Source organism: Gavia stellata, chromosome 7 (assembly GCF_030936135.1).
Source record: "Gavia stellata isolate bGavSte3 chromosome 7, bGavSte3.hap2, whole genome shotgun sequence".
Classification (NCBI taxonomy): domain Eukaryota; kingdom Metazoa; phylum Chordata; class Aves; order Gaviiformes; family Gaviidae; genus Gavia; species Gavia stellata.
This window is the reverse complement of record NC_082600.1, coordinates 42,879,334-43,121,613: the sequence shown is the minus strand read 5'-3', so window position 1 is coordinate 43,121,613 and position 242,280 is coordinate 42,879,334. Positions and strand designations below refer to the sequence as shown.

The window sequence follows — 242,280 nt, the reverse complement described above, 5'->3', positions numbered from 1 at the left end:
AGGTGAGAACTGAAAATGAGGACTCTGCACAAATGTTTCACTGGTTATACATGTTGGGGCATAAAAAGGCACATGGATGTCATCTCAAGTTTAAGCTTTGGCATCTTTGTTTTTCCCCCCGTCTTAACTAGAAGATAGTTAAGCTTTGAATTTTGGGGTTCTTAATTGGGGGGAAAAAGTGCTGTAAATTTGATACTTAAACTACTGGTACATACTCAGTCTTACTACCTTCAGCAGAGTAACTTAGTCTTTTAGAGGGAGATGCTTAAGTAGCCACTTTTTGGCTGGAATGGTTAAGCACTCACTCGTTCTACCATACCACCATCATCAACCGCTTGAGATTTTAGCCCCTGCTCACGCTCAGCAGCTGAAGGAATATCATATGAGCGATTTCTTTAGTCTTATAGTGTGGGGAGTTATCTGGGTCAAAAAAAAAAAGTATTTCCTACTTTCTCATTTGGGTTGTGGGGGTAGTAAACATGAAAAGAGTTGTGGTGGTAACATCTTAAACTTTTCCAGCTGTTTGGAAAGCCATTAGATACTCCCTTGGGGTTCTTTTATGCCTTGACATCTATCTAGATGTTAAACACTCCTATGGCCCAACTGTATCAGGCCATAACAAATAGGTGTTCCTCATGTGCCAGCGTTTGGACACTTGACTATTTTTCTTTAGCATTTCTCCTTTCTACTGAGAAGTATCCAGCTAAGAGTATGAGCTGTTAAAGGAGGTAAATTTAAGTAGGAGCTTCCCTGGAATAGCTAATATATTGCAATTACCTGTGAGTAACAGAAGGCAGGGTGAGTATTGATAATACTTACGATGGTGTATCTGGCATTTTGTGTTAGGCCACATGTTGAATACTGTGTCCAATTTTTGGGTTCCCCAGTTTGAGGAAGATTTTAACCACCTGGAGCAAGTTTAGTGGAGGGCCACCAAGATGATCAGGGGCAGGGGCTTCTTCAACTCGGAGAGGGTAATGATGTAGCACTGTAATACCATATTACTATTGTTAGTAACAGGCCATAAGCTTAGTACTTAGCCTGCAAGGCCTCAGGACTGAGGCTTATCAGGCTTCCGTTTCTGGACTTTGCTTGACTTGCCTGTAGCTTTGTTTTACTTAGCTTTGCTATAACAGTGCCAAATGCTATAACAATGCTAACTGGTCAGGTGTCTGTGGCCAATTTGTTTTACTTCTGTTTACCTTCATGTGATGCAACCGTAGTTTTATATATGTAAGAGTAGTAACAGTTGGTTTTTGTAGAATGAGATATTTATGAACAAAACAATGATGTGGTGGAGAGAAATGCAGGTGTGGTATGATAGCAGAGACCTTTAGAAGTGGAAACAAAGGATGTAGCATAGAGAAGTACAGATGGATGATGGGGCACATTTATGGGACTGGAGACCCTCTAGTCATATATTGGTGAGTGGTTACTCACCAGTGGTCAAGTATGTGTGTGTTGCTTGGGGGGGGGGGTTGTTGGTGGTTTTGTTGGGGGTTTTTTTGTTGATTTTAAAAAAAATTGCAGCCTTCCAGTAAACATGGAGATCTTGTCAGGAAAGTAGTCAGCTTTTTACAGTTGTGTGAGGATGACAGATGACGGCATAGTTTGAAACTAGAGGTTCTGATTAAAGGCAATGAAACTCCTCTGTGAGGACAGTGATCAGTGGAACAGGCTGCCCAGAGAGTTTGTGCAGCTTGTCCTTGGGAAGTTTTCAACTGGATAAAGCCCTGAGCAATGTGGCCTTCGCGCTGACCCTGCTGGGTGCAGGAAGTTAATTTTGGGGACCTCCTGAGGTCCCTTTCAATCTAAATTATACTATGACCCTATTTACACTAAATTCTATGTGAAAGCCAAGTTTACTTTGCTGTAACTTGTCTGCTCCGTAGTCAAGCTGTTTTAAGACAACTGATAGGAGTTACCCAGGTTGCCCAACACAGGACTTCACTATTTGCAAATGAGGATTATAGGCTATTGATTTATTTGCAGCCTGGCTTCTCTAAATATACAGTCCATGCATAAGTTTCTTAATTTATATCTTTTAATTGAATGGAAAATGTAAAGAGCAGTTCTGCTACCGTAGCCCACTGCTGGGGGGGACAGCGACTCTCTCCTTCTTGGGAAGAACCTGGAATTTAACAACTGGCTCTTCCTAAATTCTCAGCATCCTGCATTCCACCGTAGTCTGTGTGTGGGTGATAAAGTCTATTTTCTGTAGAGCAAATAATTAATCTGAGTGTGATTAGGTTTGGTAGAATGTATTTGGAGTAGAATGTATTCTTCATCATTAACTTTCCACTTGGTCTTCAGTATTGAAACATGAGAGGAATTATTTGAAATGGAAAAGGACTGTATTCTCTTTAGAAGTGCTGGCACTTAGTGTCAAAAAGTGAGTGAGCTGAATGCTTTAAGAGACTTAATACCCTTACGCAGTATGAAGTACGGCAGCGTCATTTCCTTTCTTAAAGAGTAATAGTTATGGAGGGGTTTTCCTTGTGGGTTTTTTTTTTTTTTTAAGCTTGATATGGAGAAAAAAAGTTGATTGTCTTCCCTTATATTTTTTGATCCTGACAATAACTGATGTCTTTCTAATTCCTGAAAGCTAGCTCCAGACTGTCTGCTCTACTAAAACTATTTATATTCCATTCTGAGCTTCTGTCTTTCCACACGTTTGTAATCCCCTGACAACAGAAGAAACACTGAGCGCTAATGAGGGTGGAAAGAGTGGTCATAGTCTGGAACATACTGAGAACCTCTGGTCCATGAGGACAAATACTCTCCAAACTTCAAGGCATAATACATGCTGCTTTCTGATAGCTAGCCTTCCACCTGTGCCAAATGTGGCACCTAGTTTGAGTGAACCATGTTATTTTCACCCATGTTGTAGAAAACCATCATGCAGTAAGTAATTCTCTGAAATTATTTTTAAGGAATGTTAACGTTCTGAAATAGGTTAATTGGGAAATTGGTGGTTACTCATACAAATGCTTGCAAGCAACATCCCTGACTTAATTGTGCATAAATTATCATGGATCCTGCACAAGCTCGTTTGGTTTTAGTAAATGTATAAAATTTTGCTATATGAGTGCTATGTTTTTGAGTACTGTTCTGGAGAGATTACAGTAGGTCAGTGCAGAAACCCATGATCACAACAAAGGAGAAAGGTAAGAAAGCCTTTGGAAAAAAACTTGCTGGAAGTCTCAGGTTAATGTCCTAAATCTCATGTTAATTCTCAAGTAAAAATATTACATTTACTCAGTCTTCCTGGGGCAGGTTTTTGGTTTGTTAATAAACCTATGTCAGCTTGTGCTGCAGAAAATACAAGGGTGGATAGGGTAATAAATTACACTGCAGATGAGCAACTTTGTCAAGTTGTTAAAGCCCATTTTTGACAAGATTCATAAATGCAGCTTAATGTTAAATAACGTACATGGAAGCAAAGAATACGAGTTATTTTCCAGCACGAGTTTATATACATACAATGACCAAAATACATCAAGTCTTTTGGGAGTTTGGATTTGTGATTCAGTGGGTTGGAGGGACGGGCAGTAATGATTGGAAGCTGGGAGTGATCTGCCTTTGTAAACAGCATGAAAAAGATCACTGTGCCTTGTTTCACTGCGGCTGCTTCAGGAAAGAAATTCAAAAGATCTTCACTTAAGAGTGGGGAGGGGGAAATCTCAAGAGCTGTAAAATGTGCTACTAAATCAAACAGATAAAATTTTATCTGAAATCTGTAATGATTGTGACTTTGTGCTTTATGAAAGGACTATTCTTGAATCGCTTGTTTGCTCTCATTCATGACTACGGAGAAACATGCAATCGCCAGATACCCCACCTGGGGTGCAGGAGTATTTGCCTTGCGTCCAACAGTGTAAATGGTAGCTACTTCATCCCTTCGTTGTAATTCTTCCTGGTGGCACATCTGCCAACAGGTAACTCACTTCTATTATTTTTCAAGGTGAAATCGCTGTGTAAAAGATCAACTCCTAAAACCAGATGTGTGGCTATCAGTTTTTAGGCCTTTTACTGGAAGCGGTAGTGGAGGAGTACAAGCTGATGTGAGGAAGCTGTCTGAATGCCAGTGACTCGTCAGCCAATGTGTGGACATTTTTTGAGGTGGCAGTTCTAGTGCACCCTCTGCTGCTTACCTATACCAGGTATTTCTCATCTTATTCAAGCAACAACTGACTTTTTAAAATAATTGATGGTATGGCAATTAGAACAAAATTGTTGCTCATATCCCAAATAAGTTTTAGAAGTTTACTATTAAAAATTACATCTTCTCCCAAGAGCGGCCCTAATGCAGTGTTTTTTTCTGGCTGCAGTTAGCACAAACACAAGCTCAACAGTTGGTTTAATATTGTAGGCTTCCTTGATTTGGAAAAAAATTATCTATGTGACTAGAAAAGCAGATCGTGTACAGCATAAACACTAAAAAGGAAAAAGACAAATTTTTGTTTCATACTTTGCTCTTCAAGACTCACTAGTCATGAAAAGCTGAGAGTAGCTATTCTTTGTGTAATGAAGCTCTCCCCTTGGAATACTTGGAAGTATTATAATGGTCTATGGAGGCAAACTGTTTTTCCACTATTAAGGTAAATTGAAGATTTTAATAAATGTCTTCATCTGAAGAAGACTAGATGAATTTCAGATACAAAGCAGTCATTTTCAATTTTGAATCAGGATTAGTTGATTTATTAATTGATTTTTATTTCCATTGCAAACTTGCACAGTATTTTCCCAAATGATCAAAGTCAGGAAGTTGAAGATAGCAAAGTATGATGGCAAAAACTGAAATTAAAAATAAGCTAAGAACAATTTTAGTGTTTTGCAAAATTGGTGTTTTAACTCCCTTCCTAGTAAAGGATCTGCTGTGAAGAGTTCAGCAATTTAGCTTAGCAAGCAAAGTCTGGGAGTGGGAATGGACTATTTTAACAGCATGGGATATATAGAATTATAGAATAGTCTGTATTGGAAGGGACCTTTTAAAGGTCATCTAGTCCAACCGCCCTGCAGTAAGCAGGGACATCTTCAACAAGATCAGGTTGCTCAGAGCCCCGTCCAACCTGACCTTGAATGTTTCCAGGGATAAGGTGTCTACCACCTCTCTGGGCAACCTGTGCCAGTGTTTCACCACCCTCATCACAAAAAAATTTCTTCCTTATATGTAATCTAAATCTACCCTCTTTTAGTTTAAAACCATTGCCCCTTGTCCTATCACAATAGGTCCTACTAAAAAGTCTGTCCCCATCTTTCTTATAAGCCCCCTTTAAGTCTTGAAAGGCTGCAATAAGGTCTCCCCAGAGCCTTCTCCAGGCTGAACAACACCAACTGTCTCAGCCTGTCCTCATAGGAGAGGTGTTCCATCCCTCTGATCATTTTTGTGGCCTCCTCTGGAGCCGCTCCAACAGATCCATGTCTTTCCTGTGCTGAGGACTCCAGAGCTGGACGTAGTACTGCAGGTGGGGTCTCACCAGAACGGAGCAGAGGGGCAAAATCACATCCCTTGACCTGCTGGCCACACTTCTTTTTGATGCAGCCCAGGATACAGTTGCCCTTCTGGGCTGCAAGCACATGTTGCTGGCTCACGTCCAACTTTTCATCCACCAGTACCCCCAAGTCCTTCTCTGCAGGGCTGCTCTTAATCCCTTCATCCCCCAGCCTGTATTGATACCAGGGGTTGTCCCAACCCAGGTGCAGGACCTTGTACTTGACCATGTTGAACCTCATGAGGTTCACATGGACGCACTTCTCAAGCTTGTCCAGGTCCCTCTGGATGGCATCCCATCCCTCAGGCATGTCAACCACACCACTGAGCTTGGTGTTGTCTGCAAACTTGCTGAGGGTGCACTTGATCCCATTGTCTATGTCATTGATGAAGATATTGAACGGTACTGGTCCCAGTACGGACCCCTGAGAGACACCACTTGTCACTGATCTCCATCTTGACAGTGAGCCATTGACCACCACCCTCTGGATGTGACCATCCAAACAATTCCTCATTCACCAAACAGTCCACCCGTCAAATCCGTATCTCTCCAATTTAGAAAGAAGGATGTGGGGGACTATGTCAGTGGCCTTATAGAAGTCCAGATAGACAACATCCATAGCTCTTCCCTTGTCCACTGATGTAGTTACTCCATCACAGAAGGCCACGAGGTTGGTCAGGCAGGACTTGCCCTTGGTGAAGCCATGCTGGCTGTCTCAAATCACCTCCCTGTCCTCCCTGTGCCTTAGCATAGCTTCTAGGAGGATCTGTTCTGTGATCTTCCCAGGGACAGAGGTAAGGCTGACAGGTTGGTAGTTCCCAGGGTCTTCCTTTCTACCCCTTTAAAAATTTTTTTACCTTTCTACCCTTTTTAAATATATATGGTCTTTAACAAAAACTTTCACCTTAAGCTCAAATCCCTTTACTGCTTAGCACTGAAGAGTTTTTATTATTACAGAATGCACTCCTGGGTTTCCTGTCACTGTGTTGCCTGTTTCAGCTAGCACAATCTGTTCACAGCAGCTGGCACTCTTCTAGAGGCAGATAAGAGTACTGAGAGGGGAAAAATTATGTTTATAAGTTGTATCTTGAAACACTTTAGGGATGAATGCCCAGACGCCTGAAAACATACAATCCCAAATATTATATAATGGTCTATTTAATCTCTGTTGCAGTGGATGGGAAGACTCTGTGTGAGGCAGTGGGAATTGGATAGAACCCTCATGAAGAATATTTTCACTCGCAGGTGACCTGAATTGCAAAGTCACAGGGCAGGACTGTTCCTGTGGTGATTATTTTGTATTAGTTACTGAAAGCTAAGACTGAGGTCTTTGTAGACTGCCACACACTAAAGTTTTGAATGCTGGGCAGAGACAGCCTGGGTAATTCCTCTGGTCCTGCTCTCTTCAAGAACTGATGCGTAATGGGATCCACTGTAATCCACCATAAAGTGAACCATCACTCATTACAAGTTTGTTGATGCCTAGTTACTAACCTTAAGTTATGACTATAAAATTAGAGAGTATTTAAATTCTGAAGGCTGCTTATTGCCCCTTTGTTTTTCTGTGTTATGGCTCATTAACTTCCACCTTGAAATAAATTCTTCATTTTATCACACTTTGAATATTTATACGGTATATTAGTTCCCTTTGCTGCAGTCCTTTTTCAAAGGGAACAATGATGCTAACTCACCCTTCGAGGTAGAAACCAAGTCTCATTCATTCATAAAGTATTTTAAGACACCCGATTTGTTGGGCTGTCTTTATGCATATTAGGTCTCAACTAACACTGTTCTTCAAAGTACCTGGGTATGTTTGGCCTGACTTCTTGGGGTTGATAGCAGATGGCCACAGCAGAACAACAGATGTTTTTTCAGGTGTTAAAATAGATCCAGACTGAAGTGAGAGTTTGTCAGGAATGTAATTAGATATGAAATGCGATCTGAACCTCAGCTTTGAGAGGAGATGCTAGCTGAGGGGCTGAGTGGGCTGTCAGAGGATGGAGCAAGTGGTCCATGCTGCATGAAAGCATTTCTAATTCTTTGGCTGAGTATGGGCTTTCTCAAACACCAAAGATGAAGTGTGGGGTCTAAGCTCTACCGCTCTGCTGCGCTTATTCACTTGAGCTCTGTGCTTTGGCGAGGTGGCAACAACTGAAAACAGAAAGGAGGCACAGCAGTGTTGTTCCTCGAACAACCTTCCTGACTGTCCCTTCATCCTGCATCCTTCCCGCTCTGTGATGGGGAAGTGTGGGGCTCCGAGAAAGCAAGGTCTGGGGTGCTGGGATGGGGTGAGGGGATCTAGTGATGCTGGGGCTGCAGTGCCTGGGGACCAAGAAGAATGAAAGGCAGCGCCTTGAAGGCTGACCCATACAAACCTGGGAACTGTTCTTGTGAAGCAGGGCCTGGCTTCACCTGTTCCACTGGTGGTCCCTTGACTAGTTTTCCCAGTCCCCTGGGCTCAGGAGAGCAAGGAGGCAATGTTGCTACTGAGCATGCTGAACAACTCCCAGAGCTCAGCGGTGGCTTGTAAGCACCTTTCTCCAAATGCCTTCACTGGCTTTTTGGCACAAGTTTGCAATAACACAGCTGTACTTGATTAGGTTCTGGAAAAAATGTGCCTGGAGTTTACTATTGCCTTTGGTTTCTTTTATAAAACAATATACATATGTATGTATATTTCTCCTCTTAACTTATTACTGTGGCTGAAAAATTAATCCTGGGAAAAGACCAACATGGTATTGTAGAAAGTCATTCAATATTAAAATGAATCGATTTGTCAAGTTCAGGGAGGCAAAGCACCATTCAGCCATGGCAGGGAGCTATGGTAACCATCCACTTGGGCAAGCACATTCAAAAACATCACCTTGAGGAGCACATGGGGTTTCCTTTTTTGATCTATCTTAAAAAAAAAACCAAAACCCAGTAATAAATGGCTACAGCATGCACATCATTCAGGAAATCAACCACATCAGGAAACTCTAGGTTCTTCAATAAAGCAATTAATGTAAAATTGATGAAAATATCTTACCTGGTACTTGTCTCTATAAATGGAAGACAATTTGAAGGCTCAGCATTTAGAAAATCTGGTGACTCTGCTACAGAAGTCCTGTGGCTGAAATTAGACTGTTCAAAAAATTTGAGACAAAGCTAATGACTATTAGAATAGGAGAAACAGACACACACAAAACCAAAATCCAGGGAGGAGTAGTTTTTTGAAAGCGGACTGAGCCACATGATTTGACCAATCTCCTTTTAATGCATTAGCACGCATTCTATTGTTACAATTCTAGGTGCTTTTTTAACTCTAACTTTGATCAAGGATAGCAAAAGGTGAGTTTCTTGAGGGGTTTCTCTTGGTGTGGGAGGACTAAGACTGCAGTTTTTGGATGCGAGTGAAATTGTTTTGTTTGCTTGCTTGGTTGTGGAAGGAGCTAGTGGCTGGCTTGCTGAACAGGTTGAGATGGTGCTTCAGCTTACACCTGATAAAATGTTTACAAGTTCTTTTCGTCTCATATGTCTTGATCCTGGACTTTACCTTCAGATATGAACAAAGCTAAGACAAAATGTAATTTAATCAAATAGGTACTTCTTGCATTATCAAGAAAAAAGAGGAGGAGCACTTATTTGTAATGGTAGAACACTTAAAGTGAAATTTCTTGTTCTAGGCAGTAGCAGACTATGAGGCTACAGAGTTAACTTGCATCAGATGTGAACACTGCATTCAGTTTCCATGAATTGAACATGGAGAGTCCTGAAGCTGGTAGTCAGGCTGGAGGGACAGGAGTTTTGCAGATTAATCTCTTTTTGGTCTTTAAATTGATTTGGGATTCATTTAAAGCAGCAGAAAGCTTGTGAGGATCTCTCTGAAAAAGTACAGATTTCCTGTGTGGGGCAGACATACAGCTATAATAAGCTTTACTTTCTTACTTATCTGACCAGGCTGTAAGAGATTGATTTATCACTTTTCTGTCAAGGGACTGAAAGTTTCACAGTAAAATTGTGTGGTGAAGGAGAAATATAGTAGGTTTTCTAACAGCTTCCCAATGGGAGGGACTTAGAAATCCTGCAAATCTGTCAAGTGGAGAAACAAAGATGCTGGGTGGGGAAGGGCTCCCACAAGAAGGCAGTTAGACTGTCAGAAGTTTTGCCAGGGAATACTCCATCACTTCTTTAGAGGGAGAAGCAGCATTCCTCTTCTAGGTGGGGAAGGGCTGCCATCAGAGTTGCCCTGCTGAGTCTAATCAAATATCCTCTTGGGCCATTATCCTGTCTCAGACAATAAGCCAGTGTGGGATGATTAGGACAACAGTATAAGAAATAGGGCACAAAGAAAGTGCTCTTTCCCCTTGATACCTTCTCCCAGCTTTTCAACATCCACAGGTCAGGGGCATCCTGAGCCAGAGGTTGTTTCGAAACTATTGTACTTAGTAATCACCAGCAGACCTAGCCTCTTTGGGTTTGTTCATGGTCTCTTTTGGAACCAAGATAAGAGCAAAGTGGCAGAAACTGCTACATTTTTCATAAGCAATAGAAGCCGAGAGACATGGAGAGGAGCAGTCTCTGAGATTCACTAGTAAGAGTCTATTGGAGGAGGAGCAAGGGTCAAGGAGAAACTGTCATGGTCTTCATCGCATTCAAAATTTGCAGAGGAATTGTGTAGTGTGGGTGTGATTGTAGACTTTGAATTAGCTGACTTGTTGCTAAAGATCTTGGGTGGTTTTTTTTTTCTTTTTTCTTTCCCCAAGCAAGAAATAGGTGAAAAGGAACTAAGAGAAAAAGTGGTACTGGGGGAAATGGTTGTTCAAGTACTTTTTAGTTTGGGTAGTACAGGTACATTTGTGGTGAGCAGATGTCAGTGATATTTTTCAAAGCCTCCACTTCTTATTTGGAACAAGAGAGCAAACTGCAACAGGAGCAGTGTAGGAGCAGTGCGCCTGCCTAACCATCACCCCTCTAAGCTCGCTGGCTGCTGGCATGTGCTCCTTGCTGAGGTGTGAGCAGAACCATTGCAGGGTTTTTGCTGGTGTGGGAGAATGAATGTCATTCCTCTGGCAGATAGCCACGCTCACAATTTCCTCTGCTGGCAGGGCTCAGCTGGCTGAGCTATGCTGTCCTGAGAAAAGATTGTGGAGAAACTGTTATAGAGCCTGTCAGATACTGTCCACATGACATTGCCATCTTCCTTAATTTAATTACAAGATAACTCTGTTGGGGGCTTGTCCTAAAACCTTATTTCTTGCAGTTGGGTTGACAACATATGATCCACTCTCTCTCTTTTGATCCCTTTTCTAGCTTATATTTTTCTAATTACATCAAACATTGGCTATATGCCTTCATTTTCAAGGCACTCTGCTGTTTATCCCCACCCTACTAATTATCTTTCATCATTAATGAGATGCAACTCCTGCATCTCATCTCTATGGCCAACTTAAACATCTTTCAGACAAGCTCCTTCATGCTTTCTAGCATGCTGCTTCTCAAGTTTCAGAGGCGCTTTGTGCAAATACTCTCAAGGGTCTCAAGTCATCTTTGTGTTTCCTCTGCAGAGCCTCAGTCTCCCACCCTGCCACCTCCAGGTATGCATCCTTCCTCTCCTGTTCACCTCCCAAGCTGTCAGGCTCAGCCCTCTCCCCCAGCTCTGCCCTGGTTAGCACACCGTGACAGCAGGGACTGCAGCTGTCCAGAGGGAGCGAGCAGCAGAGATTTTTCCATTACATTCTTGAGCCCACGGTTCAGTGGCAGCTGCCGGTGGCACTGCCTGCAGTGCCAGCACCGGGTCCTGCAGTCTTATTTTGGGCTGCAAGTCACTGACAGACTTTTCCAACAGGCTGTTAAAAGGGAAACTGTGTTCCAGGCTGGGACAGGGGTACAGATTCGCTGCCATTTGGTTTTTCATCCTGCCAGTTAGCGAGCGTTGCTGCTCAGCTGCCACTTCAGTTTGTTAATACCTGGTGCAGCTTTTCCTTTCCTTTGCTTTAGTTTTCTGTTTTAAGATAAGGTCAGAAGAAGAGATTACTCATGAATTTGCTAGGTGAGCATTGCTCAAATGCAGAAGAGAAGGTAACACAGCAAATAAAGCACAGACCTGTCTTGAGGAGCAGATATGGGGGAAAAAGCAGAAAACTTAATCCTCTGTGACAAGCCATTATAAGTAAAGCAGAGAGGAAAGAATTTTTCAAATCCAGCAATAATTTATGATCCTTTAGTACCTGTGGAGCCACTGGCACAACCTATACATAAAGGGCTGAAGGCTAAAAAAGCAGATTTGCCAGCTCAACTGTTTGGCTGTTCATTAGAAACTCATGTCCCCATTCTGTGATCACTGTAATATTCTCTACGACATCCAAGGCAAATATGGGGCCTTGGAACAAGACGCCAAGTGTGCCTCAGGCAGGCTGTGCAGAGTTTACGGGGTACATCTCAGAGGAGAGAATGAGGGATTGCTATTCCCTGTCACAGAGCACCTTAAGCAGCTCAGTTCTGTGCAAATGCAGCAGGGTAAGAAAATGTTCATGAGTGGTATTTTCTTATTTAACTGTTCTTTTAATGTGTTTGAAAAGAAAACTAAACCATGATTCTAAAGGCTGTTTAAATGTTCCAGATGAAAAGTTTATATTCATACACTGGGTATTCAGAATATTTTCTCACCTTCTATAAAGATAATAATTATATTGCCTTCCACATATTTTCTCCTTTCACAAAAGCTTTCTTCAAACCTGTCTGAGATTTTTGTAAGGGTGTTTGAAAATTTAATTTTATGATGAAAAATGGGAGAAATAAATTACAAGTTTTTGTGGTTCTTTTACAGCTTTTTCATAATCTTGTCTTCTCTCCATATCACATCATTTTGAAGTGGAAAAAGTATATGCAGCACACATTCTCTTTTCATTCAGTCTTTTGCTCTTATGAGTAACTAAGTACAGAGAAGAACTGATTAAAATGTTCTTTTTTTCCAAAATCTCAGGATGTTTTTAAAGGGGATACAAGGAAAAAAATTAAAATGTATAATTTCAGGATCTGATTGGCTTAGGAACTGGTAGTGTAAAACAGGTGAGTTCATTTTTCAAATACCACTCAAATAGGTGATGAACATCTGGGTTAATTTCAAAGATACTGATCTCTTGTCTGCTAGTGTCAATCCAGTTTGGAGCAAACAAATATTTCCACCTCACATCTTACCAGCACAAACAAGCCCATAGAGAAACTCTTGTAAAAAAAGTGTCAGGTCAGTATCACAGAAAAGGCACAATGACTTGATCCCTTTACTCTGTTCAACACTAAGGGTTTTTTACTGATGTATTTGTCATCTGAATGAACAAAGCAAATGTCTTATGTGAATGTATTTTATGTGAATCCAATCTATGAGTTGTTTGATTGCTCTTACTTACAAGTATTAATTCCAATACTTCCTTGCATTAATCATAGGGCTTGAATGAAAACTTTTGTCTTAAAACATTGCTGCTTTTATGTTTGTGCCTGCTTCCAGCATCCTAAATAGGCATCTTTGTGTGGACAGAGGACATTGTCCAATGCAGTAACTAAACCTAACTGTGGCATTCTGTGGCCTTGGAAGACAGTGCTGTTCATTCAAACTGCAGGTGCTATTTTTCAGTAGTGCTTTAACATTTCCATTAAAACTATGGAACAGTTAAAAAGCTGTTATTAAGTTGTTATGATTAGAGCTCAGAGATTGTTCCTATAATGAAGAAAAGCAGTTCATTGCCCATTGTATCTCCAGACTTATAGGGTGGCAGTTTGGAAGGGCTCACACCAATGGAATTTGTAATTTACTTATTTTTTGACTGTTTCACTGCACCAAATCCAAGACTCCCCTTGGATTAGCCAGTCAACTCTCATCTTCAGTCAGCTGTTAGAGTCCTTATTGTATAATCACAAAACCATAGTATGGTTGAGGATGGAAGGGATCTCTGGAGGTCATCTTGTCCAACCCTCCTCCTCAAGCAGTCTCACTTACAGCAGGTTGCTCAAGACCCTGTTCAGATGGCTTTTGAATATCTCCAGTGATGAAGACTCCACAACCTCTCTTCAACAACCTGTTCCAGTGCTCAGTCACCCCCACAGTAAAAAAGTATTTCATGATGTTCACAGGGAACCCCCCATGTTTCAGTTTGCTTCTTGTCCTGTCATGGGGCACAACTGAAAAGAGCCTGGTGCCATGTTCTTTACACCCTACTTGCAGAGGTCAATGCATGTTCATATGCATTGATGAGATCCTCCCTGATCCTTCTCTTCTCCAGGCTCAACAGTCCCAGCTCGCAGCCTTTCCTCATACAGGAGATGCTCCAGTCCCTTAATCATCTTAGTGGCCCTTTGTTGGGCACTCCAGTATGTCCATCTCTCTCTTGCACTGGGGAGCCCAGAACTGGACACAGTACCCCAGGTGTGTCCTCCGCAGTGCTGAGTAGAGAGGAAGGATCACCTACCTCAACCTGCTGGCAACACTCCTCCTAAGGCAGCCCAGGACACTGTTAACTTATTTTTTTGCCACAAGGGCACATTCCTGGCTCATGTTTGACTTGGTGTCCACCAGGACTCCCAGGTCCTTTTCTGCAAAGCTGCTTTCCAGCCAGTTTGCTCCTAGCATGTACTGGTAACTAGATGTCGTGCCACTGATCACTACCCTTTGGGCCTGGCCATTCAGTCAGTTTTCAGACCACCTCACTGTCTGTTCATCCAGCCCACAGCTCATCAGCTTCTCTATGAGGATCTTATGGGAGACAGTGTCAAAAGTCTGACTGAAATCAAGGTGGACAATATCCACTGCTCTGTCCTCATCTACCAAGCCTATCATTTCATCGTAGAAGGTTATCAGGCTGGTCAAGCATGACTTCCCCTTGGTGAAGCCATGATGACTATTCCAAATAACCTCCTTGTCCTTCATGTGCCTGGAAATGGTTTCCAGGATTAGCTGTTGGATCCCCTTCAAGGTGATGCTGACCGGCCTGTAGTTCCCTAGGTCTTCCTTCTCCCTCTTTTTGAAGATAGGAGTGATGTTTGCTTTCCTCTGCTCCTCAGGCACCTCTCCCAATCACAATGATTGTTCAAAGATAATTGAGTGGCCTTGCAATGACATCAGTCAGCTGCCTAGACCTTGTAGGTGCATCCCATCAGGGCCCGTGGATTTACATATGTCCAGTTTGCTCAAGTATTCTCTACCTTGATCCCCTTCCACCAAGGGTATGTCTTCCTTGCTCCAGACTTTCCTCCTGTTCTCTGGGGCCTGGGGTTTCTGAAGCTGGTCGTGCTAGTAAAGACTGAGTTGAAAAAAGTATTCAGTACCTCAGCCTTTTCCATGTCCTGTGTCACCAGGTCCTCTGCCCCATTCAACAGCAGGCTCACATTTTCCCTGTGCTTCCTTTTGCCACTTTTTGCCAGGAGTTCCTTCTTTATCCATGCTGGCCTCCTGGCGTTTTGCCCTGGCTTCCTGCTCATTGGGATGGACTGCTCTTGAGCTTAGAGGAGGTGATTCTTGAATATCAACCAGCTTTCTTGGACTTCTCCTCCCTCCAGGTCCTTATTCCAGGGGACTTATTCAAGGAGATCCCTGAAGAGGCCAAAGTCTGCTCTTCTGAAGTTCAAGGTTGTGATCCTGCTTTTTGCTCCACTCCTTCGTCTCAGGATCCTGAGTTCTGCCATCTCACAGTCACTGCAGCCAAGTCTGCCTTTGTTTACATCCCCAATGACCTCTTCCTTTTTTTTGAGTATGAGGTTTAGCAGAGCACCTGTCTTTGTTGGCTCTGCTGTCACTTTGGTCAGGAATTTGTCATCAGCGTTCTCCAAGAACCTCCTGGATTGCTTATACCCTGCTATGTTGTTCTTCCAGCATTTATCAGGGTGTTTTAAGTCCCCCAAGAGGACAAGGGGCTGGGAATGTCAAGCTGTATCTAGCTGTCTGTAGAAGGCCTCATCCACTTGTTCTTCCTGGTCAGGTGGCCTATAGCAGACACTCACTACAACGTCATCCATACTGCTCAGCTCTATAGGCTCTCAGTTGGCTCTTAATCCATCCCTAGGCAAAGCTCCATGCACTCAAGCTGTTCTGTCACATAAAGGGCAACTCCTCCTCCTTGTTTTCCCAGCCTGTTCTTCCTAAGACCTTGCATCCCTCCATTAGAGCACTCCAGCCATGGGGGCCATTCTACCATGTCTCCGTGATCCCAAAAAGATCATAGCCCTGCAACTGCACATAGATTTCTAATTCCTTGTGGTTTTTCTCCATGCTACATGCACGTGGGGAATACAGGCACTTCAGAGGGGCACACTGGCATGCTGCTGGGTTTTCCCGTAATGGTGTCTTGTAGGCACTTCCTTGCTTACATGCAATTGCTTGTAAGCAATTGAGGTGACTTTGCTTAACCCTGTTTTGTTGATTTTATGTTCCCTTTCATTCACATCATCCTGAGCCCTTTGCTTGTCAACCCTGTCTATCACTCCCTGACAGGGCTGCTGGTAACTCTCTCCTTTCCCTATCGTAATGCACATAACTTTCTGTTCCGTCCTCTAGAATAGTTGTTCTGCAGAATTGCTTGTGCCTCCTGGAAAAACAAAAACAAAACAGGTTTATTTTAAGAATGTATGATAGGGACAGAAAATTCTATTCTGTCCTCACGTATTTATGCTCACTGGAGTTGCTGTTTCTTTTCATGCTCTACAGGAAATACTACACAATGTGTGCATTGGTGCTAAGTAAAGGTAGCTAGGAGGAATTGTCTTTCATCTTTGACACAAACAAATGTTACAAAAATCTCTTCCAAAAACCTGAACCACACAATAAGCTTTCAGGGAAGAGAAATGGTTTGCTATGTTCAAATGTTTATTAATATTTCTCAATAAACTTAAAGGTCATACAGTTCTCAAGTGGTCAAACAATGGTATACCACAATGGCTGTTTCATCATCTCTCTCTCTCTCCTGCTCGCTTTTTTTCTCTCTCTCTCCAAGCCTGAACATGCTTTCAGCTTTGCCACATGGTCTAAATGAAGACAATAAAAGTGTTAGGGTTAGGATGGAATATTTCTGACACACACAATATGAATTTTACAGAAAACCGAGGAATAAATAAAACTATGACTGTCCTCTACAGAAATCTGCCCTTTTGGATTCAATAGTCTGTTGTCCAGGCTCCTGATAATAGATTTAAACTAGTGAATAGTTGGTCCAGAAAGAAGGAAAATGGTGTTACAAAAAGATTTAAGTGTCACTCAGGAGAAGCTGAAATCCTGGTGTTAAAATGCTGTGACAACTTGATTTGTTAATGTTATAATCTGCAATAGCTTAGCCTCTGTTTACTCTGGGCAAACATGGTGCTGGTGAACGGTGCCTGTCTTGCAGCCCTGTGGGGGGAAAGTCCTTTGTCTATTCAGGGAGCACGTACTGTGCTCTCACAGTTGCTTCATTGCCCCGCTGCCAGATCCTCCTGCCTGCCCTGCTGAGAGAAAACCTCAGGGGAAGAGGCAGAGAGACACGGGGGTGCCCTGCCAGGAGAGCTGATGTGTTTTTATTAAGGGCTTCTCTTAATTCTAAGCCACCAACTCTGACTTCATTCTAGTTATCACAGAAGAACGCTTCCTGGTACCAGGAGCATCATCTTCATTAAGAGCCAAGCACAGGTAATTGTGCCAGGAGCAGGGTAGGAAAAAGAGTGCGTCAAGAAGCTGCACAGGAGCTTGAGTATGAGGAGAGGGAACTGAAAATCCCGAGCGCCTGAAACTCTGCAGGAGTGTGTCAGGCAAATTGGAGATTCTCAGGCGCAAGTTGTGTCTCACCCTGAGTGCCTGGAGAGCCACATGAAACGGAGGTAAAGCACCTGTTAAAAAAGTTACTGGGTCAGAGGCTAGATATCTAACAAAAATGCAAAGTAAGTGAAGAAAAGTCAGTCAGGCACCAAAGAATGCTGCATTTCCAGAAAGAAAGAAATACGGTTAAAATCCTTACAATAAAATTGAGTAAAAAGATGTTGGGGAGAGGCTATCTGGTCCAAAGGCATCTTGCAATAGGATGTTGACATCCAAAACTGAGGAAAATATAGATGGAATTTCCCAATTTAAATTTAGAAAATAGCAATCAAACTGCACCAGGATGCAAAATAAAACCAACCAGACTCCAAGTGTTGGAAGGGAAAAAGCCTATATTGTCCTGGATGATATTAAATAAACACCAGAAACAACGGCAATGAAAATGGGTGGAGGAGAATGGAAGTTAAAAGGTCCAAGGAGGAGCCTGCAGAAGGCAGTCAGCGTGCACTAACAGGGAGCAGTATGTAGGGCTGCGCAAGGAAATAACAGAGGCTGCAGCAGCTCCCAGCATTTGTAAAGAAACAGTACACCTGTCAGGAGCAAAACTATTTCACAAAAGCCCAAAGACAAGGAATGAAAATGCTTACCGAGAAACTAAGTAAATGTATTTTGTACATACAAAAGAATTATGTTGAAGATATTAAAGGGAGAGCTGTGTCAAGAGATTGGAATATCTACTTATTGGCTGAAATCTTAATATGCATTTATCAGGCAGTGAGGTGTGGAGTAAGAAAAAAAAAAAGAGAAGAATTTATTCTTGTTAAACATGGTTCAGAATGTACCGCACAGAAATAATTTCCCAGGCATAAGTAATTTAGATATAAAGATAAAATAAAATCTTGAAAATAAATACCTTATAATTGTTTTAGAGAAGAAAATATTTATTCCATGCTTGTAAACATGCCAGGGCTTGTTAGGAGGATGTGTACATTGGGTAGACGTGTACTCACAGACACAATGATCAATTTAGAAATATTTTAAAGGTGTGAGAAGGAAATTGCTGTAATGTAAGATGTAGTTGTACTGCCAGAAATAAAATCTACAAATGTTTCTTTAGTGCTCCAGCAAAAACGTAGAGAGGAATTTGATAAATAGAAGAGCAAATAAAAGCCTATTACATGGCTTAATTCTGTAGTAATTATGGAAAATGAAGGTGTAAGAGTTTGCTTAGCTTTAGCTCCAGGGACTAATGCAATATAAAAATAGCTAAAATTGTATACTGTTAGCCTCAAATGAATGTAGATGTAGAAGTACATAAAAGAATGTGAAACTTAAAAAAAAAATCAGTAATACCCAAGAAAAGTTTGTAATGATAACTACAGAAACTTAAGATCTGCAGTTGAAAATGGCCTAGATTTGCTTGCATGTGCTTGAAAGAAATTCTGTACCAGTTTGGATTATTTTCTCAATTCACAGAAATAGTACTGTTCAAGTGCTAAATATGTAATCTCCTTTTAAAACAACTATAAATAATAATATCTGGTATGTTTGTGATGCCATACTAAATGTGATAACTGCTTATAAATAGTACCCAATTTGATTACTGTAAGTTCAAGTGTTTTGCAAAAGGCTGCTACTGTACCCATTTTCTATTGAGTATAGAGTATCCACAATCCAATATTCTTATTATGGAAAAAAGTACAGACATTTAAACAGATTAGAGAGTTAAGCCCAAACTCTTAATTGGCATAGCTAAAAATATTTGAAACTAGGAAGTTTTCAATAAAAAGCTGAGAATTGGACTTCCTTACAATATAATGGGCAGTATTAAAAATGTGAATATTGTGATCTGTTACTTGCACAAGGGAAAAATAAAACTGAAAATGTTCTAGAAAAAAGCAAACTTGAGACAGTGGCAAACAAGGTGGAAGACTCTGGAGGCTTTTCTAAATTTTGATCATGTTCCTGCAAGATGATTGTTGAACATGATCAGGTATACAAAAGGAATAGTGAACGTTTGAATTCTTACACAGAAAGGGGAAGGGGAAAAAAAGAGAAGTAGGAGTTTCTAAGTGAAAATACTGGACACGCTGTTAAAATTTGCCATCTTTGAGGGACAGGAGTGAGCCAAGCATTGTAGAGAGCAAATCCTAGGAGCTGTTTTGGAGACTCCTGAAATGACGTTTGAAAAATGCCTCGTGTAACCTTTTTTTCTTATGGAAGACAGAGTTGTAAAGATAATTGTCCCTTTCTGAAACTGGCATGATCGTCCCAGATCAGCCATTGATGTGGGGTTTCTGCAAATGCTTCATTCTGTCCTAAGCTCTTTTTTTCCCTCCTACACTCTTTTAACTCTATGTTAAAAATACACCTTTCTTATAAGTTTTTGAGTCGGAATTCAGAGGTTTTGGTGTGATAGATTAGAGGGTGCAATGATTTATACAGAAAATAAATTAAGAAAAACAGAGTTTAAAATTAGACTATGTTAGTCTAATTAGATTATCCATGAACTGGTGGATTGATCGTAGCAGCTTGGTGCATGCATTATTTCTGGCTTAGTTACTCACACTCTCCTCTTTTCCAGTAGAATAGTGGGAGTGAGGCACTGAACAAACAAAACAAGGAACAAAAAAAAAAAAAGATTTTAAACTTGAATTGCGAACGGAACATTTCAGAGGATTAACTGAAGGTCTGTTAGAAGCTGAATGAAAAGAAAATATGCAGTTATGGCATAGCAGTATGATTATTTCCATTCACTGTTTATCTTACTTTTTCCAGCAAATGAGATTAAAGCTACAACAGCAGATATGAAATTTTGTGGGGGAGGTTGCTTTTCAAAAATGATTAACTCCATGCGCACAAGAGAACAAGGACTCGTGGGCATTTCATGGGAAACCAAAGCCCTGTAAGCCTCCTCAGCGCAATGGTCGCTGCAGCACTGCAAGGAAGCTGAGGAGCTTCAGCCGAGCACGTTGTGAAGACTCTTGCAGGCCCAGAGAGTTTGCGTTAACCAGGGTTTAGATGGGAGGAGTCACTCGTCTCCAACACAGGTACGGGGACCTGTGGAGAAAATAGTCCATAGATTATTTTCAGCCGTAGATTTAAGGAAGCCTTGGCTCCCGGCGGTGAGTGGGATCCCACTGACTCAGAGGACCAACTAGCCCAAGCAAAAGGATCGAGTTTAAGGAACTCCACTGAAAATGTATTTCACAAAGTGCAGCAAACAAATTAAAAACATGCAAAACAAGCATTGCATAAAAGAAATACAGGAGTATAATAAGCAGGAAGAACCTTAACGCTGACATTCTTTAAGTTGCAAGACCGTCAGGTGGCCGACAGCTCAGGCCCGGAGCTTGCTGTAAGCACCCACGCCAGGCTACGGGTTTGCCTCAGGCCAGGAGTGCCAGGCGCTGATGGCACTGACCAGCCTCAGCTGGGGCCTCCCCACACCCCTGGGCCCAGGGGCTCTATTTAAGCTCAGACCGGGCCTCTCAGCCTCTGCCTGGCCTGGCGGGGTGCTGGTCTTCAGCCTGTGGAGCACCTTGCTCTGGGGCCTCCTCTGCCTGTGGGCTGATGTCCTGGAATGGCCTGTCCCCATGGCCCCGTCTGGCTGTGCCTGGAGCTGCCCCCAGCCCTGTGGGTTGGCTGTTTGGCCTGCCCTGCCCCTGCACCATGAGCCAGGGCCCTCTCAGTCAGACCCAGCTGCCATCTCTGGCTGGGGGTGGCGGGACAGGCCCTCCCACCCTGGGGATCCCCTCACGGCTGGCCCTGCAGGAGCAGCCGCCATTGCTGCTCCCTGGCCCGGAGGTGGGCGCTTCTCCGGGCACACAGGCTTCATCTGAGGAATGCTACCCCAAGGAAGGGTTGTGGTTTTAGTGCATTAGTGCAAAGCCATGCTAGGAAAAACAAGCAAGCAGGTGAGTAGTGCATTTAATTTGACTCCCTGTTTCCAAGCAAGCCAGGTCAAACCTCTGCCTCGGGGTTGTGTTTTGTGGTACCTGAACCTCACAGCTCTCTCCTGCTGTCAGTTCTGGCTGGGGAAGACAAGATGCTCAGGCCTGTGGTGATCGCTTGTCTGTCTCTTAACTCCCTCCCTCCCCTTAGCTCTCTTTTGGCCAAGCTTAGGTAAAAAGCCTTGATTTGTAAAATTGGTGTGTATGTTGTATTTTAAAGATGTAGATTATTTTTTTTCCTGCATCTTTTTTAAGTGATGGAGAGTAGCGTTTCCCAAGACACTACAGACAGACTGCTTTACCTGAAATTCTTCCATTCCTCTTAACAAGAAACTTCTTGTTTTCTTCCCCAGGGAGTATCCAATATTGCCTAGAGTAGTAAGGGAAGCTTTAAATCTAACACTTTAGACTCTGCAAAAAAGCTCCATCCTTGGTCAGTCATGTACCAGAAGATTCAGCTCAGGTTATTTATAGAAAACCTTGGTGAAATGACTGTCTGATACTAGTGATCAGCAGAAAAAAAGACCTTGTTAGGATGTAACAACTGCTTCTCTAATTCACTCTCCTAAAAATATAGTGCAGGCTCTGCATGATCAGAAAAACACGCAGTAGTCACCATTCCATTAGTTAGTTCTGACCCATCTTTGTCTACTGGTTCAAGTTATTTACAGTATAAAACTTTTTAAAATGGTGTATCAATTTTCTTGGTTACACATAATTTCAGTTTTTATGGAATAGATGGACCAGGAGAAACATGGAAACTACAGCTTCTGAACACTTACCAAATTCAGAAGAGCAAGATGTCTGAAATTTTCCCTTTTTTGCTCGAGGCAGATGCCAGAGTTAAGAGCTACGTAGGAGGAATAAAAACTGGCAGAAGACCCAGATGAGAAGATTGCCTAGTTTTGTGAGTAAAGACATCAGTCTTGCATTCCTGAGTACAGGAAGACTCTCAGGTAACTTTCCTTTTTACAGCTACCATCTTTTTCAGTAGGCACTTCCAGTGTTTTACTACTTCAGAATTTTCATTAGGGTCTGGGGGACTATGTTTAGGGTGGGCTTTCTCATCTCATTGTTTCTGTATTTTTCATCTGCCTTCCCAAATCAATATTCAGCCAAGTGTCTGCAGAGTCTGAAATGTCAATCAGACTTCCTATAATTTTTTTTTCTGGTTAGAAACTCCTTAGGTGTCTGGTATCTATCTTAAGGAGAGGGCAGGCATTAAAATCAGCAGTGTTTAGCCTGACTTACAATTACTGTCCCAGAGCTTCCCAGCTATTTAGGCACTTAAATATCTGATGATTGCTCAGATCCTCCACATTAATTTGTTTCTATTAGCTATGTTGCTTCAAATTAGGATAGTATAGAGACAATGCTTAGTATTGGATATAGTGATTAGCATGTCAGCTTGCTCTATGGAGTCTCAACCCTCACCTTCTAGCCTTGAAGCCAAAATAAACATCTGTTTTTCCTCCTTTAGGAATATCTCTGGCACTAGTTCTTCAATTTTTTCTGAGATTTCTGGCAGGGGAACTAAGAGTACTTCCTGTGATAAAGACACACGAAGGCGCCTTTACCAAGAGTACATATGGTAGTAAGAATATCTGTATATCCATGCATGCTTGCAGTAGTGATGTCAAGGAGAAAAATGAGGCAAAACGGGATCTCTTCTTGCAGAGGCTACTAAGTCCTTATAGCAGTACTTGATGTTGTCAGCTACAAGGCCTGTTGAAACTCATACTGGGCTGCGTACACCAGACCGCAGCAGGCACCCTGTGTTCGGAATGCTTCTCAGCAGCATAGACGCAACCTTGTTTGCCAGTCCTACAGATCTTGTTGTGAGCATCAGAGTAGAAATGCCCAAGCATTGCTTTAGGTGGGGGAATATTAGAGTTTTGGAAGGCCGTCCTTGGATCTCTCAGTGTAACTGGGAGATGTACCTAGAGGGCTATTTCTTTACCTTCTTATAGTATGTTGTTACTTTTACAAAAATGTAAGCAGAAATAGGGTGCAGGAAGAAGGAACCAGCAGTTTTTCAAGACAAGTCTCTGCTCTTGTGAAAGAAAAGGGAAGTGATATTGAGTCAAAATGACAGAAGCACCACACAGCTATGGTGCTCTGCCTGCCAGCAAAAGAAGGAATTTGGAGCAAACAAGTCAAGTATCTGAGGCACGAAATGAAAGCATGCAAACATCTAATGCTAATGGTGCTGCCTCTGTAAGCCTTAGAATGATCATGCTGGGTCATAGCAAAGCTCCTGTAGCTCTGTGTCATGTCTGGAGAGGACCAATAGCTGACCTTTAAAAAAAGACAAAAGAAACAGAGCTGCTTCAAAAGCTGCTTCTGCAGTACAGCCTCCTAGGTTTCAAAAAAATCAGTAGTTATGAACTTCTTAAGCTGAAGATGGTGCCACTTACTACTTCAGAAAAGAACTTTATTTTTTGCATCAAAGCAACAGCAGATGAAAGCCATGCTTAATCAGGTTCATTATGGAAGGAAAGCTTTATCTTTAAAAAGCTGAAGAAAACCAAATCACTAGAGATTTTAGGTTTTTTGCAAAGCTTATTTGGACATCTGCAAGAATCTTAGGCAGGCAGTAGCTTCAGACTCTATCTGCAAAAAGAAAAATTCCCCCTGCCCTGGTCATCTTAATTTTTTATTCTTTGAAACGTTCCCCAAATGGCTCTTCCTTAGGATGTTCCTCAAATAGTGCTGAGTAACAAAAGTGACATTAGAGATTAGAGCATACTTTAATGCACAGCATTCAGTGATGTGTTTGACTCTAGTTGATTAATACAACTCGTGTAGTACAGGACACTTGCACTCATTTGAGCAATGTCCCAACCCCTTTCTGTATGTTATAGAAAAACATGCTAGAGTAAGTAATTTGACCTTTTTGTAGGCATTTTATTTAACATTATTCCCATTTTATTTAACAGGGTTTTAAAAGTTACTCAATGCTTGTCAAACACATGAAGATGAAATGATAAGCAGTAGTAAGGATTGCCCGTAACAGTCATATACATTGCGTAGGTAAATTCTGTTGTTTAATGATCACTTCAACAAATCTTCAAGACCTCAAATATATTCTTGCCAAGTTGTGGGCAAAAGCCCAGCCTATTCTGTTTTATTATGAGATACTCAATTACTGGTGTAGGAGGATACTCTTAAACAAAACCATAAACTTTCTTTTTCCCCAATGTCTCAGACAGTTGCTTATGCATTAGACTGCAGTGTTTGTACACCTTCCCCACTTTTCTGCAAAGGCTGGATGGAGGCTTCTGTGTGGCAGAAAAAAAAGACTACTTTTGTGAAACATTTAGTGATGAGGAGAGGAAATATTCTCTGCACCTCTTTGAAGGGATTCTTGCAGTCCCTGCTCCCTATGTTGGCTTCCAGGGCAGCTCTAAGGTGATAGCCCAAAATAGCTTAATCTGCCTTTTCCTCAAAATGGGCCTGCCTAGAGCCCTCTCCCTTTCTCCTCAGAAAGCTCCCTCCTCACACCGTTGCCAGCTTCCATTGGGAGCACTGGCTGTGCACACCCAGCCTAGCGCTTCAAGAAATCCATGCTCTTTTCCCAGCCAGGAGTCCCTTGCTCTCTATTTCACCATTTCTCCTCTCTATCTCCAATGGGATGTGGCAGTGTGTGTAGCAAAACCAAACTCCCTGTAGGTAATCATAATTAGCTTCCTGGCGATCCAGTCCTTGCGGGTGCAGCATACAGTCCAAACAAGCCCCTCTGTTAGGCTGTAGCTAGGTAGATGGTGCACACTGTGGCACAGTGGCTCGCTCTTCCCAGGAGCAGACAAAAGACTGATGAGGAAGGGCCACCTTAACTACAAACAGCAGCTGCAGAGTAGTCAAAGGACGCTCCTTAGACACAGCAATGGGTAGGCTCACTGTTGTGGCAGACTGTCATGCAGGATCTGGGCTGCTTAGCACAAGCCAGCAGAAAGGGTTTACTTGTATACTAAGTGCTGACAGGCCTGAGCTGTTAGTGTACCTTTTCAGTGCTGTTTAAGCACTGTTTAAGGTTATAAAACGTATCACTCTTGGCAGGATGTAGTTAAGACAAATAACTTCATATAAATCTCTTTCCAATTTATCAAAAATGTGAGCTGTAAATGTATAGTGGAATCTGAGAATAGGTTGCACAATGGCTATATCGTACGTGATTGTACTGAGCTATCATCAGAAAGCTGGCAGTAAATATACTCTTACTACATAGCAGAGGAAAGGAATCAAGACATGCTGTATGAAAACCAGTCAACATAGCTGACTGTAAGTGCTGGCACCACACAATGTAAATACAATTTGATTTAACCCATGAGTTTGTTGTCAGCTGTACACCAAAAGGCTATGGAAAATGGTCCCAGGAGAGTTGAATGTACAGATACCCCCCTGCCTCTGAAATGGGCATAATGACCATGCTGGCATTAAGGAAAGTACAGGGACTTTCTGAGGAGGTGTCTCTAGAAAAAAACCTGTCCTCTCATATGGGGACAGGTGGAGATGATCAGGAGTAAAGGCTGGATGACTGTTACTAGAGGTGGTATGGGTGCACTACTTTCCTGGTGTATTAGCGTTATTGGAAAGACTTCATTAGGCACAATCCCTTCCCGAACTTGCCTGAATCTAGAGAGTGTGCACTGATCCCTTCTCAATGGGATAACTTATTTTGAGTGTCAGGGAAAACTTCCCGTTAGCAGTTTCCAAACCCTCTAGATGACAGCCCCATCTTTGATTTCACTTCCAACCTCACTGTCCTATTTTCACAGCTGATACTTCTACTAGCAGTGAAACATCATCTATGATCCTTCATGAGGCTTTAACTCTTAACTTGGAAAAATTGTTTAGATGGAAACTTTATTATGAAACAGAGAAAAAGATAGCTATTGTTTAATACTGCTTGTCTTGATACACCTTGTTCATGTCAGATTTGTGTTGAATGATACACTTTGTTCTGGGATTTTGTCAAAGCAATGATAAACACACAGCTAATGCAAACAGTCGTTCTGTATTGCAAAAGATAAACAAAGAGATTATTTTCCTCAGCTGTCTTCAAACACCCTTGTGTTGTATTACAAAGATGAGAGAATAGAAGTGTGTGTGTCCAAGGACATTTGTCTTCTTACCATTAATACGTCTCAGTGAAACGTTCCCAGTGAATAAAGGCAAATGCTGTATGAGCTATAGTAGTACCCTCCTATGGTACCTTCTAACTCGCTATGCTTCAGTTTTGCAAGACTTGACAAAGCTCTGGGTGACTTGACCTGGTATTGGTTGTTGTCCCACTTCAAGTGGGGGGTTGGACCAGGTGAATTCCAAAGGACCCTTCTGACCAACTCCTAATGTTTTTCTTTTTTTTTTTTTTTTGTTTCTGATTGTATAGTCTTTGACTGATTACCTGTCAGCACAATAGCAGCATTTCAGCAGAGAATGCAATATTTCAAGTAAAGCATATAGACTATCAGGAAACTTTGGTCTCTGTTTAGACAAAAAAAAACGTGGATACAGTTGAGGCAATGAGGAAGCTTGTTTTTAAGAAAAAAACGAACAAATTTTGTGTGTAGATAAAGAACTATGGTCTGAAAGCTGGGATCCAAGCATTGTTCACCTAAGCTATATTCATACTAAATAAGTAAAATGAACGAATAACAGATTACAATAACTTCTAACAACTAAATTCTTGATTACTACATTTCTGTCACAGCTAGTAGAGCACTGTCAGAAGCTTTCTAAAATTTTTATCCTGCCTGGAGCCAGTGCTATTTTAATTATTGCAGTTGAGCCACAGCTGATTGAACTTTAAGAATTGAACTGCATCCGTACCTTTCTGTAACAACTCTCCTCCCTTTGCACTGGAGGCCAGGAAATTTCAGAGTGGCCTGACTTCTTAGCAACAAGAGAAATCAAATTATTAATTATCGTAACTTTACTACAGTGAACTCGGACTAAGCATTCTGAAGGAGTGGATGTAAGGCAGTTACAGAATGTTTATTCCTTTTTCTGTGGCAATCATATCTTGCATGTCCCAAATCTTCTGCCCAGCTGATAAATGCATTTTCTTCACCTGTTGCATGATACACATCCGTTGGTGTATTCGCATCCATAGAGGTATGTGACAAGATAATCATCTTAGCATGCTGATAGGTGATCTTTGACATAATTATGACCCTTGACTTGATTGAAAAATGCTCATAAAGCTGGAAAAAAGTAAAGCTTTCTTTTTCTGAAAGCTTAATATGTGCACTTCAGGCTTTTGGAAGCACTCTGCTAGCAGTTGTTTGCATCAAGGATGAAAGTCATTGTTCCTGTCTGTCCCTAGCCACTAATGCGCATGTTGTGTGGCATTCACAGTCAAGTATGAAAAAGCAGCAACCCTGGCTTATGTGTAGGTGTGCATAGGCTTCCTACAGCAGAACAGAATTTCAGTCCCCATTGTAGGTTACCAGGGCAGAACAAATCTCCTTTGTGTGGGGAAGTAATGATGGTTCTCCAGAGGCAGTTCTGCTGCTGCTATAGTGCAGCTACACGGCTGTGTAGGCTGGGGCTGAGAACAGCACGGTCTGCAAAAAAAGCCCCCTTTCTCCCTCAGGAAAGTGAAAACCAGAGCTGACCCTCTGATGCAGAGGGTCGGGTCTAGTTAACTCTGACCCTAGTGGAGGGGAAGCATTGAGAACCAAGAAAACCGTATTATGAGAGTCCCAGAAAAGTGGGGCAGGAAGACCTGCAGATCAGCCACCAAACCCCCAGCCCCAGTAGGCAGAGAATGGGCAGCCTACATGGACAGTCTCTTGCTGGGGTTTACCAACGTTGTCACTAGAAGTTTATTTCTAATATCTAACTAAAGTTCCTTGCTGTAGTACAGACACATTATTTCTCATTCTTTCCAAAGACAAGATATTATTTCCTTTTCTTTGCAAAAGGATCTTTTACATATTTGAAGACTGTTATGTTTCATCTCAGTCTTCTCTTCTTTAAGCCTAATAACCTCAGCTTTTACATTTCTTTATCAAAGGTCATAGTCTTTGGATGTCTAATAATTTCCACCTCTCTCCTGGTTTGATGGTGTCTTTCCTGAAGTGCCATGTCCAATATTGAACAAAACATATTGGAATCTGAGCAAATCCTGTCTTTATTTTTGTTTGGAAAACAGCTTAAGATTCTTTTTCTTAGAACTTTTCTCAATTTTCAGCTACAACAAGGATAAACACTTTGCTGCCCCAAACATCACCATCCAGGAGTACGATATCAGGTTCTCATTATTATAATGCAAACCCTTCAGTGTATAGCCTAATACTGTAACACTAGAATCTCCTCTCAGTCCTGGTTTGTTCATGATGCAGTTGCAAAACATAAAAATATTCTGCAGCTGATTGTGGGTCCTTCGGCCCATCTAGACTGAGGAAATTTGGTCTAGAAAAAAACATAACTATAACATCCAGCAAGTACACTGAGATGCAGTGATTATTACATAAGGTTAATTTTGTCATACTCCACGCAGTTCCAACTAATTATATTTTGGAGAACTGGCCATTATTTCAATAGTCCTTTCCTGTCTCCTTCCTTTTCCTATGGATAATGACACATGATGATACAGACGATCATCCGTCTTATTAATTTATCTGAACAACAGAGAGAATATTTGGGCTAATATTGATACACTTAAATGCTGCTTGTTCACATGCCTTGATACACACAAGCTTAAGCACATTTGCTGTTCTTAATTACATTTTCTTTCCTTGCATGAAAGTTCTTATTACAGTGTTACAGCTAAGATTTTACATGACTAGAAGTCATGTATTATGTATGCTAATGAAGATTTCAGTTAGCATGCCATGCCTTTGAATGTCCTTTGTCATAAAACTTACATGTTGTATGCAATGTCAACCAAACCATACCGTGACAGCTAATAAATTGCCTTTTTGCAACCTCAGATTTACATTTGAGAATGTGTCCCAGGGTTCCCCAATGTCAAAGGTGCCACTGCAGAGCAAGAAGTGGCCTTACTATTCCAGAGAAAGTATAATAAATTTTCTAGGTATTAGACTCGATATGCAAAATATTTCCAGAATGATGGCCTGTAGAGTGAACTCATCCAGAAAAAAAATCATTGAGGAAAAAACCTGCTTCTTGGATTGACCAACTCTGAAATTTAATCAAACTTTATAGCATGATCAGCCTTTTAGTAGAAATGTCCAACTATTACTGAATAATATGGACAGCTCAGCAGCACAGTGACTTCTCCTGGGCATGCCGTCTGGCATTTGTAATAAAGGAAAACTGTGTAGAGCTCCATGTGGATGCGAATGTCTTCCAGGTACACCAGAAAGATCCGTGGAAGGAACAAGAAACTATTTGTGCCAGAGATGACCAACCCCATATGGGAATAATAGACTATTGTGTGTTCTTTCACCACTTCAATGAATAATCCTGAGAAACATGATAAAGGAATCCACAGAGTGAAATACATTAACGTACAACACGTCTCACTTTTCAACTAAGCCACTGAAAATATTACATTTTGAACAAAGGTAAAGCATTAAATTATTCCAAGACTACTCTGACAAACTTTAAAGGGTTTCTGCATACATTGGTAGATGCTGGTAGCATTTAATAAGTAATCTGTGTGCTCCAACCTAAAGCAGGAGTCAGAAGACTGTTGCCTGTGAAAATAGTACAGGTGCTCATTAATTGCCAGAGTGCTATTTGAACTGAGAGCCTGTAGAGAAACACTTCTGTATTGTGTTGCTAGTTCCCTGAGATAATTTTATCTTGGATTTCTTACGTTTTATTTAGCTTATTTTTTCAGCTCAAAATTACTGACTGCTAAATCTCAGAATTTAAACAGCAGAATAAAGACAGTAAAAATGTCATGAAATTTCTCATAGAAAGTCTTTCTTTAATCAATAGGATGTTCCTTGTGCCATGTCGCCATGAGAAGAGTAAACAAATAAAGAATAGGTACAATTTTTCATTTAGAAATGACAAAATATAACAGAACTGTATAAAAAAGAATTGGAGTACACATAAATCTGTTAGTTTTTAACTATATATACATAAAAGCTACAGGAACGCATTTATTTCTCCCTGATTGCAAGTTAACATGAAAAATTCATAATCCTTAGAACAATGTTAGAATATAAAATGAAGGTTTTATTGAATGACCCCATGTGGAGGCTTACAGTTCTTCTCTTTGCAGAAAAATGAGTAAAACACAGATTTGATCAAGTTTGCTTAGCCTTTAAGGATTTAATAAAGAACTTCTTAAAATTTATGATTCTTGGTCTTTTCTCTGAAACAAAACCTAGCATAAGAGTAAGCTTATCTGATACTTCCTGCTATATGTTTGGCACTGTTTCTTGCTCTACCTGTTTGTTTGCTACCCTAAAATGTATGACTTCTTTCAGGAATGAGGTTTTGGATACATACTTAAACCCAGAAACATTCCTCTAACACAATGGCATTAAGAATATCCTAGAGGAACCTTAAATGTAATAGATTATTATTTGACTAGAAAGAGTTTATCAGATGGATGTTGGAAAGAATGTATTAAGAAGCACAAGTAAAGCAGAGTCATAGCTGCATATATGATCGTGATATAAATACCCAGAAAGGCAGAAACAAAATTCAGATGGGAATTTCTGAAGTTTGGGAGAAGTTTATGTTCAGGAGATAATTTTAGTAAGTCTGCTATATCCAGGCTTGAGCAAGATGCTTATACATCTACATGCCAATTAATAAATACAGTTTATGTACAGGCAAGCAAGCAAAATATTTCACAAATGTTCTTTTGAAATTTTGTGACGTTCAGCTGTATCCATTGATGGCTGATGCTGTTTTGGTCTCTGTCAGCACACAGCACATGAGTAAATAGGCCACAGAGATTGCAGTTGCCTCATGTCCAGAGGGTTAACTCTTCCAGAGAAAGGAAACGCTAGTTAGGAGAGTTTTACCTATACCTGCTGAGGCTGCTTTGGTGCTGTTCATCTGTTAGTACTTGAAGATATGAAATGCTCTGAGATCCTGAGACCTACCTTGTTCTGCCTTTCTCTTGGAGCTGTAAAGAAAAATGCCTTTTGTTCCTTTTTGGTAACATATTCATATACTTTAGCCTCTATTAAAGAAGACTAAATTCAAATTCCATCTAAGGAGATACATCCCTAACTGATCAAGTGCACATGCCAATTCCTTTACTATGTGTACACAGGGAATGGCAGAACTTCGGATATTGGAACTTTATTACCCCTAAGAGAATTCATCACTGAGTTAACCAACATGCCAAATTGTTTTGAAGATCAATAAAGCAGAAAATCAGAAATGGAAGCCTCTATGATTATACTAAATAGTTCAAATGAGAAGAACTATGAGAAAAATATTTTTTCTTTTCAAGTCAGCCAAAACACTTCAAGTCTTTGAGTGCGAGTTTGTGGAATGCAGGCATTTTGCCCACATTGAAAATAAAGTTATAGTGAAATTTCTTTGAACAGCTGTAGTACTGTCAAGGCTTTGGGGAATGATTTGACTTTTTTTTTGATGAATGGAAACTGCTCACTTTGATCAAATAAGCCTTTGAAAAACTGCAGCTTGCTTATTAGTGTGATTGTTAGATACCCAGAGCCTAGCATACAACTTCTTTCAGTGCCTGTGGGGAGTGGGCCATGCTCAATCCACTGCAGCTCTGGACTGCTTCGGATCATACATTTTACAGGACTATCAGTTACTCTTCTAGCAGATATTGTACCCGTGTTAAAGAAGGACCAGGAGTGGCAGTAAAACTGATCCAGGCAACAATAGGGCCATTAGTCTGACTCAACAGTGTGCAAAGCTTTAGAACAGATTTTAAAGGAAAGAAGTAATTAAGGCAGGACAATAAAATGGAACATATGTTTTTCCAAAGGTAGAGCATGCTGTACTGATCTGATATCTTTGATAAAAGAAATGATCTAGTTAAGAGAAATGCTGTTGATTGAATTTGCCTGGGCTTTAGGAGAACCTTTAATATAGTATCACTTTGAAAATCTTGCAGCTGAGAGAGCTGCACTTCTGACGAACACAGCAAAGACATACAGGGTCTTCAGAGCAAAGACAAGCAATTGATGTGTGGTGTGATTGAAACGTAGGATGGAGAGGAGATGTAAAGAGTGGATGGGACATGACAGACTATTGAATTAGTGCTTACAGCAGGGTAACTCTGCATTTATTAAGGCCTGAGAAGAGGCAGTGCTAACAACTGATGTGTGAAGGGCAACAATCTAATTACAAGTTTTATTTTTTTGAGCCATATTAACCAAAGGACTGTGGAGATTTCTCTGCATATTCTCTTTTCCTTTTCATATTCTTTACTGAATATTGCTTTTTCATGTGTAGCAAGTGTAGGGTACTTTCCCTCCTCTCCCTGTCAGGAGAGAAAATGTATCTTTTCCAAACCCAGATCAGAGCATCAGCAGGTTTGTTTGGTTTTTTTGAAGGCTATTGAAGGAATTTGATTATTAAATACCCAAACCAAACTTTATTTTGCATTAGTTATTTAAAGACTCAAATTTAAGTGGCGTGGAATTATGGAAAAACTGGGTGGTGAATCAACCATCTGGAGATTAACAGAGTTTATGCAGAGAATGCAGCCCAATCACTAATCCCACTATCTGCTTCCAGAGGTCTTGCTGGCGTTTTATTAGGCAACCCTGTCACTTCAGCTATTTGCCTTGGCACTCAAACATATCAGTAACACATATGGGTATTATTGTAATTTTATTTTTTACATGGAAAATCTTATCTCCGGATCAAGTGCTGAAGATCTCCCTATTTGACCGTGACCAAGATTTCTCCCTGCCAAACGTTTGTTTGAGACACACCTGCACTTACAAATTTATCTCCAGGAGACTTAAATATGTATCACTCATTTTTATTAGTTTACTTGGGACAAATAATACACCAGTTTGCGTGTAGCTGATATTATTATGTTTCTGAACTACCATGTCAGTATATACGTTAATGTTTATCCACGTATGGAGGTAAAGGGTGCCATATACAAATACTCCTACATTTAAAGTTGTACAACTTTTTTCCATTGTAAGAGTTTTTTACTTATAATCTTTCCCAAATTTAGTTGTTCAGATTGAAAGTGTGCAAGTTTGATTTTTACTTGTTACTTTTTGCAATTAAACCTAGAATTTATTTGATATTTCCAAAGCAAGATCAGTGTATTATGTTGCAGGTCACTGTTTTAGAAGATAAAGGATAAAAAAGAGGAGTAACTAATGCCTGCTACAAGCCATCATGTGACAAGAGAGCATGAAGCCAGCCCTTTAGGCTCCTGTGTGTTACATTTTGGGAAGATACTGCATTTCAGACACTGACTTAATGAAGCTGAATGATTTCTCTGTGTTACTGATATGTGCTCTTTCCTGGCACCAGCTGCAGTACTTCTGTTTGTACTTCACGGATGATATTGAAGATTGGGGAAGATCATAAGAATAACCAAAATACCTGAAATGTGTTTATGATGAGTACATTTCAAAGTCAGCGGCTGCACTTGGCTTGTTTTTATTCCTGTCTTTGTCCCACTTTGCAGACCAAAGCTTGATGGCAGAAGCCTGTTCAGACGGGCTGGAGAAATGTTTAGCAAGATTCTGGCACTGGTGACTGAGTTTAGGCAAATGCAGGCTGGGAAAAAAGTGAAAATTTTTATTGGGAAAGACACGAGCAGTGAGGAATTAAGATAAAAGAACTGAGAATGGATTCCATATCATTAAAAACATTTTAATCAAGATTGGGTGCTTTTTTGAAAAGAAGCTTTCATACATCCATGATGTGAACCAGGAAGGTATCAATGTTGTTCCAGGAATGGGTATAGAACTTCTTGAAAATACATCCATATTTGGATGCTTTATATCTCTCTAAATAAGTCAAGGCTTTTAAGTCATGGAAATTTTCATCTGAATTCTTCAAGAATTGTATGTATGGCAAGCAGGACTTTCCAGCTTTGCAGGAGCTGTGGGATGCTGTAATTCAGGGCACCACAGTTGAAAACATGAGCACTTTTTTCCTATGCTATGCCTTCTCCTTTTCCCACCACAGGTGGAAATGGAAGTGAATAAAAAAAAGCTCTACCAGAGACAGCAGCTAAGTTTCTTAAAAGACTGAGATTAAAAGATTCTCTTGAGTTTGCACCATGCTATTCTGTAATAATATCAGCATTTGCTGATCTCTCTCACATCACAAACACAAGCATGTTAAAACACCTTTTTGCGATCTGCTTATGCCCTTTCTGTACCATAAATATATTTCCCCATGCTTTTAATAAAAGTATGAGTGTAAGATAAAGGAAGAAAAAAACCCCGTATTTCTCTAATACCGAAGCCACTTATCCTGATACATTGGAGGCTTCTGCTTAGGCTCCCTAATAATGAGCACACTCCATCAGAATCAGTTTGTTTTATCAGCAGTTACTCCTGTGTAATTCAAGCCTCCTTAGTGGGGATCATCTTTCTGTTATACATGCAGATAAGAACAACGATCTTCTGATTCTTCTCCAGGTATTGCTGTCTTAAAAAAAGTCATAACTGATGACCATTGCCTGTAGGTAATACTTTTGTCATAGCTATTTTGGTTGTTTGGTTAACTGATAAAGATATGTAGGTAATGTATGACTGTCATGCTTGTGGTTTTAGTTGATAAGGTGTTGCTCTGCCTAACAGGGTACAGTACAAAGATTATCTGGAAGTTATTAAATCTTAAAAACTTATTAAATTGTGATTGGCCAAGATAGTCAATAACCATCCATCATCTATCACAGGATTAATATGTCACAGATGACAAACAAATGTAATGGGAGCAACTTCCAGAGAACTTCTGTGGCTTTTTTTCATTTTTGTTTAAATGAGTGGTAGTTAAGAGTGTATTCCTCCAGAAAGCATAAAATTGGCTTCATTATCAAGAAACCCACTTGCACTTTTGCGTTTTTTAATAGAGACCATACCACTTTCAGGCTTTACAGGAATTGAACACATCAGGCTTATGCTGTGGTTTTGGTTCTTAGGATGTTGCCCTTCTCTTTGGATAGGTGAGTACCAGTGATAGACATCTTTAGCCTGTCAGTGTGGTCTAGCGATGCAGTCTGATTTTCATCTCCCAAACTAAACACCTAACTTTGTTGCAGACTGCAGATTCTCAGTTTTGAGGTACAAATGACGGTGTGAAACGAACTAAAAGACAAGCCTAGGCAGAGCTGCTGATGCAGAATTACAGGGAGCTACCATGTCCCAAATCAGACCTAGAGCTTTCATGAGCTGAACTTGCTGTCAGTGTCAGCAGGTAATGAGTCAGGCTCAGAAAGTCCAGCTTACCTCATACAATCCCCTTCCTGCTCATGAAAAACATGCGGTCATAGTACACGGGGTGCTATGCATAGGATTGGCCCATTTCCTATTTACATATTTGTTAGAGTTGAACAACTTTTTCCATAATATCATCAGCGAGCTGCAAGAGAGTTAAGGACAGATATTGGAAAAATATTTCCAAATGCATAGTATTAAGGTATTGAATTCCTTTTTCTGCCTTCATAGATCCCTCTCTCCTCCTATAAATGTCAATCTCAGGATGAATCCAATGCACAAACTTCCACATACATCCCTTTGAATACTTCAAATACGTACTTTTGTCTATCCTTAGGTCACCAACAGCTCTTGGCACCCAGACAGGCTAGAAGTGAAATGATTGCATACCACTCCAGAATAGGTAGAAATCAATGTATTTGACATCAGTGTCTGAAACACCTCAGACAGACTTCTGTGAGCTTTGAATCAGACCCTTTTTGAAGTAGAGATCAACAGGTTGCACAGAGCAGGGATAGTGCATGGATGAAGGAAAATGTTTAGAATAGAAGAAAATGTTAAAAATTAAGGTAAAGGTCACTCAGCCCAAATATTTTCTTCCATTTTTTCCTAGGGTCTAATATTGCTAAGAAAAAAATTCAAACTCTCTTGCTGAAGAAAGACCACAATGGGTTGTGCTGTACGTATAGTATTCAAGGATACACCTTCTTTTTGTTTGAGCTAAGGCATTAAGTAAACAGAAAGCAAACTGGAGCCAGCGTTGTGCAAAGCTGTATCCAGACGGGAAGCTCCAGAGGCAGAAAATGTTGTAGAGGTACTTTCTCTTCTTTTTTTCATTTTCTCTTAGAATATTAGTATTATTTTTCTTTCTTCTAGGTGTTTTGCTGGTAAATCAAAGCATTTATATTCACTATTTGTGTTTTAAAAGGTACTGAGTTCTGACTTTATGTTTAGTGATGTCAAAGGCAATTGGCTTTTCAAATGATCTCTTCAGATGCAGAAATAATTATGCTGTTGTTAATGCTTTGATGTGTTGGGGTTTTTTTTACATTCCTTTAATTGCAGTGAAAATGAAATCCCAAATACACAAAATTTTAGCTAGATATCCAGTGACTAATTCCTATTACCTGAGAAATATTGTGTGTAATTATCAGTATAAAGGAGATGCACGAATCAGATAAAATGCGAAATATTTTGTAGACAACAGTTTTAAAGTAGTAGTATGAAGAATAAATGTTGACGTTATTTATAGACTATTTTAAACTTCATGGGATGTTACATTCTATGTTTTCTGTATTTTTTTTCTCTCTGCTTTGATTAAGAGCCAGGACACAATCTTACTTAACATCTTCAGATTCTTCTTTGATATCTAAAAATTTTAGCTGCAAAATCCCAGAAAATCCTCTTAAGGCACAAGAATTTTTGCCCTTTCAAACTTCTAAAATTTTTTTAGCTACCGATGTGATGTTGTAAACATATTTTTATACTAGTGCAAGGACTCTTATTCATGAAAACATATAGCAAATGCAAAAGTTCACACAAGTTTCTTCTTTTACTGTCATTTCAGTATTGAGATTATTTCCAGAATACTCTTTCCTTTTGCATTCTTATGTGTCAAAACCTGAAGCTGCTTTGGTAATCTTTCCGCAATAAAACTTTTAAACTTTTGAGTACTTTTACCTGTAGGATGAGTTCTACTACACTATTTTGGAAGTAGTAAGCTGCCTTTGCTTTTCAGCTCTTGCAGCATTTGAATGGGGATTGCCAAGGCTTATTGACAATACAAATTAATTCTAGCTTCTATTTCTATTTTGCACTCTGCTTTAATATTTTTTAAATTTTAGCCTTTTGAAAGATACTAATAGTTCCAAAATTGAAACAAAGAAAATTGAAATGAAGGATCACCTTGGGTTTTTTCCCCTCAGGCTTCACATATACTAGGAGTGCTTAACTAGTTAGAAATTCCTGTCAACTGTATTGGCAGATTTTCTGAGTAAGCACATAAATGTAAACCAGAGGTATGCTTTATACATTTAATCACCCATGTGTTCTGTGGATGAAGCAAGAGATACCTCTAAAAGTGCCATTTAATTGTGACTGTACAAAGTGCTTCTGCCGTCTTCCTCTCTCATTCGTATAGACATTCTTCATTCTGCTATGGTGAGTGAGCCCTGGGTCACAGCTGGGCATATGTATGGTTAGCCACATTTGTACAACCCATATTATGGTTATACAATGTGATACCATGTCCTGCTTCCTAAATAACTGTAAAAAGGGCCATTAAAAGCCATATTTTCTTTGTATTACTGTGTTGAGGCTGAACTAGGATCTGTGGAGAAAAAAAAAAAAAGAATCATTGAAGAGTCAATAATTTAAAAGGTGATGATCTTTCCAGAGGGTATCATTGCAGGCCTTCACACAGGTATACTTTTCCAAGGCTACATTAGTTATCCTAAATCCAGATGCCGCTATTGCTGCTTTTGTTTATGGAGGAGTAGAAGTTGTGGGAAAGCTGTGGTTTGTCTTAATTATTACTTAGTTTTAGATACTGTTGCTACTAATTAAAATGGTTTAAATTAACATCTTTCATCTTTGCAGCCTTATGAGAATACTGATTTTATAAAACAATTCCACAGTGTCACCAAAACCCATCTCACATCTGAAAAGATCATTGGCATCTTTTGTCTTCAAAGGACGAGGACTTTTCCCTCATGATAGCTATTGCTTCGTGTACTGGAACTTGGACCTTTGGGCTTTTAGTTTAACAAACATTTTATTACGTCTTCCATGTAATTTCACTGGAAGACAGGCTCAGGAGCAGAGCTGTTGGTATTTACCTTTGGGGCTTAGTCATGGTGAGTTTAGATGGATATGGTTATAGTTTAAATGTCTATGCTGAGGCAGGAAGACAGACAATTTCTTTAGATGTAAGGCTGTTCCCTGTTTTTAATTTTTTAAACTCTGATACAATAAATGAATGTTTTAGTTTATTTGTTCCTTTGAACAACTTTCTTCTCAGCCTTATTTGAGGTGAAATACCTAGCCCTCACCAAAACTTTTCTTCAGCAAAGTCTGAAAAGTTTACCCAAAGATCATAGGATAGTGAATTTGTGAAAACAATATTTCTGTTGTATGACTCCTGTAGTATTCTATATTAGGTAAGCATGACTTTCACGCTAGGGTGTGTATTACCCTGAATTTAAAAATTATGTCTCCAGAAACAAATTTTCTTGTGTATTTTGGACAAATGCAGTGTTCAACAGAAATTCAGAAGGCCAGGAAGCAGAATCAAATTGATTTTTCCTGGTTCAAATAGTTTATAAAATATGAAAAATTTAATTTTTCTGCAAGGTTAAAACTGCTTTATGGAGATTTTTCCTGTACCAAACCACATTCACATAAGTGAATCGCAGAGGCAATACAGGTAATGACCAACACTGGTGTTTTCTGGCAATGGAGTCATGTGTCCTAGGAACTTCTGTAACGCACTAGTACAACAAACACCCCTCTGTGAGATTTTCTTTCAGCTGGTCATCCATATGATACAGTTCTTTTGCCAAGAATGTCTATACTTTGGCAGAATTGGATCTTTGGTGGAAGGCAGGCAAAAGGAATTTAATCTTTTCTGTCCAGTGAGGATACTTTATTAAATTCATATGATCTTTAAGTTTGATTAATACAAAGAACAAGCACATGAAAAAATTCTGAGATGAAGCAACCTCATTCTGCAGCCCTCTAACAAAGTATGTCCCGGTATTTTCTGCCCACATCTTCACTCAGTTTAGTGCTCTTCCATCTCAACATAGTAAGTATCCCCTGAGGCAAATGAGCTCCAAGTCTTATTAGTCGTTTGTGGAGTAGCTCACCAGAAGGGCAGGCTTCAGCAGATAAGAGTACTTCTCTAGCAGACTCCATTAGGAATCCCCAGTCCTTTTGCCACAACTCTTCATACTTCTTTTGAGAGCTGTACAGTAGAGAAAACAAATGGCATCACGCCAATCTGGGCAGTGGTAAGCCCTGTAGTGGCTTCACTGTTTCTGAGTCACTGTATTGAAACAACAATCTGGCTTTGTATAATTTAGCACGAAAACTTTGATAAATGTAGCTTCTCTAGAGAGGTAAGATGGGGCTTCTAAATTATACAACAGGATGAATCACAGACTTACAGAAAAGGAGTCCAAAAAAGACCTCAAGACCTCATCTTGTACATTCTGAAGCTCCAAGAGAGAATCAACTGTACCTCAGAAATGAAAAAGTATTTCATTATCTTTATTGTTAATAAGATTTTCTTAATATATAACATGAACTTCAGTGTCATAGTTTAAACCCATCACTTCATATCCACTACAGATAAAAAAATTTAATCTCTCCTTAACTTTTTACAGGTCACTTATGTAGGTGATAATTTTCATGTGTTGAGTTGGTCTTCTCTTCTTTAGGCTGAGCAATCCCAATTCTTTCAATCTTTCTTGGTTTTTTCCCCAGACAACTGATCATTTTCTCTGCTCTTCTCTGGACTCTCTCCAGTTGGTCTACCTTCTCTCTGAACAGTTTTGCTTGAACAGGACACAGTGCCACTGGTTGCTGTGCTAGTCAGAAATATAATAGGAGGTATTCCTTAATGTATCATACAAGCAAAACGGTTTATCTTCCTAACATGCAGTTGCATTCTTGTACAGATACAGTGTAACACTACTTATTCTTGTATAACTTGTGGCTGACTGCTACCCCTCTTATCCCTTTTTGGCAGAATGGCTGCCTAATTGGTCATTGCCAATCCTACATCTTTACAAACTATTATTCCCCCCTCAGAACCTCACATTTGTATGCACAAGTGCATTGCAATGTGTTTTCTCCTACAGGTAATTTCTCTTATTTGTCAAGAGCATTCTGAATTTAATGTATCATGCAATGTGTTTCCTGTTCATCTGGGCTTATTGTTATCTACAAGATTGAAGGATTGTTCCTTTATCCAAGTCATTAGTGACTTGGGTCATTACCTGGCCCAGAACAGACCCAGCTAGAATCTCACTGCTATATTTTTTGAGTTTGATAATGCATGATTAAAAATTAATCTTAAAGTCTGTGGTTTTTCTTTTTTTTTCCCCCAGGTAGTTTTGCAGTCTCCCTGAAGTAGTTTCACTTTCATTTATTTTTGAAAATATTACGAGTTAATGACAAGAACATTATTAAAATTAAAACATATTACGTGACCTGCTGCTTCTCTATTTATGAGACTTGTTGCCCTGTTACAGAAATTATATTGCTTTATATTTTTGGCATGTTTGCTATTAGCTTTTTAAACTATCTTTAACCTTTTATGAATAAATTATTTTTTCGTTTATTCTAGTATTTTTCCAGAATTGGTCTTTTCTCATTTCTTGGCTTTTTAAAGATGAGCACTGTGTTTACTTCTTCACACATTTCTCACACAACTTCTGAGAGTTTTCAGAGGAAGCTAACAGCTTTGAGCTTGCTTCACTCTCTTCTCAAGGTGTCTTCATGTGCACTTCCTCAGGCCCAGATGTCACGATGAATATGACTCATTTCACCTAACTTTAGCTGCCTATAAAATAGCCGTCTATATCTGTGCAGGGGTGTAGGACCCTATCACAGTCAAGGGAGACTTAGTGCAGTCAGCGACCAATAGAGAGCTCTTCTGGAGACATGCTGTAGAGGCATACTTGAGGATGAGATGAACTGCAGTATTTCCAAATTATTCTCAGACCTGTTCTTTTCCTAGTTTAGGTGAATTCTTTCTTACTGAGCTAGTTATTAGTCATGTAATTACAGCTTACCCTTTTATGAAGTGATGGAAAATGTACTTTAGCCTTCTACAAGTGAGCTATCACTATGTTTTTCTTTTCCTTATGTATTTCTTTTCTTGCTATCCCTGTGTCCATTGCTTTTTGCAGTTAAATTTGTGCTTTATCCTTTCTGACTTTGTTTCAGCATCTTGTGCTATTCTTTCATACTTGTCCTTAGGAGTTTGACCTGGTTTCCACTTTCTGCACATTTTCTTCTTGTGTTTCAGGTCATTGAAGACTGTGTGGCTTAGCCAAGTTGATCTCTGACCATACTTCCTATCCTCCTACTGTGTGGGATTGTTTGTGCTTGTACCCTAAACATCTTTTCTTTAAGGAACTGCCAACTCTACTGAATTCCTTCTGCTTTAGCCATGTTTCCCATGAGAACTTACCTTCCAGTTCCCAGGGTTTATTGGCGTCTTCTTGTATAAAGTCCATTGGGTTTGAATTGCTCTTTCCTCTTGTTCCTCATCTAAAAATAATATACATGATCACATCACAGTTGCTTTCAACCAGATTACCTTTACCCTCATATTCCCAACCATCCTCCTTCTTGGTTGCTTAGCAGGCAGCCTCTTGGCAGGCTGCTCTTGAAGCACTTGGCAGGCTCTGACAGCTGCTGTAGACCATACGCAGGGAGTGGTTAAATGTTGCTCATTATACCCAGAGACAGACACAGCACATTGCTTTGTAATGTGCAACTGGAGATGCTCACCTAAACATTCATAGGGAAACACTTGCATCTTTTAGCTGGGCACTTAATCAAAACAAAGACAAATACTACGTATACAGAGTGTTTCAGATGCTCTCCTGGGAAAGCATCTGTGTGGATGCAGAAACACTGCCCAGCCTTGAAGTCCAGGTAAGGAGAAGACAAAAACCTTGCTCCTGTTTCCTTTGCAGAACTAGGCATAGAATTAAAATAATGTGTCTCTTTGGATTGAGCTTTCTTTGTCTGAATCTTTATTTTCTATTTACCATCACTCAGAGGAATGGGAAATCTCCACTGAGGTTGTCTGATTGGTGAGTATAATTAGATTGTTAGTAGCTTTTCACATTACGGTGATTTTCACAGTGTAGTCAAATCTCCACAAAGAGAGATTTCTTTATCACAGAGTTGTTTGGTTTTTTTTTTTTTTTATTTATGTATTTAGAAATTGCCATCAAATCTCTCAAGAAATAAACTGAGACATTGTTTAGCTTTTGGGATCACACCATGATGAAGTGACGCTACAGAGGAATTTTTTGGCAGTCTGTTTTTCATTGCTATAGCTCTCCTTAGTTAAGAACAGGGGAGTTTAACATACAGCTAAAAGTTGATGCTACAATTATTCTGGTGCCTGAAATGAAGAGACAGAGGCTTTCATTCACTGTCTGGCTTTGCTAAGGGTAATATGCATCTTGACTCTTCTCATTTCAATACAGTTTGCAGCTGCATAGGATTTTGTCAAATTTCAAGTGTTGAAGCAGAAATTTTCCATGCTAGATGTCTGCCTCAGGATGATTTTTAAAAGCCTTTGAGCAAAAATAGTTTAAAGCTTTTTATACAGGGTGTTTTGGAAACTCTGCTCTTTTTTCTCATTTTAAATGGTTCCAGTGACCTTTCCTCTAAGAAGTTCAGGTATTTTGCAGGCTTTGGAAAAAGGATTTGAAAAATGAGGTTAAGGGGATTCCTCTTGTGTATTCTCAGTGAAACTTCTGCTGGACTGAGGTGGCACAAGGGAGTAAATCACCCATTTTAAGTAACAAGGCAATTATGAGCAAGATTTTTTGGGGGAAAGTGTTGGATATCACTGGCAAAATAGATTCAAAGAGTGAAATCAGCAGGAAGAAACTGTGCCTTGATGAGTAGTGTGAAAATTTATGTGGGAGGGAAAGGAAAGGAAAATGTGTGAGTATAGTTTGGGAGATACTAAAATAGCTAGAGGAGCTGAAGTGCAGAGCCTGGGACTAGCTGACTACAGAGCTGAGAGCGAGAAGCAGTGGGGCTGTGTGGGAGGCTTGGAAGAAGAAGGAGAGACAGATCTGATGAGCTGGGCTCGGAAGTGTGGTTGGTGTGGGGGGCTGTGAGGCTGACTGAGGAGACTAAGGGAGGAGTCTGGCAGTGGGAGCCAGCAAAGAGCTGGCTCGTGCATGGGGAAGACTGAACAGCAGAATCGGGGTGAGATTTGATGGGCATTTGGGAAGCTGGAAAACAGGATTTGCTGGGCAAGCTGACTGTGAGCGATACGAGGACGGCTTCTGGAGGTGAGGTGAGGATTTGCTGCAGACTGGGTTGTAATTTTGCCTGAAGAGTGGAAGTAGGGACTGGGGAAGAAGGAGTCACACCTGGGGCGGGGGCAGAGGGAAAAGCACTGGTGCCCATGCAAGTATATGTCCAGCAGGAGGGGAATTCAGTGTTGGAGAGCTGCTGGGGAGTGGGGTGCAAGGAGGTGGAATTGGGGTAGCGGGAGTGGAAGACTCTGGGCAGGCCGTGCTGGTGGTGGGAGCAGGGGAAGCAGGGATAAGCTGTGCTAGGGACCATTCTCCTCCAGTGCCAGGAATGGCATCCTGCATGCCTGAGTCTCGCCATTTTGTTGCTGTCAGCAGGTAAGTCTGACGAGCTTGGGTCTTGTCATTGTTGATGCTGGGTTTGTTCAGAAGATAACAACCCACTGCCACTATTGGTTATTCCATTAGAGTGAGTATCATAAGATGGGTCAAGGGAGGTAAATGATTCACCACCGACAATGATTTTTGTGCATGTTGTTATGATGCCACATGAATACATTTTTTCGTAGTTTTTCAACACAAGGTTTTTAAAGAAACAAGATATTCCACACAACTTGACACACTCAGTTCACGTGATGGACATGCTCTTGAGATGCTCTAGGACTGTGCAGTAGGATCCCCGCTATCTACAGCAGATGAGGGAAGGTGTGCAGTGGATCAGGCAAGAGGTTTTAGGATGAGAGTTTGGGTTCTTTGTCCACCAAAATATTACCACATGGTGTGGAGTGCCCACCTTTTCAGAGACTCTCACTGACTGTCCATTCTCCATTTTCTGGGTACTTGAGCAGGCTCTGGATTCCAGATTTGCAGATCTTTTGAGTATTCATATGTGTAACTGAATCAGCAAGACTATTTTGAACTTAGAGTGTACTGTAACGTTAAATACTCTGAAGTGTCAGCTCTTTAGTTTCAAGACTATGCTGCCAAAAGCCAGCAGATACATCTATGATTTATCTCATGCACCACTCTAATCCTACTCTTCCCTGACTTCTTAATATTTGATACTGCATGTGCCATAGTATGATGTAAAAACATGTTTCATAAAAACAGACTTTAAACATAACGTTTCTGCTGAACAGCTTGTCCTACAATACAGAGGAGACAAGAAAGGAAGGGAAAAATAGGCCTAGGTTCATGTAGGAAGAGAGAAGAATGCATACGCACAGTTTGTCGGTAAGTGTCAGGATGTTTCAGGCGAAGAAGTTATTTCTGTAAAAGAGCAGACACCAAAACGCCAGTGTAAGGACTTGTATGTGATTTCTGTACTGGAGTCCTTGGAGGAGTGTAAGAAAGAAAGAGTTGGGGGAATGAGAGTAGAGGTATTGTTTTGGACAAAACAGTGTTTGGTCCTGAAAATGAGGGTCAAAAGCTGGACTAGAATGGTAGAAGAAGCTGGAGGAGATGGGAGCAAAAAGGAAAATAATTTAAACAGAGACATGTTGCTTGCACTGGAGTGTAAAAAGAGAAAGAGAGATTATGGCTGTCATCAGTTATGGCAGAAGAGTACTAGTGGAGGGAACACGAGATGGACATAACGAGCTGAACAGCAGCCAAGAGGTTGCCTGGGGGCTGTGTGCTAAGCAACTGGGACTGTTACAGACAGTTCTGGCTATGCTTTTTGGTGTGCAATGGCAGGAAGGAGTGAGTCAAGTTTACACAGGGAGGTGAAAAGCAGGAGGGGACAGAGAGGATTTAGGGTTGAGACAGGTGGGTAGACCTGAATAGCAAGGACAACATTGCTATTACTGACAGTAACTGAGAGGAGAATTACGGGAGGGAACTGTAAGACATGTGAAAGGCCAGAGACCTAGTTATCAATATAATGAGAAAAGCAGAGGGATGTTGTGAGGCCCCATCTCCCATGAAACAAGTCGGGGAGGAGGTCATTCATTGCCACCGTGGTAGGCGTGCGTCACGTTCTAAGCTTTTCTTCCATACTCCCTTTTCTCCCTTTCTTCCTCCTTTCCAAGCTTCTTAGGCTCATCTAGATTCCCTGAAAGAAAGTGGTGAGGGTTGCTCTCCCATGATTGGTTTTGCAGTAGTTTAAATGGCAGTTGATATGTGCATGGGATTTTGAATTAAGCATTTGGATAAGAAGGCCTCACAGCCCATTGCCAGGTAACCAAGCAGAGGTGGTGGGCTTTGTTCTTATATTAGAGCACTAACAGGGCCCCAACTGCCCCTGTCCAGCCCTCTGAGGCTTCCCCCACCCTGCCCACGGCCCAGGACCCCCTGTCAGCCCCCTGGGGCCATCAGTCGATGCCTCAGCAGGGCTGGTTTCGAGCTCCCCATGGCCCAGCCGAGCTGGACCCACCCACAAGCTGATGTCACCGTGGCTCTGCCTGATGATCTGGTCTCTTGGCTGAACACGGCCACCATCTCCAGGTCTTCACCCTTCAGGGTGGTGATGGATCCAGCCTGGTGAGGCCCCTGCCACATTGGCCATGTGGTTATTGCACTTGGCTCCCGGCTCCCCATCCCAAAGCAAAGAGCTGTACCTCACTGCTCCCTGACAATATCGATGGGAAGTGGCCATACTTACAAAGTGAAAAGCCCATGGCCTTCTGGCTACAACTACGGAAAGGAAAACAGAGACAAGTTTGATTGCATAGTAAGGGTTGGGTTCCAGTGTGTGACTGACTGCAGTGCATTTAATTTCTTTCCTCTTTAAACATCTGTGGTAATTTATTGAATAGTTTTGCATATTCCTTTCTATACTAACTTCCTTGAATTTTTTCTTCTCCACCTTTACTTCACTGAATTATACTTTGTGTCTTTTCCACTCCCATTCTCAATCTCCCTTTCCCACAGCATCGTTTGAGCAGGCTACACAGCCTGCTTCTATTTCCCATGGCCCTGGCTCTGCCACTTTTCCTCAGGCTGCTGCTCCCTGCCTCACTGGGAGTTTTTCTATCAGACTCTGTGCTGTCTTTTCCCATGTACTCTTTTTTCTCCTCTCTTTGGTTCTTTTCATCCCCAAATTGGCTCTTCCTTTTGCTTGCTCTTTTGTGGGCTCTTTGGTAACAGCTTTAGCACACTGGCAGCCTAACTGGTGTTGGCATCCCTGAAAAGGAGGATTTTAAGGAGTGATTTTAGGTGACAAATGCAATAGCTCTGTAGGTGCTTCAGAAAATTCTTCCAAAAAGGGGGGCAGCAGAGGAGAAAGCAGAAGCTATTTGTTTGCTAGCAGGGGCTAATGGTAGCAGGGGCTAGCAGTATGACTGATCAGGAAGTTAAGTTGAGCTTTTAATCCTGCATGAGAAATGACAGGTAAAGAAAAACCTTGGAAGGCAAGACAGGGAGATGACATGAGATGAAATAGAGAAGGGGAAGCTAAGACAGGCATAAGAAGGTGCTGTAATGAGAATAACAAGCAGTTTAATGATGGCAACGAGGAAGGTAGCACTGCAGTTGCTGAGACCAGAAAGAAGTCTGATGCAGTAATGGAGGGCTGAGATGACCACTGCAGGGAACAAGAGTTTTAGCTTATGCCTGTGTTGGAAATTGTGGCTCTGTACCTGCCTCACTGCTGTGAAGTGTGCTATTCTGTAGGACACCCTTGTCAGCCTCTTCCTCGGTAGCCCCCAGTCTAGCTCATATGTTGCCTCCCTACTGAGCTTGTACTCGTTCTTGCATAAGACTATTCAGCCCTTGCTGCTGCAAGTGAGATGATGTCAGACCCTGGCTGTTGTTGGCAAAATGACCCAGGTGAGATGGTTCTTCTAGCCCTCGGCTGTCTGCAGCCTGTTGGAGGTTCCTAATCCACTGAAGATTTTCCACTTAATGGAGCAGGCCAGCCTGCCTGCTGAGTCTTTAGTTTCTGGGGTCTGTCTCCCTCCTGTCCATCCATAGGGAGTTGTACAGGAACATGGGGACTGCAGATTTGGGTGAGCCAAGGGTCTTGCTTCTAAAGGAGCAATTCACCCTGTTAGAACAGCATGCTCAGAACTGTGTCCAGCAAAGCTTGTTTTTCCTGTTCGTTTTTTATTCTCACTGTTCCTGGGGGGTTTCTACACGTCATCCCCTCCTCACCTTCTATGTACCCATGTACATATCAGTCTGTATGTATTTGCAGTTGTCTTTTTGAGGGGATTAACAGGGCTTAAGTACAGAATGGGGCTCAGCCACTGAGAATGTTATCTGTTTCCAGAGATTTTTCCTTACCTTCCACTGAGCTGCCCTACTGGTACCTTTTTTTACTTCTGGCTTCAAATGTATCAGGAACACAAATAAGTATTGTTGTAATTTCACTCTTTTAATCTGGAAAGTCCCCCTTATCATCAAGTAGGGTGCAGAGGATCACCCCATATGCTCAGCTGTGACTGAGGTCTGTCTTTGCAGAAAGTCAGCTTGAGACACACCTTTGTAAGTTTATCACCAACAGAGTTTAAACCCTTATCAACCTGCTTAGTTAGTTTACTTGGAGCAAATAATATGCCAGTGTAACTGATATTAATGTGTTTCTGAACTACACGTATGTGTGTGTGTGTATATATATGTACACATGCATATAGTTCAGGAATATATATTCATATATATACACACACGAGTGTGTGCACGTGTATTTCTGTACTTGGGTAATAGGTGCCATACATAAAGACTTAACATTATTCAACATTTCCAGTTATCAGACTTCTAATTGCTTATAAAAGTATCAAAATGTTGTTTTTTCAGACTAATTTTTACAGTATTTCTTTAAAAACTGCGGATTTTTCAATTGCAATGGTTCAAAAGTTCCAGGAGGAGGATTAGGGATTGCTATATTATGAAACATTGTTTTAGCAGTTCAAGGACAGAATGATGTACCAGTGATATGTGTTAAAGGCAACGCAATGTACTCCTTCAGTGCCTGTGCTAGGAATAAACCTGCATGGCAGAAGGGAGAACTTCAATCCGAGTGTGATGTGCTAGGTCATGGACTCACATGAGTTTATCGTTAAAACATCTTTGGATTGTCTAAATATTTCCTAATTGAAAGAGTACTAGAGATTCTATATCAGACCTTGTTTTGGTCAGAGGAAAAGGAACTCATTACAAAATCAAAGTTGGTGGTTGAATAAGTGTGAGTGGTTGTGGTGTAGCTACATATGGTACGAACAGTTAAAGTCCAGATAGCTAACAGACATATAGGATGGTTGCAGAAGGTGTAGTATCACAAAATGGAAAGCAAGTATCAGACAAATGAACCAAGAGAAAGCAATTTAACAGAAAAAATTATCCAATAACTCAGGCATATGACAATTTTGTGAGCGCCCTGGAAAAGTGCAATCTCATCATTGAGTTAGAGAGCTCTACTGGGTCAAATGATCTAGCCTGACATACAGGGGATGTGCAAGTAGGTTGCCAGCCACTCCTCCATACCCAGTACAGCATATAGAAAAGGGGGATGTTGAAAGTAATTAAAAGCAGAAAATTGTCATCAATTTCTTGAAGGAAACAGGAAGATGGAAAGAACATTTTATGGTCAGCAAACTTGAGAACAAAGATATGAACAACGTCACACAACTTTTTTAGGTTTTGTTATGAGGAGTGTGTATATCCGGAAGAAAAGAATCTTAACAATGGATTAGTAGAGGGAGATGGTAGAATTATCAGTAATGCAAAGAAGCTTGGAATTCAATAACTATTTCTCATTTTATGAGGGTTTCAGGCCTTTTTCCTATCTCGCATGCACATGAGATGATTGGCATTGCTTTCTCCAATAATCAGTTTCCCATTTGCTACCACTCTTGGCTTGAGAAATTGCTCTGGTTGCTCTCTTATAGAAACATTGTATTATGTTATAGGAAATGGATCTCACCAAACTGACGTACAGTTTTATTTGGGTTTGGTTGATTAAGGTAATAACATTGATACAGTGGATTTAGAATTGTATAAAGCATTCAACTTGATACTGCAGCATGTTTTGGCTAAGAAGCTAGAAAGCCGTCAAATCAGCTGGACACACATTGAAGGAATTAAACACTAGTTAACTGACAGGCTTCCAAAAAATCTCATCACCTGATCAAAATGCTTCTGAAAGGGTTCCGCAAGAAAGGGCTCCATGAGGACCATTCCTCTTACTGCCTGGTTTACTGTTTAATAATGCCCGAGAAAGAGTCACAAAATGATTTCTGATTAAAGCTGCAGAATCCAGTAAGACAAGCAGAGTTGAAAATATTAAGCCATAGCTACATATGGTTGATCTATAATGATGTGATCTGAAGAACAAGCAAAAACCAACAGTGCAGCGTAAGGCTGTTATCTAGAAGATTTTATACTTCATTAAAAATAAAAAACAAACAAAAAAAAATCCACAACCCCCCCACAAGTATGTGTAACAAGAACAAAGCAGATTAATGCCCTATATTTGGTTTTTAGTGTTTTCTCCTCTCTTTGGTGATATGTTAGTTCCAAAGAGACATTTAGATATCTGACTCCTTGATGTGTTACTTTTCACTAGAAGACATTTCTGACTTTTTTTGAGTCCTATGGTATTGTCTTTCCTCCTTGCCTGTGGGAGCCCATTCTGCTGCCTTTTGGTTACAGCTGAACTAGACTATTTATTATGGAGTTGTTTTGTTAATAGACTCACCACACCTTGACTGAGGAATGCCTTGTAGTTACCCAGTCACCTCAAATCACACTTAATTCAAGGTAGGATGAGGTAAAATGCAAATAGAAGCATTAATTCATTACTCTAAAATAGACAACACAATTACAAGTATCTGGAAAAGACGTAAGTGAAGAAATAGAAGAAAAAGTTCATCTGATCTACTGACACTGACTGTATCACAAAGGTGTTTTTTGTTTTGGATCCCCCCCGCCTTTTTCATTTCCAGGTGACTTGTCCCTCTTCTGGCAAAATGGCTCTCAGAATTTTCTTTCCTCCTATTCTTCAGATTGCTCTTAGGTGATTTTCATCATTGGAGACCTTGCATTACACTGAACTCTGTATTGGGGTCTCCCATCAGAAAACGTCTTCAGAAGAAGCCTTCGGACTTCACCTTCAGGTACTTCTCCGAATTGTCATGTTGACCTCACTTGTTGATGACAGTTTTAGCTCTTACAAACAGTCTGCACTTTGAAGTTTTCTAAGGGGTCCAGACAGATTTTGTCTGTCACTTTGAAGCTCGTTCTATCTCTCCTTATGGTCTGACCATTCTCCTGAATTAAAATAAGGATTCTTTTGCTTCCACTAATATGCAAGTGTCTTGGAAGAGGAGTTGTCTCCTGTGTTTGACTAGCTCATAAACAGCTTCTTTCACTCAAGGAGGCAAGTCTCTTCCATATCCCTCTTGTGACTCATTGACATGTTTCAACATGTCAATGTCTTATGGCAGACCTTATATTCTGTACCAGTAATTTAAGTAATAAATATATATGATACAAGTATCTAAACAGGGTAAATTAATCTAGGTCGTTTTCTGATTCCTGAGACAGGTGTGATAACAGTAACTACCCTGAGGTGACAGCATTTAAGGTAAATGAAGCCCAACCTCTTTCTCCTAAGCATATTCTAACAAGGAGTCCCTGTACAGAATTATTTAGTGTCATATTTATTTTAATATCTGCACAGTGTGAAACTGTGTCTTCAAACCACTTCTGAAAAGAATAAAAAGAGATCACTCAATCTTGGACCTCATGAGATCAATGAACAATCTGACTGACTTCAGCTGGCCTTGAAAACAGACTTTAATACATTAGAAGTCAATAGATCACACAGGGAAGGGAGAATTGACATGCAGTGAAGAAAAGGTTAAAGGCCAAAGACCAACACATATTTTTTGGTAGCCTTTATAATGGTCTTATGCAGCCAAGAAAATGCAAAAATATTGGCTAAATGCCATCGTGTATAAAAATACTACATTCACTTGAATGAGTATTGTAACAGTTTAATGTAAACACAAGTAAACTGTTAATATATGTGACTGCAGATTTGTTCATAATGATCTTTACAGGTCAGAGATAGTGAACAGTCATCCCTCTCCATTTCTCAGGTCATGCCTACACTAAGAGAGAGTTAATAATTAGGAATGCTGTTAACTGTATGAGCGTGAAGATAGTCTGGTAAAGATGTGTGATGTAATAATCACCTGTCAGCCCTGAAAGGAAAAAGCCTTGTGTGCAAGTACATTTGCAGCAATTTAACTACTACTACCTCTACTGCTGTCTCAGAACACACAGGAAATCAGTTTCCATTACGGCAGCTGGGGTTTATATGCAGCCGTACTGGCGCGGGGCAGGGGGCACCACAAATAACTTCCGGAGTGGTCCTGTTGTATCTTTGTAAAAACAAAACAAAACATCATAGGCCTGCCTGTTGCAGGTTATAGAAAACTTTGTACTCCCAGACTGCAACAATTAAGGTTGTTTTAAAAAAATACATCTCTGTAATCCCAAATGAGGTTATTGTTACACAATGTGAAGGGATAGATGAGTTTGCTTGGCAGGAACACCGGCTTTAAATGAGGAGAAGGGAGGAGTATTTGCTCATACACAGTTCATTGTTCTGAGAAAGGGGGGAATTTTGTAACACTTTGAAATGGTCATATTATTTGCCTCTTTGGTTTAACAGTATAATTGTGGTGAGTCTTTTTCATAGGAGAATTTTTACTTATAAGCAAAGCCTGTTTTTATAGGGCTTGAAAGGTCTTTTTGCTATCATAAATTCTGCAAGAGAATACCATCTTATCTTTGTTATATCAGACATAAGAAATCTAACCTGTATTGTCTTTCCTTGTTGACAGAAGGGCAGATTTCCACTTTAGTGATCACATCATCCTCCTTCCTGTGAAAATAATATGAACCAGAAGGTGTTAGTTTTTCTTCTCCTAAATTTTTTTTTGGGGATATTTCTTTTTGGCTTTTTCTGTAAGAGACAAAAAGACCTAACAGGTGAGTAAAGAATTTACCAACAGAAAGACTTAATGTTTTCTGAGCCAGGGACACCTTTCCCAAATGTGTTAGAAAGTAACTATGGAGTCTAAGTGATAAACAATACTATGAAAATATCCAAGGCCCTGTCACTGCGACAGCTATCTTAGCAATGTATGAGAGGAAGAGCACTACAAAAACCAGTTGAGTTTAGAAGTGTTAGAACATTCATCTTGCCTAAGAGCAATATTGCTAACATGTTGAAAGTTTTCATTTGAACAAACTTTTCACTAAACAGGATAGTTTATTGCATGTTTGCCATAGTGACAGTAAACAAAAAATTGATTTTAGCATCTTCATTAGTTTTTGTATGCAGGGAGATAGATTAAGTGCTGTGGTTGTCACAAAGAAAAAGACATATAATTCTATTTCACGCTAACAGTTTGAATTTCTTCCTTGGTTGCAGGTGCTTTTCCTGATCCCACTGCAGATTGGCTGGCAATTCAAAATGATCGCAAAAGCACACTGGCTTCTGTCTGCCTGAAGAACAACCTTCTTAAATTAAGAAGCAAATTGGATTCTCGTGTTGCAACCCAGCAATTTGTGGAGCACAAACATAAATTTATCTACTGTGAGGTGCCCAAGGTAGGGTGCTCCAATTGGAAGAGAACTATTTTTCTTCTCCAAGCAGACTTGAATGTGGAAGCTTCCGAAATTGAGCATGACCACATCCACCAAACCTCGCTGATCAAAAAGCTGGTGACTTACCCTCCTGCCGTACAAAAGGAATTTCTGAACAATTACACCAAAGTGATGTTCACCAGACATCCCTTGGAACGGCTGGTTTCAGCTTACAGAGACAAACTTCTGCACTCTGAGCCATTCTACAGCATCACTGTCGCTAATGAGATTAGGGCAATGTTCAGGAAAAACAAAAATTCTTCTGAAAAAGTGAGTTTCCAGGAGTTTGTCAGCTTCATTATAGCAAAACCACCAAATACCCTTGACATTCACTGGAAACCAATGTTTCTGCTCTGTGATCCTTGCAACATTCACTATGATATTCTGGGTAAGTATGAAACTCTTGGGTTAGATTCTGAGCATGTTCTGAAGGTCATCGGAGCACCAGAGAGCCTCCACTACCCCAGCTTGAAGAGGTATGGCTCAGAGAAACGAACTAATGGTGACATCACCTTGGAGTATCTCAGACAACTGAACTCAGAACAAATTGAGAAGATAAAAAAATTGTATGAAATGGATTTTTTCTTGTTCAACTATACTATGAAATATGAAGATTATTTTTCCCTGAATGACTAATGTAGGTTAAACAAAGAACAGTTTCCTTTGTACAAAACGGGCTGAACTTGTCCTCACAGGTGCTTGATAGGTGGGTTGGTGACTGCTGCTGAGATTTTACTGGTGTTTGGAGACATGATTCATCATCCTAAGCACTCTTATAACTAATCCCTGCCATGATCTGTTGTACTGTACAGTACTTTACCTATATGAAATTATTGTCTTCCTGTTGATCATCAATGGCATGTGTTTGTTTCATGAAGACTGTTTATAAAAGGTAGATTTTGGTCTGTTGGTAAGAGATAAGGGAAGGATGAAGAATGTCGTTTTTCACAATGAATATTTTTAGAACACCATTTTTTTATATAAATTATTTAAATTTTTATTAGAAAAAGGTATACGAAGCAATAAATAATCTGCTTTAGAGTCAAACCACTCTCTGTCTGCAAAAGCCTCAATCATGAATCCTGTAGGAAAGGAGCAAATAACTTCAGATGCTTGAAGCTGCATTACACAGAACTTAATGCCTGATTATATTCCCTGCTGGCAGTGCTCTCACCACAGCACACCAGCCTCATCCCTCAAGCAGTATAGTTGGTGGCAATCCAGCCAGCGTTTCCTTTATGTCTCTTCAAAATCTTCTGGTGAGCAGGTCTGGTGTTCATGGTGACTTTGCAAACTCTTTTCACCACCTTTGTGAGCATTATGGTCTGATTTCAGAGGCAAGGTCTGAAAAACGTATCTTTTTTTAGAGAAGTAGTTAGAGGTACCTTTTAAACTGTAATACTGGGGTGGTGCAGGATCTAAAATCTCAGTGGAAAGGTGAGTTTTATCTGTTCTCCAAAAGCACTTACCACCCGGTCAACTGACTGGCCCAGTCAGCAGAGGGAGGACAATGTTTGGACTTTCCCCATTTGTGCCTGCTGGAGCCCATGAGCCCTTGGGACTTACCTGAACATGGCACTTGGGTGGAGCTGGGTAACCTCAGATAACACATTTGTTCTACCTTTTGCTTTCTCATCTCACAGGAGATTGAGTGCAAATAAATTGTATAATTATGGTGAGGGGAGCAATGAAGCATGTGGGAGAAGCAACTCAAACCATTATCCACTTCTTATATTCCTAGGTGGCTTTGGTTTTAGACCACTGAGGGTTCTATAAGTGCTACTATATTAAGTACGAGCCTTGCCCCATTTTTAAAAAAAAACTATTGCCTAGTCACATTGAAAATTATTTTGTGACCATATTAATCATAGCAAGTTTTAGAAACTAATCGTGAGTATAAGGACCACCTTTAGGGGATGTCAGTCTCTCAGGAGCTAACTTGAAAATCTATCAAATGGACTTAGTTCCTATCAGCTATATCTGCAAATGTACAAAGGCTGGCAAGCTAGTCTTGGATGCAAAGTTGGTTCACAGCTTCTCATTACATAGAAAAGGACAGGGACAAAATAACTTAATCACACTGCAGCCACCAATCTGTATAGCCATTGCTGCCAGCAGCATGGTCAAGGGGGAGGGAAAAGGGGCCTGGGAAAAATGGATGCAATGGGATTTGAGTCCTGAGGGTTGTGAAGAGAACTCCCAGTGCAGGGAGTGGGATGCAGGGGTGGTCTACCCCAGAGGGAAGATGCAGTGATATATTGGACATCAGCTGGAGACACTGATGAGACCATGGTCACAGGAGGAGGCAGAGGAAGAAGCTCTCTTGATGGCAAATGGTACACAAAGCCAGTTCTACTGTTCAGTACATCTGGCAGCTCTTGCATGGCTGACTATTCCATAAATGGGTCAGCTTTGGCACAGGGAGAGATCCAAAGTGAGAAGACCAAGCAAGAACAGCAGAACAAATTTTTTTTTTTAAATAGCTTGTGATTTTATGTGGAGTGATTCATGGTTCTGGATCTTCCACTTGCCACCACCATATTTGGTGCCCCCACAGTCCTACTATCCCCTAACGCTGGATTGCTCATGCTGCCCTGGCAACCCTGTAGTTCACGTGGATTTTTTTACTTTTAATTGTACTGAGGCAGAGGAAGCTGGAAATCACTCCCATCAAAGTTAAGGCTATGCAGAGGGATGCAGTCTCTCTCTCTCTCTTCTTTCCTGAATCAGAGCCATCTCCAGCTACGTGCTTCTCTTACTTTCTTTGCCAGACCATGCAGAGGAAGAGGGAATAAGATTACTTCATAACTTGCTTCTACGTGATAGATCACTCCAGAGCTATAAGCTTCAGCAAAGATACTTTAATTTTCTGGCACCATCAGCCAGCCTAGGAAAACTCTGAAGAAATGATACTGACAGAGTTTGATAGGTGTCTTTGCTATCAGCACTCCAGTGTTAACACTTCCCTCCAGTTTCTTGCTGTTAGATATGAGTGCATTTCTGTTCTTATTTCCTCTTTCACACAGGATCACATATTCTTCCTACAGTGGTGACAGAAAACAGATGGCTAATTTGTTTATCAAAGGCACTAGTCAATAACAGAAGGCTCGCTATTAATGCAGAAAAATCTCTGTAACTATTCACAACGGACTTTCACATTTGACATTTGCCTATAGGAAACTGTAAGTAGTACATTGCCTGGAATCACTGGCTGCTGTATCGCTGTTTCGGTGGTGTGGGTTTCAACACAAAAAACTTCAGAGGGAATATGTGTACATGTATGCACATATAACAACAGTTTTAGGAAGCAGCATCATACAAGGACGGTGTAAGTTGTGCATTACCAATGCTAACAAAATGAGAACAATGGGTTGATATCTGTTGGAAAATAGAAAAAATTGACATTACCTTATAAAGGATCTTGTAACATTCCCCTGCAGGCATCTTTTAATGCTCAACCCAATTTACTGCATTTGCATTTCTGTGAGCTTGAGAATACTCCCTAACACACCCCCCACCCAAGATCTGCTGTGCAGTGGCACAGGGGTACATAAGAGCTCTGCAATATATTTTAGAGTTAATGAAAACAATGGCAACTTGCTATGTGTTGTAAAAATCTTCCACAGCTTATGAAGATGGGCATGGACATTTGGGCTGAGCTCAAAAAATTAGTCTGGAGGAGAAAATTGCAAGGTCTTTAGTACTTGCATTGAATTGGCTGTATTTTTTAGCGATGGCTGTCAAGCGGCAATGCTCGCAGAAAGCTCTGGTCTATAAACTTTCCTGACGTGTAAGTGGCTGCCCATTGCCCAGAGCAGCGTGGGGACTTCACCACCTTGTTTATTCCCCAGGTGAACCTCAGGGCTCCTTCCACTGGACAGCGTTGTAAGTTTGCTGATGAAAGGGCTTACTCTTATTTCATTCTTCATATTGTAATGTAAGAAAAGTTGATGAGGGCTCTGGACCTTGTCCTAGTCAACTCTCAAGAACTGCAAGACACCTGTAAACTTTAGGATGAAAATGATAAGCTGACTGTCTTTTCATGGCCTGGGAGAGAGATTTCCTGTACTGTCTTCCCCACAAGTGTACTGTCCAGAACAAAGACTCTAAGCTGAGCCAGCCTCCCTCCTGCCTTTGTCTAGAGAAGAACCCTCAGTGGAGCTTCTCTGGGTGCTAACTCTGGGTGATGTTTTCCTGGGAAGAAAGTGGGTGCTTGCAGTTGGGAGCAGGGGCAGAGGTGGCGTGGTGTGGCGCGGGGCTCAGGCCCCAGGGTGGATTAGAAGGGGTAGGAGTTGCTATAATTCATCTTCTGATTTATTGTTGTATGCCTGCGATATGACCATGGCTATGTTTAATTTCTAATTACCGTAATAAACCCTAGTGAGTTAACACATTAATCTATTTGTTCATCCTTCTCAATACTTCTCAATAACATCTGATGAAAAAAAAGAAAGACTTGGAGCTGTTCCATCAAATCATAACATAGGCCACATGCTATTAGGCAACAATAAATACAAAGCTGTTTGGCTCTGCTTTGGTACATTAATCTAAAGCTGTCTCATAGGACTTCTAAAGAATTGAAAGAATTAGCAAATACTAATGAGTGTTCCAGTTTGGAGAAAAGATGGAGCTAAGAAGGGAAAGGAAGAGAAACAAAAAATCTTGCAAAGTCAAGCTTGCAGCTTTCCTACAAATCTATCTATCAGCAGTGAGGAAGTAAGAGAGAATTTTCCCATTCTCATGGATATCCACACACACATCCTTTCAGGATAGGTATCCACAAACCTGACATCATACTTTCTTCATGAAGGTATAACAGATCTAATAGTTTATCAGTGTATGTCAGCAATAGAGACCGTCACCAGTTGTTCCTTGAAGCAGATGTTTTCTCCACTTAAAAGTGATGATTCTGCCCATAAGCAGTCCTAATTTTTCATACAGTTTTGAATGTAAGTCTTAACAGGTAAACCATGATTGGTGGTTTCTTATTCAGAGAACTTCCCAAAGCAGGACAGCTGTGAACAGAATAAAAGGTATCCACAGAAGAACAGTGTGAGCAACGAAACTTCAAATGCTTGCTGCTGCACAGAAGTGTTCTTTGACCAACGGAAAGAAGAGGAAACAAACACCACGTGTGCAAGTCATTGCGCATCAACCAAACTGCAGCCCTCACGGCTCACAGCTAGAAGGTGATTCTATTTCTGCATTCAGACTGTTAATATGTCAAAAGCTTTAAGCTTGATGATATCCAGCTTTCTTGGCTTGTCTGTCATAGAGGTATAACAAGAAAAGAAAAAGGAAACTAGAAGACAAGGGAACACGGAAAAGGAAAAGACACTAATACTCTGTGATTGTGGTGTAGGCCTGGCATGATTTCTCCCTGTCACAGCACTTATCTCCCTTCCTTCCAGAATTAGATGCTAGGTCATGCTTTAGTATAAAACAAAAAGTTATTAAATTATATAACTTACATAAATTAATGTAAACCAAATAAAATCAAAACAGGCAGAGAATTTAGCTGATAGAAGTGTCTGAAAAGTCAGGAAGTCCTCTTGGAAGTTTTGACCAGGTATTGAATGTACACAGGTATGCAGTTACAATGCTGCTTCTAGTAAGAATTATTTTTAAAGAAAAAGCTCGAGGGATCATAAATCCCAGTCAGTATACTGAGACTGATCCCAATGAATCAGCAGATCAAAAATGAGTCATACATCACAGGATCAAGCCTGTGAAAAGGAACCAGCGCAACACCATTTCAGCACTACCCACGTGCACGTCACCTTTGTTCACAACTACTAGAACACTTTCTTTATACTTCCAGGATCCTTCTTGATGCTTCTTCTGGAGATGTACCAAAGCTTAGCAAGATGAAAGGGCCTTCTCAAAAAGTCACATCATCCCACCCTATAGAGACATCATTAACGAGATTATGCATTGTTCGTGGTGTCCCACCAAAGGTACAACAGTTGAGCCATTACTGGAACTCAGAGCAGAACTTAGCACGAGTACCCAAAGCCAAGTAAGCATACTCCAGCCTACATTTCTATGATTTAGCAGAAGCATGGGGAAAGATTTTTACTTACAAATCTATGACTAATATCCCGATTCCCACCTCACTTGATTGCATTGTCCCCCCTTTTTTCCCAGATTCCTTCTTCAGTATTCACCTGAACTGCACGTATGGACTCCTGCTGAGTTCCCACAGTTAGGGGCCACCAAACAGGTGCTGCAGATGCTGACTTACTCAGGCACAGGTTGTTGCCAGGTGCGTGTTGCTGGATGTATTGCAACTATTGTAAGAAGGTTTTTTTGTGTGAGAAAGCTGTTCAAGCACCTGCTCCATGAGTGAGATACTACTACAAGGTGAGATGTGAATATAAAGTGAAGGACGTTTAGAAAGCATTTTCCCCCTGGAAAATAAACTAATTTTCCATTCAGATAAGTTTAGTGGGTAAGGGAGAAAGCTAATTTTGGGATCATCAGCATCAAGTGTCAGAGGCCCCTTTTAATTATAAATCAAAAGAGACAGGAAACCCTCTCTCATTAAGGGTGATAATTCTCTGCTGTGTTATGTTTTGTTTACGCCCAGAGATTTGTTAAGACTTGTCCCCAGGGGTGCCTACATGCTAAAGGAGCCCCTTGAGACTTCTAGCTTTTGATAAGCATGGAAAAGTAGAGCGATGAAGTTGGCAGAGAATCCACCTGATATCTGAACATTAAACAATTGATTCTGGGTCCATCCTGTTCCAGAAAAACAGCAGAGGTAAGAAACAAAAACAGAGGAAAAATCAATCAAATCAATATAAACAAATTACTATGCTGAAGATTTTTGGTATGGCTCAGTAACTGCATCATATGTGGTGCTGAAGGCCATTTTTTTGTCTTTGTTTATTAGGTTCCTATCTGGAAGGCTGAGATTATGGGTTTGGCTTTTTTTTGGGTCTTGCTGCAGAGCAACTATTGCTACATGTAGACCCCTTTAGGTTTTGTAATTTTAAACACAGGATCATGGTGATGCTTTTATTTATAGCAGTATTCTTTGCTGCTGTGCAGAGCCAGATGCCCACTTGGATGCATATCATGTCAGAATTTGAATTTGTTCCCCAAGTTCCTGCTGTTTATACACCGTGGGACTCTCAGGAGTACCCTGTCTCACTGCTGGCAGCTGACCGTGTGCTACGTGTTAGGCATTTGTTACAGCCTCTGCCAAAGCTTTTCATTCTACTCAAGTTTTGGGGTTTTGTTTGTATCTGAAACAGATTTGGCCTCCACATTCTGCAAACTGCCTGTTTAGGAGTTGATGAGACTATTTAGTCTCCCTAAACTTGTAATAATATATATATAAAACAGAGCTCTGAAATAGCTGTTTTAACCACTTAAATTCATATGAAGAATTTATAGAACAGTTTACATATGAAATAAGTCTTGCAGCCTTAGTAAAGACCATGTATTGCAATTCCTGTTTGCTTTGCTCTATTTTTTTTTCTAATTTATGTTCTAATAAACCCTGGATTTTATGAGTTTAAAAGATTTTTCTATCTTTCATGGCAGCACACTGTAAGGCAAAGGTATAAACAGGTCTACCTAAAAGGGCCCCTAACTTGGGCACACACCACACCCTGCAGTAACAACTAACAATTTAAATTTATCGTTGAAGGGGAAGGTGTCTCTATTGATTATAATGATCTTGTGGTATTTGAAGGGTAAAATATACACAGAATCACTATGTTTGGAAAAGACCTGTAAGATCATCAAGTCCAACCATCAACCACCACCACCATGCCCACTAAACCATGTCCCACAATGCCACGTCCACATGTTCCTTAATATAAACAAATGAGTACATTAATGAACATTTCCTCCTTTCTCCCTCAGGATAAGGCATAGCCAATGTGTGCATCTCTATCTGAAAGCAAGGGAGGGATGCACTGTTCAATTATTGGTAATATTTTACAGGGCTGTACTGCAGTGCTTCGTATTCCTATCTGACTATGGAGACTTCTATAGGATGTTTCTCCAGGGTGGGAGACACAAGAACTCTGAAAAGCATGGTGACGCTTTTTGATACAGGTATGCAGTAGCAAGCTGATTCAGATGCTTACACAGCGTTACATCAGCCTGTCAGAGCAGTGAACATGGCTTACCCTACAGCTATGTATGTGGAGTGCTTTCCACATTTGAGTTTAGGCTGAAGAGGACTTTAGATCAAAATTTTTCAGTTCCAGGGTTAATGCTCTAATCTGAAAAGAAAAGTACGATTTGTTTGCTGTGGCTGTTGAGTTTTGGGAAAATCGGAGCCCTTTATCTGCAGGGCAGCTGTATCCCGTGCACACTGACCAGCAAGAATGTCTCAAAGGCTGTGAGCTCAGGACTGTCCAGCTGGAGATTTTGAGTGGTCATAAGCAGGAGATAATATAGATCTTGGAAACTACTGCAGCAGTAATTCAAGCATCTATGAGAATATATTCATGAAATACTTGGCTCCAACAGTATAGATAAGAGATTAGAAGAATTGTGGTTTTGACCTCTAGTGCTTATCTGCTGAGTATAACGATGGTGTTTTCCTCTCCTCTCCTGGAGAAATGAAGAGCTAGCAAAGGTCTCCACAACACCTTGCACCTGGAAGAGGAGAACTGGGAAGTCCAGCTGAATCCTCTTACTGAAGTGTGCAAGAACCTTTGGGACACCAGTGGGGGCTAGAAATTAAGTTTTTGTAACAAGAAGCCTGGGGACTGCAGCCCAACACTGCTGCACCTTGAAGTGGGGCTGGTCACAATAAACACTTGTTCATCAAGGTCTCCTTGTCTCTTAAATTCTGCTCTATAATTAAGCTTACCTTCATTTGACCTACCGCTGTCAAAAGGCCTGGGGTGCCAGATACATTGTATTTCACCTTTTCCAGAAAAGTTTTTGGTGGAATTCCTGCAGGTGTTGAAATTAGCATTCAGTGCTTTTCCACTGATATGTGTAATTGTTAATTCCCCTGCAAAGAAACCTCCTAGACAACTTAGAAAATGAACCTGCAGGGGACCTCAAGAGACCGTCTGTTCCAGGATTTGTTAACTCTCATTCTCTGGCTCATGGCACCAGAGTCTTAGCCTCCCCACTAAACTTCCTGATTTTAACTCAGAGTCTTGCCCGCAATGCCAGCTGCTGCCTGCAACTGGCCAACAAAGCTCTTCATCAGACAGCTTAGAAAGCCTTTTTGTTTTCAGGATTTGCACACTGATTATGTTTCACAGAACTTTTGTTCATCTTTCCCGCTCTCCTTTGAATTCTCTCCAGTCCCAGGAGAGTTCTCCATCTCTCCTGAAGCACAATGCCCAAAGCTGGGTGCAGTCCTGTGACTTCACAAATGCAGCACAGATTGAAAGTGTGAACTCAGGTATGTCACATATTGTGTTCCCATTTGTACTGCAAATTCGATGTCATCCTTGTAGTAGTGCATCACCTCTTGTTTTTTTAAGACTGAGCCATGATCCTGCATACAAACATCCCAGAACTCGGGACGTGGATTCTAATCCAAGCTTTTGAATCTGGAGCTGTTCAAACTCTCCAGCCTCATATGGCCAGACTTTTGGAGTTCGGGTTGGGGGTTCTTTGGTTTTGTGTTTGTTTTTTGTTTTTTTTTTTCCTTCTCTTTTGGCAGCTAGCACCCTTGGAAATCAAATTTAAACGCCCATATGTCTTTGATGCCAGTAACCAATTATTGATCCAAGTTCATACGGGGCCATCTGGTGGTGAAGTGTGGGCTGGGCAGGAGAGGATTACCCCGAGAGAGGTACCTGGTGGCTCCCCTGTTCTGTCCTTTTTTGTCCTGAAGCCTCGTATCTCAAGACTCTCATGCCTGTTCTCCCCCTCCCTCTGCTTCTCTCCCCCTCCCTCTCTCATTATCTCCCTCTTTCATTGGAATAAGAATTCAGTGTCAACTTGGCCACTAGTGGTTTTCTTGTCCCAGTAGTTTGTTCATCAGTTTGCCATAAACCATCTTCCCTAACTGGCTAAGATGTGAGGACTGTCAAGCTTCTGACACTGGAAATTACCTTGTGCTGCTCTAGCAAGCACTTCTTGTTTCTGTGTTGCACTAAGCTTCTTCCACAGTGAAAGCCTATAATCTCTTTTTTTTTTTTAGTTTTTTTCCAGCCTGCAGCTGGGCAGGAAAATACGGCATTATGGATTTGACTTACCAGCGCCCTTGTTAAGCTCTAACTAAACTTTATGGTCCAATGTTGTATAAAAATGAATTATGAAGACAGTTAATTTTCAGCTGCCTATATTTGAAAAGGCATTTTCTTTTGTGCACTTTGATTCATCTGTCATTGTTTTGAGGAGACATTTAGCCATTCACCCTCTTTGAACATCTCTTTATGAGTTTGATCTTCATGTGACAATCTGAAAAACAGGCTGTGGTATATGGGTATGTATGAATGTCTAGCCTGCCATTAGGCATTTTCTGTGTAAAGTGCAGCTCAATACCTCTATTATTAATCTCAGCCAAAATTCTCTGATGTATTTATATGATGAAATCTGCAGATAACATTGTTTTCCACAAATCCATATGCGTGAGTGTCAAAGGGAAAAGGTTTTCATAAAAATGATCAAAACCTGCCTGTGAGGGAACTGCAGTTCCTAAAATGAAAATGAAATCCTGCAAAAAAATGCCTGGACACTTCCTATCAGTCTCACTGTATCATCTCAGCCCAGTGTTTCTATTTCTGAAGGTGCTTATGCCTCATGAGACAATTTCTCAAACTCTTTGGCAAGTACTTTGATAACATTATAAAAGAAATAGGATTCATTATTCCTCCAACCGATATACAGAAAAAACCACAAAACATTAGGTTCTAGTTAGGAAGCAGCATAACTAACTAATAGTCACCCTTGCCAACTTTAAAAAAAAAAAACCACCCCAACCCCCCCCCCCCCCCCCCCCCAACAAAAACCCCCAAGCTAACACCAAAGAGTGTTTCTTCAGGTTGATAACAACCCCACTAGGGAAGCAAAGGTATCTCCTTGCAATTTCAAAGAGGATGTGGTTTTCTCTGCTTCCTGTCTGGTCATCATGCAGCCTTGCAAAATTGTACTTACCTAAGGCAACAATGTACTGGATGCATGAGTAAAATAGTGTTGACATTTTTTTCTTTGTTTTGCTGTATTTTTTCCATGATTTTAAAGATCATGTCAATAGTTTGGGTTTTTTTAATGCCAGTAAGAGCATGAAGTACTTTTCCCCTAGTACTTTTGCAGGGCTATTTTGTTTATCACTGTTTATTAGGACAAATTGTGTAACTAGTCCCATTAAAAAGATGAAACAGTGGAAAGCACCATGAGTTCAGGATGTTGGATGAATGCTTGAGTGCTAAGCCACCTATTCTGTCAGAGAAATCAGAATTTGCTGAAAGATTGACCACCCCCGGCTTATAACATAGTAGTGTAGCTCCTGATGAGGAAGAATGGATGGTTTAATCCTGTCTTGCTTTCAGTGTCTTTTTCCAGCAATCTGCTGTCTTGGAAAGAGAAACAGAGATGGAAACCCAATTTAATGAGCTGCAATCCCAGTTTAGTTACCGAAGAGAACTCTTTGTGCTCTTAGCAATTGTGGAAACACCAAAGCCAAGTGCCAGATATCAGCTCAGCACACAGATATGGCAGCATTAACTTTTGCAGCAGGGTGCTGGGTAGTTTGTTCACATACAGAATTGAAGAAACCGATCAGAATAATGGTGCAGGAAATCTCAGAATTCATCTACTGGGCTGAAGGAGAAGACAGAGCAATTTATATTCTGATTTGAAAAAAAAAAAAACAAATTAAAAAGGCAGCTCCATGGCCCTGGGGAAAGCAGACCTTCTCATGGTCCCCATTATTGATTTACTTCAGCAGAAATTGAGAGTTAATATTTCTTTAATGCAGAAATCGGAGATTGTTTTCCATTCAGACTATACTTGCTTTACTTTCAAAATAATATGAAAAAAAAGGTAATTAAAACTTCATACACATTACCACAGAAAAAGCTTGGAAGAACCAGACCATAAGCATACCTTTTGCATGTTATTTTACCTACTTTTCATACCTATTTACTCTTGCAACATTTAGTGCAATAGGCTGTTCATTGTGATTGGTTACACAGCATCAATGGTTATGTCATGCTTGTGTTAGCAGCATCGTTACGGTTACAGTGCTATCATTGCTTGACTGTTTCAGAGTCTTATCAGGCGCTTCTCAGAGGCGTGACTAGCAGTGGTAGTTTTGGGGACTTCTAGATGACGACAGAATACGGGCTCTCCGTTTTGAAGCCAGAACCACTGCGGTCACTCCGTACGAACATTAAGCTTTGTTTTGGTTTTAACCACTGCTTTGGTACCAGCAGCCTTACAATGACCGGCGCTACCAAAGCAAGCTGTCCATCGCTTGTGTGGAGCCGGAAAGCCGAGCGTTGCAGGAGGAAGGGCTGCGTTTTGCAGCGGCGGGTGCCCGGCCGTGGGGGAGCTGTCCGCGGTGCTGAACCGCCGCCCGGCACCCCGAGCCCGGCCGCCGCCCGCAGCTTCGCCCCGCCAGCCCGGGGGCCGGGCCGCGTCGGAGCGCTGGCATAAAGAGGTACAACCCTATGCCACAACGCTTACGTTAGCGGTGAGGTTGGAAATGCTCTTCTCGGGCTATTTTTTAATTCTGCTGGTCGTCTTGGTGATTTTCATAGGTCGCTCTTTTCCCCGACACGTTTATGATCGACTGGAGGAAGTCGTTAAGCAATACGCTGCTTTGCAGCACTCTTCACTTGAAGTATCTGTCAGATACAGGTCGTGAAAAACCCTTTGAAGATGGTGACAATAAGCATGTACTTATATTAGTGCCAAATTTGTTCCTATGATTTCAAGTAAGGAAAGCATGCGTAAGTACTTCTCACAGGCAAATAAATAAAAAGCATGCAAATATTTAATTTTATGAAACAACAACAAAAACCCCAGAGAAAACATTTCCTGAATATTTTTATTCTACCTTGTATTTCTATTTTTAATCTATACTTCAACTGATTCCAGAGGACAAATAATCAAGTCTTGTGAATAAAAATCCCTGTCAAGTTCTTCATCATACTGTGATCTAGTCTACAAAGCTGGGCAAATGTGTGTGCCAACAGGCATGCTGGGAATACGCAGGAAGAAGTGAGCATTGTTATAGATAGATTGGCACTGATTTGCAATTCGTTCATGCCTATCTATCCTAAAAAACTCGAAAAGACATTCTGAGTAATTTTGCACAAGCGCAAACTAGACCCTTACATTAAAACAAAGCTGCTTGCTCATTGCTTAGTAATTACTCCTGCTTGCCTTTTCCTTAAAATACACTCATATGGCACCACTAATATCACTAGAGTGTGTCTATGACTTCTCAGGCTGTATTTGATTTTTACTGCAGCACTGTCAAATGAACTGGCAAAGCAAACTGTGTGAAAAAAGAAACCTCTAACGTACTAAACCTCCTCCCCCCAGCTATTCAAATTTTTCAGTAAGAAGTTTTAAGATTTTTCCAGAAATCTCGCTCTTGAAAAGGGAAATCAAATACTGTAACTGTTGGGATAGAAATTTTTGACCCCATTTGTGTAGTAACATCCTTCATTAAAAAGACTATTTCAATTCAGCTACCATGCCAGATTCATCGTTCTAATAAATACTACTAGTGATGCTCTCCATGGAAAACATTAGATTCTGCTTTAATGTTTGTTAAATTCTAAACTAGTTATTTCAGACTTTCAGTTTTCTCCACAATCTGAGGAGGTTTTTTTATAATTTATACTTTTTAATGTGTTAAAAGTTGAATAGCCTCTTGCTGAGATGTCTTTCAATCAATTCTGACAGGGAAGAACCATGATTTGTTCTTTAAGTACACCCCGGGTTTCAGGGTGAACACGTGAAACTAAACTTCTAAACAGTCTGCCTGTATACACAATGAGACATATCCTGGTCTTCTTTACACTATTATAAAACAGGAATAAATCCACAGAATTTATATGAGCATTATGGTAAGCACAGGCAAATATGTCCCATTGTTCTGAGGGGGCTAGCCAAAAATAACAACTGTACTTACTTAAAGTGTAAAGCTAGTAAGTGGTTTCACTGGAGTAATTATCTTTAAATCAAATCTTCATACTGAAGCTCTCGCAGTCAGCTCACAGCGAACTATGAGGAACGTGGTTGTTAGGGTGAAGTGTTACCTGTAATCATCTCCAACACATGACAGCAAAACTACCTCTTGTTTTGTTATGACATTTTTGTGTGGATTTTCTGCTAAAACGACAATCGTGGAAGATGAATCTTTTATTTAAGCTGAGAATGGGCAAAACACAAGCAGAAACCATGAGAGTATCTCAGATGTCCTTCTACGAAGCTGCAGCCGCTCTGAGGAGGGAGCACACAATTCACACATCAAACTAACAGGTCTGCAGTCAGCAATGCTGCTACCTGGCTGCTCCTTTCAGCACACGCTTCCCATCATGGAATAGCACACCCGGGGCCCCAGCTCCTCCCCCATTTTATTCTGCTCCCTGGATGTGTTTTTTCACCCAGGCGTTTTCCCCTCCATTGTGACCTTCCCTCTCTTCGCCTCCTGTGTAGCTCATATTTCCCATACTACTTCCCTACCCTTCCCTATAGAGTAACCCTATGCTCCATATACCAGCAGACCACGGTGAGTCATTTTGGTAGCAGGGGTGCTGTGTACACCCCTTCCTTCCCCTGGTCTTATCCTGTGTCTTTTCTCACTGTCATGGCTGTCACCTTCTGATCTCAAACACTCGCAACCCCTTTTCCCAGGGGGCAGTGGCATCCGGCTGTGCTTGAGGTAAGTTGTCTCCCCCACTAGCTCCCCCTCTTGCACCTGAGTGTGTGAGGCAGCTAAATAGTTCGAGGTACTTTTGTTCAGGAGTATGACTTGGAAATGTAATTTTAATTCCAGCCACGAGGGGACCTTCATAGTTATTGTCTCTTAACTGCAGAGTCATCTGACCCATACACTGAGATCTATACAACCATGCTCACTTCCACTAACATACTACATCTCCCTCCTAGCTGAGGATCTGCTCAAATCCCAGTATCCCCTGCTAAGTCAACTGTCATATCCCTGGGATCTGCATCTAACTTTATTCCACTGCTTAAACCCAACAGCATCTTTCCTGTTTTACCCCAGCAGCTTTGGATTCCCCTTTCATGTCATCAATTTTCCACAGCCTCTGGGCTGCTCACGGGTAATACTACGAGGTACTAGCAGCTGAGCTGACAGCAGGGCTGATGAATAGAAAAAGTCATTTCTTCATGTGCTGATCCACAGATTCTGGGCCAGAGATCCAGGGCAGGAGACAGCGGAAGCATTGTTTGTGTTACTGCACATCTTAATAATCCAGCCACAATATGATTTTAAAAATTGCTGCCTGAGTTACAGCTATGCTGCTTCTTAGGTAAAAGCAGATTCCTAAATCATTTTTGCATACGACATTCACTGAGCAGATGTCCAGAGTTTATACCAAAAAGACTCCCAGTCTTGCATAGAGAAATGTGGCAAATAGCCTACAAAAATGGATCTGAAAAATAAAGTGCTTCCATTTATTGCAGCAATTGCTTTCACATCGTACAACCAGGGTTTGGAGTCCCATTCTCCTCTTGCGTGCAGTAGCTATGCACTTGGATAATTTGATCTGGTTATGTTTGCATGACAAAAAGAGGATGTGACTGTTAACATGCACCAACCTGCTTGCTTAATCTAGTAAGTAGCAAAGACAGCAACTAAAACACCCAGCCGGGGTCCCCAGCCCGTTTGTAGTTGGTGAGTAGAGCCGATGAAGCTGTCTGCCCTCACTGCCAGTGCTACTCTGCCAGCTACGCCAGGCCCAGCCCAGAGCCTGCTCTGCTCCCACCTGCTCTGCGCAGGGAAGCAGCATCTTTCCGCAAGTTGCTCCTGACTGCGAGTCAGCCCACGTCCCTTTTCCTTTTTACTTTCCAGGTGAAGCTGTGATCTTCATTTCAGCCACGGGGGGGAACCTTAGTCTTAGTCATGAAGGGCCTGTGGGCGAGGTGGGATCTTCCCTTCTGCCCGACCAGCTTGCAGGCACATGTACCTTTCTTCAAGTTCCTGAAAAAGGGCCTTCCTATATGAAAAAGTACCATCTTTTTTGCTCCCCCAACTATATCCTGAAAGAGATACTATAACTACTTATAAATGTCATCTTGCTTATACCTGTTGTATCCAAGAGAGACATGCGAATCACAAGTCTCAATTACTTTTCAGGTCGTCTCTCTAGGTCGTGCTCCGGTTGGAATTGAAAGACATGGTGTTTCTCAGCTGGCACGCTCTAAGCCATCTGAGAAGTCTCATGTGGGCAATGAAGTATTTTGTACCTGCCAAGCAGGCCAAGTTAAACCCAAGGCTCCCCTCTAGATCATATTTAAACTGATGTCTACATGAAATCTTTCACATCTGTTAGAAGTGTCCACAGCACCTTCTTTGCCTTTGTATTGTCAAGGCTTAGACACCCTATGGGAATGCAAACTGAAAGGAAGTAAAAATAAGCAATATGCTAACGACAACAGTGTTTAGAAAGGGATTTCATGGGAATGAAATAGTCTCTTTTTTTGCCAATATAAATAAAGCCAGAAAGTTCTTCTTTATAGCAGGAGTGTGTGAAATGTGAAAGGCCGGCAGTGAGAAGCAATGCCAATATGAATCAGAATGACTGCGATAAACAGAACTTTTTACCCCTGGGGGTGGGAACATGATCTGGTGGTTACAGTAGCAGAGAGCAAATCTGAAACGCCCGTTTCTGCCCCCGTCTCGCTATATGTCGGTAGTCAACTCATGCCCTGTCTGTACATCAGTTTACCCAGCTGTAAAACAGGGACACGCATATCTGTATCTTATCAGACCTAGCTCTTGCCAAGCGTCATTAATGGGCGCTGACAGCCCTTTGCTGTCAGGAATGCAGGATTTCACAAGTGGAAAGTACAAGTCATTACCACTTTGCCAGGATGCCAGCGCCACTCCTTTTGTTAAAACAGTGGTACACTTAGAAGCAAACCTGGCGATACCTGACTGACTGAAGAATCTCTTTATTCTCCTGGTAGCGGTGAAAGACTTTGAGTTAAATCTTACACAAACTTCAGAGATCAGTAGCTCTCCAAAGCTGATATGCTATAAAAGCAGTCAGCTAAACCTGTCTAATTTTATCCAACCAATCCCCACTAATTGACACTATTAAAATGACATTTTTCTATTTTTATACATGTATTAATTTATTTAAATGTACTGCATATATTTTTTCTATCTTCATTAGTTGAAATTAAAACCTTACAAAATTATATTTTATAATGGAACTATTAACTAATCTTAGCCCTATGTGGACTGAGTTGGTGGTCTCAGAACCGTTGCTAAGGTTAAGGTTTCCTAAACAAGGAAAATAAGGTTTCCTAATCACAGACCACACATAATCCTGTAATTGCAGAATCAGCAGACAGAGCAACGGCTAAGAGTGGCTGGAAACCGAACTGCCCTTCCACGAGCGGCAGGGCTCCCTGAAGGGTTCCTGTCTGGCCTGGGAAAGCTCGCGCTTAACCTCTCTCCTGTGAATAAACTCTTTTTCTATCCTGCTTCTCTACAGACGGAAGCTGCCGCAGCTACATAAATGAGTTAAATGGGTCCAACCTGTGCAATCTTGGACAGCCCTTTAAAACTGGCCTCTGCGTTTTCTGCTCTATCTATAAATTTATCGCTGTGAGTCTTCTTACAAACCCATCAATTATAAAATCATGCTTTTGATTAAACTGTTACGACTTTAGGCATGTATTAGGCCTAATCAGTCTTTATATTTTGAGACTGCCTTTCTGCACTATAAAATTTGAAACGAATTACAAAGTTAACAAGAAAAGCAGTGACTCTGTATCTTCTTTCAGAAAGAACTTAAACCCGTTCCGGTCTACCATGAAGGAATACCCGCCTACGGGCACTTTGGTTTTCTCTCTGTCTGTTGGTGAAAAGCTGCACTGCCAACCCTTTTCTTCGGCACTTTACTGCTAGTGTTTTTATATGATTTGGGGGTAGCTGTCACCCCTGCCTCACCCGCCCCATACACCTTGGCAGATCCCACTACTGCTTCTACACAAAGAACTAAATCCACCGCAAGCTTTGGCCATTTAAGCTGGATGAATTGTTTGTCCAAATTCCTGGTTAGGCACCGCCTAATTCTAGAAAAGCACCTGAAGACACCTGAATGTTTCCTTATGAAGTTCCCCAGCTGCCTTCCTGTCTGCTCCCGGGCATTTGCAAGCTGTGGGCTTTGTGAGCAGCACGGCAGTTCCCTCAGAAGGCATGTCGCGCGGTGCCTGATGAAACGCGCTTTTTCAAAGGCTGCCTGCAAGATCGGGCTGTAAAATAAGTCAACTGCAACTGAACAAACCGAACAAATCAAGACAGGTTAACAAATTATTTAGAGTGTCACAGGACCAAGGAGTCCCCGCCGCGGCCCGGGCTGCGTTGCGTTACGTGTCGAGCGAGCGCAGCCCCTTTTGCGAGGAGCTCGCAGCGCAAGTACCAGGCAAGAGACAACAGATGGCGAGAGGCAGATGGGAGAGTACAAGGAAACAATGAGATAAATGAGCAAAAACTAAGTTGAAGACTTCAGCATTCGGTTCCAAAATTATTAATTTCACTCATCATCTCAGCTGATGTAACCCTACGGTAGGACGCCTCTCCCGTTCCAAAGGTCTCGGTAGCCGCAGCCCCACACATGCCGCAGCCCAGCGCGGGTTCCGTTTTGGGTGAGGAGCGGGAGTTAAGCAGTGCCGAGGCCGGGGTGTTGCCTGCCCAAACCGGTTCAGTGACGGGGCTGGGGTACCGCGGCAGCCGGGGCGCAAGGCAGCCGGATTAAGCACGGCTCAGCAGGCGACGTGCTGGCCGACGGAAAGCGGAGGCTCCCCACGAGGAGAGCCCTGCCCCGCGGCCTCCCTCGCACGCAGGCGGGACTGCCCGCACACGGCCGGAGGACGTTCCACGCGAGACGTGGCACCCGCCCAGCGCGGCCGGCGGGAACCTGCCGCGCCCCAGAGGCCCCGCGCGGCCCCCGCAGCCAGGCGGGCGCGGCGGCAGCACCTGCAGCGCGCGGCTCGGCGGGGCTGACTCACCGCGGGGGTCACTCGCCCACAGCGGCAACTCGGTCACCCTCCCGCCCCCGCGGGGAGAGCTGAGCCGCCCCCGGCGATGCCGAGCTCCCGCCATGGCAGCCGGCGCACCGCGGCCAGGCGGCGCCGGGGGGGCCGGGGCGTGCGCCGAGGTACGACCGGCGGGCAGCGCCCACGGCGGGGGGGGTCACACTCGGACCCCAGACGGCCACGGGCGGGCCTGAGGGGGTCGAAATGGCGGGAGGGCGCGAAAAAACACACACACGCGCGCGCGCGCACCCCCCCCCCCCCCCAGCGGGGAGGGGGCCCGCGCGCGGCCAGAGCGCGGCCGCGCTGCGCAGCCGCCGTGCCCGGGCAGCCGTTAGCCGGCGGCAGCCGCGAGGCAGCGGCCGTTGGAGCGGGCGGCGGCGCGCGCAGAGGTAAGGCGGGAGGAGCCCCGCCGGGACACCCCGAGGCCGCAGCCCGGGGGCCACCTCAGGGAAAGCGAAACCAAAAGGGCGGAGGCGGGAAAGTGGCGGGCAGGGGCTCCCCGCGGCGCGGCTCGGCGCGGCTCGCTCCTCCCCTCAGCGCCGAGGCGGAGCGGGGCGGTGGCGGCGGGCGGGCGGGCGAGCGAGCGGGCGGGCTCAGCGCGCCCCCATGGCCCTGGCGCCGGGTCAGCGGGCACGGTAGCCGGCCGCGGGTGAGTCAGAGCTGCCCAGGGAGGGCGGGCTGGAGATGAGCCTCGCCGCCGGGCTCCGAGCAGCGGCCGGAGACTGAGCCACAAAGAAGTTTCCCCGGCGGCGGCGCGGCGCGGCGCTCCCCCCATGCACGCCCCCGGCCGTCGGCCCTGGGGCCCTGCCCGGCAGGCGCCCGGCGCCGACCCCGCCATGGAGCCCCGCGCGGGGCTGCACAGCAGCCCGGACCTCAGCCGGGCCAAGCGGCTGAGCGTGGGGGAGCTCCGCTCCCTCTTCGAGGCTCGCTGCGCCGCCGTCGCCGCCGCCGCCGCCCGGCAGCTGCCCGACCCGGCGAAGAGGGGCTGCCGGCCCCCCAACGGGGTGCTGCCGCCCGTCATCCCCCGGCTCACCGTCACCGCCGAGGAGAGCGAGGAGGCGCAGGGCAGCCCCCAGGCGCAGCCGCCGCACCTGGAGAGCGGCTGGCTGAGGACGGACAGCTCGCTGCACCTGCAGTCCCGCAGGCTGTCCACCTCCTCGCTCTCCTCCACCGGCTCCTCGTCCCTCCTGGAGGACTCGGAGGACGACGTGCTGAGCGACACGGAGGGCAGGAGCCAGGGCATCGTGCACCTGGAGCACGGCGAGGACACCAACCAGGTAGGAGGGCGCGGGGGGGGGCGGTTCGCCCGGGACGCGCTGCCCCCCTCCCCGGGCCGGCGGGTGCCCGCCGGGTGCCTCGGGGTCACCCAGCGCTGCCGTCTGGAGTGAGGCTTCCGTGACCCGACTCCACGCCAACTCCGGGAAACTCCTGTCTCGGGGCCAGCAGCAGCGCGATAGGGTACACGGGTTGCTGCGCCTGTTTGAAAAGCGCTGCTGCACGTTGGCTCTTCTAAAACCCGGCCAGGTGCGCGCTGTTTCCTTTCTGCTGTGAAATTGTGCTTGGTGTCCCAAGAATATGGGGGGACGGTTTTTTTGTGTTTTGTTTTTTTCCAGTCTCCTTTGTCAGATCTTCAAAATAAGATTTCTCCAGGCATTTACCAGCAGGTATTTTTTTGTCTCTTCCAATCCTGGGGTCTGTGGTTGTCAGTTTTTGAGCTGCTTCTTGCTGTGAGCATGACAGGAGATGGGGAGGAGCTTGGAATGGGTAGAATGCATGCTTTTGTCCATTCTGGCAGTAACACATTCTTCTCAGTAAATCCCCTCTGTAATTTGGCAGCTTTCATCCATGAAGGGCGCTTTTAAAGGCATATAGTTAGTTGCTTTTTCATGATCTTTAATACATGTTTGCCTGACTCCTTATAATACGCTTCGTGGGGTTTTGTAACTGAAATGCATCGCTTTTGTGAATTCCCCCTCCTACCTTTATTGAGACCACAACTTAAATTGTTGTTCTACTGCTAGCTCATTGGCACTGAATTGTTTCCAAGCAGAACATACGCTTTGAAAAAATGTATAAGCAAGAAGTAATGCAACTTGTAGGTGATACCTCCAGCTGGACTTTTCTCATGGTAATTGTGGGTTTACTACTTTAGAGGACACATAGTACAGGAGCTAAAATGCTGTGCGCAATATTGGTTTTGTTTGCATCAACTTGTGGCCTGGTTTTGGGGGAGAGAAAAAAAAAAAAGGTTTGTACTTCATCGTATTGCATATCAAGAAACCAATAATAATACTACTTAATTTGTACTTTTGATCCTGAGATAGAATCTGGTGTGTGTGGGAAACAATTCCTACTGTACTGCTGTTTGGCTTTCTTTTCTAAAATACATGCTATGCTAGTGGGGATTTTGTGGAAGTAGCAGAAGAATAGAAATGAAAGGTGGAAAAAGGCTATTAGATCATTTGACTCAATATCCCTGCTATGCAGTGTGCTGTATGTGTGGTTAATAGGGAACAAGAATTTAGCGATAACACTTTAGCAATATGGAGAACTCGGATGGCATCGTGACATATGGTTAACTTGTCTGTGAATATAGGTGAAGCGAAAACTATTCTTCGGGCAAGAAGCCGTGCTGCCTTTAAGGTTTTGCTTCTGTATCTTTCATTGATATTGTATGCAATATCGAGTCTTAAATCATTCATTAGAACTGTACGCTTTAGGTACATGCGTTATTACATGCATGTATCTAAAACATGCACCGTAAGTGGATGTGAGTGGTATTACTTTCTTTTAAATTATATGACGTTTCTAGGCACTGCAAAATTGGAAAAGGCTTTAGTCACCTTTTAATGACAAGAGAAGAAAATTTTAAAAGAAGAAGGTCTTTAACGATGACTTATAGTCAAACTAAAAATAACTGTATTACAGGTATTTTAGATTCTGAGAGAATGTCCTGTTCGTTTAGGTGTGTGGGAAACTGAGAACTTCAACAGTATTATGAGAATTCGGTTTTTGGAAAAATTTTCTGCAGGTTTCCCAAGTTTAGTGCAGCTGCAGGATTTTTTAATGTCTCATTGGCAAAGTAAGTATTCACTCAACTGGTAAAATACTTCATATTTTTAATGGCCGAGTTACTTTCCCATACCTGCAATGTAGGGGAAGATGGGGCAAACTGCCCACCAAGAGCCTGCATGCTGTCTGATATTTTTTATCTCGTTATCACTTCTGTGGCGTTGGCAAACCAGAGCTGGGGCTGGTACCAAGGACTATAAAACAGCAGAACTAAGTATCACCAACTTTATGACACTGCCTAATAAATTAAATGGGCCAGGTCTTTTATCTGCTTAATGCACGCTGATGTAGTTCATCCCTCCTTTCCTTGCTGCGTTACCCACCGAGAGCTCGAATGCCGGGAATCTGCTGTTTGACCTATGGTCAGGCACACCGCCCTTCGTCTCAGGTGGCTGCACTGTGGGCTTGCTGATATCTGGAGGTGACCAGGACAGGCTTGTTCTTGTGTTTGATGTCTTTCCGTACTGGACAATGCTGGGATGCTGCGCTCAGCTGTCCAGTCTTTACAGACAATGTTTCTTTAGTGAAGCGGTGAGTACCTGCTAGCACGCCAAAGTAGAAGCCTCTGCTTTGAACCTCTGTGGGTTCAACTTTACAGGATGCGTCCTTTCTGTAATTAATCTTGAGGCAGGTTGAATAAGTGTGTTTTAGAATGGAAAGCTTTGGGTTCAAGGCCAGCACGTACATGTGAAAATAACTAGAAATTTTAGGATAACCCGAGGAATGGTTTTATATTTTGAAGATTCTGTTTAGAGGTAAATTGGCACATTTTGTTCATATTTATTGGTTTTGGTGTGTGTATTTTAATAGATGAAGTCTCGTTCTCAGAGTGGAACACAAAGGATAGAGACTTTCCTGAAGAAAACTGAAATCAGAAGTGGGCCAAACTTGGTGTTCCCCAATTCATGGGAAATTGTGACATTTTAAAATTTCCCTTATATTGGAATTTCCTTAGACTTTTCTTTGGAAATGTTAGAAATTAATTTGGAGCCTGACACCTTATGATAAGCTCAGACCAGCACTTGGAGGACCGCTGGTCAAGCCTACCAGACTCCCCAGTGCCTAGCAGGGACCTTGGAACCTTGCCCAGGTCTTCAACTGTGGGAGTAGAAGTTCTGATAATGTTCCTGTTATCAGGGCTTCAAGGCTTCCATCTGCAGACCCAGCAACTTGAGACCTGAGCTGAAGAAGGCCCTCCCAGGCCTCTCAGCTGGAGGCCTCTCTACTGTTGACCTGGAAATCAAGACTCAGTTGGGTCTTTGAAATACTGTGGACTCTCAAGCTACCTGTGCAGGCCTGTGTGAGAGGCAGGAAGCTCTGGAGCCCTTCTGTGTACGGAGCTTGCCGCCCTGGAGTCATCAGGCCTTAGGTCCTGGGATGGTAAGGCTGGGAATGCTGTCCTCAACTGTGCCCCTTGGAGGACGGTTCTCCCTGGCAGCTCACTAGGCGAACAGAGAGCTCTCCAAGAGGATGAGTGATTCAGTTAAGCGTTTCACAGAGCATTCTGGGTTGGATGAATTGGCACATCACGACAACATTAAATTTTTTTTTTTCCCCCCTCATTGCACGCAGTATGTGGGCATATCCCTGGAGCCTTAGGGCCTCTGTTGGGGGGAGTGAATACCTTGGGACCGATGACTGATGATTACAGTACAGTTCCAGCCTGTGGCTCAGCAGGGACAAAACGCTGTTTGCATCTAGGCAGGCCCACATTTGAGAGAAGCTCAGTGGGTAGGTATTCCAGTTCCTCGGCACAAGTTCCGCATTTCAGTTTGCAGTAATTAACAGAGGCTTTGGAAACTTGATTCCCCTGGCTTTCCTGGAGGAAGACCCCTCCAGCAACTAAGAGTTGTAAGTGTGGGAGAAGCTTGTTCTGCTGCTGTCCTGTTAGCTGAACTTCTGGTTCTCTGCAAACCAATTGTGCATAGCCGTGTTAATGTAATTTGCATAACACCGTAGCTGGAGCTTCACAAATCTTGGCAGTTAACTTAATCAAAAATTATTGGTTATTTTTTAAATAGCCAATTGACAGAATAGATTTTGATGACTGTGAACATTCCTGCCTTCCCTTGCGTTTAAATGGGAAGCGTGCTTTTCTACCCTTGCTTCACGCCATCTGGGAAGCGTATATACACAGTTGAATCTTGCAGTGAAAGCACCAGTGGTCCATTTATAGTAATGGATAGACTGCAAAAGTTATATATTTTTGTCTTCATTCTGTGAGTGAGCAATTCTAAGAAATACGTAAGTCTGGTTAGCACCTTCTTTGTTGGGACAGAGACTTTAAAAAGTGGTTTTCACAGACAATAAGCATCGTGATAATGTACAGCAGCCTCTTGTCCTCTTTATAGGAGAATGTTATTTACTAGATTGAAACATGCCAAATAAATCTACTCATTCTCATAACTGTGACCTGTCATTCCAAATTCCTAGATTTGTAACCATGAGAACAGCTGACAGCTTGCTAGAGAAAAAGCAGTTCAGTTCTTGCTTGCAACGATGCCAGTCCAGAAACTTTGGGGGATAGCCATTAGTGAAGCTTATTTGGTTTCACTGATCTTCTTGCCATTATTTTTCATAATACCAAGCACCTTAAAATGGACAAACATAGAGAGAGGCACACACACTTAATAAATACAGACCAAAAGTTTCAACTACTTCAGCTCAGGGGTGGGTTACATAAGCTAATGCAGAGGAATAGAATTGTTATTTTTAAATGAAGAATGGGAATGAAGGGATGACATAAGTAAGACTGTTAATGGGTTTTTAGCCTACTTTCCAAGGGAAAGAAAGCTTGTGTAATCACTCTATCAATTCCATTTTAACTACTTTAGTAGATTTCAGCCAAATTTGGCAGTGGGATAGACAAAGTTTCTTCACGAGGTCTTTAAAGTTCCACAAAGATCAGCCTCTGGGTGGAGGAGGGGAAACCAAAATAAGTGCATACCTTTTCTTCTCAGGGGGAGAAGGTGCAGAATGAGTTCAATGGTTGACTTCTGTTTTGCTTGTTAACTTGCGAATTGGCATGTCCACACTGGCTAGTTGATCAGTGCTTATGTGCTTGTGCCAGTCACAGCAGGTACTACCTCTGGTCCTGAGGGTAATTAGGAGAAAGTATGGGAGAGAGAATACAGTGCTGTGGGCTGGTGAGGTTAGGGACTGTGGAAGGCACTAGTTGAGGGACAGGGGAAGAAGGTGAGGGAATTGTGGGGAGATGTGGAACTGTGGGAGTGATTGGAGGTTTTTTGGTATAAGCTTATAGAGGACAGTGACAAGCTGTAGTTACTCTGATAAGGGTGCAGGACAGTAGATACCAGTCAAGTAGAAACCACGCTTCATTAGTTTGCTGCTCATGGAACAACTACTTTTAATGGAATGCATTTCATGGTTCTAAAAAAAATGCTGATTTCTGACAGTCCTGTATACTGAAATCTTTCTATCATATACTGAACAAATATGAGGTGAACAGCAGTAGAGTAATTCCACATTTCCACGTGGCACAACTATTGGGCCAAAACTCTGAACTGAGAGCGTTCTCTCAGTTTGAGGGTGGTTTCTTCTCCACTGTACACTCGAGTGGTGGAGTATATCAAAACATTAGCAGTATCAGTTCAAGTGGTGACTGTTTATTAGTAATATAGATCCTTGTCTAGTAGGAAATGAGTTAGCTCTTCCAAATCAGTTGAGAGAGAGGCAATGAAATGTCTTGTCAGTTAAGAGTTTCTGATGCTGGATATATCTGAAATGACGACTTACGGGTTACAAGATTCTTCTCTTTTGAATCCATTTTCCTCTGATAGTTTTCACTTTTCATATGTTAAAGGGCATGTTGTTGCTTGGGTGTACAGTTCAAAATTGGAAGAGCTCTATTGTAATTTTTTTCTTATGGACCTGCTGGATTAGGAATGTTACAGAAGTTTCTGTGTATGTGCACTTCTACAGTTCAAACCTCCTTCTAATGCTTAGTACCTCTGGAAAGAGGGAAAGAAAGTAAAGGTGACTCCTCATCATCAGGTGATGCATTCATATTTAAAGAGGGCATACCTAAGCAGATTTTTCACAGGCTGTCATCAGCTCAGCAGAGTGGAAGATTTATTTGTGAAAACCCGTGCCGGGAGTAAGGGTAGTGGCTGGAGCAATAGTTTGGAAATTTTGCATGTCTGTGTATATTTTTGGGTTCTGACACACTTACCCTATTAGACTGGTTTGATGACGGTGAACTTTTTTTTTAATTGAATGTGTGGTAGATAACATAGGCAAAAATAACCTCTCAACTTACATCTAAGGTTTATTATAAATGAAATGTGTTAAAGTGAATCAGTTTGATAAAATGCTCACAATGTGATGCAATTTAGTACAGCTAATATTTCTGGAAGCTGAGAATGCACATTATATTTATGTGGTAGATAGCTGTTTTGTTTAGCAGTGACTGAGAGAAGAACTAAGGATCATTATACAGCGTTTTGTGGTTATTATAAAGTGGGATGGCAGAAAAAGTAATACTATCCTTGCACATCTTGGAAGGAAAAAGTGATCTTGTCTTATGTACAGCACCAGTAGAGTCACTGTCTGTCTCTCTTCTACCTTCTCTGTCAGTGTGGTGTTTGCAGAGGAAGGGGACTGAGGCAGAAAGAATTGGCTTGTCAGTCCATGTTAATTTGGATCTTGAATAGTGTAGGTTTAGATTGTGTTTTTAAGTGCTCTCCTCAACCTGCTTTACCAACAGAGCTTCCTCTAAAAAGCTCACAAGTTGGGCAAGATGGCATTGTCTGTCCATAACATAGTATACCTGGGGAAAAATACCATTTAAAAAAAAAAAAAAAGCACGCAGGTGTTAGTCTCCATCAGCTCATTCTGAGGGAGAGCACAGGAAAGGAGGAGAGGCTACCTGTTAATCCAGTGTCACACTAGCAAACGCATTGGTATATTGTTTCCAGTGCTTAACTGATCCATTCCTGTCAGTAATGGAGAATGCTTTCTGGGATAACACATAGCCAGCAGCATTTGGGTGGGGTTTTGTATCGATAAACACTGAGCTTCCCACAAGGGATGAAATTTTCCTTTCCATTCCAAAACATGGAAGAGCGAGACTGATGCTATAGAAACCTACCCTGAACCCATCAGGTCTGGCTACTATTGCCTGTTACCAAACCTTCTATTCCTTGGCTCGGGAAGAAGTTAGCCAAAGGCAAATTGGCAGCTCATTTGAAGCAATATCATAGACCTGGCACAATCCAGATTTAGAGCTTGGGACAGATTCTCCAAGCCAGTTGGTGACTACAGCAAGCATGACACCGACGATGCTTTGTGAGAGCTTGGCATTAACCCAGAATCCAGGAACGCTCCTTATCTACAGGCTGAAATATCCGAGTAAGGTGGTGCAGTGAATGCAAACTCTTTAAACTGTTTACCCCAGCCCACCAATACCACCTTTATTTTACTCGCATTCAACTTCAGTCGGCCGTTCTTCATCAGCCTACTGACCTCATCCATACTTAAGCCATGTTGATAACAGAGGTGTGGTTACAGGTGATAAAGACTAGGTATAGATACATGTTATGTCTGCATGTAATTGGCACTGAAATGTGTATGATTCATCAGTCCACCAAATGATTACCTGTTTAACAGGAAGCTGGGATGTCGCAGAACTGTGTGAGTAAGAAAGCTAGTGGCAATGGCACAGCTGACTTGTGATGTATCAGAGGAGAATGCAGACTGCTGTAGTCTTCATACAACTTCCACATGATAAGGGTAATATCTCTTGGTAAATTACATTGAACACTGCACAGAAAGAGAATACCTTTGTTTTCCAGTGATGGTAGGAAATCATCGTTCATTGTCAATATAACTGATTCTATCCCCTGGTCTCTGCCACATCCTGACATAAAATCGTCCAGTCTTAGCTATAGCTGCCTTCACTACTCTGAGCTGCTACAGAGAACACATCTTTTTTTGTGCCTTAGCTTTTTTCAAGCAGCTCCATATAGTTGAGAACAGTGCAGTGCTTCTTATCAGTGATGTTCATTGTGGACAGTATGTCATTTCTGTGCTCTACTTTCTTTGCTTCCTGTGGTGGAGTGCTGAATCAAATGTAGGTTTCTACTTCTCACCTTTGAGGTGCTGGTGCTCCTCGAAGTCGCTATGTAGTGCTTATAAGGGATTGATGGAGCTCAGCTGTGAAGGGTGTGTTCAACCATCCCACTCTTCAGACACAGGTGAGCTTGAGGAGGCTCAGCTGTGCACGAGGCAGCTGTGACCTAGGTTTGCCCGATACAAAAGGGCCATCGCTCAGTGGGTGTGGAGAGCCTCTCCGAGTACAGGACTCCTTTGAGCACCTACTTCAGCACTGGCATGGGCCAGCCAGCTCTAGCTCATTCTCCAGCACGTGCTTTGGAAAGGAAGGGAGGATGAAACACCATTGCCGCGTGCCAGCACCTTCCACTACTGGAATGTGTTTGGATGGTCTGGAATCACCACCTCTTCTGAAAATCTTCAAAGACCCCTGAGCATGTGGCACAGGTAGTGGTCTTCTCTTGTGCTTTCAAATGACCAGTCTTACCAGCAGACACACTGCAACAGGAAGCTGCACGATTGTAATGCAGGCTAGTCAAGAGCAAAACTTTGGAGACAAGGGAGGTAAGAGGGTTGTGATAGGTAACAGACAAATAGAAGGGTAGTGATTGGGACTGGTTGGGAATGCTACTGGAAATGCAAGGGGAAAGACCAGACAGAAGATCAAAACTTAATCAGCAGACTATTGCTTTAAAAAACAAGGAGAATACATTCTCAGAAAAACACATCAGGAGAACATGAGATGACTATATTAAGAAATCATCGTTCAGTCAAGCATTGAAAATTTATTAAATAAAAGAACTAAAGTGACTGCGGTGTGGGTATATGAATATTGCACTGTCTTTAATTACAAGCAGGCATAGTACTTGATGCACAGAATGCATGACTCTCAACTAATAAGCAACTGTTTTATATTTCTGATCAACTCAAAGGACAAGTTACAGTTCCATAGTGACTGATACCACATGTTGCAGGACCTCTGCTTCTTCACAGATAGGTGTGCAACAAATCAGGTGTGTCACAGGGAGAGAAAGACTGACTTTCTGATTTAACGGTGCTGAATGCTGATGTGGAGAGCTGCTTGCCTTTCACAGTGTCCCTGGGAGGGAGTAGGCAAGTTAGTTATGCAGACTTTCACCATGGCTACTAATTGCATTCTTCTCATTCCCCTATTGACAGACTTGAGAGTATGGGTCTTACTAGCAGAAATGCTAAACGTTTGTACTTGCAACCAAAGTTAATGGGAGCTGTTCTACAACACTGTTCAGTATTGTATAACATTAGGTATTAGGAAAAGCAAAAATTGTCACCTCAGATTGGTCTTTCAAAATTAGTGAGTACTTTTCATATTAACCTATCTCTTCTTCAGTATTTTCCCTATAAGACGTGACTAAAACAGTTTGTGAAACAAAGATTGTGAAAAATAAATTCATTAAAGCTTGGAAAGTACTCTACTACTGTGGTGATGGCCATCTTATAACTACCACACAAAACTCAGTAACTATGTTTACAGTAGATTTCCAGTAAGTGAAGTAAAAATAGTAAAGCCAGTGAGGACAGAATAAAAAAAAAAAGCTGCTTTTTATATAGTCAGGAATTGTTTGTTTACACTGTTTGAATAAGAGCTACAATATGTTATTATGTAATTAAAGGCTATGTCATAAGCTCTGCAGAAAAGGGTAAACGCTTTAAAGACGATAACTTAAGTTTGCACTGAAAACTTCAGCTCGGAAAATTTCTAGCTTTTGAGTGCTCAGTTTTGCATTTAAGGCATTATTAAAGTTCCAGCGCAAACATAATTCTGCGACTGAACACGTTCCAGAAGTGGAAGGTGCTGACATGCAGTGATAGTGTTTCATCTTCCCTTCCTTTCCAAAGCGCATGCTGAGCACGTGAGCTAGAGCTGGCTGGCCCATGTAATATGCCAGTGCTAAAGGCGGTGCTCAGAGGAGTGCTGTACTTGGAGATGGCACTCTTGTATTGGGCAAACCGAGGTCACAGCTGAGCCTCCTCAAGCTCACCTGTGTCTGAAGCGTGGGACGGCTGAACACACCCTTCACAGCTGAACTCCATCAATCCCTTGTGTGTGCTGTGCCTAGCAATCTCCATAGAAGGTAACTTGTAAAGACTAACGAGGGTCTACTGCAAATGAACTTGGGGTTCTTATAATTTGTCAGATCTGGTCAGGTTGACTTTTGCTCTTCGTGTGGCCTGCTCCTGCTTCGAAAACTTTTCTCTTACAAAATTTCAGGCTGCTTCCTCAAAATTCAAGGTTAAAAAACTTTTCAGAGGATTCATCAGAAATTTTGTAATGGGATCAGTATGTATCTTTTTCTAGCCTTGGAAATAGCTGAAGTTTTGTTGGAATTGTTCAGTCTGAAGCAAACAGTTTTTGCCCTTCTTTGAGGTGAGTAACATTGAGCAATTCTCAGGAGAATGAGACACACAGAAACAGAAAGACTTCTTGTTCAGTGGTGCTTTAGCGGCTGTACAGGAAATCTGGGGTTTGAGACCCTGATCTTCTAAAAGAGGCAGAGCTAGAGCAAGTCTTAAAAGGTGGCCTCTGTATTTTTCTCCATCGCTGTATGCTTATTTGATGCAATGATAGAAAGGATAAAAATCTGTGTGAACAGTGTTCGTGCGTGCAGATTGGCTGTTTGTTATCTTTTGCGGGGTTTGAGTGGGTTGTTGGCTAAGTGCACTTGACCTGAATGTTCTCATCACGATAAGCTCTGCTTGCTGTGGGCTCCTTCCTCAGCCGTTCCCACCCATGCGCGTTCTGTAGGAACAGTGGCGCCGCTTCCACAAAGGGTCAGCTTTGTTCAGAGGAGAATGTAATCTGAAGAAACTAGGAAATCTTCCTACGCTCCAGCTTTCACTTTTCATAGTGCAAAATGCTGAGTGTCAGAATTTCAGGCTGATAATTGGATACAGTTTGTATTGTCTTGCTCTGTGGAATTTAGATAAGGAACTTCTTTGCCTTCTTTGTACTAATGCAGAAGGAGTAAGCAATTAAAACCCAAGGTACTCATTTCAGGACAGATCCTGCCATTCTGCTGAAAATCCTGTGAGAGGGTTTTAAAGTGGAGATTCCTGACTTCCAGGTGCTTTTGCCTCTCACTTGCTCATGATGCCACCACAGCTACCAAAGGCATTCAGTAGAAAAAATAATGAAGCCATATTTTAAATATGTTAGGAAGAAGTGAGTCTCTGTAGTTCTCTTGGCCTAATGAACTGCATGGATTTGGGCACTAATCAGGCCCCTGTAACAGTTTCATGACTTGTTTTCCCAAAGTTTCTAGCAAAACCAAAGCTAGTATGTGACTGACTGCCTTCAGCATTGAGACCAGGGAGGGAGGAAGTCCTATGCTATCTCATAGCCCTGTGCTTGTTAATTACTATGCCATCAGCCTCCAACTCTTTTTCCAGCAGTACGACTCGCTGATGTCCTGAGCATGGTTTCCCATTCCAACATTAAAACTGGAGCAACAGAAAACTAATGATTTTTTTTTTTTCCATCCCTGTTCATCCCTTGGGATTTTCTGCATTATCTCTAGAAGTATGTCCTCTCCCATTGCCGTAGCTCTGTGTCTTGATTCCAGTCTGCCTTTTCAGTCCTCTGTATAGGCAGCAATCCTGTCTGGGGCAGACGATGGCTATAGGATGAATGTAGCCAAGTCGCCAATTTTCTTTTAACATTGCGTTCCTCAAGAAAATGAGTAGACAGGGCAGCAAAATCAGTTTTGGCTTGTGAAGTAACTTCTCTGCATGGCTTGTTCCCCTGTGTGCAGTGTAAGCCACAAACCACTGGCAAATGACATTTCAAATGTCTTGTCTGTCTTTGTCTGCTGAGCTGTATTGATGTTGGTCACTCTTGCGTTCTGCTACCTATGTCCAATCTGGCGTAGAAGCTGCTGCTTGCTCCATATTTCAGGAGGCTGGTGTAGGTGGTTGTGCAAGATACGGGAGCGTGGCTTGCAGTTCTGTTGCTAGGAACCAACAGTATAAAATTCTTTTAAGTTTTATGGAGTTTTTTGGTCTCTCTTACTATGAGATAAAAGTTTTGGTAGATAAACAGTCTGTGTATAAACTACACCCTGTTTATTTTATTTTTAGGTGGGTTTGCATCTTAATTGGCAATTTATGTTTGTGCTTCTAAAAAGGTGGGATCTCCAGGATCTTGATTGTAAACACATTTGTTTACCTTCAGGGCAGAGGAAACATACTCTGTACAACACATTCACTATTGTTCAAACGCCCACAACTCTTTAGGAAGGCAGATGCCTTGTTTCAGTTTCAGTCTCTCGTTGAGTCACTCCTGCTTATGTAAGGTCTGAATTTGACTCTCTTTCTTAAGGCTGCATTATGGAAATTAAAATCTTAAATAATCCCTTGTCTGCTGGGACTACCTGCTTCTGATACGGAGGAGGAATTCAACTCGCCTTTCTTGTGTTGTTCTGTTAACAGAAATTCTCTTTTGATCCTCTAGTTTTTGCTCAAGGGATAAGTCATCTTTTCTTCAGATTCCTTACATAGTTCCTAGTGCTGACATGGGACAGGAAGAGTTTCTCTAATCTTAGGTTTGCTCCAAAAACAAACAACTACCTTGTGACCCAGAAGGCCTTCTCACTCCTATGGGGGAAGGTGAAAGGTCCCCATTTCCATTTAATTCTGGGTTTCTCCATCATTGCCATGTTCCATTTATGGGCTCCCATCCTGTCTGGGGTACTGGCCTCACTTATTCTGGTCTGGTGCTAACCCCAATGGGAGTGTGTTTGTTGTTTGTTTTTTGGTTTGGGTTTTTTTTTTTTTTTTTTTAAATCCTTTCAACACAGTGGTTTGGAATAATCTCACAGTTACTATGTTAAAGCACAGAGTTATTAAAGTGGTTGCTGAAGGATGTGGCTTTCCCCTAGGTAAATACCACACCCTGCTAAATAACAGTGCCTATCGCATGTTGACACTTGCATTCCATTGCAAAGGGTGGGCCGTATTTGAACAGTGGTGTATGTGATAGGTGAAGCAGTACCTGCTTATGCTTCTTTAGAGGAAAATGGAGGTGTGAGTTTGGAAGAGACAAAGGAGGAGAGGAGAAACGGAGTACTGGACTTTGTCTTGTGATAGATTAGAAGAGCAGATGGCAAACTGTTACCAGTGTATGTCTGATCTGTTTTTTACATGACATATTTTTAGACTCCAATAATCCTTTTTCACTTAACACTATATTGCTGCTTATTTGAGTACTTGAATGCCTTATTTCAGTGCCTCTAATTTAGTTTACAGGCATTAATTACTTAAATTGTTCAACAGTGTTCTGAAGTGGAGCAATTACAGCCTGCAGTTGTGGGAACTGGAGCAGAGAAAGGGCACGTGTCTGGACCTAGATCCTATACTGAGGCAGTGGTGTTTGCTCAGGTCTTTTGCAAAGGAGCGTCCAACATTTTAGGATGTTAGAAGCTGAATTATCACGGTAGGAAAGAAAAAAGTTACATATGTACATTTTTAAAAATGAATACCTGTCAGTAACCTCTTCATATGTATAGGCATATGTACATGCATGCATACAGTAATTTGAGAAATCCTGATTTGCAGGCAAGTGTTGGTGTGAGGAACTTAATTTTTTAAATTAATGTTTTAATAGTTTTTAGGAAATGGAAATAAAACGCAGAAAGGGATCATGTAACTTTCTTCACTGTCCTGCAGGGCATAAGTATCTTTAGACCGTTGATGATGAACCATCTTGGTGCTTGTGGCTAAACTCCTTTGGAAATATTGCAACTCATTGACCCTGGGATCAGCCCAGTGGAGGGTGTTCCCTGTGACAGAGCTAGACCACGATTTTACAGGCATTTGTCAAGCCTGTTTGAAAACTCAGATACCCCTGGAAAGCCCTTTTCTGATACGTCACCTGAATGTTTTGGTTTTGTTGCAAATCAAAGCCATTTGTTCTTGTCCTTCCCAGTGGACATGGAGAACAAATGACTGCTCTCATAGTTATGAAAACTTGTTGTGTACTAGAAGACAGTTGCTGTGCTTGGTCCTCTCAGGATAAACAAACACAATTCTTTCAGCCTCAGCGATACGATGTTTGTTATTTGTCCCTGAACTTTCCTCCAGTTTGTCAAAACTTTCATGGAATAGTGTCCGAAATGGAGCACAATCGTCACAGATAACCAATAGGTTGTTACAGCAACCTTAACTCTATCCTAGTGCTTCCTATCCTTTTCTACAGGAAAAAATGAATTATAGCATAATAATCTTCCACTGTTACAGTGTTACATTCCTTTCAGGCAGAATCTCAAAGTTATATGGGACACGGCTTCTGAGGCCCTTACATGAGGATATGTTGAAAGCATGGTAAGCTTTCAACATGAGTTCACTAACCCAAGCTGTTAGAGATAGGAAGAGAGGAGTCTTTGACCAGTTAACAGTTAGCAATTTCTGTCTGATGGTAGTGGTTTGTGGTAAATGGGAAAGTGTAATAAAGAATAAGCATTGAAATTTCCTTCGTTTCTCTTTATTTGTTCAGACTGGAGATCTCTGGTGGCCACTGAATCACTGTGGTGTTAAACTGGTGGTGAGCCTAGCCCTGAACTGCTGGGCAGGCAGGACAGAGCTGTGTGCCTAGGTAACAGTCTGCACCACCTTAGCAAATAAGATGAAGCGCATGCTCAGCTTCCTTTCCAAGTGCCTGGAGCTCACGCAGGGCAGATTAGCTTCTTGAAGTTATTTCCTGGCTTGTTGCCAGAACACAGTCTCTCTTGATGTTATGCAGAAACCGCACCTGATTTAAATGGATTGGCACTTCTTGTAGTACATTTGGATTTGAGGTCATACACAGGTCACAGATGACAGGTCTGTGCCTTAACAAATTGTGCTTATGTTTTAGGCTGAACCCATTTATTGGTCTATGTACAGAGAAGTGTTCGGGTTTTAAGTGTTCCCAAATATTAATCCTGTTTGGAACTCATAATTCTGTGTCCTACCTAATAGGATGTTAGGCTCATTTTTTCATCTAAAGAGTGCTGTCTTTCTAGATGTCCCTTTCTCATGGCTGGTGATGTCAATCAGTGACCCATGACAAGTGGAGGATAAATGGAGGATGGGCGGAGAATTCTCAAATTGCCAAACTGTGTCATAGGAAGTTTCTGAAGACTTAAACTGCAGTTGTTTTGGAGGTTAAGAAAGATTTCTTTCCTTCTGCCACGCCATCTGCTAAAGTGATGTTTGATTTACCACAAAATTGTTCTGGGTGATGTACAGCCTAGATAAATCTCAGATGTCGGGGCTCTGAAAGTGAGTCAACTTTCCTATAGTGAGGAACTTTCCGTTTACTTCTTGGATAATAACATTTCAGTTTCCAGCAAGACTGATGTTCTGGCAGAACCCTGGTAGGGGCAGAACCTCTTCGGTTCAGTTTTCCTGAGTTCAGTAGGGACAGGTGGCAGAGCTCCATCCTGTTAGAGAACCGGTGTCTTTCAGAGCAGAGCACAAGCTGTGAAGGTAGAGATAATGGCCATGTTTAATGCCTGCTAGCAAAGGTAAACATTTCAGTATCCCTTAAAACAGAAAATGTTGATTGTTATTAAAATAAAATCTGTCTTTCAGTCAACGGTATTGGCTTTTACAACATCGCTGTGAGAAAAGTGAAGGAAGCCCTTGTGACAGTGCAGCTTTAAAGCCATCTAATTACTTGACTATTTTGGCTTTTGGTCTGGGAATGACATAAAGGTTGTAGATATTTCACTTGATAATGATCAGAAACAAAATGCCAATGCTGATTCCTACAAAACAGTTGTCAGACTGCAGCTCTTGATGCTGTTTGCAGAAAGGCAAGCAATGCTTTCACTTTTTTGCACTTCATTTTCCTCCGATTTGGAGAGGGACTGCTTCTGGAATTACAAGTAGAATCCAACTGTGGAGTAGGACATGGGATTTTGTGCTCCTAGTAATTCAGTCCGATACCAACCATCTGTTTCTCTTTCCTTGACTTCTTCCTTTAGTCCAGACATAGTGAATATCCAGCAAGTTTACGAAGTATCCTAAAGGCTAGCGAGGCAAGTGATGTATGCATCTCACTGCATGGTGAGGCATGACAGAGGAGAAAACAGAGGAACCTGAGGCTTCTGTCTTGCAGTGTTGTTTCTGCTTATTGCATTAAGTGTTCCTCATGACTCTGAAGATTTAGCCCAGCCCATCTTGAGTGTGGTACAAACAGGAAACGAAAACCCTGCAGTCAGAGGATACACCTGCCAAACACTGCTTGAGCAGCTGTGGCCCTCACCCATGGTTGAGTGCAGAACCGGAAGCGTCAAGGGCTAGGTACAGGCTGAGCACCGTTTCTTCTCAAAGCTTTGGAGGCTGGATGGTGAAAGAGAGCGAGGGAGAGATGAAGGTGTAGTCACAGTTTGCCTGGCAGTCTGATGAGAGGTGCTGATCAGGAAGTTGCTCGTGTAGCATGCAAACTGCCGTTCTTCTTTAGGAACGTGTGTTCTCTTGCTGTTGATCACCAGTCTTACAGCTCCAGCTGGCACTTGTACACCATAGGAAGGTCAACTGTGCGACAAAGCAGTGAGTGTTAGTTCCCTTGGGGACTGAAGCAGATACAAGGATGATCGAGGCCCCTAAGGCATCTAGCACGTGGAGATTGCTCAGTGATTTCCTTGACTGGGGATACGGTTACACTGTTTGTATTCCTTGAGCGACAGCTGACAGCATTTGAAGTAACACAGCTGCACTGGCAGAAAGCCACTTGCAGTGATTTGGACAAATTATCAGTTGATGTTGGTTGGCATAGCACCTCTGACAGTCTGAAGAATGATGCTGTTGCATATCCGTTCAGGGCACAGACTTCTTAAGGTGCTCAAATCCCCAGACTCTGGGCTGGGCTATCCATTGATGTAAGTTATTATTATAGAGCAACATTTCAATTCTGACCCTAAATACCTTTTGTCTAGCAATGAACAATCACTACTGTGCAGACTACTGTTTGTGTGCATCAGGGACCTGTTTACCCCCCAGTGACAATGGAAGATGAAATGTGGTAGTAACAGGGTTAAGTCAGTTGCTGTAAGAGCCTCACCCTGTCCTGGGAGCTGAATCAAATGTTGCACTCAGAAACTTATAAAGGTTTGTGCGAGTGTTTGCTCACATACTCCTGTCGGAGCTTGCTTGGGGAGCATTCTTCTTGTTGACTTGCTCTTTCACCTCCCACCCATTGAGATCTTTGTCTCGATCTGTGATTCATGTCTGATTCAGCCAAGTGGGTAGTAGTCTTGGCAGCAAGAATCTCCTTAGTTTGAGGATTCCAGAAACGTTTAATAAGGGGCAAAAGCACAGAAACTGGCTGCTGAAAGTATAAAGTAAGTGCCTTATATGACAAATTCAGGGGTTTTTTGTTATTTTGGGTAATTTTTTGTTTTAGCTATGGGCAAGTCTTGCATCTTGCTTCCCTACACAGAGCCCTTGTGCATATTTTAAGCCGTGTTTCTCCCAACAAATAAGGGAAAAATTACATGTATGCCTCACTTTCTCCATTGCAGTGTGATACCTTGTTAGGTCTTCTAAATTTCTTCGAATACAGAATGATCCCAAGCCTAGGAGTTGTTACAGTCTGGACAATTTAAAAAAAAAAAAAAAGTAATGGAATTTTGATTGACTGTAATGAAAAGCTTTTACTAGCTGCTTTAGATATTTTAAAAGTGTGCATGTATGTGTGTATATATATCTCTGTACATATTATTAGAAGAAAAAAGAAGGATAAGTATCATTTGCTTATATTGGGCATAAAAATGTCTGCTGGTCCAGAATCCACATTAGACCAAGTCAACTGCCTGCCTCTTTCAGGTCTGCAAAGACAGCTACACTAAGTCTCAAAGTGAAAGAGCTCAAAACCAAAATCCCTCAGTAGGCAAATTCTGTGACTGTAACCGGAAAGATACCATGTTGCTCAGCAACTCTCACTATCTTTTAAATTTCTTTCTTATATAACATCACTCAAATCCCCAGATCTCTCCATGAGATGAAACCATATGGTTGGCTGTCCCAGAGCTACACTCCCTTGAAAAAATGAAATCCCTAATAACCTTTGAAGCTGGCTGCTGTGAAGCTGCACCCATGGAAAACTCATTGGTTTGGTGGGAATTACGCTTGTCTTGGCAGAATATTGTGATTTTGACAAAGCAGTAGATACTTTGTTAAAGTGTTTGTGATTTTATTTTTTTATAGGTTGTAATTACAGTACTGTAGTTATTGATAACATTCGCACAGAGAAGCATATCTACAGGGTAATTAAATTAGACTCGTAATTGTCTCATTTGTGATCTCCTCAAAATGATTTCTTATGGAAGCTTTTTATGGTAATGGCAGGTAGTGGCTGCATTGAGACAGATGAAAGCAAAGTTTTGTTCAGGCTAGGCTGAGTTCATTACAATAGTATGGTTAGTAGCTTTGGACCTACATTTAAGTTCTTTGTGTGTGCAGGTCCAATATGTCAGGTCAAAGCCAATTCAAATAAAGTGACAAACAATACTGAAAATGGAGAACAAATCTGAATATGTTAATTTCATTTTCCAAACTGAATTAATTAATTGAGTAAAATGGCATAAAGAATTAAGAAAACAAATAGCTTTCAAGCTGATTTATTTCAGTTTTAATAAACTAAGGTAAATAAAAGTCAAGGATTTTGTAGATAAAATTAACTCATAGGATTTTAAAAACATTTTATTAAGTAAATGTACATATTACAAGAAGTAAAACTGAAACAATGATAAAACTATGAAACATACAGAGTTTAGAAGGAAGAAATATTAATAGAGAGCTATTTGCAGGACTAGACCCTACCACCTTCTCACACTGTACTTATGACAGCTCTGTGAATAATCTTATGGACCTCATGAGGATTTATTGTATCACTCAAAGAGAGTACTGTGGGTACTAGTGTGTGACCCAGGAAGGAAGAAGGAAGAGAAGGGGGTGAAAAAAAACAAAAATCACAGCAGAAAGGTGAGCCACTGGAGAATGACTAATACTGTGCATGGATAAGTCATAACTGATACCTGGCTTAGTAATGCTTAGGGCCCGCTGGTAGAAAACCGTTCCAGCTAATTGTCTGATGGGTTCCCAGCTGTTACTTTTCCAGTCACTATTGTTATGGTTACTGTGTCCCTAAAGAGGCCAACACCCATCCCCTTCTCGCCTGCTTGCTCATTTGGACTGCGTTGGCTGAGATTGTCAGGCAAGGTATTGCTCAGTGTTTTTGCGTTTTGGGCACATGGCTCTTACAGAATTATTTTGAAACACATGTAGTAACTTCCTGATAATTATAGTTTTCTGTACTCCTTGCAAGTCCCTGTGGAGGAACCTTGTTCCTTCTAGGAGTTAGTGAGACACTGAGTAGGCAGTGGCAACCAGCGTTACAGATAGGATTTCAGCCCCCATGTCCCAGAGTGGCAGAATTTAGCCTAAATGATGTAAAGACTTTAAGAGAACAGTAGATTATGATGACTGACAATTAAGTACTTTTTCTTAAAGCCTTTTAGGGGGAAAAAAAAAAGATTACAAAGAAATTTCTCACTATCCTTTTGTTTCTTGCTGTCATAATAGCTCTCTGTAGGCTTGCGTAGGCTTTGTGCTAGTGCACAAAAAAAGACAACAGGATCTTGGATAAAGAAACTGCTGAAATTTTCCTGGAAAAAGGATTCAAGGGTCATTATTTACTATAGTTTAGCAGAATTTTCATGAAAATTTACCAGCTCAGGCAAGAAACTACTCCTCCACTCTGCTGATGATGGAAAAATGAACTTTTTTAGGGGCCCTGTTGATTTATGTTAAATTTCAGTGTACTTTTGTTCTTTTAACTCACTATAGGTTCAAGTTAACATGCTAGAATCATTAAAATTGATGGGTAATTTTTTGTTTTCTGAAGAAAAGGTTTTTCTTATTCTCTCCGTCCCCCAATACTTAGTAGTTTAGATGTGATTGGTGTTTTTAATTATTGTAATTGCTTCACTTAGGACTCAATTCTGCAAGTTCCTGTGTGTGTTACCTGTGTGTCAGTGCTTGCCTGAGGGTAGTTACGTGTGTTTAAGGTGTTCACAGAAGCGAGATCTTTGTTTTCTTTTTACCTTTAAATAAGGGAGAGATTTTATTTATTTTTCCACAGAACAGCAGAGGAAGGTTCAGGTCCCTATCCTCTGTTGCCCTTAGGCGTCAGAGAGGCTCACCTGTCCCTGAGGGGTTCAGCATATGCTCATGGAGAGATTTCAGTTGTTCTATACTGCCCATAAAACAAAACAACAACCACCAAAAAAACCCCACCTAGTTCAGGGAGTCTGCACTAATTTGTTCTGTGAGCTTGCCTATTAGGATGTTACAGCCGTTGTCATAAAATGATGGGAAGCTTTCAGGAAAGCTGGTTAGTTCTTGTGGATTTATTCCTGGGGACAGTGAGGCCTGAGCCAAATCTCCTTAAAATGGATGAAATGCCTCCCAGTGAGTTCAGTGGGTTTTGCTCAGCCAAGTCTTACTGGTATATTTGGGCAGGATCATCATGGCTGTGCTTCTGCATACTAGTGGTGTATGAAGTTGTGCCCTCATCATGAGAAAAGGCCTGGAGAAAGCTGTGCTCACAAGAACCAGTGGCTCTCGGTTGCTGTTCAGCTTTGCTGTTTCTTAATGGGATAGGCATGATGGCAACAGCTACCTGTATCCAGGGTTGAGTAGGCTGGGAATACCTCATCTGGCCAGCACCTTGTCTGCGTGTGCCAGTGCTAACACAGAGCAAGTCTACCACATCTGCTGCATGGATGTATGCTTCTCTTCAGTGCTGTGCTTCAAATTCAGAAGAGTAATCCAGATACCACAGATCAATGTCAGATACCAACCCACAGTCCTTTGCATGCATTGTAGCTGCATTGCAGGGATAGGTTCTCCCATTCTCTTCCCCTGAATTTTTGTTCATTTGCTACCAGGGACACTGTTCCAGTGGCACAGCCCGTCACACAGGCTGACCTGTTGGCAGGAAACTAGCTTTTCCTCCCTTCAGCATCCCACACCTTTTATTGCTTAGGGAGATATATATAGTGTGTCAGTTACAGTTCACATTAAGTAACTTATAAGCGGAATCTAAGAATGTTAATATTTCTCATGTTTGCCTTTTGGGCCTTCTGGAATGGTTTCCTTTTTCCTATTGGGAAACTCTTGAGTATGTTGGTCTCGAGGCATATAAAACAGCATCAGTGATGTCAAGGGCATCTGATTCAGGCAGTCCTGACAGAGATACCTGAATTTTCCCTGGATAGATGTGAATAGCATACGCATGGCTGGGAATCTAGAAATGAGGGCTTGGAGAAACCCAGGCAGAGCAAAAGATCAAGGAAGACCAAGCAGGAATCTAGAAGAAACAGGGACTGAGGGAGATACGGACTGCAAATAGAGATGGGCAGAGCAGTCCTCTCTGTCATTGCAGCATAAAGCAGTGATTTGAAAAGCACATAATACCATTGCTAACAAAGAGGAAGAGATCTTGCTTTAGAAATAGAAGTGAGAAAGATTCCTCCCACAGTAGGCACACAAAGTTTTCATCTTCCCACTCACACCACGGCTCCAACAGCATGCAGCCCTGTTTGCATGCTGGCAATTTGCATCCTGGGTTGAGTGAATTGGGAGACTGGAAGTTGCGGTAGAGGAAAGTGCAACTGCTGAACCCCTGCTGACGGCAACATGCCCCATGGGATGGGTCTGGAAGCAATCCGTTCCTTCCTAGCTTGAGCCTCATGCTTTCCCTGTCTTGAGGGGGGAAGAAGGTTTGTGAAGAGATTATTTAAAATAATAAAAAATTTTAAAAATTGTCGGTGTCTGCTTGTTGGATGAGTAGCTTAAACATACTCATCCAAGGCAGCTGTAGCCTAAGCAGCCAAAGTCCATTTGAGCTGGGGCTGAATTTGGCCTGTTGTCTCTCCTTCATACCCACAGTACAAATAAAAGCTGCAGCTTCTTAGGGCTGGGTGGGAGGGAGGAGGCAGGAAAGCCACTGGAGCGTGGTGCTGCAATGACAGTTGATGTGCATTCCTTGAAAACCTGAGCTTCTCGTCACTTCTGGATGTAGCAGTATGGCAAGTCATTGGGAGACAGGATGCAGTTTGTTACAAGTGGGACGTTATGATGAGTAAAGGACCTTATGGGAGAGTTACGGAGCAATACTGACTCCTGATTAAGGGGTGGGGAAAAAGCAGTGTTACGCTGAAAATTGTGCTGAAATCTTCAAAAACTAAATCTTTGGCAGGACTTATATTCAAAGGGGTCATTTAAATTCAGAATTATGTTTACTTTCAACTGTTCTTTAAATAACTTAGGGCTGTGTCCCTCTGGAGTAGAAAGAGCAGAGTAGACTGAAGGGCTTCTGCTATCAGTTAAATCTAGCAAATAGACTATACAAAAGTAATTTGTCTTTACTATTTGAATAATGATATTTACATTGCACTTCCCTCCAGAAGGAGGCTATGGACATTTATAAGTGGTGTACAAGAGTCTCTCTCATCCTCACTAAACACCATCTAGCTCTGTGATAGAGCCAAGTCCCCATTTAGCGCTGCAAGCTTGCAGTTTGGAATGACTTAAGGCAAGTAATACAGACTATGAAATCCAAATAATATAGAATATGAAAGGGTCATTTAAACCTGCAGAAGGTATTTTTGAAACCGGAGTTTAGCTAGAGCTAGTAACGTCTGTGGAGTTGCAGTAGGTGTAACTGAGTCTTTATGATTCTCAAACATCCAGGATTTTCTCTGGATGTTTTCTCTCACTGGCACACTACGTTTTCAGAAGTATTACTGCTGTCTGAGGCACTTAGATCAGACCGAGAGTGACTTTGTTTCAGCTTGAACTGCATTCAAAACCAAAATAAGTTAAATAGGAAGAAGCAATCTTATTTCAGAGTAAGTATGCTCATATGGTGATTATATTGTTAGGTCAGTTTAATTTGCAGCGTAGCTTAAAACTTTCTCGTGAAGACAAATCCTTAAAAGAAAGATGACTTGTGTCTGTGAATTTGCATATCCTCTTGATACGTTCTAAAACAGCCACAGGGTTTTGCCCTCACATGGTGACCAACGTTGCTGGAGGATACCTTGTAAGGAACGTGGTGTAAGTGAACAAATTTGGGGAAGGATGGCCAGGTCAGAGTGTGATCTAGAGAGCTACATTTTGCCTGTATATCATTGCATGCAATTTCACTTTTTGCATTTTTTACTTCTGTAGAAATGTAGTGTAGAAGACGATAAAAATAAGGTATCCTAAGCACCTAAATCATCAGATCAATATCCCTGCTAGAGAAGACATGGTTGTTTTGAAGGTGGATTTTTCAGGTGTTGAGCAATGACCTAAACCTGTTTTCAGTGAAATCAATGCCTCCCATTGATTTTGGTGAATCCCAGTTAGGCCATTGATAAACACTTCTGTAAATGCAGCCTAATCCCCAACTATACTTGATCTCAGCAAAAAACAGCATTAAATTGTCGTGCACAAGCATTGTGCAGCTCCATTTTTTTCTCTAGCAGGGTATCATGTTCTAGTGACAGGACAAATGAGCGTGCTGTCCTTGTTTGTAAAAGCACTTTGGGATCCCTCAGAGTGTAACATGAATGCCCATGGGCTGTGGTTCTCTCCCACACGGGTTTCAGTTCCAGAGCACGAGACTTTTTCACTTTTTTTTTTCTTTCTGCCTTTGCGACAGAGCGCTCAGCTGCTGTTTGTGAGCAGCTGTTCTGTTTCCCTGTCTGGCTGCAGTGGTATCCAGACAGCTGCAGCCTGCGGCAGCCAAAGGTGGCCAGAGCAATGCCCAGCTTTGTTAAAAAGTAACAAGATTGGGAAAGACGGGAGGGAACAGGAAAATCAATGACCTGGAGTAGATGCTACAGCACGCTGTCAATGGGTGCTGAGGGACCTGGGTAACCTCCGTGTCCAACTAGAGATGCATTTTCTATGCATCTGTCACAGTAAGACTCACCTGCTGACTCGGAGAAAGCCGTTAATCACGAGGTGATGCTGAAGTTCTCTGGGAGAGGAAGTATTGCTGACAGTGGCAAACAGCTTCTGTTCATGTCTCGTGGAAACTCGAATGTGCGTAAGTGTGTGTTCAGCATCTGCTCTCCGCATACTGCATGACTCAGACACAGAGAGGGTCAGGTGTGGCTAAAAAAAGGCCTGTGATGTGCAGTATGACTTTTTTTTATTTCTTGCAGGCAGCTTCCTTGTGGATGGTAGGGCATTATATTTAAGTATTTGTCCATTGTTGGGTTTATGTGCATATTTTTCCAACGATGATCATAGTGTCTGTTTTGTCGCTCCATCTTTGAGCACTTACAAATTGGTGAGGAACAATTCAATGTGCATGAAGCTATGTGGTAGGTTTGTGGCATGTCAGGATTTCAGCTTTTGCCCAACTTAATACTTCTTTTTTTTGTATTCCAGAAAAAAGCATGGCATACAATTAAAACCATGGTTAATCTACCAGTCATCAGCCCCTTCAAGAAACGCTACTCATGGGTGCAGCTGGCTGGGCATACAGGTGAGATGGATATCTTCAATGTGTTTTTCTCTGGAGTGCGGATGGCAGCAGCAAGGAAAACAGTATTTCAGTGTTTCTCTGTTTCCTTCCTTCAGGTGAAAAGGAAGCAGGCAATATCGCATAAATCTGTGAACTAGAACACCTTTGTTACAGTTGTGGCAGGGATAGGGAAGGTGGAGTGATATATCTGAATAATGAGATGAGCGAGGAAGCTCCTGATACATCCTTGTGAGGTGCTTTTTGTAAACTATGTGTTAGAGGGAAACTAAAGGGACTGGGGACTTGAAGTCCTAGTCCATTTGTTGCTGTTGGTTGTGGTATGGGATCAACTTTCTTGCCTGAGTAGCCATTGTGTTAGTTCCCTAGTGGGAAGGATTACTGTCTATGTCTGTGTGTGCCTTAGCCCTGGCAAGGACAGTGTTTTTAATACCAACCCCAAACCCCTCATCTGAATGTCAGTCCTTGAGTGGAAAACAAATCTGGTGAAAATTGACTTGTTGACCAGGCGTTTGCATTCAGAGTCTGTCATTGCTCACTGTATGAGTGCAAGGAGCAGCTTCATTGGCTGGTTCTAGTTTTGCATCTGTAGAAGTTGGTAAGTGTGCTCCTGATGTAGGCTTTGTTTCATTGGTAAGAAAAAAAAAAAACCAACAAAGAAGTCATTGGGTTTGCTTCTTTTGTGCTTCATTTAATTCCTATGCAGCCCTTTTTCCTAAACTGCTTGTGTGGGGTTTATTAGTACACATGTGGGCAGGCACCTACGCTGCGTTGTGCTTTAATGCAGTACCTGAACCACCTCGTTATATGCTAATGCACTAATATGATGCATTTGAAAGCTGTGCAGAGAAATTTATTTAGTCCTAGAAATGGAGTAGCTGCATTTTGCACAGTGGTGTTGGTGGGACTGGCTTGTATCACGCAGAGTGCCAAGATGACCCAGTCTTGTTGCAGTTTTTATCACAGTGTGTGGCTTCATCTGTGTGGAGTGATGCACTGGTCGTGTAATCATAACCCTTCTGGAGGCTTGTGTAGTAGGGTGGAAGAGGAGGGTTAAGAGGTTACTAGAAGCTGATGAGGAGAGATACTGCTCCAGTTTGCTTTAGATAGTTTTCTGTGGTTACATGTAGGTCCATCCTTTTTGCAGCTGTTCTTCCCTGTGACAAGTTCTTTCTAAACTAAAACCTGGGCCATCACCACCCTTGCCCTTGTGCTGCGGCAGTGCTGGTTCTAGGATTTGTCAGAGAAGAACCAGTTTGCAATGGCTGAAGGATCCTGCTGTGATAAAAGTTCAGCATTAGCCCCAGGATTAATGAGGCTCCTACTTTGGTGGCTATTTTATGTCGTGTAGATTAAAGGGTACTTCTGAATGAAACGTGTATTTTCCTCGGACATTATTGACAGGATGCAGGACAGGAGAGCGTCTGGCCAGGAGACTCCAGACAGCTGGAGTCTAATTACTGCCAGTCTTGGCCTATGCAGGCTGTCATTTGTACTGGATACCATTCAGACATGGGGTGGTAAAAAACAAAACAAAACAAAAAAAAAAAACCAAACCCAAAAAACATTGCACTACAGGCTGTACCTGCAGATTAGCAGGGCTCCAGAGAAGAGGCCGTACCTGGAGGTACGCACAAACGCAGTCACAGCGTGTGTGGGTAGAAAGGGCAGTGCTTGGCTTCTGGCCTGTTCGTGGCTGTTTAGCGATCACTGATTGACCGTACTGCCTCGGTACGTACACACTCAGCAGGTAGGTGTACTCTATGTGAGGATTAAGGACAAAGCTAACCCTGGCAGTGTTATGCAGCTTTAAAATAGCCTGTCAGAGGATTAATGAATTCTGGCTCGAGGCTTCTTCCTGTGCATTTTAATAAGTATAGTAGTGTTTAATATCCTAACAAAGAGTTTAGCATGGAAAAAAAACCCGATGGCCTGGAGCAGCTGCACTCCTTAAAGCTATAAATTCTGACATGGGAATGTATCCAAACGGACTTTCACTGCCAACGGCTGTGTTTGTCCTGGGTGTTTTATTTTTTATGAAAAGCATGTTATCTTTTCTGTTCAGGGGAAATCTTTAACTGGTGTCATGAGGCTGAGGTAGATGAAGCTGGAGTGGTGGGGGAAGGCGTTTTTCTTTTTTGCAGATCAGTCTTGTCAGCATGTCTTCAATTCTCTTTTTTTAGGGAGTTTCAAGGCAGCTGATAGTGGGAAGATTCTCAAACGCTTCTCAGAGAATGAAAAGGAGTGTTTTGAGCGATTGATGAAAGACCCACTACGCTCCTGCGTCCCTTGCTTCCATGGTGTGGTGGAGAGAGATGGCGAGAGCTACATTCAGCTGGATGACTTGCTTACTGATTTTGAAGGGCCTTGTGTGATGGACTGCAAGATGGGGATCAGGTGGGGTACATGAAAGAGAAAGTGCTTTGTAACCCAAGAAGGGGTTTTGAAGGAAGGGGGGGATGGGGTCACGCTCTGTCTGGAGCAGTTTGGGTAACATTTTTGGAGCCTTGGGATTCAGTCCAGACAACCTGTTGTTGGTTTGGCAATTGCCTTGAACAACCTGAGGAGAGTATGTCCCGTTGTTGCCTGATCGTACATGGACTCTGGAAACTTAACTGATCTGTAGCCTCAAAAACTATCCACATCAAGAAATTCTCAGGGGTGATTTAAGATTAAGTTTCTCTGCAGTGGCCTGATAATACATGGGGAAAAAAATTACATGATTCATTCGCTGCCAGTTCATTTAATCTTTGTGTATGCAGTGATTCAAAAAACCCCACAAAGAGTAAAATTCCCATCTCCAAATGTGCATGACTGATCAGCAGTGTGAAAGCCCATTTCCAGTGCTTGAATGAGTCTTCACTGGTATTGATCTTTTCTGTAAAGAGAGTTGACCATCTGCTCAGGACTGACCTGTGTTTTTGCCTACTCTGACACCTCCATGATGCTATTACCTTGTTCTCCAGGTTCTCACTTTCTTTTCCTTTTATTGTCTATGATTAAGAGGAAAACCTCAAGGAAACCCTTATCTAAGCATAAAAAATAGATAAGGAATCTGTTGAGAGCCTGGAGTAACAGTGCAGAGAGGTATGAACTGTCATAGTAATCTTTCGGGTGCCAGCTCAGGTGCTCAAGAGTCATTGTCATAAATGAGTTATTCAACTTACAGGAGTGCAGACAAGCCTTTTCGAATAGATGCAGAATCTTAAATGAATTGTCAGCTAAATCAGAGTAGAAATGTGTAGCACTGGTATGCCCAGAAGAAGGAGGAGAAGGATTTGCAGCAGTACATATTTTATTCAAAGTAGGTGACATTCTGGTAATGAGTGACAGCATCTCCTAAACACCAGCCTGGTTTATTACACTGTGATGAAGAAAGTACACTCCAGGAGCCTGACGAAGTACAAGCTTTGTGGAGAGAGACAAGCTCTCGGAGTCCAGTGGAATGTAGAGAACATGGATAGTGCCTTTCTAGCAGTTACCAGGTTAATGGGCTGAGCGATAACAGCAAAGTGCGGAAGGTTTGTCACCCTTCACCTTCCCATTCTTAGTTACCTCTTCTGGTTTGGAACTGCTCAGACAATCTGCTTTACTCTTTTATTTTTACTATATGAAGAGCGATTCTGTCTTTCACTGTCTGATGCATTAAGTGAAACCTTAATTGCTTTCTGAGGCCTAAAAAAATCACACATGAGTGATGGTAGGTTTTTTTGAGGAGAGAGAAGACGGTAAGACTTCAGCAGCCCTGTTTGCTTTTGATTTCATTGTAAGTGATCTCTCCTAACTGTCCTTTGAAAATACAGCTTTATTTCATGGCACAGTAGGAATTCAGCTTTCTCCCATTCTGTAAGCAGACATAACAATAACATGTAGCAGTAAGTAAAAGTATAGTTAGAACAAGAAGTGAATGACACAATTCCTGATTCCTGTGACTGTTTCACTAAATATGCCTGCACAGTCATTAGTCTGTGTTCTTTAGTTGCCCCATATGCAAAACTGGGGTAATGATAACACTTACTTTCCTGGTTGATATTTCTTGAGAACAGTTCATAAGTTGTAAAAAGAAATGTTTGGTGAGCCCTTACAGTTTTGTTGGGATGTGATGTTTTTGCAGGACATACCTGGAGGAAGAGTTGACTAAGGCCCGTGAGAAACCAAAGCTGCGTAAAGACATGTACAAGAAAATGATTGAAGTGGATCCTCTTGCTCCCACAGCTGAAGAGAATGCCCAGCATGCTGTCACCAAACCCCGATACATGCAGTGGAGGGAAACCATCAGCTCTAGTGCCAACCTGGGCTTCAGGATTGAAGGGATTAAGGTAATAGTTTCACTTCTGCCTGTTCTTGGAGACCAAACTTTGATTTGTTGATTAATGAAAAAGCTAGTGCGCATCAGTAGCCAGGTTTTACAAAGGATTATGTGAAAATGCACTAATTGAAACCACAGAGTTCAGTATCTTGTGGTTTTAAAGCATCCATTGCAATTATAACAGAGCAGTGTCAATGAAGTCAAGCATTAAATGCACATCAGCCATACTCGGCTTAACCACAGAGACATTACAGGAAGGACTCAAGCAGGTACACAGTGTAGATAGAATGAAAATGAGACTGTTATAAGGAAGAATTCAGAACTGAAGAAATAACTGCCTCTCTCCATGCAATTACTTTTTTTTATCCAGGAACTATACATATTTATTCCAAGTGAATCACAATAAAGTGTTTTTGTTCTGGTTATGTTTATTTGCAAGGCATGTTAAAAGTATTAGCTTAGATATGCTTGGGATTGAGGAAATCCCTTTTCCTTTTAAGTACATGACAATATCTGATATAGATGGAGCTGGAATAAAGCCAAAACAAGGAAAATAAAATTTCTCCGTCAACAAAGTCCATCTACTGTTCTTGATGGATAAGTTTGTGCCCCTGTACTATTCGTAGGATGCTAACTTACAGCCACAGAAGACCCTTGGCAATTTTTTTTCCCTACCCATTAATTTTTTGTATTTGTTGTGCAATGTCAGATAACCTACCCAGAAACCCATTAGGACCTACTCTTAATATCAGCCACCTGACTTAGTTACTTGAATGTTAACACTTGCTGGAATCCAGAAGTGTGCTTTCTGCTTGCATAGGCCTGTCACAGCTAGCCATAAACTAATTTGCTTGGGTTTAGATAGTGGTGTACCTGTAGCAGCACAGAGCATGGTGAGGGCTGCCCAAACCCACCCACACACTGGATGAGTACTTGTTACCTGAAGCCCATGACGGGACAGCTACGAAGAAGTTAGCATGGGTTACCCTATGTGATTTCAGGATATTCCCAGAGCATATACCTTTAATTTAGGTATGTTAGGACATTGCAAATTATAATCTGGATTAGTTTTGCTTCTGTTTCGTAGTTCAGGCACATAGGAAGAAGAAAGGGATAGAAGAGGGTGATGCTGACAAGCAGAGGCTCTTTAAACACCCCTTTCTTCTCTGCTTCTCTTGTGTTGTTGTCTCCCTTCCTCATTCACAGATTCTCCTGCTGTGATAGAGGAACTAGGGCTTCCAGCTCATGCTGTGCTGGCCCCCTGTACGCTGTGCCACCCACTCCTGGCTGTTAGAGGCATCCTCACGCACAAACTGTCTGGTTGGTGGATGATCTGGCTCCAGTCCAGCCAAGACACTTCCTGTTTTACCCTTCAGCCATCTGAGGATGTTATCAAGATACCTGTTTTATTCCTAAACTACTTAGGTCTTTGGATGCTCTGTGTGATGGAATTAGAAGCCCAGATGATCTCAAGACCTTTAACATATGTTCTTGGAAAGACAGTTGGTCAGTGTAGAAGACTTGCAGATTTATGTTGAGTGCTGGAGAGTAACTGAGCTGAGGGAGCACAGAGGAGCTCCAGTAAAACCTCTTGGCTTGTTCTTTGTGGTTTGGCTAGTTATCAGAGGTGGGTAGGAGCAGTATGGCACACAGACTGCGTGATATCTCCCTCCATTGAGACAATGCTGTAACTGTACAAACCAGGACACAAGTACTTAATCTTTTATTAAGCACAAGAAATGCTTTGCAGCACTCTAGTACATAATCTTTTTCTCTACCTCCCAGTGCTGTTATGAGGGACATAAGTATCATTCTCTTATTTTTTTTACATGGAGAAATGGTGACAGAAGTGAGTTGTTCAAGCAATACAGCTAGTCCGTACTCCTCACACTGTTTCACTGTGGCTGATGTACGTCCAGTTCTGTACATTTGCAGAGGAGCAAAGCTGTGCTGCAGAGACCCCCATTTTGAGAGGAGAGCCTATAAGGATCAGTGGTGCCAACTAGTGGTTGATGGGGAAAAAGGTGGTGTTCTCCCTGAGTAAACTGATAACCCCTGGAGTTAGCTGAGCAGGTATGTTGGGTTTGGTCATTCAGAAATATTCCTGCCCTGTGGCTGCAGGAGCAGGAAGCAGAAGCAAAGAAACTGAAATCATAAAAACCCTTCTGTGAAGTGGCTGCCGATAAATGAGATCTGATTCACCATATGCACTCCTCCTTCATCAGTGGGGTGCCTTTTCTCTTTAGGTTGATCCATCTCTTTTCCTTGCCTTGCTCTGAAGTCAAGACAAGTTCATTTACGGGATTTGTCCCTCTTCCTCTTACAAAAAACAGTTTGAACCATTGAGTTTCCCTACAGCTGGCACCTGACACTCAGTCTCTTGTGCCTGCCAGATTCAGAATGCAGGTTTCCTCTCTGGAAGGGGCTGTTTGAAGGCTAGGCATCACAAACGTTGTCTCTACAACACTTAGCTAATAGTTTTGCAGAGTGGAGATGCATGGGGCTAAGAATGAGGAGTTCTGGCTTCCCATTCTGTCACTGAATCTCTGTGCAGTTTGGGAAGCTACTTCTTCCTTTGGTACCATTCCTTTAGCTCTAGGTCAGGGATAGCCATTTTCCTAGGAGGACATCAGATTTGATTCATAAATCTTTGTGCATCCATTTAGGTCACAACCTTAACCCAGAGCCCTTTAAGGGAAGTCTGCAGAGGAATCTGAGCAGGACCACGCAGGTTAAGATAGGTAGCACTATTTTATGGAGCCAACAAACCTGCCCTACTGCTAGCCATGTCACTGTCACATCTAAAGAGAAGTGCTGAAAGTGGCCCACAGCTGCACTGCGTAACGGACTGTTCTGCTATGCAGGAATGTATGTGGAGGCCCTGACAAAGGTATGACTTCAAGGAGCGAGTCAGGCAAGTGCCTCCTGGGGATCAGGTACATCCAGAGTTGTTGCAAGGACCTCGTATAGAACACCGAGGGATGGTGCCACTCAAAATCTGGATGTTGTTTCCAGCAAGTAAAGACAGGCAGCAGTTACATTTCCTGCCAACCACTGCAAAGGAACAAAATCATAAAAGTGTTTCGAAACAACAGGGAAGCAAGCAACTAGTCTGTCCAGACGAAAAAGGATGAAAAGGGAACACACAGCAGCTATTCCAGACTTTGCTCTGGGATTTAGGGCACGGGGAGAAATTATTTTTAAAACCTTACTCCAGTGAAGAGGTACGAGGCATCAGACTAAGTTCCAAATCTCTGTGCTGTTATCATACATCAGATCAGATGGCTCCTAACTTTCCTGCCTACCTGCTGAACTTCTCTTGCATAACTTACACATCTCATCAGGCTGACATGCCACACTTGTATCTGGCCCACAGCCTTGGAATAAAATTCTGTTTATTCTGCTGCTAGAAAGTCTGGTAGGTGGGAGGCTGTTCTGCATGGCTTTGCCATTCAGTCAGTTCATTCTCTTGCATGACAAATCTGGAAATTCAGCATTATCAGATTTTCTTCATGTATATACTAGGGGATGAGTTCTGCTGTGGAGTAAATAGTGTTTCACCTGCTGAGACTGGAGCTGAATTTACCCCATTTTGGTGCAGTGACTTTTAACGTGTGGGAGGGAACACATTTTGATGACCTGTTGATTTACCCATAATGGAAATGAGGGATTTCATTGGACTGATAGGATGGAGAGAAATACAGTTTGATAATCTTGCAGGCTTGTAGTGGATACAGGCTACCGACTGTAATAATTGCTGTATTTTACATGCATGTCCAAAAGCTCATATTTGTGTCTCTTGAATTAGCAGGGATATTCTTCGAGAAATGCATATTCATATAGTCTATGTTGACAGATATCTCCAATTCATGCACTGTTTTTATTTACTTGTAGCTCCACAAGCACAAACTGGTTGCTAGCAGCACATAAAAAGACTTTTTTTTTCAGTAGCAGGATGCTTCTGTACTGAGCCATACTGCTAGCACAAAAATACTCTGAATTTCTCCAGGACCTGGTTGGATACAAGCATGCCCGCACTGTCCTTTGCCAAAATTCACACACCTGCTTTGCCACTGCTAGCGTTTGTGGCACTGCTAGCATTGCAAATCCCGAGTTGTTCTTGTCTGCAACTAGCTTTCTGTTCTGTGACTTCTGGGTCACGTTCATGTGCAAATGTATATTGGGAACTGAGTCTTAACCGCAATTCTTTGATTTCCACGTGGAAAAATAAAATCCCAAACATAAAGGACTAGAAAATTGGGTTTGAAAATGTCCTGTTACAGCCCCAGTCAGGGTTTGACTACACCAGGCTAGATGAGAGGACAACCAAAGAGGTCACTGTGGTTTGCCCCATTGAACTTTGCGCTGCTAGTACTGACACGTGAGAGAACCTGCCTGCAGCCTGGTAGTATCTTGAATTGTTTTTTTTAACTGCATTCAACAGGAAGTGAAGTGCCATTTAAAGTAACCCAATCAGCTTTTGTGTCTTTTCTCCTCCACTTCTTGCTTGGTTTATCTGCTCTCTTCCTGTTCAACTACTCACTTCTGTCTGGTCAGCAAGAGCTGAGCTGTTGATGGTTCAAGAGGATTGACTGAGGAGAATAATATGTGTGTAGTATAATTCGTCTCTGTCTTTGTGCATTTTTGTGCAGAAGGCGGATGGAACATGTAACACAAACTTCAAAACTACGAAGACACAGGAGCAAGTTCTACAGGTTTTTGTGGAATTCATTGAGGGCAACACGACTATTCTGGTGAGTCTGATCTCTTCAGGTTCACTGATCTTTGACCCAATGAACTTGCTTCAGGGCCATGCTTCCTCTGGTACAAGAAAAATGAATTAAACTACGGAAGAGGAGAATGGTTTTGACTTCCAGTCCCTCTCAGCAGATGGAGTGAATGTGGGGACTTGGTGGGCTGTGAGCAGTAGTTGGCCGAGACCAGTTCTGGCTGCTCGTGCCATGAGTTCACCCCAAGTTCCTCATGCTAGCAAAACGTTAGTCAAGCTAATTTGTGGCTTGCCATCAGCTTCGACCATGGGTGTTAGATGCATCAGAGGGATGATGATGTCTAAGCAAGGACTGTGTTGGCAGGAAAACCTGTGATTTGGGAATTCAGTCTGGAGAGGATAAAACCAGAGCATGGGGGCAGGAAGTGAGATTGGTGGATGGCTGCGCTCCTATGTGTGAGACTCGCCTCAAAGAGCAATTCCTGTATGCTGCTTCCTGGGTAGCACAGCAGGCGTGTGGTAGATGGCATAACATGTCTTTTGTCTTTGGAACTTCAAAGGATGCCATAGTGTTTTGCTGCAGTGTAGAAGCCATTGTGAAGGCAGATTAGCCCTCCAGGAGGAGCGTGCTTCATAACACAGGGCAGCATTAAAAACATATACTAGAGCTTTATGCATTAAGCCTTTTTTTTTTTTAATTATTCTCACCCCTACCATGGTTGGAGTTCCTAGTCTCTCTAACACAATTTCACTCTCTTCTCACTGTGGAGAGCTGAAGATTTTTAATTTCTTCAACCTTTTTTCTCTTTATAAAAAAGGAAAAAATAAAAGGGATGCCGAAAGACTCACTGCATCCAAAGCAAGACAGATAAGTATGCTTGGTGTAACACATGCAGCAGAGCAACTCCAGTCTCTTCATTCACTATAAAGCCCGTTGAAGTGTATTTTCAGATTGACTTTCAAATGGTGAACCTGTTGTTTTGAAGGACCTCTAGCCTAAAATTAACATGATTTCTTCATTATATTGACTCTGGTATTCATTCATTCTTTACTTAAACATTTATGGGTTGGTTTGTTTTTTTTTCTTCCTCCTCCAGAAAAAATACCTCAAGCGTCTGCAGGAAATTCATATCATTCTTGAATCCTCAGACTTCTTCAAGCGACATGAGGTGAGCAGTGAGTGTAATGCTGTGGAGGTGCATTGCTGCTTCGTTTGCTCATTCAGATGTACTTTAGAATAGCCTGCTGTGTTAGAAGAAAGGATTTTGTAGTAGAAGAAAACTAATATATGTTAACAACACAGATACCTCAAAGCCTCCATTACAGTGATATAGAAAGATTAAACCGGTTGCAGAATAATAAATCCTCCCATCTTTATAACATCCCAGCGCTTATAGCTCTGGGCCACTGCAGGGAATGGTTTACTAGTACCAGTTTCCTGTGGTTTCTCTCATCTTGGTGTGTTCCAGTGGGAGTCTTTATGGGGGAATGGTAATCTGGAAGCTTGCATTTGGTACAGTAGCCTTCAGTTGTAATTTAACAATGAAGGCTTTATTAGTTATACTGGATTTATGTTGAAACACTATAATTCTGTTCTATATGTTCTCCTTGTATGCTCTCCTGTGGAGAAGGCATCATTAGCATTTTAAGTTCTGCTTGTTACAGCTCAAGATTTTGAGATCAGACAATTTATTTTACCTTGTGGATTTCCTCTTGTCACTAGAGGCATTTTCGTTAATCATGGGTCATGGTCTTTCTTTGAAAGTAGCCACTGGCTTTTGCTGAATTACTCAAATTGAGACCTGCTGCCAAATGAGCTGGAGAATTGCTTTTCTTCCCTTTGTCTACTGTGTCCCTACTGATTGACATGGTTATGCAAATGGGGCATGTAAATTGCCAATGTATAAGTGCACCCCACAAGTCTGTTGCGTCACAGGTGAGAAGGTCACCCGAGGAGGTCACCTTCTTAGTGGGAAGTGTTAAATCGAGGGGGAGAGCTAAAAACGTGTTTTTAACCACATCATCTCAATCTGTCTTCCAGGTCGTTGGAAGTTCACTACTTTTTGTACATGATGGCAGTGGGAATGCCAATGTGTGGCTGATCGATTTTGGAAAGACCACCCTTCTCCCTGATGGGCAGACACTGGATCACAGGATCCCCTGGCAAGAAGGCAACAGGGAGGATGGGTACTTGTTGGGGTTGGACAATTTGATTGGCATCTTGGAAAGCATCACTGAAAGATGAGTTGAGAATGACACGAAACTGCAGGGCTGCTCTGTAACTTTCTGCTCTACTGGGATCACTCAGTCAGAAGGAAACCTTTAACTCTCTCCAAACTCCTGAGGTCATCAGTGCAGAGGGAGCTGCATCCAGAACCTGGCAGTTAGTCATCAAAACGACTTTGCTTCGGCCCTCTCTGAACCTAAGTAACTCCAGATTGGTCTGTATTGCACCAGCCTAACTTAAGGCTGGTCCTCAGAGAATGAAGATCTCCATACTCAGGAATCACACCAGCATGAGTCAAGAGGTCTGTATGGTAAACCAGAATGGTTCTGATTTCTGGCAAACAGATGGGACTCCAGATTACCTCTTAGTGAACCAGAGCAAGTGCTTGGGGATTCAGGGTAGGAATAGCAATTTTTCAGGGAACTGCATAGTTGTGAAACCAGCAAGAATGGGTTTTTTTTTCCCCCCGAATTCCAGGTTTCCTTGCTCCTGTGTATGCTATAGGTTGGACCAACAACTTCTGCTGCATTGTGTTACAGTGTGCACAACGTGGAATGGGTGATAATCACACAAAACCTGGAGCAAAGGGAGACAGCAGTTTGTAGTGGCTGGTTGTGGTAACTGCTGTTGACCATTCCTCCTCCTCCCTACCCTAGCCTTGATTCACTTCTATCCAAGAACAGCCTTTGCTTTTTATGTAGCCTCTCAGGAGATTACAAATACTCTAGGGAGAGAATAGCAGCCTATTGTCTCCAAAAACATTTTTCAGACTGGGTGGGCTGTTGGAAAAGTGCCTAGCATGGCAAGTTTGGCCTCTTGCAGTGGAACTGCAGTTCTGAAAATCATTAATGACTCTTTCACACACAGACCAGGGAACTAAGGGGTTTTTTCAGGGCTTGTTTATTTTTAAAGATAAAACTCCTATACATGTGCACACACACGTATGCACTAGTAGCCAGCAGCCAATGTGATCTCTTAAGATCATGGTTTGACTGTCTCCTAATGCATGTGACTTCTTGGCCATGCTCCTGTTCCCAAATATGATGCTGCCGCTTAAGTGTATAGACTGGTGCAGCGATCAGGAAGGTGATGTTTCTGCATTCATAGCATTACACTAATGATGAGATAATTCCCAGGCATCCTGCCTCCAAGGTATCAGCTGTTAACTCAGGGCAGTTTGGGGGAAGGAATGCCAATATATCACATCCCCTAGTTCCCATCTGGAATTGCTGGGCCATCTGTGGTTCATTCTTCTTTTGCTGTGACCCAGACACAGCCACAGAAAATTCACAGTGTTTAGGTTAAAGTCAAGAAAGACTGAAGTGATTTCTTGTCATGGCTTCACATACCTTCTCTGTTGGTTGCCTCTAGTCACTTGAACAGTTCTTTAAATACTAGCAGTATAAATACTATCAGTATTCATGTGTTCACTCACATTCCAGGTTTTAACATTAATAATGTGATGATGCAGTTTTCAAAATGAGGACAAGACTTATTACTATTTGATTAATCCCTTTTCAATGTCTAAAGCTGATAATGTGCATTGATGAGAAATTGCTGTCTTTTGCTGGTGTCCTGTGCTCAGGAGAGATTCTGAGAACTTTAGGATGTATGAAAGTGACTCCATGCTTTGGGAAACTGCTATTTCAATAATAATCATGATTGTGAGCAAAAAAAGACTGTAGACTCCAGATCTGGAACGAAATCTATCGATAACATTTGTAATTAGAATTGAAGAGCTTAAAATAATTTCTGAAAGGAGTTACTTTAGATAACACACTACTGTACTAAGAGATCAGGCAGATTTAATGACTTTTTCATCGCCTCTAAACAAAACAGCAGTATTAAAAATTCAAGCTCAATTGTGACCTAAAAGTTAGACGACATAGAGTGGGTATTCTGTAGGAAGTAATGACATGTGGAAACATTTCATCCTAAAACAGAAGTTGTTTGAAACTGGTAATTATTTTTGCAGTTCACTGCAAATTCAGACTACTTCTGTGGCCTCCCAGCGTCCCTCTCAGTTTTATTTTTACGTTAATGAATTTTCCACTTGGTATTTCAGAGGGCTTATGCTTTTTTCTTTTTTGACAGCAAGCCTTCAATAGAGAGCACAGAAAGTATCATTCCAGATGCCTCCTAACTTTTGAACTGCTCTGAGATGAGAAATTAATCTGTGAATTTCATACAATTTAAAAAAAAAAAAACTTCCTCCTTTCCTGCAGCCAATAGGTAAGCCACAGGTTAGCAGTGCTTAAGGAGAATAGGTAGTAAATAGGTCTCATGGGGAGGACTTTAATAACAATACCTTTTCTATCACACTGCAAGTGCAAGCAGTCCTACCATAATAAAAAAAAAAATTAGAAAAGTTAGAAATGAGACTGTTAAGGTGCTAGAATTCATTAGTGGTTTGCCTAATTAATCTTCAGAGTTAAATTTCTTTCTTCTGTTACCACGTATGTGAATCTTTTGCACCAGTGTAACTTATTTTCTGGAGGGGAGATTTAGAGGGTAAAAGTTGATGCTCAAATGTCAGTTGAGAATTTGAGACAAACTTTTAGAATGACTGTCCAGTTCTAAAGGAGAACTAGAAGCAATGTGGTACCAGTAGCTTCAAAAAAACCAACTGCTGCTAGCACCCGGATGGTTTGCAGTACATGGTCTTGGGGGGAAAACATGGAGAATGATCCGTTCCTCTGCAGTAGTTGAAAAGGTCAGGGAAAAAGAAAACCTCTGCTGTAGCAGACTCTGGTCTGGAAACTCAGTCCAGATGATAAGTAGTTCTAGCAAGTTAGTTTTGAAATGGCCCTTTGGCTTGCTAAGGAATTAGAAGGGAAGAAGCCACAATCTTCTGCTGCTGTTATGGGAAAGGAGAAAAGGAGGGCAGCTTTTCATTAGCAAACTGCAAGTGTAAGAAAGACGGCAACTGAGCACTGCATCTCTAAGGGGCTGGAGGCGATGAGCTCATGAGCAAACCACCACAGGGTAAGTAAGTTAAATACCCTGATTCACATTGGGTGGCCCAGAGTGCCTGTCTGTGTACACTCCCTTGCTAGTGTGAGGAAGCAGCATAGCCTTATTCCACTATGGGGTAAGTTGCCTTGAATAAGCTTGTATTTACCAGAGGGTCAACATGATGCCTTTGCACAGCCATGTAACAGAAGAGCTGATGCATGATAACCAAGGTACTTGTTCACATACAGGTCCAGAATGTAGTTCTTTCTTTAATGCCTCTGCTGAGATAGATATTGTCTCAATCTGGAGACACCAAGAGCCTGTGTTTTCACAGCATGGTAAGATATGCTCGTCCAGAGGCACTCTGGCACCTCTGACTTAGGCATCAAGGTCTTTAAACTCACGAGTTAGATGCAGCAATGCTTACTGCTGTAGATGCTGCATTCCTGTGTGAATCTAGCAGTAGGACTTCTCTCCCTCAACTTTGTCAGTGACTTGTTTTTTTGGCCTTCGACAACTACCCTAGGCCTCAGTTTTGTTCCCATTTTACAGATGGGAATAGTACCTACTTACCTCACAGGAACAGTGTGAGGCTGTCCATTATTGCTTGCAAGATGCTGTGAGATTCTTTGGAGGAGGGGTGCAATATAGAAAGAAATGCACGAAGAAATACATTCAGCTAAGTTTAAAAATTATTGGTGTTGGGGCCCCACAAGGATATAAATTTGGAATCAATTTAACCAAAGTGGTAAAAAATAAATCCCTCTAAATTTTACACAGGGGGGAAAATTCACTTAACATCTGATCTAGTTCCTATTATAGGGAAAGATTTCAATGGGAGTTGGACCAAACCCTTAAGTATCTCAGAGGGCTCTTGCTATTTTATTTTTTTTTTATTGCTGTTGTTATTATTTGTTATTCTTAAGGTACTGAGATCAAATGGCCTGTATCATCCACAGTGCATCCGTTCTGAACACTACAATGCAATGCTGACCATGGTCACTTTTGACATTGACTGTATTGATTGAGTGTTTGTTACTCTGAGTGTGTATGCTACTAAATAAATGAGACTGAAGGAAAAAAGACATCCACTGTGATTTGGTCACAGGACAGTAATTTCTTTTCCTCAATAATGTCTTTAGGGAAGGGACAAAACCTGTTTATTTCAGTGTTTCTTTGCTTTTAGTCTTTAGCATCTAATATTTCCTAAAACAATACTAGTTCTAAGACATCTAGACGGTAGTGTTGGAGCTTGGTTCCAAAACCCATTAGTTAAATTTGCTTTGAACCTGATCTACACAAAGCTTGACAGCTTCCTTTGAGGTAAGCTCTGTCTCAAAAACCTCAGTTCGTAGCCTACAGTATATCAAAAGGCACTTGGCTGACTCAGAGCAGTTAGCTGCTCCACTGGGCAGTTTTGTGTGGCAGCAGGGAACAAGCAGTCAACCCTCTGGGACTGGCACCACTTCTCAGTAAGAGTGTCCTCTTACCTGTGTGCAAAGAGTATTTAGCAGAGAGGGAAACAACTAGCCACCATTAGTGTCTCTTTATTTTGTGTTGCAAATACAGAAGTATACACTTATCCAGCTTTAAATTGCGTAGAAGCAGGCGTGCCATCTACTTATGTACAGTAGTCACCCAGAAAGGTGAGTTGGCAAGAAGTGCTGCCATGGTCAGAGGTAACGACAAATCAAAACCAATACGACTAAATGAAAAAGTCATGTGATGAGACAGGAAGATGTTAATGATGTCATGCCTAATGGTCTCTGCAGACTGAAAAAGGTAGGCAGCCAGAAGGAGAGTGAGCAAGGCCATGTCTACAGGAGAAGCTGTCTTGCAGAGCTCTGCTGCTCGAGGGTCTGAGGAAGCATGGCCCCTGGCTGACACAGCTGTGGAGATGCAAATACATTGAGGAGACCCACACTCCCAGCAGGAGTGTTTTCTTCTCTTTCGGTAAGTCGGGGGAGGGTATGGGAGGTGGAGTAAGTTACATTTGCAAAAGTCTGTAACTATTTCATTAGACTTGCAAAGCTTTCTCACACATGTCCTTTGGCAAATCAGTAGAGAACTTACTTACCTCAGGAAAAAGGTTGATATGAGGGGGACAGTGCAGTTAAAAATGCTGTTTCTTTCAAGGGAGAATGAAGATACAAAACACTTTTAAGTTGAGGAGAGCAAAGATAACAAAGAAACTGAAAGCAAGAATATCAACAAATGTGAAAAGAAAGCAGAGAAAGACAAATTGAAATTTGCATTATTGTTTCATCTTTTGTTATTCAGGCCCCTCTTTAAAATGTAGGTATGAGGTTGTTCAAAGCAACATAAATGCTGAGCCCGGAAGAAAAAAAACCCAACAACTGTGTACACACAAATCTAAAACCAAGTTGGTAACGTGTTAAAAGACAGACACCCATCAGGAAGAGCAATTTTTAGTAATCCTATAAATGGCTGATTCTCCGGTGGGGAAGTGTTGGAAGACTTTTGACATGTATTACAGGACTGACTTAATCCCAGATCTCCAGCTCGTGTCATTCCTCTAGGAAACAATATCAGGTTTTGGCTTTCAATTGCCAAAGTAATCTAATTTTGACACTATGGGTTCAACTCATTGATTATGCACTAAAAGTGTCTCCTTAAAAAACAGTTTCAAGCAAGTTATATTTTGAAATGGTAGCAACTGAGCACTAGGAAATCTGTGATTCTATGAACAGTAAGTTTCAGTCTCAGAGTTGCAGGACTGAAGGTTGTACTATACATCATTGTACTATATGTCATTTTTCTTTTTAGAGAATATGGTTTGGACAGCATGTAGCATTGCAACAGAAGCAATATTAACATTATTTCCTCCAGGGTATTAATTAAAAATTCATTATCTGTGAGGGTTTTTAAAAAGCAGCTAAGAGATCAGCTATGCATAGAAAAGCTGTTACAGGTCAAAAAAAGTCATGGCAACTGTGCTGACAAGACCATTTACCTTTAGTTCCATCTGAGGGAGTCAAGTGCTTATATAAAATTCAGTTTGCTAATGCAGATTCTTTTAAAATTTCTGGCTTTTTCTTTTAGTGCCCATTTGGTATGTGCAGCTCCATGTTCTGTTGTGTTACAAGACACTGCATCTGGCTCAGTACATCCCTGAGCTACATGCTGTTGTAAACCAGCAAAGTATGTCTAGGAAATAAATAATCACTACATGCTCACTCTACTCTTACAGGTGCCCTTCCACACCCCACTGTTGGTCACTCTTAGGTATAAGAGGATGGAGTTTTATTCTGGCTCAATGCAGCTTTGTCCATGCTCTGCCTGTAAATAAGTACCTTGATGCAGCTATTCAGTAAAAACAGGTATTTGTCTGAAGTTCTGGACTGAAGAACTTGCATTTTATTTATAAAATGAAGGCACAGCTGCAGCCAAGGCTGCCTGTGGCATTGGTGATAGAACTGTGCTCTTCTCTCATGTCACTTTTCAGTGGCGTATCTAGTTTCATCATTATTGGCCTTTCTAAATGCGTGAATTAAGTTGAGGCAAGTGCTGCATATGGGGAGAAGACTGGTAGCCCAATCCAACAGCTAGGAGTAGACGTATTTATTCTTGACTAGCATGGTCCAGAGGTGGCCAGCCTGAAATACGACCAAAAAAATGTTAGCCTCTGCAAGAGGAAAGAATAAGATAATTTCCTGCTAACTGGGCTTTCCCACCTCATCTAACTGGGCTGTAGCAGCTCCTGGACATCAGGTAGGACAGGCAGTGAGCTAAACTTGAGGGAAGACAGCGAGCTAAAGCAAAGATGAAATGGAAAGAAGGGCATGAGGCAAGGGCAACCATCTCCCTTGGTCACTCAGCCCGTCAGTCCCCACACCACTCCAGGAATTTGCCCGGGCATGGAGGGACCCCTCTGCTCTGACCACCTGTCATTTCCCAACATGGACTTGGAATTATTTCCATACCATATGGGTTATTGCTGAAATGTGATCATCATCACCACTCAGGTCTGGAAATGATGGTATATAAAACTATTCATTCTAAAGCCAAAGGCCTAAAACTATAGGAAGCTTGGAACAGATACAAAGTCAGACCAACAAAGCATAAACCGGGACTGAAGAGGGATTTCACTCAAGATGGATTCAGACTCTTCACTCTGTGCTTGTACCACAGCTCAGTAGTGTCCATCCCTGAATGATGCAGAGGACAGGAAGTCTCTGTGGTCAAAGCAAACCCTCTCCTGCCAGCCTGCATCTTCAGACTGCACATGCAGCTGATGATCGCTAAGCATGAAGCTTGTACCAGAGCACCTCTTCCCTCGGAAAGGAACCAGACAGAGTCTACAACTGACATCTCGCCATACAACTCAATTAGACATGAAGGCAGCATGTAATTTGCCAACGTAGGTTGGCAGTGCAACATTCAGGAGTGGGACAAGGACAAAATGCTTCCAAGACTGTTCAAGCTTAATCCAAATTATTTACTTTTTCAGTCTCCTCATTTTGCAGGCTTTAATCTGTAAACATCGGTTTAGACCCTAAGCAACAGAAGAAAGCCTTAGAAATGAGCTGTCTTCAAAACAACCAACCAACTACATTTACCAGCAAGCCTGTATGCTTGGAAGGTGAGAAGAAATGATGACCTGCTCAGGTGTGTGAAGCCAAGTCATGATTTTAGCTTTCTCAAATGATTGAGCTATTCTACCTTCCTGTGTAAAGGGCACTGTAAGGTAGTGTTTGTATTAGGTTCTCCTTCACTCTGCCCCTCCCTTGCATTACTTTGTTTCTAACTCAGAGGAGTAGGCATTAAAACCAAGAATTCCTCCAGTGCGCCAAATGGTAGACAGTTACCCGAGAACCTCAGCTTAACGCTTACCAACATAGCACAGGAAATTACATCTGAATATCAACGTACTTACAAAACCGAAGTTCATCCCAAGTAAAGTCCATTAAAAGATAAAGACAGTCCATTTCTCATCACCCTGTGCAGCTCACGCTTTCTTGGAAAACCACCTGCCCCTTCCGTGCCAGGAGCTGTGAGGAAAGCAACACCATGAGGCAAGCAGTACGTTTCCTTCACTATTCAAAGGGATACTATCAGCTCTACCAACTGGGGTTTTTTTTAATAGTAAATTTGTTTTCCTCTTCATTGCTTGCTTTCAAAGCACATGCTCAGAGGAGCCTGGATTTTTTTTTCATCCTTCCTACTGCTTCCAATTTGAGCAGTAGCTTTGTTTTCATGTTTTTCCACAGGGTCTGCTAATAAAACAGATGCAAATGTGGCTGCTATGTATTTATTTCCCTTACAGTGCATGCACATCACTAGTAAGTCATCAGGACTGTAAAAAGCAGCCTTTGCAGATTGGTTGCTGCTGGCACAGCATGCATTTTTGGTTTCCTTGGTCAGAAAGAAGCACAACCTGTGTTGGTCGTTATTTCCATCCAAATGCTGTGGATGGATGGCAGGTCCATTTCTTTTCACCTGAGCAGATTGAGACAGAGTCCTTTCATTAAGTATTGTATTCTGAATCAGAGCAGCAATGCCATTGGTCTCCACCGCTAAGCTGGTTCAGTGGAACACATTTGATGGACAGAGACAGAAATGCAACTGTCTGTCTTTAATGATCTGGGGATCCGGCACGTAGAAGGAGGAAGCAGAACATTGCTGATGTTGAAACATCACCCAGCTGAAGGAACTTAAATGGAGGAAGTAAATGAAATAGGAAGCAGTCCTTCCAGACGCACACACTCCCTGACCTTTGGAAGAACCGTTTCTGTTATACTGGAGTAACACTGAGGTCATCTGACAAAGACAGACCAGAGTCCCTCTCTCTTGATGTTTTCTCTGTTTTATAAAAAGGCTTTTCATCTCTATGCAGGCTGGAGCTCCTTAGCACAGCTGCTCTGACCTCTGCCAAAGCTGATGGCTGGTGGTCAGTGCTGTAGCACAGGTCATCATAAGCATAATTTACATTGCCGCAGGGGAAAGTCTGGAGTTTCACCAGTTCAATCCCACTGATATCCAGGTGAGGGCAGTTGCTTCGACTTGGAGATGCTGGAGAAGCCCGAGAGCTAGGAGAAGAACTGCAATTCCCATCAAAGCCCGAATCTTCCCGCTCTGGAGTTGCTTTGAGCTTGGAGCTGGGGCTGAGGTGACAGATGTTCTCTAGCACCCATGATCCATAGGTTGGGTTCCAAAGATTTTTTGTTTTGTTTTTAAGTCTGTGGGTTGGTGGATTGCTGAGTTCCAACTTCTGATTTGAGGTCTGCTGGAACCAGGACCCACTGTTGAAATCGCTGAGGCATGGCAGGCTGGGCCCTCGGGTAGTCCAGTTGCTCAGGTTCTCCACCAGTAGCTCTTGTGGACATTGTACAAGTTTGTGTCCAGCGTGGTGGGAGTCCAGCGTTTTAGGTGTTGTCTGAGGTGTGAGAGAAGGGCTTACCAACAGGGGCACTATCCCACTGGAAATGTTTGGGCGCATGACTGTACTCCCTTCATCCTCTGGCGTGGGGCCACACTCCATGGGCAGTTCAGTGTTGATCACATCAGGGTCCTGAGAAGAGACACAAGAATCTGTTACACCCTGAGCACCTCCAGGGTGACTGTCACACCTGCATTTTAAGAGAAATAGCTATAAGAGTGAAAAAGCTTTTGGCAGAGGCTGACATCAGGTTTGGGCAATATTCCTGCACGTCGTACAAGGTCCCGTGTGCCATCTGGCAAAAATGCTCTCTCATTTACATGCTTCCTTTGAGCAGAGGCTGTGCTTTACTGAAATCAGTGGCTAAGCTGGGGGCACTAGTATATCATTTCTTCCTTGGGAGGTTGGATCCAGCCCTGTAGCTGTAAATTGCTATCAAATGGTAAAATCACCCTGCCACCTTATTCCCCACCTCCATATCAATTCAGCTGTGGCTTTCGAGCAACATTAGGCAAGGTCAGAATATGGACCTTGAAAGAGATTCTAAATACCTTTCCATCACAAAATGGAGGACATTTTGCTACTGAACAAGTTGAGAGCTGGAAGCATCCACTTGCACAGGAACAGTAAGGAACAGTATAGTCTCATTTTGGTTGAAGATGGGAGAGTGAGGATGGATACCAGAAAACCCAAATGAAAAGAGCAGTTGAGCCAACAGCACCACCACAATTAGGAAAGTAATTAGATCACTCTGTCAGGGCTCTTCACTTGTTTTGGGCACTAAAGCTAGTGCCTTTGGATAGCTGGCGTTCCATGGATTATCATCCACCTGGATACCAAAGACCAATACCTGTGTGCAATACTTGATTCTTTCCAGAATGGTGGAGAAGTTTGGCCGATACTCTGGGCTGTGCTGCCAGCACTGTGTCATGATCCGGTACCTTAAAATAAGTAAAAAAATAAAAGTATCAATGAAGAAAGATAATTATGTAAAATGTGTTTCGGTATGAAGTGATCATGGGTCCAGAGGAACTGCACTCGGTACATGGCCCAAAGGAGGAGAGCAAAAGTGGACATGTCATTTCTGTATCCTTGGATCCTGAGCCATTAGGGGATCACTACTTAAAGCAAATGCTATAGTGCTCTAAGCTGTATACGAGAGGCAGTGGCTCAAGAGACTTTCAATAATACCCACTTAACACTGGGGGCAATCACCATTCCCTGACTAAAAGGTGTCTAGTTGCCTTTGTCTAACCTGTTTGATACCCACTATCCCTTGGCTTGTGGGAGTAAGGAAATACTTACACTGGCCCTGGACAGTTTTTTGGTGGATCCATTCTTCCTCCACTGGTGACAAATTCCAGCACTTCCTGATTGGTTTTGCAAGGATAGGGCATGTAGCCTAGGGAGAAGATCTCCCAAAGCAGTACACCAAAGGACCTGTGTCAGAAACCAGCCAACAATAGCAATTAGGTTTCATTTGTGCTCCACAAACCTGGCACGAAGCTGTGTAGGTAACACCACAGTAACAACCTTTCGAAGATGTAGGCCAACCACAGTAATGTGCAATTAGCGTGATTATGAGTCAACTTTGATATAAAAAACACAATCAATCAAAAGCTTTGCTCAAGCTCCAAAAGTAGCTTTGCAGGATTTTCAAAATATTTTAATAACTCTGAAGTTGTTCTTTATGCTGCATTTGTTATGTCTAGAGCAGGAAAAGCCAGAGCACCCTTTGCTGTGTATGGTCTAACTGAAAAGAACTGTTAGATCTGGCGTGGAGATTCCTACCTTACTTGGGAAGACTTGAGACGTTTGAATCAGTGTTTGGGAACAGGATGCTCAAGAATAAAATCAAGTAAGAGACATCCAGTGAAACTGAAAGGCAGCATCATTTATTTTTTTGTCATGATATGGTTGCTCTCCTATTCACATCCACGGGTCAGTTAGGCAGTGCCATTGAAAATAATGTATGACTTAAGACTCAGGAGAGTCAAGAGTGCTCTGCCAGGACTTCAGCAGAGTCAGAATTTTAAGAGTCACTATTTGCTGCAAAGGTGGAAGAAATTTCCAGTACACACATGTTACTTATAATAGCCTATTACAGGAATTGTAGCACTTTCCTTAGAAATATTTAGTACTGGCTGCTCACAGTTAGGTGCTGATAAACAATCTCTTGTCTTCCAGCATCACTAACAACTTCAGGAAACTGGGTCAGTGTGGCATTTAAGGGAATGTCTCAGTATAGTATACTGAAGAATCTACTGTATAGGGAGAGAGGCGTTCTTAAGCAACTGGAAAGCTTCCATTCCCCAGCACCTGTGCATGAATGTGCTACTGTTGAGGGGGTGCTTATTTTAAAGAAAGATCAAGTTACAGGAGGATCAATATATAAATATCGTCTCCTCAGCAACCAGCAAGGATTTCTGATTAAATCTGCTGATGTTTTATATACAACAGAAAAAATCATACGAAAGAGTAATCCTGGGTAGTAGAGAGTCATTTACAAGATATATAAGCTGGTCTCATCACTGATAGAAACTGAGTGGCAAATACTGAGGGTTGAGGGAAGTGTCTGATGGTATTTGTCTGGATTTTTAACTGAGACTTCTTGGGAATCTAATCTGCTTTCTCTTTTCACTTCTTGATTGCCTTTATATGATACTCTACATTTATGTATAGTGAATTTTTATTACCTCCATTTACATTAGATTTTTTAATTCTTATTCAGAATTCTTTAGCCGTGCTTCTACTGAATGCAGAGGGAAGACTTCTAATATTTTTCAGGGAAATTCTGACATTTTTTAAGGTTCTTGCTGAGCAGACTTTTTTTTCTTGAGCAGTACATTTCTTGACCCTTACCACTGAGTAGCAGAAATTATTAAAAGACATTTCTTACCAGGTATCAGTCTTGGAAGTGAAAATGCCCTCTAGAAAAGCTTCTGGTGGCATCCACTTGACAGGAAGCATGGCTCTTCCTCCCTTGCGGTAGTAACTTGCTCTGGGAAAGATAAAATGTATGGAGAATGTCACACAGTCTGAAAGGGCTCAGATATATAAAAAAAATTTTACCACCACAGCAACAGCAGCTGGGGATTGCATGCGGCAGTGGGGGCCAAGTGACAAAAAGGAAAAGTCATCAACACAAATAATGCATTCAAGCAGTATTTTATACCCTCTTTGCAACTGAGATGGAAACTGAGGATGTTGTAGGTGCACAGCAGAAGACATCAAATTTGCCGATGCTTTGCACAGGGTGCTGATGCAGCAAGTCTTCTTGACATCATAAACTGAGGATTAGGTTTTTGGGTTTTCTTAAATTTTAAGATTATTTATGATCAACTAGCTAATAAATTTGCCTATGCTTGGTTTAGTGTCCACATGTGTTTACAGTGTTCCCTGGGGCCCAGTCTGGAATAAACACAGTTGAAGTGTATTGGCTAGTAGGCATAGATGTGTGAATTTACAGTCTCTTAACTCCAGTTAGTTAACTGGTAATAAATTTCAGACACATAATGGACGGTTCCACTGCTTCAGATTCCATGAGACAGTTCAAACGGGTCAAAATGATACAGGTTACCGAGTTATTCACAGGACTGAAACGGCCTTTCACTTACCTGTAAATATCCCTTGCCATCCCAAAGTCGCCTATCTTGGCTATTCGTCCTGCTCCAGTGCAGGTCAAAAGGCAATTCCTTGCAGCTATATCTCTTAAAAATAAATAAATAAAAAATTAATTCTAATTCTGAACTCTTAAGTAGCTAAAGGAATAAAGAAAGAGTATTAGACCCAGTCCTGCAAGTCTTAGTTGAGTCATCTTTACACAAATGAGAAGAGCCTTATTAAAAATAAGAACTAATGCCAGCTACATTATCATTTTTATTAACCACAATTCTCAAACTGCATTTACATTACATTTTCTACCCCATGTTTTCCAAGCATTCCCCACTCCCATCTCCTTTCACTAAGGCAGAAAACAAGGACAGTGTCAGACCAGGGACAGATCCAACCTCTTTTGCTTCAACCACATTATGACAGATTTCTTTCTTGTTCTTTTTTTTTTTTTTTTTTTTTTTTTAAAGAGTGGCATGTCAGCAGTGTCTCCATCAGTTACAGATGTGATGCTATTGCGTAGTCTTAGTAAACTGCTTGAAAAGTCAATGTAGGACCAGATTTGGTAAACTGTTGCTTTAGTGCTTCTGGATATCTCCTGTGGAACCAAGCAAAACTACATACGGGAGCAATCATTTGCTTGGTGCAGGTTTAGCTTGTGACAAATGGCAGTGATGACTGCGTGGCCAAGACTGAAGGATTTGTGTTCATTTTAAATACGTGTTCTGAAAAGGAACTCATTAAAAATCATAGCACTGTGGGGGTCCTGTTGACTGCCAAGAAAAATGAGCTCCTTGAACAGCTCATATGTTTCTTCCCACTGCCAGCCTTGAAAAATCCCTCAGGATTTGGAAGTCAAGCTCAGCTTTCTCTTCCATCATCAGCTGTCACTCCTAGATGACAAGACTTGCCCTTAGTGACATCTCCACGACCCCACTACACTACCTTTTCCCCCTAGGATACCTTTTATCTGTAACAATAACCTTCTTCCCTTCCCGACCCACCCTAAATAATACTGATATCACTAACAAATACTAATACAGAACCTGAACGGAATTCCTTCTATACTGATTTCCTGAATCGCTGGCTAAAACAAAATTAGTCCATTCCCAGGTTGCTTATACTAGAGAACTAACAGTGCAAAAACTGACCCAGAGAGTTTTTTTTAGAAGTGATACGCTGCTGTTAAAAGAGTAAAGCACTAGTTTCTTCCATTTCCCTCCTGAAATGGAGATTGGTCTTGAGCAATAACAGCTGGCCTGTCCATTTGTTGATGTAAATGTTAGAAGCTTTATGTGATGGTTGCTGGGCTCAGTGACATATGATAAGAAAAGCAGGGAACATCTACTCAACAGGAGAAATGAAAATTGGTTTAATAAAACACTTGTGGAGAAAATTTCTGTTGAGTTTCTATTGGATTTCTTGCAGCACAAGCAAAAATTGGCCCTTATCCTAATTCAACAGATCAGGGTGGGTGGAGATTGATGAAGGATATTACCATTACAGTAAGGATTTTTAAAAAATAATGCTGTGGTGATTAACTCTGAAGTTTCCAATTAGACTACTGATCCTCTCATGTACTTATTAAGAGATCCAAGAGCCAAAACTTTTTGCATGCTCTTACTGCTCTTTTTTAATGACAGAAAAATCTAATCCTTTTTTCAAAGGAACTTACTTACTGTTCCAGTATAAAACTGAAAACTGTCTCAGATGCTCTAATCATAAAGCCATAACATATCCCATATCTCAGTCTCATGGCTTTTTGCTCTGATTGCTGCTTGCCACTTGTTTCCCTCAGTTTCTCCAGCCTCTACCCACTCTTGCCTAGCTCTGCCTCTTTGCTCCGTGCAATGTCATGCGTACGTGCACATGCTTGTGCGTGTGGGTGAATCATTTGTCTACTTGCATAACTCCAGGCTGCACATCACTTTAGTTAGAGCCTGTGTGACCTCCTCATGTGCAGGCCTCTCCTTTCCTTTACACACAAGGGCTGAACTCAGCATGGAGTTCATACTCAGGGAGGAATTCAGCTGCACACTATGCCTGGCAACATTATGAGCTGAAACAACTCTTAATCAGAAGCAAAGGAGTCCAATATCCAACTGGGAATTTTAAAAGGCTACCTATAATAACCTTTACCTCTTCTATAGTATTTTATTCTTACTTGAAGCCTACCATATCAACATTTTTTTGCTCTACAAGAGAGGAAAAAGAGGTACAAACAGACAAATATGGGCTCCCCAAGACCACACAGCAGCTCAGCTGCTGAGCTGGGAAGGAAGCCTTAGAGTTGTGGTTTTACCTCCTGTTATCCCTGTTCTACCCTTCTCTAATCAATGGCTCGAATATGATGGGCTGTCCTGTACTGATGGGATAGGGAAAACATTAAGTCAAGATAGGGAGATCAGAAAAGAGAGAAATGATACCTTACTGTCTTATAAGCCAACACAGAGTGACACTACCATCTAGTGGACTACACGGATAATCTCAAACATCTTGCACCTGAAAATTCATACTTGAAAACGTTCACTGGGAACAGAAGATTCCTCTCTCCCCAGTAGTGCAAAGAGCAGTGCAGAGCCTAACTCCTACCAAAAACCCGTGAGACCAGTCTGAACATCTAAGCACAGGCCTGTATTGGTAGAGGAAATCTCAGTCTCCCCCCTGGAGATTAGTTCTGTCTAATCCACTGCAAATAGAAACCGTGTGAGCTTCACGCATCTTGAGATACATCAGAAGGGACTGTTTCTCCTCACCTGTGGATGAAATGATTCTCTTCCAGATATTTACAGCCGCAGGCAATATCCCTAGCAATGTTCAGCAGGTCCTGCATTGTTAGCGTGGATGGTTGATTCTGGAAAAGGACAGACAGAAAATGGTAAGGGAAGAATAGTGAAGTAGAAGAATATAGTACAGGCAGGGGATAATCAGAGAGGGGCAGAAGAAGGGAAAGGGAGAGACCTACATACAGGGTGGGGGAAGGGTTAGATGAGTCAGGAGCAAAGAGGAACATAAACAGATCATAGTAAAGAGTTAGAAAATGAGTAAACTCTTATTTAAACCAAAAAACTTTCAGAAGATTTCACTTCTTGTGAGCACAGTGCATGACTGCAAGCTGGCCAGAGATATATGGCCTGGCCTGAATAGCCTAGTAAAGGGGGTGGGAGAGAACTGTTCCCTACTGGTGTTGGACTTTGTGAAATCAAAAGACAAGCAGGTTTAAAAGGTGAGATGGGAGACAAGAACTCCCACCCAATTTTAAAGAGTGAGTTAATAAATTATCAACAGAAATTAGCACATGAACTCAGAGAGAGCGCAAAGATACACAAGTGCACATCTCTGCACCAGCAGTCAGCATTCATCAACTTACCCGTTCTTGTGGAAGGACAGAGATTACCCTTAGGAATAGTATGCAAAAAAGGGATGCTTTACCACAGGACTCCAGGACTGGTACTAGCCCTTCACTATCTGCACTTCCCTAACTAAGCACAATAAAGAAGTCTTTCTCCAGGAGTCCTGCTTATTTTCATCCTATCATTTATTTCCCCATAGGGAAATTTCCTTGGTGTTTCTCCAGGAACTTCTGTATTGCTCTCAGGAAGGGTGGGGAGAAATTACTACACTGCTAATCAAAAACCCAAGAGATATCAAATAAATTGTTCTTTTTAAGGCTGCTTTTGTTTCTGGATGCTGTTATCGCTGTAATTTCTCATGCTCAAACCACATAACATACACTACAGCCATTGAGCACTATTTTTATTGGCTAGGCAAATTATTGTACAAAGCTCTTGGACATCTGCCAGGGAGAATTATTATAGTTATAAAGCAGGTATTTCTGGAGAGGAAATGAAGAGCAAGGAGGAGAAATAGAACCACAGACTTCCAGACCTTATCTCTGCTCTGGGATCCCTCTGTCAGAAGACTGTGACTGACATGCATTTTCTCTGCAGCCAGGGAAACTTGTCGTGAAATACATTAATGATGGGGCTAGTTCTGTTTTCAGAAAAGGTGTACAGGGACTTTTTTTTTTTTTGAGTACTACCGGGACTTCAGCTATTGTATTTGCTATCTGCTAGCACAGCAGCTAACATAGCAGCAGGTTTGTTTTCACATGATATTTAAAAAATAACTGTTCTTTACATTACAACTATACATAACATTCAAAAAAGAGTATTTATTATACTCTGCTGCCCACAGACTTTATCTACTCACGGAAATTGTACCACTTTTACTATAAATGCCAAAAATAAAGATGTACAAATCCCTCCATCTGGGTGTTGTTATACCACTGTAAGTGCATTTCATTAGTATATTTACTCCTCTATGAGGAAGAGATTAAGCTCAATCTTTTAACAACACGTTAACACCATCAGAGGAGTATAAACACATGAAGCTATATTGTCATAACTATTTGGGGTGCATGCGTGTGTGGAGGAAAAGCTGTGCAACTGCATCACGTGGTATAGGAGTACATGAGGCACCAGTCAGCCTCCTCCTGCCCCTGTAGGCAGCTGGCATAGGCACCTCAATGCAACAAGAAATAACGTAGAATCAGGCCTAACTCTTCTTTTTTTGAAGTCTCCACTCAAGCAGAGACATATACTTATTTAACAGAGTGCCCAGGATCACACTGTTAAGAAGTAAGAATACACATCTGGAATCAGCTGTTCATTATAAGAACACTGAAACTAACTAATTCCAAATATTCACTGTACTTGCTTAGCATCATTACAGTATTAGAAATCAGAGATAATTTGCAAAAACCCTCATGATGACTTTTTATAAAGGTGGGGTTTTTTAAACAAAAATATTTGACTTGGTAATTTCATTTGCATTGATTTAAATCCCTGTCACAGTGCTACATGCAGGCTCAGCTCTTCAACTAGTATAAATTTGTGCATCTCCATATGGTGCTGATGCACACCTGCTAAGGACCTAGTGCTACAGATTCCCATTATTGCGTATCAGTGTTATAACTTGAGCTCCTCACATACCATCACAGTGCACAGAAAACAAGGCAGACGTTGAGGAAAGAAAGCCTTAATTTGTAGTCCAGTTGACAGAGAACTCTGGAATGGCAAGACGGGATTTTACTCTTTCCTCCTCAGTTACTAATAGACTGGAGTTCTGGCACTGCTTTCATTTTCTCTGACTGACATCTGCTTACATCAAGCAAACAGACGTATGTATCCAGAAGTTTGTAGGAGCTGGGACACATACACAGCCCTGCTTGTCTTCAGTGCCTTTATCCAATTCATAAAAATAATAAAAACAGTCATACTAAAATCAACCACAAGCCTAGCAGGGAAGTTATCTCACCACCCTGGGTCGATTCTGCCGAAGAAAGCTCTTCATATCTCCTCCAGCCATGAGCTCAAGCAGAATGAAGCGAGGCAGCGTCTGGAGGCTTACACCGATGCACTGTACGATGTTTTGGTGATTGAACTTACTGAAAGCCAAGATCACAGCAACATGAAAAAGAAAGACAGCATTAGTACCTGGCCAACATCCATCACACTCACTATGCCTTGTGCTTTGACAGCCTGGATTAAAGCAAATCCTGATGCACTGCAAGTTACCAAACAAATTCCTGCTTCAGCCACATCAAAATACCTCTCTGATTATGACAGCCCCAAGAGCAGGGTTATACCTGGCTTTGACCATGAAAAGCTTTCAACAGAAGGTATGAAAAGCTGAAAGTAAAGCACAGCCTTCTGTCTGTGAAGAATTTAATGGACGCAGACTGAAAGGGGTGACGTGAGAGGGAAAAGAAAGCTAAGCACTTCAAATATGCAAATATTATTGGCATTTGTGAAACAAAATACTAACTGGTGGGGATTTTAATTCAGCATTGGTTATTTTAAATATACTGCTGTTTGGTTTGGTGGACTCAGTTCAGTATCTAGTCTGACGAAGAGGGGCTCAACTAATACCTACTGCCGCAGCTGCTTATGTGATGGCTTTCTGCCTCTTACAAAACAAAGCTGAGACTGTCAAGAAGCTCAGTAAGGCTCAGCCATTAGAAAGTAGCATCTTCCCTTGGATAGTGATTACCTGGATAATGCAGGAACTAAAAATGGAAAGGAAGTTGAGAATGAGAAAGGGTCATGTGCTACTAAGTGAATCAAAGCACTCTGTAATCAATTGAAATTGCTCTTTAAAAAAACATACATCAGTGTTACCTCCTGTTCAGCTGCCAAAGTTCTTGCAGACTTTAGGAAGCGGTACTATGTCATGAGATTCATGCTTTAATAGCATCTAGGTATGAGCTGGGCCAGACAATGAGAAGAGGAACTTCATGTTGTACAAATTAAAAATGCATAAATTCTGATCACTTACAATCAACCCCTACTATTATTTTAAAGTCACCTTGACTATACTATTGTTTTAAGCTTATGGGTTTGGGTTAATGAAGTAAATCCAAGACTGGAATACTTAAAGCACAGGTGGTAATAGGAATGGCTGTCTGTTATCTTTTCCAGGCAGGTTTTATAGATCTCATAGTTCACTGTCAGAGGGTTGTGCAGATGAGACCTTACAAAGGTTCTGTCAAGCTTGCAAAGACATCTAAAGCCAGAACACATCTAAGAGAAGCGGCCACACTGGGAGAAGGGCTGTGTTTCACCTGTGCAAGCTACACACACAGAGCCATATTCACTACCTTATCCCTACAGAGGTTTCAGAGTGTCTCACTCAACAATTTTGGTGCAAAGAACAGGTAAAAGCCCAGCACCTTCAATGCAAAAAGCACTTACTTATGGCAAACAGTTCTACAGACAGGAAAAGCAAAAAGGCTGCACGTATGCTTAGCTACTGCCTGAAAGCCACAATGCGAAAAGCTTTTCACACTTTATCCTTCTTCAGCTGCCAAACATGCTCTTACAAAAACTCTTACTTTTATTTGCAAGAGATAATATAGTTTAAGCCCTAGCACCCAAGCCTAAAAACTTACCTCCCTGGCACAAAGCCTGTGTTGTACCACCTTAGTGCTGCTCTTACAGAAGCTGAACTTCTGAGTCACTGCACAGGTGGCTCTAATCTTTAGCTCTCCTATTGCTTTCCATTTCATCACTAAAAATTTAGCAAGGGCTTTGTGAAATGATTTATACTTAGTAAAAGGGCAATGGGATTCTTTGGAAAGGAAAACATTTCAAATGCAGAACATGTTTATACAAAAATGTTGTACCTTTTTACTCCCCTGAACATGAGCAGCAGAACCAACCACCAGAATTTTTTGTTGAGATGTTTTACTGGTTTTGGGTGGGATAGAGTTAATTTTCTTCACAGTAGCTCAGATGGTGCTATGTTTTGGATTTGTGATCAAAACAGTGTTGATAACACATTGATATTTTAGCTATTGCTGAGCAGTGCTCAAACAGCTCTCACCCCACCCCACCAGCAAGTAGGCTGGGGGTGCACAAGAAGTTAGGAGGGGACACAGCCGGGACAGCTGACCCCAACTGACCAATGGGATATTCCACACTATATGACATTGTGCTCAGCAATAAAAGCTAGGGGAAGGGGGAGGAAGGGGACGTCATTTGGAGTTTGGCATTTATCTTCCCAAGTAACTGTTACACGTGATGGAACCCTGCTTTCCTGGAAATGGCTAAACACCCACCTGCCGATGGGAAGTAGTGCATGAATTCTTTATGTTGCTTTGCTTACATGCCCAACTTTTGCTTTACCTATTACGCTGTCTTTATCTCAACCCACAAGTTTTTTTAATCTTGCCCTTCCAATTCTCTTCCCCATCCCACTGCTGTGTGGGGCTGAGCTGCCTACTGGCGTTAAATCACAACAGATGTGCAACAAAAGAACCTCAGTTACTCTGTTTGAGATGAGCGAGTAGCTGAAACCAGTAACTCATATGCTACTAAAATGCCATCTGGTGAAAAATAAGGCTGGATTTCTTTCCTGAACCCAAGCAAGTGAATTAATAACTCTTATTACCTGTATTACTCCTTTTCCCCCTGCCCACCATCAATATAAAACTTTTAAACTGTACCTGATAATCAATGCTTCCATCAGGAAATCCATCTCATCCTGCTCAGAGCAGACTTCTGGCAGGGTCTGTTGAGAGGTAAAGACAGTGAGGACCATCCCACCAGAGAACTGAGAACATTATTGGATTTCGCATGACCCATTTGGTAGTTAAAGTTAGAACAGGAAACTGGTGACCTACTTGGAGATTTTTTGTGTGCATTTAACTATATGCAGTGTTCTGGAGCAAAATAGTTTCAGGTACACATCAAGAAAGGCATTAGCTGGGGAATTACAGATCTCATAAGCACTTTAAAACAACAGGTGTTGATTTATTCTCCCTTTTCTGTATACCCACATTGCAGCACATGCTTCCATGTCATACGACACATACAGTCACATGATTTAAATAATCGTGCCACATGGCCTTATAGCTTTCTCTCCTGCCAGCAGATTTGGACAGCATCTGCCACTGATAAATATGAACTGAGAGCGCAGGCAGCAGTAGAAGCAGTGCCTGCTACTGTGCCCACTGTTTTAACATTACGGGATGGTTTGGCCACAGCTGTGTGTAATGCCTGCTGCCAAACTGCACACAGAGAGGTGGGACGTTTACCGCTCAGCATGGTGAGGCTGGCATGGAAACAGTTCTTGTCATCAGCACCATGGGTTACAGAAGACAGGGCTGCATTTTGCTATCTCAAATAAACGATTGATTCATACAGGCCAGTGCAGATGATCTATTAAACTGGTGGAATACCCGCAAACAATATGATGAGTATGTTGCAAATATATTTTTTAATTTATTCCCAGTCTGCATCTGCTGCTTCTGCAAAGCCAGATCAGGACTGATACACTCCATCATGGAGCAAGGCGAGCACAGCCACAGTTTGGGCCCCTTGGACATTCTACCAGTTTCCAGCCAGGAAGAAGAGCAGTCTTTTGATGATGTTCAGGGTGTTCACTTTACAGGGAACTGGGTGAACAAGTGGGCAGGTGGGCAGACAGGGCACTAACAAGTAGCCATCACTGCTGAGACTTGTAAAACTGGTGACAACCTCGCTGGATTATCACAACTGAACAACACGCTGATCTACTTCTGTTTACCACTGTGCTGTGATGCTTCCTCCAGTCTGGACTGTGAAACTGGGTTGTGCTGTTCCAACTGCTTGCTAGGGTCTGCTCTGGGTTTTCATGCACATCCGTTCAGTGGCACAGGGAAGTTCATAACAAAATGCCATAATGCATGATCCTTTCACTTTTTTTTTTTTTTTAAAAGAGGGTTTTGAAAGACAGGACAAATAACAATAGAACTTTTTTTTATTAATGAAATCTATGTTTGGGGCTGAACTCATAGAAGTAGATTTGGTTCTCTGAGTCACAAGCTTATAAAAGAACAAAGGCAGGCTATGAGCATCCTTAACTTCAGGGCTGAGTAACTGACAAATCCTGAGGCAACAGCAGTAATGTCACAGAAAACCAGCCTGTTAGATCTTGCCATTAATGACATGGAAGTTAGCATGATATCACAATATATATTCACAGCAGCATATTTAACACTGCAATACTAAGAGACTACCTGAAAGTTTCACATATGGTAGACAAACATTGCTCCCAGTATAAAGGAAATTAATTAAAAACAATACAAATTCTTAAATATGGTAAAGTCATGCGAAAAACTTAGGAGAAAGCACTCAAAACCACTGAAATGCATAAGTAATAATATGTAAGCATTACTATAAATGTTTACTGTTTGCTATCACGTAAATGCTTCATAGTAATATTTGCCAGGGCTTTCTTTTCTTTATACAAGATTTAGAAATCCCCTTCTAGTCCACAATGCCCCCAAAATGTCTGTTTGTTACTATTTTCTTCCCCTTAAGTTTCTTTTTTTCTTGGCTACTCAGATCTATAAAAATCATTGTGGCAGAAAAGCCACTTTGGCAGATTCTCTGCTGGGGTGAACTGACATTTTTGTGTTGATTTCAAGGGAGCTATATTTATTTATGTTGATGAGAGTTTGTTATTTTAACTAATGGTTTGTTATTTTAACTAATGGTATTATGCAGTCTCCAGGTGACTAATTCACACAACTTCCCAACTGAGGGCACTGATTCTATCTCTCCTGAGCAACCACAACAGAGCTACAGAGCTTATAAAAGAGGTTGCCCTTTTTAGACTCTCCTCCTAGTTAGATCACAACTTACAGCCATTAGGCATGCAGCAAACAAGACAGATGCTTTACTTTCAACTTGCTGCTAGTGCCATAGAGTTTAAAAATCAAAGTTTATAATTCCTGGACGCAGCAATGTGTGGAAAGCTGCATCACACACACGCATGTGTCATTATGCACGTGATGAATGTGAATCTCCAACTGGAATATTAACAAGATAATATGCCTCTTACAGATAATTATTGTTGTATACGAAATTTGTGGGTACTGACCTTGATAGCCACTTGAAGAGGGTTGGGATCCCCTGCAATGCCTACCACAGTTCCCTCATACACCTCACCAAATGCACCATGTCCTAGTGCCCTGGAAGAAAAGAAGAGAGAGCAGATGTTACTATGGCCCTGGATCCAGCATTGGCTGAGCTCTTCTCTTCATCCAGTCCAAGAACAGGAACAGAACCTGCTGTAAGAGATGGAATCAACAACAGAGTTTTGTTTTCATCTCAAAGCCTCTGAAAATAACTTCTCAGTATTTTCTGTCACTGTCACTAAAGCAGGGAAGTTGGATCCTTAATGGTTCTGAACAAATAAAGCAGCCTGCTCAATCCTAGGGCCCTATCACCAAGTATGGCAATAGCAAGGCAAGAAAGAACTGGAGAGCAACAGAATAAGGTAGCTGCAAGCTGATGTCTTCAGGAGATGGTATAAGACAGCACGTAAGAATGATCAAGTTTTTCCTTCTAAAGTTTACATAACTTTGATCAATATCATCTGGATGGTATGGAGCCGAAGAGCAACCTAGCATGTATTTCCTTGTGACAGGAAATTTCCTTGTGACAGGAAATGCTGAAAAATAAATACTGCTACTGATTTGGAAGGGAGTTACTGCCAGGTAGCAAGTGTAATCCAGGATATCATAAAAAACCACAGAGGTGAAATACCCTATGCTTTGTGTGGGAACATGGAACAGGAGACTCATGAACTTACACTTCCACTCGAGAACTTTATGGAATCAAAATATCTTTGAGAACATAATGTCACATCTGTCGCATTTTGGCTGGCTGGGACTAGATGCTTTCCAGTTAGTCAGACAGGTGGCCCTTGTTTTCTTGTTCTGGGAACTTGATGATGAGTAAAACAAGCATGTGAGCCCTACTTCTGCCTTTGCTTTAGGCTGCCTTTCCTGTTCTGTGCCAGAGAGCAACCCCTGCTGCAAGCCTTACCGAAGCAGAGAGATGTTCTTCCGTGGGATCTCCTTCAGCTCGCTCAGAGCGGCGGCCTTCCCTGCGAAGCAGTAGTTGGGGTTGTAATCTGTCATGATGGCTGATGTGCGGATTTTGCTCAGTTTATATTCTGGGCTCTGGAGTCGTGCTCTGGCTCCTTCCAGCTGCTGCTTCTTAAGGTGATAAACTGGGGGTAGGGAGACAAATAAAAATGCACAAACAAGATCAACCTGGAGAGAAAAGACAATGCTGGCCATACAGAACAGGAAGAAACCAACTCCGTAATTATAAATGCTCAAGAAGTATCTTTAGCTCACCAGTATCACACTCTTCTCCACACTCTATAGTGATTTAATACTGGATACGCAAACAGTCTTATTCCTGCAGAGTCCTAATCACCTGGGAGCAACTTAGGTTTCCTCTGCTTCTTTGTACATTGGCTGAGAAAAGACTGCTCCACAAGACACCTTGCTGGCATCGAGTCCCAAAAAGCATACCATCTCCCTGAATTAATTATATGTTTAATTACAGACTGTGACTTCAGCAGCGGCTGCTAAAGAAATGCCTGCTAAAAGGGCTCTCCAAGCTCTTTTCTCTGTAGCAAATACCAGAACAGAGAAGTTCTCACCCTTTGGGATTATGCTTGTGCCTAACTGTGGGGTGGTGGTGGTGATATTTCCTGTGACTTCTTTCTCCCTGTCCCTCTCCATTTGGGAGACCACAACACGCTGGGTCCAAGTTTTAAAAGCAGTAGCATGGGGTTGGATGGTCTCCTTTAGTCTAATTTAACTGGGAAAAGCCAAGTCAAAGGGTGATAAGGAGTAAGTGTTTCTTACTGATTGATAGGCTGCCACAAGTGAGGATCATTCCAAGCACCACAATCACAGCCACCACAGCTAGGAGGAGTGGGAGAGGAAGCTGTCCCTCTGGGATAGAAATCTGGGGCACTGGAAGAAGAAAAAATAGGAAGTTAAATAGAAAATTCAATTCATTAATCAGAAAACCATCAGAGCTGCTGTAAAGCATCCCTCTCAAGGTTGTTCGTATTTCAGAAAACAATACAGAGATCATGGCCAGACCATCTTATACATATTACAGCAAATACCTCTACAGTCCTGGAGGTTGAAAAAATACCTAAGTAATTTTAGAAATATTGTGAAGATGGAAGACTAACTGACAAAACACAGACTGTTTATCCATTCTTCAGTTTTTTATTAAGGGGTAACACCACTGCTCCCAAGTTGAAACTCTACAGTCTTGATGCTTTGGAGTTGCAAGAGACTGTGTCAGGAAATAACAGTGAATACCAGGCAGCGGCTGAACAGGCACAGTGGGAAACTGCTGTGGAAGGAAGTAATTTGTGGCTTAAGTAACTCAGCAGTAGGTGCTATGTTATACTGGAGAGGTATTTATGCTTAAATATCTGATACACTGTCCCCATTCAGGAAATTTATACTGTGTTTCTTTACAGATATTTTACCTTCTACCTAATCTAAACCTGACTTTTGGAGATGTTGATAGAGATGCAGCTCAGTGTTTGAGGAAGGGATATCAGGAATTTTCAGTCATATCTTTGACTGACAATTCTCATAATACTGTGTTCACTGGAGCCACCAGCTGTAAATTGGGGATTGGACCATCAAAAAAGCCAGGAGAGACGATACAAAGAATACAAACATTATCCAATGAGGATAAAACTCCACGTCTTACCAGTACAGGTGACGTTGTCGTTGGCTAGCACAGCCCCCATCTCACACTGGCAGACTGGCAGATTGGTGTCAGGGTCCCGCTTACAGTTGTCTGAGTGGCAGTGGCTGCAGTTAAGATAGATCTGAACCTCCACCTCACCATGAGTCTCCATGGCTGAATGAGGAACCAGACACAACAGGTGGGTTTAGTTTAGATTTTCTCTTCTTGTTCCGGTAAGAAAAAAAAAAATAGCGTAGGTACCTACAACTTCTCTTCTTCTCTGCAGCAGAGCAGATAGTCCAACACAGTGTGGACACATATCAGAAACCTTAGCGGGGCGAGGAGGGAAGAAGAGATTGGGTCCCTCAAGCAAACAGAGAGGTCTTGAAGTGAATTGACCTGGATATGTCTTGGACTGAGGATGGGCAGTTGAACTTAATGACTGGTATCTCTCCTGGCTTAGAGATTGAGAGGGAAAAGGTCCCAGAGCACTATAGTAGATGTATTTAAAGAAATGACCACAGCTAAAGATCTGGCCTGCGAGTGAAATATGCCTGAATGAAATCCATAAAAAGCAAAGACAGGAGGAGAGGGAACAGAAAAGAGGCAATAGCGAGGAAGAAGGAGAAAGGAGGAAGAAAAGAACTAAGAGGAATAAAGAAGTAGTATATTGTACCTGCCAGGGGATGCAAGAAGATCTCTCCAATGGGGTTCACAAAAGAGATGCCATCCTGCCCACCAGCTGCGATATCATCATTATCAGAGGCATGCCCCCCTGGGGAAAGAAGAGTATAGCTAGCTGATCAGTGCTGCCTGCTGCAAAAATGTGATGCATCTGAAGGGCTGCATTCATTCCTGGCACTTATCACCTGGGGTCACTCTGCAGCCTTCCAGGGATATATTAATATGTATCATGTCCTTGATGGATAAACACTCACTTAACCCAGCCAAGCCAATACCAAGGCTAGTGAGGTGAATTATTCCAATGCAGGTTTCTCAGTTCAGCAAGGTAAAAATATATTTGCTTTAAACAGAAAAAAGAAATGGAACATTTTCCCTGGGCAACTTGTGACAAATGAAGGGGTGATTCAGCACACCTTCCAAACACTAAATCATGCAGGAACAATTCCATAACCTTGATTTCCCCATTTAAAGAGAGGTGGTGGAGAGTGGGTCAGGTTTCATACTGTTCAGCTTGAAGTATCTGTGAATCACCTTCTGCAGTAGTGTTCCTCTGCACTGAGAGCTCTAGCCGTTAACTGCAGGTGCTCTGAAGGGTACAAAATTAGACAGCACGACTATTCCTCCAACAGACCTACCTCTGTAGCCTCCGCCTCCTCCACCGGAAGTACAAGCTCCTCCTCCCCCACCGAAGCCACCAGAGGTGGCCCACTGGAGCTTGGCTAGTGCTTGGGGACAAGCTTGACCCCCTTCTCCACCTTCCAGAAGGGACTTCCCAGCCTGAGGATGCAGAGTCTCATCTTGCCAGCCACCACCTCCACCTTCACAGTCAGAGAGTGAGAGAACAAAACGAGAACAGGTGAGAGAAGCACAAGCAGAGGAAAGCAGGAGACATACTACAAAGAGACAGAGATTGGCCCTTATTAATTTCCTAAGTGCCTGCATTCAAGTCAACTCCTTCTTTAAGGATAAGAGAATATACAGACAAGTTCCTTCTTGCCACAGATAATGACAAAGTGGAAACCTAATGCACAACCTGCGTTACATGATGCATAACTTAGCACCAATTTCTAGTGGCATTAGGGAAATATGGAGTCCACCACTCCCCTTCGGGATAACTGGTTAGGGTTTTCAGCCATGTGAGATGCTCAGCTCCCCAGGGGAATAAAAAATAAACTGGATTTCCTCCTCTCCCTCTAGCAGCCCCTCTATAAGGCTATTACAGCAGGAGATGGAGAACCACTGAACTTTTCTATCTCTTAGGAATGGATTCTAGGCACAGCTGTTACAAGATTATAAATAAGCTTCCATTTCTGGTATAATTCCCACAATATAATTCTTGTTGTTAGGGTTTCCAGGGAGTAACAAGGAAAAATTATTCTCTTCAAAGGCCATTGTCACAGTGTGGAGGACTGGGCTCCATCCCCCAAATACCATTTTCCCTGAGTCATTTCAAAGAAGAGGGGAGTCCTCCTATGGAATAGCCTCTACTGGAGCACTCATCACCTGTCCTGTGCATTCTCTTTTTATCTGGCGACACACCATATAATACGACATCCTTTACAGACTACCAGCATATTTCTAACAACTACTGCCACAGAAAATCTCCAAAAGACCAAAGAGAAGTTCCTCATTTCATGCCTACAGGACAACTTGTGTATTCAGCCATCTGATTTAGACCCTGTGTGGTTTCAGCATCTCACCTGCTGCCCCAGTCCTCCCATTGACTCCAGGTACTGCAGTGCTGTTCTCAAATTGCTCCAGGGGTATGTCGTCCAGGAAGCTGTCCTGAGCCTTCAGGTAGGCTTTTCCTCCTCCTCCTGCTGCGATGAGCAAAGGTTCGAAAATCCCATCCTTCTGCTGGAAAACCCCCCATCAAACATCAGAAAAACTTCACATCCCTTGGATATGTGAACTCACATAAACTCACCAAAAAGCATGAAAGCATCCCAAAGAAGAGTGGCCCAAGGCCAGGGCAATGCTACTGATTGTTTCCTAACTGCACTACAAAAATGTTTTACACAGCATTTCTATGTACAAAAATAACTGTTTAAGTGAACACCAGGGGTTTGTATTTTTCACTTTTTTTTTTGGTAGGACTGCTGCCAGTATTGAAGTTGGATCCTGGTGTGATTCCCAGACCTGAGCTGTCAAGAACTGAGGAACCAGTTCAGCTAGCCTAGTGACAGTGACAAGTATGATCAAGGATATGAAAAGAAATAAAGAATTTAAATTAAAAAGTCAAAAAGACAAAAAGAAACAGAAGGATAAGGAGGGAGGGAGAGAGGGAAAGAGAAGGGAGGGAGAGGGAGACTCCTTTTTCATCACCTTTTCTTAAGTACTGAGTATCATATGCCATGATTGACAGTGAAAGCTAGCTGCTCTGCTGGACACTGCTCAGGGAGTATGCAAAGAGGAAATACTTACTCTAAAGATGTAGGTTGCTCCTCCTCCACCCCCACCTCCTCCAGCCCAGTCCTTCAGGTCCTTTTTTTTTTTGTAATCTTCTTCAATGAGAGATGACTCCCCTAAGCAGATTTTCTGGGTTTCAGGATTGCCCTGAAAGGAAACAAGAGATGCATTCAGATATCAGCAAGAGGCAAGAATTCATGCTGAAGAGGCAACTTTTGAGCCTAAGTGATAAAAGGACTTTCAAATCATTGGGTCTAGCATTAGAAGACACGTATATAAGCATTCATGTCACCAATTTCTGTTTGTCATGAGTGGGTTTTTTGTCATTATGTATGTCTAATACAGGGGCCACTGTAGTTAGTGGGAAGATTTCCACTGGTTTTGATAGGCTTTGGATTCAGACCTTAGTATTTAAACTTAAGAGAATATCTAACACAGTGCAGCCACAACGCTGCTGGACGTTTCCATAAATAATATTAAATTATCTGAAATCCTGGCAGACAAAAAGAAACCTAGGCTGTGGAAAAATAAGAGAGGGAGCACACAACTCTCACCTACTAGCTCCCTGCTTAAAATAAGCAGAAACTGATGAACAATTTATTTCAAACACCAGGATCTTAAAGCAAAGTTCCTGTGGGCTGCATATTTGTTTGTGCATTTTGGGACTGTTTTTCTTTTCATAGTTCTTTATATTTATTTTGAGATTCTTTCTAATGTGGTTTATTGGTTCTTCCCAGTCTCCTGACTGGATTTCATTGCTAGATTTTGGCATTTCTATTTTTCATCACCAAATCCCAAGCCACCCACTGAATCTCAGTGAATCGTATCTGCAAAGCCTCTGCCCCTATGTGCTTGTGCAGCCCTCACCCCAGGGCAGGCATCCTCCCCCTGCTGCCCCACTAAGATGTACAGCAGCTCATCTTTCTCCAGCTGGAAGGTGGCCGAGATGAAGACCCCATGGGACCTCTTATTGTGGTTTTTGGCTCCCTTCCCTCCAGCTGCTCCATAGGCAGAAATCCTGGAAGAAAAAGCAAGTAGTTAAAGAGGCAAATCTCACACTTCTCATCCCCAAAGCAACTCCAACTGGAAGCTCGCCCCAGCCTGCAATCCCAAACAGGCATTGTTCCAGAGCAGGGTCCCCTGCTGCAGCACCTCATGGCTATTCTTTGTCTGAGACCCACACAGACAAGGCTGCTCAAGAGGATAGACCAACGCTACACCACAGCATTGGAGACGGAAACTTCAGGAGCAAATAGCATGAGCTGGTGTAGCCAAATCTAGAAGACCAAGCTTCGGGACTGAAATGATGGCAGCACACAGTCACTCCTGTTCTGATCTCTTCCAAGTAGCCACTCCACCCTTCCATGCTTTGCGGTAGCTCAGACACAGATCCTTACAGCCAGCACTCCTACTTCTCTCTTACTTCACTGCCCCCTCCACCCACTCACTACAGATGGTCCCATACTTACGCTTGCTGAAACTCCACAAACAAAAGGTAGTTAAATGTGGCGGCCTCTCCAGCACACACTGATACTCACCTGTATCGGTTTGTGGCTGGCACTCTCCAGACTTGCACTCCTCGGAGCCTGCCCTCTTTCTCCACAGTCACTGACACATTGCTGTTCTTATAGGCACTGTCGCACTGAGCTTGAGTGGGCCCGTGTGGACCACTGGCACCACATGTTGTGAACCACCAGAGAACAACAGATGTGTCCCCTGTGACCAAAACAGCAAGAGTTGGGGCAGATGTGAGCTTCCCTTTATTTCTCAGGCATGTGGAATAACTCACAGAACTATATAACCAAAAGGGAAGTGTCACTGAAAGAAACAACTGTTCCTGTTGATATCTTTCCTTAATGATCCTTTGATAACAAAATTCACATTATTATTATTATTATTCACAAAGAACATTAATGATTTTTATATAAAAAACAGATGATCAAGAGAGAGACCATGTTGCAGCAGTATATGCTATCCACAGGGCTTTAAAACTCAGTATGTCTATTTGATCACATGCTTATTACTATAATGATACAAAAAATGCTTAAACTTGTGTTTACAATGTTGAGGACTCAAAAGCCAGTACATGCTAAAGTTAAATTTATCTGTTCAGCTTCGGTGCAGCTCCCTCGTAATACAATCCACTAAGCTACCACCCTTAATTATATGATCACAGAGTACTTATATTATCCCAACTTTATTCTAGTCATAGCACAACTACTGCTCTGTATACAGTCACTGTTTGCTTTTTTCCCCTCTCACCTTATTTCCTGCACACTATTTAATAAATCATGGACTGCAGATAATCCCCATCAATTGGAGGGGGAGGGGGGCGGACTTCTGAGAAGGGGTTTATCCAAGCATCTCACAGACATTATCAAATTTCTCTTCTCAGTGCCAGTATGAAGCAAGGAGATACTATTCAACTTTCCAGATGAGAACTGAAGCATATACACAGAAATAAAGGTTGAAAACATCTGCCATTGCAACTAGTGACCATCTATGAAAGGTGGTGAAAGTTTTAAGTAACCTGTCTCAGGCTTGTATGAGAACCCTGTGGCAGCAGCAACAGTCGGGAGGACAGCCTCTTGCTACTTTCAGTAGGGGCCCTTTTCCTCTAAGCAAATTTCTTCCTGGCTCTCATTAAGAATTATTCTTTTGTTTCTACAACAGTGCAGCAGATAACCATCTCCTCCATTTCACAACCCTTGTCCAAGACCCAGACATAGCCATCTTGTCCAGTGAATGAGATGAGGCCTAAGAATAAAACTATTCAATAATTTATCTAAAAACTGTATGATGCAGTGCATGCACAAGGGCCAGAGTCAGAATTGTTTAAGAGCCGAATGATTAAAATAGCAGTAAAAATCACAAACCTTTAAAAGAAAAATTCTAATTTTGGTTAAAGGAAAAGGCAAGCAAAACTACCCCCAACAGATGTCATCCTGCAAACACGCAGGTGGATCATCAGGGTAAGAGTGTTAGCTACGTTACAGAAATCTCTGCCCCTTGAGCTAACAGGAACTGACAGCAGTACAGATTGTCACATTTCAGGTGGACACAGTCTTAAGGAGGTGCTGCAGTCACACACAGGCGTTTGTTGGCAGCAAAGCAGCCTCAAGCACAACCTCCCCTCCTCAGGCCCTCCTTCAGACAGCTCTTCTCACTCAGTTGTTACCTGTCCTCCAGAGTGGCACTCTCTACTGCCATCAGTAAACTGATCCCAGTGTCCCCTGCTCTCCTAGTTTTTCATCCAGTTTTTCTCCTCAGTGGATTTCCAGACCCTCACTTACTTCCCCTCCCTGGATCTTCATCTTAACGCCCCTATTCTCCACTCATTAGGTTCAGCTTCACTGCTCACCAAGTCCCAGTAAATCTCTTTCTATCCCCAGCTTTCTCTACTGGTCTACACCTTTCACTACTGAGCTGGCTTTTGTGCACTCTGAATTTGAGTCATGCAGCTTCTGCTTTTACTTAAAGCTTCTTTACTTAAAGATTCTGCTCTTCTTTAAAGAGGTCCTCCTATTTAAGGACTGGTGAGTTGGGCTCCAGCAAACTGCTGCCCTATAGCCAAACAGAGACTACTTGACATGGGATCTTTGGATGGATTATATTTAGTTGCCCTGTTGCTACAGGGCAGGCAGATCACACCCAGGAGAAGGGAAGGGAGCCACCTTTCATAGTCAAGAGACAGGTTTTCAGTACTGAATCATGTACCTGGGAGGGAGGGCTCTTCCAGGGGGTTCAGAAGATGCTCATCTGGGATACTGATCTCCCGTGGGTACTGGCGCTTCCCACCAAAATGATTTGGTTGTCTTCCTGTAATAGTTTGTAGAACACATGAGAGAGACGGGAGGATGGTAGAAAAGAGAGATGGAAAATTTAAAGATCACATGAATGAACCAAGTACAACCATTTGGTTAAAATAAATAAATAATACTTCATGCAGAAAAGGTATTTTAAACAATCATAATTTTTTATTATTCTTTTGGGTCCATGTCTTGGGTTAGCTGCTTGTATCTGTGCTGAAATCAGTGGGTCTTCACATGAACACAAACTCTCCATGTTATCCCATGCAGGCTCACCTGCAGGGTAAGCTCCTTGGCCAGCAAACTGCACTGGCTGTAATTACAAGAGACTTTACGAAAAGCATAGTGTGCGAGAACAGATACCAGGTATTGATGCTCTGCTGGTCAAAGGCGCAGGTGACAATTCTGGACAGGCAAACGAGTGGTGGTGTAAAGGAGAGCGATAGCAAAAATTGTTATCTTTGGTTCTGAATGGTGTCATGGTAAGTAAACCAACCTAACAGATCTCTCCCCTCTCAGCAACCAACTTTGAGCACCTCAGACCTTGCTTAGACAATAAAATACTAAATAAATTTACATGTCTCACTAACATACAGAGTTAAGAAACAGCAGTATACCCTTGACACAAGCTGAAAATCTTTGGACAAATCTTTTCAAAAAACAGAGCAAAATGCTACATTTCTGACCAGGGAAACAGGCCTTTAAAAATCAGCCCTTTCTCAGAGAGGAGAGACTTCAAAGCAACTGCTGATCCAAAGCATCTGAATGCATTGAGAACACCACACAACCAAAGCTGCCTTACAACAGGAAAAAGTAGTAACTGAACCTTTGTCTTATAATCTGCAAGCATCCTGTATCAATAGTTAAATTACCCATTTTTATGCAGATCTTTGATTGGAAAATCTCTGTAAGAAAAACGAGAGACTTCCTTCCATTTTATGAGCCCTCAGTTTGATTTAATACTGAACATCTTTCATTAGTTGAAAAACATTGCAAATATTTCAATTTGTTCCAGTTGTGAGAATCTAACAGCTGTTTGATGCTCTATTCAAAAGAGACTCACTCAGTTCCAGCTGGACAATTATCTCTGCCACAAAGCCAGCGCTCTAAATAGCGATAATTAACACCCTTGTTAGCTGTGTCAGAAAGGCCAAATAACTAATTGAAGCATGGAGACCTTGCTGAGCTTTTACTCCTGAGAATATTCCCCCAGGTCTGACTGAAAGCACATTGATGGATGGAAGTAAAAGGGAGCTTTGTACTGACACACTCTGTTCATACCAAGATAGAGAACTTCAATGGATGGAGTTGTCAAGCCAGCGAAAAATGAAATTAACCCAAAACAAATGATCTGGATCAAAGACAAGAAGGAAAAACCAAATGAAAAAGACAATGCATGGCCAGAAAAGATGCTTGGTCTCCCAAGGCCTGCACTGAATTATGAATACCAAAGGTCACAACAGTTTCAGATACTTAGAGATGTACAAGAAGTCTAGTTATGTTTGCCAGAGCAAAGGAATGTAAATCACTCTCTGAAACAGAGAGTCAGTCTGTGTGTCTGCATGGCTTTTTTTGCAGCATCCCAACTGAGTATCCTAAGGCAATGCCTCATTTCCAAACAAACAATCTTTCCTCCTTCTCCAAACAGTCTCAAACCCTCAACACACAGGAAGAAAGCTTCTGTCTCCTCTGTGCTCAGCAGCAGACAAGCTGCAAGACAGGCTGAGCATCACCCTGTCCACATGAGCCGTTAACTCTTAGAAGGTTGATATTTTATGCACTGCCAGACATGAATTTGTAAGGTGGCATTTTCTACAAACATGGTGTAGCTCTGGGATCCAGGGGCTGGTGCTCCAGTCTATTTTAGCTTCCACTTCCTCCTCTGACAACCAACATGTTGACTGTAAGTGAACGAAAGGGAACAAGACTTAATTCATATTAAGCTGTACCTATATCAGAAAAATATGAAGGGCATAGGGCTCCTTTCTCCAGGATTTAGCTAATGGTGTTGATTTGCACACTGAGAAGGGACAGAGGGAATTGTAAAGGAGAAAGACAGGGCACATCCTGCAGGCAAAGAGCTAAAGTAACTCACCCCTACTTCCCTGTCTCTGGGACTGTAATGAAAAAAAGATATAGAGGGCCTGGGGTCGCGATTAATCAGAGTAAGGTGCCCCACAGGATCCTTAAAGTGTACACGGTCTCCTCAGAGAAGTCACCTTACTGATGCAGGTTGGAGTATTCCTGGAAGCCTCTCCAGCTTCTCCTGGTGTGGGAGAGAGAATGAGGAAGCTGCACCAGCTTCCCCCTTTGGTTGTTCTATCGCATTTCTAGTCAACACCTTCTTACATCAGCAAAATGAGGCAGTAATTAGGCTTGAGCCACCCTCCACCATTCACCTCAAGCAATGAGACTGGCAGGTCAACAGAAACCGACTGCTGGGTTGGGGACTCCAAAGTCAAGTACTAGAGATATGTTATACAAAAGCTCTCTTTGGACAGTCTTGCCATTTAAAAAACAGTCTTCTGGGAATTGTAAATCATGCACAGAATGAAATGTAATCCCTAGGCCAGGGCAGTAGAGTGCACTTCGATAGACCTGTGATCTTAACCGAAACAATATAATGCTTGGAGCACCAAAAGGCAATAGTAAAAGCAGTGACCACATAAGCATTGAGGAGGGCAACAATCAGTGCACTATTTGCCATGCCAGCCCACGTTTTCATATTTAGATCCTCAAAAATTCAGACCTTTTCCTATGAAGGCACTAGTTCACTAAAAAGATACAATACCTTTGTGCCTGTCCCCTAAAAGTTCTCACAACGAACCAGACCCATGTCATCTAGTCTGTGACACTGTTTTGCACAAGGCGATTGTATGAACCAGAAGGTGGTTTCATCTCACCTTTTTCACAGGGAAAACATCTCTCACTGCCCAGGAGCTGCGACGCAAAGAATGGTCTGTTTGGTTTTTTGTCCTTATTGATGTCCCCTGAGCTGCCCTCACTACCCACTTGTTATTCTCCTAAATCTTACTGAATCTTTCCTCTCCATTTTAAGGCATATGGAAAACCTCACCTTCTTTCCCAGCTTGCATACAGACAAGCAGTGCTTTCAGAGTCTGCACTGGGTTTTGTAGAGCAACTGAACTACAGGATTGAAATTGATGGAGAAAATAATATTTACATCCTAGCAAGCAGCAAATTCTTCCTTCCTGCCATACATCCTTCCTGCTGCCCTCATGCAAAGAATTCACTGCTTGGATCTTAATTGGCTCCATCTCTGACATCTGAAACCTTGCCTTGCCAGGGAGAAATAATTTCATTACTGAAAACACAGCAGAGCTGCTGGGCTTCTCTGCAACTTAACTGAATTAAAGTCATGAGAAGACAAATGCAAGGGGGTTGCTTTCAGAGGCGAGAAAATATCAATTTGCAAAGAAGAGTCAAGGAACTGCGGCAAGTGCAAGGCTTCCGAGAAACAAGTTTCCTTCGTGATATCCGTCTTCTGCATGAGTCACACATCTCTGGGTCACACCTTCAGATGGGGTAAGTGGCAACTGCTCCTGGACATCAGTGCGATTTATACTAATTGAAAATGAGGAGTAACTTGGGCAATCTAATGGACAAGCTCCGATAACGTTGCTGCAGTGGCATTTAAGCCCCATCTATTTGCCAAAGGATACATCCCTACACCAGAGACAGCAAAATGTCTGCAGGTAAACTGGAGGCTATATTTGCTCTCAGGAGGGCAGTAAACTCCAGCGGTTGGGTGCACATCGGCTGGCACAAGAGCATCTGGAATCAATCCCTTCAGTTTCCTCAAAAGATTTCAAAACAAAGTGTTCGCATGGAGGTCCCAAAGTGTTTGGGAGCTAGGGGTGTTAAAGAGCTGAGCGAACAAATTACATTACTGTCAAGGAATATCTCTTCCTCCTAATTTCAAATGAAAATGCGCACGCTCTGCATTTTATAGAAGGGGAGTTTCCGTGCCCACAGAAAAAAGGGATGGAGAACAGGAGACTGAATCAGACAAAGGTGGGAGGAAAAAGGGGCTTTTGTTGATGAACTTTTAACACATGTCTGTTTTGACATAAGCCTTTCCACGTTATGTTAGGCTGCAGCTAGCCTCTGCAGGGACATGTAATTACCCTAACTGCTGACATACTGGGTGTGGTGACACATGAAGAGTGGCACAGGACCACTGATGCACATTTTGTCTGCAACAGAAGTCACAATTCAAGTGCTGCATATTCTCCAGTTCCTTTATAACAGAGCATATAGGTCTTTTCTCCAGGGACAAAAAGAAGGCAGTTTCTGATATTTGTAAGTGGTTCAAGTATCCAACCTCTTTCCACTTGTCTGCTAAGAAAATCCAGCTCTCGCTAACATGCTTCAGAGGGTAGCACTGGCTCCATTTTTCAGTGGAATACATTGTCGTCAGTTGCATTCGCAGTAATGAAGCAAAGGAAAGCACGTCTGTTATGTATCTGGCAGCGACAGTTTCTGTACCTCCTTGCAGGGTAAAACAAACTTGTTGCACTAATCTAAACTTTACTGTCAGATAGTCACTTTATTCTTTTGTTTTCTTCCTTTTCTCCACTAAAACACAGTGACTTTCCCCTTTGATTTCCACAAATTCCTTCAGCTATCAATTGCCAGGGTGCATAGGTCAGCAGGGACTGCTGAAGAACAGTGTGATGTAATTCTTCCATTTAGGGGCTAAGGAATAAGCCCAGCGTTTCTTGCCAAGACACACAGACAGGTCTCAACTATGTGATACAGGATACCCCAGATTAGAGAGGAAAAAAAAGAGCACTAGGAAACTCTGACACACTGTAAAATTGTCTCTACTAGCAATCTTCAGTAGGACTGAGATAAAATGGCATTGTGGTGTAAAAGCTAACGCAAATGATCCATGCGCACTCTGTGGGGAAAGCAGAGCGTGTGTCTTGGATCTGTGGGATGCTGATTACTATACTCAACTTTTTTAAGGGATTCTGCAACATTTGTGGCTCACCGTCAGTGAAGCAGTCCAGTCCAAATGTAATATTGTCGACAGCAATGTCAGCTTGGGAATTCCAGCCCCAGGTTGCCAGGAGTTGCAGTTGAAACCTTTGCAATAAGACAGAAGTTTTAGAGAAGACAGACAAAGGGGCAGGGAGGGAAAAAAACCCTAAAAATACAATGTTCCCTTATCATGAAATCATGATCATCACTATTTAGAATGTTTCCTCCAGACAAGCCCAGCTCAGCAGCCTAAAGGACTTTCTAGAAATCTTATCCTCACATCAACAGTTACTAAGGACCAACCAATATTCATACAATGCCACATTTCACTGGGGAACACAAATAAGAGCACTACTTCCCCTGCACACATATGTAGAAACACAAAACTGCTGTCCCTCACTAATATTTATACACAGACAATCTTCCTTATTCAATTGCTATAAATAAGAGAGTTAGACATTTGCAAAAGGGAAGGGGAAAAAAGAATCTCTTTCTTTTCATCGCCAAAGAGATAGCCAAAATAGAAACTGAACAGAACAACAATATCCAAATAGACAGGAATCTTGGGCCTGATCCTCAGCCACCGTAACTCAACAAGGTGACATGACTTTATTTCAGCTGAAGGTCAGGGAATTTTAAATTTCAGGCATAACACCCTGAAGTGTTCACTTTCTGGGCTGTCTCATCTTTTTTTACCATGACCAGGTGGTAGCTACTTATCTAGGAGGTCTGTTATGTCCCATGTGCATTGCTACATTCTGAATTCACAAGGAGGAAAGAAAATGGGCTGAAAGATCTCCTTCTAATGGATAGGACTGAACAGTTTTTCACTAAATTTCAGAAATAAACAGATGTCTGATGTCCAGTACATTTAGAGATTATTAAAAGCATAAGGAGAGGACCTCTGCTGCTGTCACTGGTGAAGCTCAATGATGATTTATGAGAGATCAAGCACTGACCTGCTTAACACATTAATCATTCAGCCTAGGAACACACTTGTCCCAAATTAATGGCAATAAATTATTTGTGCATATTCCACCCACCAGTCAAATGTTGGTCCATATCCACAGTTAATATAATGTTGCACAGCTGCATAAAAATCTTTAGGGATAAGCTGCTTTTACCCCAACTCAGGAACGGCCCCCTGTGCTTAAATGAAAGTATTCACACCTACAGGATCTGAGCACTCTGGGAGTAAGTGTTGGTGCAGCAAATGCCAATGAAGGGTCCCTTGAATGACCACTCTCTTAGCTATGGGGTTAGCAGGGGAATTTGACATTAGATCCCCTTCCTACAGAAACCTGCCTCTTTATTAGCAGATTTAGCAACACTTTCGCATTTTCAGACCTTGTACATAAGTCCAGTGATACAAGACAGTAATTTCCCCAGCCGTTTGATGGAGGAGAAAGTCACAGCACCCTGAGTCCAGGACTAGGGCACTTCTAGGACCCACAGCCATAGATACAGCACCACAACCTACCCCTTACTTAGGACACTCACATTGCAGTCCACCCTTGGTCAGGTCAATCTACTGCATCTGGTCCATGCAGTAAGAGCAGGAGAGGGTCCATGGCACTGCACTACAAGGTAGATTTCTGCTCCAGCTGAGTACCAGTGGGAGCCTGGGAAATGATCCCCCTCCTCCAGTGCATGAGAATAAGCTCATAAGCTCTGCGCTCTGTATGCCTCCCCTTCCTCACAACTTCAGAAAAAGGGGAGGAATTTGCCTTTTGAACTCTGTGCTGTGTTAGCCAGAGGGGTTTCCAGTGTTCCTGCTCATTGAGCTCATTTTGCTGACTCCAGCATATTACACTCTTCAGGTCTCTGATGTCTGGTCTTCTGCCTGCCTGATTTTCTTCTGATAGCAGTCTTTTCCCCTGTGTGCGTGAACCAAGTGAGTGAATTTGCCAGCTGATCACCAGAAGCAGTTTTCCAAGTAGCCAGATGCTGGCTACTTGGGAGCCTGATCAGTGAACTGTGTAGTTTGTCTTCCTTCTCTCCCAAGAAATAAATTCACTGGAAGAAGCTGTTGCTAAAAACTACTTACATATCCCCTCCATGGCCTCCTCCTGTCCACTAAGGTTTCTCTCCCTCTGGCCTAATCAAGCCATTCATGTCCTGCTACAACAACTATTTGTGTTGCAATTCATGTCTACCCCTTCTCCTTGTATGATCTGTCCCCTCCCACCCACTTTGCTACTGGCTATCATCCCTTCAAGGAATCAGGGAAAAATGTAGCCCTTTCATACTTTCTTGGGGAAAGCAAGAGAAGGACAGGAGTTTCCTGAAGATTCAGGATACAGGAAAATGGCATGCCAGCCCAAACTCTGTGCTAAAAAATTCCCTAAACACAGCATTGCTGGAGTTTGCATTACCAAGGAAAGCTGTCAGCACCCACGGATATACAGAAAAGTCATTCATGGAGGTTTATACCAAACTGTACTAAGATTGTACAGCAATGTTCACCATATACCCCTGTTTACAATTGTTTGCAGCTTCACCAACCTTTAACTAATTTAGGCTGAACTTTTCTATTTTGAGTGATTTGGTATGACTTCCCTAGCAGCCGCATCAGTTTTAAATTTGTTTGAAAATGGCATACTAAAGGGTTACATGAAGTGAAACAAGATAGAACTACTTGAAACAGATTGTCATAATACATGCATGCATGACCTACTTACTTCTTTGATTTTGTCTAAGTGCTCAACTCTTTCAAACATTACAGTATTTGAATATCAATTTTTTTCATGCAGTGCTGGCAAGCGCTCCCTAAAGCCTCTTGCTGTCCATTTCCTCCTGCCACAGAAGATCTATTTCCCTTCAGAACTGAGGGCTGATACAGAAATCAGAGGCTTCAGGGGACAAGCATAAGGGACCATATATCAGAGGAGGCAGAAGGTTTTAAATACCTCTGAAGAGCCTCTAGGACTCTGCTGTGGTTAGGTCCACATGGAAGTGCCTGGGGAAAAGAGCTATTCTGGACAAATTCACTGGTCATACTTTACATATGCAGAACTAAACAGATGCTAATCCACAGGGCTCCAGACTGTGTCAGACAAGAATATTAAATACACTGTCAGCATGCAGACCTATCATATCCTAAAGGAATAATTCATGGCAAAGGTGCATATGGTGAACACATGATAATGCTGAGACCAAAGGTAATCATGAAATTAAACTAGAAAGAGGGTGGAACAACATTCTCTCTCTGAGTTTTACTGCTGCTTGGGTATGAATTGCTATCACTTCCAGACCCAAATCCCTTAGCCTTTTACACAAAGATGCAGAGAATATTTGAAGTTAAAAGGAATCCCCTCACACCTTCTAATCCATGAAGTTTTGAGACATTATTTATTGCCAATATTAGACAGATATTTTTCCATTTATAACATTCACTGTATAGACTTTGAGATTTTTTTTGTCTTAAGTGTCATGCGAAACAGGCCTTCCTGAGGAAGACACAAAAAAACCAGATTGGAGCAATTCAAAAATCATTTGTGTCATGCAAAATGACCAGTTGCCAACACCAGCTACGTGGCTGGGTGAGGGAGGAGAAATACCTGATAAAAAATAGATTGGGCTGAAATTCTTTGAATCTTCAATATTTAACTTCATTTGAAAACCAATGTCACGCTGTATCTTCACATCTAAAACGGTTAAAATTTTAGTGCAAGGCTGATTTGGGCAATGGTCTTTTCCTAAGATTGTTGCATCAGTGATGTGGCAATGAATGATCTCCAATTGCGTAGGCTGCACCAATACAGATCCTCAACTAAATAGCTGTATTGGCTAAACTGGTTTTACCACTCCTTTGACTCACATGGTTGTTTTTACTGTGGAAGTACAGAGTGCAGCTATGCTAATACAGCTGTTTTCCTACTGGGAGCACTTTACCACTGTGAGTATACTGGCTTTCTCAGATTGGTAAAATGTTTCTAGTACAGACACTTGCTATGCCCAATACCAAAGCACTGTTTGAGGCTGCTTGTAAGTGCAGACACACAGTAGGGGCTTGTGCTGAACTAAGCTGTGTATGTGCACGAAGATAGGCATGTATGACAGAATACTTCCTCAGCAAGTAGAATTGCAGTACTCCTGTAATTTTTCAGTAGAAATGGCCCTGGAAAAAGGCAAGAATAAACTGATGCTTCACAACAAAGATAGTAACAATTTACTAAATCTCTAGGGATAATGCTGGATGCTGTTGGTGGAGCTCTTACCGGTTCTGAAGCACTGGCATTGGTAAGGTGATGAGAAACCAGTGGTCACTCCAGCTCCCTGCTCTTTCCCACATTGGCAAGGTGACTGGAGCTCCCTTTATCTCCTCCTTGACAGAGAAGGAGACGGTACCATTGTAGCTGCCAAAAACATGCACTGAGAATTGGATCTGTAACAGAGGAAGAAGAGAAAAAGAATGGTATCCTGTGATAAAAAGGGGAAGGCATTCACTCCTCCCCTCCCTGGGGATTTGAGACAGCAAACCTTTGATCCTGGGTCAAACTGTTTAACCACACACACCACTAAGGCCCCCGTTGCTTGTGTATGACTCATCACTATTCCTAGCGCAGAATTTTCTCGGTGGAGACCCTGATCGACACTCCTGTTAGGCAGCTGTCCTCCAACTGCTAACGACAATATCCATGGCCTCACCATCTTGGTGAGAGAGCACTGGTTTGCTTGTTATCTCTTTCGGGAACAAAAAGTAGTAAAGCAGAGGAACATAGGCTTAAACTCAATAAATGCTTTATCATTAAATGCTTCCACTAGAGTTAGGTTATTGCAGAAAAACAATCCGAACCACATTCCTCTTCAGTGTTCTCACCAGCTTAAAGATTCCTGTGAATGGGTTTGAACCACAATTTAAATCTTTTAAGGATTTCCATCGTAACCACCCAGGTTAATTTGTTGCGCTGATATAGCTCAATCTATACCCAGGCACTATACAGGGCACAAAAGCACTCCAAGGGGATAGCTGCCTTGCCCCAAATGCCCTTGAAACAAGGAATTAGGCTGTCTCTACAGGCAGGAAACCTCAATCTATATACTTGCTCCAAGTCATAGGCACCATCTGGACCATAGCACCCATATAACAGGTGAGCAACCTGATCACCAAGCCAAAGAATATTTTGAAGCAGGACTCATTCCTCTTCCTTTGGGGCAACCACTTCCACTTTGCCACTGAGCAAGAGAGAACTGCTATTTCCACCAGTGCTTTGAGTGCTCAGCTGTGCTCAGGGAGTACGCACATGCATGCGCTGCAAAGAGCAACCACAGGAAGTTCCTTGCTCCTGAAATGTGGGTTCAAATCCTTGCCAGTGGAGGAGAGAATGGGTCCAGATCTCCTGTCACCTGTACACCATAACCAACAGTTACTGCTTCTCCTCCTCTTAGTTTTGTGAACCCAGTTCCAAGTACATTTTATTTTGTTGGAACTACCCAACAAACTTGACCTGGATTTATAGATAAATATAAATGCTGAAGTTACATTTTTGGCACCTGCACTATATTTCTTTTGCCAGCTCTAATTAGGAGGCACCAAAGCTTTCTGTTTTCCCCTAGCAGAGCTGGACTCCAGCTCAAACTTACAGCTTAATTTTCCTAAGTGTTATGAGTACAATATTATTTAATATTTTTAATTCCAGCATCTCGGAGCTCCCCTTATTCTTTGTAGAGATTTGGGCTGAAGGCAAGCGATATGATTTTATCCACGCCAGGTTGCCCTCACCGTTGGAAATGCCTGAAGAATGTGAACAGAAATTTATTATCTTCATCTACTCCTGGAAAATCTAAAGCCTACTAAGTTCACAGTCCTGTTCTTGGTGAAACTGTCAAGTTTGTTAACTCCTATGACAGTATTGCAGAATTTATGAAGAGAAGTCTCAGCAGCAGGTATACTAAATGTCTCAACAGCCCAGACAGCCAGCTCAGTTTCCTGCAAACCAAGGCCACCCATACAATTCAGGTGCTGGGTACCCTTCAGAGGAACAGTCGGTACGGTTAGGCTGGGGAGTTTTCCATACTGAGGAGTTGATTTGGGGCTCCTGCTTTCACTTACTGGGGATGCACACCTCACATTTCCTTTCCAGTTTTCAACAAGTAGCTAGCTAGGGGGTATATACAACTCCTTCTGCTTTCCAGTGTTTTGTAGAGTGTGTAAAGGCACAGGAGAATGGGCTAATTGTTCAAACAGTGCCTACAGCCTGATGATTAACTCCACAAAGTTGCTAAGACAGAGCGATATACCTGGTAGTCTTCAGTAGCAATCCTGGCTGGCAAGCTGGTACTGTAAGCCTTGGCCATACCGCTCGTCTGATTGCTGTCTGCTCGCAGGTAGAGGAAGTGTCCTGTGAACAGAAAAGTGACTCAGAAAAGACAAGATGTTTCACTTTATTTTTTATAGTCTCTTGAAATAATTTAACATCATTGGTAGATTTCAGCAGCACGAAAGTCAACATCCCAAACCCTTTCCTGGAACACAAGTGCATAAACCTCAGACACCACTCAAGTATCTTCCCATACAGGAGCTCACATCAGTCTACAGTGAGCAGCCCTAATTCTTACACCATTAGCATCAATGACCCTTGCTGAGACAAACACTGGGCTGGAAGAGCTTACTTGTAGTTGTTGTTCCCAGGGACAGTTTATCCCAGCTCTCAAGAGACAAACAGGACATTCATATGGACACCCTTCATTTTGACAGGGAACTGTGAGGTAGGACTCATCTATGCTAACACTTCTGACTTTCAAGCTGAACACGTGAGGGTCTGGCCTCCCTCCTTATTTACCTGGCTGACAGTTCTGGGAATTTTCTGACTCTCTTTTTATTGTGGTATTCTATGGCACAGAATGTGTATGATCACTTGGTCTTGGGATATGCTTACACGTGATGCTCTTCCTAACCCACTGTCGAAGGCTGGCAAGGGTCTCCAAAAGATTTGTTTCTACAAGCTGCCTAGTTCTGTTGCACAATTTTTACTTTGTGATGCGATAGCTATCATGTTGCTACTGAAGTACTCTGCAATTGCATAGCTCATAAGAGGAAGAAAGAGGGAAGAGGTATATATAGACAAAAGAGAATTCATTATATAATTTTTTTAAGGTGAAGGAGAATCCTAGTCTCTGATAGTTTCGTGTTAACTTTGTTGCAGAACTTGTTTCATATAAAGATTTGAATCATGTTCAAAAGTTAATTTTAGCTACGTTTAAAGTTGTTATAGATAATACTGATGCTAAAGTTGATTTGGCAAATAATGTCAAAAATTTTAAACCAATTTAAAAAAACCTAAGTTCAAGGCTATTGTACATATACATACACACACACAGAGAAAGTGAGAGAGAACTATGAGGAACCTACCACCAGTGGCTTGCAAGGTAGACCCTGCAAATGAGTCATCTTGAATCATTTCAGTAAAGCCCCGAATAGACCAAGGAGATGCTGCCGTTTCATTCAGTGTCCAGCCACATGGACCCTCTTCAAAAGAGCAATGTGAGCCCTCTGGGAGACTGTCTACAATGGAGAATAAGAAAAAGCAGGAAAATAGGAGAAACTTGATTATGGAAGAACACAAACAGCAGCAAAAGTCAAAGCTCACTGTGGCTGTCTAAGCTACCCAACTTATGCTACACGGTTTTTCAATGTCAAAATATTAATAGGTCTCATTTGGTTATTTCCAGAGTCACCATCAGAAAGCCATCACTTTGCTTCTGGAGATATCAGAGACTTTGCAGTTCTGTCCTGCTCTAGATACTGTGCAAAACTGCTGCTCCCATAGTCTAAAGAATTGTAAATCACTGCCATATTTTTGTAAAGGCCTTGCTGTATATGAAATTGCAGGCATCACAAAGTTTTCTGTGTCCACTTAAAGGAGGGCCAATCAACAGATTATTTTAGATCTCTGCCACTGTACTTGCAACAAAGCTAAATGATGCTTCTTAGCACCATATATACTGAGTCAGGGGATTTCTCTGTCATGATGTGCAACATGAGCTCTGAACTGGGATCTTGGAGGGACAGATTTATGATTGTGTTGGTGGCTGGCACTAGAAACATGATCAAGACCTTCCACAGAAGGGAGGTTCAGACCTGGGGTCCAGAAGAATTTCTCACCCAGCTGTAGTCATGTAAATAAGGTTTTGCCTTTCTCTGAAGTAGCAGTAACTACGAAAGGCAGGTCATTGAGCTCCTTACTGCAATATTTAAAAAAAAACAAACCAAAAAACCCAAATCCATTTCATCCTATATAGGGTGAATTTTCAAAGAGAATCTTGGTATCCAATTAATATAAATAGGCTAAATTAATTCAGGAGGCAAAATACTGAATTAATCTACAGATGGAATCAATTTAACTTATTTTTCATTCTAAATTATTTCTACTAATGGGATGAAGGTTCCCACGAAGTGCCATGCCACATACTCACCACACCTCACTCCTTCTTGTTCTTCGGCAGGGCAATCACTGATAAATTCACAGATTTGTAGGTGGCTGACACAGCCTCCATGAAGGCAGGGGAAGGTGGAGCCTTTGTCATATATAGAAAGATCTTGGTTTTCTTTATCTAAAGGAAAAAAGAGAAAGAAGTCCAGACATGAGTTAGCAGAATGTGTATGACTCTTCATGTGTATCAGCCTTCACATGTAGGACCTCAGAAAGTGTCCTTTGGGTGATAAATGATACTCACCTCTGCTTTTTACCATGTAGGTTTCTATCCAGCATGAGATTCCTGCAGATCACCTCAGCTCTCATGGAGACCAAATTTATTGCTCCTTTCTCTCTCATGCACTGTCCTCTGCTGTGTTTGTGCTATCTTTAGATAACCGCCTTTTTTTTTTTTTTTTTTTTTTTTTAAAATGAAGGACCTTGTCCTTTCCTACCACGGTGTACTCCTCAGTTCCGCACACGTGACGGCACCTGCCAGGCAGCTGTGGCATGCTGCATGACACTCTACTGCTGGAGGCAGAGATACCCACTTAGCTCTGGTCTTGACAGACACATTGCTATACCCTATTGAGACTCAGGCTTAACTAACACTCGTGCTGCTGACACGTTTCTGTGCCAGCTCTGTGGCATCCAGCCCACAAAGAGAGCTGCTTCCCCAGCAAGTCGGCTCACTGTGCAGGAACTTTAGCTAGCCCTAGCTAGCCTAGTCAGCTATACTCCGGGAGCGTTTGACTGACTGCCCAGGCACCCAGCAACCAGGATGAACACAATTTTTAAACCTGATATTTCCCCAAAAGCTTGACTCTTAATGCACCCAGCCTGTTCTGTGGATGTGTGTGTGCACGGGTCTCTTATTGACCTGCAGGTTTGTGTAGGTGTCTTCTGGACCTGCTTCCCTTTAGCAGAGCTCTGCACAGAAGTTCCACTGGGATTGTTACTGCTCTGGAAAAAATGCAAAAGTTAGGGAACCAATTCCAGAAGCAAGAGAAAAGGACACCTCTGCAGCAATCCAGATAGACAGTCTGAAATAGTATTTCTTCATGGCACTGTGTTGTGCTGGGTACATGCATCAGCTTATTTAGGGACTGTTTAGGGGTGTTTAGCATAGTGCTTCAGGCTGTATGCATCCCCTCAAAACTCCCTGACTGTCAAAAAACCCATTGCATTAAAAATATAAGATTTGTTAAATTAAATGATTAATAACTGCAATAAAATTAAATCTCTAATATGATCAAAACCAGTCTCATGATATATTATGAAATAGCTGTGAAACCAGTATTCTCTCTTTACATTTGAAGCTTTTGACATTACATTCCAAGCTATTTCTACAGTGTCTGCAAAATGGAGGCAATAGCATTATATTAATGCACAAAAACCAGGAAGTGAAGACGATTACGTCTCCAACCTGCAGGCTGCCTGTGCCGACAGACTCTTGTACTTCCAAGAAGCCTAAATGACATTAGCAAGGTTCTGCACAGCTACTGAGGATCATTTGCACGACATTCACAACAGGACTGTAAGTGCCAGGTAAAACTGAGGATTTCTGAGCTGAGCACTCAGTACTTTGGAGAAAATAATTACATTCCGACTATTTTCATTTTAAACAGAAGTTCTCAGCCTGGCAGTAGCAAACAGATCCCATGGAGCGCAGATCAATGTTTCTTTTCTTTATAGATTTGAAAGATAGAGGCCCAGTATGGAAAAGGCTTTGTTGACACAGGGTAGCCTTTTGTTCTTGATTATTTAAGGAAAAAAATATTAAATGCTAAAATAATCTAGGCAAAGAGACTTTTTTCCATCCCTGTTGCTGGATGCAGCATAAGCCCTGTTGTTTTCTCATACAAAGATCAAGCAAAGCAAATCTGAAAAGCAGAGAGGATAACTTAAATCAGTTCTATAATCCTGAGCTTCAACCCTGCCTTCGGAGCATGTAAACACGCGTGCACACACATAAAACACATGCAAATGTGACCCTTGACAGGTAAGCACTGCCAAAAACCCCAGAGGAGACTCAGCTTTCATTTATCTCCCATCTGACTGACTCCCTGATCACACTCATCAATTTTGGTGAGGATGCTGCTCTCATTTCGACTGCATTTGTTATTCCAAACCTGCCTGTACTGCAACATACCATGAAAGCAGTTCCTGAGTTGCAGGGAGCCCACTGCCAGTAGTCCAACCTCTTGTGCTCCACAGTTTGAATACAGCAAGGTGATTTTAAAAGGTCTTTCTATTCGGCCAATCTGGGCCATCAGGTATTTCCATTTCATCCTGGAAGACAACAAAGAGCTATCAGCCATACACACAGCACACTGTGGAGTCCCTAGCATAAAGATTCTGCACCGTACCAAAAAGAAGTAATAGTATTCACATGGGGAATAGATTGATGAATGTAAACTCCAACATAACAAACAGGTGTTAATATAAAACAAGTGATGTTCAGCCTACCAAGCTCATGTTCAGTTATCTTTGCTGCAGATCCTATTGCTAATGAGGAACAGATCCAACCATTCCCAATGATTCTTCAGTTAAAATGGGGCTTAAATTATCACTAATTTTGTACACACACCCCCGTATGTGCCTTCCACATATATGTCTGTGTTCTGTTTGCTCTTGCAAGTACAGCTCAACCAAGCAGCTGCACAAGTCTCTGGATCTCCTCAAGCTAACACTGATATTGTATATTCTGGAAGTAAGTGTCTGGCCCTGAACGTTTCTTCATTGCGTCAAGTGCGAGAACCTTTTTCTGCGTGTTCTCTATCTAATCTCCCAGCTTAACAAGCTAGAGTGCACCCACAAAGCAAGGGGAAGAAGAGAAAAGGTGTTCCAGAAAATGCAGATTGCTCTGGCAATTTACATTTCACCACAGAACAAATGCCATAGCCCCTAGACAGCAAAGGTTTCTCAACTGTGCAGCACTTGTGGCAGTTCAGAGAAAGACAGATGGTTCCATGCACTCTAATTTTAAAGATGGTTGTTAGGCATCAAAAGCTAAACAGAGAGAAACAAATGGGTATTTTCAAAGTACCTCACTCAAATCAGTCTGATGGAAGTCAGGGTATCCAGGTTTCATTAAAACAAATCCAGCAGGACTCTTAAAAAACTTTTTATTTTAAAAACTGTCCTTCTACCTCACATTAACAAGACAATAAAATCCAGTTAAAACTGTAAGTTACTATTTTGTAAAGGAGTTGTAGCAAGGATAGTGACAAAGGAATCCTTGCTCTAAGCTCTTTTCTGAAAAGAGCACCAGGCAGAGATAAATTTACCCATACCCTACATGCTGCTGATGTTGCTGGGGGCACCCTGGACGAGTGACTCTAAGTCAGTGCCACTGGGATGATAAGGAGGCCAGGCCACAGTGTGAAGACATGTTGCTCCGGCTCTGCTCCTTGTATTACTTTTTCATTTGGGAAATGCATTCAGCTGCCATGAAGCGATCATCTAGCCCTTGTCTTGCACCGGAAACGCATTAGAAGGCAACTCCTGGACAACAAATACATCTCTACTGGGCACAAAATGAAAATCACAGACCACCTAATTTGCAACTTGCAAAAAAACCCAAAGCAACTTTAATTGTTTATCACCCTCTCCACTTTTGCTTGCCACTGATTAGTTACTTAACTCATTCTTCCCTCACAAACCAACTATATACCTTTTTCTGGCAAGAGTTTCTTACTATCCCTTCTATGGCATCTCCCCATCTTCCACTTTCACCATTGTAAACACACATAAATACCCACAAATACGCTAAACTCATCTGAAGTTGAGCTCCTTTTATCAAGATGACCCTATTTCTCCCATTTCCTGTCCCATCATGTCATATTCAATAGCTCAATATAATTTAATTCAGCTTCAGAAATCTCCAGCCCTGAACCACAACCGCACCATCTCTACTACCCAACAAAGAACAACTGCTTCGCTTTCATTTTGTATTACAGTGCAGCTTCAGGATTGTCCAACACTTATAAATATATCTTACAAATACACCTATAAATATATCCCCCCCATCACACTATGGGACAACATCCAAGAGCGTTCAGCACTGACCTAGAACTGAATCACTTCTGCTACATGACACAGCTTTGTTCATCACTCCATTGCATCCTGTTGGCCACAAAAATCAATGGGCCTTAATCAAATTGGTTCAACGAGCCACTGAAAGTAAGGACAGTCTTTAAATCTTTTTAATTTACCTATTAAGCATACTAGACCTTCCAAGCACTGACACATAGTTCTAGTACATCCACCAAGTTACAACCCACCCCTCAGCTGAGACACCACAGTATTGCCAGTGTTATCACACCCCTGAGTGCAGGAACCTGTAGCACACAGCCTCTGATTCACAACCGATGTTATATTTAGAGGGAGCAACTAAAGAGATTACTGCCCCACAGCTGAAAACAATGACTAGTTCAGCTGCTACACCTTAATCCTACATGGGTTATGAGCCAGACACTTTGGAACTTGCCATTTATAGCCTGATATATCAAAATAAATGAAAACCACTGGTTATCTAAGTCAACAAACCAACCTCTGAATTGTCACAACTGAGAAAGACACTCTGTCCATTCTGCCGCCCTCTCTGCTAGGAGAACTGTGGCGTCTGGTAGAAGAGCAAGGCCACTATCTTAAACCACTACTTGTGTGGACTGGCAGCTCTTCTGAGTCAGAGCCCTAAGGTCCCATGAAACATTCTAGTTCTGTGCTGAAATTTGACTCCATTTATAACACCACAGGAAAAGCTGGCAAGCATCCAGAGACCACAAAAACGACAAGTAGCTTTGCATCACCCAGAATACTTCTGTGTACAGAGTCTCATCACCATCAGGGTATTCCCCTTCAGAGAAACCCTCCAACCCAAGATGCAGCTGCAGCAAGATTTCTAATGCTGTAAATAATTACACCACCTTTGCTTGGTCCCACCATCCAAACAGGGGCTAGTCAGAGCCAATTTAATTTTCTTAATGGAATCAGGAACGAAGCCCATTGTCGCTCTAGCAGAAGATGGATCATTGCAGCAGGCTTCCAGATAAGACAAGCTTGGCAATACCTTTACTATTGATTTTATGTCAAACCAGATCTCAAGTAATGAGGTAATATTACTCTTCTTCTAAATAGAGATGTTAAAATTGATCTGTATGTATCGAAGGGCTATCAGAGTCTGACATAATTTTGAGAAATTTGCATGGATAGAAAGTTTGGAGTTGCAAGCAACCTGATGCTTAAGGCAAGAGAATTCAAGATTCACCCTGCAAACCTATAATTTAAATTTTTGATCTGTATTTTCAATTTTTGATTTTCATTAGCTTCTCATTCTCTGCCGAGCAAAAGTTTTCCTCCCCATCCTTACCAATCCTTTCTATGCCATGCTTTTCCATATCCAACAAAGGTAACTTATCATTAATTTTAAGAAAGACTATTTTAATATTAAGAACCACTGTTTCTTCATTAAGGGTTAAAAATTTAATAAAGCTGAACAGGAAAGCTGAAACCTTTTCTGAATTAATGGGGACTCAAAGCATGGGTTATTGCACAAAGGTATGTATGATAAATGCTTCTAGGCTCAATCAGTGAACATCCAAATGAGAAGCTTCACATTACTCTTCTACATACAGGAAGTTGTTATCTGCAAGTCTTCACAAACTTCCAGTTCTAGCCATTGGACTTAAAAGGAAATAGATGAGAGAGCAGAACACATGCCTATCCCTCTGGCCTTCACCAACCAGTTAGAGGGTTCTTATTTGACCCAGTGTATTTTTGGGTGCAATTTCAACAGAAGCATGAGGGGCAGTAAATCATACTCCCAGATTAGTGTTCAAAAATCATAGTCTGTTATAACAGCTGGACAGCCTCTCCTTTCCTAGCTGCATTTTTTTAATCAAAATGGCTGTGCTCATTGTTGTCAGTACATATTAAGCATTTTCTGAGGACGCTTACCAGACTACTCCCTTTCAAAGGCTTATGTAGTTGGACACCTAATTTATGAAACCCAAATGACCATATGTGTTTCTAGACATTGAGATTAGCTATATGGCAATGTTTCCATGTACAACAGTAGAAGTTAAATAACTTTTACGGATAAAACCAACCACATCAGTAGAACAGAAGTGTCAAAGATACTAAGTTTCCACTAGTGTCTCAGAAGCTGGCAGGGCATTTTAGCACCCCCCGCACCCCCCCCCAGAAAAAAGGGGGAAGACACAAAAAACTAAGCAATGATTGTTTTGTGAGGTTGGCTAACTGAAAACCCATGTGTGCACATTGCCGAGAACTTTTTGCTTTTTGACCTACCAAGACTATCATGGCTAGTGCCTTATGTATCAGAAAGAAAACAGAACAAAATCAACTTGGCTTATTGACCACGGAAAAGGAAAAGATTATCCCTGCCCCAAGTGATGCTTTTTTATTTTCACTGAAGTGTGAGTACTTAGAGTTGAAAGAAAATAGCTCCTTACCAAAACAGATTCAGCTGACAACACTGAAATAACTGTGGTCAACAACACACACAAGCATGTGAAACCGTTCAAAACAAAAGCACCCAGGACTCAGAAGACTTTTCAGCTGTGACTGGTTCTGGGCCTGTGTGGTAAAGAGGGAAAAGGTGGGATAAGCAAAATAGTAAAAAAGACTTTAGATGTGACCTGAACAAGCACCGTAACTGTAACCCTGAGAAAGTGAAGACAGCTTTCTAAGCCAAGTGCCAGATGAAGAAGGCTTGGACTTGCAAACAAAGATGTTTGAGCTCTACTAAGATAATGAGAAATATAATTTTTAATGTTTTTTGTAAATATATAGATTTTCAAACCCCTCACTCCCTCAGTGGTTCTCCTTCTAATGGTAGTAACTCAGAATAACCACACCCTGTAGGTGTGGTATGTAACAATAAATACTGTGACTTTGCCCTACTTGTTCAGAGGATATGGTGTCTGAAGGTCCATTTGTTTCTTTGTTTTTTCACTAAGGTACATGTGTGAAGAAATGAGTGGCAGCTTCAATACTACCAAATTAATGATAAATCCTAGTAGTTAGTGAGATGGACAGGACAACAACCTTCTCTCAGGCATGACATGTATCTAAGCTTTTGGGAACTGTGTAGCTGATGGATCCTGAAGGAGGAAACACCATCAGGAGAAGACTTCTAAGTCCAGAAAGAGGACTGTTCACTGAAGTGGTCTGGTGCAGCTGGAACTTATGATGAAGTATAGCTTGATCCTGGAATTGAGAGGTGACAGAAGGGACTGATGCAGGATTTTCTGGAGTGCCCGATTATCTGAAAAAGTGACACCTAGCCTTTTTTCTATATCTAAGTTTCTGCTCTGGTCTCAAGATAATCCCTTGGTAGCAACTGTCAATGGTTAAACTATGTACTACACATAGGCATCTATCTCAAGGTCATTTGCTTATTGTCCTCCTTGTTCTGCTCTAAATAGTGCAGCAGTGTTCGGTTAACACAGAAAAGCTTGTAGAACTCCCACTCCCTATGGAACCCCCCCGGAAAGCAGGAACGCTTCAGGATGTCCTCTCCTCTTAACAACCAATGTTGTTAAGATCTTAATCATGAGGTGATGTTCGTTTCAGACTACCTGCCTAGTAAGAAGCAGCTCAATCGCTGTGTTAGAAATAAATTTTGTCCTGCCTGCAGGCTCAGATTTTTCTGGAATTGTGCAGAGATTTAGAGTCTTCCTGTAAAGAGGGGGAAAAGGAAGGGTATTTGACCTAACATGGTTCCTAACTCTGTTTTGTCTCTGTTCCTTCCCCTCCTTTCTATCTTGATTTAAAACAGGACTCAGTCACTTTCCATCTTTAAAACCTTAATACTAGACCCTCTGAGCTTACCAGTGTTTCATTTCACTAAGAAAAAGTAATAGCAGTGTCTATGCCAACTTCCAGTAAAGCTAACTCCATTCTAATAAATCTAAATGCCATCACTTTTAGAGAGATGATAATCTTGATTTCACGTAGAATTGCTTTGCAATGCTCAAATAACCTGTTAAACAACATCTATGATCCATTCCAGAGATGTGGCAGTGATTGTGATCAAAGCCTGGTCTGGCCAGCTAGGTATATCAAAAGGGTATTTTATGAGTTTGTACAGGGGAATGGAGCTGTGGCTGCAGTTGCAGAGGCTTGTCAAATACTCAAAGCAGCAAGGGCAGTTAGAGGTAAAAAAAGGACATTAGAAACTGATCCCAGAAAATGCAACAGATTACTTGTGAAATTGGCAAAAAGAAGGGGAAGGAGTAGCCAGGAAGGAAGTGAGCAATAGCTAAAAGCAAGAGAGAGAGGGAGGGATCTGAAAGAAAATAAATACGTTTTTTAGTCAAACTCTGCTATCTTTGGCTGACCAGGAGTCTTGGCTACAGATCTCCATGGCAGTCTGGGGAGTGCCAAAGAATTCCAAGAAAACAAGAACTGGGATCTATTGCTTAAGTTCTTCATGGGAGTCAGTCAGGTGATGGAAATAAAAAGCTCTGTTGTGTGTCTGACCCAGGTTCTTAAAAGGCAGATTGCAGCAAAAGAAAAACAAGCACATGGAAAATGGCAAAATCAGATGACACGTGGACTTTTCTCCTCCTTTTCCTGTTGTGATTCCTTCCCTTTGCCCATTTCTCCTCCTTACTGCATTCTGCTACACGCAGGAATAAAAAAGTAAAACACTGGGAAGATCAAAGAGAAGAGAATACAGGGCAAGATCCAGGGTTGCTGCATGTCATTTTTTTGTCTTCACCTCTTCTCACCTCTAGCCTCTGTTTTTCCCCTCCCTGAACTCTACAAATGAAGAAAAAGAGGATGCTCCTGAACTTAGCAGATAGAAGGAGGAAATTACAAAAGAGGTAAAGATAAACCGACCTCAGAATGGGAAATGTGACCCTTGTAACAATGATAGGACCCCTTGAGTACTTAGAGATATCAGTCACGTTGCCAAGGCAGTCTTTGGACTGAGTGCATTTTCCAGCTACAGTCCTAGCATCAGTGAGAGAGTCAACCACTCTTGACCCTTCCCAATGTGAGGGAAGAAGAGCGAGTCCTAAGCAAGTGTGTTCTTTGCAAAGGGGACACACAAAACCTGGGTCTGTTACAGACATCCTGTCAGGAAGCTGCATGCTTCAGTCCTGACAGTTCTACCTTCATTTTCTGCTGTAACAGCAGCAATGATTTCAAGAAGGGAGAAGACACTGATAAACAGTGGCCTGGAGGCTCTCCACCCTACCCTGCAATTCAAAGTCTAAACAGCTGCAGATTGATTGTCTTACCCGGCATCCTCCTCATGGCCAACTCTCAGAGAAATTATTATATTTCTGTTTGTCTCCACATATCTGATTTCAACTGTGAACCTCTGGAGGAGAGGAACAGCATCCTGTGAGTATATGGCCAGTTCCAGCAAGCAAGAGTCCAAGCTCCCAGGCAGGATGGGGCTATGCAGGCTGAACTCACATCTATCTGGGAGCCTATTGGTGTTCAGGAGGAAAATGTCCCCTGTGAGGAAAAAAAGAAAAAAAAAAAAAAGAAGAGACACACAGTGTGGATGGAAGAGAGATATTAAGAGGAAAATGGATGAGGAGTTTGAAGAAAGGAATGATGAGAAGAAAGGAGAGGACTATGCACAAAACCCCAAAATAACAGAAAGTAGAGAAAGGACAATAAAGTAAAAATGAGGGAAATAAGTAAAGAAGTGTTAGAAAGAATGAGAAGAAAAGAAACCAAACAAAGCAGAGTGAAGACATGTCCAACAAAACAAAAGCCAAAGACTTTGCAAGTCAGACAGCAGACCCATGGAGCCAGCCCTGGCTTTTAAAGGGTTGAGTTTCCTAAGAAAAACCCAGTGTCTTAGCAAAAGTAGCTTATCCTAAAACAGGGAGATACAAAGGGAGTATATAAGGGGGCTGGCTGTATACGGGGTACATGCTTACACAACTCAGGCGGTACACATACATTATATTGCTCTCAGTGACTCTTGGGCACTGACAGCGCACTTACGAGTTGTGCACCACAACCAGCATATGGCAGTATTTTTAGTGACATGTGCCTGAGGCCTCAGCCTGCTGGCTCCTGCTGCTGCCACCCACAGCTGCCACCAGTGCTGGGAGAATGCAGATGTCCATTCGAGGGGAACTGTAACTCTGCCTACCTTCAACATCTCCACGGGAGGAACTGTTTTCCAGAAGCAGCTGTTGCCTCTCCTGAGACAGCAGGACACCAACTGAAGATAACACCCAGTCCGGTTTTCCAAAATTGTCTGTAGACGTCACCCATGAACAGCTTGAGCCGATGGTACAAGAGATTTCTGTTATGAGAAACCAAAGGTTTCATTGAGGCCTTACCCTGTTCAAGGGGCAGGGGTGATGCGGGCACATGAATAAGCAGATCTACAGTGTATGGGGGCTGTCTCTCCCAAGAAATGGAACAGGTGAAGGGAAAAAAGAAAGTATGTCTTGTGCAATAACAACAGAGTCTCTCCCAGGGTGGGTGCAGTAACATGCCAGAAAGAAAAACAACCCTGCAAATTCTCGGCAGGTGTAAATCAGCATCCTCCCACTGGCATCAACAGTGAATTTACAGCAGTGGAAGGTCTAGCCCACGTGTACATAGAATCCTGAATGAGAGTAATGCCTAGTGCGGCAAGGATATTGAAAATGTATGGATTTAGCATTTTGGCAGAGAAGAACAAATGAAACTCTAAGGTCAGCCTTCTCAGCAATAGAAAGAGCTTGACAGGGTCTCAAGCAAAATAGCTGAGCAATGCAAGCTTTACATATTTTTTATTATTTTGTTTTAAACAGTTTTGTTTTCCTCCAGCAGGATAGACAAGACCAACCTCTTAACAAACTCCAGAGTCCATTCACAGCATTGAGAACACTAGATCATCCTGACCAGAATTTTTCATAATCAGCATATTATAAACCAGACAAGAAGTAATTCCCTGTTCTCTCATCAATCTAATATAAAATCCCTGAAGGGATGTTAGCTGCACAAAGCTCTCCCACACAGCGTGGGGCTGAATAGATATGGTAAGCTGATATTAACGTGCATGACATTTATTTTCAGTAGTAATAATAATATTACAGTAATAACTGGAGGACCCCAGGCCATATGAGAAATAATAAGAGACTAAACATTCATATTTGGCATCCTGACGTTCAGAGGGTATTCAGACCTTGCAAACATGCAGGACATAATGTTATGCCTTTGGTAGCTCTATTCCTGGGGAGGAGAAAAGACAGGTATAAAGAACAGAATTAAGGTCAGGGATATAACAAGGATAGGTGGTTGCACAGGCAACACAGGTGGGGCAGAAATAAAAACATTAGAGCCTCCAGAAGATTGGCTATACTTTAACTAAACTTTCAGAAAAAAAAGAAATGGAAGCATCTTTTGCATGCAACAGCCGAAGTAGCCAAGTTTTCCTAAGTTAATTGTAATTACTTTTTTTTTTTTTTTTTTTAATAAAACAGCAGCCAGCGTGCAGGGAGAAGAGAAACACAGATGTTACTGAGTTCCACATCACTGTGGCTTGTGACAGGCTGCGAGCTCACACCTGAACACACATCCTCCCCAGCCCTGTCTGGCCAGCTTGCCACTGGAGGTTACTGCCTCTCTCAACCTACCAGCTGGGCCAACCACCTGAATAGCCCGTCTCACCAAATCTGTACAGCTTAGCATCAGTCTACTGCGCTGTTCAGCCCATTGATTTTAAATGGGAGCCACAAGCAGGTGAACTGTCAAATTGTGCATGTGCGTATGCAATGCCACCTTGCAGCAGGGCACAGGAAGGAGGACACTAGCCACTCTCCTGGCTCTGCTGGATCTAGGGAAAGATGTCCGTGATGATCCAGTATAACAGCTTTAGGGATCTCAATAGCTCAGAAACTCCATGGCTGTGTGAGACAAAGCAGAGTCCTGATCCAGACCTGCTGTGCTGTTTCAAATTTATTAAAGTTTGACAGGTTAACTGAATACCCACAGACTTATTGTCAGTAGTAGTAATAATTTTATCAGGTAAAAATCTAGTTGGTCATAAAACCCAGAAAGCAATTTCTCTCACAACAGCATGACAGTGCACGAGAGCAAAGTGAGAGCTCAGGGAAGAAAAAATTCCTTTTCTTTTTTAAAGAGAGGATTACTTGAAACTAGTATTTATGACAAAATCATTTCATTAAATCTTAACAATTCCCCTGCTTGCAGCAGCAAGGACTGTACCAATGCAGACTTAATCCTTAGAATGTGCCTCACATAACAAAGCAGTTTGCAGCTCAGATCAGTGAACACACCTTCTGCTTCAAAAGCACCTAATTCCCATACTCTCCGGGCTATATAAAGCCTATCTGCCACAACCTGAGAGGATCTAAATGCCTGGAAGGAGAGTCTGAAATACATCAGAGAAGTTGTTGACATCTGGTAAAAAAAGGCCTCTGAGCTTTCTGGCATTGTGATAGAAAGATCCATCAACAAGAAACTGTTGTTTAGCATAAATCACAGAGGAAAAGAACTGGGTACACTCATGTGGTCACGGTATAAGAGAACACTGAAAGCTGCAACCTTTGGCACTACTGTGTACCACCTTACACATGCTTCATATTTAGCTTTGCTTAGCACCTATGAACCTGGAGAACTTCAAGCGTAGGTCCCCAGAAAGGCAAAACGTGACAGAAATGAAAGGGAAAAAAGTAAAATAGAGAGAGAAATATATCTATATTACTACAATCAGCAAAGGACATATTTTAAGGTGTTACAAAAGTGCTCTGAAGAAGTTTAGATTGAAGAAAGCTCATGGACAGTCACAGGGCATGTCAGAAAGGAGGTTCACACTTTAAAGAATTAGATACCGTCTGCAAGGTGGTACTGTAAGGAACTCCTCTCTGGCAAGTCTAGGTCACCTTGCCACCTCCTGTGAGGAATGCATGTGACTTTTCTAGCATGCACAGGCCTTTTTTTCTTGTTTAGCGTCTTCATTAATGACCTGGACCGAAGGGGCAGAGTGCACCCTCAGCAAGTTCACAGAGGTACAAAAGAGGGAGGAGCAGCTGACACAGCGGATGGCTGTGCTGCCATTCACAGCAGCCTGGACAGGCTGGGGATTGGGACGATAGGAACCTCTTGAAGTTCAACAGAAGGAAATGCCAAGTCCTGCACCTGGGGAGAAATAACCCCTGGCACCAGTACATGCTGGTAGCTGACTGGCTGCAAAGCAACTCTGAAGATAAGGACTTTGGGGTCCTGGTGGACAACAAGCTGTCCTTGAACCAGCAATGCACCCTTGTGACAAAGAAGGCCAACAGCCTTCTGGGCTGCATTAGGAAAAAACATAGCCAGCAGGTCAAGAGAGGTGATCCTTCCTCTCTGCTCAGCACTGGTGAGACCACATCTGGAGTACTATGCCCAGCTCTGGGCTCCCCCATGCAAGAAAGATATGGACTTACTGGAACAAGTCCAGCATAGGTCCACAAAGATGACTGAGGGACTGGAGCATCTTTCATAAGAGGAGAAGCTGACAGAGCTGGGACTGTTCAGCTTACAGAAGAGAAGGCTCAAGGGGATTTTATCGATGTGTACAAACACTTGATGGGAGGGAATGAAGAGGAAGCCAGACACTTCACAGTAGTGTCTGCTGACAGAAGAGTAGGCAATGGGCACAAATTAAAAAAAAAAACAGGAAGTTCAATATGAACACAAGAAAACACTTTTTTACCATACGAGTGGTCAAACACTGGAATAGGTTGCCCAGAGAAATTGTGCAGTCTCCATTTGTGGAGATATTCAAAAGCCATCTGGACATTGTCATGGGCAACAGGCTCTAGCTGACTCTACTTCAGCTGGGGGGTTGGACCAGACGATCTCAAGAGGTCCCTTCGAACCTCAACCATTCTGTGATTATTTCACTAAATGAAAAGGTGTCACTTCCATTTCCAAGTTTCCACACCACTGATCGCAACTGGTTCATGTCTCCTGGGCATTTATAAAGTACAGTGTTTGCTACATCTATCCTGGCACCAGAGTAAGACCAAATTCATCCTACCTATCTCACAAGCATTTTGTTCAGCTCACTGGGCTTTTATAATGCTTAGAAGAAGAAAACTCCAGTTGAAAAAAAACCTTCATTCGGTATCAATAAAGGTCATTTGTTCTATAGTTGCTGGAAAGTAGGTCCATGAATTAGCTTTTATTTCAAGAACTCCCAAATCCAAATCTGGTGTATTTCACTGTGCTAATGGAGAAGATTATTCTTATAATTTTCTTTGGTTTTTTCATGATTTTTTTTTTCTTCTTTTTTTCTGTGTTTTGTTTTTGGGTTTTTTTATAAGGAAGTAAGGGATTCCCTTATGGTTACACTGGCCTTTTAGAGTCATTGCTCCATTTCCAGTCAGAAAGCCAGTGACACAGCTTTCTGGTAAAGGGTCCTTGTGACTGCCAGTATCTCTCTTGCACCTAGATTCTGAAGCAGAAATAAGGATGTAAGGACTAGGACTTGTAGTACCTGGTTTAGAAGGCTGATGCAATGACACCATCCTGTTTTTTATCAGAGAGAGCTTCTGAGGTGGATTTGGTGAAGAAGAGTTTTCTTCATGTGATCCAGAACAGGAGACAACAACTATAACAAAACAAAAAGAACAGGGGAAGAGTTTGGTGTTTCTATAAAAAAAAGTGCTCCCGTATTGTTAAACATGAACATATATTCAACAAAGCCCTGTTATATTACACCCACCCTCGTTACAGTGTACTGGTGCAGTACGGTCCTGATGATGTTTCAAAATAGCCCTATCACTTCCCAGAACATAACTACAACAAAATACTTTCCTTACTAATGTGTTCTTTCCTATTCTTTATTCACCCCCATTTTTACCAGTATATAACCTTTAAAGAGACACTGTATATTCCAGTATGCCCATGTTGCAGTAACAGTATATCTAGCTGCCTGCCAGCAACTACACCTCTAAAGCATTCATGTTGGATGGAGTTTTGAGCAACCTGATCTAGTGAAAGATGTCCCTGCCCATGGCAGGGGGATTGGACTAGATGATCTTTAAAGGTCCCTTCTGACCCAAACCGTTCGATGATTCTATGATTAGAGAAAGAGCTCAACTGTAAAATATGTTAGCTATGCTATACAATACATGGCATGGATTTATCAGCAATCTTTTGGGAGGACCTGAATAAGTGCTCTCATCTTCACCACATAAGAACAACGCCCCATCTGAAACTAATGCTAATGAAACCTTTGCATCATTGCACATAATCAGAGAACAGATTTCTTTCTTACTGCCAGGCATGAAGCATGGATTTTCAAAGGAATCAGGTAACTTTCTTGTGTCTGATATCTAGTAATACATACTCTCTCCAATACCCTTCTTATTAATCTGCCTGCACTGCTCTGTCTCAGGGATCCCTTTGTCATGTATCTATAAAAACCTTCATTGATAACTGTGATATTTGATCATAATTATGACACCAATACATACACATTCATGCATTTTTATTCAGAACAAATCTTAGACTGCTAATGTAAAGTTCGGTTGTGCTGGGGAAAAAAAAAAGACCAAAATCTCACAAGATATAAAAGGCCATAGAAATTATTTCCTGCTTCACTAATATGAATATTAAATCCAGCATGCTAAGATTAGCTGGTTTTAAATGGAGGTGTTCTTCTGGATCAAATTTTTGCTATTCAAAGTAAAACAAATTTACCAAAATTATTATTCAGCGTAGTACTTCTGACAATTAAATATTCAGTACCTTCTGACTTCTCTTTGGAACAACTCATATCAACAATGGCTTTTTTATTTAATCTGTGCATGTGAAAATACACAAGTCCCAAACTAAGAATGCAGTAATCTCTATTTAAGCTTGCCCCTGGTCTTTTCTTTTCTAGGAATCATAAACAAGTTGACCAGAACAAACATATTTGTTTTCAAAAAGTGTTCAAAGACAGACAGATGCAAAGTGAGTTGCTTTCAAACCTCAGCCATGTGGGTTATGAATTCAGCAATATAAAAATGTGAAATCATGTCAGAGGAGACCGAAATCCTATTCACATGAATTGCAGTGGAAACAAAAATGTATATACATGCCATTGATAACAGCTAAGATATTCTCAACAGAACTAATCTGAACAGTAACATTATGAAAACATACAGAAGGATCTAGAAAAAGAAAAACAAAAAAATGCAAAACCCAAAACATATGTTCAACTTTTTCAAACTTACCACTCTCTTTAGTTTTTGAGCAATACCTGGTCTGATTTTAAACTGCTAAAACAATTCTCATTTTAATGTATATGACAATGTGCATCACACAGTGAGTAAAATGCTGTGAAATGTTTCATACTATGAAACTGCTGTATCCTACCATCTTTTATTATAGTACTGAAGACAGCCATCAGTCTTCATGTGATTCCAAGGAAAGGATAACTTTTAGAACAGAACAGCATCATGCTGCAGCAGACACATGCTGTACTGGTGATAGACCTGTGGTCTCCACAGACCAACTGTCAAACACTACAATTTTTCCTGCCTCTGTGTTCAAATATGTAGGGACATTTATGTTTGAAAAACTGATTCTGCACTGTATAAAAACTCTGACATTGGTCTGCTAAGTAAGTTATCTTCAATAATGGGATGAAATCCTCAAAAAGAATGTGAATTCTTGTTTGGCCAGCTTTATGAAAGGCTTGCCTTTTTTGGCTTGCCTTATGAATAACAATGGGGGAATCTCTTCATAAAACTGTCCAAAAAATCCATGCTACAAATCAATCACATATTGCAAACAAATCTATTTCACCATATTAAAAGAAATTCTGCTGTGGAAAGAGAATAAGACCTTTACACAACTTGAATCTGCTCCTCCCAACTTATGATCTGTGTCTGTGGAGATGTTGTTCAGTTCTGTATCTCCCTATCTTTGTTAAGCATTGCTGTAGCTTCAGTATATGCTTCCCTCAGGGCTTTCTGTAAAGTCTGTTCCACCCACTCATCTCCTCACATGCTCCAAGCTGCTCGCATATTTTGGAAATAGCCTGAACGTCATGGAACCTCAAAACATAGTACAGTCATGGCAGAAGTTCTGCTAGAGACATCCTCCTGATAAAACTAAAGCTTAATCAAAGTATCTGACTTGCACTCCGCCCCCACTCAATTACATAAACACCTTTGGGATTTTCCTCTTTTTTCTCATTAGCAAACAGAGTTCCAGTGGCAAACTACAATGAACAGAGGCCTAAGCCACCTGAAACATGAATTTACTGCTTTAGTGTGACAAAAATATCCATTGCCATTGGTCATAGCTGAGACAAACAGGGTGCAAAAGTTTTTTGTACCATTGAGATAAGTGTCTAAAGAAGTTTGCTGGTCTGGTATTAAAATATATTAAAACTTAACTACTGCTTTGTCACAAAGAGCACTGCATAAAACTTGATCTGCTAATTACATTATCCACTGTGCACACTGTTCAATTTTGCAATCCTATTCAATTTTGGCAAAAAGCCAAGAGCATTCATTCAAATGGCTGGTAATAACCCATCTACCCATCTACCCCGGGGAAGATGCCACTTACTGAACTGGGCATAAGAGAAGAAGAATAGGCAGTCATTACAGCTGAGTTCACTGAAAGACAAAATATACTTGGACAGAAGACCCTAGACCCAGTGATAGGCAAGGAATTTGTTCATATGAACCCACAGAAGTATGCCCCCATTCAGCTGTTTCCTCATAGCAAAGGATTTCTGGCTATGACTCAGCAGACGAGGACTCACAGTATGATGATCTGGATAGTGGTTTTGTAACACTCCAGTCCAGCCTACACTCTTACTTTACATCTCAATTATTTTTATTTTCTCACTCATTCAACCTCTCTGATTGAACTGAAAATCTAGTGCGCACAGTCACTAACAGAAACTCTTCTTCACTTTCATTTGAAACTGGGAACTCCAGAAATGCTTCCAATAACCCCACATCATATCCTCTCATACATCCTTGTATGTAATTCTTGTATGACATGAATTTCAGCATTAAACAAATAATAAAGACTATTTCTTATCTACTACGTGATTTCTCTGTCTTGATCAGCAAAAGGCAATGATTTAAGTGAAAAGAAATAAAAGATGGAGAGAAAAGAAATCCGTGATTTTAAGCTAAGTCTGCCATTAAGGAACATAAAATGATCAGGAAGAAACAGTAAATGTAACAATATTCAACTGTCACAGCAAAAATACGGGGTCTTTTAACAGCACAGCACAAATCCATCGCTTTTTGTGTAATCAAACACAGTAAAATCAGAAGCCTCCAGCACTCAGAAGGTAATTCCATTTCTTTCACTATCTTACAGAAAAAAGCATTCAGATACCTTCAGGGATGAAATTTTTCCTGAATCCTGATGTTAGTTTGCAGAAGAGAAGAAAATTACAGAAAATACTTATAGAACTCATGATGGGAAATTAATTCCAGGTCAGCCAAGCCATCTTCCTGCCAAAAGAGGAATTGCCTTTAGAGCATTTTCTAGTGTTTTTCCCCATCTAATATCAAAATAGCAACTCAGTATTTCTCACTGCTTCTCTGAGAAGATAAACTAACATACAGACTAATAGATCTGACTGTCAGGAAGTCAGACTAGACAAAAAGCAGACTCTTTGTCTACTACCTATCCTAGTATTTTTCAATTACTCCTAAACCTTCCACTTTCAGCTCAATAAATAATCTCTCTCCTTCATGGGTATTTATAGCTTTAAGTTATTAACCTTCCACCTTGAAAATGTCACTGTGATCTCCTGCTGCTTGCTATTAAACTCTTCTATTCTTTGCTCATTAGCTAGTTGGTCCCCATGTCCCTTGCTTACCTCATCACTGTTTTTGTACTCTGTCCAGATAGATTGCAGGTAATGGTCAAAAGGGGAGCAATATGACAAAATGCAGTTTTGCCAAAGCTTATTATATAAGGTGATACTTTAGGATCTTCTTAGAGCCCTCTCTAGTTTTTCAGAGTACTTGCTGAAAGGCAGACATCAGCGCACACTAATGCCACGCTATGCCGAATGGCCATACTGCTCCCTCCTGCGATGGCCCTGTTTATCCATGCAACCATCTCATCAGTCATTGTGGCCAAAATAAATCCTCTTAGTTGATCATCCACCATGACATCAAGTCTCTCTCTGGCATATTTCCTTCCAGAACAGGTATTCCCACCCTCCACATCTATATTATTTCCCTTTGAGATACCTGGTTTTATTCCATTGGTGAGTTTTTCTATCTTAATCTTTATGTTATCAGCAGATCATCAGTACAGTTTTTATGTTGTCTTCTGACTTACTGCTAAAACTGATAAATAGCACATAGTCCAGAACTTACCCTTACAGGAAACTTACAGACAAAGTTAATCGACAACAATTCCTATTTATACTTTTATTTTAAACCTACATGTGACACAGTGATTTGTACCAGCCCAGGCAACGCACTAAAGTACATATAAAGACTTACCAATTTAAGTACGTGACTGAAGTCAAAATGTCCTACATCCATACAATGAATTTTGTCAAACTTGTAAACTCATTAAAAAAAAAAACGACACTGCAACATTAAGTCTTTTCAAATAAGCCCTTTAGATGGATATGCAATTATAAACCCTTTTCTAGTTCTTACGTCAGGTATTCTGATATTTTTACTCAGACTGATGTTAAGGCAGCAATCTTCATATTACCAAGTAGTCTTATTCACATGAATAGAGAGTATATCAGAACATGTAATTAAATACAGCCATCCAGCATATTCCGTTTACCCTTTTTAAATACTAATGTAACATTAACTTTCCTACAGTTCTCCAGAATTTCTTCAGTATCCCAACACTTACAGAAAAATTCACACAGATGACTTTTAAAGCTCCTCAGCTAGTTCTTTTAAACTTCTTGAACACAAGCTCTCTTGACCAGTTGTTTTGCAAACCAGGCATTTTAATAACTGCTTTTTCAACAACATCTTTGTGTTGTTATGAAAACTATTGAATCATTTCTATGTGACAGTGATGCATCAATTGTTGGGGTTTTTTTTCCTAGAAGAGAACTATTTATTGACCTCTTTCTTTTTGTCTCTATTATCGACAAACCTACCACACACATCTGTGACAGATTAATATCATTGATAAGATGTTTTTGCTACTAATGCACTTGGAAAACTTCCTCAGACTTCCTAACTCTGCTGCTGGTTTCTTCTCAATTGCTTTTGCTTTCTTCATCTATTGCTAAACTTTCAACTTTTCATCTTCCTTTTACTGCAAACAATGTACTTTTTTCCTTATTTTTTTGTAACAGCATAGCCTCCCCTTTCAGCTATAGGTTTGTGGCTTTCTAGCTATTTACACAAACAACCCAATTATTATCTGCATTTTTCTGCCCACAGCCTTTCTTTCAACTGAGTTAGTATGACATTGTTTTAAACTTTGGGAGATTTACCTCTTCTGGAAGTACCAAGATATAGCACTTCAGACGTTATTTAGGCGCTAAAGTCCATTGCTTTGAATATCTAGGCTGAAGTACATATCAAACCACTTCAGATTTTATTCCGTTTCAAAATGTGTATTCAAGCCACAATCACTTCCACTTGTACAACATCTGGGTTTAGTTCTGAGCTCAGTTCTTACCTCAATTCTTTATTTGCTGAGAATAGGTCTAAGACAATATCCTAATATGTGATATGAGGATTTGCATTCAGATATTGTCATCTACTCAACACTTGCAAAGATGCTCTCATGTTGGCAGAATGAAACCTCCAATATGCCACTTGTATTGAAGGCTTCACACACACAAAAACCCTCTTTTCTCCCCTTACACACAACAACCTAGTTAATATTTCATCCAGGTCTTTAGTTGGATTTGACAGTCTATAGCAGTCATCAGCAAGTACATCAACATTTATTTCAGGTATTAATTCACCTTTTGGCCTTCAAGATCATTTGGTTCAATAGCTGGGGAACGAGGAAATGTAATTTTTGCTATGCGATGCTGTTCCCAACCTACTTCTGTCCTTTGATTCCAATCACAGGAATCCTCCCTTCTAGTCTGAGAAATTCCAGCTTATCAGTATTTAGGTTTAGAAATTAGTAATTCTATTCCACTGCCGCTTATTTATTAGCCAGCCTCATCACATTGGCAGTAGGCAATTAAAGAACTCCTCTTTCAGTCCTTGGTGCCTTGACTAATTTTATTCTCGACACCTTGACTCTCTGCTAAACAAGTGATTTTTATTCCTTTATCCAACTTCCCTTGGTTGCTAATTTAACACCATCCAAACAAGTCTGGCCTAACAAGTCTAGAAGGTTGTTCCCCCTCCAGTGAGCTGGAGGCCAGTCAAACCATACTGCCTTTTTTCCCCAGAGAATACAGGCATGCCTTTCATAGACCCAAGTCTTATTCAACATACCTGGCTAGCAGAAGATTTACAGACTTTTTTTTTTTTCTAAAAAACTTTCTGTATTGTTTTATGTGCAGAAGATGAATGGCATCTAAGAACATACCTTGTACGTCCTTCTTTGGCAACATAGAAGACTTCCAAAAATTAGTTACATTCTGTGAAACTAAACCCAGTCATTTATGCTAGTATGGACTCTCCTTGGTAGCTCCTTGCTTATTTACTTCAGAGAACCTACTCAGCTGTTGCAATTCTATCCGGTATCCCATCCACAAGAGACAGAACACCACCTCCTTGCACACCTGCTGACGGCTGACAAGAATTTTCCCTGAAGGGTGGTAAGCGGATCAGTCTGAAGAGCTTTTCACAACCAGGCACCAAGCAACTCCCTGTTATAATATTCACTTGGATTGCCAAAGATCATCTGCAGTTTCCATGGCATACAGAATGACTAGACATTTACAGTTATACAAAATTCCTACAGTCCTCTTTCCCACTGCTCACAGCATGCCTGCTTCCTGGCTGCCTCTAGTTACACAAAATGCTGCTTTGTCTCTCATTTCCTCGCTTTCTCTATTCAGTCACTCGGTGGCCAGTTTCTTCCCTGGACAGTGATGTTTCCTGAAGTCATGTTGTCCAACCACTCTTTATCCTCTCTAATGCTTTGTAGAGTGTGTACTCATCCTTTCAAGCCTCAAATCTTTGTTTCTAATAAAATCACTACGCCGCACTTAAAAAACAAAGACTCTTTACGCTCTGGCACCAAATACAGTACATTGCAGGTTTCCACCACTGTGCTACAGCTATCAGACAGAATTAATCCAGAAAAAGTTTTGCCCATGCCATCTACATTTTTCTCACACAACTCACCTATTAGACAAGATGCAAGATGGAATTCTTGGGTCCTCCTCTTGATACTACTTCCCTAACTTGGCATACTGCCTTTGAAGAGCAACTTGCTAATTATGATTTCTTATTCAGTTTTCAGTGTACATGTACATCTACTGAAATAGATCTGAATGACTATTTTAATTACAGTTGAGAAATAGCGTGCCAAAAACACTTCTTGAAATCCAAAAATATGCCATTTACTGCATCCTCCTAATCTACTATGTAGTGTATACATGCACATACTCGTGTGTGCGCATATTGTCACATTAACTTAGAAAGATTTCTCTTTTTATAGCACAGCTGCTCATTACTCATATGTCTGTTTTTATAATACTAACTGCTTATTACTCACACATAATAAGGGCTAGGTTTTGCATTGTGTCTCACCTCTATTAAAGCTGCCAGGAATCAACCATATGCTACCCAACTGTCCAAAGGCTTTCCAAGGACCTTTGAGATGCACTGTTCAGGGAGCTCCATTCTGCTCTCATACTTACTTTCTCTTCTCTGTTCAGGCTGGGGTGATTGCTGACAGAAGAGGCAATTACTCCATTTCTGCTAGCTGAGTACAGACATGATACCGACAACTAAGACAGGTTGTACCAGCGTTGGTTTTGAATAAGAGGGATTTGTTCACATGACCTAAAGCTTCACTGGAAATCAACTTCTGTTTTTCTTGGTAGAATTTCATTGGTCTGAGCTACAGCCTTGCATCTGAAAGTTGGCCGTTCCTGGGGTGATGGCATGTAAAAACACATTTGCTGCTTATATCACATCTGTATTGGAGAGAGCAGAATTCCAAATCCTAAACTCTTTATCTGGTACCTTTTCTTCCCTTGCTCCTCCATACACATTAATGGGGAAAGAAACACTTAAAATAAGAGAGGCATAACCGTGTTCTTCTCCCAGGGAATAGGAATCTTCTTGGATTCATAAAAACTGGACAAAACAGAGGTGGAAAAAAGAAGAGGAAAAAAAAGAAAAAATACCAGAAGTGTTCAATGAACCAAAAAGTGAAAAAAAATTTTTTTTTTATTCTTGAAACCTTTTATTCCCTTTTCAAATCTTAAAACACTTTATCATTTTTCTGCAATAAAAACACCATCCATTCTTAAGGAAAATTTTCCTTTCTCATTAGTTAAATTTTTAGGTTAACCTTTCAATATTTTCAATCTAGTTTACACTTGGGCCACACAAATGGTGACATTGTCAAAAACCAGAAGGATGACAAGCTCAGGGGAGAGGAAGGATGCAAGCCTTTCAAACTGGCTTTGTCATTAGAGGAAAGGGATGTGAAATTGCACCCTAAGATACCTGTTTTAAAACAAACTGTCAAAGAACCATCATCACAGAGGGAGCATAGCTTGGATGACTGGCTTACATGAGATGTATAACCAAGGGGCATGTGTCCAACTCTTGATAGAGGTTTTTAGGCAGCTCCAAAGAAGAACCGAGAAGGAATACATGATGGAAATACATTTTGCCTTCCAAGGGAACAGCACTTCAAAACTGATGTGCTCTTGTGTATAAATTTAGAGGAAGAAATATAATTGTTTTATTCCTTCAGAACAGCACTCATTACAGGGGTTTTCAATTGCGGCTTAAAAGGAGGTATGTACGTGTGAATTCACACGTATAGGTGTGACAAGCATAATTAGTCACAAGGGAAGGTGAAGGAAGATATAAAGCCTGTAGATGCAGAAAGAGTTAGAAAGCAGAAGAGAAGGGCTCCCTCAAAAGACTACCCGTAGCCTCACTCATGTTTTTATATAAAAATGCCAGTTCCATTACTTAATGGGGAATACTAACATCTTCCAAATATTCACGTGGAAACTATTATAGCATTTTGTTAAGGTTGAAACATGTCTTCTTTACTCTGTAATCTGCTCTGAGTTCAGAGTTTGTAGTATTAATGCAGTAAAATAGTGTAATACCTAGCTGAAGGAAAATATTTTAATGCTTTCAAAACAGACTGTTTGCCATACTGAATGACTCATTTTGATTAAGTGAAAGCATAAATTTGGAACAAGATCTTGACTCTTCATCATGATTAGAAATGAAACAAGATTTCCAAAATCAGCTTCCCATGAGACAGAATATTTAGTTTTCAACAAACTCATATGCTAAGATGCCAAAAAACCCCTCTGTGAACTGCCCAGAGTGACCAATAAAATTAGGCAAAAGCAAAATGGGAGACATAATTGCTAGATAGCTGCCCTCGAGGAGATACTCAGCTACCAGCTTCCGGATGCCTCTGCATTTTGCGGCCTGTGGCAGGAGCTCTGTGTCCCTGCCCTTCAGCTTCCATGGCATGGCAGTGCAACAGTTTGCAGCAAAAGAGAAATTGTGTGCCAGTGAGAAAGTTAAAGAAATATGATCTTCAGATCCAGGTTTTGATTGAATTATTACAGTGAATGTGGAATTGATGCTGTAGAATTCAATTTAGTAAAAAGAAAATTATTTTCAGTTACTTGATTTCACACAACATAACTTAAGTGGAGAGGACAAAAGTGACTTTAAGCTGTCCTTGAGCTCCCTTGATCTTCGAGGTTACTTAATGTTCCTTTCCATCCTTGTTTTACTAGGAACAGCCTTAGGAATGCTCTAAACCTATGCACTGCTCCAAGAATCCCTCAGGGGCTGCTCTGCTCACAGAGGCTATCCAAGCACAAAGGCACATTTCCTGCGCTTCTTTTTTCTTTGATCTACTTTTGACACAAGTATGACTGCCAACAGCTCTTCATCATCCAAGGATTCCCCTTTGAGAACTTAACCCTTGCATACCAGCATAAATCAGCTATAAGGATGCTCCATACAACATTACAAGAAGTTTTATTAGATACACATCTTTCTCTGGTAACTCCTCCCAGACAGGAACAGAGGCTTTCACACCACAGCACCGTGTCTAGCAGAGACACTACTCACGAGCAGGTTCCCATTCCTGCTCTGCTATTAGCCCTCTGAGGTACTGTGTATAACACCACAGACAGCGGGACCAGCCTCTTCCGGAAGATGCTTTTAGCAAAACAAAGGGAAAGTGTGATGGAAAGACTTTGTTGGTATTGTCTTATCAACCCTCCTCGTTCACCTAAAGGAGAAGGAAGAACTATCACAGCCAACACTAATTTCCTTCTCCAGGACTCTTGGCCATGGAATCCTACAAGATTTTCTCCAATACTCAGCTTCTGTATGCATCTGTTAGATGATTATTGAGGGATCAGAAAGTCATCCATACATGGCAGACAATTCCATCCTTCTGCAATTTCATATCAGAAACAATGCTATCTCCTAGTTTCATTAAAACCTACCAAAATCCACTCTCTGCTGAAGAGCACATGACTACCAGTAAATTCTGCAACACTGAGAGGATACTGGTAGCAGAAGAGAAATGCCTGAAAACCTGCATGCTCCCAGGTGGTTTCCATGCTAATACTCAAAGCCCCATGCACAAACTGCAAGCAACGTGCTTTTCAATACAGTTTTGCCTTTAAGAGAGCATGCACAGTTGTGCACTGTTCCCTCACACACAAATGTAATATTCACACACACAAAGCCATTTGCACAACAGTTTGCCCAGCAATGAAACAAGAAAAATATTGCACCACGTCTATTTTTAATAAAGAGAAAACACTCAGATATTAAATTAAATAGAGGATATAGAAACCAACCAGCTCAATATATAGTTATTTCCAAGATGTGGCAGTGACAAACGTAGCAGAAAAAAAATGAAACTACCACTTTGGAAAAGCACCATTTGCCATGTTTTAAGCTGAAAAATTCATGTTTAATCAAAAAAGGACAGTCTAATATACATAATGTCAAAAGCCCATTTCATTTGACCATACCAATCTTTAAGAACATTGTTTGTTATTTCCTGCTATTGGGCATCCTGTATTTTTTCTTCTAAATCACAAAATCCTCCTTGTGGAATCAGTAGTAAACATATAACACTGTGTGTGTGAACTTCCTTTAGCTCCTTTTGTTTCAACACCCTTACTAATGAATGACTGCTTTATTAAGAAGATTAGGTGATCCTTGCCTTTACCTATTCTCTTTAAAATGAGCTCCGCTCTCAGCTTCCTTTTAAGGAAAAACAAAGAGGGATGAAAAGAAAGAGTTACACCACCCCTACAGAAAGACAAAAGGCTGAAAGAGTCTGCTAGTTAGTTGCTTCTACTACAAGAGCCTCTATTTGTCCCTTCTGAGGCTGCCCCAGAGATGACGTTCATCTCAACCCAAGGAGAAGCAAGGGATTAGGAAAAGTCTAAATAAATCTATCAAAAAGAAAACTCATAGGTATTGCAAATTAAAAAAAATAAGTAAATCAAACCCAAGAAACTGCTCCCACCCCAAAAACAGCTTAAAAAAAAAAGAAACAAAGAAACAATCCACGTACAACTTGAGCAGAGCAGTTGATAAGGGGGGGGGGGGAGATGCAGCTATTTGATTTTTTTTTGTCGGAAACTGTGGAAAATGCTGTTAAACCATCAATTATACAAGTACGCTTACAGCTACATGGCTACTTATAATGTTGTGCCGGTACATGAAGAGCCTCTGTAAAGAAGGCAAAAATTCTTGCTGCAAGAAAAGCTCCCAGTTATTGTCCTGCTAGTATTGAATTTCAGTCTGGTATCAGAAGCACGATGTCTGATTTAAAGTACTGTTCTGAGTATGAAAGTGTAAGAATGAGGCTCAAATCTCCTATTCGAACATGGCACAAATACTCCTGTTGGAAAAAAGCATCCTGAGGAGGAGTTAGCAGTAGGTACAGAGCATAGAGTGTAGAATGAGAGAGAGTTGCTAGAACCATGATATTACTGGTTGTCCTTGGTCTGATGCTGGTATAGATCCCTGCAGAAATGGTACCTGTTATTACCGAGGTACTACTATTAACGCTTCTTCTGAAGTGGAGTTTTACAGTAATAACATAGCAAAACACTGTAAACTGCATTTTGATTACTATAGTTATGGCTACAGTTCTCATTTTAGTTAATTAATTTAAAAGAGAAGTTCAAATGTATCAAGCTAACTGAGCTAGACAAATGGCAAGTAATTTGACCTGATAGTTATTGCAACATATCATTCATCACTTACCAATTCAGACTCATAAAAGAGAGGAGAATGCAATTGTTACTGCCTATGCTTGATGTCTTTACACCTAAAGACAAATGAACTGGGAAATAGTTAAAACACTAACATGCTGGGAAACCAGAACAGCAAGACTTTACCAAGAATGTCACCCAGGTACCCAGCTAGCAGAAGTGAACAACAGAATTTCCAAGAGACAGTCAATAGCAACCTTTAACAGGTAGCAACTGCACAATTTGCATGAAGAGCAAGTGTCTGGAATCCTTAAAAGAGAGTTCAGAACCAAAAAATCCAAAGTAAACTCAAGGATGAAACAGAATTTTTGGTTTCTTTGTAGCATCTAGAATGCTAAATACATTGTGATAGATGGTGATAGAGACAGCCAGTCAGCAGCTGCCAAGGAAAACCCCTGTCAGCAGCAGATAAAGCCCCCAGCTGAGCTGGAACAGGTCAGGGCACAAAAAACTGTGTGATGACAAAGTCCAAAGACAGTTGTTGGTGCACATGTAGAATGAGGCAGACTCGCATGCTGCTTTGCCAGCTTACTTTCCTGACTTCCCATCTTGACCATCCAGTTCTGCATTCTACAAATTGCTAGTGTGCTAGTCTTTGAGTAAGAAAGTTTATTTGCATTGTTTTAAAAAGAAGAAAAATAGCAATAATCAGTAGGATTAGTTGTTAGTAGTCTCTTTCATCTAACAGACTTGCTATCTAGGACCAGGACAAAAATTGGCCATTTATCAGCTCTTTCACGAAATTTCTCTTTTATCTCAGCTAGATTCACTGGCAAGCTTCCTACTCTTTCTCACAACAGCATCAACAAGAGTTTGTATAGAATATCTGGCTTCAAAATGTTTCACAAAGGTACAGTTGCAATGTTAGCCTTTTTTGTCAATATGGAGAGGCATACCAGAAAGGTAACACATCCTAGACAACAAATAAAGAATAAGGGGCGTTAAAGTTCAGGGAAAGAAAAAGATGTGGGTAACAAGAAACTTGTTATCCAAACACATGTGTTTCTATAACCAGGAGAGGAATGTGAAGAACAACCAATATTACTGTTTTATTTACTTTTTCCCTTTTTCCTACTTGGTCACCCTCATGCGAAAATCACTCTGGGCTCTATGACTTCAAAGGGTAATATATTGTACACAAGGAAAGATACCTTCACCATTTGACTTGTAATTTAATATTATGATAATGTTTTCTTTTAATGAAAGAGCAGAGAGTGTTTATTTGAAAGTTGGCTGCTGGCCACTTCTTTTTAAGCTATGTGAGGCTGTGGTTTCTTAGAGCTGTGTGAAACATCTTTTATGAAATTCAGGAGGGAAAGAGAAACCGTCAAGACCTGAAGAACTGTGTCCTATTTTCAGCTCTTCCATTGATTATTAATAGTTTAGGTGTGGGCAGAAGCTCTGATCAATAATACATTCCACACAGATAAATAGGACCAGGCTCTACCCAATGTAGAGGAAGGCAAAATCCCAGCTCAGAAGACCTCACATTCTCAGACAAGAAACAACAAAGAAATGTCACAGCAAATAAAGATGCATGGAGAGAAGAGGAATAAACACATATGCTAGGAGAGAAGAGACAGACACAACTGAATTGCACTCAAATATTAAAATGCCTCTTTTCTTTTTTTTTTTTTTTTTTTTTTTTAAGAACTTGGATAAATAAGCTATCAACCTGAGGTAATGCCCATTGTTTTGAGAATACATCACTAGGCTCCCAAACTGAGTATTCAGCTGTCACAAGCTATGCTGTCAGTTCCTGCTTTACCGAGCAGAAGACTAGATATGGTACCTCCTGGAAACTACAGAACATAACATGACTTTTAGCGGTAAAGTACACTTAACAAAACTTACTACTACATTGTAGCAAAGCTATTTCTTTAGGTTCTCATTCGCAAGCAGCCAAAGGCTGCAGCTAGATCTTGGGGTAACCATGTAAGGGAGTACAAGACCTATGCCTTTTTAGAGAAGCATCACTTGTGTTTTGCCATAAAATACCGATTCCCTCAGAATGATTTTACTCAGAAGCCCCACTCACCACTCTTTATTAAACCCTCTGATAAGGGAAAAAATATACCACCCCATAATTATGGTGGGCTTCCACATCAGGAGGCAGTATCTGAGTATGTACTGATACTTCCAGTTCACACATTACTATAGCTTTTATCTAGAGGTGTCACTGAGCATGCATGTGAAAATGCATATGCGTGTGCCTGCATATACTGATGACTGAGACTTGATTACATTTGCTTTGTGCAAAAGCAATGAAAGTAATGAAAATGTGCAGTTACGCAGACTAATTTTAGTCATGTGATCAATTCTCCCCTAACTGATAAAACTGACTTTTCTTGTGCCAATGCAAGGCTTTTTTGGGAATTAGGAAAGCCTTAATGATCATTTTCTAAAACTCCAAAAGGCATTTTTATGGCCAGAAGCTTAGACCTTGAACGTGTATCGCTACAACTTAAGCCTCGCTGGGAGTTCAGGTAACAGCTTCAAATCTCCTCAGTCATTTTCACACCACCCTAGTGCAATCCCCACACTTTCTTTCTGGCTGTTCTACCTGCCCTGTGGCCCAAATGTGCCTGATGGGCAGACTGTTGAATCTACAAGGAAAAAAAGCTTACTTCTGTGAGGGAACAAGCAAAGGCAGAAAAAAGGCAGACCAAAAGCCTAAGTAGAAATGACAAGGAGCAATCAAAGGACTGAATTCCAGAAAGTTTGTATCCTTACAGGTGAGATAAGTTTTTATATTACAAAATCATATTTCAGAAGTTGTAAACACACAAGGGGGAAGAGAATAACTCTTTTTCTACTGTATATTCTCCTTACCTCTTGCTCTTGTCTGCTCCAGAGAACATACCTGCTCTTCTTAAAGGGCCAGAGACTGCAACACTTCTTATATGAAATAGTATGTCCCCCAAAAAAAGCGTCTTTGCCAAAGGCTTGCCCAGATACTGCTAAATGTAAGAAATTAAGCAGGAATATGAATAGCACAGTCCAGAAGAACTGTGCAGGGGGAAAGACAGCAGAGGAGTTTTGATGGTGTTACAAACTTTTGAAGTATGACAGACTTGCTCTTGCCTGGGATGCTTCACCCTAGTTCTGAGAAAAGGATATATCATTACCAGGAATCTTAGGAAAAATGATCTGCATGCAAAGTACAGTGGTTCTAGGTAAAAGTCACATTTCTCTTCATGACTGAAATAATGACCAAAGACATTCAGAATCTGCCCAACACTCTGTACTGAAAATGCTCCCCCCGGAATACAAAAGGAGAAGGAATATACAGGATACACTCCCCTAGATCATGTGAGAAAATGTCTCCCAATTTTACACCCAGTTGTGAAAGTTTGGTCTAGGCCATAAATAGAAAAAGACACTAAAGCCACTTGATTTACTTGGTATCTTGGAGGAAAAACACAGTTATTTTTGTTAAAGGAAAGGATATACATTTTACCCCCTTCTTCAACAGACAATTTCTTTCTTCAGGGCACTGTCTGTAATTCCTGCTGCTAATGTCCATCACATGTCTGACGGGCCAAGAAGTTCTCTCCCCCTCCTGAAAAGGGCAGCCCTTGTTCTGACTATATTCCCTGAAGCCATAATGCTTTTAATTTATTGCTTTTCTCTTTCTTTTCTTAAGCATGTTTTTAAAGTCACTCTACAATCTATATACACTCAACAACCACTTCAGTTACCTTTCCCAACATGTGTACGTGTGAAAACCCATTGCTTTATGTCTCAGGCTCAAAAACCCTTAAGCAAGCTAGGAAAACCTTAAAAGCTTTATGTCTCAATTAGTTGGGGTTTTTTTTCCAGAAGACAGTGGAAGGTAGCAGGTGTTGCAAAAGAAAGAAATGAAAAATAGAGTCAACCCTGTATGCTGTATCTTCTCAAAAAGATGTCCTCTCCCACCTAGTTTGTGAGCCCTGTTACTGTGAATCAGCAGAGGAGACAAGACAATCATCATAAAAGAAGGTCCTACAGCCCATGATGGAGAGCTTTCTCCACATCTGCTTCACTCATGAATTGCACACCAATGTTAGATGAACTAGAAACAAGAGAGGCCCCTGCCTTAGGACAAAACAGGGAAAGTCACAATCTGTTGGTGTGTGTAAGACTTTGTGGATAATGACCTGCCTTGATGGTTTTTGCATTCAACACACAAGCCAAGACTGAACAAAGTGTCTTCTGCCCATGCTTCTTCTGCCATTCCCAGTAATATGGCTATTTGAGACTGGGAAGGAAAGAAGCAGATCAGTGAACACCCAATTGAACTTGCAGCTCATATGAAGGGGATCAGCAGATACCCTAAAAAGCACATCTTACCTTTTCACTGCGTTATGCCATTAGTGGAGACATCCATGGGAAATATTGTTATTTGTGTTAGAACCTAACTCTGCTCTTTAGAAATCAGTCTAATAACTGGGTTACAGAGGAGCAAGATAGGATGACCCCAATTTCTTTATTACCTCGAAAAATCAGGGCAGCAGGCATTCTGTACAGTTAGTACTTCATTTCTTTGCTGGTAGGACTGATACATAGGACAATTTGCTTGGAAAATTTAAAACCAACATTTTAGAAATTAAGGAAAGTAATTTCCTTTCAGCATGTTCCATTAAACAGGAAGAACCTTAGCATGTGGGATACTGTTATTTAAGCTGTCCAAAATTGATTTCAGATGTTTAGAAAGATCAAGCTAGTGAAAAGGACTTATACTATTACTTTTTGCTGCTCCCATAAGCAGTTGACAGAGCACATGTTCAGTTACCCACTTTAGTTTGATACTACTGCAATACTGCAGTAGTCTTTGTGATACAGTTCAAACCAAGCCATCATTTAATGAGGCAACCATCTTTTTCAGGTGGAATGATGCAACTGGCACATGGAAAAGAGATCAGACTTAATCTTTGGCTCCTATACTTGGCCTGGGTCAGAAAACTCATAAGGCAGCTCTGCTCCATTGCCACAGATTTGAGAGTTTAGCATCACAGTCAACTCTTGCTTTTTTGTGTTTCCAGCACTCCTAGCACAGGGCGAATGTTTTATGGTTCTTTCTCATCTAAATTTCAATGACAGGGCTGCCTAGAACTGTGGCAGGCTGTACTCAATAACCCAAGGGACTTAACTGGTCCTATAAACCTCTGTTTTTTGCAGCTTCCTTGGCTGCTCAAGTGAATATGCTGTCAGTAAGTCATACACTGAACTCCTCCTTGCCTTGGGAGGTTACCCCACCATTACGTAAGTCCAAGAAATCTGGTGTGAACACCAAGCCAGACAAAAAGCCATGAAGAAATCAGGCTGTAAGCCTGCTTTAGCATCAGTGACACAGCAACGTTCTTCAACAGTGTTCTGGATATTCTCAAGCAATAGAGAGTCAAGGTGTCCTCCTGGGCTGTTTTTAGATATCTCACATATTTCTGCTTCCTGCAGAACCTGCCTTTTACCTCTCTGCTAAAATCCAGTCCTGATTCCCACCCACGGTTTGACATTATTGTAGCTTTCCCTCTGTTCTAGCTACTTCTCACACCCTTATTCGCTCACAACCATTTCAGGATTAACTGACTTTCACTGAAGAAGCCTGTTAAATATAAGAGCCTTTGACCTCCAACCAGGTCTCCAAATATGTGACTTTGATGAGTCATAATGAATGATATTATGATATATCAGTGGAGCTAAATGTTGGGGGTTTAGGTTTTTTTTCTTTTGCTATTTATATGGACATTTCTGCTAACTCAGTTCACAGTACAGTAAGGACCTGGATTTATATGTGTGAACTGATGTATTGAAGAGATTTGCCAAAATGAGCGACTAGCAGTTTGTGGATAATTACTTGTTATTAGTTAATTTTGGATCTTCTAACGACCAAACTGCAACTTTTGCTGCTGCTTGAAGTATTGTGCAATATGTGGGAACAAAGAATTTAATTTAAAGAGAGCCAAATATCTTTCAAATACCAAAGCTAAATTACATTTTTTCCCCTCAAGGCTTCTGGGTTTAAAAGAACAAAAAATATACAAAACATAGTTCTATGCACTCTGCATAGATTTTTCTTGCTAAAAATTAGCAAAGAAAAATTAAAAACAAATCAACTAATCACTAGGCCAAAACTGGTTTAAATTCTCTAAATTAAAATCTAAGTATAACCAAGTCTAGGTCACAAAGAATTTGGATCAATAAATCAAATGGGTTAATGGTGATGTCTTAAATAATCAAATTCTGAAATCATCAAATGAATGCATCAGCTAATCAAATCAAATCACAAGGTTAACAAAGACAGAATTGCTTTTCATCAATCCTCTACAAGAGATTGAAAGTGATGGCTGTTTTCCTTTGATCTGAAGCTGCACCTCAGTTCCGATCTAGCATGGTGGTCTTGGTGCAGCTATTGCAGGACATGACATTCCAGGCTGACTTTAAACCCTTAAACAAGTTTTAAGAGAGTACAGCAAGCTTCTTTCTTGTATCACACTGTTGTCACACAAACTATTATTACTCCGCTGGTCTTACTTCTGATTTGACATACAAAACCCTGAACTTTTAACAAAAGTCATTATTGAAACACGTTGGTAACTCACAGTACTAGCTCTGAATAACACTTCTTCACCTGCTTACTAGTTTCAAAATGTTCTATCCAGTTCTTATTTACATACAGGGAGCTATTAACAGCATCATTTCCCACCATTTCAACCATACCCACACTCTACATATTCTGTAGAGTAATGAACAAGGAAGTTTCCTTCCTTCAAGGTTAAAGGAAGAAACAATGAGACTTAGGTTTGGGGTTTTTTTGCTTTGCCATCTTGGAAGCTTTGATGCAGGTGACTGCAATTACCGGCACCAAACAATGCAGTAGCTTGTTAAGAAAGAAAAAAACTAGTAGTAAAATGAGATTACTCTTCTCTAAATGGAGAGGTGTCCAAATGACGTGGTCTGTCTAGGGGCTCCCCATATAGACACTGGGAAGAGAAAAGTACCTCTAGAGAGCATTTCACTGCATATCAGCCAGTCATGGATTTGCAACAGAACTGGATCTTCTCTGGACAGCCTAGGTGGGACGAATCCCAGTGTTTCAGGACTGAACTGTTACACTGATAGAGCCAAGGTAAGTGTCTTCACTTCCCAGCAACTCAAAAGTGCTGGAGATATTTTTCTGCTCAATAGGACTGGTGAATCATGAGAAAGAGCCCCTCTTCCTAATAACCATATTTGAAGAAAAAAATAAAAAAAAAAAATAAATTGTCAGGACTGGGATGGACTTCCACTTACTCAGGGACTCAGGGACCCTGTTACATCAGAAATCCAGGGACAGTTAAGTGACTTCTGCATCCTAGAAATATCCACTGTGATCTAAATCTCTTGTAAGACGCATGCTTTTGGCTACCTTAGCCAGCGTTTTTAAATGCATTTAAAAACAACAAAACCACAGTACTTTGGCATTTGCCTTTCGAAATTTGGCCTGCGTCACCACAGAAAACCCCAATGCCAATGACACTTTCAAAAGAGCCCCTGGTGCAACGAGCAGCAGTGAATGTTACAAAAACGTTACTCAGCTGGGGTGAACAGGAGACAACTTCAGGGATGCTTCTTTCCTCCCTTCTTTGGGGTAATGGCTGGACAGCACAGGCAGTATCAAATACATCTAAAAGGATCGCAGAATCTTCATAGCTATAACTCACAGCTGAACCATTGCTTTCCATTCCTCACCCAGACTCATACAGTCTACTAGCTGTCTATCACTGCACCCTGAGAAAATGAGGGAAGTAGAGAAATCCTCATCTGAAGTATGGAAGAATAAATTTTGCCCTCAACTTTTTCAGTGTGAGTGTCATTTAATTTATGAAAATTAAAGTTTACTCAGATGCATTTGGATAGGAGTTATTCCAATTCAGTTGCAAATAAACTGGAATAACAGCTAATAAAAGGAAATCTTTCCTGTTTATTTCAAGCAGACTAACACCCACTATGGGCTAACACTGCTAGGAATTTAGTTTAGCTTCCTGAATTGGCTACATATTTCTTAACCTTGGTATTTACTTATAATGGCAACAGCTACACTGACAAAAGTTAGAAGTTTCTCTGTTTTTCTCAGTAGTAAGTTGGGCACTGAAGCTGAGATACGAGGTTTCTGATTGCATGCTGTACTATGTTTTCACACAATCGTATGTATACTGTCATTAAATATTCAGCAACTTAATAGTGCTAGGCACATTACATTTTTATGCTTGGAAGTATGGCCAGTTGCATAAAATACTCTCTTAAACTTCTATATTAGATCATTTTGTGGTTCTCTTGGTGCCATTTTCTCCAGAAATGGGTACTGCTGGAAATAACCTTATTTCCAAGTCTTCTATTTAAAGTCCTTGTTTCCATCATTCAGACACAGACTTATTTTGGGAGGGAGTGGCAGGCCTGGGAGTGGGGAAGGAGAGGATTCATTACATGATGCTTTTGGAGCATGCCTCTAAGAAAACTTAAAATCTCTATTCTCAGCAAGTACTTTCATATCATTATGTTCATTTTCTGAAGTGTAGATGCTGCTACAGTACCTGTTACACAGGTTTTGAGTGTTTACTGCTGTGTGATTTCTACCCATAAACAAACTCCTATCAATTAGTCTCTAAAGTTTTCTTTCTTCAGCCTGGTCACACTCCTATTTTGCTATTGTCAATGCTTAAAGAATCTATCCTTATGAAGAAGTAAACAGTTAATACCCTATCATCCATTCAATGCTTTCCACTAATTTCAAAATTACCCCATTCCACAGGTTTTGTGAAAAATAATAAAAAGATCGCTTAATTTTTTCTTTAATCAGTCACATCAAAGCCCTCCTGCACTGTCTGAACTCCTTTATGGAATTTTGATTCTGGTAACGTAAGAATGAACATGCTTAGATATGTTAACAGGCACTGCATTGTCTCCTCCTTTTAAGGTCTTTCTGATAATTCAGCTGCTTCCATGTAAACTCTATCTATTTTTTGAAACATTGCTGTCACAAAGTATAGCAGGTGCTGTCTAACCATTTCTGAACACTTTAAAGCTTTTTTGGTGGCATATTACAGAGCAGAATTCAATATTCATCCTCTTCACATCAGTCAACAATCAACATTCGTTTCCATGTCGCACAGCTTGTAGTGATCAGACACCTAGTGTTCTGGTGCACCTCAGTGGCTGACACAACTCCAATATCTATTTGATCACATACGTATCAGCTGTAAGCACGATTTGTCACATCTACCAACATTTTTGATTAACCCCTCACCCTTTTCTTCGCTGATGTATGCACAAAACTTCCTCAACTGATTTTAAGAATTCATGGTTGATGCTTTTATTCTCGTATGACAGTGATATATATCAGATAACCACAAGGGTATAGATGAGCAATAAAATAACCACAGTACAGAAATAGAAGAAGTTCTGTAACACAGAGAAGAAAGAGACTCTGAGGTCATTCAGCCAGGTTAGAAGTATCGAGTTATTAACAGATATCCAGTGAACCAGCAACTGGTGTATCTGTCTCTGTAATTAGCTCCTGGGTACACACCCTTCCAGAACCCTTGAGGTATGAGGGAAGCTGCTATGAAATTATAAATCTGCTTAGGAAGGATAGGCTGCGTAAGAGAAAAGAAGAGATGAATTAGTGACACACTATATTACACCACTGCTACCTCAGTTCTGCAGGATCTGAATGCACATGGCTTAATATTAAGTAGCACACAGCACAACAGGTAATAAAGACATGGCCATTTACTAAATAGAAATCATAAGGTTCTCAGTAATGATGCTGAAAAGCCAAATTCATAGACTTATAGAATAGTTTGGGTTGAAAGGGACCTTTAAAGGTCATCTAGTCCAACCCCCCCGCAGTGAGCAGGGACATCTTCAACTAGATCAGGTTGCTCAGAGCCCCATCCAACCTGACCTTGAATGTTTCCAAGGATGGGGCATCTACCACCTCTCTGGGCAACCTGCTCCAGTGTTTCACTACGCACACTGTAAAAAGTTTCTTCCTTATATCTAGTCTAAATCTACCCTCTTTTAGTTTGAAACCATTCCATTAATTCTGTATTTATGAGGAAAAAAAACCACCACAGTACATGTATGCCATATAAGAATATAAGAGCACTACCTCCTCAGGCATAAACAATTTAAAAATCAAGAGCTCTAGACAGCTTGAACCCAAAAGTCCTTAACAAACTGGCTGGTGGTACTTCTGCGATAACACTCATTTTAGAAAGTCTTGGAACACTGAAAACATCTCAGTATGAAAAGAAAATGAGAGTTTTCTTCATGTTTATAAAGGGTAAAAGGGGAACCAAATGTTATGCTGGATCCTGATTACAAACTTGAGCAAAATAATGGAAAAATTGTATTAAGTTTGCTTAATTAGCAATAGGAATACAGTTACAAAGACTACGTGTTTCATGGAATAAAAAGTTGTCTTAAATACGCCTTATTCTTTAGAGACTATAGCACCATTGTCCACATGAACGTCCCCTACAGCTCCTGAACTCTTTTCAGTCTTCCAACACTCTAAAATTGCAACAAACCCATCAATTTAAAACCACACCTGCAGCTGGTGATTTTCTAATGACAAGGACATTCTCCATCAGCTTTCCAAAACGTGGCAGAAAATTACTTCTGAGATCTTTTTGGCTAAATCTGTATGAAAATGCACCCTTTCTTCCTTCATGGATTCTTCTTTTTAACGGCATTCATTAGTGTATTTGTTGGTATTTCATTCTTCATGATCCACTGTGTGGTACGGATATTAAAGAACACGCTAGGTCTCCAGGGAATAGACCAGGAAGTGTCAGGGCAGCAAGCTCCTGGCTTCCACAGTAACATTCAGCTGCTTTGCGTGTAATAGAAAAGAATAATAAACTGATGTACTTTGACAGGGACCTTCTAGGTCTGTTCATGGAAAGCAGGTTTCAGAAGCATACAAGCTTTGCATTTTCCGTTTCTTTTTTGAGAGGACTCTTTGCCATCATATTTGCAACAGTCTGATCACTGACATTTATGTACTCTTGTTTACAGTCTGTGTGCCAGACACAGGTTAATAGGTGTGCCATTGACTCTAGTATCAGGGAAATGCAGCTTATACCAACCATACAAACAGCTAACTTTCCTTCTAGTGCCCAGCCTATTTTTCACAGTAATTTGCTTCATCCTACTTTTCACTTACATCACAAGTATTTCAATTTTTAATTTAGCTTTCCAGTTAACAGATCAGATTGATGCAGTTGTATCAGAGCTTGTGGTCTTGTGGTTTTCCTTTGTCAGAAAGGGCCATCTTTCTCAAATTGTATTTTCATATGAGACTATGAATACAGGAGGTTTTTTGCTAAACTTCATCTAGCAGTATGCCTACCACCAGAACCCTGGCAGCAGCATGGAAGATTCCATCCTCTACAATTTCTCTTCAATACTGCCAAGAAAATATGGAAGTACTGCCACAAGTCTCCTCTCAGTATCTGCCAAATTCCTTTCCAGAAGGAGAGATTCCAATTGCTCCATGCCAAAATCTAGTTTTCACAGGCATAAGTTGTGAAAATGTGGGATGAACAAGAGTACTGTTAAGAGACTAAACGACTTCTTACCATAAATTGTCCGGTAAATACATAAGAGCAGGATTTATGATTTCAGCCACCTAGTACTTAGGTGTTAAATCTAAGCTAGTTAACAGAGAGAGAAAAGCATTACAGGAAGAGTCTAGAAGACTAGCTTTAACTGCTCATCTACTAAATGGCTCAAGTTGGCCAAAAGGAATCTTATTGTAAGTGCCACATGTGAACTGGTTTGTCACGAGTTCACTTTGTATGACTTAACATGCGCTAAAAATCTCTGACATGACAGTAAAAGACTGCTGTTTGGATCAGCCATTCAGTGGCTAAACTAGGTTGGAGAAAAGTACAAGATTAAAAATTGAATCTTTGGACAGTATGTGTTAATCTTGATCTTCATGATCAAGACCCTGGATTAAATTTTCCAGTGCATTACCAACACTCTGTGTTACCTGGGCTTTGTTCTGCTAGTGCCCAGACTGCCATCTGTAAAAAGAGGGCAGAAGAATTTTTTTATCCTGCTCATTCTTTGGTGTCTCCTGTAAGTTCTTCAGGGTCACATCCTGTTCTTTTTCTCCATGCCATCTCCTCCCCCACAAAAAAAAATCAGGACATAGAAAAGGGAGAGGATGTTGATATTATGCGTGGAGAACTTTGGCATCAACTAGTAACTTTGAAGAATAATCCTGAAGATGAAAGATGCAGATGAAGGACCAGACCCTGTCCAGCAGTCACATAAAAAGAATGGTTTCCAAGGAAATGGATATCTAGGAAGTAACTTGAAGTTAAAAAAAGTTTTCTACATGCAGCCCAGGGAAATGCAGAGTTTCAGCACTGGCACAGCCTCCAGTGAAGGAATTAGCAAACCTGGAAGAAAAAGAGCTCATATTAACATCCACTGAACTATGACTAGGTAGATCACTAGGTTAACTGCAGTGAAAAGTGTTTCCAGTTAATCTGCACTGACCTCTAACCACCTAATGTCCAGGACATTCCTCTTTATTGAATGAAGAGAAGGGGATAGAAATTATGTCAAGGAAGAGACAAACCAGGACCATGAAACCCAATCATGACAATTAACAAAGAGACATAAAGAAGCAAATGCTAGGCATATGTGCATAAGCTGAAAATTAGAATAGAGACTCCCTAGATCAGACATCTATTGTTTTCTGAAGGAATCCTGCAAGGTAGGCTATGACTTAACCAAAATATGTGAATTGAGAAGAGGGATCGAAAGGAAGTGTGAAAGAGGAGAGAGAGGAGATGTTTGAAGTTTAATAAGAACGACTAATTTTCCAATTTTGTGTGTATATATAAACACACATGTGTGTTTAGTTAAAAGATACAAATGGAACAATGTAAGACACGCAAATAATACGATCGTCAAACAGGAGGACAGTTCACAATCTCTTTAAATCCCAATCCAACACTTGGGAAAGTCAGAATGGATTTTTTTTTTTTTACTTTTAATGACACAAATTATGTTAGCACCACGAGCTGCTACTCCAGCCTCTCTCCAGAAGTAGACATGTTTGCATGAATTATAATTAAGAAATTGGAGGAATATTTTGCACAGTCTAGCACAACTGACAAAAAAAGCACCACAAATAAATGACAGACCATGCCGCATTAGTCCTAAATGCCGCACATATTCCAAAAGTAACAGATAACTAGTTAGACAAGAAACCAATGACCAAAAGGCAAAGAGAGACACGAGGATGAGGGGGAGCTACTACTTGGTAGTTTTGTATCATCACAACACACCCTTTTAGAAATAGAGACCAGAAATCAGTGGGCCCAAAGTATTGAGACTGCTCCCCATGGACATGGTGTGCTGTAGCCCAGGAGAGTTTAAAAAAGGGAAGTACCAGGGTGCAGAAGCTGCCTGAAGCCACGCTGCCATGGCCATGTTGTGGACCCAAGTATACTGTGTGCAAGTGAGCAGGTCTGTGCATAGCTACGAAGCAAGCTACAGAAAGCAGTAGTGAGAGGCAGCAATTATGGGAGCACCAAGTTACAAGGTAACCTCAGACTCCAAACAGCAATGCAGACAAAACTGAAGACAATGACAGTGTTGGGGCAGGCAGGCACCATTTCCAGACTGAGGAGGTCAAAAATGAGGAAGGCAAAGAAAAGGTCTCAGCCAGAGGAAAGAGCGTCTCAGAGAAAGACAGCGGCAACCAAGAGGAAGTCCCTCCTCAACAGAAACAGGACAAACAAGTGGGAGACTGGTTTAGAGTTCACAGTTGATGTCCTTTGTCAATGAGGCCCGACAGGCCACAGTGGCATGGCAAGAAAGGCACTTTCTAGGGTGTAGTATGTATAAGGTTGGCAAAAGCTCTGTCAGAAAGAAAAACTGTGAACTATCAAGGACCTTGGAAAAAAAAAAAAAAAGGAGAGACTTAGAGTAGTCATCAGGAAATCAATCTGTGCAGACAGGGCTAGGATGCTAACATGAAATCACAGCACCAATATAAACAGTCTTCTTAATAACAAGACAATTTAATAAGTATGGAGCCCTGATGGTATGCTGAACATTAAAAAGAGTGATGTTTTCACTGCTTACTGTTTAAGAGTAACATGAGAGTCAAGCCTTCAGAGGAAGGTGTGTCTGGGCAGTGTCCTAAGATCTCTTATGGAAAGGATTAAGACTAACCTTGTTCACACTGTTCAAAATATTCACCACCTGAGAGATGACTCTCCAGTATGAATACCTTAACTCACGGCCAGCACAATGTAAGAGGTGCAGAATCTTTTTTTGAACTGCAGTTGGGATTACTGCTGTGAGCAATGAACGCTGTGTAACATTCTCAGTGAGTGGAAGAGCCCTGGTATTCAGGACTTCCTGAAGGGACTAAAAGTCAGGGATGACTTAGACTACCTTATGGCTGTTTGGCAAATTGTTTCTTTCTTTTCAAAGACACTTCTGTCATTTGTGCCAAGATCTGAACTTTATTTTTGGATCCAAAAAAATCACCTTTGGGTTGAAAAAACACAACATAGTTTTTGCTCATGCCCTAAAACAACATAACCAAGATTTATGAATTGTACCAGTCTGCTTTTGGTAGGAAACTGACTTTGCAAACAGAAGAATGGTCACCTGCATTTCAGTTTTTTCACTTGTTTTCCCCTCCAGTAAAGAAACATAGAAGAAAGTCAGGATGATAGCCAGATGATCCCACTGTTCTCAGAACACATAAACCAGAAGACAGTCAGTTGTGTTGTAAAGAATGACTACGACTAGAAGGATACTTTCTTATCGTGGCTTTTCATTTTATTTTATTTTTGGCTTCCAAGAGAATAAGGTGTGTTTTAGAGAGTGAAGTGTGGTTTAGAGAAGAGATCTTTGGGCTACTATACCACAGTTCCCAACTGGAAAGCAGCTAAGGGGGGATATTTCATATGAAGGCTTTTATTTTACTTCTGACAGGAAGTCCTTAAATATAATGAGCCCTTCCTTTCCTTTAAAGGACCACTTCAGGATCAGTGCCAAAATGGAAACGGTGAAATCAGGAATTTCTTTCCTCCCAAGGAAGAGGGCCTCAGAAAACTGTCTCTCATTACTGCAAGGATGAGCTTCAGGGTTTGACAACTTTATGAATTACTCTAGCACACTGGCACAGCCAACACTATTGTGGCTATTCTGATATTCTTAACACTCACAAACTCTGCTTTCAAAATATCCCCCAGCTCTTATATCCAGACAGCTTTATGGAAGGGAATGAGTAGCAGACAACCCAAATGACTGATAGCTAGAACATACCAGCGCTGATCTGATCTATTTTAAGACAAGGGGACCTCTCTCATTCATTCCTTTCAAAGATGTTTCAGCCTGTCTTAAGCTTCATGCTGAAGATGAGAATGTCACAAAAAACCCCACCCCAGTGTGAAATCAGTGCAAGGACATCAAAGCAGAAGAAACCAGAATGAGTGTCTGCAAAGAAACAAAGATTCTTGGGAAATTTTCTGACTTCCTTTCAGACCATGGATAAATTGATTGAACACTAATGATAAAATAGTGCCTGAAAGAAAATTACTGGGGACAGTCCCTCCCACCAGTCCTCAGATATTTCGTTTGCAGGCAGTAGGGAAACACAACTGGATGCATTTCTGGATATATCTGGAAAGTGTCTATATGCATGAGAAACAAGCACACAAAAACCACTGGATGCAAACAAACAGAACACATGCATGTTAAATTCTCTGTATATCTCAACTCAAGCTCTTACGTTTGTTCAGGAAACAGTAAAACCATTTTCTATTAAAGCTAATTCATGAAACACTGTGGCTGCTGGAGTCCAGACCTGCTCCACCACCACTTACCTTTTGAAGTACTAATTTCTTTTAGAATCACGAGAAGAGCACTCACTGTCTGGAAGCAATCGGTGGGGAAATGGTACGAGACCATCAGCTCCTTTCAGTAATTACTTGCTTTAACCAGATCTTTAACAGAGAATTATGAAAGAGACTACATATCCCAGTAGAATCTCCCTAAAGATCAGTGCCTGACTATTGTTGGCCTGCAGCTGGAGTTTCTTCACTGGCAAGGGGTCACTCCAGACCTGTGCACACAAGGGAGAAAAACGAGATTTCTATTCCTCAGCCCTCAAACAAACAAGCTAAGATGAACAGCAGACAGCCTTAGTTCTTTGCTCCCAGGACACCAGCCAGCACGCATGAGCCAGCACAATGAGGAAAACAAGCAACATGAGATTAAGAGCTTGTGCAGCTTTCTTCTGTGTTGGCCCTCAGTAAAAGCCTGAATCACAACAAGTCCTAAAGCAAACCTGGCTTTGCCCCCTGTGCAGTATATCAATGTGGAGTCCCTTACATAAGGCAGCTTGCAAGGTGACAAAATGCCTCACAGTGGCACGTAGCTTTTAACAGTTAACATAGGCACTGCCTGAAAGCTTCTTTAATTCCACACAATTCCTACACTTGCAGTGCACACTCTTCTGACATCCAGAAATGAGCTACCAGACCAAGCATGGGTTCCTTGACTCACTGTGCCCATCAAATGCAGCACACCTGGCACCATTTCTGTACATTTAGATCATGCTTGGACGGCTCATCCAGCATCTCATCTTATCTTTTCAGCTGTAAACAGCCTGAAATTGTAGCTCTAATTAGCAGATTATCATCCACAGGAAAAGACCAAATACATATTTGAGTAGTACTGTTCTTTTCTATATATGATTGTCAAGAGTTCCCATTGCCCACCTGGTACTCCACTAGGTATCATCCCAGCGGAGGAGAGAGTAATACAGAAAAATCATTGGTGTCACTTCAGTCTCTCATCAGTGCCAAAGAGAGCTTCTTCCAGAGCTCTCACAGATCAACACACCCTTTCTGTGCCAGCTCCCCCTGAAGAAGCCTCAACTCCTCTGCCTCAGGAAGTTGCAAATGACGCTGTAAATACCAGAAGTATCCCAAGCACTTCCAAGAATCCCTATCACCACAACAGCCAGCTACCAGATCAATAAAAGCCACTGCTTCTTTGCAAGCAGAGGATGAACTACACTTTATCTACAGTAATGAGAAAGTATGACAGAGCATGCACAACACAGGCACTCTGAGAGTACTGCACAGTCAGTAGTAAATAGTACGTTCTTTTGGAAGCAGATGTTGAAGTCTTTACATTGCCCTCCACCTAGAATGGCTTTGACAAGAACTAATTTCATCTTGCGTTAAGAAAAAGAGAGCCACGTAACATGCCGTAGTGCCATAACAACATCTTAAGTATCCAAGCTAGAATCTGTTACTGTATCCCTCTATAATACAATATTTTGGGAGGGCTAGGTAGAAAGTAATTGCTGTTGAGGCACTGAATTCCTACTTTACTGTCTTCTACTCAGAGCAAGACTAGGTTTTAAAGTTACTCTGAGGCATGATGGAAAGCCAGTTCAGTTCCCAGGACACTAGTAAGGCAGGCTTCATTGATAGAGCACTGCAAGGGAGCGGGCTGCAGCATGCTGGGCACAGGGAAGCCTGCCCTTGGCTTTGAAGGCAGTTGTGGCCACTGCTATACCTCCACATCAACACGCTGAGGGTGCACAGTGCAGTACCCAGGCCAGTGTCACTGAAGAAGAGATGTGGTTACTGTGCCAGCGAAGGTGGACAAACACCTACCTTTACTATCATCTCCCCAGCACAGCCCTGTCAGCTCTAGGCAAGAGTCAAACACACCTGTCAAACATCTTCCTCACAGCCTCAGCTAGAAATTATTTCCAGCTTCCAAGGTAGGGACCACAACTTTGCCAGCAAGTGCTCCAGCAGTGTGTGGAGTCTGCCAGAGCCAGCTGAGACTCCCAAACGGGCTTCCTAACAGCTGAGCCTCTCAATGCCAGCTGGACTCCAGAAGAGGAAAGCAGTCAAACAAACACTCAGAGGAGTCTAAGAAGGTGGAACGTGAACCTGAGCACAAATTTCAGCTGGGTATTTAACAGTTCGGCAGCCAAGATTTCAAAAGTCTTCCCTGCATTGTGGCTAGTGTTCTCTGCTGCTGTAAGCAATGCTCACCTCCAAAGGACACTCACCCTGAGTGATGTGTACTTTATTCTTTGCATACACTTATTTCTTCTTCTTTATGCATCTGAGAATCTGGGCTTTGAAACTAAAGGTATAGAGACACCAAGTGATTGCTTTGCATTCTTTAAAGCTCATGCCAGGTGTGAGTAACAGCAGCAGAGAAACAAGCTGTGTACTTACGAGACCTAGAGACACCGGTGCATCCCTCACTGAGCTCAACCTGCCAGGTGCTCCTGCCCACTGTGTGTAAGAGATACCAAACCACAGGACAAAGAGCAAGACACAGCAGTAGGGGTGATGGGGTGCAGGGGACCAGGAATGACTGTGCACCGCAGGCAAAATAGTCAGAAAGGTTGCAAGACCCATAAAAACAAATTTGACTTAATAAAACTGACAATGTTCAGCACACAGCTCTGTGAAAAAGATGACAGAGATGGAGAAAGCGAAGCTGATTACTGTACTTTAGTTAGCATTCACAAAACGTGTTAACTTTCGAATAGCACCAGCATTTGGTTGCGCCTAGAAACCCAACGCTAGCAATTATAGCTCTATTCTCTCCTCTCTTTCTTCCTAAGATGAAACTATACTCTGAAAGTTGGCTGAGTGTCACAAATGACCAAGCTGGCATGGAGAATATCAATCACGTCACCAGAGAAACAAGAGGGAATTTTACATCTATTCATTGGTGCTGTGCCCTCTCAGGAGCAGATAAGGATACATTATGGAAAGCAATACAACTGCACACCTTTAAGGAGAACACTTTTGTTTCCTCCACCAACGGAAAAGTCGATGCTGTCAGAAAGCTCTTAACAGTAACCCAACATTCAATGTGAAAGAATAAATATACCTTTTTTTTTTTTTTCCAAAGCAACACATTTAAATTTCCACTGAAGTTGAGTTATAGATTCTCCTTAATTAAAAAAGGGCCAAAAAAAAAAATTCTGTGCACTGGATCTGTTTCAAGGAACTAGAACATACTGTTTTCTGTCTCAACACATCTGAATAAGGGACATAAAACAGGTAAAATAGGTCAAGGATTAAGGCACCAAGACCAAGTAGCCTTCCAAAATCATATGGAAAGCTTGTGGCAGAACTGGGAACCAGCCTTAGGAAATCTGACTCCCCTTACCATATTGTAAAAGAGCTAGATAATACAACCTTCCAGTTCACTTTGCCTAACTTAAATTTAAGTCACATTAAAAGGAAAAATGGATTTATTCTGTACATTTACTTTTAGTAGTACATTAGGACAATTGAAAGAATGACAAATGTCTCCAGTGCTGCCAGAGCTTATAATTCTAATCTGAATGAACACTTCTCTACAGTGTTTTTCTTAAACATGTAGCTTCTGGAGCCATGTAATGACATGAAAATTACAGCAACAAAAATTGCCTAATAGTTACCCAGGATAGCAAACACAAACTGGAAAGACTCAGAAACCAGATGGCTCATAAATATGTTTAATTTGATGATTTTTAACCCTATCTTGTGATGTGAAACCTGAGCTTAGAGAATTTAAGTACCAGAAAAACAGTGCTTGCTATACAGTTACCCTTTGCCAAGCTCAGAAAGACTAAGCAAGGTACTTTCACCTGTCACTTCTCACCAGCTTTATTTCTTTCTCCTTTGTGTGGTTGGGTCACCAAGAATAAAAGGACATGCTTAAGAGTATTCTTAAATGTAGCTGACCTTTTTTTGAAAACTCATGGGAGCGCTTCTGTGCATGCTAGAGCTTATAAAACATTTTGTGTATAAAAATTAAGCCTGGGCCCAAAAATACTTTACTGTCTTCCTTTTAGCTGATAAATGTAAACCCCAGCTCTCCACCTGCTGAACAGATTCAGTCCTATCCCTAATTGTTTCAGAGCACCTCCTCTAACAACAGTCTGTACATGGTATGGGTCAAAGCTGAAATCAGACCATTTTGTCTGAAAGGGCTAAGGGGAGACCTGAAGGCCACAAAACAACATGGTGTCTCTTATTCCTCAGTACTGTAGCATCAGTGATAGGATTCAGACTACTAGTCTGAATTTTGCGTCCCCTAAAACTGTTAAAAGTTTTGATAACTGGATCTCAAAAGCTAACAAGGTCCAAAAATAAGACAGTGTCATAAACAGAACTAGATAGCAACAACAGTGTTTTTCTATTTAGTAAAACAGGACTGTAGGTCTTTTCACAGTGGTACAAATTCATACAGGGGTTGTCAGCTCACTGAGTCAAGCACTTCCTTCCTTGCAAGAGAATGGAAAGCAGACATCACTAAGCTAGATGGGTGTGTTCACACAGTCTAAGCTCAGGCATCTAACCCTACAGGTTAGTTTGACAAGACACTTATTTCAGTGACTGGGGGAAGAGATTCAGAAAAAGCCCAACAGCTTAAGAGTTTCGCAAAACACTTCCCCTCCACCCCCCACTTCCTCTGGCCCCACTGGGAGACTGACTCCCTTCTTGTCTTTGCCCAGCAATCACCATCTCCTCGATTGTACCTACACAGCTGTATAGGGTCACACCAACTGGACCATCAAAATTATTTACAAAAAAGAAAGCTAGCTTTTAACCTAGATCATTTCAAAGCATCCCTACAGTCTGACTGACACAGCTAAGATGAGCCTATGCTGCCGACTGGGGGTTGGTAGGAGAGGTCAAGGTGGTCATGAATCACAGAATCACTAAGGTTGGAAAAGACCTGTAAGATCATCAAGTCCAACCATCAACCTAACACCACCATGCCCACTAAACCATGTCCCACAATGCCTCGTCCGCACATTCCTTGAACACCTCCAGGGAGGGTGACTCCACCACCTCCCTGGGCAGCCTGTTCCAGTGTTTCACCACTCTCTCAGTGAAGAAATTTTTCCTAATATCCAGCCTAAACCTCCCCTGGCACAACTTGAGGCCATTTCCTCTTGTCCTGTCGCTAGTCACTTGAGAGCTGGACAGCTGAGCTAAACATTGCCTGAACGTTGACTTTCGTCATGTTCACCCAGTCTCAAGAACCCTAAGAAATCCAGCAGAAGAATCAGCACTTCTGCGTTTGAAATTCTACATTTGCTTGACATAAGGCACCCCCCACCATTCTTGGTGGAAGAAACCCAGTAACATTATTAATTGGGCTGTTGCTTCTTGTCAGTCTTCCTTCTTGCAGCCACAAAGCAGTTTCTATCAGTAATGAAATAACTTCTCTAGCTTACTCCGCCTGTAGCCTGGTACTGCAGTGAATGTAAATTCTGCTGAAGCTTAATTAAAAAATAACTATTAGCTAAATTCACCATAGCTGATAGCCTGTACAGTCACATGCCACATAAGTCCCTGCAAAATGGTAATCTATACATTAAATACATAATTAAAATATTATCACAGAATCATTAAGGTTGGAAAAGACCTGTAAGATCATCAAGTCCAACCATCAACCCAACACCACCATGCCCACTAATAATCATGCCACAAAAAAAATCATGTGCAACCCCCGAGTATTGTACAGTTTTGGGTAACTGCATCCACCGAGGAAAGTGGGGAAGACAGCTTGTTTAAAGCAAAGCTTTTATCCATATCTTTTTCAGGTCTAAAATAAGTGCAAAAACCTATTCTCCATCAGGAAAAAAAAACCCGGATTTTTCCTTTCATTCATTTTCATGCGTATATATGCAAGGAGGCACACAAGAGAGGAAAAAATTGTTCGGGAATTACAATGGGGAGGGAAGAAATAAAAAAAGCTACACCCTGTCCAAAACTTATCAGGAAATCAAAAGTGAAAACAGCTTTTAGAGGGGAAGCTAAATGCTTGTGTCTAATCAGACCAATCTAGCACAGCTCTAAATGAGGTGAAAAGAGCTAGATCTGCGTATGTCTTTCATTTTTCTGTCTACCTGAATAGCAGAATACAAGCCTTTTTAAAATAACTAAATAAAAGCCAGCTTGGTTTATTGACCTCGTTTTGCTTATAATTAATTTACAAGGTTATTTTTTACAAATTTTACTGACACTCAAATTTCTTCTCTAGGATTGCAACAGACTGACAAACACAATCTGTAAACTCTGGGAAAGTTTAAACTCTTCTAAGAACCTGGTGGATCTTGAAGGGCCAGGAGGCACGTAGGACTTCAGGAAAGTTGAAAAAAACTATGATGATAGCAAGCATTCTGCGATGACTATGCTATCAGGGCTTATAAGATTCATGAAGTCCAGTGTCTCATTAAAATCTAGGCTGAACTGTTAGCCTGCATGGGGTTAAAGAAAGCTTCTTTCAGAAGTTTTAAATACTATTCGGGCTCCTGTAGTGACTATAAACACAGAAAATGCTCCCGTTGTGAATTACATACTTTAAAAGTGTTACTCATGTAAAGAGATCTGGACTCCAGCACAGTACACATCGAAATGCCATAGAGCAAACTCTAAAAACATGTTAAAGACCAAGGAAATTTCAAGTGGTCATGCTTTTCTATGATTCTATTTGCTGAAGTCAAAGTAGCAAATATGTATTAATCACTCAGAGCTCAGGAAAAAAAACCTATGAATAGCAGATACTTGGAAAATTAAAACTGCAGTTAAATATAACAACAAAAAATAAAAAAAAAAAAAAATCAAGACATCTAAGGTATTAGAAGTGTGTAAGCATAATCGTCCACGCTCCTTACATTGTCTAAAATATTAGTCAAGACATCAAGGTCTGCAAAACTGCCAAATGAACTATCCAGTGAAGCAAAGCAGTTTTTCAGTTCAGTTCCAGTTTGAATTCACCTTTGCCTGAGGTTGCTCAGGTTCAGGCTGACAGCTGCTAACCCTTTCTTTGGTAATCCCAAACCACATTGGCTAGGGTCACGGTCTCCACTGGAAAAGAGTTCCTCCATCCTGCTCCTCTGCACAGCCCTGGCCACCTCCCATCCTCTTCATGGATCCCCACAGTTTTCCTCCTGCCTCCCTAAGACCAGGAAAGCAGAGCAGAAGTTGTGAGGCAGAGCTACAAAGGGGAGTGCCCGAGCACTCAGAGTTCACCCTCAGCATGTAGAAAAAGGTCTTGGTCACAGCCACAGAGCCACTCAAAGCAGCTCTGCATTGCCCCGTGGAAGCAGGCGTTTGTGAGGGTCCTATGGGGAAGCAGAAGCTGGATGCAAAACTGCTCAGAAGCCCACCAGAGTTTGAGGTTGCTCCCATGCCAATGGCATCTCTGCTGTGGGAAGCAAGATTTCAGCGAACTGTGACTCTGAACCAGTAACCTACTGGGTTCAGTTCTCATTGAGGTTCCAATACAACTGCAGTTATTGGGTCGGTTCTGATACAAGGTGGGAAAAAAGTTCCAGTTTGGGTTTCATTTGGCTCCTGGGTAGCACAAAAACTCTTCACCATGACAATGCAGGAACAGACACTTCTCACATCCTGCACTTTATTCCGTGCACCAAAACACCCTCGCACCCCTCCATATCACTTCCTAGTGTGACTTTCACGCAGTTACTTTATCACTCCTATGTTTTTAATATATAAATATGTATCTCCATAAACACAGACACAGGGGAGAGGTGTGGATGCTTTAACCCCAGAAAGTTTGGCTGTTTATGCCCTCAAACACATGCTATGCTACAGACTGGAGGAAAAAAACCCCTAACACCTAAGTGAGCAACTGAAATGCATGAATAAATGCATCATTCTTGGCTGACATGCCAAAGCTTATGGGATTTCAGATACCAATTAGCTGAAAATCTGTGGTGTCTTATTAACAGACATGGCTGTCCCATTAGATAGAGCAAAAGGTAATCTGAGTTGCAAGGATAGTTCTGTGCTTTTTGGAAGGACTTCAGCTTTTAATTCTATACTTCAGTCTCATTCTTGACTACCTTTAACTCTGATGAGCCCACTACGTCAATAGGTGTCTCTTCTGTTTTTTTAAACTCAGCCAGTGCCATCGTCAAGGAGTTTCTTTCCTTCATATAGAATAGAATAGTTCAGTTGGAAGAGACCTACAATAATCATGTAGTCCAACTGCCTAAAATAAAGCCAGGTAGAAACCTTAACAAGTTTTTCACCGACAAGTGGAAGAAAAGGTTGTACAGAATTCTGTAAAGTTTTGTGGTTTTCCAGCCAGCTTTATGTTAAGGAGCACATGTAGAAAACCAACCTGACATTCTCCCAAAAAGAATTCTCCTGTCCTGTGGATGAGCATCCTAATGAAACTCTGGGTTCTTTACTTCCTCAGTACATATGGCAGAGTTGCTTTCCCTAGGTGAGGAAGACTGGAAGGTCATCTCTGTTTCCCTTTTTTTTTCCCAGTTGTGCTGGTATCATACACACTGGAAGAAGCTGCAGTGTGGATGTACACCACCTTGAGGAAAGCTCTTAGAAACAGCACACCTGAGGGAGGCAAAATGCTTCAGTGAGACCCTGCCACTTGCTGGGGACTTGTAGTCCTTTAGGCAGTGCAGAGACCCAGGGAGGTCCTGATGCCACATTTGCTTGGTTGTAAAAGTCCTACACCCCGAGCTCCCCTCTTGCACGTCAGCCACAAAAAGGCAGGAACCTGGCATTCCCCAGACATAGCCCCTGCAACCCCTAATGGTGGTAAACCAGTCACAATCTGAACCAAAGGTTCTACACGTTCCTCCTGCACACACATAACCCACTAGTGTGATCTGTCACCACTTTCACAAGAGATCTCAATTCTCCCTATTCACTCAAAGCACATCTGTCATACCAGCTGCAAGTCACCTCTTATCAAACACCTCAACTTACCACTTTTCCAAGCTGGCCTGCTATCCCACCTGCCATGGGTTTCATCTTTGTGCACACTCTGTCCTGCTGATGGCAGACCGCATCAAAGCACTGGGTTTGTTAGACGCCAGGAGAGGAGCGGAGCAGGGGAGCAATTATAATGGAATGGGAGGAAGAGGAATTGTAAGAGGAAGGACTGATGCTGAGAGACAGGAAAAGACTATAAGCCTGATCCAATTAATTAACATAATTAATGTCATTATTTTCCTCCTCTGATTTAAGCATTCAGTACAGAAATCATGCTTACTTGTAAGAGTCTCAGATAAAAGTCTCCAGATACAGAAGGCAAGATGTTGCACTGCTGTAACTGTACTCCCATAGAGATCCATCAATTTGCATTAACTAAGAACCCCATGGATTCCTTCCCTCTCCATTTATTTCTGGAAAGAGCTCACCTGCCTCTCCTCTCAGCAGCTGCTTTGTGCTTCTGCTTTTACTAAAGGTTTGCAAAAGGTTCAGGTTATCTTTGTTTCCTGTATTTCTGAGGAATTTGATCCAATACCAAGCTACAAAAAACAGTACCAGCCACTGCGTATATGTACAGTAATGAACATCAGCCTGAGGACAGCCATCTGCATGAGCAAATCCAGGTACAAATCGCTATGTGGTATTACAAGATAACTGAGCAGCTTTAATACAGGATTTTCCAAGTTACTGGCAAGCCCAAAGAAATTAAAAAAGAAAAAAACTGTCACAGGTCAACCTGACAATTTTTCAGAATTTTTATAAAATTGCAAAGACCAACACATTTGAGGGAGTGTTGAACTATAACATTTCATGTCAAAACCAAACATTTGATACTAAATCATGTTTTAAGATTTTTAAATAAAGATTTAAGATTTTAGAATAAAAGACTTCTCTAAGCAAAAGTTTGAATTAAAATAAAAAACACATTAAAACATCTAGACTCATTTCAATATCAACTAACTGGTGCACACACAAAACAAACCCCCATACATAACAGCTCAAAACCTAGACCACTTTATAAAGCATTTTAGTGTCACCACACAAGCATTTTTCACTAAAATTAATTCAAGATGAAAATTTCTCTCCACTCTAGTCACAGACATCAGAGATGCACTTCTACACACCAGCATGCACCCCATCACACATACAAGCGGGCTGAAGACAGGGGCGGTCCTGTGTATCTGTTTAGGACTCTGGGGGGTGGGAGAGGAATGCTTTTGAAACATCACTGGAGCGGGGCATCCTTTTCTCCAAATTTGATCTTATGGACCAATTAAAAACTGTGAAACTATGTAAGACTTACAGAAAGATGGATTTCTCCTATAGCTGATCACAAGACATTGTGACACACGGCTTGCTACCTGATTTCCTCCTCCTCCACCTTAGTCCTCCGTTTGATGTAGTTTACAAATGCCCAGTGTTTGCCTGCATGTGCTCCCTCACCGTGGGATTCCCATATATGTATCCTATCCTTTTCCACTGTATTTCAAAGGATCCTCAACTTTGTAATGTCTGTGACTTAAAAAGAACTGTCTTTTTTTTATTTCAAGGCATCCGCCCAACGTTTGGCTTTCAGTGGCAGTCATAGTGCCTTGAATTGCATATCCAGACTGGGCACAATATCCATAGATATGCTGTCATTTGCACAGTAAAGGACCGTGGACCTAACTCCTAAGACAAATTTCAAGGATCATTTGGTGCTGTCCTGGTTGGAACCATTTAAGTGAAAATACTGAAACCACTACTGTACCTGTATGCTACTTCAACTGAGTGGAGATAGGCACAAGAACAAGAAAATAAGAGAGAAGCTCTTCAATGAAGAGGCAAAAGAGAATATAGGGCCCCATCCCTTCCACCTTTGGCATGCTCTCCTCTAGACAGACAAAGGGCTACATGAAGCAGTAAAGGTTTGTCTAAGTGAGATAGATGCACTGGGTTTTTTTAAGCTGGCTTACAACAAAATGAGGTACTCCTATATAAGCATCTTCATGCATGTGTGGACTGATTAAACTTAAACCAGCTTATACTCTCTCTATAAACCAGGACAGCTCAATTCTGAGAGGCAGACAAACCCAGGCAGAGGAAGAAAACCTTCCTAGCTTCTGAAAATAATTTGTTAGACAAATACGAGGAAGTACCATCCAGGAATGGGGCGTTCACCATTGCCATGCTGATACACCATTCCACAAACAAATGGCTGGCTGTCTTACTCCTAAACCTGCCATCAACCTCCCTATCCCTCTCTGCCTTAGAAAGGATTCAGTGAAACCCAAAACCATAACTACTCCTCAGGCTGAAATTAAACATAGCATATCCTATTCTGTGACAGCTCCACTACAAGTATTGGAAAGGGCTGTAAAGAAAGACTTGACAAAATGCCTCTACTAATATTATCTCAAGAACTGTGGTTATACTCAATAGCTAAACTCTGAGCAATGACATAAACGTGACTGCACTTTTGGAAAGGTGTTTGATGCTCGCCCAGAATTTATGTTGTGCTGTAATTTTGCAGATAGTTTGCCCTCGACACCCAGAGGTAAGAGCATGATATCCGGCCAAGCACAACCCAGTTTTTCATAGAGGAGAAAAGGACTGACCTACCCACTCCACCAAGCTCAAGTAATCAAAGGAAAATCATCCAATATGAAGACTCAAAGCAATGCTGGTGCTTAAAATAAAAATAAAATTCTCCCACACATTCATCTGGTGGCTTTTTTCACCTTCCTCCTAGCCATCTCCTGAGACCCAAGGCTAGTGTGCAACCTCAGCCTCTGAATGACTGTGAAGTTGCTTTGACACCAAACAAGGCACATTTGTGCAGAGTCCTTTCCTGGTTTTGTTGTTGGTGGTTTGGAGGTTCTTTTTCTGCGGGTATTTTTCTGCTGTTGTTCTCTACAACTTTCTGAATTTTCTCAGAGTCTTAATTTTTGCACCAAAAGGAGTTCTGACCTCCTCCAGTGTTTTGCTGTGCCAAAAATTTTCAATGGATGGGAACTCTGAAATGATCCTTTTAGGATACAGCTCATTAGAAAGGCGTATGCCAGCCAGTAAAACAAAAGAGAGAAAAGTGAACCTGTAAATTCCCTCATCACCAAGACCTTGGGCTTTCCAAATAAAGAAGGAAATGTAAAGCCACTCTGAGAATATGCTCCAGGAAAACTTCCTCAGTGGAAACACAAGTGCTTTTTAAAATAATTGACTGTAGAGTCTGAGAGCTGACCATAATAACCCAGTGAGATGAGCAACCCCCATGTGAAGATTGTGACAGCAGCTACACAGTTAAACACTCATGCATCCGAGCCTCTCCCTGGGTGATTGAGATTATTTTTGGCAGAAGACTGGACAGAGATTGTAAAATGTACATTTGTTTTCATTTAGCTCTTTACTTGCTCTCTCTGAAACACACCTTTTTTTATCTCTGTCCTAGTACAGACATACTTCAGATCACAGACTTGGAGATACAGCAGATATAATGACTATTCCTTACGCTAACCTTACTTGCATGTTGAAAGTCACTCCACCAAAAACACTGGGATGATACTTAGAAGCTCTCGATGAGACCACACGCCATGAGAACTGAAGCTGTGGGGACACACAGCTCTGCTTCCATGGGGTACACTTGCCCTGGGACCCTTTGACAGTAAAACAACCTCCTCCCAACAGGAATAACAGGCCAGAAAAAGCCTGAAATCAAAACTCTGTGTTATGCCTTGGCATTCAATTGTAAATAGAACTAAATTATGAAACCTGCTTAAAAACTGATGTCCCAGCATGTCTTCATATAAAAGAAAATATATACAGGCTCAGCATTTCGCCAGAGACAGAGAATTTCACTGCACTAGCAAGAGCAAGCTGTAGTGCCCAACAACCTGTTTGCTTTACCTCCTTCCTGCCTAGAAGTAATACAATTTGTTACACTGAGAAATGCAGAAGTGTCTCCTAATCCTTGTCTAAGGGTCAAGATGATGTCCCTCTCTCTGCACTGGGGGTACTATTGTAACTTCAGCTCTCAAAGAAGTTCAGCATGTCCTGATACAGGTTTTTATCTCCTAATTTTCATAACAAGTTTGCTTGCCACCGTGCACAGATAGTAAATGTGTCCCACTCGTACCTTCTCCCATTGTTGCTTGCGTGCATGCTGCTGCTTCCCAACTTCTCTCATATTGCTGCAGCTTCCCTCCTAACATCTCCCTCCTTCTCTCCTACTGTTATTTCATTCCTCTTGCTGCATTTCAGAACCAAAGCTGACAATGACAAACAGAGCGGCAAAAAGATTCCTTTCAAAACTCAGCCTGAGCACCACTCTCTAAGTGGGAGCTCATAACTCCATCTTTCATAGTCCTGATACCTTCTTCTCCCTTTATCTGTCTCCCTCATCTCTCTCCCTAGACGAAGCATCTTCTCCAACCTACACCTTTTCCTGTAAGCAACCTTCACTACTACTGGAGCATTACTTTCTTCCGCCTCTCCAAAATAGTCTCAGAGAAAGCAATCCAATAATCACAGAAGCAAAATGGTCCTGGGGTATAGCTGTTAATGTCATGAACCCATGTACAATGACAGTGCCTGCTTCCAGCCTAAGAGCCCCGGTCAGCAGCAGCCTTTCTAAAACTACGGATCACCTCTTCATTTCAGTGAATAAAATTTACATAGAATCAATAACCATCAAGATTTATCTTCCCACGTCACCCACTTCATAGATGTTTCATGCCAGCACCTTCTCCCTCCCTCTGCTTTTTTCCCCACTGTTTTGAAAATAATGCTTCACTGGTTTTAAAGGTAAAAGGGAACGGGCAATGAAATGAGCCTGAGTCCCTGGGCATAAGAGGGAGTTTGCACCATAAGGAGGTGGAGGGAAGAAAAAGAAGTTACTTACCCACAGCGGTGACCCCCAGCACCAGCTGGGGGAGGCGGTTCATGGCTCTGCGGGGTGCGGGCAGCTCCCAGCCGGGTGCGTGGCTCTGGAGGGGACGTGCCCGGCTCTTCCTGCGGGCTCCGCAGGAGCTCTGAGGCTGGGCTCGGGCTCCTGCTGCCTTAGAGGAGAATTCCCACCTCCTGCTCAGGAAGGCTCGCTTGGGTCCTAGAGCCGCTCCCCCTTCCTTCCCGCCTCCTGCCTTTTTGCATACCGCTCCTGCACGATCAGCAAATCCGCAAGGCAGTTGCTTCGACATGAACACATCCACCTATAAATATTTTAGGCATTAGTATTCATTAGGAAAAGCTGGATTCAGCGTCTTACTGTGTTGTTCCCCCTTCTCAGTCTTCCCTTGCAACTGCCTCAATGACCCACACAAACATACACACTGCCTGGACCAAACTCAGCTAGTATTTAAGATGATAGAGAAGATTCCCTTGGCCTGGAAGTCCTTTCACTGACAGCCCTGAAAGAGAAATCAGACCTATTTACACAGCTTCGGTACGCACCTTTCTTTCCTTAACTTCACTTACAACCACTTAACTCCTGAACGGAACAGCCTCAGTTGGTGAGACAGGGACTGCAACACAGTAAGGCATAGGTGCTCTGCCTGCAAGCTTGGGCATTTGCTCTTTAATCACTTTACTTGTTAAACTCCATTTTCTTCTGGGCCATCAGCATTTCCATTATATTAGTTCACTCTGCCTTCAGTTCATTTGCATGTGGGTTTTTCCTTCACAGGGAGTTTATTTTAAAACAGCTATTCTTTCTATAATCAGAATACATTCTTCCTGATTAATTCTCCATGCGGATATCCTTACCCTGCATTAGGAGTGCTTTAGTCCAAATTAGCATAATTTATTGTGTTTGTGGGCTACAATAGTTCAGATTGGAAACTGTTGTGAATTTAACCAGTAGTACCTGAGTCTTGAGTAAAATACCATTCACGCTGTAGGCACTGGAGAAATTTGGAGCTGACATGAATTAAAGCCCTGGTGGGTCTGGCACTTTCAATGCAGAGGCCTGCATTCCTTTTTTAATTGTGGTTCATAGATGAGATTAAAAATTTAGTGAATTTACTTAACCTTCTACTAATCTTCTGCTGATATCTGCGAAAAGCATGCACTGCTCAAGGGTAGAATTTGCTTTTTTACCATAACCATATATTTGGATCTCAAAATTTATTCTTTGTTCAGCAACATATTGCCATTTCAACAGATTCACAGAGGCATATTTCTGCACACAACCTGGATGATTTGGAAGAAAACATCATTCTGAGGCTTTCCTCTATGGCCACATCAATTACGAAAGTATGGTAGCAAGAAAGACAGACATTATTGGCTGCTTATTAACTAGGTTTATATAAACTGTCCCCCAAGCAAAGTAATAGACCAAGAATAGTGTGTGTTCCTACCCAAGACTGGAAAGAAGAAAAAAAAAAAAGGCTGCCAGCTTTCCATCTCTTCATAAATAACTTCCTTGGCTGAGGCTCTGAGATTGCAAAGCAGGTAATTTTTTTACTTCAATTTGTAAAATGTAGAGGCACCTCAAGAATTTCTATACTTGCCTAAACCCTCTTATGAACAGAAATGTAAAAACTCTGTATCTGCAGCAAACTGGTAGCAACAGCAGAGACAGACAAAATAACACCGTTTCTGACAATACTCTGTTTTAAAGCAGTTCATATTTTCCATGGCTTTCAGTTAGTTTGGCCAAGACAGATGAATTCTGAGGCTCATTACAGAAATGTGAGGCATTCTATAAAAATGAAATAGATGCATGTGATGCTTCTAAGTAGAGAGTAAAAGCAGAGGAGAAGGTAACTAATCTCTGACCAACTGGCTTGTTAGCCAGTTTTGAGAGTTTGAGTCCTGGCTCAGAAAAGTAAACCCTGGTCTACTGAAAGGCCTGCAGTTAATCCTCGACAAGGTAATCCACATCTGTCAAGCAAAGGAAGTCACCCAGTCCAGACAAAAGCTGATATTCTACGGAATCAAAGATTTTCAAGATAAAGGACAGGAAAAACAAATGCTTCACAATGAAAAACACAGGAAAATAGGCAGAGTGTAAAAACAACGGTAGTCAGAACAATGCCCAGCATTTGGAAATAGGTATGTGAACTACAAGCAAATGCCACTCACCAGCACTTTGCAAGTGGTACAAGAGCATCCACAGCAAGAAACAAAACCCAACAACAACAAGAGAATGACAGCAACACTACTAATTTAGGGGGAATCTCTGTAGAAGTAATTAGGAGCAATGGACAATGCTGCATCAGCAGAGAACTGAACTGTCAGTCTGGAAGGAACTGTGACAATTACATGCTTTTAAGTTGGGCAGTGAGGCACAAGCTAGAACACTGCCAGAATCTGGATACCAGCAACTGAAAAAATCTGCTGGTCTTAAGTAATGATACCATCTCTGGCTCAGCAACTCAAGAACAACCTACTGGAGCCCAGGAGAGGGAAACAGATATGCTGATCCTATTCTTACATTCTTCTGAAGGCATCTGTTACTGTCCACTGTTGTAAATACAACACAGAGGGCAGCACAGAACTTTGATCTAACCCTGTAACATCTCAAAAACATTCAGATCAAGGTTGCAAGACAAGATCCCACCATGCTACCAAGAAAATTCCTCAGAACTAAAGGGAGATGAGGTAGAAGCACTTGCCCGCAGAGCAAGCAGAGCAGCAATGGGGTTTAGTCACCGCCAGAAAAAAAGATGGAGTTTTCACTTACGTGTACACTCAGGAAGCAAAAATTTTAAACAGTGGAAAATATTCCCCATATACGAAAAGAAAGCATTGAGGAGGTGACTGATACCAAATGCATTTCTACATAGGATGCAAAGCAAAGCAAATGTTCATCTAGCTTCAATATCTTCTTTGGGGAGATACTATTCCCTTTTGGGCTGTGCCCTTCATAGAAAGATACAGCACATTTCTGATAGCATATACAGTACAAAAGTCTGTATCGTGACATTTTGATCTAAGAAAAATATGAGAAAAATGCAGTCAGAGACTTCATAAACCTTGCATGGAAAACAAGCTGTAGGGCAAAAGCTAAACAAATACCATGCAAATTCCTTATGATGGAAATAATATCCAGCAGAGCAAGGTGAATGTGGCAAGATGATATAGACTGGCCACACTAAGATGAAGAAGTACAGATTCATTTGAAACACGAAGTATGTAAAGAAATGTGTGCTCAGTCAACCTGCCTCAGCATTCGAATGCTCCTCTACAAAACTGTCTAACAGACATAGGATTTAACTGTTACAAAAACATCTGGAAATTTGAAGGCATTAACCAAAGATGGCCCAGTCAGAGATATGGTATCTAAGTGCAAAATTAACTTGTCCTTGCATTCTTCTACTGAGAATATTGGTAATTTTTTTCAAAGTTGTATAGTCAGACTTGGAGAGCAGTCAGTTATCCATAAAAGAAATTGGGTGTTAGTGTACATAAATAAAGAAAGAAGCTTTGGCTTTACTCCATAGCCATTAAAGCTTCACATCTTCATGCATGGAAGAACTGTGTGAGCTAAAACTGATCATAAAATTCTTTACAGCCTAAGGGACCTGGCAATTCTCAGCCTAACCTTTCCCACAAGCAAAAAGACTACAGAAGTATTTTGGTTTCAAATACATGATTGCAATGTTGCATAAAAACTAAGCAAGATCTGATGATGGTTAGACACATGGTCTCTGGAGTACTTGACAAAAGAACTATGAAGCAAAAATATCCAGAATTAGATTTTTATATCTGTTATACATGTAACCTCTTTAAAAAAAAGTATCTATCTGGTATCAGACAAAATGTGAACTTTGATTGCTGCACGCATTGCTGAGGGCAAACCCCTGCAGTGCCACAGAAAACACTAGTTGCTCCAAATGGTTCATAATAACTAATAGGGTGGCTTTACCCCTTAAAATTATACTAGGTAATGAAGAGTTTAATTTAATTGTTAAATGTGACTTTGTTTCAACACGTAGGAAATCCTCAGACATCACAGAAAAAAGTTTTAAAAAGGACATGCACTGAACCATTTAGGGATTTAAAATCCAAAAGTAGGACCAATGATATTTTACACCAGCCTCAGATAAGTAGCAAGTTTGAGGAAATTGTTATTATGCTTATCACATAGGCCAGAAGGAATGGTAAAGATGTAGGTAGTATAAGGCCAGGGGGGTGGTGGGAGGTGGCAGGAGTAATCCCCCAGAGCAAAGTAGGCATAGATTTGTTACTACTGGCTGGGAGAAAACCAACTTATTCGTGTCCCAGACTATCAAATTCATTCCCACATAGAAGAAAATATATCTGAATGGAATAGGATAGGATAGACTATTTCAGTTGGAAGAGACCTACAACAATCATCTGGGCCAGCTGCCTGACCAATTCAGGGCTGACCAAAAGTTAAAGCATGTTATTAAGGGCGTTGTCCAAATGCCTGTTAAACACTGACAGGCTTGGGGCATCGACCACCTCTCTAGGAAACCTGTTCCAGTGCTTGACCACCCTCTCGGTAAAGCAATGATTCCTAATGTCCAGTCTAAACCTCCCTTGGCACAGCCTTAAACCATTCCCACGTGTCCCATCACTGGATCCCAGGGAGAAGAGCTCAGCACCCCCCTCTCCACTTCCCCTCCTCAGGAAGCTGTAGGGAGCCATGAGGTCACCCCTCAGCCTCCCCTTCTCCAAACCAGACAAGCCCAAAGTCCTTAGCCGCTCCTCATAGGACATTCCTTCCAGCCCTGTCACCAGCTTTGTTGCCCTCCTCTGGACGCATTCGAGGACCTTCACATCCTTCTTAAATTGTGGGGCCCAGAACTGCACACAGCGCTCAAGGTGAGGCTGCACCAACGCTGAATACAGCGGGAAAATCACCCCTCTTGACCGGCTGGCCATGCTGTGTTTGATGCAGCCCAGGGTGTGGTTTGCCCTCTTGGCTGCCAGGGCCCAGGAATCATTTGTGCATGTCAGTACTATCCTTGCTGTATTTTAGCATACCTGTGTTAGTAATGTCTGAAAAGAGGACACCTTTAATGAGCATGAGTTTTAGCAGTTTGCACTGAAGTACATACAAGGCATGTCACTACAAGTTCCCATTATTTCCAGTACAACAGGTTGGTAGAAAGCAGTGTCAAAATAATAAAGTACCTATTAATGAAAAATGATAGAGCCCATATTCAGCACTGTTAAATCAGAGCATTGCACCAGCAAAGCATGGCTTGGGCTTGTCATGCGCTGACATTTCTTTCAATGGAAAATTGAAAACAAGAGTGCCTGTGCTACTAGAAATGGATTTCAAGAGCTCTTGGGGACTTGTAGATATCTGAGAGTCAGATGAGGAAAAACAGCAATCCAAAAAAGACTTGGAGTACCTGGAGCTCCTGCCATTTGCCTAAGACAGAAAGCTCATAACTGTGAAGGCAAAACAGCAGAAAGGCAGCCGATGCAGTTCAAAAGTCACAGGAGTGTATCACACAAGAAAAACAATGAAGAAAAAGGCTACCCTGTGAGTCAGTTGCTGTGTGACAGTCCCAGGAAACTGTGCTTTCTGATGTGTCTTGTGTGTACAGTTAGAATCAATGAGCCCATCAGCACCTGACAACATACATGACCACAACTTACTAAGAGCCTGTGGATGCAGAAGCGCTCTTCTTTCAATAGCACCTTAAGTTCACAGACCACCCGAATGACACACAATTTCTTTCTGAGTTCCTGGGTTTACATCACACATCATGTCCCATGGCAGTGCCTGGACCATCTGCTTTAGCAGCAACATCAGGAGACTGACACAGGAAGAAAGGTGGCACTCATATAAGGGCCCTGATGTCACCTAGTACAGGAAACAAGTGTGAGGGACAGCCTGAGTTCGGTGAGGTACCAAAGCCTGTCCACAAAACGACTTTTCTTTGAGCTGTAATGGGGTTGAAAGAGTGGCATGGGAATCAATATTTACCCTTCTCTTAAACCAAGACGCCAGTTCAGGTGGTTTCACTACTTGCCTCTTCTTTCCCCCCTCCTCTGTGATCCATTTCAGGTGCTCCATTTCTGCTTGCATCCTACTAAGTCTTTGCTTCTAGCTGCTATTTCTGACCCTTCAGGTCAGGGCTGGGAAACTGGATCCTTTCGATGACCCACCTAACAGCCACAAACAGGCCTGGGTTATGCCCTATTCCTTATTCATCCTTTCTGTAATGCCACTTAAGAAAATGTTCCTATGTTCCTCTAATTACTGTCTTTTGTTTTGCTTATTTTTACTGCCCTTTTTGGGACCATTGCTTTAGAAGATGGTGAAACTCTCCTGTCATGTCTGCACAGAGCTTTCTGCCTTTCAGTGCTAGACACCAGCTCTCCTTTAGAAGCAACAGGAAACTGTAGTTCCACCACCCTGAGACAGATGCTTTAAATAGCATCATTTCTCAATGTGACTTCCCAAAAAAAGTCCAAAATCTTGACCTTCTCCTAGAGGCTTCAACAGTCTCTTCCAAACAAGATGGAGTTAAACAAAGTAGATTAAGGTCCTTATACCCATACAAACTTCATCTGTAGCATGAGGCAATATAAACTGTGTTCTGGTTCCTGAACATCCTTGTCCTTCCCTGCACAGGGCAGCGAAGTTCTCGTCCAGTGTCCAGATATCTCACTTCTTTCTTTCAAATTTACATTGTTTTTTCACAGGATACTCTCTCACATGGCTACCAGCTGGCATATGACAACATCCAGTCTATGAGGTAACTCCAGTTGTAAATTAGCAGACTTTGATTGCTATTTATGCCACCTAGACAAGCCTGCAGGACCAAACCCAAACTGCTAGTGCCCTACCTTAAGGGAGTAATAAATTCTGAGCATGCAGGAACTGGGCAACCTTCTAGATTCCAGGCCAGGCAGAAAGAAACAGACCCCCAAACTGGGAGCATCTGATATGGGGGGAGACTGGATGCCCCTAAGAAGCTCAGTTTGAAAAAAACTGTGCAAGCAAGCGTCAAAAGCGATGGCTGCAAAATGGTATTTACTAAGACTTTGTTGTAATTCAGAAAGTGACTAAAAATGACCAGACTAAGAGAAAGCCTGAAAGAAAGACACTGCAAGACTGTGTGGGGATGAGGAGAAATTTCTTTAGAAATCTTTTAATTTTCATCTATCTGATCAAATACATGTGAGTTTTTTCTGTCTCAAAACCATATTTTTCTAGTTCATATTCTAATATAACCTCACAGTGTGAAACCCCTTCTCACGTTTACCATATGGTAATGAAACGAGACAGGAGGATCCATCTCAAAAAACGTTACCACCTCGAAGTCCTGTTACAGAAGAAAGTATTTATTACATAAGTAAAATAACCAAGTCTGCAATTTCATTGCAAATATCTCCATCACTGTGTTACAAGCAGGATAAAGGAGGAAGCAAAATTCTATGCTGATTGTTCACTCATCCCTTACTTTAAGAATTGTATCATAAATAAGAGAAAAGTTAAATCAAGTAAACAAACCTTTGTGGAACAACAATAGGCAGTGGCGAAGTGCTGATTCAGTATTTTTACAACAGGAGTCAGGCTGAGGAACAATAGCCAGTTAAGAAAGATGAGGCACAAAGCTTAAAAAGTGGTTCCTTTCTGATGCTCTGAGGCTGAATTGCACACCCAAGTAGAAGGCACGATTGTGATCTTCATGTTTGAGACTCTGCCTGTTCCAACATTGTTTTTGGCATATGCTGTGAGTATGGGCTTCCCCGGTAGGATTCTGAATAACTGGATTTCAGGTATCTGCAATTTAACTTCTCTAAACCACCTCATGTGATGCCTCCAAAACAAAAATAGTATACATTTAAGCTATGTCTTTAAAATCAAAGGATCCTGACTTTCTATACAAACTTTACATACAGATGATGTCAGTCATCAGTGCAATGTATCACTCAAAGTTCTAGAATACCTACAGATTATTGAAAGTACCTTATACATGCCATCTTTTTAATACATATTCACTATGAGGTGAATACCATCTGTGAGCGGCACAGTTTTTGGGATCTCTTGGCCCAATGCATACGAAGTACAGATAAGACAGAATAATTGTGACTTAAGGTTGCGTCTAAGTGTTATATTTACAATCTTAGCCAATTCATTCTTACTGTGACAGTGTCTCAGTGCACCATTCAGTTGTACTGAGCAAAAAAGAGGATAAGATTTGACGTTTTTCTGGCAGGAGTGATGAAATGATTTTTCAAGGAGTGGTTAAGATGGCAACAAATTTCCTAAGTCCTACCATAGTCCACATGAAAACAACTTTTTAGTTGCTCCTAGTGAACTGTCAGATGAAAGACATGATACAAAGTGGGTCATGACAGTAACTCTTGCACAGCTGCAAAGCAGAGATTTCCTAAAGTTTTTGTTGATAGCCACTTCAAAGTAAAGGAAGTTTACCATAAAATCATCTATAATTATTCATATAGGTTATTGTAGCAGGAAATTGTATCTGTTTTCCCCTGAGATTCATCAATAGCAAAAATTATATACCTGATAGATCAAAACCTTCATGTATTAGAGACAGTAGATTGACTCCTCTTTCTGTTGTTAATTAAACAATTAAAGAATTTGCATAAAATTCTTTGCAAATTTGCAAAAATACTCTGTCTCTCAAGGGACAGAGTATTTGTTTCAATTGTTTTGTCAGCACACAGCTGAAATAGAATAGAATAGAATAATCCACTATCTCATTGAGTGTCCTCAAGACAGCAATAGAACTGCATTAAGAACATATGAAAATGTAAAGACTATGCTAAAATAAAATGGTATTAATGTTGTCAGTGAGTTAGTGCTTATACTGATAAATGTTAATTCTATCTGTGGAAGATCCAACACCATCTACAAATTAATGGAAAATGAGAATGAATAATTACTTTCAGCTTACTACCTAGGACATACATGGAAAGCAAGCAACAGGTAAGCCATCATTTTATCTTGAAGGTTGTGCAGCAAGATATTGTCATATTTCCTCATTTACCAAAAGAGTGTCTGAGCTAGAGGAGATTTCAATTTGTCAGCTTTACACACATGAAGAAGTTGAGGCATATCCCTGAAGATGGTAATCTTCATACCCCGCAGTTTAAAAGATACTGAAATACTTCTCAGCAATTAAGATGTATTTTCTTCATGTTGGGTGAACATGGCTTAGTTGCAACCCTTAAGTTGTTTAAGAACAATGAAGATGAGTAACAATGGAGAGACTTTTCCACTGATGAATGCTAACTGCTGGTGCTTACTTTTTTCTTTTTAAAAAGAAACTGTCAAGGCATGCTGTAAAACCATTTAAATAAGCGGAGAGTGACTATGCAGCAACTATAAACAAAACTGGCATTTCATTAGCTACATTGGCCAAGTGAACTTGTTGACTGACGGTGTGGATTACGCAGGTTAAATGAGTTCAAAGAGAATTCATATTACATCTTTCTTCTCTACGATATAGTCACAAAATGTCATGCATATTCCGAGTCAGTCATTTCTATAACCAGTCATATTACTGTTCAGTTATTTCACAGACATCTGTGACAGTTTCAGATTATGTGGTGCCATCACCCTCCTATGTTAATAATTTATTGGGGATTTATGCATATTTCCAACATTCCAGCATGCTTATCTTATCTATTGTTCCCGCTTTGGGCATTCTTGAATTGATTTACTTACACAGGTGTCATTACTTTCACTACTATCACTAAATTCCAGGCTGGTAAATGTTAACACTGTGCTGACTTAAACGTAGTTTTATTTTTCTTTCACACTGTGCTAAAACCATTTTTAAGATAATCCTAAAATTAGAAAAAAGGATCTTGTAGACGCTGAAGTTTATGACATAATACATTCTTAGAACATAAGTTAAACAAAATATTAATGACAAATTTGTTTTATTTTTAAAATAGTTTAATAGTCTGCTTTCAAATTCTAGTTCTATTAAATTTCAGTGATTTATTTTTAAAAAGAGTTATAATAAAATTTATTCAAGCTGATATTTACCAGTTTAAATAATAAATTTAAGATTATATTTGAATTTATATGTTCAATATTTATACCTGAAGGCAATAAAAATAAAACACCTGGAAAATAAATGCTATGCTATAGGAATTAGTATTTCCTTTAAATGGTCTTCGCAGTGTAGCACTGCGTTTCCTTTATTGCTCACTATTTCCACCAAAAAATCATGTCAGTCCCTTATCGTTCAGTAGACTGCTAACGCAGACTTTAAGCCCCTTAAATGTCTTATTAACGTCCATGGTTTTAGTCCCAATCGATTCCTTTAGGTCTAATGACACCTATGAGACTCAGCTTCTATACTGAAAAGCCCACAAAATTCTGCTTATTCACAACTGGATAGCAGTAAAAACGTCTAAGCAGCTGATCAAAACAAACTTTATCAGTTCAGACTTTCTCAGTGAGAATATCAATAGCAAAATATCAGCAGCAATGCAGACATACGGTAGGTGTGTGTCTGGGTTCATGATTCTGTGGAAGGCTGAGGTCCTAAGGGTGTACAAGCCCAGCTCAGAGGAAAACAACAGAAAGTCTTTGCTCTATCTCCCTCTCATGACTGAATGAAACAACCATGAGTGTGACTGACCATTACACATTAGGGCCCAAGGAAAAGCTGTTCTCGCTTGCATCTGGTGATCAGGGACCAAAAGACAGAAAAGGACTTTCAGTGATGGTAGTAAAAGGGGGAGGGAGAGAGAAAGGATTTTATAAACCTGCTGTTTTGAACTGATCGTGTGGCTAAGTGGCTTGTAATTGCGCACTGTTCTAAGAAATCAAGGCTGATACCGAAATTTTCTTAAAGATTAGCTATTAACCTCTGTCATGTTTGAATTCTTCCAGAAATTCTTCTGGTGTTTCATTTCTGAGCTATGAGGAGGCAACTAGCCCCTTCATTCTTAGGCAGGTAGCTCAATATTTCTAATTGAATCATTAGCACTCAATCTGGTGCAACGTCATTATGTGCATGTTTGTGCCAGGAGACAGATGTGGCAGATAATCAGTATTCACAGCTTGCTTTGCTGAGGATCCACAAAAAGCCCAGCAGAAAGCAGTGAGCGCAAGGATTAGTTATGTCCTTGCCAGCTCCTTGTCACTCCTACCTCTTGAGCTAGAGCCTGTTACTATTGAGACTTTCAGGGGTGCCTTTGAGGTGGCTCCTGGAGATCTCTAGAACATCCTGCCTCAAACAAGTTGTTTCAGCAGCTTTGGTAATATAGACACATCACTCTCAGCCCTTACAAGCTTTTTCCTCTAGAGTTTGTTAATGCACCTCTTATTACATTAAGCACCAATCATAACAGCAGTTTCTACTCAGACTGCTCATTTAGGCACCTCCTAATGACATCATAAAGCCCACTCTGCATAGACATAAACCTAAGCATTTTTAAAGATTTAATTTCTAGGCGGAGTCCTTTAAAATATTTTATTTTCTCCTTTGTTTCTTTTCCTCCTTATTCCACCAACAGGAACAAATATTCATAGTCCTCAAGAACTTTGGTGTTTAAATGTGTGGTAGGAAAATGCCTATTGTTCTTTCTTGCCCCTTAGAAGAAAGAGGAACCTGAAGCACAGAGAGTTGAACAACCAAGTTTTAAAGGCATTTAGACACTTAGACAAACAGGTGACTGTTTATAGAAATAGTCCCGTTAATATCAATAGGATTTAAGCCTCAGAAAAAGCAAGCAATGAAAATGGACCCTTCAGGTGTTTCTCCTGCCAGTTGATGGAAGGACTTCCAACTTCTGGCAGATCTTGAACTGAAGGGTGTCGGATTGGTAGCCTGGGAGAGAGCAGCTCTCTACAGGTGCTAGGACTGGAAAAGGATTTATCCTGCTAGACATGCTTGAACAATACTAGCATCTTACAACTTGTTGACTCTTGTGATAGTAAGGCACACTGTTAGAGTGACTGACAGGGTTAGTCTCTAGGTCCATCCAACCACTGGCCTCTGCCTACTCTGCAAATCTGTAGTCTTTTGTGATATATTGGGTTGTTACTGTGGTTTTTAATCAGTCATAGATATGTTTTACACTTTCCATTCTAAATGCAAGGCACAGCTCTGCAACCTGAAATTAAATATAAGGAAATATGCACATTTAGGGGTGGGGAATAAACTCCTATCCAGCCATGCCATTACATGACGTGTCCTGTTCATCTCCTGGGACAGGATAAAGGATGGAAAAATGTGCATCTGTCTGCACTGAGCAGACATCAGGTGTCAATGGATTTCAGTCACTCTTCAAGTAAGTTCAAAGCCGTCTTCTATACTAATCCTTTAAGCTGTTTGCATTCCCTCTGAGGGAAAAATTATATATATGTATACACATACAGACAGACACACACAAGTACAGAGAATACATCTCGTATCTTAAAGAATTTCCATAAAATAAGACTGGACATAGGACTGTTTTTTCAGTCTATGAGTGCAGCTTTACGCTTGATTCCTAGTACAGTGTCACCTTTAAAACAACTGATTTTTACCAGTGTACTCTCTTAATGCGCCTCTTGTAGCACTGAGTTGCCTTTTGGTTTCTAAACTGCTTTAACTACAACAATCACATGGGGCATTAGAAGGGCTGCAGTGGTTTCTGGTGACCTTCACAGCTTGGTATAGTCATGAAAATGCTCTCATCTACACTGAGAATTAATCCCTTGCAGAGATGGTCTTGGATCTTGCTGTCTGTGATCATGGCTTCACGAGACCTCCTTATGCTCAGCTAAGTATCTAGGCTATGTGAGCAGGTAAGCAACAATGAATAAAATGTATTTGCAGCATTAGAAGGTTGTTTTCCATTTCTAACTGATAGAAACACTAAATCTCAAAATATCACTGGGCAAGATTAATCCAAATACCATGAAATGCAAGCAAAACTGATCTTATCCTGCTAACTCGTAAAGTACTTTATTTTATAGAGAGCAGAGGAAAGAGGCAATCCTGATACTATTTTTGAAGGGGAAAAAAAAGCAATCCCAAGAGAGAGACATTTTCTAAGGATTTATCTGGTCCAATCATTCCTATTTCATTTAACACGCTTTTAGTTAATTAGCTCAGAAAGTCTAGTGACTAATGGAAATGATCGAACCAGTCAGCATGAAATGAGTTGGAAATGGTCTACACCACGATAAAGGGAATACCACAGAACCTAGCTACTGCAATTTTTTCTGTCTCTTGTTTATTTTTATTCACAGTGCCTTTCCTAAGTGTTTTTCCCTTCTTCCTGTATTTTATTATTTAATTCTTATCACAATCTTACGAACTGGTCTCATTGAGTATAGGTTGGCACTGTTTGCCCTTGATTTTGGAATGTCCCAATCTTTAGCACTGAAAATGTTGCCACATTAAGTATCTTCAAAGTAACAAGAGTCTCGATGATTGTAGAACTAATTCAACTTCTCATAGTCTTGGGCAAGTCCCAAGACACTTTGATAATCAGAACTACCTTCCACATTCTTTCTAAGTCCAAGAACTGATGCTTGGGCTACTTTCGTTCTTCTGTTTCACATAGAGGTTCATAGCCCAGATACAGCAATGTCTTATGACTTTCTTCTTGAAGTTTTACAATTACAAAGGATGTCTGCTTAGCTTCACCTCATGACCAGACAGGTCAAAGGAAATCCCAAAACACCATATAACTGTAGAAGAGGTGGCTGATAATATTTTACACAAACTGACTTCTTTTCAAGAGAGTGCACAAAGTCAGGACTCAAACAACAAAAAGTTGTGCTACAGAAGCCTACCTATGCATAAGCTTGTATCCCAGCCGGATATAACGGTGACTAGGATGATAATGAATGGTGAGATGTGTCTTTCCCATGACCATTGTTAAAGCTGTAAAAACAGTGATTCTATTTGCAGTGAAATACATTTTCAGTGCTTTCCATCTCCTTGAGTTTGGGACTGAATCAAAGGCCTTCTTGCAGGCTACCTGCACAATCCCTAGGTTTTCTGCACTCAGAATTCCTCTTACCCAGCCTAAAAAAAATTATGCTAAGCTGGCTTGCAGAGCAAATAATAGATAACCTGCCCAGTTCATTTCCCTACATAGTTTTTAGTCTACTGTTCCCTTCCCTTGCCTTTCCTAATTTGCAGTTTCTCTACCCTGTATTTTTCCTCTTCTTGTTTTTTACCACAGTGTTGAGGAGCCCTAGTTTTCTGCTGTGTTACCTGCTGCACAGCAAACTTTTTCCTACCTCTTTCCTTTTGGCGTTTTTTGTATAGCTTTGTATCTCCTTGTTCTTCTTAAGCTTTTATCATTGGTTCTCTCTAACATGTATTTCCTAACCTCTTCCACGTTCCTTCCTTTTTCTTTTGAAATATTTTAAACAAATTCTTACATTATTACAAAGTAACCTATCATCTATCTTGGTTTTGGTGCTTTCCACTGATGGACCTCAAAACATTTGGTAAGCATGAGACCATTTATCTTCTCAAGTCTCCCCTATTTACCATAGGAGGAAATTTAGGCAAAACTCCCACTGTTTTCACAGTGGCCTAAAAGGATTTAGGCACGAAAAGATTCCTACTGGTCTTTATTTGGAGCAGTACAGCTAATTTCTAGCTAGAGGCAGCTTGGGAGCCAGTTCTGCATTTTCACCATGACATCATTCCTTCTTCACAGATGGCTAATCATTATCTTTCACAAAGGAAATCCCACTCTGGAATAAGCATTTCAGAGAACATAGTCTAATGTCTTCAGCTGGTACTAACTGACATCGCTGCACCAACAAACATCATAATGATTTATACCAAGCCTTTGATGACCCCATCCCGATAAGTGGCACCTGCAACCCTGACTAGGCTTCAAAAAAACCTAGACAGAATATTTTGGGTTAAAAGTGTGAAGACTTTTAAGAACTGCAGAAAAAAACATGACACAGAGAGAAGTCCCTGTTTTGAACACTACACTATACCAGCATAAAAGAGCATATTGATAAACAGATTAAAGAAACGTTCTACAGAATAAAATGGTGCAGGGCAACATGATAAACTAAAGCTAAGGAAGGCAGCCAAAAGCAATAACAGCTGCTGCCATTCCATCTGTTGGTAACCTCTGCAGTACACAGGTAGGCTGAAACAGTTTGTTTATAGAGGTAAAAGCGGCAAGGCAGCCACCAAGCAATACTATGCTAAATCAGGGAGGAAAAAAAATCCAGGCTACATAAATGAAGGCCTGGAGCACCGCATCCACTGCGGATGTGGTGCAGCTTGTCATGTATGCCTCCACTACATTGAGTTGCACCAGATTTCTGGTGGTTGGTTGTTACAGAGCTGTCAATGTTTCATTGACATTACACTGAATGACACAGAACTTCAGTCTGACATACGATAGCTGTTTTAATGGCTACTGAGGACACTCATTTTCCTTTTGATAAGGAACATTATTGCAACAGTCAGTCTCTGTATACTTAGCTAGTAAACTGCAGGCTGAATCCCTAGTAAACTACAGGCTGTATCACATGACTCTGCGCTAAATATGCTGTCAAGAAAGAGCAAGGTACTTAGTTTCAAGACTGAAATCCTAAATCTTTTCTCAGCTGATCCTTACTTCAGTGTTGTCAAAGCTCTCCCAAAGTTTCATGCTGCGTTAGAGACCCCCTCATGGCCCAGTTACTCTGGTTGGGAGAAACTGCCCTATGTGAGCATACATTCCCTGTGGATCCTGATTCCCGAGTTCAAGTGTGCATAACACAAGATAGTCTTTCTTAACAATAAATATAAAAATAAAGATTGGAATGCAATATAAATCACTGACAGCTGATGTATCTGTTTTTGTTGACACACACAATTCATTCAGTGGAAACTTCCAGGGACCCACCGCCTTCTCCATGATAATTCCGTACTGCAGCAACTTTCCATTTTGTCAAAGGCTAATTGCCAGCATTCTTCCAGTGAGCTGCAAACACTGACTGTTGGTGTCCACCATTGCAGGCCTCCAGTTTTCAGAGATAATGACATTGTCTGTATATCTCTCCTAAACCAGTGGCGAAACCTGAAAATGCATGGAAAATTGGCTATTAGTACAGATTATTGTAACGTATTCTTATGATAAATTATTACAACAATCTGGCAACTCTCCTGAATTACAAAAGACACCAGTAATTACTCTTATGTTTCAAGAGCTTGGTGAACATAACGACATATGTTTATATTTTACATGCTTATTTTACCAAAATGAGATGCTCAAGCTCATTAAATAAATCCTAGCATTTTCTATCATGCCAGGAAAAGAAAATTTATCTGGCCATAAGGCCAACTTCTGTTGTAACTTCTGTTTTTCCATGATCTTATATTCATCTTCATTTTCAGATATGTTGTAGAAAATGTGTGTTAAGGCTGGTTTGTGCTTTGCACCGAATAATCAGCCACAGTCCATCTCAAAAGCTATGAATATAAAGCAAGAAATCATCTGGCCAAGAGTCGATCTATTCAACAGGTCTATCTCCCCAGAAAGCAAGATGCCCTGCACAAGACATGCTTTGGCACAGGTTCCGGCTATAGCCAACAAAAATTATTTTTCAAATTTGCACAATCCTGACTTTATAATAGATTTACTGTTTGTTCTCTTTTGAGGACCAAAGAATGCAAGGCCATACACCACTCCTCCCCCTGCCTCCTCTGAATTCTCTCATAAAGCAAAGCCTGCTCCTACTGCATCTTTAAAAAAGCAACTTTCTGCATACCCACAGACATTACAGTGGTCTGCACTGCAAGCTTGGTTTCACTGAATTTACACATGCACTAATAATACTTGCTAAATGTGACCCTCTGATTAGTGGGAAGCAACAGACCATAATTCTTGCAGAGGAACCACAAACAATAGCTTTACCTCAAAAAACTATCTGCTGTAGGTAAGTCAGGTGGAGAAGCACATGCATTAATAAGCAAGTACTGTCTTCTAAGTCTCCAAATGCTAGGAAAAGCAATAGTCGTTGGGAAATGTCCTCAGAAACTCTATTTATCTGCCTAAATGCTATTTCCTCTCAATGGTATAATAACGTGGGTTAAATGTTTCCTTAAATGCTTGGGATTATATCTTCTTCAGCATTTCGATCGCAAGTGCCATGAACCCACATCCTGTAACATCTTGATGACCTTGCCATGTGCCAATGGTGGTGGTTTAGATACATTATAGGTACTAAAGTTAGAAGATACTTAAGTACACCATATTGCAGGCCAGTTAAGAGAATAATTATTCAGCACCTCTTAGGTGATCACTGAGAAAGGCCAAAACCTCCTCAGACTTTAGTTTGTCCAGAAGACACTGCTCCACAGTGAATGGCAGCAGACAAGTAATACAGACAAAAAAATGGAAAGTGTTTTCTACAGAAAAGACATCTGTGGCCATGGCACCTGAATATGAAGCAAATCCACACCTCTCAAGCAATGCCAAATGATCTCCTGTATGCCCAGCTTCGAGTTAAAGCACCTGAAGCTATAACAGTCTGAGGAGTCACATCAGCTGCTGCCTGTGGATATAAGCCACTAAAGACCATCTCCCAAGTCAACTCTAAGGAAGAAAGCTGCAGGAACGTACTAAAGTGATATCAGCTTAGTCAAGTAACAAAGACAAGGGAGAGGACATACACTCAGTGCAGAAAACAGTGCAGAAACTCCTACGGAGTTGGTACAGCAAAGCTTCTTTCAAAAACAGCTAGCTGAAATGAGATGGCTTTGCTGAACTTTTCTGATCCTGTATAATCAAGGACTAACTGAAACAAGAGTGAAGCTTCTCATCAGCTTCTCTAGAGATTCTTTATGCTCCACTGCACAAGACTAGAGGTACTCCTGCAATCCCTTAAAATTTTTTATTGAAGGATACCACCATGGATACTATTTACAGAATTACAAAGTTAATTATCTGATTCAGCATGCAAAACCAAGGTTCCTTGTTGTTGCAAACAATTCCTTTTAGCAAGGTGTTTAAATTCATGTTTAGGATGGATTGCATCTTGTTTTGTACTAACTACTCCTACTGTATAGGTTTATTCATACCAAAGGCCCCTATTCTGAAATTGACTTTGGTATAATTTTTCTGTCCCCATAAACCTAATTACTGCATGGTCCCAAAAAATTGGCTTCAACAGCTGGCCACATTTCCTCCCCAACTCCTTCTATAGCTTCTACATCTGTAAGCTTTTCTGTTCTCACATTATAGTCTCACATCTTTTGCAACAGCTCTTGCAATAAACACATCCAAATCTCACTTATCACTTAGAATGAAGCTCCAGAATTTTGGACTCCTGACACCCACCTTTAGTCTCAGGCTGGTGGTGGTGGTTGTGTGTGTGTCTGTAAGTAAATAAATCAAAAGGCGGTAAATCAAGGTTATACTACAAGTTCGTACAAACTCACGTTGCAGCTTTTAGTCCTCATGCCCCTGGGTTTCCTAAGGCCAAATTTCTTTCTGATGCAGTTTCTCTACAGCTGACAAAAAGTCCCACCAGAGATGTCCCTCTTGTAAGCAGGTTTTGTGGGAAGTAAAGGGAAGCAATTAGACTGTGAGTTGTTTTGTTTTACATCAGTAGAGGCAGAAGGGAAGAAGTTTTTTTGCAGGAGCAGACCAAGCAACCCATGTAAATACAATGCAGTACAAGTATATTCTTTGCAAATTATTAAACTTCACACTTCATGGAAGCTTTGCACTATTAGAAAATGTAAGGTGGGTACACAGTTTTAATGCATTTATATAGACAGGCACAAAACCACACGGAGATCATAAGCAACTTTTCCCAGCTCAAATAACAGTTGACAAAAGGGCAGTGAAGAGAACACAGAAATAGAGACTTCCCAAATCTGTCTCTAATTTGCTTTGGGCATTGGGCTCCAGCCCACCATTACTGCCATGGATCCCATGCAAAAGCAGCAACAACAGGAAAGACAGGAAAGCTCCTGTCAAATTTTTAGTCTTTCGTAATTTTCTAATAGGGAGTAAAACTTAACGCTTAAGGAAATATTTTGGGGGTTGAGGTTTTTTTATTAGGAGTGCAAAACATTGTTTTTAGGTGAGAAAGGTGATCCGGACATTTATTTCTTGGTCATTTTCCACTTAATACTCAAAATTATAACCACATGTTCTGAATGCTTAGCATATGACAGATGGTTCTGCTTCAGCTGAATCAAACTAAGTCTTATCCAGCAAGGAAGAAAAAATTACTGGGTTGTTTTTTTTTTTACCTCTCCACTGTCTCCAGCTTTCTCTTAATTTCTCATTGTTGAACAGGAGGAAAACAATAGCTTCCCCAAATCATTAGGCTCACTGTTTAAGAAATGCTTGGCTGTAGCAAGAACCTAAGCTGTTTATTCACCAAAACCCTAAATGAAACATTTGTAGTAGTTCTGACGAGTTCCATTAATCTTTGCAAATAAGCTAATTTCATTTTTCTGTGGTTTTGCACTTGGAAGCAAAAATGCCAAAAATACTGTGAGAAACGTTCTACTTGTGATATTTCCCATTTTACCTGCATCAAGTAGTGGATACCTCCCTGGAAAACCTGTTTTTATGATCAGGCCAGCCGACTTCACATCTGAGAGATTCACCTGTGACAGATATGCTTCCAATACCACTGGAGACTAATAAGCCAGCAGCATGTGAAAGAACTTTCTTGGCAAAGACTGTCTCTCTTGCAACTGGATTCTCAAGTGTAACAAGTCCACAAATGCACCCTTTCTGGTAGACCAGGGCTTTTCATTGCTACAGCATTCAGTTGCAGTTATCTGCATTTTCCCAGACTGCAGAAGTATCTGGGTTTGATGCCTAGGGTGAGCCATCCAGAAGGAAGGACTCCATCTCTGAGGTTCCACAATCTAGTGCCAAGCTTTCCCAGACATCACTGGGGGTCAAAACCAGAGCACCAAAATAGTCCCAAAAGTTAGTGGAGTGTAGTAATATAGACATACACAGGTTCCAAGGGTGCATCATAGTGAATTAACTGTACTCAAAAGAATATCCCTCCACTCCTCCTCACTTCCCGTCAAAGAAAACATGGGTTCTTGATAGCACTGAACTTAAGCATATTTTGTTTTATGAGGAATAAAACATTTTGTACAACTAGCTCCAAAAGGGTTTTGCTTTGATTTTGGGAATCCATTAACTCTTTGTGTACTTTGTGTTATCCTCAGCAACAACCACAGAACCTGTGAGGAGGAGGCAACAGCCTATGTCTTCCCAATAACATTATCAGAGAAACAATGAGACCAAAGTCAAATATTATGTAGTACGGTTGTCACAACACTCCTGTGGGAGACATAGAGTCACACTTACAAAGACAAATACAGGATTTGAACTCAGGTCTCCAGTATCTCAAAAGCTGGGAGAGACCATACCATCACCTCCAGAATCTCTTTCTTCTCCCAGACTATCTGGCTTAATTTTTTATTTGTATGTTTATGACTGGTCCAACCTTTGTTTTTTAATCTTTCTTTATAGACCAAAGATAATTAGTGAGTTGAGCTGAAATTTATGGAAACCTAAGCCATATTCGCTGTTGAATAAAATATTTGCTGAAAAATAAAATCACTCCAACTAATGAGACAAGAGGAAATGAACTAGAGGCAATTAAAAAAAAAAATGGGGAAGTGAGAAACAGGCCTGAGTAAGGATATGGAAAACTTTCATCCTTATTCAATACATTACTAATCAGCATAATTAAAAAGTAGTTAACATTCAAGTGCACAGATATAAAAAACAGGCTTGTACTTTTTTTTAGTCTACAGACAAAGTAAAACGTGTGATAGTGAAGATACTGTCTAGAAATTTCACTAGGGAATCAGCACGAGTTTATGGCCTATTTAAAAAAGGAAATAAAAGCTTTTAAATTTTTCACACCAAACATACAATGGTGTTAAAGCTGATGAATACGGCTGGGAATGGTCCCTTGACAACATCCCCCTTTTCCCCCTCCAGATTCCCCTTCTGGAAAGTTCAGACCACAGAGAAGTGCGCTTGTGCCCAAGTCTGACAGAAAACATTTATGACTTTTAATCACACTCAAAATAGGCTTAAAAGAATACAGTAGCACAATGGAAAGGACAGGGGAAATCTGTTCAGAGAGCCTAAACTTGTTTGTTTTCTCAAGCCTCAGATTTGAAAACACACCTGCTTCCAAAGAGAGCTACACTGACAGCTTTGACTCAGTGACACACAGGCACTGGAGCCTGCACCCTTTCCTACGATCCACAGGGTAATCCCTAGACCACAGAGTTTGGTTTAGGACCATTTCTTTTAGTGAATTATTGTGGCAAATACAAGGCAAGCAAGTACAACCATCTAACGCTACAGTGAGATTATGGTAACAGTCTCAAAGAAGATTCTGAAAAAGAGGACTGTGGTTAGCATAGGTAATAAAGGATTTAACAGATCACTTCAGCATCAATAGGCACTGAAACATAAAATAGTTTTCCATCTTTGTGGGCTTAAAATACATCACTTTATGGATGCGGGAAATGTGACCACTCCTTCAGCTGGTTTCCTACCTCCTTTCTTAGTTTTAAATCAAAGCTCACATTTGAAGCCAAGACACAGAAATTTGGGCCCTGGGACCTGAAGTTAGAGCAGAATCCCTGAAGGCTTTGAACCCTGGCTCAAATAAGCAGCTTCCAGACTTTTAGCTACCAAAAAAAAAAAAAAAAAAGTGAAAACAAAGTGATGTCAAAAAAGTAAGATCCTGAATCCATGGGAAGGGGCCCAGAAACCTGCAGCATGCAAATGTTCATGAGTCACATACACTGGAGGCTGTAGAGTTTCCTAAATCAAAGCTTGTTGGTTTGTCTGATAAACTGAGAAAGATGTAATAGAGTTACGGCCAGCGAAAGCCCAAGCTCCCTAGTAGTCTGTCGAGAAACCCAACTAGTCAATGGGCAAAGCCAAGGTGAGGAGTGGGGCTCAGCGCACGCTGGAGCTAGGCAGCCCTACCAGCGTGGGCTCCACACAAGCACTGCTGAAACCCGCACCCAAGAAAGGAGGCTGAGGTGATAGCAGCACTAGGTTCGTCACCTCTGAGAGGCAAAAATCCCAGCCATGGATGTTGTGTGTGCTGCTGGCATGGTGGCAAACACTGTGGTAGCAGCCCGAAGTGGCAGAGGTCTAGGGATGGTATGAGGGAAGACTGCTTGGGCCAAAAGGCTGTAGACTATGCTATGCACTGTATACAAGCTGCCATTTAAGCCTCTGGGAACAGGCGGAGTGCCAGGCACCTCATTCACCTCCAGACAGGTGTCCCTCTGCCAAGTGCATGTGCAGAGCCAGCACCAGGTTTTGGGGAAAAAAATAAAATAAAATAGTGCCATTCTGTGACAAGTAACCACCAGAGCCCTCACTGACTGGGAAATCCGTATTAAGGTCACATATACCAGAGGGCTATAAACCTTAGGCATTTAAATCAACCTTTGCAATACAGGTTTGAAGATTTGGCTTTACCCTGCCTGTAACTTCAGGCATCCCTGTCCTTTAAATGTCTAAATCTGCTTTACAGAGATGAGGACACCCGCAGATGAAAAGCACAGGGCAAGCATTATCAATTCACAGTAAGTAGGAGATAAGCTGAAAATTTAATTGATCATTCTAAATAATCTTTCCACCTTTTTCATTTAATGCATACCTTTTCCAGTGACTTTTGTTGTAGGGTAGTATTTGCATATGAAATGTACAATTATGAGCTCAGAAGAGACAACTGAAACCATCTACCAACTTTGTGAAAATTACTTTAAAATGTAGCTCTCGAAAATGATGATTATTAGTATAAGGTACATCCAGATTGTCCAACACCATTATACAATGGTTTCCTTCATTGAATATTATCCTTTTTTAAAAGTGTGTTGAATTGCAAAGAATTTATGCAATTGATATTATTGCTATCCCACTGGTCCTCATTTCACTGGGAATTTGTCTCTAAAGCAGAAGTGATGCAGATTCAGTTGTCTCATCGCTCTGAAGAAACTTAATGGACCTTTAACAACATACTGACATGGTTTTTTATGCAAAAAATCCTTTTTTACCCTAGTATCAGTCTGCATAAAATGGTAGTTCCTAAAACTTCATCCATGAATTATTTAAGTTATTAACAGGTTTGCACAACAAGTCTCTCAGGGAAATACCTTGTGGAGAGTCTGCGCTCCAGAGACAGGCAGACAGTTGTTCTGCTGGTTCTTGTGTGGCTTTTTCAGAATCTATGAATGTTCAACATCAAACTAAATTACAAACGAAGTTTGTGAACTGAAAAACAGTGTTTCTACCTGAGGACCCTTTTTCAGCCACAGGTATCTTAGACATGATTGCAAATCCCTACCGACAAAAGCAGTCCTAATGAAATCAGATCCTTTCATGCGAGCAACTGTAGGGAACTAGGACTTAAAATCTCTTTAATTTAAAATCTATTGTTATCTTCAGGACAACTGTTAATACTGGACCACATGCTCACCTGGTGAAACTACTAAAATCAGTAAGACCTATTCTTACTGCTAGCATTTAAAAATACAGTTAACCACATTTAATCAAAGCGAGATGCACACTGTCACTCTTTCTTCACCAAAATACGGCCAAATTCTGAAATTGTGGCATTGTTTCTGTTTCCTTAGGAAACACTTGTGACCAGAGCTAATTAATTTTTAACGTTGTGTTTGTATCTACATTTTATAAAGGATGCATCAAAAAAAAAAGTTCTTCTTACCCAAGTAAAAAAAAAAAGCTACATATAATATACAAAATCTAAGCCTTTCTACAAGCCACCAGCTTCCAATGTCAACTGCAGTTAAAGCAGTTATTGAAAAACAGCCTCTCTTACACTACAGAGCAGTGAGCACAGTGGCTGCTATTCCAAACTCAGAAACCAGACATCATTCAAAATACATACAAGTAGGGGAGGGAGTTTCACTATATTATTTTCCAATAACATTTGCATCTGTAGAAGAGGCTGAAATATCAGACAGTTCAATAGCTTACAGGCATCAAATAAAGCATACCACACAAATTGAACAAATACAGTAACCAGTCCTCAAAAAAACCCTAAGAGTGTTCCAGCAGTGGAGGGCTGCCTGCAGAAAGTTACCCTTAAACTCAGATATTTGCCTGATGCTCAGTAATATCAACTTCTGAATTGGAAATGGAGTGCTTTATCCAGTACAAAGTGAAATTCAACTCAGAGCAATAGGCACGTTCAGGTACCAGAGTTTGACCTTTGTCCCAAAGGCACATGGCAAATTGGTGTCCAGAACACAAATAAATTCGGTCTTCCATCTTCTAAGCTGCTGCACAGTCTACCATTTTGATATTTACTCCCAGATGCCCACAAACAAACAATCACAGGATTCTCATCTGCTCATCTAAAGCACACATTTTCCAGACAGCTACTTTTTAAGCTTCTTCTCATGCTGACTACTGCATGTTTTGCACATTTTAAATATAGGGCAGTACAACAGACCTTCGAAAAAATTTGCTAAAGTCGTCGTTATATACAGAAGAGATTTGCCATGAGGGATGCATATCTCACACGTGCTTCCAGGAGGGAAAATTCTTCCACCCCTACGTTAAATAAAGAAGAATTTTTCAGTCTGTGACCTGTTTAGCATTTTGAGACTGAAACAGTTAGCACTATGCGATTCTGATGCAGCGCTGGCTAAAACTGATATATTATCTTGTACACTGAGTATCATGCCTGGTTTGGCCGTGGAGCTGCACCTACGAAAAAGACAAAAGCTATTATGAAAGGCTGGTTCTCCCTAAAATGGTATTTCTAAGATGATGCTGTGCTCAATTAGCTTGCTCCCTGAAAGGTTAGGCATGCTGTTATTTTAGCTCTTAATAGTAAAAGACCATCTCCTGTGGGCTTGAAATGTCAACTCTTCCTAGCAAATATCAAAATATTATTTTTGTCATATACTCATTTAAGAGTTACTCTCTAGCCAGGTTGAAAATTAAAAAGTTACTACACGCTGCAATTAGAACTGCCTTCAGAATGACACATTCTCATAGGCACGTGTATGACTTCACCCTTTAGAAGATCTTTCTGCTATTTGTCCAAAGCCCTAAAGGCATCTTCATGACAAATAGGGATGAGCAGTTACATTTCTCAGTGGTTTTATTCAATTATAAGGAATGGAGTTTTCCTCAAACATGGGTTTTATTTAATACTGGCTATATCAATTGTTAAATTCTTCATGGAGATCTTTAACCCATTAAGTAAGAGCCCAAACTGCACATAAATTACTAAACAGTTTTATTCATCCAGGCACAACCCAGTTTCCTTTATTTTCTTGGCAACTGAACAATTTTAGGAAACTGTAATGAGGGAAATTGAGAAACTTCAGCAAGCCTCAGCTCAGCCTACCTCCTGACCCTTTTTCTGTCCATATAGATCCCCCTGCAAAAAGTAATTAGGCTAAAATTAGGCTTGAAAGCACACAAAGAATCACAGAGGAGCTTAGTGAGCTGGAAGGAAATCACAGCACCTGACGACCTTTCAAAAATCAAATTAAATAAAAACTAAAATTGATGTAACCTCTATGAAACTTTGTGAAAGGTCTTTTAAATCAGGGAATATTTCTGATGATCACATTAAAGAGACATTGATTCTAAAGTCAATGTTTGTATCACCTGCAGGCATTAGCTTTTATCATATACGGTATTTTAAGAAGATCACTGCTTGATGCAATTTTTCAGTTGCAGTGCAATGTAATTAAGGCAGGAATACTTTCCAAATATTCATCCAATGCTACCAATTACAGACAAAGTTAGGCAGGACAACCAGCAGCAAGAACTCTAAGCAGCAACAGATCAGAATGGACAGACCACAATTCTGGGATGGGAGGTACAAATTGCCCTCTCAACCCAAACTTGTCCTCAGTGCCAGCAGAGAGACAGCGGCTTCTCCCATCTGCAAGATGAAGAGGGAGTAGGGTGAGGTATACGACCACTCCACTGATACAACAGGCCCAAGGCAGAAAGCAAACAGCTGAAAGCACCATCACTGCAATCAGCTGAGCTCGATGGAAACTTCTGTGGATCATTTTTTATACAGATGTGGAGACAACTATTCTCCTGAGTCCATTCCCTGAGATTACTGCATCCAGGAAACATAAGGAGGAATAGTCTCCACTCTCCTTTCTACTATTACTGCATTTGCTGCATTGTTAGGGAGAATCATATTTTATAAAAAGCAATTCTTTAACTGGCCTTGAGTCACACAAGCACCACAAGCATTGCTTGCTGCTATTCTCTAGAGCAAGAGGCTCAGCGAATGGAAGAGAATAGACAGGTTGTCAAGGTAAACAGTTAGCACCTAATCCAAGCTGTAACAACAGCTGGCAGAGAAGCTTGAGGCAGCAGCTGAGGTGTAAAGCTGTGTCTTACACCGTGCTGTCATTTCTCAGATTCCCTTGGCTTGAGAAGCTAACCCAGACTGGATGCTAATGGGGATGTAAATTAGCAATGCTAATAGGGAGCTACTCTTCCTGATGTTTTCGTACTTGCAGAATACCATCCTGTTTTGTCTTGCTTTCCCTGCCATGCAAGTGAAAACAACTGTGTTAGAAAGCTTGCTCATAGTAAATATTTTGAAAACAAGTTATCAGGATCACTAGCATTAATCTCTGAGTTTAATGAAATAGAACATCTGGGCCTAAATTGAGATGCATGGTCACACACTCTCTTATATAATGACTCTAATCTTGCTGATCAACTTTTGCTATTAGGATCAATGGGAGCTAGACCCAGTTTATTGCTGGACTTTGTGGGCAGAAATATCCACATGGCAACCTATGGGAGGAAAAGATGCAGGTCCTGAATTAGTCCCCATAGCAATATAGCCTAGACACAGCCAACAAGCCAGTGAATTGATGGACTCAGATAACCTGGAGGGTCCTTCTTGTCTCCAGGAAGTACAGAGTCTCTCAGGCATGCAGTTTGCCCATCACCCTGACATCCTACCCATCCACACAGCCACCTCAATGCTGGCAGTACATCAGACGGTACTCTCAGCCATAGCTTGCACAGTCTCATGGGGTGAACTAGTCTACACAAGCAACGCTAATGCAGAACTTAATATGCTGTTTGTCCACAAGTAGCTCAAGGCCTAGCTGCATTTTCTGGTGTACCAAGAAGCAGAAGTGTAGAAATGCTTAAATACAGGTGCTAGCTCTCTGCAGGGGCTGAACAGATGTCCTCTGTCCTGAATTACCTTTTTGCCACCTTCTGGATGACGATAGTGGTACAACTAAAGAGGAATTACCATCTTTTCTTCTTTTTTTCCGTATTTTTGGGGTGCTAAAATGGATCTGTCATTTTCCAGTGAGAGCTGAAACCATGGCTGCACATTTTACTGCACTTGGGAGTGGATATGCTAAGTTTTCAGCCCTCAGGCTGGATATTCTAAGAGGCTGAGGAAGACTATAGGTAAATATAAAACTCATCAACTAACGATTTCTCTCCCTGTTCTCATCAGAACTTTCTCCCCTTCTCACAAAAAGGAACGAAGATTGACAGATACTTTATGACTTCTCATTCTCATACATCACAGAGGGGGACAATAAAAATAGAGGTCATCTCAAAATTCAGCAGCATATTTCAAGATCCTTATTTACTTTAAACATCTTCATTAAATGGATCACTAATAAATAAAGCACAGGAAAAGAAGATTGGGTTAAATCAATTCTCTACCATGTTAGAATTTAAAGATAACTCCTAGCAATTGGGACATTTTCCACACACTACTGCTCCAGAGGACACCACAGTTCAAGATAATGTGTCCTGCATGAGCAGATAAGCATACCAAATGATAAGTAAATCCTACAAAGCACTGCACATTGCAGTTCCCCCAAGTCTTCAGCTACATTGCCTGTTTCATTCTCTCTTGGCTATCCACAGAGCACCAAGAGAGACAGAAAGAAGAGGGGCAATAGGGAGCATACAGAGCAGCCAGCCTGACTTTCTTGCTCTCTGTCTCACATTCCTGCTGCTTCCACTCTATTTATCATACTTTCCTTCCTGTCTGTGTGTGTGTGTGCGTGTGTAAGAGCCCTCTCTTCTGCATTTCCAGCTATAGGAAACAGATCTTTTATATAGCCATACTTCATAATGATTGTCCGATTCTCTGGTAATCACAGTGGGAAATCACTCTCTTCTATTCCTAACCTCTTCTTTTTATAATTTGAAGCTTTTATCTAAATCTGAAACTATTACCGATTTAAATAATCCTATTGATGCAAATGAAACTACCTGGGTGTAGATAACTACTGAAAATTGGAGGACATTTCCTAATCATTTAACACGTTAACAAATTCTATTATTTTCCTCTCATTTGACAATGCATTAAATAGAAAGAAAATACAAAGACAAGTGAACCACCTCTTACATACTTTCTAAATTATAATCAACTTTAAGGTGTTGGAGAAGGAGCTAGAAGCAGTTAGGGTAAGGTACCCATTTCACAAGTATCTCTAGGATTCAAGCCAGGTTTTCCACACCTTAGTTCACCAGCAGTTAAGAACATTAAATAAGAATAATCTGATTTAAAGAAAATAATATTGCTAAGTCTCAGGCCACTGTCAGAATCCTGAAGAGGATTTTGCCCTAGGATACAGAACAGTTTCTTCTACAATTGGGACACAAGGTTACATTAAGTTAGAGTGGCCAAAATGACGTCTGAGGGACCTACACCAGCTCCAACTCAGCCTAAAGCCGTGTTCAGCTCAATACCAGTGCCAGTCCACAGCATCCATGCAGTCCTGGTGTGCTCTGTTAGGTTCTTGAAATTAGTGAGAGAATTTTATTCCAAGACCTGTGCTCTCTCTAGAAAGTGCTTTTCATGCTAATGGGAAGAAATATGAGATCTGTTATTTACAAAAATTAGTACAGCCAAAAGACCCCAACAAAAAGCAGCATGCTTTGGTTTTGGATAGACAACTTTTAGGCTGTCCTATGCTAAACATATGGAAAAAAACAGCTAATGGTAATAGTAATAATAAAATAGCTGTTTAACACTGTTTACACATGCCTGCCCTAAAAGAAGGCAGCCTTTAGAAAAAGCCTTCTTTCCAAGCTCTAATGCCTTGAAAATATTTTCCTAACATTCCTGACCACTCATTTAAGAGAAATGGAGATTTATTTGTCATGAAGAATATAAATTAGAAATGGCACATGCTAGGACAGACGTTTTAGTTAGTTCCAGGCTGATCACAACAAGGTGTATTAAATAGTTTCCAATTATTTAAAACCAATTCTTAATTAAAGACTTACGGCTGTAACTATTTATTCTGCAGCATAAATGCCTTGCAATGTCTATTGTGGTCATCTTCAAAACATTTCTACAAGGCAGTCCAGAGGAACACAGCTTATAGTGGAGTAAGTAACTGAGCTTAAGGTCTCTGAAATCCTAGATAGCTGCCTCATCCTCAGATCACCTGTGCCCTCTGATTACTATACATCCAGCAAGTCACTAACCTGTATG

At 41.4% G+C, this 242,280-nt stretch overlaps 3 protein-coding genes across 3 annotated transcripts; 2 read left to right on the top strand and 1 right to left on the bottom strand.

The window, feature by feature from the left end:
- The first annotated feature begins 52,403 nt into the window (after positions 1 to 52,403).
- On the top strand, positions 52,404 to 53,793 carry LOC104253245 (carbohydrate sulfotransferase 9). Its single transcript, XM_009810870.2, has 2 exons — positions 52,404 to 52,497; positions 52,943 to 53,793. Exons 1-2 carry the CDS (start codon positions 52,404 to 52,406, stop codon positions 53,791 to 53,793), a joined length of 945 nt encoding a protein of 314 aa, XP_009809172.1.
- A 19,322-nt stretch (positions 53,794 to 73,115) lies between these two features.
- Positions 73,116 to 109,351, top strand: ITPKA (inositol-trisphosphate 3-kinase A). Its single transcript, XM_059819765.1, has 7 exons — positions 73,116 to 73,619; positions 97,957 to 98,053; positions 100,234 to 100,447; positions 102,165 to 102,369; positions 107,012 to 107,113; positions 108,186 to 108,257; positions 109,130 to 109,351. Exons 1-7 carry the CDS (start codon positions 73,116 to 73,118, stop codon positions 109,331 to 109,333), a joined length of 1,398 nt encoding a protein of 465 aa, XP_059675748.1. The 3' UTR covers positions 109,334 to 109,351.
- Positions 109,352 to 118,025: 8,674 nt separating this feature from the next.
- Positions 118,026 to 171,456, bottom strand: LTK (leukocyte receptor tyrosine kinase). Its single transcript, XM_009815562.2, has 29 exons — positions 171,429 to 171,456; positions 170,173 to 170,286; positions 165,829 to 165,984; positions 164,954 to 165,176; positions 157,828 to 157,967; positions 155,677 to 155,814; positions 154,613 to 154,765; positions 153,502 to 153,602; positions 151,479 to 151,645; positions 147,269 to 147,363; positions 142,160 to 142,261; positions 139,981 to 140,158; positions 139,310 to 139,460; positions 138,458 to 138,589; positions 137,734 to 137,890; positions 136,669 to 136,851; positions 136,026 to 136,124; positions 135,371 to 135,523; positions 134,497 to 134,607; positions 133,661 to 133,847; positions 132,711 to 132,801; positions 130,291 to 130,355; positions 127,602 to 127,731; positions 125,039 to 125,136; positions 122,288 to 122,380; positions 121,570 to 121,671; positions 119,976 to 120,110; positions 119,521 to 119,611; positions 118,026 to 118,802 (listed from the first exon to the last, which is right to left on the bottom strand). The coding sequence occupies exons 1-29, from the start codon at positions 171,454 to 171,456 to the stop codon at positions 118,026 to 118,028; spliced, it is 4,350 nt and encodes a 1,449-aa protein (XP_009813864.2).
- Positions 171,457 to 242,280: the final 70,824 nt, after the last annotated feature.

Excerpts from the sequence above, each read along its gene's own strand:
- LOC104253245 (XM_009810870.2), top strand. The coding sequence starts at position 52,404 with ATGAACCAGAAGGTGTTAGTTTTTCTTCTCCTAAATTTTTTTTTGGGG. Across the intron at positions 52,498-52,942 it reads GAGACAAAAAGACCTAACAG|GTGCTTTTCCTGATCCCACT; the intron begins GTGAGTAAAGAA and ends CCTTGGTTGCAG.
- ITPKA (XM_059819765.1), top strand. The coding sequence starts at position 73,116 with ATGCACGCCCCCGGCCGTCGGCCCTGGGGCCCTGCCCGGCAGGCGCCC. Across the intron at positions 98,054-100,233 it reads GCAGCTGGCTGGGCATACAG|GGAGTTTCAAGGCAGCTGAT; the intron begins GTGAGATGGATA and ends CTCTTTTTTTAG. Across the intron at positions 108,258-109,129 it reads ACTTCTTCAAGCGACATGAG|GTCGTTGGAAGTTCACTACT; the intron begins GTGAGCAGTGAG and ends TCTGTCTTCCAG.
- LTK (XM_009815562.2), bottom strand. The coding sequence starts at position 171,456 with ATGAGTTGTTCCAAAGAGAAGTCAGAAG. Across the intron at positions 135,524-136,025 it reads CTTCTTGCATCCCCTGGCAG|CCATGGAGACTCATGGTGAG; the intron begins GTACAATATACT and ends TTCCTCATTCAG. Across the intron at positions 120,111-121,569 it reads ACTTCCAAGACTGATACCTG|GTCCTTTGGTGTACTGCTTT; the intron begins GTAAGAAATGTC and ends TTTCTGACACAG.